At 39.1% G+C, this 288,358-nt stretch overlaps 1 protein-coding gene across 1 annotated transcript; it reads right to left on the bottom strand.

The window, feature by feature from the left end:
- Positions 1 to 2,151: 2,151 nt before the first annotated feature.
- LOC306886642 (MAM domain-containing glycosylphosphatidylinositol anchor protein 2-like) lies at positions 2,152 to 164,547 on the bottom strand (the record flags this gene model as incomplete). The annotated part of the gene is made up of 17 exons (XM_079443931.1): positions 2,152 to 2,240; positions 9,051 to 9,153; positions 9,369 to 9,499; positions 12,448 to 12,612; positions 14,304 to 14,459; positions 15,513 to 15,533; positions 24,814 to 24,991; positions 48,378 to 48,526; positions 65,898 to 66,167; positions 77,822 to 78,115; positions 81,468 to 81,797; positions 91,525 to 91,794; positions 93,424 to 93,556; positions 98,208 to 98,404; positions 102,157 to 102,331; positions 119,939 to 120,078; positions 164,475 to 164,547. 17 exons carry the CDS (start codon positions 164,545 to 164,547, stop codon positions 2,152 to 2,154), a joined length of 2,874 nt encoding a protein of 957 aa, XP_079300057.1.
- Positions 164,548 to 288,358: the final 123,811 nt, after the last annotated feature.

Consider the following 288,358-nt stretch of genomic DNA (forward strand, 5'->3'; position numbering starts at 1 on the left):
TAGTTGTTTTTTTCATACCTCTCAGTCCTCCGGATGTCGGAAAAATGTCTTTTTCTTTTCAGCGGCACAGAAGTCTCATCAGATCGAAGGAGGATTTCATAGTGACCCTCCTGGCTGTTTTTCACCTGGTGATAATAGCTCCCAGATGTCCTACTGATGAATCAATGGTGCTTTTAGTCCAGTCCCACCACCATTGTTTTCCTTATATCAGTTGGATGTGGAGCAGGTGGGATGTATGCTGTCGAAATAAAAATAAGTCATCTTCTATCAACAGTATGTGGAAATCAAGACTGCAACATGGCACCTGTCTCTCATCGTGGCTCTCTGATCTTCACCTTTCATCTCACTTGTGAATGTACGCTATAAACCGTGCCGAAAGGAAATGCTAGATGATACAGTAGCACAGTAGAATGATTTTACAGATGGTTCTGAAGGCACTTGATTTCATTACAGACAGCAACTCCATGTTCCTTAGCGAACGGCTATCTTTACGCACCTAAAGAAAACAACTGCAAGCGGACACAGTCTGGCATTCGGATCCACACTAGCAGCAGGTACAGCGTGATGTTAAACAGTACTCTACAGCTGTTGTTTAGCAGAGCCGCACTGAAATGAAAGGTCAACTCAATGATTCTCAGTGAGAGACGGTGTTCGTTGTGTCAGCTGCGTGATGAGCTGTTAATATCGATTCAGATGAGTGTGGCAACACACCTTAAGGCCAATTCACACCGCACAGACAAACGCCAACAAACACCAACAAACAAGTTGGCTCCAGTTGGCTGTTGGATTTACAATTTTATTAAAAATAACTGCCCCAACAAACACCAACAAACTTTGAGTCACAGAGAGTCAAGTAACTCCGTGTCTACACCAGACGTGTCGCATCGCGCTGCATCCAGTGTAGACAGCGTCACTGATTATAATCATTAGAACCTCTCTTGTATTTTGTCGCATCGCACCGCGCCGCTCGCGTCTGGTGTAGATGGTGTAAGTCTGATTGGGAACGAAACTGATGATCCTGTAACCACAATCAAAATGTTACTGTTATTAATGTCTTTGCGTGTCATTCTTCACCCTGAAAAGACGGCAAATAAAACAAAAGAGGCCATAGGTGAAGCACGCTTTAAGTGAAATATGCGCATCGTCATGGAAACGGTTCGTGGCCACGTCAGAGTTTGTTGTAGTTTGTAGGAAAATCCTTTCACATTGCTCAGACATTCCACGACCCAACAAACGCCGATTAAGCATGTTCAGTCGGGTGAAAACAAACTCCAACCAACGCCAACAGGGATAGCACACTGATCCAACAAACTCCAACAGACTAGTTTGTTGGAGTTTGTCTGTGCGGTGTGAATTGGCCTTAATAGACCAAAACAGGTAGAGTAAGAATGCAACACATAATGCCCAGAACAGGCAACGTCTATTAAACTCAATCAGTTAAAGCACAAAGGACGAGTACATGAACGTCCCATCTGTCTGAAAACAAACTTTACATTTAGATTGTATTCCCCAAACACCCTTTAAAACAACACACATTTGTGAAGCCCTGATGTTCACGTCAAACCGACAACATCAGAGTACAAGTACCTACAAAAAGTGCGACTGTATTTGACATATCTCTATTTTCAGACATAAAAAAAACGAAAACTTTTTTTTGTTGTTGTTCAAACGATCATTCATTTTTGATACCGTCACTGTTTTTTTTCCTTCTCGGAAGCTTCCTTCACGTGGTTCAGGATTACGTATTGTGACATAATGAGGTCTTTGATGACAGCAGACGTTTAACAAAGCAAAAGGCATGTAGTGATGGAAACACACGTTATGTCTTTGTGCTTTGAAAGATTCCCCTATTAAGTCTCTCAAGCATCCTCCTGCTGTAACCATCCATCCACCTGTTCTCTGTTCTTTATAACACTGACAACAGTAATGGGCTTTTTCACAAGCTCTGGAGTGGACTCCGGTGTAATACTCATGTCAACGTGTTAGCCAGCTTTAGATTCCCTCCCTGGCTTCCTCTTCATTCACACCGATCTAAAACCTACGTTCCTTTTGTGTAGACGGGATGAATCTTTGGTTGTTTTGTTCAGGCAGTCCGAGTCAGCCAAAATCTCTGTGAATGCCAAATCAGGGTTCCACCTCCATGTGATGAGGTCACCTTCGAAGGCCAACCAAGACCAAAAGTAAAGTGAGCCAGAGCTGCCATATATGTACTGCAGCGCGAGAAGCCAGGGATCTTATATCTGAGGAAATAAAGACAAGAACAAATGCAGTTACTGATGTGAACAAATATTCATTTCTCAGTTCTGTGTAAATAATTCAGAGATGAACTATTCTTCTGTCTTTTAGAAGTTTAATGAGGTTTGTCTATGGTCTGTATCTCTGGAACATCTTTTTTTGCAACGTGCTACGCTTTAATTCAAAAGAGAGCGAAAAAAATGAATTGTAAACTTTTGCTGTGAGTCATATAAAGAGTCGTTCAAGCTGCTGCATTATCTTGTTATGGATAAGAAAAATATAAAAAAGCGTAGATAATACAGTTCATGTTACGTTGGCTTTGATCCTACACAGAAGTTTCTTACCCCGGTCGTGTGTTCTTGTGATTCATTTATTTAGACTAAACAGGTATTCAGCAAATTCTGTGTTTTTTGGAAAGATTTTAGTACTTCGATTCAACAGGAATGCTGAATAAACTGATCAAAAGTAGCAGTGAAGACATTCATCAAGTTGCAAAAGATTTCAAATAAAAGCTGTTCTTTTCAACTTTCAATTTATCAAAGAAACCTCAAAGAATTTCTGAAGGATCATGTGACATTGAAGACTGGAGTAATGGCTGCTGAAAATTCAGCTTTTACACCTTAAGACATTAAAAGAGAAAACAAGTTATTTTAAATTGTAATAATGTTTCAGTTTCACTGTTTTGATCAAATAAATGCAGCCTTGGCGAGCATAAGAGACCATTAAAAAATCCTAATGATCCCAAATTTTTAAACTGTAGTATAGCTATTTTTTTCATAGCTTGATAAATATTAATAAATTACATGTATTAATTTAATCATTTAAATCATTAAAAATGAAATAATTTTGGCAAGATGGCCGCCGGGTGCAGGGGTGGTTTGTTAGGCTCCACACTTGCCCCTTTGTTTAACCTTTTTCTACAATCATTTTTGATCTCATTTGGTATTTTTCAACAATTTCTCATCAACACTAAAGAAATCTTCGGCCAAGGATAGATTTTAAATGTTGGAAAGAGGGATAATGAGTCTTGCTGCATATGGCTTCTCTGTTTGTGGTTCCTGATAAGTCCATGTGGTTTTGCTGTCAGTGCTACTGGAAATGAAACACAGATTACATCTGTTAAACTCATGCCCATGGTTGATAGACCCAAACTGAACTTCTTCAGCCAAGGATACCACATTATTTATCTGCTGGCAATATAATCATCATCAAGGAAAAGAAAGTTATCAGCATGTCAAGAGAAGCAAATGGTATGGTCCAAAGGTTCTACTGATTCTTCTCCTGCTCAGCGGTGATATACAGATGAACCCAGGACCATCAACAAACCAACATATAACTGAACCAGTAATACCCCTTTTCCATCAAGGCAGTTCCAGTGCTGGTTCGGAGCCAGAGCCTAGTTTCAAATCGGTTCTGTGTTTTTCGACACCCAAAGCACCAGCTCCGAACCAGGAAAAGCGGTTGGTAAGTAGCACCAAAACATTGCTGGGCTAGAAGGAAGAACCGCCTTTGCGTCAGGGCCTGGGGTTACCGTCACCAACAAGACGAACAGAAACTTTAGACCGCCATATTTGAAATAGCAGCTAAACTGTGTTTGGATGCCGATGTAGGTTCGCAAAGCCATTGTTGATAGTTTGTTTAGGCTTGTTCAGGATGGATCAGCGCTGCGCAGACCGATTGGTGCGAGGCATCGGGGTGCTGCGGGAGCGACTGGAAAGCAGACGGCGCTTTATGCTTTTGGGTCGCTCTCGCAGTGCTTTAGTGTGTTGTGTGCTGATCGATCGATCGGTCTGCGTGGGGCTGATGCACCTCGATCAAGCCTGTTGTGCCGCGCTAGTGAACCGAAACATGAAACGTGTTTTGACGTAAGACTTGGCAATGTATTTGCTCTCTAGCCTGTGGAAAAGCAACCGGTTCTTCAAGGGCTCGCCAGTTGAACCAACTATTATTTATTATTATTATTTAGTCATTTAGCAGACGCTTTTATCCAAAGCGACTTTCAAATGAGGACAACAGAAGCAATCAATTGTAGTATTAAAACAACTAAAAACAGATCCAAAACTAAAAGCTAAAACTTTATAAATACTACCTATACACATTTTAAAAATAAAGAAATTAAATAAAAATTACAAATGAATACAACAAAATTTTAAAACTTAAAATTTAAATGAAATACAAAAATTAAAGGTAATTTTTTTTTTAAATGTTAAAGATTAAATATTAAAGAACAAAAGGTATAAGAGTAAAATAATGATTCTAACATAACACTAAGCCAAACACCCCCCCCAAAAAAAACCCCGACCAACTATATATATGTATATGTACAGCCACACACACATACATACATGCATATATATACATACACATTTATAAATTCTATATATATATATATATATATATATATATATATATTAATTTCCATTTAGTTTGTTGAAGTATTAAAATAAGTCAAATTAAATAAAACTAAAACTTACTAAAAGACCTATACAGACATAATAAATTCAGACAATATTTAACTAAAATTAAAATAGAAAACAAATACAAATCACGACAGTATAGTTTATCAGTAATCCTAAGAAATAACACTGCCAAACACACATGCTAAAAACAACAACTTACTAACACATAGTAAGAAATGGTTATAAAAACTGAATCAGAAGTGAAACAAGTAGTAGAAAAGAGGAGACATAAACAGTGATACATATATCCTTTGCCGGTGTCCCTGCCCGGTGGAGTCGCACGGTAGAGTCGATGGTCTTTACACTCTTCGGTCATCACACGAGGAGGACCTCAATACTAATTGAATTTAGCTGAACATACTTTCCTTATTTTTCCACAACAAATGGCCAAGCAAGCGCAGACACTGACAAGATAGATGAGACAGAACGAGACCAAATCGTGATATCAGCACGTCTCCACACAGAACTAAGAACCGGCTATAGCACTGGCTCTGAACTAGCACTTGGTTCCAGCTGGTGGAAAGGGGGTATAAGTGGATTTACTGAATGTAATCCAAGCTGGAGTGTGAACTGTGGAGCAGAGATCAGTGGACCTTTAGAGTGCAAGCTGGGAGATGTTGGGTGTTTGGCCAAACTACCCTTGGATATCTTACAGGATGTGCCCATGCTTGAAACATCAGAGCTCTGTAATAGTCATGTCCTTGATTCAGAGAGTTTTGGTGAGTTTAAACAGTACTGTAAACAGTATAATGTGTTGTCTGGAGTGAAGCAAACAAACAAACTACAGGTACTTTATGAAAACTCAAAAACAAAAGGAGCCATCAACCATGCTGCACAGAAACAGTTTAAATTATTTCAGACTGTGAACCATGCCAGAGTGATTTGGGATTTAAAACTCAAACCAAAGGGTATTTTAGAGGGTCACTTGAATATCCGAAGTATTTTATTAAAGAGGGATCAAGTTGAGCATCTGCTTATGAACTCAAACTTGGACTTTTTAGCATTGAGTGAAACTTGGTTGTCTACCAGTACACCAACATGCATGATTGATGTTCCTGGTTATAGTTGTTATAGAAAGGATAGACCATCACGAAGAGGAGGGGGAGTCATGATTTATATTAAGGATACTTTTAAATGTGCTGAGGTAAAACTAGATATTGCTGGATTAGAATGTTTGGCATTAAATGTTATAATGTCCCCAAAAATGAATTTTAATGTTGAGATTCTGTATAATCCACCCTCACATGATAATTCTTTTTATTATAATTTAGAAGTTTTTAAATTGTTAAATCTGAAACTGTTTTATTTGGAGATTTAAACATAAATTGGTTAGACAAACGTAGTAAGCAAAAACTGAAATCAATTACAGCAAAACATAAATTTAACCAGTCAATAAAAGGTCCAACAAGGATAACAAAAACAAGTAAAACTCTTATTGATCTGGCATTTACAAATAAACCTGAAAGGGTAATAAAAACATATAATCTTCTGACAGGTTTGTCCGACCATAACATGATCCTGGTTGTTAGAAAATGAACAAAGAAACGTTTGCAGAGTAATTTTCGTCAAACTTTTGAACCAGGAGTAGCAGGCATCCCTAAGAGTAAAATTACAAGATTTGAAAATGATATAAAATTATTAATTGGGATGATGCACTACAAACTGCGACCTGGACAAAAACTGTGAAATTGTCATGAGAACCACTGAAAAAATTATTCATAAGTATACACAACCGTTAAAATGTAGACAAAATCCCTACCATGGTTAAATTCAGATGTTCATCAACTAATGAAAAAGAGAGATATTGCTTTGTCCTTGCTTACAAAAACACAGACAGATATCCTAAGTTTTAAATCGTTAAGAAATAAAGTAGTTAGTGAAATGAGGAAGGCGAAAACTGCATATTTTGAGCAATTGATTGCAGAATCAGGAGGAAATAGCTCATCTCTTTGGAAGAGCATTAATAAACTTTCTAAACGAGAGAGCATACAAAGATAACCATTGTTGGAGCTGCACATAAATGGAAGACTAAGTACCGATAGCACTTAAATTGGCAATTAATTTAATAGATATTTTATCCAGTCTGTGGAAGAGCTTGCTATATGCTTTGAACCTAAAGTGAAGTGACATACTGCCAAGTATGGTGACCCATACTCGGAATTCGTGCTCTGCATTTAACCCATCTAAAGTGCACACACACAGCAGTGAACACACACACACCATGAACACACACCCGGAGCAGTGGGCAGCCATTTATGCTGCGGCGCCCGGGGAGCAGCTGTGGGTTTGGTGCCTTGCTCAAGGGCACCTCAGTCGTGGTATTGAGGGTGGAGAGAGCGCTGGACATTCACTCCCCCCACCTACAATCCCTGCCGGCCGGAGACTCGAAGCCGCAATCTTTGGATTACGAGTCTGACTCTCTAATCATTAGGCCACGACTTCCCCCAAATAGATACAATTACTTCAAAATGCAATAAATGACACATCCTCATACTTTTATATCTCTGAGGCTGATGAAGATAAGATATTTCAAATTATTAATCATTTGAATAATTCAAGGGCTAAGGATATATTTGGAATGGATACCGCATTTGTAAAAAAATATAGTGCTTGTTTGCTAAAGCCCTTGGTAAATTTGGTAAATTGATCTATTAGTAAAGTAAATTCCCCTCAAATTGGAAAACGTCTATTATAACCCCAATTTTTAAGGCAGGATCAGTTGATGAGGTTTAGAATTATAGATCAATTTCTATACTCCCTGCAATCTCTAAAATTTTGGAAAAGTTGATAGCTGAACAACTTATCAACTATTTAGAAAAACATGATCTACTTCACTCTAAACTGTTTGGTTTTAGGCCTAAGTATTCGACAGAAATGGCAAACTGCTTTCTCACTGAATTTATTAAGGGAGCTTTAGATAATGGCAATGTAGTAGGTGCAGTGTTTTTAGATCTCAAAAGGCATTTGATACTGTGAATCAGGAATTCTCCTACATTAAATTTGTTTAGCTTCTCTCAGCAGGCAATAAATTGGTTTAGATCATATTTAGAATCTTGATATCAGTGTGTTAAAATAAATAATTCAAGATCAGCTTTACGAAACAATGAGATGGGTCTCCCTCAAGGGTCAATTTTGGGTCCATTGTTGTTTTCCTTATATGTCAATGATTTACCAAATTGTTGCAAGCAAACTAAATGTCAGTTATATGCAGATGACACAGTAATTTATGTATCGGCACAGACTCCACACTTAGCTGCAGAAATATTAACAAATTAAATGACTGGTGTGTCACATTGGCTGCGTTTGTCCTTGAACTGTTCAAAAACTCAGTGTCAAAAGTCTCAATGTGTTTTTCAATTAGAAGGAAGGAAATGAGTGTTTTTATAATTAAGATCAATCAAAAGGCTATAGAGACAGTTAACAATTTTAAATATTTAGGTGTTATTTTAGATTCTCGTTTGAAATTTGATATGCATGTAAAGAGGCTGTGTAGAACAATGTTTTTACATGATTAGACCCTATATATCTCTAAAAGCAGCAAAGTTATACATGCATGCAATGGTCTTTTCGCATTTATCTTATTGTGTGACTGGAGTCAGGTTTCTCAACTGACTATCAAACCTGTTAGATCTCTATATAAACAAACACTGACAATTTTTGATAAGAAACCAAATAGATGGCATCATTGTAATATTTTACAAAAATATAGTTTGCTTAGTTTTTGAAAATTTTATAAATTTGTCTCTTATTAAAATGGTTTTTAAATGTGTAAATAATCTTGTTCCAGAAATTATATGCCAATTAATATCAAAACAGAGTAGTAAGGGGATCACTACAAGAGGTGCAACTAATCAGAATTGTAAAGAGAAAAACTAAATTTGCACAATCCACGTTTACAGTTCAAGGTACACTGCTTTGGAACAGCCTGCCAGCTGAACTGAAAATACAAACAGAGTTGAACATTTTTCAAAGAAATTTGAAAAAGTGGTTCAAACTAAAGCAGGTTTGTGAATACTGATGGTCGTGCACAGTCTCAGCTTTTTATTTATTTATTTATTTATTTATTTATTTTTTGGTTTTTGTGTGATTATTGTTTTGCTGTTGTTAAAAAAGCCTAACCAGGGACTGGGGCTGCAAATTAGCCTTTGGCTAGAAGCCTATATGTGAAACATCGGCTGCTTGAAATTGTTGCAATGTTATACTGTATTGTCCCTGTTAAGTAAACTAATAAATAAAAATAAATAAATAATCCATTAGTCCAGTAATAACAATTATAGTTTTTTCTATTTCATTGCAATAAACTTGAAAGCCATTGCTTAATTAATTGCTTTAAAAACTGTTGTTCAATATACTCACTACTACTGGGTGGGGGGTCTCGACACTCTCCTTCCTCTATGGTCACATCGTCTATAGCAATATCCCCTTCAATGCCAGAACCACGGATACCCTCCAAAACCATCTACAAATAAAGTCAAAAACATTTTCACTCCATAGTGGCTTTTCATTCATTTCGTTCTGAATGCATACACATTGAAATAAGTATATTAAATAATACATATTTGAATAATTAGGATAACAGTATCCATGTTGAATAATATAATATTATAGTATTATAACTTTTTAATATATAATCATTACTGTGTTTTATGCAAGAAAAAAGGCAGAAAGAGGCACCTGAAAAGAGGATGTGGGATTGATGTTAACTCTGGCTTGCCTCCAACGGTCTCCTTGGTTCCCACTCAGAGTCCACACAGATGTATCCTGACCCGTCTGGCTCTTCTGCCTCAAATACACATTTAATGTTCCTGGAAAAAGGCAGATGCACTCAGTGTCAGTAGAAGTCCTTATGCATAAAGTCCTTATGTCTTTTGAACCTTTCCTCTGTGTAACATAGCAACTGCAAGGTTCAGTGACCTTGAAGAGACCTAATCTCATCTTCATCTCCAGCAAAAATCAATCATAAAACTGTTCACAACACGACCACTGCTGTTGTTATATATATGGCACGTAATTGCTACACTCTAATTTTACGCTGATGAAAGGAAAAGTAGGAAGAAAATCTGTATTACTCTCTCAGATGTTTGGAATTCGGCCAAATGGTATGTTCATTTCCTTGTAAATGAGGAGACAATGAGACTAGTGCTACAGAGATGTGATGCTATTAATGCTAAAATAAGCTTTCTGGAGAAAAAAAAAAACCCTTTAACCAGAGTGGAACATTAAAACACACAAAAAAGCCTTGTTGCTACTTTGTTCTTCTTTAACGATGTAATTTTTTTTTTGCTCATTAAAACGTTTTACACATCAAGAAATGAATAGTACTTTTAAAAATGATATGTGGACTCATATCAGTACTCAAATAACTTTTGGAGTTTTCATGAACCACTAAACGGCTGACTGTAAATACTGCATTTATAGGATATCATCTGTAACTGATAACATTTGCATGATGCTGCATCCACACCACTAGGTGTCATGTAAGTCAAAGATGACTGGAATACTGGCTAGAGCAACATACATAAAAACTGGTTTTAAAAGCACTTCGGTGGGTTTTTATATCAAAACAGCCATCTAACCATGTTGTCTCGGTTCTCTGCTGTGCAGCCAGACACAAGATCTTGTTGGGCACATGGATTTATAACCCCAGATGCCCGATGAGACTACGTGTCAAAAGCCAGGAAGAGAACACCCTGGCGATTTGGAATTAGCCCCACGCTTTCTATTCTAAAAGCACACAGCTTTGTGAAGCAGAAAATTGCAGCTACAAGCTTGTCTGAGGGGCTGTGGAGGTCATCGCTACCTCAGAAGTGCAACTGCATGTCCAGCTCAACTGCAACAGCATAAAGTGAGCATGAAAAAAGGAATTATAGAAATGTATCCATAGAGCACAAATTGAGTTATTGGTCTAAATGATTTACAGCACTTACAGTCCACTAGAAACCTTTAATAGCAAGGTTTTCCATCCCAGAAAAGGCCAAAGTGCACACTGCAATGTTCTGACTAGCATGTTAACGCATAAATATGGCAATTCCTGCCTCGAAGTAAAAAATTAAAAATAAATAAAGAAAATAGTTTAATTGTGACAAAGTCACAATGAGATTTAAGAAATAAATTCGCAATTTTGATATCACTCAAATCTAAATTATAATCCAATTAAAATCCAGTTTTGAAGAAGAAATTGTGAGATTTAAAGTCAGAGCTATGAGAAATAAAGTAGCAACTGCAAGATAGATTTATATGGAAGCCTGTTTCCATCTAATAATGTCAAATGCAGAGGTGTAAAGAGTACCGGAAAACAGATACCTTACAGTGAATATCACCTCATTGCCAGATGCAGTCATATAAAACACCTGTGGTTCACAATTACTTGCTAAGAAGCTCACATTCACGTAAAGTAGCTTTGTTGACAAGGGCAAAATGCAAAAGATATAGTACTTTCAGTGCCCTGTACTTGGCAATATCACATCTTTTGTAGCAGAAATAAATTTCTTCAGAAAAGCTAGGTGCCATGCAAAATGTAATGTGTAACTGCAACACTCATTTAAAATGTAGTTGAGTAAAGAGTACAGATACTCATTCAAAAATGTAGTGAAGTAGAGAGTAAAAGTTGCTAATATCTTTGATACTCAGTAAAACTACAAAGTATCCGAAAAGATACTCAAGTACAGTAATTAGTTACATTTACTCCAATAGTTTACACCTCTGGTAAAATAGAATACATAGCAGGGGTGCTTCTCAATATCCCTCCTTGTTTCCTCACTCCTCCATCCTCCATCCTGTGACCTGGAAACTGATTGCGCTCAGGCATCTTGAAGGACATCTCAATTATCTAATTGCACCAAGAGGAGGCAAGGAACGAGGATACACAGGTATATCCTATGCGGAAGTCTTTTTCGTCAAAAAACCTGACGCACGTGTAAATTCTACTCCCCTTCTCATCTGTTGTAATAACTTATTTATTTTTGCAATTTAAATAAACCATTCATGTCATATATTTCAACCGGGCATCTTGCTTTATTAATATTTATTTTGATTGTCTTAAAAAATAAACTTTAACAACATAATTGCAGATCCATTTTGCACGGCTGATGTGCATGAAGTGACGCTAAAGGGAGCGAGGATATATCATTTCACTTGATTCAATTCCTCCGTCCTCGTGTCTTTTCTGTGCATCCTTCCATCACATCCTGAAGGGATGGAGCTAAGATGTGAGGAAAGGAAGCAAGGAAAGGAAACGAGGATGCACAAATAAGAATTGAGAAGGACTCCAGATGTACACAGGTGGAGCTGGGGAAGGTGGAGGGTTTCAGAGGAAATGTTCTAGTGAATGCTAATTTCTATTTAATTAGCTATTTCATTGGCTGCATATATAACATGAACCTATCAGCTTGTGCCAAGTAGTTTAGTGCTGTGAATATGATCAATTTGCATTAACGACCCACAAAACTTGCACCATCAAGAGTTTCATGACAGAACTTGGCATTTAGACATATCTTTTTTCATCTTGAAATCTAAAAAGTGAGAATGTTCTTGTATCTGCCTGACACTGACTGTGTTGCTGACTGACCAGGTCATCAAGCTCTCATTTGAGAAGTAGAGCTGTGATGTCAAACAGACTGTAGTTGTAGAGGTTATAGCTGGCTGCACATCAACACTAATTAGAAGGCACTATTAAAACAAATCATTTGCATACATTCCCCTCAGTTGATCACATCAGGACTCTTTATGATGTACTTTGCTAACAGTAACCTACCTATATGTTTCCCATACATGTGGTAGTAGAAGCTGAAGCAGTATGTTGGGTTGGTGGCCACATTCCCGTAGGGGTTTTTAGGGGCAATGTTGAAGGATGGAGTCAAAAGTCGTGCTTTGTCTCCCTCCAGACGTGGTCGTGAGGTCTCAATGTACATGTAGAAACCTGTACAAAGTGCACAAGTAAAAATGCACTGATCATGGTAGCTCTCACATTACTGTTTAAAATTTTGGGGTCGGTAAGAATTTTAATGTTTTTGAAAGTCTCTCATGCTCTCCAAGGCTGCATTTATGTAAAAAATATTGTAAAAACAGGAATATTGTGGAATATTTTTACAATTGAAAATAACTGCTTTCTATTTTAATGTTTTAAAATGTAAATTATTCCTGTAATGGCAAAACACTTTTGATCTATTTAATGCATCCTTCCTGAAAAAAATAAATAAATTAAAAAAGGTGTCCCTGTTGAAAAAAACAGCATATGCTGGTTAGGTATGTTTTGAAGCATGGGAGCTGGTATGAGCTGGTTTAAGCTGGTCCTGAGCTGGTTATGAGCTGGTTTAAGCGGATCGTGTGCTGGTCCTAAGCTGGTCCTATGCAACTAGCTCCTACTCAGGACCAGCTTAAACCAGCTAATGTCCAGCTAAGGATAAATAATCAATAGGATCTCAGTGACTTTATAGCACAGGACAAATGATTTTCCAATTCACATTTCTCATCGCCTTTTAAAAGACAGATTTAGTTCTTTTCATGTCAGGTTACAGTGACTTAAGGTGCTATTGAGCGGAGTATTTTTTTCCCCATGATTCATGCCCTGGAACATCCATTCATTGAAGTGCTTCATGAATTAAGTCCTAAAACCCAGAAATAAGCTTTAAAAAAGGCAGTTGCTATCAAGTGGCTAAATGAGACAACAGAGATTGTAAGGGACATTAAACATCATGACGCCAACAAACCAAACTCATATACTCACGAGTTCATGTTAACTGCCTCATTGTGGTTATACTTTTTCTAATTTATTTATTTACTTTCTAATTTGTAGATTTAAAGAGTTGTCAGAAGTTTAATGGAGGAGATATTGCTTGAAGTCATGCTACTTTTGTCTGGTTCTTTTATAGCCTAACATTAGCTTTTTACTTCTGGCGATTGTATTTAGGCTTATTTATTTAAGATCGTCTTGATGAACAAAACATGTAACAATCACAAACATTGTTGATCATTTTCTGCAATAATCCAAAAGCAAAAAATCCTACTGGCTTTTTGTTGTGTGACGCTAACTTCTGGGAAAGCTCACAAAAATGACGTCATCCCTGCAGCACTCTCTATATAAAACCCACATCAATATACAGATTGAATAAGCGCCATACCATTTTTTTTCTCCTGAACTTATGACTTGGATTTTCAAGTTTCCACTACTTTACCAAAGTACTAGACAACCTGATTGCATTAGTGATGTGTTGACCCAAAGAAATGATCCAGTTGCACACCGGCGCTATCATGAACCGATGTCAAGTTTAATGACTGACACCATTTCTCTGAAAGTGCAGCTAATGGAACCCACTGAGCATCTTCCCCTAAACAGCGTCCAATCAAAAGCCAGCCCATGTTCTCCTTTAGCTACATGAGAAATTGAAAGTGCCTTTGGACGCTAATGCTATTAGCCCCTCTCTACAAGTCACAAGCCTTCACTTTGCTGATCATATATCCATTTATGCAACATCCACCCACATTGATGAATGACAATTATTTGTGAATATTTAATTATGTGACGTAAGATAGTGGTGTAGTTCTAAATCTACATATTTAAATTTAACTTACAGATTTGATTTAATATTGAGTGGCACATGTGCCGTATACCTTGTTTAGAGCCGGTGCGGTCGCTGCTGGGCCCAGTGTTGGGTGTATATTTAGTGTCCCTGGTGGCAGCACTATGCCTCGTCCAATCAAACTCTTCGGTTTTATCTTGGATGAACATACAGATGGTGTCCTCTTCAAAGCCGCAGTGAAACTTACCTATGAATGATTCAGCAGAAAAACAGCAGAATGAAGAGTGTGCAGAAAGAGCATATAACAAAGCTATACATAAATGAGTTTTTGGATGTTTTGTCAGATAATTGAAACATACAGCGTCAATGCATGGAGAGGATGTAAGACTGTATTTATCATCTTAAACATTCTTGAAATAAGTCAACCTTCTTTCTATGTTTCAATCATTTACTGTGCATGTGTACAATATGTCTGACCATTAAAATCCACACAGATGAAATGGACTGAAATTAAATGTTGAAATTTGATGCATCATTTCTCTGTGTTAAATTATTCTTTCTTATTATAAAACACAATGATAGGATAGGAGTTTAAAGCATTTTCAAAGATCTATAATTAGTAAAAGTAATTCATACATATACTGTTGATCAATAGTTTGGTGCCCGTAATTTTTTTTTAATCAAAATTAATAATTCCTTTATTGAGCAAGGATGCACTAAGTAGATAAAAAGCAACAAATACATTTACTTTTTTACAAAATGCTATACTTTTGATATTTCTATTCATCAAAGAATCCCCCCCCCCAAAAAAAAAAAAAAAAAAAAATGCCGTATCACGGTTTCCACAAAAATATTAAGCAGCACAACTGCTTTCAGCATGATAATGATAATAATAAGAAATATTACTTGTGCACCAAATCGGGATATTAAAATTATTTCTGAAAGAACCATCTGCCATCACAAGAAATAAATGACATTTTAAAATATTAAAATAGAAAAAAAATTAAAATTGTAAACATATTTCTGTTTTTGATCTATTAAACACAGTCTCAGAGAACCTAATTCTTTCAAAAATGAAAACATCTTACAGACCCACAACTTTTGAACGTTAGTGTATGTATGCTAGAATCATACATATAAATGTTAATGATTCTGATATCATGTTCAACATTTACTGATGCTTAACACCAAAAGTCAAAGGCTATATTTCTTCAATTGCTTACTGCTCTTTTTTGCCGATCAATAAAAATAAACAAATAAATAAAATAAAATATATATAGAGTATGTAAAAAATACTCACTCCAACGAGGATTCACCGGTTCTGTAAAACAGAAAAGAGAAGAGGTTATGCATTTGAAACCCGAGCTGTGAAAGGCTTCTAGTACATAGTTGATTAATAAACCATTATAAACAACAGCAGGGGACTCGGAGAGGGGAGCATGGCGCTTGCCCTTGGAGAGAAGTGTTTAGAAAGTGCTTTGGGCATCATTACCATGTATCACACAGTTAGAGAGGGGAAATGAAATAGCGTGTCAGTGCAAGAGGGGGTGTTTGTGTGGGGAGAGGTCGCTATGGGGCTGTGCAATGCTCAGGTGAACCTTAAAGACCTGTATCTCTCTTCATTCCATTCACAAGCAGCCTATCTGAGCGCGGCAGAAAGCCGTGTGCTTCCAGGCAGCCTCAATGGGAGCTAAGGTGCATTGTGGAAGAAAGGTTTCAGAGGGCATGTGTGGAAAAGATAGTGAGAATGAAACCGATCCCTATTTCAACCAACTTAGCTCAGTACCTTAATAGAATACAAAAAACTCTGCGCAATCCTGTTTAAGTCGGAAAACGTGTTTGGATCCTCCAAGAGCAGTGATAACGCTAAGCTGTGAATTTCTATGTAGGAAAAAAATCAATGGTCATCCTCTCAGATGATGTTTGAAAACATAATATCTCTAACTTCGGCAGAAGAATTTTAAGAAATACATCAATATGTGTCTCTCAAATTGACTTTCCAGCAGTAAAATGAGTACAGTGCGACAGTCGCTTTCTGGGACGGAAAAGTGGCATCGGTTCTGGCATTTGATCAGGCTCCTATAATGAGAAAGATTAGCACGACAGCGTTCAAACACAGCAGATGTTCACAAGGGGTTGTCTGTGTAAATGTCTGCTTTGTGAACTGCAGGGGGAACAGCTCCACACGATATTGATGATACAAATGAAAAAGTTAAAAGTTGACAGGAGGGGGAAAGAAGGGGAAATTAATTAGCAAATGTCTGTCTACATACATAGAATTTATAAATGAATGAATGAGTGAATGATGGGAAGTGACATGGGAATTGCAGCCTTAAGGGGAACAGAGGATTTTGTCAAGGAAGACAAAATGTTAGTGAGTCTTTCCTTGAAACAGATGCCTTTTCTGTTTTGGAGGTGATTTTTGAAGCATCTCGAGCTCAATTTATAAAAATTCATTTGTTTGGACATTAAGAGAAAGAGGGATGAAACGGGGTGGAACATTTCAAACCAATATGGCTGCTGCTCTCCCTGTTATCAAGGTTATTTCCTTGGCTCATTACCATTCAAGAGTCAATAATATGAATTACTAGTAAAAAAAATAAAAAAATAAAAAACTTTATTTAAAATAAATGATTTAAAAAAATATATATAACATCAAAATAACATCAGCTTAAATTGAATTAATGTTCACTTTTTTGAGACAAATACGTAGTGTGACAGGACACATTCACAGACACAGATGAATTATCTTGTTTTTAATTGAATTACTGTGATTTTTACTTATAAAAGTAATTGATCTAATGTGAATGGGAAAGCCAATATACACTTTATCATGTAAAATAATACATTTTAAAAATATATTAAATGTGTCTGGCTATATATACAGCAATGAACATGCTAAAATGCTTCTAAAAGCACTTATGAAAGTACATTAATTATAGAGTAAAAAAAATAATTACAATGCTGGATAATATACCTAAAAATGAACAAGATTTAACAGGATTCTTATTAATAGAATAAAAATAGAATTTAGGTTGAATTAATGCTTAAGGTCGCAAAACATTTAACAGCAGATGACTGTTAAAATATGGCACAATCACATGCGAACACAAATCACATTTAATGTTAACTATTCAAGACTAGCTGTTTTTTCCCATTGCGAAATCGTAATTTAGAAGCTAATTATTCCATAAAGGTTACAGTTCCCTTCTTGTAAACCACCCAGCTGTTTCTAAATGGCGTAAGGAGGAGAGGCCTGCTTTGGTTAAACCAAACAGATGTTGCATATTTGGAAACACGCGCCCGTATTAACACACTCTCTAAATTGATGGGCTCCATGTTCTCTCCTTTTGTCTTTCTCTCTCCCTGTATCCCCGTAAAAGTACAATTAGAGTTATTGGAGCAGGAGGCAAAAGCAAAACGTCAACATCATTAAACACACAAGCAATTAGACCCAGTATATCTCCCACTCAGAGAGGATTCACTACTGTCCTACTCAGAGGTAAGCTTTAAGGTAAAATCCAACCATATTCAAGCCTTGAACAAGTCAGATAAAAACATAAATGTGCAGCGCTGAGTAATGCAATTCAGGCTAGATACTGTACAAGCCATGTTGTCTTATCATAGAGACTGGGCTTTGCGATACTCATCCAAAACCCAAAGGCATCTTAGAAACAATATGTTATCATTGAGTCCAAGTAATCCCACACATAATCAAAGGCCTATAAAATTAATGAGTAGAATCATACATGCCTCCTCATCAGCATACTTCATATTCATCCATTTTGCTATAATGCTTGCATTGACTTACATTAGCATTTAAATGACCTGCAGTCAGTCTTTATTATTAATATTATCAGCAGTAAACAACTAAACAAACAAATAATGCCAATTATGACAACCTAATACTATAGTGAAGTCGTGGTGAGGTGTACTAACTATTTCACAATACAATTATAATAGCTTGTTAGCACTGTACTCTCAGCCTGTTTGTGTTCTCTGAAAGGCTCATAAATAGCTGCCAGTTGGTGGCTTTCCAAAGCAATCGACAGGCAGCAGCAAGTTTATGTGTTGAATAACTGCTTTATAGAATGATACCAAATGACACAGTCCATCAATTCTTCTTGGTGGCTTGTTAATATGTCTGGCACTGTCTGTGAATGAATTTGAACTGCAGCCATTCAAAGTCTTAACAAACACTATGCAAACTTTGCCACAGGTTGTGATGGCTTGCCTTTCGAATAAAAATCACCAAGTTCAGGGGAAAAATAACAACCCAACTCACTGAAATGTCATGGAAATCACTGACTCTGGCTCATTCTTATGAATACATTTTCTACATTCACTAAAAAAGTAAAATAAACATTTGGACATAAAAAATTATTTGTCATTCCAAATCTATATGATTCTTATTATATTTTGAACCTTTTTTGTCCATACAATAAAAGTCAACAACACTGGATGCTACTGACTGAAAAAACACTAGCATACTTCCAAATATATATATTTGTGTGTGTGTGTGTGTGTTTCACAGAAGAAAGTAAGTCATACTGGTTTGGAATGATATGAGGGTGAAAAAATGACAGATTTTGGGTGAACTACCACTTTAATATAAAAAATTCATTGGTGTTGCACATGAACTGAAAAAATGTATACACTGAATGCATTGCAATGCAATGCAAATCTCTTTGGATTTAAGCATCTACCAACTGCATAAATGTAAACGTAACGTTTCGCAGCTGGGATTGTGAAAAATAATAAATATTAAATTAGACTGGAGCTTAATTTAACTGGAGCCAGCAGCCATATCACCCTGTAGCCCAAGACCGGTTGCACACTGAAGCTAAGTAGGGTTGAGCCTGGTCAGTACCTGGATGGGAGACCTCCTGGGAAAACTAGGTTGCTGTTGGAAGAGGTGTTAGTGAGCTTTATTAGGTACACCTTGCTAGTACCGGGTTGGACCCCCTTTTGCCTTCAGAACTGCCTTAATTTTTTGTGGCATAGATTCAACAAGGTGTTAGAAACATTCCTCAGAGATTTTGGTCCATATTGACATGATATCATCATGCAGTTGCTGCAGATTTGTCAGCTACACATCCATGATGCAAATCTCCCGTTCCACCACATCCCAAAGGTGCTCTATTGGATTGAGATCTGGTGACTGTTGAGGCCATTTGAGTAAAGTGAACTCATTGTCATGTTCAAGAAACCAGTCTGAGATGATTTGAGCTTCGTGAGATGGTGCATTATCCTGCTGTAAGTAGCCATCAGAAGATGGGTACACTGTAGTCATAAAGGGATGTACATGGTCAGCAATAATACTCAGGTAGGCTGTGGTTTTTAAACAATGCTCAATTGGTACTAAGGGGCCCAAAGTGTGCCAAGAAAATATCCCCCACACCATTACACCACCACCACCAGCCTGAACCGTTGAGACAAGGCAGGGTGGAGCCATACTTTCATGTTCTTTACGCCAAACTCTGACCCTACCATCTGAATGTCGCAGCAGAAATCGAGACTCATCAGACCAGGCAACGTTTTTCCAATCTTCTGTTGTCCAATTTTGGTGACCCTGTGCGAATTGTAGCCTCTGTTTCCTGTTCTTAGCTGACAGGAGCGGCACCCGGTGTGGTCTTCTGCTGTTGTAGCCCGTCTGCTTCAGGGTTCGACGTGTTGTGCGTTCAGAGATGGTATTCTGCATACCTTGGTTGTAACGAGTGGTTATTTGAGTTACTGTTGCCTTTCTATCATCTCTAACCAGTCTGCCCATTCTCCTCTGACATCAACAAGGCATTTTCGTCCACACAACTGCCGCTCACTGGATATTTTCTCTTTTTCGGACCATTCTCTGAAAACCCTAGAGATGGTTGTGCGTGAAAATCCCAGTAGATCAGCAGTTTTTGAAATACTCAGACCAGCCCATTTGGCACCAACAAACATTCCATGTTCAAAGTCACTTAAATCCCCTTTCTTCCCCATTCTGATGCTCGGTTTGAACTTCAGCAAGTCATCTTCACCACATCTAGATGCCTAAATGCATTGAGTTGCTGCCATGTGATTGGCTGATTAGCAATTTGTGTTACCAAGCAATTGAACAGGTGTACCTAATAAAGTGGCCGGTGAGTCTATATTTAAAAAGTTATAGTTTATAGTTAAAAAATAAATGCAATTCAATGGATGGGAATACCAATAGACAAAAATTATTATTTATTATTTATTATACATTATTTAAAAATGAATAATAAATAAATATGACTTAATATAATTTGACTTGCTTAGAGCAAAAGTCATACAGGTTTGCAATGACATGAGGGTAAGTTTTGACAGATTTTTCATTTTTTTAACATTTTATCATTAAATATTCAGTGCTGTTGCACATGAACTGAAAGACAATGTATATCTAGAATGCAGTGTAAGACACTTTGGATTAAACCGTCTAAATGTGCAGTTTTAGCAAACCAACAGAAGGCATCCTCACAGAGAGCTTCTCCAACCATTTACACGCAGCTTAAATGCCAGTGTATTATTGTGAAAGCTGGGATATGGATTGTGACTGGTGCGATTGTGCTATCACCTTCTCCAGGCTATTTGAGCCAATTAAAATGCATAATGTCACAGTGGCAAAAGCTGGACTCTTTGATGGAAGTGCTCCTGGTGTGAAAGTCATCCCATCAATACAGATGGTCTTTTCCCATGAGCCCTATGGCAAAATGACTTCAGGGGAAACGGAATAGCAGAGAGGGAGATGTTATGAAATGAGACATTTTAAATTTTTTAGCACTGGTATTTCCATTACCTGACACAAAGACCGTGTAGAGCCATAGGGCTTCATATCACATGGGTAAGCTGCTGAATAAACTATGAGCAGAATAAATGAAATAATGACCGGATGGAAGAAAAATGTTTTTTTTTTTTTGGAGAATTATTTTCCTCTGCTTTTGAAATTGCATCTGGTCTGCACAGGTCATCTGTGGTCTTTTCTTGTAAATCCCTATTTTTATAAGCCATACAGAGGGTGAAAGGCATTTGCTCGACAGCCCAGTGCTGTTTAAAATAGTTTTGGATGGAGACTAGCACGTCACACCTTTTCCACAATATTTAATGCCTGCTACCCATAAGCAAAGGCTTAAAACTAAGACAGAGCCTTTAAAGAGCCTCTAATATCACACTGGGGTTGTGCAACCTTGATAACAGAACACTGTACACAGTTAATGAATGTGCCCGAGTGCATTCAGCCATTGGTGAGGTCATAAAGCTGCCACATTACGATTGGTTTTCCAGTAAAAAGGGAGGGGGGTTCAGGCACCACAGACGTAGGGTTTAGGACTGGATATACGTTACCTGTTTCTTGACTGGCCTCTTTAAGAAGCACAAAGCAAAACAATAAGATCAATCTATAGCTCTGGTAGATAACATGAATATAACAGTTGCTATTAAAATGCATGTCAACAGATGAGTATTATGCACATTTTTCACACAGCCAACAGAGGTCTCTATTACATAAAAAAATAATATTAAAATGGCCTCTGCTGGTTATTTGTTAGATTAGCAGATTTATTATTTTAGAGTTGAATCAATGAAGTGTTCTCGCTCAAAAAGATGAGGCATTTGCACATTATTTGGAGCTGTCAAATAATCTAATCTTGAATGGAAAATAGGGGTGCTCCGATCAGGAATTTTGAGGCCGATCACCGATTGCCGATCACACAAAGCAGTATCTGCCGATCCAATCACCGATACCGACCTTTTTAAAGCCTTATATTTATTATGTAGAATTATTTATAGTGATACGGGGGGGGGCTTTTTTAAATATGATTTAAAAAAGCACGCTGTGTATTGTAAATAATGTTTTATACTTAAAATAATTGTGTAAGTAATAAAACAACACAAACGCAAACGGGGCAAAAATGTGTTTTAAGTTTTGAAACATTTTGAGTCTCCCCCTCCTTTGCCTCACAGTGCTTTGGTCCAAATGCTTTCCACTTTTATATCACACACACAAGTCAAGAGATAATAAGTTTTAATAGTTGTGGAACTCCAGTAAGTAAAGCTGTCAATTGGCTATTTTATTAACTTTAACATCAGATGAAGTGATTATTTTCTCTATGCGAGAGCAGTGTGTTTCTGAGAGCACGCGTCCGGTTTTGTGTGAGAGCCCGCTCGCGCATTACTTTAATTTGCTTTTGCGCTACAATGCGCTCTCGACGTTTGTCATTAAAATAACGCCTTAGTCTCCCTGCTACACTAATAGTAGTAGCTTTCCTCTGTGTATCCTTACAAGAACAATTTTAGCTGTATTACTTGTGTCCCCTTCAAAAACTGCTCTTGAGAAATTTTATGTATATTGTCCCCCCCTACTGTTAGATGAAAATTTACACCCCTGACACCAGTAATGCTTTTTTCTAAGCATGTTTATAAAAATTACTAAAAGTCCTAATTGAACTATGGCCTAATCCTGGCTTAGTCTATGTGAAACCAGGCCTTAAACTACTTTTACGTTATCACAAACTTACCATTGACAGAAACAGCCAGCTCAACTGCCTTTCCTTTTAAATCTTTATTACAAGCAATCCTGCGGTTCATAAAGAACATTGTTTTTCTACCTTCACGAGTACCATTTATTATTAGCTTGTTTATCTAAAAGTGCTCTTCCCTTTAAACCTAGCCAAAAAGCCCTATGTGTTGACTGTGAAACAAGGTAGACTTTAATTATATGCATTTATGGTGTAATAACTGCATTTTCGTGTCAATCCATGTTCATATTTACAGCAAACAATGTGCTGTTACTTTAATTCAGCGCGTGCAGTGGAAACAATCTCTGCACTGCTGCAGACCTGGAACGCAGTGCCGGACCGCAGCCATGTGCAGTGTGAACGCTCTAATCCGTTATGATGAACGTAGAACGTTATCGGCCGATAATGATCGGTACCTGATCAATCGGAGCACTCCTACTGGAAAATCAAATTGTTTTTAATAAATGACCTTGACTTTAAAACAGTCAGTACACGGACACACATCACTGTCAGTATCAGTACACTAACATGATTCTTAGATTATTATTATTATGTTTTTCACAAGGAGTTATATACTTGCATGAAACATTCAGTTGGGTCCAAAAGTCTGAGAGCATTGGTCAAAATGTAGCATTTCTTCTAACTGAATAATAATAACCATGAATAATAAAACTAAACTGATTGCATAATAATTTGAGAGAATAGTGTACTAAAAAACAAAACAAAACATGAATTTCAGAGTTTCAATAAGGACTTTATTACTAGAGGGATGCAACCATTTCACTTTATGGCTGATAATGAAACCAACAAATGGTTTAATTACGATTCTGTATAGTTTTGTAAAAAAATATTAAAATAAAAACTAAAATAAAGTTTAAAATTTTTACAAAATAGTCATCAATATCATAATACACAGTATGAAAATGGGGATTTTCATTTTGATATTTGCTAAAGAGATTTGAAAGATTAACTATTATTAAAGGTGTCATCGGATGGCCATTTTCCACAAGTTTATATGCTTCTTTAGGGTCTTAATGAAAAGTCTATAACATACTATGGTTAAAATTTCTCAATGGTAGTGTAAAAAACACAGTTTTTACCCTGTCAAAATCAGCTCTGTTTTTTTTTTTTAAGTGAGTACGTTGCTTTAAATGCTAATGAGCTCTGCTGACCCTGCCCCTCTCTTCTGAGGAGTGACGAGCAGACTGTAAACTTCAGCTGCGAAACTGGCTAACTAGCAAATTATTAGGAAAGGCAATTTGCAAAGATTCATAAAAAAACCTTATACTCACTTCTTCTGTCGGTCAGGCTTCATCATGAATGATTTGTGTGAACATAGACGCATTTATGCAGATCGGGGATCGGCGCATTCTCTTCAAAACGAAAGTAACGTTAATCCTCTGCGTCTTCAGCGGCTCAGATGTCGGGATTAAATGACGACTGCTATGTTCATTATTACATCCAACAACAAAATACCTCAATTGCTTAATCGGAGACATTCTTGTCTTCCCCTGCACCGGAGTCGACACAATGGTGGACTGATGACAGCTCAGAGCGGGTCTAAGGTAAGACGGTATTGTCAATAAACTATCGTGGGAGGGGCCTGCGCAGGACTACGTCATTCTGACAGGGCTCTCAGAACAGCCTGATTTGAGAAAGGGTTTTTTTTAAAATAGGGATTTTAAAAAAACCACTGGATGGATTATAGGATGGATGTGTACACCACATTTAACCACATTTATGTTCAAAACCAACTGTAAAGTGAATTTTGCATCCGATGACCCCTTTAAGGATTTCCTCTGTTGATAAGTGTTTTTAAAAATTAACTTAAAGTGAGTGTTAGATTACAGCAAAGAAACTATAATTCAAAATATCAAAATAGGGGAAAAACATGCACAAACACTGAATATTGACGAATAATTGAAAAAATTAAATTCTAATGCTGATAGCTAATACGGTACAGATACATTGTGAAACCCTATTTTTGACCTCACTGTACTTGCATACTTTCTCTCTCTTTCTTTTTGTAACAAAATACTGAGAACACTAAAAACAAACATGATCATAACCAAAGAAGCTTTTTCTTACCACTGTAGAAAATGATCCTTTCCGTTGAATCCCCCTCCCCGAATCGTGTAATGGGTGTGAGGCGGACCTGGTAGGCCTCGGGTTTAATGAGTTCAGTAAGGTTGTAGGTAAGTAGTTCTCCTTTCTGGATGGTGTCTTCTATCGGGATTTCCTGCTCCCACCATCTCTGATGCCCCGTCTGAGGAAAAGAGCATAATTAAATGTTCTTTACTTCAACACCTTATGATTAAGCATCAAGCCAGCACACACATAAGTATTGATCCCCCAAAAGGTCCTTTTAATAACACAGAGTCTCCAGAGAACAAAAAGCATACATTGTGATAGGATGTCTCAGTCTGTACTATTAATTAAAAACATAATTTCAACATACTAATATTACAACACATACTGAGCATAATATTGAAAAGAGCTGACCACATCTATTTCTGTGGCCATTTTAATATGTCTCACAGAGCAATTATGATATAAAGTCTATTCGTCTCTTAGTACTTTTCTCTTTCTGTATATTTTTAAGTTAAGAACACAGTCTTCTTTACTTAAAATTGAACTTTCCTGATTACAATGGCACCGGCCAATGGCTTTAATCAAAATGCACAGGCGCTTCCCAAAATGGCCCCACTTGTCTGATGCAAATCAGAACAAATTCTCTAAACAAACACCTACACACAGCAGAGGTGACATTTTCAAACAATAATGCTTTTCACTGAGGAAAGAAAGCACATGAGGTGACAATCACATTATTGAATTTTTAGTGAGATATGTGAGCTGGCTAATTGATTTTGACAAGGCATTTTAGCTCCCTGACCTTCTCAATTAACTTTTTACAGCATGCTGAATTAGTGCGATATTAGAAGTCAATTCATTCCTTCAGCTCGGGCTTGAAGGAACGTATAAATGGATTCAGCTGATGTCTCTTGTCATTATTGTGGTGGTAGAGGACATATCTAATTCAAATCCAGCACCTATGAAATCTTCCCGGATCTCCTGAAGTGAACTGCCGGGCAGTAAACAAACCAAAATGAGTGTTCTAATCACTAACAGAGAATCTGAAAGTTGTGAAAGTGTTTGCGAATACCCTGGGCTTTCATTTGTCTCGTCTAGCAACTCAAAGACCTCATACATCTTTCATTACAAATATTTAGGATTAAAAGTTTTCATTTCCAGTGAGGGTAAACACAAAGTTGCTTTGGAGGAAAGTGCACAAATTGAGAGCGTCAAGTCAACATGAAAATACGTTTAAAATCCATAATCTTACATACACTACTATATTTTTGAAAGAAATAAATACTTTTATTGAGCGAGGGTGTATTAAACTGACTAAACTTTTATTTTAAATTTTGTAACAATCAATTTGAACTTTAAAGAATCCTGAAAAAATGTATCTTCAAAAATATTAATGGTTTCCACAACAAATATTAATCAGAACAACTGTTTTTAGCATTAAGAAGAAGTGTTTCTTCAGAACCTACTCAGCATATTATTTTGATTTCTGAAGGATGATGTGACACTGAAGACTGGAGAAAATTCAGCTTTGACATCACAGGAATAAACTGCATTTAAAATATATTTAAATAGAATGTAGTTATTTAAAATTGCAATACTATTTCACAATATTACTGTATTTACTGTATCGAGTAAATGCAGCTTTAGTGAGCACAAGAGACTCCTTTCAGAAACATAAACAGTAATAAAGTAAATATACAAAAGAAAAAAATTTAAAGGAAGAGATATTCACAGGCACAAAGTATTATCTTATCCAATATTGCAATATTTTTAACAATGTGCATCAATAAATCATGCACAACAGGACCTTAAGCAAAGTATTTAAACATCAGTTTGATGTCATATTAGCTTTACTGCAACACCAAATGGATTTGCAGTCTGTTTTAAAATGGCTGCTTGTCCAAGCAATGATAGACGGATCATTATAACATTACCATTAGTCTTTTTTTTTTATTATTGTGATTGATTGAAACGTTTATTTCGAACATGTAAATAAATATAGTCAAAACAAAACAATACAACACAATACAAAATAATTGTAACTTATACATGTCCAAAAAGGAGTAGGAAGAAGCAAAAGCTTATTTAATCCTACCCCTTCTCCACTCCACGTTGATAATACTAATCAATAACAATGATCATTAAATCAACTTCTTGATAACAATAATCAGTAACAATAATAATCAAATTAACTTAATAATTCTTGTCTTAATACACTCTTTTGACTTTCCTACATATATTTACAGTATATATACAGACACAAAACCTAAATAAAACTATGGCTAAATAATCTGTGTGAACACCTAATCAGATCCGTTCTTCCTCCAGATACATTCTGAGAACCATACGTTTATACTGCTTTTTAAACTGAGGCACACTTGGGCATTGCTTGAGCACTAGACTTAGTCTGTTCCACAATTTCACTCGGCATACAGAAATACAAAAGCTTCTTAATGTTGTACGAACATAAAGATGCTTAAAATTACACTCTCTCCTAAGATTATATCTCTTCTCCATTAAGGAACAATTTTTGAATATTGCCAGGGAGTCAATTATTTTTTGCTTTATACATTATTTGTGCTGTTTGAAAATGAACCAAATCAATTAATTTTAATATCTTTGATTTTAAAAATAATGAATTTGTATGATCTCTATAGCCAATTTTATGAATGATCTTGTAACAAAGTTCGTAGAACGGGACGAAGGAGGCGGGAACCGGCAAACATTTAAAGATTTTAATAACAAAATAAACAAACACCAAAGTAAAGCGGCAGCCCCTCATGGACGACTGCTGCACACAAAACACAAAATAAAGTCCAGGTCTGGTCCTCTCTCGTCTTTCACTGTCGTCACTCCTCCTTTTATCCTTCCGGAGCTCGTCCGTGGGACTCGAGACCGGTGAGTGGTGCAGGTGTCGCTCATTATCATTAACTCCACCGGCCTCGCTCCGTTCCCACGGCTCTTGGCCCCACCCCACTCACTAAAGATGTAATGAACTTGTCAGACACAGCAGGTTAGTGAAAGAACAAAGGTGTTTAATAGTGAATCTGGAATCGGAAGAACTGAGGGGTTGGTATTCTTGAGATGAGTAGAAGTCAATGGAGTTACAGGAGACCCGTGAGCCGGGATAAACTCAGTCACTGTGTCTTTGACAGGGATGATGACAGCGGGAACCTCCAGCGTGCAGGGGAGTGCTCTGTGTGCCGTGATACGTGTCCAGTGAGTGGTAACCACAACAGTGTCCGTCGTCGAGCGTCTGGATCTGCGGATGGGGAAGATGAAGAGGAGCAGAACAAGAGGTAAGTTTCAACAGGTAAGTATCGTCAGGTAGTATACTCAGCTATGAGTCTTGGGAGCGTCGGTCCTTGTATGTTACAACAAGATCGGACACTGTTGTGATTGAGGAGAGTGCTTTTAAGTGTGTGGTGATTGTTCGCTGATGAGGTGCAGGTGCGGGTGATTAGAACTCTGGTGACGTGGATCGTGGCAATTGGTTGAGAGGAAAGCCTGGTCGTTCTCTGACAGTACCCCCCTCTCCACGGCCCGCTCCTGAGGGCCGACCCCGGCGTCGTGGTGGTCTACCTCGTCCTCGAGGAGCAGGGCGATCAGGATGGTTGGAATGAAATTCACTTAATAGATCCGGGTCAAGTATATCATCCCTGGGAACCCAAGCGCGTTCCTCTGGGCCGTACCCCTCCCAGTCGACTAGATATTCGAGTTGACCACCCCGACGCCGGGAATCCAAAATCTCCTGGACTTTATAGATAGCACCGTCGTCAATGATGAGAGGGAGAGGGGGTTCCTCGACCGGACCAGGCTCTGGGGAGACAGAAGGAAAATACGGCTTGAGGAGTGAGACGTGGAATGTGGGGTGGATCTTGTAGTGTGCAGGTAGTTGTAGTTTGAAGGTTACCGGATTGACCTGTTCCAGAATGGTAAAGGGGCCAACAAATCTGGGACTAAGCTTGCGGCAAGGCAGGCGCAGCCTGACGTCCCGTGTGGAGAGCCAAACCTTTTGTCCTGGATGATAATCAGGTGGGGTCGAGCGACGAGCATCGGCGGAGATCTTTTGCCTGCGCACTGCCTGCTGAAGATGGTGATGAGCCGAGTCCCAGACTCCCTCGCTCTCCCGGAACCAGTGATCTACCGAGGGTACGTCAGATGGTTCTCCTGACCATGGGAATAGGGGAGGCTGGTAACCGAGTACGCACTGGAAGGGAGTGAGACCAGTGGCGCCTTGCCGAAGGGAGTTTTGAGCGTACTCGGCCCAGCCTAGGAACTGGCTCCAGGAGTTCTGGCGGCCGTGACAGAAGGTTCTCAGGAATCTCCCTATTTCCTGGATTTTGCGTTCAGTCTGCCCGTTGGATTGAGGATGGTATCCAGAGGTCAAACTGACGGTCACACCTAGGAGAGAGAAGAATGCTTTCCATACCCGTGATATGAACTGTGGTCCTCTGTCGGAGACGATGTCCTCCGGGATTCCAAAGTAGCGGAAGACGTGGTTGAAGAGTAACTCGGCAGTTTGTATAGCGGTGGGTAGTCCAGGGAGAGGAAGGAGTCTACAGAATTTGGAGAAGCGATCAATGATGACGAAAATGCAGGTATTCTTATCTGAGAGTGGTAAATCAGTAATGAAGTCTACTCCTAGGTGTGACCATGGACGATTGGGAATGGGTAGTGGTACCAGTTTGCCAGCAGGGAGATGACGTGAGCTCTTGGATATCGCGCAGTCGGGACAGCCCTGAACGAACCTCCTCACATCCCTTGCCATGTTTGGCCACCAGAAGCGATCGCTTAGCAGCGAGAGAGTAGCGTTGGCCCCTGGGTGGCCTGTACCAATGGATGTATGCGAGGAGTGGATGAGAGGCGTGCGTTGAGTCTGGGGTACATACTGGCGATTCGGGGGACAGCCCGGCGGATTGGCCGGAGGAGGATCGGAGACAACTGGAGGAGAGGTCCATACAATGGGGCTGGCAATAATGTTGGTAGGGAGGATCCCCTCGGGCTCATCGGAGACCTCTTCTTGAGAGTGAACCCGGGACAGGGCATCAGCCTTGATGTTACGAGGACCTGGACGGTATGAAATTTTGAAATCAAATCTAGTGAAGAACAGCGCCCACCGCGCTTGACGAGGATTGAGCCTCTTGGCGTCTCGTAAGTACTCTAGATTTTTGTGATCTGTTAAGACTAGGAAGGGGTGGTTGGCTCCCTCCAACCAGTGTCTCCATTCTTCTAACGCTAGCTTGATAGCTAGCAACTCACGGTTTCCGATGTCGTAGTTCCTCTCCGCCGGGCTGAGTTTTTTAGAAAAGAAGGCACATGGATGGAGTTTCGGAGGGGTCCCCTGCTGCTGTGAGAGAACCGCACCCACTCCGGTAGTAGAGGCATCCACCTCTACGGTGAAGGGTAAATTGGGTTCGGGATGGACTAGGAGTGGTGCGGTCGTAAAGGCTTCCTTAAGGCGGTTGAAGGCGTCGGTCGCATCTTGGCCCCAATGGAGAGATTTCTTTCCTCCCTTCAGGAGGTCAGTGAGGGGACTGGTTATGGTGCTGTAGTTACTAATAAAGCGACGATAAAAGTTAGAAAATCCTAAAAATCTCTGTAGTTCCTTGATGGTAGTGGGTTGGGGCCAAGAGGTGATGGCTTCCACCTTCCCCTTGTCCATGCGAATGCCACCATGACTGATGATGTACCCCAGGAAATGAACGGTTGTTTGATGGAATTGACATTTTTCGGCCTTCAGATATAACTGGAACTTTCGTAATTGCTGGAGGACCTCCGCAACGTGTTGGCGATGTTCGGCCAGGCTCCGGGAGTAGATTAAGATGTCATCAATGTAGACCAACACAAACCGGGGAAGGAACTCCCGGAGCACCTCATGCATGAACCCCTGGAAAACGGAAGGGGCGTTGACGAGGCCATAGGGCATGACCCGATATTCGTAGTGGCCAGTAGGGGTCACAAAAGCGGTTTTCCATTCATCCCCTTCCCTGATGCGAATGAGGTTATACGCGCTGCGGAGGTCCAGTTTGGTGAAGATGGTGGCACCGCGGAGTTGTTCCAAGGCTGCTGGGACAAGAGGAAGGGGATAGCGAAATTTGACAGTTATCTGGTTGAGCTTACGGTAATCGATACACGGACGTAGACCTCCATCCTTCTTTGCCACAAAGAAAAAGCTGGAAGCAGCAGGGGACGTGGACGGTACAATATAGCCTTGATGGAGGGCTTCCTCGATGTACTCCTCCATGGCCTTCTGTTCAGGTAGTGAGAGGGGATAGATCTTTCCTCATGGTACAGGCTCACCCGGAACCAGGTCAATTGCACAGTCCCATGGCCGATGCGGTGGAAGTCTGGCAGCTCGCTGGGGGCAGAAAACGTCACTGTAAGAAGAATACTCAGAAGGGATATCCACGGATCTTTGATCCACAGGACTCTCGATAGTGGTGGCATGTAGGGGAAGTGAAACGGTTGCCCAATGAGTAGGTCGAGGTAAGTACGGGAAACATTGAGGGAAACAGGACGAACCCCACTTTAGCACCTCGCCAGACTTCCAGGATAATATTGGATTGTGTTTCACCAGCCAGGGCAGACCCAAGATGACATCAACAGTTGCCTCTTCCAGTACCAACAGGTGAATGAATTCTTGATGGAGTTGCCCTACGCGAAGCTGCAACGGTCCAACACAATTCTCAACAAGATTGGGAGTGAGTGGCATACCGGTTATGGACTGGATCTGGTAAGTGGTCTTTGTCGCGGCGATCGGGAGGTCGAGCCTTCGACAGAGATCGCCGGAGATGAAGTTCCCGGCCGAGCCGGAGTCGAGGAGGATGGTAACTGGGAGTGGAGTAGAGTCTATTATCAGATGTGCATTGGAAGTTAAAGGGTTCATCTTGGGAAAGGTAGGTTGGATGCCACTCACCGCAAGTCGAGTAGGACGTTGTGGGCATGATGAGATTCGGTGGTTTGGGTCACCACAGTACAGACACAGGTTGTTAGCGATTCTTCTTTGTCGTTCTGAGGGGGACAAGCGAAACATGTCTGTCTGCATGGGTTCCGGTGAGGGTCTGGCCTCTGGCTGGGAAGTTGGAGGAGTAGCAATGGCAGATGGTGAGGGAGTATCAGAAAGACATGCCTTCATACGGTTCGAGCAGCGGATGGCGAGCTGTATAAACTTCTCGAGCCCATAAGTATCATCATAAGCAGCGAGATGTAACTTCAACCGGGGGTTTAAGCCTTGTCGGAAGGCAGTAAGTAGTGCAGGCTCATTCCAACCGCTCGTGGCTGCCAGGGTGCGGAACTTCAGAGCGTGTTGATGGATAGTCGATGAGCCTTGACGTAACTTAAATAATTGTTCGCCTACCGATGAGTCCCCCGGTGAGCTGCTAAACACTTCTTTGAAGTGGGCGAGAAACTGGACATAGGAATGTGTTGCGGGACCGGCTTGGCTCAGGATCGACTCGGCCCAACTGAGGGCTGGTCCCCGGAGCGAGGTGACCACAAAGGCAATTTTTGCTTGATCGGAGGTGAACATCTGAGGATGCAGATCAATAGTTAGTGAGCATTGTAACAAAAAGCCATTGCACTCCTCGGGATCACCTGAGAACGGCGCTGGTCGGGCCATGGGACTGGCGAACATGATCGGCGAAGAAGAGCTGAATGCGGAAGTGGCTGGAGAAGGTACTGGAGCTGGTGCGGGAGGAGAGGTGGAATGAGTGAGGATCCTCTTGAGTGTGTCGACAAGTTCCTGGAAGGGATCAGCTGTACTCATGATGTTGCTGTCCTGGTCCGATCTTCTGTAATGAACTTGTCAGACACAGCAGGTTAGTGAAAGAACAAAGGTGTTTAATAGTGAATCTGGAATCGGAAGAACTGAGGGGTTGGTATTCTTGAGATGAGTAGAAGTCAATGGAGTTACAGGAGACCCGTGAGCCGGGATAAACTCAGTCACTGTGTCTTTGACAGGGATGATGACAGCGGGAACCTCCAGCGTGCAGGGGAGTGCTCTGTGTGCCGTGATACGTGTCCAGTGAGTGGTAACCACAACAGTGTCCGTCGTCGAGCGTCTGGATCTGCGGATGGGGAAGATGAAGAGGAGCAGAACAAGAGGTAAGTTTCAACAGGTAAGTATCGTCAGGTAGTATACTCAGCTATGAGTCTTGGGAGCGTCGGTCCTTGTATGTTACAACAAGATCGGACACTGTTGTGATTGAGGAGAGTGCTTTTAAGTGTGTGGTGATTGTTCGCTGATGAGGTGCAGGTGCGGGTGATTAGAACTCTGGTGACGTGGATCGTGGCAATTGGTTGAGAGGAAAGCCTGGTCGTTCTCTGACAAAAGATCTGTATTGCTCTTTTTTTGCAACATAGATAATGATAATAATCTGCATTTATATGTATTACCCCAAACCTCTGAGCAATAATTTAAGTATGGTAATATTAATGCACTATAAAGAATGTAGAGTGATTTGTGGTCAAGAACATGCTTTGCCTTATTCAGTACTGAGATACTTCTAGACAATTTATTATGTTATTATTATGACAATTTATTAGTTTAAAAATTGTGGAAGTAAAGAAACAGGGCTGTAATTTGAGAAGTTGTGTCTATCCTCAGGTTTATACAGCAGAACCACTTTAGCTATTTTCATTTTGCTTGGAAATTTACCAGTTTGAAATGATAAATTACAAATATACGTTACTGGTTTAGAGATTCCCTCAATGGCCTTTTTCACAATTTTCATATCAACGTCATTACAATCAGTAGATGTTTTATATTTACACTTATTTATAATATTTATTATTTATTTTTCTTCCACCTCTGTAAGGAACATTGAGTTGGGATTTCTTTCAATTAAATTTTCATTCCAACCTTCCAATGACATTGGATCTTGAATTTCTTCTGCCAATTTTGGTCCAACACTCACAAAAAAATAGTTAAAGCTATGAACCACATCATCCATATTATCCTTTGTAGTGTTGTTATCAATATAATATTGAGGATAACTTTGTTGTCCTATACCTTTGTTAATACTATTTAATACATCCCATGTTCCTTTAATATTATTTTTGTTATTACTTAATATTTTACTATAGTATTCCTTATTTTTATAATTTTTATATTTATTAAATGCCTCTTTAGTTCTTTGTTTTATAAACTCTCTATAGAGTGTATTCTTCGTTTTACAGGCATTGTGTAAACCCTTTGTGATCCATGAACGATCTATATATTTCTGTTTTCTATAATATTATATAATTGGACAGTTTTTTTCATATAATGATATAAATATTTTTACAAATATATTATATGCATTGTCAACATAATTTTCCTTATATACGACTCCCCAATCCTGTGCTAATAAGTCACTCTTAAATGCATTCATATATTTCTCTGTCCTCACTCGTCTGTAATCTTGTTTTACATCTAACTGATTTCTCTTATAGTTGTTGTCATAAACTGTAAAAACCGGTAGATGATCACTAATATCACTAATTAACAATTCACCCACAGTATTTATAGTCCATTACTATGGGCCAGTCATTATTTTCCTGGATTTTTGAGATCTTTTGGCCATCGCATGCATAGTTGGTCATATTAATTGTGACCATGTGCAAACTTTAACTTTTGCCAAGTGACAACTATTAGGCAGGCTGTGGATACACAACGATGGAAGGATACTGTTATGTGGTGGCAGTTGATCTTGGCCTCATGACTACTGTCTCAGAGCTTCGCTGACTGACAGCCATACACAGACTCCCGCAGCAGGCACCGCGGGTCTCACTGGATTCAAATGCAAGATGATTGGTTAAATCAGTGGGGCAAGAGAGAGAAGGGGAGGGTGGCAGCAATATCCCTGAGAAGTTGCCAGTGTTCCCACCAGGGTCTCTCTCTCTCCTGGTAAAGAGATTTCCATCGCCAAATCCAATTACTGTTTATTGCTTCTGTGAGATTTCTAATTCCATGCCTGCAGATCTTGTAGAGGGGGAAAGCATTGGTGCGGGCACATATAAGAAAAGATGGACCGTTCTTTCCCCAAAGCACCTTACTCCTGCAATGCATCATACAACAACAGCTTATTTCAAAGTCTCTCCTCTTTGAAAAGAGAGAAAAAAAAATCAATACATTCATAAGTGGTATCATCACAGACGGCTTTCAGCAGCATTTGATCTTATCTATGTAAAGCTGCTAAACCCAAAACTCAATTAAACCCCACTGAAGAGAATCACAGATCATTTCTTCATGCCAAAAATGACTCTTAACCTTCTCCAAACAAAGCAAGAAAAACCAAACGTCAAGTTTTTTACACTAGCGAGGAACACTTGACATGGAGCATCCTTCAACATCACATTTGGGTGCGATTTCATTAAAGAACTGAAATGCATCTGCTTTTTTCATGTGGTTCAGTGTGCACAGCTCCGGGGACCTTCTGTTTCTTCCAACACAGCACTCAAATCTTAACACATCCTTGAGCAAGACACTCTAAACCTTGTTGTGGATGTGAGGGGCCAATATTGAAGCATACAGCCCTCACACTGAAGGAGAGTGCGAAGAGCACAGGGGCGGAGAGAAGACACACAGGCTGACAAAACAACCTTGAAGAACCAACCAGCTCTGACGAAATGCTTCAACTTTGGTGCCGCTGATATAATACCCAACTTAAATCTGTGGAATTTGAATCTATTGTGATCCAAGAATAAGACCTTGGCTGACTGTATACATGAGAAAAATGAGCCTTCTTGCTGCAGAAAGTCAATACTTGTGTCCATGTGCAAATAAATGAAATTAACGTTTTAACTGTTATATGGCATGATTAAAGGAATGGTTCACTACAATTTTTTACTTCGTATTTTCTTTCATTATTTGCTCATTCTCAAATTGTTCCAAACCTGTATGATTTTCTGACTTCTGTAGGACTCAAAAAGGAAATGTTAGGCAGAATGTTCAAGCTGCACCTTTTCCATTTAACAAAAGTGAATAGTGACGAAGGGGCCAAAAAAGGTCAACTCATACACTACAATTTGGGTTTGAGGTTAATAAGATTTTTTTTTTTCTCGGAAAGAAATCAATCGTTTTATTCAGTAAGCATGCATTACATTATCAAAAGTCACATCAAAAGGCATTTATAATCATTCAAAAAAAGATGTTGAACTGCATCTGAATGTCATGGCCACTGAAGACTGGAATAATGGCTGCTGAAAATTTGGCTTTGCCATCACAGAAATAAATTACATTAACTAAAATAAAAAAGTTAATTTAAATTGTAATAATATTTCATAATATTACTGTTTTACTGTATTTTTGATCTTGTTTCAAAAATAAACAATTTTAAAAAGCGCAAATGTTTGAATTGTACTGTATTTGTACAGCTATGAAAAATAATCAAGAGACCACTTGAAAACTCTCAGTTTGGTATGACATGAGGGTGAGTAAATACTGACAGAATTTTTATTTTTATCCCTTTAAACTCACACCTACAGTATTGGGAAAGCAGCACAGCATATGCAACTGCTCTCCAGGTCAGTAATCTATTCTGTGAGGATACACATCGTGACAGGGTTCATCACAACGCTACTCTGAGACACGTGGCAAAGCTGCCAACAGCAGAAGGAAAACGCAAAGTTTCACAATCAGCAGAGGCTCGGCGCCAAAGGCTTTCTTTGGGGTCACTCGCGAGAGAAGCATTATTATATTTTTATAAAGTAATTTTCATCTTTATAAAGGGGAAGTCGTGGCCTAATGGTTAGAGAGTCAGACTCGTAATCCAAAGGTTGCGGGTTCGAGTCTCGGGCCGGCAGGGATTGTAGGTGGGGGGAGTGAATGTCCAGCGCTCTCTCCACCCTCAATACCACGACTGAGGTGCCCTTGAGCAAGGCACCGAACCCCCAACTGCTCCCCGGGCGCCGCAGCATAAATGGCTGCCCACTGCTCCGGGTGTGTGTTCACGGTGTGTGTGTGTTCACTGCTGTGTGTGTGCACGTTGGATGGGTTAAATGCAGAGCACGAATTCCGAGTATGGGTCACCATACTTGGCAGTATGTCACTTCACTTCACCTTCTACTCATTAACATAGTTTAAGAATTCTGAATACAGTGCTCTGGTTTCTCTGTAAACTGATATACCGCATATTTTTTCCCTTTTCAGTAAATCTTGGGTCTGTTGCAGTTTGGCAATGAATTCTGATTACGAATCAAACCGAGCACAATTACGCCACTCGCATTAGAGCACACAGCATAATTTAAGGTATTTTTGGCTATTCTGCATTACATACAAACCTGACATTTCCCTTCCTCAGAACATGACCTTTATTCAAATACCATCATCAGAGAGAGGAATACAGGCCTCTTCTTTTGGTCCCAGAAACAGAGAAACATTATCCTCAAAACGCAAGGTTAATTAATAAAAAACCTCACACGCATCTGTGTTAACCTTTCAAGAAGAACTGCCCCAGTAATCCAGTGGTGAATACAGGAAAAACAAACTGCACATACGATATCGGCACAGAAATTCATAGTCAGACTGAATGAGAATCTACATGATCAGCGCTCACCATCGCTGTTCTTATGAATAAAAGGAAAGGTCAAATAATCTCTCTAGCGGCACTGGAACTTGCTGGTTACACAAGGTGTGTGCTACACTCGCTAAATAACAGCTGTCTTTGGGATTCAAATATAACACAAAGTAAAAACATCCCAATTCACCTGCTCTCAACGAAAGTACTTTTGCCTCATTTGTTCTACCTTTTTTGTTCTACATTGTAATATATGTTGCCGGTCGGAGGTAAAATGGCTTGTTGCTATGGCAACTGGGCTCACTTCTCATTCATGACATCGTTCAGCAAATCTTGTTGTATAAAGACAAGCAGAGAAAGAGTTGGGGATAAAGGAAGGATGGGGCGGTTGATATGAAGAGAACAAGACATTCTGCCCTTATGCAAATTATAACCTAAACACCTTTTTGTGCACTGAGATACATCAACTCCACATGGGAGAAAGGAAATTATATTTTGTGTAAATAAGAACCTCATTAGTATTTGATCGAAGATATCTAAGGAAAAAAAGGGGCTGATTTGCAATTCAAAACATGGCAATTAAAGCAAATTAGGATGATTTTGTTCTCAGTGCATACTTGGGGGCAACCTAAGGAAAGTTAATAAAAGAACTCTTTGCAAGTGTTAATATACTAAGTTTATGAAATCAAATTATTTGGATAGCCAGCTTAATTATGAACAAGGTCAAAGGTGAAGATATGCTGATCTCAAACAGAAGGTTTCCTGAATTAAACCAAAACTTTCCTCACAGCAGATTCATCTGGACAAGTTCAAAAGGTGAAGCACTGCTGATCTATGAACATCTCAAAATTCGCCTTAATGCATATTTAAGTACTTTCACCCTGCAGCACTAAAACCTTGGCTTATATCTATGCAAGAGTCACGTGCACGGCAAGTGCTAAACATAGAAACGTCATCTATTCTATATCTCCATTGGGAAACATGCTATATGGCACGCTAAAGCATTGTCAACTCTTTTTATTGTGAGCTATGAGCAACACAGGATGACTAAATATAGAATAATCCATCTATAAATGCAGTCAAATGATGCAAACTGGCATTTCATTGATGCTCCCCATGTGCATTTAAAGGAAAAGTTCACCCAAAAAGGAAGATTTGCCAAAAATGTACTCACCCTCAGGCCATTCAAATCTGTTTCTTCATCTGACCAGATCTGGAAAATGTAGCATTACATCATTTGCTCACTCATGAATCCTCTGCTGTGAATAAGAGCTGTCAGAATCAGTTAAAAAAGCTGATAAAAAAACATCACAATAATCCACAAGCAATCCAGATGACTCCAGTCAATCTATTAATATCTTGTGAAGTAAAAAGCTGTGTGCTTTTAAGAAACAAATGCGTCATTGAGGCATTTTAACTTTTGACGTTGTTTCTGGTCAAAATAGGATTCTGTAAGTCTATCCTCTCACATCAAAATCCACAAACATGATTGCTAAGAACTGTTTTTGCTTGTAAACGTGCTTGATCTGTGCATATTTCTCTCCTAATTTAGACAAGATGACTTTTTCACTGAAGAAAGCAATATTATGGCTGGGGATTCATGTTTTATGGAAGCCCGTTTCCGCCAAGGAATAAAAAAAAAAAAAAAAAAAGGTAATTGCGACTTTTTATCTCACAATTCTGAGAAATGAAGTCAGAATTGCGAGATACAAACTATATAAAACAGATTGGCGAGATTGCATGATATTAACTCACAATTGTATGTTATAAAATCAGAATTGCGAGACAAACTCGGGATTCTGAGAAGAAAAGTCAGCATTGCGAGTCTGTTTGTATTACGCAATTCTAAAAAAAGAATTCAGAATCATAACATGTAAACTTGCAATTGCAAGAAAAAAGTCAGAATTGTGCGAAAAAAAAAAAACTCGCAATTACCTTTATTTATTTTTTATTCAGTGGCGGAAACGGGCTTCCATATATTTTAGCTAGAAGCAAGGGTTTGAAGCTAAAACAATTTTAAGGATGAATTTGTTTCTAGCAAAGATGCTGCTTTTTGCTTCACAAGATGTTAATTGATGGATTGGAGTCATGTGGAATACTTGTGGATTATTGTGATGTTTTTAGCAGTCGTTTGGACGGCACCCATTCACTGCAGAGGAACCATTGGTGAGAAAGTGTAATGCTAAATTTGTCCAAATCTGTTCAGATGATGAAACATCTACATCTCAGATAGCCTGAGGGTGAATAAATATTCAGCAAATTTTCAATGTTGGGTGAACTAATTCTTTAATGTCAGTTTGTGTCCACTGCATTTCTGATGCAGTTCAGAACCATGATACAACAAATCCCCTGTTGACATTTGCTTCCGTTTCTTTCGTTTTAACAGCAGAGAGTGAAAAATGGTCGTTTACTTGAGTTCTAACAAAAAAAAAAAAAGCATGAGATTGGAAGCTGCAATAACAAACTATATGCACATACACGCATACCTGCGCAGGCAAAATATGAATCGCTTTCATCAGTGTAACCGCTCCAGCGTGCCCCCGGTAATAAGACTTCACACAAGACTTATTTTGTCATAATGCACACTAATAGCGACGAGCTTCGTTTGTAAATAAGGTTTTATGCTAACGTTAGCCCACGCACAGGCCCAAGGACATTGTACCTTTAGATGCTTCATCCGGTGTAATGTAAATTGCATATTTCCAGAGAACGGCCACGCGTCGATGTCATGCAAGTCTTTGAATTAGCCCGCAGGCCAGCTTGATGACTGCCGAGTGCTGTTTGCTTCAGCACTGACACAAATCCTTTGCTGCAATGGAGAATAATATCTTCTTGTTATGGTACTGTAAATATGAAACTGTATCCTAGCACACTGTCCCTCTGCACAAACAATTCATAGCGTGAAAAGGTGGCCTACAGATTGAAAGAGAAACACATCAGCAATGTGTGCATCTCAGTGTGAAAGTGCGTGCATGGAAGTGCAGAAGTGTGTCCTTGAATCTTTACTGTGTGGGGGGGCCTTGATGTTTTATTAGCATGCAAACGGTGTATGTGTGCATTTGTGTATCCTCATCAGTTGCGTTTTCTCCAAGGACACCAAATATAACCAAAATATAGCAAATATTACAAAATATGTGACTGAATAATGCAGAAAATTGTTCATTTCTTGGAAGTAACACTGTCCAAACCTGAGCAAGGTTTCAGAAGGCAGCAATGTTTATTTTGCCTTTCTTGAAATCCCATTGAGATCCCAAAGTGTACATGTGAGGTGGGAATGGTGAGAAACAAGCGAAAAGTCACTTGAAAGCTGCAACTGGCTGATTACCATGATAATGTCTCTCTATCATATCAACCAAACTTAAGAAAATGAATGAACAGATTACAAGTAAACAATTGAAAATACTGAAAATCAGACTTTTGTGACTTACGCGACCATTCAAACATTTGGAGGCAAAAATATTTTTTAAATAGCCAAAGTCAGTTATGCTCAACAAAGCTGTTTTCATTTGATTATAAATACAGTAAAATTAACAATAAGTGAAATATTTTCAATCAGTCATTGTTATATCAATCAGTTGGTCTGATTAATATGTTTGTGGAAACTAGTGCTGGGTTAAAAAATATTGATTTCTTCATTTCAATCAATTCTAATTTTTATGAAACAATATTGATTCTTAAATCCTAAGAATCAATTAGTCTAGCCTGTTTTCAGTTAGCTAATGAACGGAACATTAAAGCGCACTTCCCATCCAATAACTCACAAAAAGCTTTGTGCTGTTACTTTTGATATACCGTGCAAAGATGTCAATATAACAGCTTGTAAACAATATGTCACGTAATGTCATTTACCAGAAAAAAATAAAATAAAATTCTGTGATCATAAACTCGTTAGTCAGCTAGAAAAATCTAGAGAGGAGCGTTTTGATAAATATATTCACCATACAACATATTCATTGTAATTTTTATTGTTATTCAGTATTTCATTTATGTTTAAATAAATCAGTCAAGTTTTTATGACAGCCACCATTTAAATGTTTACATTTCAAATAACGAATTGGAGCAGAAATATAATTATGTAATTGTTACTTTATTGTTATAAAAACTCCATTCAGTATAATTTAAGCGTTTGCATACACATTCATTTTAACAAATATATAATATTATAGGAATTTAGTACCGACTCTCATGTAGTTACATTTTATAGCATTAGTTGAGAGATTTTTTTTCCTTTTCGAAATTGTGCATGTACTTTACTCTATTTATATCCAAAATAATTGATATTGAATCAGAAATCAGATCAAATCACAACTTGTGATTCAAAATCGAATCGAATCGTGAAATCTCAAAACTCAGCCCCAGTGCACACTGTGATGATTTTTTTAGGATTCTGTGAAAAGAACAGCATTTATTTCAAATTAAAATATCTTGTAACATTATAAATGTGTGTCACTTTCAATTCATTTAATGCATCCTTGCTGAATAGAAGTAAATAAAAGAACACAAAAATCTTACTGACCCCAAATGTTTAAATTGGTAGCATACAGCAACATTACAGTATTACTTCCTTATTGATAGTGTAACATACGGTGTAAAACGGTGTAAAAATTTCAGAAGACAAGTGCCTGCTACTGATCTATATATGTATGAGAATGAATGAGACAGACGTTAAGCTATCAGAGAGGGAATTACGAGGGTGAACAGTATGGGATTTGAGACCAGAGGGGAAAAGAGGAAGTCATGTGGGGGGAGAGATCTGATAAGTGCGCCCTGCTGAGTTCACTACTGAAGCAGCACTATGTGAGTGTGTTGAAGGGATTGAAGGCGGAGGGCGGCCCTGACTCTGAGATTCCAGACTCTGTCAGACTCCATGAATAGAACAGAACAGAATCATTATTTGTCATCACACAACCAGTGGAATTTATTTCCACAACTTTCCACAAAAGATGATATCTTGAAGAATGTTTTTTGACAATAGAAAACAAAACATTCAACATTCTCATTGACTTTGACTTTAAAGCCAATAAATCTTTCGCCAATGAGTTCGGTTAATATTGCAACTAGACTAAAAATCTACTTTCCAAGATGTTAGTAACGATGCAATCTTAGGCCACTCCGGTACACAAGACAACATTGTTTTCAAATGGACTGATTAAAATCCTTGTATGCCCTAAAATCATGTAAAATCAGCCAATCAGAATAGTGCTTGCCAAAACGATAAAATGCTTTTCAGTTTTGTTGGCAAAATGCATCAGCCACTAGTTGAATGAATGAATTTGTAAAAGTATGCACATAAAGCAGTCAATTCCCCACTTTTTATAGGCAGTCCAGCCCCAAATGCTTTTGATCAAGCTACATATCAAACTGCTCACATAGAGTAATGTTTTAGATTTTAAAAAGCCATCCTTTAGGACAGGGGCTATTTAAAATGAAATATTTACAGGAATTAAATATTTACTTGAAGTCAAGTTAATCTTTTTTTTTGTCATTTATTAGTTACATGACATGCATGTAAATAAAATATGTGACCTTGGACCACAAAACAAGTCATAAGGGTCAGTTTTTCGAAACTGAGATTTATACATAATCTGAACGCTGAATAAATAAGCTTTTCATTGATGTATAGTTTGTTAGGATAGGACGAGATGCAACTATTTGAAAATCTGAAATCTGAGGGTGCAAAAAAAAATAAAAAAATACGGAGAAAATCGCCTTTAAAGTTGTCCAAATGAAGTTCTTAGCAATACATATTAATAATCAAAAATTAAGATTTTATATATTTATGGTAGGAAATTTACAAAATATCTTCATGGAACATGATCTTTACTTAATATCCTAATGATTTTTGGCATAAAAGAATAATCCATAATTTTGACCCATACAATGTATTTTTGGCTATTGCTACACATATACCCCAGCGACTTAAGACTGGTTTTGTGCTCCAGGGTCACATATATTTCACATTTTTTTTTAGCAAGTCTTACTTTTTATTTTACATTAAAATATATATATATTTTAGATTATTTCTTTTAATTGTGCAATTTTAATGAATTATTCTCACAAACACCCTGCAATTCCCTCATGAAACCACATTAAAAACGAAAAAAATCTAAGTACTTACTTAAAAACAAAAGTAGCGCAGGCATATTAAACACTCTAAAGTTAGAGTGAGCAAGTAACGTGGAACAAAATCCCAGAAGCAGCCTGAGGTAGAAGGCTTCATCTCAGCACTACATGGAAAGTATGATCAATAGAGAGATTCTCACAATGCTGTTGAAACATTGCAGAGATATGATGACACACTTACAGCGTGAATGCAATTCAAACACGCTACAACAAGTTCTTGGGGGTAAAAGGGGCTGTGGGTCACCTGTCATCCCACAGGTGCTTCATGGCTCCATTTTACATTGGGCACTGATTGATAATTGTGATATTCATTTGCTTGTGATAAGAAAGCAGCTGTAATTTGGGCTTGTTCATTACGGCTGTTCATAACTATGGCTACATGCTGGCCTTTACTGCTGCTGTGAGACCAGTGCTTTAATAATCCTTGAGGATCTGACCAAATATCAAAGAATTTCTATACAGAATATGTGATTATGTCTATCCCAGCAATACTGCAACCAAAAATGCATAAATGGGCTAACTAAAGCAAATACTGAAACCTGTAACCCTTGTTTACACAGTACTGTAATAATTATCAGGTTCGATTAGGAATGCACCAATCACTGCAGAGAAACAGCTTATAATAAATGGATACTATTTAATATTATATTTTTTATTTAATACATTAATACTATTATAATATTATTCATACTATATTACATCATTGCTAATGGTTACATTTAACAATGTTATCACATTACTTGTGTTTTTAAAGATTTACTTTAAGTGTGCATTAGATGAATGTAATCTCAGTGCAAAAAAACAACAGGGAAAATGGTTAATACTGAAAAATAAAATAAAATAAACTATAATACTGGCTGATTTAAGAACACTGCTAAATACATGTTGTCCCATAACAAGGGCTGACTACTTACCTGTCAGTCATTCACCACGCTAAAATAAGGGTTTAAACTATGACAGACAGTTACATAAGTCCTTAAAACAAGTAAAAAAATAAATAAACAGGAAAACATTCTGTTTTTTTTAAAGGTTAAAAATATATACATGCAAAAGACTTCATGGACTGTCTCTAGTTTGCTTGACATCAACATGCAGTGACTAAAACAGCAAGCATTTCATGAAATGCTAGATTCAAATTTTATTTTGAAAATAATTTTTTGAAGCAGTAATGTGTATTTGAGATGCAGTAACACACTGACATACAGTAATACTCAAGGAATCTTGAAATCTGATCACAAGTGTCCATAGAAGATCTTTCTACCAGGTTTAAACAAAGCTAATGCTTTGATTCTTACTGAATCTTTTCATTTGGCATGGATGTTTCTCCACTATAATTTTAAACAGAACGAAAGGAAATAACAAGCAATCAGTCTGAAAGCCTGTTATCCACCAAGCAACACTGCACGCTGAAGAATCCCGGTCGCAGGTTACACTGTTCAACATTTTTTACTTGAAATTACATAAAAGGAAAAAAAGATATTAAAAATCATCATTTTTATTACTCAGTCCGCACTCACAGCCTCAAAGAGTGTTAATATAGTACGTGACGGCTATAAAAAGCAAGGGTAAGCAATCTCATTCCTAGGGGATCCATAAACACGCCAGACCCCCGCAGTGAAATTGCCCGTCCCAGGGTTAGGCACTGAAGCGCTGCCTAATATGCTTGGCTGGCATCGTCTCCGTTAGCTTGCGCGCACTCCAAACCCTCTCATTTAGGATTGTCAGGCTAAGACTTCCCATGCCCGTCGCGTCCTGGAAATGTCACTAGCCAAAGCGGCGATGAGCCCACAGAGCGTTGTGCGGCACTCACGTCGACCAGGCGAGACAACATGATGGATGAGCACGTAGGGGAAAAGCCATGATGGATGAGCACGTAGGGGAAAAGCGGCATGTTAAACAGAACAAATAAACTGCAGAACAACAGTTGGCAAACAAAAAAAGGATGCGCAGAGGCCGTGTAGAGAGAGAATATAAAGAATTAGTGAAGAGGCCAGACTCCTCCATCATGATCAGAACAGATGAGTCAATCACCACCCACTGCAGGCACAAAACACAGCTCCACACCCACACGTGCACACAGACACACGGAAGCACAGAACGGACGCCCCCGCAATCGCTTCACACAGCTAACCTCTGTTTGCTAGGGTCCCATCCTTGATTTCTCCTGTAAAGCTTATCTTATTACAGCAGCTTCATCCCACCGGACACAGCTGTTAATTAGTTTTCTGTCCCTTCTCTTGTTTTTGACTCTCTCTCTTTCTCTTTGCAGTGCCAGGTGTGCTTTCAGTTGGGAAGTCATCAAGGATAGTACAAGGCGTCCTCTCTACAGTGCCTAATGACACGCATGCTGTTATTTCTCTTTTAGAGTTAATGAATTAAATGCTTTCTGCTGATAAAGGTAAATATGAAATGACAGATGCTGGGAAATAATGATCATCTGAAATCAAATGGATAAATCCTTTTTCTTTCAAGCCTGTGATGTGCATCTTTTGAAAAATAGTCAGCTTTTTGCTACATACTTCAAATAATTTATTAGCAAAACTTATGGAGGACATCAATAGCAACATTTCATGGACATTATGGGAGGCAGGGATTTGATTATTTTTTTATTCTTCTGTCCATCCACTAGATCATTACACTCCAGAGGACACATGCAGATAGTTCGGTGTGACATGCTATTTTGCATCTACTACCACTTTAAACACCATTTTGCTGATTCTTTTATAATCATTATACATGTAGCCTTAGTGACCCAACATAAATAGAGAGAATACATGAAATATCTTTGTGTCACACTGTAGGTCCTATTAAAATGAGCTAGTGAAGACAAAAGTGATTCAGAAAAATAAGAAATAGTGAGCAGTTTCCAGACCTTAGATACACTACCATTCAAAAGTATGAGGTCAGTTAAATTGATCAGTTGAGACATTTATAAAAGAATCCTGAAAAAATATATCATGCTTACTAGAAAAAGCGTTATGTAGTGATACAACCCGTAAGAGCTTATGGCCAACAAATCCGAGAGACTCTGCATAGACAGTAACACAACTACCACAAAAAGCATTCTCGTCTTTGAAGGTCTTATGGGATAAGAACGACATGAGGGTGAGTAATTAATGACAGAATTAAAAAAATTTGGGTGAACTATCCATTTAAGCTGCAGCAAAACTGTTTTCAACATCGACAATAATAATAAATGTTCACTGAGCACCAAATCAGCATATTAGAATGATTTCTGAAGGTTCACGTGAAACTGAAGACTGTGATGTAATGGCTGCTGAAAATTTAACACAGGATATTTTAAATTATACTAAAATAGAAAACAGTTACTTTAAATTGCAATAATACTTCACAATATTTTTGATCAAATAAATCCTGCCTTGTAAAGCATAAGAAACTTCTTTCAAAACCATAAAGAAATCACCAACTGCAACTGTTTGAACCTTTCCCTTTTCCATTTAAATATATTTTATAAGGAACATTTAAATAAAAAAAGAAAATTCTATACAATGGAAGTTGATATTGACCACAGCCCCAAAGGTCTAGGAAGAAAAAAATAAACACAAGTACCATAAAAGCATTCATATGGCCTCAGAAGACTTGCAATTAAGACCATTAGTTAAAAACAGTTTGAAATGCTTTTATTGTGCTTTATTGTGTCTTTTTGGAGCTAGCTCTTACTCAGTAACTGTCGATGTACAAAAAGCTCCAAATAATTCTTCAAACATTTCTATTTTTGTGTTCCTGGAAAAAATTACAGAATTCAGGTTGGCAGTAACATTAAGGTACATGATGACCTAAAGTTAATTTTTGGATGAACTATCCCTTTAGCCTAAAATGATGCCATTAAAAATTGGTTCACGGACATCTCTTGCATCAACTGCCTAGAAACCAAAATTACTCATGTGTAATTTTCATCTCAAGTTCAACAATCCCTTGAGCATTAAAAGCAGAGTGCAAAGACGACTAAACACTACTAATAATGCAATCCCAGAAAACAAGAAAGGCAGAGACCTTGATGGAAATGGCAAAAAGCCTGGGACAATGAGAGGGAGAGGAAGGAAAGGATATGGCGAAAACAACAAAAATGGCATGGCGAAACGTGCTACGTTTACTTTGCATTGACTTTGAGCACCAGTAGGCAGCAAAGCCGAATCTAACAAGGAATAAATCACCCCACATGATGTCATTATAAATGGCCGTGGACGCTGCTATTCCAGCTGAGCAGAGGAAGTGTGAAGGAGAGGGTGACAGAGCAGTGTGATGATGACTCGTAACTGACAACCGCACTGCTCTGTGTGACCACACGCGCCGAGGCAGAACAGTACAACGCATCGCAGAGCGCTAAAGCACTTGGTCAAATATTAGCCCGACTCAATAAACAGAACGTATCTGTTTCACTGACATGAACTACGTAAACAGTACTCATAGATGTCTCTCATGAATCCTAATAATGTTCCTTGACTTATCCTATATGTGAAGGATGTTGACAGTTGAACTTGTTCTAACTCAATACTAATTTACTCAATTTTGAGCAGAACAAATACAATACTAATTTACACTTGTAATAAGCAGTTGTGTACACCATTCTGCACACAGGCCAAATGTACCATTAACATGGACCCTACACTAAAACAATAGCGATGCAAACAGTCTATAAACAATTACATATTGCCATGAGCAGACCCTCATGACCATGTCACAAAGTTAATAAGTCTCTTAACTTATCAGATAATTTGAACCAAAAACTTCACATTAACATGACATTACATTTTTTTAAATGGTATACCACATGAAATCAATATGAATACAAAGAGTACATCATACATCTGGTATGAATCCTGAAATACGCCACCGATAGAACAAAAAGACGAGAAGAAACTTCTTTCTAGGTAACCACTTGACATCATCTTTAAGTAAACGTCCAGAGTCACTCACCTGCTTGATACCAAGTCGATAAGCCATGATACGGTCGACCGCATTGGGATTCATTTGAGTCCACTGGAGTATGAACCCGTAGACGCGAGGTTTGTTCTGCCACAGAGCACTGTAGGTGTCATAGTAGAACTCGGGTGCATAGGCTTTACCTGAAACAAAACAAATACATAATGACTTATTACTGTGCACTATCTCATTTCAGTCTACATTTTATAATATTAAACAAACAATTCAGACAGATTTACAGATGTGAAGATTTTTGTAGCTTGTGTTGGCTATAAAGCTGCATATGTATAATGATATATTTCTCATTCCCTCTGGCTTGGAGCCTGATACTTAATCAAAAATAAATTCATAAATCATTTGGATAAAAAGTAAACTAAATGGTTTTGTTTTATAAGGTAATCATGTATAAACGAAGCTAAATAACAAGCCTAACAACTCCTTTAAAATGATGGAAAAGAGTCTCACTGCTATTATGCTGTATATATTTAGAGATCATTAAAAACAGACTGCTTTTAGACCAGCAGGTCAAACGTCTGGTACACTGAAGTGATGCTAGAGGACACCGTGGATGCATTTACAAACCATTGCTGGTGGAAAACAGGTAAAAAAGGAGGAACGTTCTCCATCAGAGGTTCAAAGGAGACAGACACAAAGCAAAACCATTAGGAGAGCTCATCTCTCTATCTGCTGAAAGCTGACAAGCCCATGAAAGAATATATGAAAACGAGAAAGAAAACCATTTTTGCATCAAGGCCTATCGTTTCTCACCAAGCTTGTCAGGGTTGGGTGCAGGGATAGAGCGAGGACTCAAATGCAGGAGGAAAATCGGGCTTTATTAATTATAAAATAAAATAAACAAACAAACAAAAACTACCCCGTAGGGGAAAACACACTGGCAAGGCAGGGCAAGACAAGGCAAGGCAAGGCAAGGCAGGACAGGACAGGACTTCATGAGGGTAGGGTCGACGACGAACCAGCACGGGACTGCAAACACAAGGAGATTATAAAGGGAGCCAATGAGGAGGGTAATGAGGTAAACACAGGTGGGGAAATTTAACCAATAATTAGGAAACAAGGTGGGTGGGGTCAAGACAATTGACATGAGCACATGGCACATAGAACCAAACAAGACAAGCCATGTGCTCACACAAAACAAAAACACAAGCACATGGCCAGCAAAACAAATCACTAGCCATGTGCAAGACAGGACACGAACACGCAGCTAACGAGGAGACTCATAAGCTGCATGTTCACAAAACATGACAAACATGAAAGCACAGATCAAAACAAAACAAGAAAAAGCACGCGGCCGAAACCGAACCGCGTGCCGAACAAAACGCACACACACAGAGACAGAGGACAGAGGAGCGCACGACCCGAGCAAACTCGAAATCGCACGCTCCCCAGCAAGAACAAACCTGGAGCGTGAGTGTCCGAACCCCGACACGAAACCAGAACAGAGTCTGAACAAGACAGGAGTGCCGGGATCCGAACACCACGCCCCAACATGAAACAGAGCACGCAGACAAGAGAGCGCGCAGCTCGAGCACACTCGAAGCCACGCGCTCACCAAAAAACAAGACAAGAAGGAGTGTCAGGGCTCCGTCACAAAACCATGAATAAACTAGACCGAAGTGACAGAACCCTGACACTACCCCTCCCCAAAGGGACGCCACCTGGCGTCCCTAAGGAGGACATCAAAAACAAGACAGAAACATGACAAAAGACAAGACTAGTACAAACCTGAGAACACAAGACAGACAGGGGTCAACACACAGAGACAAGGAAGGGTGGGAGGGGGGGAAGCCAAGCCAGTGCCAGAAACTAAGCCCAGGAAGTCTTTAGGATGGTCCAGGGTGGGACGGGAGGGTTGAGCCAGGGAGGCTCCAACAGTTCTGGAGTCCTGGCTGAGGGCCAGGGTGGAGCTGGAGGGACGGACCAGTGGGGCTCCAGCCTTTCAGGAGTCCTGGCTGCGGGCCAGGGTGGAGCAGGAGGGACGGACCAGGCGGGCTCCAGCAGTCCAGGAGTCCTGGCTGAGGGCCAGGGTGGAGCTGGAGGGACAGACCAGACGGGCTCCAGCAGTCCAGGAGTTCTGGCTGAGGGCCAGGGTGGAGCTGGAGGGACGGACCAGGCGGGCTCCAGCAGTCCAGGAGTCCTGGGTGAGGGCCAGGGAGGAGCTGGAGGGATGGACCAGACGGGCTCCAGCAGTCCAGGAGTCCTGGCTGGGGACCAGGGTGGAGCTGGAGGGACGGACCAGGCGGGCTCTTGCGCCTCTGGAACCCCGGCAGGAGGCCAGAGCAGGACCAGCAACTTGGCAGCCGACAAGGCCATCAGAGAAAGGAGCTTGGCCGGCGCTGGCAGGCCAAGGAGGTTGAGCGGAGCCGGCAGGGCAAGGAGCTTGAGTCTGGGCAGAGACTGCAGGGCAAGGGGCTTGGGCGGCACCGGCAGGGCAAGGGGCTTGAGTCTGGGCAGAGACTGCAGGGAAAGGAGCTTGGGCGGCGCCGGCATCAGGGCAAGCCGCTCGGGTGGGGCCGGCAGGGCAGGCAGCTTGGGTGGGGCCGGCAGGGCAAGCAGCTTGGGCGGGGCCGGCAGGGCAAGCAGCTTGGGCGGGGCCGGCAGGGCAAGCAGCTTGGGTGACTCAGAGATGGCCTCCTGGCCAGCAGAGGGCTCTGGAACGGCCTCCAGGCCTTGAAGGGTGGAAGAAGCCTTCCTCCTGTTCCTCCTCCTCCTCCTCCGTCTCTGAGAGTGGGGAACTGCTGCATCGCCGTCGGGCGATGCTGGGGGCTCTGCAGCTTCATCAGCCGCCGCTGGGGGCGCTGCAGCTCCGTCGGTCGCCCCTGGGGACGCTGCAGCTTCATCAGCCGCCACTGGGGAAGCTGCAGCTTCGTTGACCACCACCTGAGGTACACCAGCCTCCTTAGCTTGGGAACGGGCCAGGAACTCCACCCATTCCCAAAAAGTCAGGTGGTCCAGCCCCCTCATCCTCCACCAGTTGAGGGGCTCGTCAAGGGCACTGTTGAAAAGATCCTTGAGGGCCGGATCATTGAACCCCAACCCCTCTGCAGCACCACTGAACTCCAGGGCGAACCTCCTGACATCAGTGCCCTGTTGACGGAGGGAGCTCAGGGCCTTGAACTGGAGGATGCGTTGGTAGAGGGGGCTGGAGAGAGTGGAGGGTGGTGGATGGCGCAAGCCCTTCCTCCGCTGAGTCCTCATCTGGCTGGTTCGTTCTGTCAGGGTTGGGTGCAGGGATAGAGCGAGGACTCAAATGCAGGAGGAAAATCGGGCTTTATTAATTATAAAATAAAATAAACAAACAAACAAAAACTACCCCGTAGGGGAAAACACACTGGCAAGGCAGGGCAAGACAAGGCAAGGCAAGGCAGGACAGGACAGGACTTCATGAGGGTAGGGTCGACGACGAACCAGCACGGGACTGCAAACACAAGGAGATTATAAAGGGAGCCAATGAGGAGGGTAATGAGGTAAACACAGGTGGGGAAATTTAACCAATAATTAGGAAACAAGGTGGGTGGGGTCAAGACAATTGACATGAGCACATGGCACATAGAACCAAACAAGACAAGCCATGTGCTCACACAAAACAAAAACACAAGCACATGGCCAGCAAAACAAATCACTAGCCATGTGCAAGACAGGACACGAACACGCAGCTAACGAGGAGACTCATAAGCTGCATGTTCACAAAACATGACAAACATGAAAGCACAGATCAAAACAAAACAAGAAAAAGCACGCGGCCGAAACCGAACCGCGTGCCGAACAAAACGCACACACACAGAGACAGAGGACAGAGGAGCGCACGACCCGAGCAAACTCGAAATCGCACGCTCCCCAGCAAGAACAAACCTGGAGCGTGAGTGTCCGAACCCCGACACGAAACCAGAACAGAGTCTGAACAAGACAGGAGTGCCGGGATCCGAACACCACGCCCCAACATGAAACAGAGCACGCAGACAAGAGAGCGCGCAGCTCGAGCACACTCGAAGCCACGCGCTCACCAAAAAACAAGACAAGAAGGAGTGTCAGGGCTCCGTCACAAAACCATGAATAAACTAGACCGAAGTGACAGAACCCTGACAAAGCTAAAAAAACACTCGCAGAATCAAAGCAAAAAAGAACAAATAAATTATTTGCAGAGAGCACATGCTTTCAATATAAGCTCATTAAATAAAAAGAAACTCTATTTTATGCCTAAAATAGCTGTTGTTACAGTACATTTCAAAGGCAGCACAGTAAATATAAACAAAAAAACTAAATAATAATAATAATAATAATAACAATGTGGTTGAGTGGTTGGAAGGTTGTGTGTCTGAATCCTAGAGCATTCTCTTATAAAGATAATTTATAAGACTCATTCTTCCTACTGGTCACTCTTTTGAGCCTAACTTTCTCAGTTGGTCGCACGAGCATATGATTTGGTCACAATATTTTTTATTTTTTTTTGTGCTACAACATGGGATTAATCAATGCAAACTTTTATCATAGTTTATAGTTATATGGAAACGAAAATGGTTAACATTCAACCTGTTAAAACGACATCTTTTCTCATTAAAACGACATACTTTTTCTCGTAATAACGACTTATGTCATAAAAACGTTATAATAGATATATGGTACATTATGTTAGCGAGCTGAGCGATTGTCCACGCTGCTGTCGCCACAGTCTGACGTGGATCTGCACGCTGCTGAATTGAAATACACTGTTAAATGTATTTTAATGTAATGGTTTTAATTGTAGTGGCATGTTTATTAGAATTAATCTCCAATCTGTCTACAATATAGTGCTATCCAATAACTGCACTCAGACCAATCCCGTGAGCTCATCTGTACTTTTGTGCTCACCAGGCGCAGCGCAGCATATTCCTTCAGTATAAAGCAAAGCCTGGAATTTAACCCATAAGAAGAACACAATGCGCGCACTTGATTCAGCTAAAGATTATTTAATAATATAAAATCATTAATGCATAACTAATATATAATCAGACTAAAGTAGCTATCAAGGCCACCCACGCATGTGAAACAAATATTAAAGCAGCTTATTTGTTTACCCACGAACAAAAAAGGCCTACGAAAAATCGAGCTTAATTTTTCGTTTGCCCATTTTCAAACAGAACAAAATAATAATAATAATAAAATAAAATCTCTTTATTTCTTTTTGTTCATATTTCGATTTGTTGTTAAATCAAACTTCAGTCATTCAAATAAAGAAATATTCCAAGCCCAGAGTCGATTATTCAAAAATAACTGTTTTGATCTGATCATATAGCCGTCTTTCGGATGAGACGTTAAACCGAGGTCCTGACTCTCTGTGGTCACTAAAAATCCCATGGCACTTCTCGTAAAGAGTAGGGTTGTAACCCCGGTGTCCTGGCCAAATTCCCTCCACTGGCCCTTATCAATCATGGCCTCCTAGTAATCCCCATCCACTTGATTGGCTCTATCACTCTCTCCTCTCCACCTGTAGCTGGTGTGTGGTGAGCGCACTGGCGCCGTTGTACTGTGGCTGCCGTCGCATCATCCAAGTGGATGCTGCACACTGGTGGTGGTTGAGGAGAGACCCCCACATGATTGTAAAGCGCTTTGGGTGTACGGCAATACACAATAAATGCGCTATATAAATGCATCATTCATTCATTCATAAGTCATGGTCTGAGTGCAGTTATTGGATAGCACTATATTGTAGACAGATTGGAGATTAATTCTAATACAATTAAAACCATTAGATTAAAATACATTTAACAGTGTATTTCAATTCAGCAGCATGCAGATCCTCGTCAGACTGTGGCGACAGCAGCGTTGACAGCTCGCTCACATAATGTACCATATATCTATTATAACGGAAAACATATCGTTTTTATGACATAATATGTCCTTATTACGAGAAAAGATATCGTTTTAATGAGAAAATTATATAGTTTTAACGACATCTAATTTTTACGAGAAAAGATTTCGTTTTAACAAGAAAAGATCTCGTTATTACGACATAATTGAGTGGAAAAAATATGTCTGCGGCAGCAATGCGTCACCGTAGTTTTGCTTACTACACACCTTTCACTTTTTAAGACTAAAACAAAAGATGGATTAATTGTTATGCTTAATTAAAAAGCCCACCAACAATAAAACAGTAAGATACAATGGCAAGCTAAAAAAAAAATTTATTAACAAAAACGAATGAGATGAGGCATGGAATACACCTTCTTTAGTTTAAGAAGTGGTCTTTTACTTTACTTAAGCTTGAAAACCAACCATCGTTTCCTCAGTATTCGTGTCATTTTTGCTGTGAGTACCTTCGCAACCAGGCTCTACACACAAGCGCTGCACAGTTTAAACAAGTAGCGCGGTTTCATTATGCTTTCAGTTTCGTTTGCCGTTGGATGTTTCTCATATGCAACAGAAATGTCAGCGCTTATGAGTTGAACAACATGGTGGTCGCGCCAGTGCGACCGCACACAAGATTTTGTCACACAGGCAGAAAAAATGGTCACAAAATGGAGCCCTGTCTCATGAAAATGCGTATAAATATTATGCCAAATAAAAACTAAAACTCGTGGTATTGATGCGCAAAAACGGACTTTGGCATATATATGATACAAACCTGTTTGGCGTGCATATAGAACGCAGTTTTTGCGTGCATATGTTACCAAATTTGTTGGCGTGCATATGATAAGCAGTTTTCACGTACATATCATATGCATCTACCCCACAACCCTGATCCTACCCATTGTTATAATGAGAGGGCAGGACGACAGAATCACAAGTGAAGGTAGGTTTAATGATCAACAGTGGTAATGGTATCAGGTAAGTGAAATGACAGAATCTGGAGTCGCTGAGCGAACAGGCTGATGATCTTGGGTTTCGTTCTTGCAGGAGAAGAGAGGGATGAGGAGGCTGTGACAGACACACACCGCAGACTTGGGGTTTAACCGGAAACGTTCTCGGAACAGATGTCACTGGAGCTGGGTCTGGAGATTGCCTAGGAGCGAGCAGAACAGGCAAGTAATCAACAGGTAAGTTTCTTAGGTAGGTACTGCACTATGACGGAGCGTAGTGAGTTAGTCCTCTTCGTAGAAACGAGACTGGACGACTGGTGTTGGGCGGTGTGTGTCTTTATGCTGCGTGGGTAATGAGAAGGGAATGAGTGGCAGGTGTGCGTGATCAGTATTCTGGTGAGGGTGAGCGCTGTGATTGGGTAGCAGAACCTGGCAGATCTGTAACATTACCCCCCTCTCCACGGCCCGCTCCCGAGGGCCGAAAACCCCGACGCCGTGGCGGTCTACCTCTTCCCCTAGGGGCAGGGCGATCTGGGTGGTTAGAGTGGAATTCTTCGAGTAGCACTGGGTCCAGCACATCATCCCTGGGGATCCAGGACCTCTCCTCAGGACCATATCCTTCCCAGTCTATGAGGTACTCTAACCTGCCGCCTCGGCGTCGGGAGTTCAAGATCTCCTTGATCTGATAGACCGTTCCATCCTCCAATACCAGCGGGAGAGGGGGTTCTTCCTCGGGACCAGGTTCTGCAGGGGGAGAAACAGGAGGGTGAAACGGTTTTAGCAGTGACACGTGGAAGACGGGGTGAATTCTATACTGTGAGGGGAGCTGGAGCTGGTAAGTGACTGGATTGATTTGTCTGATTATGGGAAAGGGACCAACAAATCTGGGACTGAGTTTCTTGCAGGGTAGACGTAACCTGATGTCCCTAGTTGACAGCCAGACCTTCTGCCCTGGATGATACACGGGAGCCTTGGAGCGGCGGAGGTCGGCTGTCAACTTACGTCTACTCACTGCACGCTGGAGGTGATGATGCGCGTTGTCCCAGACCCTCTCGCTCTCCCGGAACCAGTGATCCACGGCAGGTAAGTCTGAAGGTTCGCCTGACCAGGGAAACATGGGAGGTTGGAAACCAAGTATGCACTGAAATGGGGTTATACCTGTAGTAGGTTGGCGCAGGGAATTCTGGGCATACTCAGCCCAACCGATGAACTGGTTCCAGGAGTTCTGGTGGCCATGGCAGAAGGTTCGGAGGAACCGGGCTACTTCCTGGATCTTCCTCTCCGTCTGCCCGTTCGTCTGTGGATGGTAACCGGAAGACAGACTGATGGTCACACCCAGGAGCTTGAAGAACGTTCTCCAAACACGGGACACGAACTGTGGACCTCTGTCTGAGACTATATCTTCCGGGATCCCAAAATATCTGAACACATGATTAAACATTAGTTCTGCAGTTTCCATGGCTGTCGGAAGGGCCTTAAGTGGGAGTAATCGGCAAGCCTTAGAGAACCGGTCTACAATCACCAAGATACAGGTGTTCCCGTCCGATGGTGGTAAGTCCGTGACAAAGTCCACTCCTAGGTGTGACCACGGTCGATTGGGAACGGGCAGAGGAAGTAGCTTACCGGCGGGCAGATGTCGGGGAGATTTGGACATGGCACATTCCTTACATCCCTGGACGAATCTACTCACATCCTTGGCCATGTTGGGCCACCAGAAGCGCTCTCGTAGCAGCGAGAGGGTGTTGTTGGTCCCTGGGTGACCAGTGCCAAGGGAAGAGTGAACTGACTGAATGATCTGTGAGCGTTGGTTTCTGGGAACAAATTGTGTACCTGGGGGGCAGCCCGGCGGAATGTTGGAGGAGACATTGGAGGAGGTAAAGCTAGGGGAGGTCCATTGGATGGGGCAGACAAAAAGAGATTCTGGGAGGACTGATTCTGGAACTTCATCGTATTCTTCATGGGATTCGAATTGTCGGGAAAGAGCGTCTGCCGCTGTATTCTTGGAACCGGGTCTATAGGAAATGGAAAAGTTGAAACGGGTGAAAAACAGAGCCCATCTGGCTTGCCGGGGGTTTAATCTTTTGGCTTCTCTGAGATATTGGAGGTTTTTATGATCGGTGAGGACTAGGAACGGATGTTGGGCTCCCTCCAACCAATGTCTCCACTCCTCCAAAGCGAGCTTGATGGCTAGAAGTTCTCGGTTGCCAACATCATAGTTCCTCTCCGCCGGGCTGAGCTTACGGGAGAAGAAGGCACATGGATGGAGTCGTGGGGGCGTCCCCTGTCTCTGGGACAGTATGGCACCCACTCCTGACGTGGAGGCATCGACTTCGACAACAAACTGTTTCTCTGGGTCTGGATGTACGAGGATGGAAGCTCGGGTGAAAGCATCCTTCAATGCTTGGAATGCCTTGGTAGCGGCTACTGTCCAGGAGAGGGATTTGGGTTTTCCCTTCAACAGGTTGGTTAGGGGACTGGCTATGGAACTGTAATTGTGAATAAACCGGCGATAGAAATTGGCGAAGCCTAGAAAGCGTTGAAGTCTCTTTACCGTGTCAGGAGTGGGCCATTCTCGGATTGCCGTAACCTTCCCCTCGTCCATCTGAATACCACCGTGGCTGATGTTATAGCCGAGGAATTGTACTGAGGGTCGATGGAACAGACACTTCTCCGCCTTAAGGAACAGGTTGAACTTCCTCAGGCGTTGTAGGACCTCCGCAACGTGGCGACGATGTTCGGCCATACTCCGGGAGTAAATCAGAATATCATCAATGTACACTAGTACAAACTTATGGAGAAACTCCCGGAGCACCTCGTGCATGAAATCTTGGAATACGGAGGGGGCGTTGACGAGCCCATAGGGCATAACAAGATATTCATAGTGCCCTGTGGGCGTGACGAAGGCGGTCTTCCATTCGTCCCCCTCACGTATTCTGACAAGATTGTAGGCGCTGCGGAGGTCTAACTTAGTGAACACGGTGGCACCTCGCAGATGTTCCAGAGCAGCTGGGACGAGGGGAAGCGGATATCTGAACTTGACAGTGATTCGGTTCAAGGCTCGGTAATCAATGCAAGGTCTGAGTCCTCCATCCTTCTTTGCGACAAAGAAGAAACTGGAGGAGGACGGAGAGGTGGAAGGGCGAATGTATCCCTGCTTTAAGGCTTCCTCGATGTACTCCTCCATGGCCTTCTGCTCTGGGATGGATAGAGGATATATCTTACCACGAGGCACTGGTTCACCCGGAAGGAGGTCAATGGCGCAATCCCAGGGTCGGTGAGGTGGTAACTGTGCGGCTTTCCGGGGACAGAAGACATCTTTGAATTCTTCGTAGTCAGAAGGAATTTCGGTGGATAGTTTCTCTGGGGGACTCTCTACGGAGGTGGTAAGTAATTTCAGGATCTCTGCGGCTGGTCTTGTTGGTCTAGGGATATGTGGGAAACACTCGGGAAAGCATGACTCACCCCACTTCAGGATCTCGCCCGTTTTCCATGAAAGGATGGGATTGTGTTGAACTAACCAGGGTCGCCCTAAGATAATGTCCGTAGTAGCATCTTCGAGCACTAATAATCTGATATACTCTACATGGAGTAAACCTAACTTCAGGCATACGGGAGTAGACCATCTGTTCACTAACTTACGGCTTACCGCCTTGCCCGTCACCGATTGGATCTGGTAGTTCCTTGGGGTGATGGAGGTTGTGAGGCCGAGTTGTCTGCAGAGACTGCCCGAAATGAAGTTCCCCGCCGACCCTGAGTCGAGGAGGGCAACGACTGGAACGGAGAAAGTGGTGCCCATAAGAAGGGCCTCAGTGGTTAAAGGCTTGAGATTAGGGATCTCGGAATTCAAGGCACTCACCAAAAGGCGAGTTGGTCTTCCTGGGCAGGTGACTCGGAGATGCCCCCTCTCTCCACAGTACAGGCAGAGTCCATGGGCATATCGGCGTGCCCTTTCTTGGGAGGAGAGACGAGAATTATCAACATTCATAGGTTCAGGACTGGATTCAGGTGGGTTCGGTGTGACGGGGAAATAGGAGCCATGACCCGGGTTGAGTTCAGACAGACACGTCTTAATGCGTGTGGCGCATCGGATGGAGTGTTGAATTAAGCCCTCCAATCCCAGGGCATCATCAAAGGCGGCTAGTTGTAGACGGAGGTGAGGTGCCAAACCTTGCCGGTAGGCGGTTAACAGGGCTCGCTCGTTCCATCCGCTGGCTGCGGCTAGGGTTCTGAACTGTAGGGAGTAATCTTGGATATTGTTATTTCCTTGGCGTAACTGATAAAGTTGATCACAGACAGAGGAATCATAAGCGGGTTTACCGAACACATCTCGGAAGTGTTGGATGAAGGCTTGGGAGGATTGGGTAACACTGCCTCCTTGTGTCCATATGGTGCTAGCCCACTGCAGCGCTCTACCCTGGAGATGCTGGATAATGAACGCAATCTTGGCCTTCTCAGTGGAAAACAAGTGGGGCTGCATCTCAAACGTCAGGTCGCATTGTAGCAGGAAACCATTGCAATCTTCCGCCGAACCAGCGTAGGGCGCTGGTCGGACTGTCGAGTGGTTCGTGGGCAGCGAAGAAGAGATTGCGGAAGCACCTGGGCTGGGAGAGACCGCTGCTGGAGCGAGTGTTTGTTTTAAGATGTCAACCAGGTCCTGGAATGCGTCCGGATTGCTCATGCTGTTGATCGTTGATGTAATGGTCCAGTCTTCTGTTATAATGAGAGGGCAGGACGACAGAATCACAAGTGAAGGTAGGTTTAATGATCAACAGTGGTAATGGTATCAGGTAAGTGAAATGACAGAATCTGGAGTCGCTGAGCGAACAGGCTGATGATCTTGGGTTTCGTTCTTGCAGGAGAAGAGAGGGATGAGGAGGCTGTGACAGACACACACCGCAGACTTGGGGTTTAACCGGAAACGTTCTCGGAACAGATGTCACTGGAGCTGGGTCTGGAGATTGCCTAGGAGCGAGCAGAACAGGTAAGTAATCAACAGGTAAGTTTCTTAGGTAGGTACTGCACTATGACGGAGCGTAGTGAGTTAGTCCTCTTCGTAGAAACGAGACTGGACGACTGGTGTTGGGCGGTGTGTGTCTTTATGCTGCGTGGGTAATGAGAAGGGAATGAGTGGCAGGTGTGCGTGATCAGTATTCTGGTGAGGGTGAGCGCTGTGATTGGGTAGCAGAACCTGGCAGATCTGTAACACCCATCGCGTAGCATATACACGCCAAAGTAAATTTTTGCGTATCAATACCACAAGTTTTTTATTTGGCATACTATTTATACGCGCTTTCATGAGATTGGGTTGCAAAATGCCACCATTTGGTTGCAGTCTGGAGCCCTGAATTGGTTTGTAATTGGCTACATTGTCACTAAAAACAAAATTAAATTCAAATTCATAAAATAAAATAAAATCTATGACCAGCAGAATAAAGCTGTAAAAAATCTGTAAATGAAATTCTCTTTACACTATTTTTATTTTGTAAAACGTTTCCACGGTTCTTCAGCTTCTTTCTGTCAGACAGGCCACTTCGTCAAGAGGCTCACCTCTCGACAGAGAAATTCTGAACGTCCAAGTCTGTAGAAACATCTTGGAGGGTTAAATTTAGGGGAGCGAGGAAAGGTGGTAGTAGGGAAAATTTGCTGATGTCTGCAGGTCAGGGATAAGGGTTGGCCCCAGCACTTATTTTATCCCTGGCTTATTAAGAGGGAAAAATCGAGTTTACTCTGCTTAAGGCTTAGGGATAAATTTGACTCCTCTGGGAATCAATGGATGAGTGAAGGTGGAGAGAAAAAGCAGGAGCATCGTAAACACAGAGCTCTTAAATCAGCCTAAGATGGAGAAAGACAGTACTACATGGATCAGTTGTCACTTATCAGAAAGGCAAAAGAAGCCCAGAGGCTCCTGCAGCCAAGATTTCTAAGAGTGAGTCTACTATGCTCTATACTGGAAACATACACATGCATTAAAGTGCAAATCTTTGATCCATCAGATTAAGAAATGTACAAAAATTCTGCATTAAATTAATATCAAGGTGCTTCAGTATCTAAACAGATACTAAACCGATACCTTATACATACATTTTTGGCACCAGTATACCATGTGCTCCCTCGGTGCTCCTTAAAACTAACACTAACCTCCACTAATCCTTGATATATGTGTGTTTGTCTGTGTATGTAGACACTATTGTGTAGGTTTTAGCTTCAAAGACCATGCAGGACACCTCTGGGACATGAATACTTGTCAAATTGAAGCTGGTTCCTGGTGTTTGTCAAACACATAACAGCACTGTCATGACAAAGAACCTGTGCTCACACTAAACCTCAGCACATGAATACTTTATATTTGCCTCCCTAGCAATGTGCAGCCATCAGCCAGTGGGGAGTTCCTACCAACCAGTGGTTCATGCACAGGACCACCATCCCTATATCTCAGGCACCCTGAAGCAAACCAACTCAGATTTTTTTTAACCAAGTGACCCTGAATGCTTTTAAAAATTTTTTTTTACAAAAATACTGTGTACACATTTTGCTATTTGTTGAACCTTGTCTTGTACACATTTTTTTCTTATCTTAATGTTAAATGAATCAAAGATTAATAAGGTTATGTGAATCCCTTGACAGCCCTTGTTTTTACAGAATTTTTCTTTTGAACTTTCTATTTATCAAAGGATCACTATTTCCATGAAATGGAGCAGAACAAATACAAATATTTTTGAAAAAATAAAGAATGTTTCATGAGCACCAAATCAGCATATGAGAATGATTTCTGAAGGATCGCGTGACACTGAAGACTGGAGTAATGGCTGCTGAAAATTCAGCTTTGCCATCACAGAAATAAACAACTGTATTTTTGATCAAATAAACAAAGCCTTGGTGAGCATAGCTAACTTTTTTTGGGCCAGATTTACTAACCGTCTTTTGGCGTTAAAATATTTCTGTCAGGATTTACTAAAGACGCGCAGTGAAGAATTAGCGCTGAAAAGGCGTGGACAGTTATTTTTGTGCAACTTTCCCTTTCAGACACAAAATTTATGGGAGGTGAGTAATAAAATGAATCACGCAACACGATTCACTAACATTTGCACTTGTCAAATTACCGGTATTTGCGCCATTATTTAACATCCAAAGAGAGCATGTCTTAAAGCAGGCCGTTATTTGCGCTGCTATCGGTAGATTGCGCTGGTCATTATGGAAATGATCTGGCTGTGTCTTTGTTCTTTAATGTGCACATTGTTAGTAAATCACCCGCAGAAATTTCCACTCCCATCATGCTGTTTTGGAATTGTGCTCTTGTGCTAATTTGCCCTGTTTAGTAAATCTGGCCCTTGGTGTGAAATGGCTTTTAGGTCAGGATCTGAACGGTCAGCTCATGTGCACTACAGTATTACACTTCATACATTGAAAACTAGTTGTTTTTCCTTGGCCATGTCTTTGTTTTGCCTAGGGGACATGTGAGCCAGGACAACACTGGTGCCCCTTCAGAAAATAGGTGCATTATACTCCTGCAGGGCCTTCTCTCAACTTCCTGAACTTTCTGCTGCATTAATTGGTAACCCCTGTTGGGTTTGCATTGCCCAGTGCTGCATAGTTCTGAAGTGAATGCTGAGACTGAGAAAACTCAAGCTTTTTATCTTCGAACAGTTGTGCACATTGCTCTGACAAAGTGAAATGTCAACTTGATGCATTGGCCATTTGTTCAATCGTCACACAAAACCCTGTGGCCATGTGACATTCGGTACCTTCGCCTTCGTTCATTCGAATCTGTCAGGTTTTCTTCATGATACAACATTATGGGAGCTTAACCTCCAATTAAACAGACTTGGCGTGGGATTTTCTGGCTTGTGCTCTTTTAACGCCCAGACATAAAAACCCATATGATGACAACGATAAATGAGAGCTTCAAGCTCGTGCAGCATGTTCCTGCATCACATCGAGCAGAGGCTCGTCATAGATGCATGGTTTGTGCAAAATAATGGCCTTCAGCATGTCCTACAGAAGTGCACGGAGGAGAGAGAGAATGAGAGAGAGAGAGATGCAGATACAAGGAGAGTGGATATGAGTGATATAATCCTCTTTTATGCCTGCTGAACAGAGCAGGAAATTGTCAATGCAAATTAAATGATTAGGGGTGAACATATCCAAGAATAACCTATGCATCAGAAAGCAGGTAGCTCTCTCTCTCTCTCTCTCCCACATCCTCCTCTGGTCTAGGATGCCTCATCAACCAGCTGGGATTTCAGCCATGAATATTCAACAGCAGGGAGGGCAAAAACACGAGCTAGCAGTTCCCATTTCTAAACATGAGTGTCTGGTGCAGTAGCAGGCATGAGATCAGGCTACTTATGTGGTGGCACGAAATCAAAGAAAAACTGCTCCACCGTTTGAACCAAATGTTCCAGGTGACAGACTGGATTTATCTGGGCCAAAACATGAAGGAAAAGCAAGTGTGATTTTTTAATTACCAGTGAAATGTCTAATGCTAGTAATGTATCCACACAGTTTAATTTATTCTGTTGTTAAGCGCTTGTAGTTGAGAATAGCATTACATGTTAATGACTGCATATACAATGTTAAATATGCATATAAGAAAATATTTCCAGGACAAAAATCTACATTTGCTTAATGGCCAGTTTAAAAAAAAAAAAAACAGGGTGTTTTAGAAATGTTTCTACCAGGGCTTGAAAACGGTTCAAAACGGAAAAAGTAAATCGGTTCACTCCGAGCAGAATCGATATTTTAACGTTTCCGTTCCTGCGTTCCTCTGTATTATTACGTTCCGAAACCAGTTTGAGTAGAAAGAATAACGGTTCATACAAAATTGCGTTTTGAGGAAAGCCGCGTCGCATTTTATTAGGCTATTATTCAGAAATTATGTAGGCTAAAATGCCGGTAAATCAAAAAATTATAGACACAGTTATTAGTTTCTCTCCACAACAAATCCTCTAAACTTAAGGATATAGCCTATAGGCTATAAAAACGTCATTCCAAAAACAAATTAAAGGTGAAACGGATGCCTACCTCTCTCACTCGGCACAAATTCAAATGTTTCCATATTCTCGACGTATACTAAAATATTATTTATTGGCTTTTACTTTCATCGACGTAAAACATCATCCTTCACATCGGCAATAATAACAGTGAGGCGTGGTCACGCTGAACGCAACAGATTAGACAGCGGAGCACTGTAACTTTTTACACGTTCCTTTAACTGTATTTTATTTTGATAATGAACTGGCTGCAATGTCACAAAAATATGTGTCTTTGTGCGCGTGAGGCGGCAGCGCGATATGGCCATACCAACGCTGGTTGGTTATACAGATGCAAGACATCATTCAAAACTGTCAAGCTATTGCAAAACAAATAAAACTGTAAAATAAAACTGTAAAGTTTTTGCAAAATAAAGAAAACTACTTTCTGCTGTCTCGTTTTCCTTTCCGAGAACGTTGGAATGTGTCACAATGAACCTTTTTTCTTTTGTTTTGTTAATCTGTCAGTGATTTATGTGAAATATATTTAGTGTATAGGCATATATATTCCTTTTTATGTAAGCCTATAGTTTTGTGTTTTCTCCGCTCACAGAAGCGTCGCAGGTGCGTAAGATCTGTTGAATCCATCTTACACTGTCGTTGGATAAACTCTAACGCCGGTGTTCTGACGATTTGTGCTACCCTGTCAGATTTTGCTACCTCCCATTAAAACAGATGGTAGCAGAATTCATTGCCATTGTGACTAGAGTTCACAGCTGAGCGCAGACGGGCATTTCACTCGCTGGATGCGTCAGCATCACATTTGCATAGTCTGTGCTACTTGAATTCCTGATTAGTTGACAGCAAATTTCAAATATTAAATGGACCGATAAAATAACATTATTAACCGGTTAATGGCCATTTAAATTTTTCGATTCTGTTCGGAACTATAAAATTGGATTTAGTTTCAATTCCAGTCAAATTTTCGTTCCTTGAACCGGTTGAGAGCCCTGGTTTCTACATCATTAGATGTGATTGTAGCACAAAAACCTGTCACGAATTACGTTTGCCAAACAGGAATAGTTTTGAATTACAAACGTCCTGTAAATCGGTGATTCTCAACTGGTTTTGCTTCAGGACTTAAATTTGACATTGCACAACAAATGGCGACCCAACACAGAACCAAAATGTTTTAATGTATAATTAAGCAACAAGCAAATGAGGAAAAAAGTTCTGTTTTGCTCTGTCTTGCTCTGAATATCACAGCAATGATAATATTCAGCCCATTATTCAATGTGACATTCCATTTAGACTACATTTCAATAAAGAGATGTGCCCCAATTCATATACTTATATACTAATGTATTCTGTGCCATTTTGTAGCATAAATACTGTGAGTAGTTTGTTCAAACTAAAAATTCCAAGAAGAAGAAGTGAACATCAAAAATCCAGATGATATACTAAATCCAAAGTTTTGTCATAAAACTCTAGATGGCACAGTCCAACAGGTCTAACTCAATCTGACATAATGACATCATTGTCACATGGTGCCGATGATTGAATCTTTTTGTGTCAGCAGCCAATGAGCTTGCTGCTCAACAGAACCCTCCACCTTCCCCAGCTCCACCTGTATATATCTGCTACGGGGTTATTAATGTATGCTATATATGGGGGTTATTTCATATATATGTTATATGTGCAGCAGCAGTATTCCTTTCATTTAAATTGCACATGTATTTTACTTGTCTTACCTGTGACAAGGAAAGTACATCGGCCTGCTCCTGCTTCGTTTTTGATGTCACAAGTGTACGCGCCATAGCCCTCACGGTTAAGGGCCCTTACGTGGTATTCTGTCTCATCCCGAGTATGCAGCTGGCCCACTGTGAGCAGTCTGGTACCCAGCTTCCATTCATATTCCAGTACTTTTGAAGGGTGGGCACGTAAGACCCTACAGCTCAGTGAGAACGGCCGTCCCAGACCCTGCCTGATTTCTGTATACACCGGCTCCACCGCGGGTGGATCTGAAAAAGGACAAACATTCTTATTAGACACAAAGCACGTATTTACACAGGTGTCTACAGGAGTCAATAAAACCAATACAATTCAGAAACCTGTTAATTTGGAGAGGTATGAACTGCATATATAAGAGATACAATTGCATTAAGGTAAAGATTAATTCACAAAATCAACACTTTTTATGGTATAGTGGCCTGTGGACGGGAACCACCAAAGTTGCTTCTCAAAGACTTCTCAAAAACCACAAAAGTCTTTTTGGTTTTGTGCTACTGCTGTACAGACATCACAGATGGATTTGAAAGTTTTATACTCACTTTGAAGCAGCAAAACAGCAGCAAAAAAGGGAAAAAATGCTGACTCATCTGCTCATAAGAGGGTGACCTGTCATGAATCAGTGATTCATGGTGTTTGCGAGCCAACGTGCACACATACACCATGATGCACTCCATCAGAGAGCACAGCCTCGGGAGAGCATCATCAAACATAACATGATGTCCTTAGAAGGGCGCTGGCATCTGCACAGCATTTGCACTTTTTCTGTCTGATTTGGACAATCTTCCCGTTACTGTAGTGCACAGCATTTCTATTAATGTCCGCTGAGAGTCATGTGCTCTTACAGAAAGAGCTTGATGCACAGAATTCACACACCACATTCCATTTTTACTTTTCCATCACATATATTCTACACCATCTCTGTGTAAACCGGAATATTTATCATGTGGATATTTTTCAGTGGCCCCAAAATGTATTAGGACACTTTAAAAAAGCATGAATTTCAATGCGCTATATGATAACATTTCAAACAAATGATACTTGAACTTTTCAGAGTCATTTTCAAAATACCTTTTAACCAACCGGTCAAGAAAATAAATAAATATATAAAAATATTTTATAATAAAAATATATGATTTGAAATTGATACACTGAAGTATGAAAATTGATTATCTCCACAAAAATATGTGGATGAGTGAAAATGTCATTCATAATGGTTGCTATGACCATGCAATAACATCTTCCCAAAAGAATGAATTTGACAATTTGTCTTGAAATTTTATCATCTGTATGGTTATCTAGGATGTCTTCAGTAGAGAAATGGAACAGTACAGGCAATACAGAGATGCGGTCCAGTAATTTAGACTATTCACACTTCACTGTGTGCAACACAAACTACCCCTCCATCTCAAACCCACAGTAGCAATCATTTGCAGCACGCTCATCTCAGTCCAATTTCCCATACTCACATAGAACAGCACATATTTTCACTGTCTAAAAGTGCTGGAAATCAGGAAAGTAAACTTCCTATACCAGACACAGATTGAATCTATGCTTCTCACATTTTTAAAGATCTAAAAGCCAACTTAAATGACTGAAATTAAGTAGTAGACAAAGTCTTCTAGTGTACTTCATTTATTTTTTTAAATAGTTTTTTATTTTTTGATGAGGACAGTTAATCAGAGAGTGAAGGAAAAGCAGACTTAATTCTGAAATCATACTGATAGACATGATCATTAGATTTTACACAAGCTTATTTAGTTGCACTTTACAAAAAATGTTTTAAAAGCAAAAGGGAAACATACCAATATAGTCAGAAAATTGCGAGTTAATCTTTTTATACAAGCTAACAATAAAACTTGTAATGACATATTAACAAAAATTGTATTAAATAAATAATAATGAAAGAGCAGAAAAAACGCTTTAATGCTTTCTAAAGCTCTATGCTTTCTGAGTTGATATAAGCATCATTTTTTAGAGAATGCGAGAAAGAAAAAGAGAAAGAGTGAGTGGACTGAAGCATGTTTTATGAAATAACAAGAACAAGCTTTAGCAATCGAGCCATTTAGAGAAAAAGCTTTCTAAAAACGGTAGTTTGTTCACTTTGTTTTTCCCACTCCAAATGACAAACATGTGGAGGCCCCATGCTGTGAGTGGATTACATTCTGAGCAATACAATATCTCTTACAGCTGAGGTCAACAGTTCAGTATCCACAACGACTTTATTCAGGCAATGATGCGAGCCCGGACCCACCGCATTTTGTCATTCTGAATTTCACGGCTGAGTTTCCCAAACTGAACCAATTCCTGCTGACATGTTGCCAATGGATGAGAGTTTGATAGACTAGTCATGGCGGTTATCGCACACTCGCGCTGTCAGACAGGTGACGGCGAGCAACAGTATGTATTTGCAAATCTATTTTCAGCAATATGGGAAAACAGGAAAAGACGTTTGCTGAAATGGAATCAATTGTGTATGCAAGTGAAAAGAAAAAACAGATAAACGACTGGCTGAAACATTGCAACAGGAGGTGAAGAACAGTCCCAAATTGCTAATAAACGTACTGTACATTGCACAATATGGTAGCACACTGAATGTGTACACATTTTAATAACAGCTGTGTATCATATTGACTCGCTGCATGGTAACAAGCTGTTATTGAGTAAAAGCTTTATGTGTTTTTCAGCAATATATAGCTGCAACATGTCTGAAGTCTACATGAATTGAATTTGCAAGCCATTTACATTTAATCTAGTAAATTTATGAGCGAAACAGGATATTCTATGAAGCTTTATTTATTTATGGAATTCATCCATTATAAATAGACTGGATCATGTAAAGTGTGTGTTGCAGTACAATCCAGAATGGAGCCTAAAATTAATAATAATAATTAATATTATTATAATTGTTATAATTATAATCTAATCAACATATAGGGTACAAAAATATGGCCTAACCCATATGGAAGAAATCAAACTTTAAGCATGTTAAAATAGGGCCAAAACATAATTTCAAAAATATTTCAGAACAGATTCACGTAAATATATCTTCTACCAATATATATATATATATATATATATATAGTGTATTTTTAGAAATATATTTTAAAAATAAGATAATTTGTTTTTAAAGATATTTTGCCCTCCATATATTTCAATACAAGAAAATAAATTCACATTTGAAGAACGATTTTATTTGTTGTATATAACAGAAAACGTGCCCCTGAAATGCATTTTGAAATCTATTTTGGTATGTGAAGGTTGAAACTAAACTATTTTAAATTTCAAAATGTATTTTATTGAGAATCACTGTTTACAACATAAATAGCATATAGTTTGGCTAGATTTTTTCTTTCTTTGCCACATGGGAAGAGGGCAGCAAAAAGGTAAGGCTGTTTCAGTGAAGAGCAAGTCATTCAATATTTGATTAAAGATTAATCAAAATACTTTTGTCTTCAGAATACCATCCACTAATGAATAATTTAGAACAAGACAAGGAATGTGCATTAAGAAAGTAAATAGGATCAATTTGGATTTCATGTTCAAACAAACTTGATTTTAACAATGGATTTCTTCAGTTCTTTAATGTCAAAAGGGAAGATAACACAAGAATCAGCGACAATATGTTACAATTAGATGCAAGAGGTAATTACTTATACCAGAACTAAAAACCAAAACCAAAATCAAGTCAAACAATGTAGATAGAACTACTGTCTGGCACAATAGCCTTAAGAGACTTCCTGTTAAAACTTTTGAATCATTTGGGTTGACTTCTGCATCATTATTAAAGGTCTTAATTGCACACAGAAGACAACACTTCACAGTGAAAACGTTATGACTGTTTAGCTGCACAAAAACATTTGTTCCTGACCTGTGCGGGAAATTGTTGTGCAATATGCAATTACATGACATAACATGACAACAGGCTTGCGAATAAATGAGAGTGTTAAAACCTATTAATTAACAAGTCCCTAGAGAACCCTCTTTATAAATCTGTGTCCAATATTAACTAAAGCAATAATGTAGTTTTTTGTTCTATTTTGGTAAATTTCTTCGGGGACTCAAAGCTGGGCTTGATGCATGAATGGTGATAGTACTTTGAATTGCACTCAGGACTTTTGCATGAGCATACTCTCTTTTTCATAAATTAATACTATTGGGAATAAATTAGTTCTCTGCTAATTAGGCTGGCAGCCAGTTTTGAATGCCATGCTAAGCGAACATCGAGCATGGAACACTGGCATTGTGTCATTCGAAGAGAGGAATATTCCTCTATTCTCCAGCGCTTATCCCAGTTCCACATCACTAATCAGGATGCCAATTTTATCCCCTCATAACGAGGAGCCACACTGCTCTTATATTCCACATCAGAATCCCTATTTGCATATGAGCCGTCCCAGTGTTTTGTCACTTTGAGTAAGTATCCGTTGTCCAACTGAACTGAAGAAAAGTCTTTAAAAAAAAAAATTAATAAAAAATAATTGCATCTAACCAAACCCATATTTTTGAACAATAAGAGTTTTAAACAAGTGAGATAAAATTGTGTATAAAATACACACACACACACACACACACACACACACACACACACACACACACACACACACACACACACACACAAACACACACACACATACACACACACACACACACACAAACACGATAATTTTTGAATCAAACATTGCTTGTTCTACTTCTCAACATTATAGAATACTGTACATACAAGTTCTTATTACTAAAATATTGTCAATAATGTTGCAGCATCTCACAACACAACAGACTGACTAGTTTGTGACAGTGAAGCTACTGCTGATCGCTGTGGTGGAGGATGTGTGGAACTTTGTGAATGACGCTCATTCTGATTCAGTGAGAAAAAGCTGCTGTGAGGGAGAATCCTCTCGAGAAGTTTCTTCTTCTACCCTGCAGCTTTAAGAATGAGAGGAGGAGAAGGTGGGTTGTTATTGTCAGGGTTTATCTGCAATTATCCCTTCATTAAAATATATTAGATCATTAATATTCAGTCAGCCTTGCCACATTTAGATGCAATTAAAACTTACTTCAGTCCAAGGTTTTGGGAGTCCAAGGTGTACGGCAGTCATATTCATCATGTCTGCTTAACTAACATGATGATATGAGAATCCATCATCAAAATCTAATCTCGTGGCAGAATTAACAGTCCCACCACCTCCTCTCTGATAAAAAAGAAGAACCTACCCAGAAGCTCCTGCAACTGCAAGCCAGGCTTGTTGCACTGTGAGACCGAGAAGACTTGTAGTGTTAAAAAAATGTCACGTCCTAATGAGAGAGGCTCAGCTGTCGGTGAACACCGCTCCTGAGAAAATGACAATATAAGCTCACTTGACACCCTCTCTATTTCTCCCTCCCTTTCTGTTATTGTTTCCCTCCTTTTTTGGTCTAGTTCCCCATCAAACACATGTGAGCAACGACAAGAGTGCCAATTGACCTTTACAGCTTGCAGCTGTTCGCCTCCTGCAAAAATCGTATGTGATGAGGTTCCGATTCTGGTCACAGTCATTGGTTTTGTGGCAATCATTGTCCGTCTTGCATGAATCAGCATGCACTTAATTATGGATGGGTAGTTTTTGTCGGTACATGCTCTGAAAATGAATTCAATTAACCCCTTGACTGACGAACGTTGACGATGTTGTGTGGTATGTGGGGCGTCCGTGTCAACACTTGACAAGTGACAGGAGATAATTGGGTTCAAGTGCATTAAAAATACTCCAGTTGTACTAGCATTTGGTCAGGACACTAGATATTAGCCTCACTTTTTGAAAAGTCAGACCTCGGCTTCCAGTTATTTTTTGTGGCCATTATAAAAATGCAGTTATTTCTGGACCGAACATTGAATTGCGTGTAATTGCATCAGACACACCGAGATTGTATAAAGGGACAGTTGTATTACAGCAGACCTTGACACAATGACAGTGGACAGAGGAAGTTCTCATAGTGACACTGGAAATGTGGCCATTTTCTGCCAATGTTTCTTGATTGAAAGGGACAGTAGAGAGGAGGGAAGAGAATTATTGGGGGACGAGAGGAGCAATGAGATCAAGAATATTACAGGCCAGTTAGTGTGGGTGCAAACTACTTGGCCGTGATTTGAGAAGGTGGGTGTATTTTGATGCATGACTCATTTACAGCTCAGGTCATTGGGCCAAGAAAAATAAATAAATAATTAAATAGGGCTGCTCAAATAAACCAAAGGTTCTGACAGTTCAAGATTCATTTACAGCTCAGGTCATTAGCTGTAAAATAAAATAATAAAATAAAGTAAAATAAAATAAATAAAAATAAAATAAAACAGGAAATAAAGTAAAATAAAATAAAAAACAATAAAGTAAAAAAATATTAATAATAAATTAAAATAAAATAGGGCTTTCCACCTCATAAGTAAATATTTTTCACAAAATATTGTGACTTAATTTCACATAATTGTGCAACTTTCGTTTCTCGGAACTGCAAATTTATCTTATAATTGCAACTTTATTTCTCACAGAGCCCGAGAAATCAGGAGAAATTAATCCACAAATGATTACTAATAGCCAGGGCTCGAATTGAGGGGGGATGCGGGGGGATAGCATCCCCCTGGTCGAAAAAAATTACAAAAAGCATCCCCTCTGTAAAACTACCATCCCCCCATACCATTCCCTTTGGATTATTAATTTTGTGTATTACGTAAAACTTATCATGGACATGAAATGTTAAAATTCTCTACTTATGATCATATAGGAACTAAATAACGGCGATTGGCCAATCAGTACTCAGTACTGTAACAAGCTGCGCACAAGCAGAAGCAATTTCATCATTTTGCGTGCAAAAAGGTTCAACCGCACCTTTTGAAGATCTTTTAAAAGAAGACAACAGAGGGTATGATTTTTCCTTGATTAGAATTTAAAGACATTCTCCTGACATAATGTATGTGTGACTGTGAGGGACTGAGGGACGATAGGAGAACTGACATTATCCAAATTTGAGGGAAAAAAAAACAAAACACGTCTTGAGAGTCCAAAAGCATTCACTGCGCGATGAAGCCCATTAGAATTAGAATACCCTTATAATTCCAGCAATGAAACCAAAAAAATACCCATGTATGAGTTTTTAAGTTTTTATATTCATTATGTACTTTTCTGTATATCAGCACATGTGCGGGAGGCCGCAAGCACAAATGTGATATTAGCCTATTAGTTTTATACAACAGCGCAGAGCAACACAGTGTTTTATTCAGCGAATGAATCAGTTTTGAACGAATCCAGTGAGCCAGTGATTTCAGGCCCCAGAAGGAAAAAAAGCAACTTATAAATAGTTCATTTAATAAGGATAATTTTATATTAAATAGACACAATTTTGTAATCATTGTGTAAAATTAGCCACATAACCCCCCCCGGCCACACCATCCCCCCTGAATTTTTTTTAAAATTCGACCACTGATAATAGCTATTTCTGCAAATTATCTGCGAGAAAGTATTTGAATATCAAAGAAATGACCAGAGTCAACAATAGTCCAGATGAGCAAGGAAGATTTCATCTCTAAACCTGGACACAGAATTATCGTGCAAATTATGGTCTGTTGCTCTTCAGATGTCCTCAGGCGGTTCATTTTCAACCTAGTGTTCCATCAGAGCAGGAGTTCAAGGTCAGTGGCAGTCAGCCTGAGCGCTGGAGCGAGTTGTGGTTTTTGAGGAGCAATTAAACGGAATGCTAACAGAAGGCTGTCGTCTTGTTATCATCAGAGCCACGAGCAGAGATTTCTTTAAAGATCAAACTCATCCTTCATGATGAAAAGATAATGCAAACTTATATTGCAGCTTTTGACTAGTTGAATAGCTGTCACTAAACTGAAGAAATGTAATCATGGAGACACATTCATACAGCAGTCACATGACATATAGAGCTGTTAAGCTATTCACAAGCACTTCATTTCACACTGAATAGTCCCATTTTAATAGGTCAATGTCTAAGCATGTAAAAGAGGCATGAATGACTCAGAATGGCACAATAGGTAAAGACAGCCGAGATCATTAAAAAATGTCTTTATAAAAAATTAGCACATGATTCAAGACTTTTACACAGTACAACATATTGAAAACTGCACATCCTGAAATGTTTTCCTCAAAAACCTTAATTCCTTTTCGACTGAAGAAAGAAAGACATGACCATCTTAGATGACAGGGGTGAGTAAATTATCAGGACATTTTTATTCTTTAAGTGAACGAATTTTAAAAATATGATTTTGATTGTTTAAAAAAAAATTAGTATTCAGTTAGGAGATACAGTTTTTTTTCTTCTGCACTTCAGTACATAGTTTCCATCCTTTATGTTACCAGTGATGACTGCAATGGAAATAAGCTAATATTTTCACAAATGTTTTCCCTTGACAGTTTTTTAAACTATATGGGATACTTGTTATTTTGTACACTTTGTAAACTTGTCAAATAAATTTAAATAATAATAATCATAATAATAATAATATAAATACTGTACATATTCCCACTTAAAAGAAAACAACAAAATGGCCTTCAAGCATTCCTTTTGAACCAAATAATGAATTGAACTTTTTTCTTGTCTCCTCCACCATGTCGACAAATTAAATAGGTCTACATACAAAGTCAGAAGTCAAACCAAAGTAATAGTCCAGATGGATGTATATACAGTCCAGAAATGAGCTTCAACTGTTCAGCTTTTAATTCTGTCCAGAAATTATATTATCCTGATTAAATGTCGATGAAAAAAGGGGAAAAAAAAGTGGTAAGTTAGCAGATGGCCTTCAGGCATTAATCTCTGCACTATTTGTTCTGTTATGCGAGGGCCGAGTTTCATTTTATTACCAATATAACAAAGTAATGCAGATTTGAAGCGCTTTGACAGAGCGAAATCCAGGGCAATCTCTCTGATGGACAACAAACCCCTCCTCGTTTACTCACACAAACATGCGCACTCTGTACACTCTCCAAACTTTCTCTTGCCCTGTCATCATTCCGCCTCTATCTTTTCCTCCCTCACTCTTTCAGGATCTGTCTTCATGCTTCTTTTATCCCACCTTTCCTCTCTCTCTCTCTCTCTCTCTGTTGGTCTCCACCCCCGCAGTTCTAGCATTCGCTGCAGGACCCATTCAGCTGTCACAGACATAAGCAGACATTATCCACTGGCATACATTTGTGCATTGGACTTCTGCAAGTAATGACTGCAGCATTAGGATTACCTCTGGACCCCCCCTCGACTATTCAACTGCAATCAATCTGTCTGTGTAACGGAGGAAGTGGTCTTTATCACACAGGGAGAGATGACATAAGTTAGAGTGGTGGAGAATGAGTCATCAAACACAGTCACTCTTTCTGAAAGGCTAATGTTTATGCTAGCTGGGCTTCTGCTGAGCAGGAAATGATGGCTTTGCTAAAGAGCTTGTATCTGTCATTAGACTACTACTAACGGAGAGACGTGTAACATATATGGCTGCTTCAAAAGGAGATTTGAAGAATGTGTTTAAAGGGACAGTACACCCAAAAATGAAAATTCTGTTCGCTTAATCACTCTCATGTCATTCCAAACATGTTTGACTTGCGTTTCTTCTGTGGTACACAAAAACAGAAATGTGAAATAACATACTGGTTGCTTTTTTCAATGTATTTACAATGAATGGGGTGCTTACAAGTTTCAAAAAGGAGGCAAATGAACCATTAAAATTCTCCACACAATTGTGCTTTATTCCAGACCTTCTGAATCACACAATTATTCTGTGTGAGCTGTTGACACAATCACTGCTGTGACCGGATCAGTGAATTAATGAGCTGAATCAGAAAAACAGATGAGTTTGATTTGTGAATGAATCATTCAAACTGGTTTGATGAACTGATTCAAGTGATTCAGTGAAAAGATCTAACTAAAAAGTATGTTTCATTCACAAATCAGACATCATGAGCACACTGAGGGGAGCTAGAGTGGATGTTAAGATGTTAAATGAATAATAACTTCAATTTTTTTGGTTTGTTCCTCACTTAAAGCCAAGGAATATCAGAACTGCTACAATACTTACAAACAACCTAGGTAATAAAACATCACGTTTATCTGGTGTGGTGTGAAACATGCAAGAAGTAATATAATGTCATTTAGAGTCTAAGTTGCTTTTGTGACACTTTTCCAGCGCTTCTGTGTCCTTTTTGAAGCTTAAAAAGTCTCCATTCATTGTACTTCAAAAAAATGACTAATATATTCTTCAAAATACCTCTGTTTGTGTTCCTCAAAAGAAAGGATAATACAATTCTCATGTTTGGGTGAAGTATAAGCACATTTCTAAAGGACCAAAGTGCTGCTGTCTGCATAAAATCTTTAAAAAATTGAACTGCCAAGATTATAACAGTCATCTGTGACAAAGTACTTCACTGGAGAGTAGAGTTTTGAATTATAATATCATGCCCCAAATAGCAAGTGACAACTGACAAGTGTTTCCCCCACCAAGAAAATGATTTGATTTCAAACAAGCTTTCATTTTATGTAGAAATAATAATAATAATCCTAGAGAAAAGTACGATGGGTTTAAGCAAATTTCACAAGCTGGTCTACAGCACTTACCAGATCTTGTGTTCATTAGTTTTCACTAAGCCAGTGCAATATGTAAAGGTCAGGATTATTTGATTCACCTAAATAGGACGTAATATTTACACATGCTGACTTCATAGAAGGGTGCAACAAAAGACAAAGCTCACGGAGAGCGGGCAATTACAGAGAAACAAAATAAAAGCAGCGAATCGTGACTAATAAACAAAATCACTGACTCAGAGCACAACAGGAAACACACAAAGGCTATTTCAGACCAATCTGGCCCTCTAGACAAAAAGAGAGTCTGAAGACATTTGAGAAGTAAAATGCTGACACAAGATACTATTGTGAAGTGTTATTTAAAATTCAAGCCAGAAAGATTTTTTTGTGGATCTATACAGTTTTAGGAATTATATCTTGAAGTGCTGAGCGCTTTTCAGCTGACGCTACATTGTGTTCCTTCAAGCGCACGTTTTAAATGAAATCTGTCTTCTAGCACAATACATTGTTAATTAAGGCATATACAGAGGTCATTTAAACTATTTTCTTCGATACAAAAAGTATGAAACGTGTTTAAATGCATTATTTTACAAAGCAGAACTGTCTTGGCATACAGTACATGTAAGAGCGGTGGCTGAGAACAATGCGCAAAACGAGGCCAACTGGATAAAAGACTACATACAGTCTGCCTCGGGAAGAGCTTTATATGCCATTGTTGCTTCTAACCCATGTCCATTAGCGTGCAAGTTATAGACAGGTGCATTATGGGAAAAACAGATCTTTCTGACATCTCTAAAATGCCAGATACTTAATTAAAATCTCTTCAGATACTTTAGACGAAGTGTATGCAATACATCTCATTTGCAATATGACTATAATTTGATATTCTATGAAATGTAGGGGAGAATAAGGAAATGCGTCAATAGCCAGAACGTGTTTTTCACTTTTCCAATAAATAATCGTTAACTCTTTCATCTGATCCTCTCACATGCCTGTATTTTTCGAGTCAAACCAAGTCAAAGTCCTCTTCAGCAATTCATTCAAGCTATGCTATGATAATATGGAATGCATTACATTGCATTAACCTTTGCACCTGCGCTAATTGAATCTGTGAGTCTTAATGAGACATGCAGAAAAGATCGGCAATGTGCATCGCTCACCAAGGTTGTCTGTAATTACAATTAATGATGCCCCTATACTTTTTTCATTTATTTCCACAGAAAATTAATGATTTGCCAATCAACCTCGACAGAAACTCGTGTTCTAGCTTGAATGTAAGTTAATTAGGTCCAGCTAAAGTGCATGAGCAACAAACACGACCATTACTTACACAGCACTATGAGCTCCATGATGGCCTCTCGGGGTTTGACGTTGAAGCCGTTGTACTGGCTGGTTTGGCAGCGGTATGTGCCGGCCATCTCACGGGAGACGTTGACGATGCGCAGAACTCCATCGTAGCTTTCGGTTTGCATGTTTCCATCCAGCATGGGTACTTCTTTATCAGCACGGGACCAAAGGATGATGGGTTTGGGTTTGCCAGAGACCAGGCATTGCAGCTCTACTGTGTCGCCCTCCTGAGATAGCAAAGGGGACTTTTCTTGTGGGACGGTCAGGTTGGGTGGAACTAGAAGAGAGCAGATGATGATCACAATATTCACATTATAACGAGCTATGAAAATATCACAATGTATCATTTTACTGCACAAAACATGGTACTGTATGTAAAATGCATAAGGGAATGTTCCGGGTCCAATACATGTCATTAGCATTTATTACATCATGATGTAATTACCAGAAAAAAATTTACATACACTACTCAGAAGGTTTTTTAATGTTTAGTGTCTTATAGGGGTGGGCGATATACTGGTAGACATGATCAATGATTAGATATTTGTCAACCGGTAGAGATTTTGGACTATAGTCCCTATCGCAGTTACACGCTCATTTGACATTGATGTACTACATGGTCTAAAAACGTAGCATTTGCATGCATTTTTAAGCATTGTGGTTTAAAAACAAGTGACTTCAAGCTGTCGAAACGAAATCAGCAGCGAAAGAGAACTCATTTGCTATATGTGTGCTCTGAGAGACACGTTTCTGAGGCACGCACACGTTATTGAATATTGAGTTATTGAATTGAGTAATTTTTGCCGCTTTAAATGCTTTGAATGGCTTAATACACACACTTGTTTGTGTCAAAATGCCCGTCTTTGCAAGTATCCTCATAAACACAGTAATTTAATTCTTAAGTGAAAGCAAACAGCTGAGAAAGAAAACACATGGGTAACAGTATATTAGAACCGGGTAGCTCTTAAGGTGATAGCAGTCTAATATTCCTGCTGTCTGTCATTCCTGTTAATCAAACAACAAAAGAGAGAAAATCTCACTTTTGTAACTTTAATAAGAAGAAATATATATTTAATTTACACAGAGAAGAATATGTAGTGTTTTATACATTTGATTACTTTATACAATGTATGTAGCATTTCTTATTTATTTGTTCTACTGTAGATTTTTATCCTATTGCTTGTAATTAATAATTTTTTAATCGCTGACTGTTTATTTGTCTTTAGTGAGCTTGAGTTTTTTACATTTTATTTAGGCTAGTATTATTTTTTTTGTGATATTGACGTTGGTGACAAAAATTATGAAATTTCAATGGCACCAAAAATGTTGATATCATAAAGACCTTATTTAAAGCAAAAAATTATTATACTGTGATTATATATTACTGTAAAATAAAACTATTCATATCATGATATAAGATTTTGGTCATATCACTCACCTCTATAATAGTGTCTTATTTTCAACAAGGCTGCACCAACATAGTATATTCTGAAATATTATTACTATTTTAAATAAACTTTTCTACTTTAATATATATTAAAATGTTATTTATTCCTGTATTGGAAATTATGCATTTTTAGATGCCATTACTCCAGTCTTCAGTGTCACATCATATAATATTGAATATAATATTTTAATATTTATTAATTGTTTATATTTGACTTTTTTATTTTTGAACTATAATTTTATCTAATTCACCATTTTTGCAGTCTGGGACTACTGTTCTAGGCGAATAAGCATCTAGTTATTAGATATAATATCTGTATCGGTTTTGCCAGTACATCAACAAAGACATCCTGTCAGCCCCCAGGTGTCAGATAACGACGTTTCTGGTTGGTTTTCATCGTCAGACATCATAAATGTATGCAGACAATAGGAAGGAGACAAGGTTTATGTTCTTCTGCTGATTCCAAACAACAGTCTGGCAAACTACCAGCTCAGCTCCATGTAAACAAGGATGTTGTCACCTTTCTTCTTGGTATCCTAGCATGGACATTGTGTGAAGGTTACTGGGTTTACAGGCTTTATCTCTGTTGCATTGTCAAGACGACAAAAGATTGAATTTCATTTTACACAGACAATGTTAGTAAGCTATTTTACTACTGGACTATTTTACTTACATTGTAAGAGTTTCTTCCTTAATTAAGAGATAAAACAAACAAATTTTTAAGTTGTAATGGACAAATGCTATCGACTGACTCTACCTTGTATTCAACCCGTGCCATTCCTTCAAATGTTGGAGGACATCACTCAGGACATCTAGGTCCAAGGGAATGTGAGTTTTCCACATCAAATCCCCAAATGACTGAGCAATTTGACCAGAACACTTTCCACCAACTATTTTGATTGAGTCCAGACCTCAGAAACAGCAGGGTCAGTTTGATGTGATGACATGCTCTGTGAAACAGGACAGCTGAAGACGTTTACATCTTCAACAATGCCACCAGTTCCTCTGAAATTAGCCACTGGGGTGCCACACGGGCCCTTTCCATTAAACATGAATCTTACTTTACTGTACACAAAGCATATAGACATGAAATGTCCAAGTCTCCACGGCCCACTTCACAAGATCAACACCATTAATAAAAGAGCTGCATGAATACAAGGGCCCAAGCTGAGTAGTGAGGATGAGTGCTTTCTTCTGGGATTCTCTTAAAACGCAGGAAAAAACTTCATACCGTATAAGAATCGGACTGTCATAACGAAACCTATCATGCACGTATGAAATGTGGGATATGAAAGATGATGACAAAGACAGATAAATACTGTACAGTGATTTTTTTCCCCTCCTTTGGAGATAAACGACAAATCTTTTTTCTCTCCTATACATAAGGTGAGGGGGAAAGACAAATTTATATGAATGGATGGTAATGAGTACAGGACCAAAAAAAGAAAAGAAAAGAAGAGGAGAACAATGTTGAATGTATTTCCGATTGCGACTGCGGGAAGCCTGGTGGGAGAGAGATCTTGCATCTGCAGGTTGATTAAGCATGACTTCTTTAGCAGACCCAGGGCAAACAAACAAACAAACATAGAATATTTTGCATAATGAAATGAGTCAGAAAATAAATCACATTACCCATTTTGGCTACATTAAAAATCCTGAAACAGTATTATCTATGTTTCATGATAAAAAAAAAAAATTTTAGATCGACGTTCGTATCATTAAAATGTCAGCAGTGAGGGAGGCTGAGATTATTTTGTTTTATTAAAGCTATAAAACCGTAATGTGCTGAAACAGTCTGTAAAACAATAATACATGTAATCACCGTAAAAAACTGATCTCAATAATAATTAATTTTGAAGTTGTATCAAAGAGTCTTGACATCCTACCATTAACCCCATTTTCACTGCATTTTTTCATTTACTCAGTAATGCATGCATGATTTCTAATTAATTGCTATTTATAATTAATAAATCCATTTTACTGTAAGTGCCAAGCTTGTTAAAACATGGAAATTCAAAGACTGATGTTCTCAGAAGATCTCTTTGAATCCTCATTGCAGTGATATTTAACAGCTTCAGGTATGTGAACTTATAGTATTGTTAACTAAAACTATTATAAAATGTTTTGGTAATTTAAATAATGCAGAACCAGCTATTACTTGTAAAGGATAAGAATAACTCACCAGTGGTGGAGGAGATGTTGACGTCAATGCTGATCTCCGGTATCCCTCCATTCTTTAGTGAGGCCACACAGGTGTATGTGCCAAAGTCAGTAAACTTGAGGTCGATGATGTCCAGGTTTGTGGTTCCTGGGGTAACGTCTGGGTCAGTCTGGGTAATGACCATGCGCTCTGAGCTACGCAGCGGACGGCCGTTCTTCAGCCAGCTGAACATCAGCTCCTCAGGCGGTGTGGCCTCCACCTGACAGGATATCTTCACCTCTCTGCCGATCTGGATGTTGTCGTCATTATGATAGGGGTCGGGTGTGATCCAGAACCGGCCCTTCTTCAGAGCTGTGTGGACAGAATGAAATGCGACTGATTTAACATTAATCAAAAATTCAGGTCATGAGGATATTTCTTTGGGCAATCCCATCCCTTAAGAGACACTTTCACTAGTTTATTTGGCTTTATTATGCTGCAGGAGAATTTGGTCATTTTTAGGATTTTTTTCCATGAAGGTGCACCATAGTATCATTTAGACCACATCAGAAGTAATATTGTTATTTGTTTATTATTAGCATTCAGTGGTGGAAATGACATTGATGGAAAGAAAGGATCATTTAATTGCTAACATTTTATGTATGCTAAATAAACAGAAATAATGCACACACTTTGTGCATAATTTTACAAAATTACAGCTTGATTAAAAAAAAATATATTCATATTTACAGATTTAAAATATATTTAAATCATTAAAGTCATTATAAAAAAATTCTGCTCGAGGTGTCTACCCTGATTTACTTCATACATGAAATGTCTCATCTCAAGCATGTCTCTTTAACAAGTCTCTTTATAAACTGATTTCTCAAAATAAAAGCAAATTTGTTGTTTAATATTACGTATTTTTTATATTTAGTATTTAGTTAATACAGTTTCAATTTGATATTAATATAGCAAATGAGAAAAAAGAAGATGAATTGCATTAGTTTTAATCAATTCCTGGTACATTAATGCCTGGCGTTGAATAAACACCCATTTATGAAGGCACTTTCATATTATAAAATATCAGTTTGCTCAAGAAGCAGTAACACACTGGACATTTCTCATCATAAAGTCTCTTAATCTCTTCATAGGAGATTTGTACTGCACGTCTAATGATGCATTAAATGCAGTGCGTCAGTTTACATAGCTAAAAGGTCTTTGGTTAATGTAATTTCAAAACAGTTTAATGTACAACGCTTTCCCACAATTCATCCACACCACTGCTTTTCAAGCCATTATTACTGCGACAAGCCAATGACATAAAAATGACAAAACCAAAAATGTTAATAAAACACCCATGGGCTATTTTCAAGGGATGGAGGTGACTGACTATCTTAGTCTGTGAATACAGCTCAAATAAAGCTGGATCTTAATATACACCATCCCACTATCACACCAAAACAGCATCCTGCTGTACTCAAGAAAAAAAGTGTCCTACATGAAATCAAAACTGACTGTAATAGCCTATTTTTAGGCTACATTTGATATATATTTGAATTTTAGGTCATTTTTGATTTTTTGATGTGATCAAAATAAACTAATAATATTTCTAATAACACACGCACACATGTTTGTTTTTGTGAAAAGTGGGAACATCCCATAGGCGTAATGGTTTTTATACTGTACAAACTGTATGTGCTATTGCCCTACACCAACCCTACACCTAAACTTAGCCCTCACAGGAAACTGTGCATTTCTACCCCCCCCCCCCCCCCCCCCCCCCCCCCCAAAAAAAAAAAAAAAAACAAACTCACTCTGTATGATTTATAAGCGTTTTGAAAAGTGGAGACAGGGGGTAATATCCTGAAAAGTCACCTTCTCCTTTGGATACCTATGTCATACCCATGTCATTATACAAATGTATGTCCTCATTTGTCATAAAAACACACACACACACACACACACACACAAACAAACATAAAAAAACAACAAAAAACAACATAGACTGTAATTACTTCCCTATTTATTAAATATATACATACACACATCCATTTAAAACTTTGGAGTCAGTATGATTTTTTATGTTTTTGAAAGCGTTTATACTTGCTTAGTGAAGTTGCATTTATATAACAAAATACTAATTCATGTTGTGTGTGTGTGTGTGTATGTGCCTGTATGTATTTTTTTCTTTCAACCTCTCTTCATCCGAGAAACAAATTTGCACAACTTGATGGATAAAATCAAGTCCTGCCCTACATTTTTACTTGTTCCATTGGGAAAAGTCACATTCCACAAGTAAAATGGGTTGTGAATGCAATTTTTCTAAAGTCACATTGACTTCAATAAAAGAAACCAGAAATCTCGTAAATCTGAAGTTTTGTTTTTATCTTCATTAGCACTCTCTGCTCTCTTCTCAACGTGAGTAACGGGGTCAGAGACACACAGGCTAATGTCTTGGTCTCTTGTGGGATCCCAAATCTCAAGCTAGCCATGAGCCAAAGCAAAACAGCACAATCTCACTTCCAAGCCATTTCTGAAAATCCTGTGCATCTGGCTCTAATTATTAATCAGTCGCTGAATTATTTAAAAACAACTTTTATGAGATCTTATTAACCAATATATTTGCATTCGTGCTGCACATTTTACAAGCTGTTACAATCTGGACTCTTAAGAAAGGATGTTTCAAGGTGGACTACGATGCTGATACTGCCAGAGACTGCAAATATTACGAGATAGTTGATAATGAAGAGCTGCAACTTCGCAGGGTTGCTTTATGCAAGATTCAGCTCGGCAGGCCTTGCCTTACTGGTCAATTTGCGACTTAATCAATAGCGTAATATTGTGGTGAGATAGCTGCGCGCTCTTTGGTGACCCTATAAAACTTGCAGGGTGTTAATGCTTTCGAGTCCAGTTCGTTCGCATGAGTTCTGTCACTATCAAAAAGCACTGCAGGTAAGCAATTACCAAGAGACAAGCTGCGTAATCTTTCCAGAACATTTAAAGTCAGGTTGCTACACGTAGAGCGTTTGAGGATGCTTCCTTACAGTAATCCGCTGTAATAACATCTCTTGCAATTTCAAAAACGCTTAAAATGGAAATCCAACTTTTTGCTTCAACTTTTAATGAGCTTTCCAACAGAAGAATATATCAAGGAGCTCCTAAGAGTCGGTATAAGACGGGTTTTCTCCACCATTTGCACCTGTGTTTTGTAACTGTTTGTTTTATGAAGTGTCTGGGAAAGAATTAAGATTTCACCTTGAATTACTGCGATGCTTTCTGCATGGCATGCACACAATAATAATGCATTTTCAGTGCTCAAAGACTGTTCCTTTCTGGCATCAAATATATGCAAAGGATATTGATGAATGCATTTCGAACGATTATGTTTTAGATATGTCTTTTCTTTGTGATATTATAATTAGTTAGCTGTTTCCTCAGCTCAGCACCCAGCACAGATCATTGTCAACATGCTTTTGTAGCATTATATGAGAATCAATAATCCTTTTGACTAGCCCTGCAGTCGTGCATTCAGAGTGAATGCTTGGGAAAAGTAACTTCACTGATGAATATGTGGTGCCGCACACAAGCACTTTTCTTTATTATAATATCTTACATAATCAAGGGAATATTAAAATTCTTCTTCTTCACGGTTACATTTGCACTACTCAAATGCACCTTTTTAGAAGGCAAAACTGGAGTTTCAGACTTACTCTGCAATGCTGAATATTCAAAAAGAGTTTTTTATTAGGAAATGGAACACTGTTATTTTGCACATAATATTCATTGAATTAAATGAATGTCCTGCATAATCAAAAATAAACAGATTGTTATTGCCTGGGATGGAACAAGCAATAACCAACCAGTTCAATTCAAACAAATGCTTTAAAATAGATTTGAAGTACAATGCCCCGGGTCTCATTCACTAATTGTGTAAATCCTGCATGCAATAATTTTGCACAGAAATCATGAATGAAAGTCTGCACTTACTTTTTTTTACAGAATGATATTAACAAATCACACCACATCAATGCAAAAATCACAGAGCTAGGAGCCTTAACGGTTAAGCAAGTGTACCATATATATATATATATATATGTATGTATGTATTTGATATCTATATAATATAATAAAAGCATATTTGACTGTGTATTACTCTAATTAGTAACTGCTGGCATGTAATCCCTGATAAAAAAAAGAAAGAAAAATAATGTGTATTCATCAACATGAGAATGAGGGTCAGGATAAATTTATGTACATATGCATCTGTTCCGGAGGGAATTTTGCATGAAAATCTTTTCTTTGCATGCAAAACAAGTGTATAAATATAATTAAATAATACTAAAAATATATAAAAACAAATATCAGAGAATGAAATGAAACCCACCATCTCACATTCCCTAGGCTGAATTACAATCAACATAAAGTCCTACCAACAAGATGCGAGTCCTCCCATTACAGGGGAAGAACTGCTTGAATACAAATCTGTTATTAGCTGTAGTAAATCACCACTGCAGCAGTCTTCTAATATCCACTGCCTCATCAAAAGCAACTGAATTCTCTATTATCCATTTTGTTATTTAGCAGAGGAATAAGTCAAGTATTGCAATGTACGAGAGGATCATGGCAGGCCCTGCTAATTTGAAAACAGCTTCACAGGCCGAGCATTTCAGTCATTATATCCAATGGAATCTCACCCTTGCATTCACAATAGCGATGCATTGCTGTGCTACAGACAACGCCAAGTGTGCACAGTGATTCTGCTGAGAAGACAGTTGATGTGAACGACCATCAACGGGATTCAAGTAGAACGCAATTTACATATCAGAAATAAGACCAATTTCGGCAGCCAGGAAAAGGGGGATGGTAGGACCGATCTTTCCATGCCTGTTTTGATTGCTTGGTAGAAAGTGGCCCAAACGGAAGATGATATCTCCTCTGTAAATAAATAAAAAGATGAGTTTCTATGGCAGTGTGCAGGCTCAGCAATACCCTTCCTTCCATCAGCGCTCCTCCCAACTCCCCCCTCCAGCTAATAAATATCTTATAAAGAACGAGTCGGGTTATTTTGCAGTTATCTGCAGAGCAGACCCTGCAACGTTTGGCATAATCTGCTGAAGAGGCTCTGTGCTGGTACTGACAAGGCTCAATATTTGAGTGATAACTGGGGAAGGGTGGGTTGTGTTTTATTGATGATGCTGCCAGCGGGTGGTGGAACAGAGCTGTCAGAAAAGGCCTTACTCAGGGATGACTATCTGGTCACTCCCACCTGGGTGCCGTTGAATGACGTCCCATTACGGCTCCCCTCAGACCAATCTGCCCCTAAGTAATCCCTGCACTGTGTTTGTTCCGAGTAGAAGCTAAGCAAGATTATAGAAGACATTTTTTATGTTTAAGGAAGCACTGAACCAAAACTAAACATTCTGTCATCATTTAGTTAAACTTGTGTCATTTCAAACCTGTATGACTGACTTTCTTCTGTGGAATGCAGATGTTGTTCATGCAATTACAATCAAACTTCAAAGGCACCATAAATAGGGATAGGAATCATTAGAAATTTAATGATTTGGATTCCTCTTAATGATTCCTTAATGTTCCGTTAGAAATTCTCTTGAATTTGAGGAAGACGCATTTGGACAATATAAAAGCAAATCTCTTTCCAAATGCAAAGATCATTTCAATAATATATGTAAAATGCCTATGAACAAAAATGAGGTATGATATAGCAATTCCCTTTATTTTATTAAAATACAACAAACAAAAACTGGCTCATAGAGTCATTCGCTTGGGAATCTGACTTCACTAGTCATGCTGTATGTTTCTTGATAAATGATGTAAGGCTAGGAACACTGTCAGACTATTTTAGTATGATGCTCTGTCTGCATTGGTGGAAGAATAAGTATGTGGCAATTATTAATGAAAATGCTTTGTTTATTATTTTTTTTGCATCTATTTGATTTAGTTCCAACTAACTACATAGAATCAGAATAAGTCTATTAACTGTGAAAACAATTTAATCATTTAAAAAGTATGAACATATAGATAAGGCTAGCTGTAGAACAAGCAAAGATTCAATAAATTAAAATGAGATTGATTTAAGTATACTGTACACACACACACATGAATTTATTTTGATACTGATACCGAAACTCAGTTATTTTGTATTTACAACACATTCAGTTATTATAATTACATAAATCTCATTCTTGTTACATATGTTTATGTATGACTGACAAATATGCATCAAATTAGGTTTATTAGTTTATGTTAAAATTGTGAAATCCAAAAGAAATTTTACACACAATTAAAATCGTATATCTTAGGCCTAAATATTTTTTTTGAGTGTATTTGCTCAATCCACCACATGGCTTCATCTTCTCCTCACAAAACAAAGTAAAACAGAGCCACCTCTATTCTACCTTCATCAATCCTCAAGCGTGCAGCTTCCTCCCTGATCAGTGATTGGGCAAACAGCTCTACCCCTTCACCTCAACCACCGCCCCATCTGGCTACACATGCTCTTTTTCCCATTGCAGGAGAAAAGGTCATATTTCAAATGACCAGTACAGCTGCTATCATAGAGCTTTGTACAAGCAGCCAGCAGAGTGTGTTGGGATTACCCAACTTCCAAACCCTCCCATGTAATATCGTTTTCTCTCCAATCCCTTGCTTATTTTGCCCAACAAATGAGATTCCGCCATCTGTGCAGCAAAGAAGCTGCGCAGCTCATGCTTGTAACATCCCCTCTGACAATCTTATATTATAAAACCGTCCTCTATCTATCGTGCTAGAGAATGGGCCTATCATTGCTATTTTCTGCCTAATAGTGTTGTTTCCATCCATAAGAGAAGCATATAAAACTAAATGGCCAACATGACTAGGATGAAAATGCTGTGTTGGCCACAAGTGAGCCATAAAGTAGATGCAATGATATTGCGACATTCATGTTGTCTATGTAATGTAGTAGAAAATGAGCAGGAGGAGGCAAATACATCAAGAAAATAACAAAAGGTCAACGGCATTGTGGGAAGTTTATTTTGTTTGTTGTGAGAGTCAATTAATACATTGAAAATACTCTAATAGTGTTATAAGGGTTTTGGATCATTAGGTTTGAAAAAAAAAAAAGCAGTCAGACAAAATAATTGCATGTCTAATGCTCCAAAAAAAAAAAAAGTGTCTCGGGATTGTCTGTTTCTGCAACAGCGATTATAGAAAAGCAATCAGCACCAAAAACAGAGCCACAAGAGAATCAGTATGTGTGAGTAAACTAAATCTTATAATGGAAATGAATGTTAAAATAATAGCATTTTAATATTACAATGAATGAATAATGCAAAAAGTGTCTCGGAAGGTAATGTTATGCAATAAACAACTGCTTTCTAATGTGGAAATTGTTTAAGAGGCTAATTTACAGCAAAAGCAACACAATTGCAAGTGCGATAATGCTTTTATACAATTCAATGAACAATGTTAATATTGAGTAACATACATTTTAAGCAAATTTGCTAGTTCCTTTGCCTGCTTTTGCTTTGCCAACACAGCTGCATGCCTCCAATTCTTGAATGAATCTGTGTTTTTGAATGTCTTGCTCATTGATTCAAATGAATCAATGTTTTTGAATTAATTAACTGAATGAATGATTCAATGACTCTCTCTTAGCAAGAGTCACTTGTTTCATTCCTGTTTTATTTTACCAGTTAAATGTGTTCTTCAATTATTCATTCATAAAGACAGCCACTTGTTTTATTCCTTACTGAATCGACATTTTTGAATGAATCTGTTGACCAAATGATTACAATGACACAGTCAATTAGTCAATAAACACCACCTACTGGTATAATAATGTAATGTGCAGAGAATTTTACTAAGCAGAGTGATAGAAAAAGCAAAAGCTTCCAGTGCTGTTAGACTGTTATATCAGAAATCTGGGAATGCTGGTCAACCAATCAAATTTGAGGACTGGAACTAACTGTTGTATCAATAGTATTATCTTGCTTATTAGATTATTCCAACTAAATGGAACATAAGAAAATAAACAAAGAATGATTACTTATTTGAGTTTAATAATTTTATGTGAGAAGAAAGAGTGCTGAGTGATACAAACTGTGAAGTATTCTGTAAGAATGCATTCACCACAATAATTATATTCATCAGTTCAATCAAACTGTAAAAAATAGATTTTAAAAGGTTTCTGTAAAATTAGACTGACCCAAAAAAAACACAAAGTTACTGAAGTTCTCAGTAATGATATTAACCATAAACTATTGCTCTTTGTTGTGTGAAGAGCTTGGGGAATTACACATGGCAGATTTCTTTTTTTGGTATGATCCTCTTCCCCTCTGCTGTCTACCTCACCAAGATGATCCTCCTCACTGGCAAGACATCTGACTCCCATCGTACCCTCCAGTCTCACACAGAATCCCGGCTCGATGGAAATGCGTAATCTCACTGTGCTCCCCAGACCCGGTGAGTTGACAGACAATAAGGGATTCACATTAAAACCTGGACCTCCAGATGTGTAAACAGCTTTTTGTGCACACCAGGGATCAGCTTCAGGAAGGAGTAACTGTGAAGTAAGCTACAACAGCTGCTCCAAGTGGGGATAGTAAAGCTTCTTCAGAGAGCTTACCACACGCACACCGATGCCTGAAAAAGCAAATCCTTTTCTCCAATTCACTCTGTTCTTTTGGCTAGATGTAATACGTGAAAGTCATGGATATTCATTGCACTAGGTAATGATGCTGGCTGGAAAAGCACCTATCTATAAGACATTTCAGAGCAAGGCTGAGTCTTTCAAACCTTCAAGAAAGTTTCAACAACTAGTTTTCTAATAACGCTTAAGCTGTTGCAACATCTTCGTCCTTTCACATTAGTTTCAAACCACAACTTGATTGCTTTCTCGATGCATACTGTCAGTCATTATTCATAATTGCACACTGCATTCATTGTCAAGATATGTATTACCCCCTTGTACTGTCATTCTGCTTCCATGATAATCATTAAGTAATTCATTATGCACTGATAAATGGAAATGGGTATAGCGGAAAATGCTGACAGCAAACTTGAGGCTTGCAAAACTTATTGGCAGATTTACACTGAGTGTAAAGGAAATTAGATGCTATTTACACCCCAGTGTAAATACTAACATAAACTATTTGCATTTTGTCAAGTACATTGCATCCTTTATACACAATACCATTCAAAAGTCTCTTATGCTTACCAAGGCTGCATTTATTTAATATAAAAAAAACTGTAAAATACGAATACTGTGAAATATTACTACTACAAATTTTTTTTTTGTATTTAATGTATTCTAAAATGCAGTTTATTTTTGTGATGGCAAAGCTGAATTTTTAGCATCCATTACTCCCATCTTCAGTGTCACATGATAATCCTTCAGAAATCATTCTAATATGCTGATTTTGTGCTAAAATAAAATTTATTTTTGTTATTAGTGTTAAAAACAGTTGTGCTTCTTAAATGTTTTACGGAAAATGTGAAACTTTTTTTTCTTTCAGGCAACCAATTGAAGCAAGTTTAGTATACATTTGTGTTGAAAACTTTTCACACAAATTTCCATTGGCTTCAAAATGCAATTTTGTTCATAACCTCATTCTATTGTTCAACATGAGGGAACAATTCAAATTCTAATACTATTTTATATAAATAAACAAGTGCGCTTGACAAATTTCATTTTTCTTAGGCCTCTAGGACAGTCATATGCTTTGTTTTGGTTCTAAATTTTACATTAATTTAAACTTAATTTAAACTAAAATTAATTTCTGATGAGAACGGAGACACGAAAAAATAGAGAGAAGAGATGGAGGATGGGATCTGAAAATGCCTCAAGCCAGATGCAAACTTAGGTTGTCCATGTAAGGATACTAATATACATGCTTTACACTCCAGGCCACTTCTCCAATATCCAACTCAGACAAAACAACATTTAGTAGTTTTGTCTAGTTCCACCAGACTCTTGGGGTGCACTGCATGCCCAGTGCTATTTACACCTTCTGCAAACAAACAATTTCCAAAAACTGACAGAAACTATGATACATCTAGCACAAACAAACAAAACCAACAAGGCCTCACTTCTCACCTCTGACGACAATGTTGGTGGATTTCTTCGCAGGATTACCCACGTTGTTACTGGCTACACAGCTGTAAACACCAGCATCCTCCGTGCTGATGGCAGGTATTGTGAGGGTCTCACTGTTGAGATTGCTCTTCTTTGGAAGCTCTTCATTGTTCCGAACCCATGTCAGGGTCGGGGTGGGCTCACCTCCAGAGATGATGCACACCAGTACCACTGTCTGTCCAGGGTTGGCCACAATGGGGTCTTCCACAAGCAGCTTAATAGTTGGGGAGGCTAGGACAAAAACAGACAGGGTAACTCTTATCATCTTTTTGTGAAAGACCTATTTTCTTTTTTAAAAGGACACTTGCTGCTGCACTTACATGATGTTTGACATTTACATCAAGGAAACACACGTATTACAGTTGGCTAGAAGTGATGGCTTGCAAAAAAGTTTGACATTTTAGTATTTTCGTCACACACACACACCTATTGTTTTGCTTCAGAAGACACCGATTCATCAACTGGGGTTATACGGATTACCATCGTCTTCATGTCAAGTGAATGCATGTATGACAGCTGGCCAGAAGTGATGGTTTATAGTTTAAAAAGTTTAACATATTAGTATTTTTCTCACACACTCCTAACATTTCGCTTGGGAAGACATTGATTCAACAACTGGGGTTGTATGGATTGCCATTCTGTTTGCTTTGCACGGTTTTTCAAGCGTCAACTTTGAGGAATCTGTCCAGTTGCATTTTATAGACTCACATAAAAGGATTATTTTTCTAAAGTTCTCAGTTTGTGTTAATCTGAAATAAGAATAATGAGAAAACTGACATTTTTGGGTGGCGTATCCCTTAAATCTAGGGGCGTAGGAGCTATCAAAAAAGTTTAAGGAAGCTGACACATAATAAAACTTAACAGCTTGACTCATGAATATTAATTCTGTGATGTGATGTGATTTTCAAGAAACTGAAATAGTTTAAATGCTTGTTTACAACCAATTCCAGGTGTGTGACCAACTTCAAGTGAGTAATTACAGCAAATATACGCCAATGTTCACATACCATCACAGCTTGATCTCAATTATGGTGTCTCACCTTATTACACTAATGCGTTTATATTTTAAAAAGTGGTGTTTATCACCCAAAGGGAGTGATTTACTTGGTCCCGTAATGCAATAGGTGACCATATCCAATCTATATAATAAAGGCCTGCTCCCATGAGCACACTTGTACGCTGTGATGTAAGGGCCTTCAAGTTGGCAAAGCAATCAGTCAGTCCCCGGGATTGTGCCGTGATCATCCTCATCAGCCAATTTGCTGCCAGAAATGCACTGAGAGACGGAAAAGAGGTGAGAAAGAAGGATAGTGCAAGAAAATGAACAGGATGGGAGGGGTGGTGGAGTGAGAGAGGAAGATAGAGAAACAGAGATGGCCGGAGGGAAAGGGCTGCCGACTCTGTTCACTCTTTAATGGATTCCGTAAAGGTCAGGTCTTCGCCGCAGTAGCATGTGAAGCCCACCGAGACAGATAAGGAGCGCAGGGACCCGCAGGGCCATTTCCTTAAGAATATGGTTTTGCCATGGACTACATTAACTGCAAGGCTAGTGGTGAAAACATCAGCCCGGGGCGGTTTCTTCAGCCATCAACCGACGAAGGAGGAGAAAAGTAGCAGCAGGCCTCTAAATGTAACAGGCGTAACATACTCAATAACACATGCAGCACTCACAGCTCGCTGATTATCAGACCACACAGCACTTGTGGTGACAAGAGCCTCAGGCACTTCCTTTTGAGAGTTGCTTCTGTGGTGCTCCTCGCATGGAGTTTCTTACTCGTTGGACGGCTCAAATATAGCAGAAGGAGACTAAAATAACAGACAATGCTGTGCACAAGCAGGAGGCATTAGTATCGCTCTCACCGGTTCTGTTGGTGAGCCGGAATAGCACACTCTTGTCGGGGATGCCACAGACATTGCGGACAGAGGCAGTGCATGTGTAGTTAGCGTAGTCCTGAGGACGAAGGTTCTTCAGCTTCAGGATCTTTGTCTCCCCCTGCAACCCAAGCAGACGACATTGTATGAAGCAGGAACTCAGCGGGATTTGCTTTAGTACACAGATTTTACACTGGACATGGAGGCACCAAAAATAATATTTAAATATTCTTTCAGTATTTATAATATTAAACTGTAAAAAAAATCCAACTTCCATTTTGTCAAATTTAGGGATGGGTACCGAGAACCGGTATTTTTTTTAGTTCAGTATAGTTGGCACGAAATTCACAGATTCGACTTTTCTGGATCAATAACTCACGAGCAAAAGTTTTTTACTACACAAATGACGCCTCTTTTCATTCGTAGTGATGTAGTAAACAAGGCACAAGCGTGTTTTCCTCAAAACAAGCTTTCTTCTGCTCTGTACAAAATACACTGATCTCAATGCACTGGCGTCTGAGAGACAAGTCCTAAGGAGCCGTCTGCAAAGTGCGAAACGCAAAAGATGTTACTAATAAAATACTCAATAACTTCACAGTAACACACTGTAGTGTCACCAAATTCAGTTCACACATCACTGTTCTCCTGCTGATTATACTACAACACTCATTTTGATATTAATTGCTTTGGCATATTGTGTTACATTTTACATTTTATGCATTTAGCAGACGCTTTTATCCAAAGTGTTACAGTTACAGTTTTACATTTTATCAGCTGTATGATTATTTATTATGAAAAATAGTTAATAACTTTACTGTAACACACTGTACTTTCACCAAATTCAGTTCACACATCACTGCTCTCCTGCTGGTTATACTACAACACTCATTTTGAACATAATTGCTTCTACACATCTTTTTATGAGTTTTTATTATGAAAAATAGTTAATAACTTTACTGTAACGTACTGTACTTTCACCAAAAGGTCACACGTCACTGCTCTCCTGCTGATTATACTACAACACTTATTTTGAAAATAATTGCTTTGGCATAATTTTTATGTTTTTTTGATAACCATAATACATATGTTCATAATACATAATTCATAATACAAATTCATAAAAAATATGCAAAATCAATTATTTTCAAATAAAGTGTTATTTGAAAATATAACCAGCAGGAGAGCAGTGATGTGTGAACTGAATTTGGTGAAAGTACAGTGTGTTACAGTAAAGTTATTAACTTTTTTCATAATAAATAATCATACAAAATTTACCAAAGCAATTATTTTCAAAATGAGTGTTGTAGTATAACCAGCAGGAGAGCAGTGATGTGTGAACTGAATTTGGTGAAAGTACAGTGTGTTACAGTGAAGTTATTAACTATTATGTCTGATAACAGTGGTTATTAACTGTTTCATAATAAAAATTCATAAAAATGTGTAAAAGCAGTTCATTTCAAATAACGTGTTGTAGTATAACCAGCGGGACAGCAGTGATGTGTGAAGTGAATTTGGTGAAAATACAGTGTGCTACAGTGAAGTTATTAACTATTATTCATAATAAAAAGTCCCTTAGGACTTGTCTCTAAGACGCCAGCGCATTGAGATCAGTGTATTTTGTACAGAGCGGAGGAAAGCTTGTTTTGAGGAAAACACGCTTGTAGCTTGTTTACTACATCACTACAAAAGAAAAGAGACATCATTTGTGTAGTAAAAACATTTTGCTCGTAAGTTATTGAGCCGGAAAAGTCGAATCTGTGAATATCGTGCCAAATTTACCGAACTCTGTATTTACTATGTCTCCCGGCTCCAGCTCCGACTGCAACTCGTGAGACACATTCACATGAAATGTTAATTCAGCGGTAGAGTTACACTCACGAGACACTGCACTTATTCGCAATCACAAAAGTACATTATTTGCGTGTGTTTTAGTTTAAAGCCTTGCCGGTTAAACATTTCATTCGCGTGCTGCTCTGACGTGCGCATCAGAGCGCGTACACTAAAGCGTGCGTACGTTACACTAAAGGCCGGTCAAACAGCACATGATTACTTGGTTATCTTAGTTATCATCTGATTGCGCTAATACTGTCAAAAACACACAAGGTTTACATATAAACACAGTTAGTTTTGTCTAAAGTGAAAGTAAACAGAGAAAGGGACAGAACTAAACATGCTGCCGATTTTCATTAAAGGGATAGTTCACCCAAAAATAAAAATTCTGTCATTATTTACTCACTGCCATGTTGTACCAAACCTGTATAAATTTTTATTCTTGTCCTGAACAAGAATAAAAATGAATACATTCTTCAAAATAATTTGTATGCTTAACAGAAGAAAGAAACTGAAAGAAACTTCAGATTTAAAACAACTTGAGTGTGAGTAAATGATAACAATTTTCATTTATGGGTGAACTATAAATGTTAATAAAATAAAACACAAAGAGAGAAATAACTCCCAGCTCCTGACTGAAGAACTTTAATACAGTTGCTAAAGTTCAGCAGTAATAAAATAACTTGAAATTTTCAACAACTTTTCACATCATATCTTTTTGTACCAAATAGTATCGATAAGTACCGGTATCGATAAGCAGTATTGATATCGGTATCGGTATCGGTAAAATGTAAACGATACCCATCCCTAGTCAAATTGTATTTTAAAGATTGATTAAATTATTGAGTGTAGAAAAAGTTAACATTACATACAAAATGAATAGAGTCAGTTTTAGGTCATTTAGTATGATCAACTTAAAAAACTAAAATATTAAACATGCTTAAAAATACTCAAATTTAGTGGTAAAGGTCCAACTAAGGCTGCTGAACATGCTCAGTTTGATCAGTAAAGATGCACTTAAAAAAATAACTTTACTTAGTGGTTATAAAATAAAATAGATACATGCTATCATTGCTCAGAAATCAAAAACTGATCTTCTCTATACATAAAATACTATTCGAAACACATCCAACAAGCCAAAGGAGAGAGGAAAAAAAATATAGCCATATCCAATTAATCTGACTTTATCTGAGCTTTTTTGTGCTTTAAAAGACTTCTGCTAATTTGCTCATTTTGGTCTTGTATCCCCTCCGGTTACTGGAGCTTTATAGAGTAATCTTACTCAATTTGAACGTCTTGAGAATTTCATTTTACAATACAGCATTGGTTTTTAATTGGTGGTTAGCGACCCAAAAAAATTGTCGCAGATCTATACTGATCACAAACAGCATGGAATACAATACTAAATACAAATAATTAAATGCAACTGACCATATAATGGTGCGTGGTTAGGACGATGAAATAAATAAGGGTATATTTTAAAGCCAAACCAGTTAAGAACCAGTTGATTACATGCTTAAGCGGCTCACTTCTATCTTATAATAAGTAACTTATTTTTGTACCATCTTTACATGAGGTCAATTTCTACAAAAACAGGCATTTTAAAGTCCATCAGTTAAAAATAGTGGCACTGCTTGATACCCAAATCTTCTGAAGATACTTAGCTTTTGATCTGCTTTTTAACCTGAGACATTGACAGAAAGATGCAGTGCATTAGTTTCATATTCATAGTTCTGAAGAGACTGAAAGATAAAGAAGGCTCTATTGAAAATAACATGCAGAATCTCCTTTAAGTGCACAGACTAATGTTGCGTGATTGATTCTCTGTAGGGAATAAGAAGAGTGAAACAGGTCCTGAAATACCCTGTCTTATGACTAATTACCAGGATGGATCCACTCTGGGCCAATCACTGTGCCATATCGGATGTGACAAAGCTGTGTTTTGAAAGCAGCCTTTTTTTTTTTTAACTGTCAGATGATGTGCGTCCTCCTGGACCAGATAACAATCAAATGTCAAACCGATGCTCCCTCTTTTTCTCTCCTGATAGCCTCAACATCTTTCATGCAAGAGCAATTAAGTTCATCAAATGTTTTCAAGCAACTCAGGCTTTCATATTCTCTCATTTTAAAGTTAAGTGTTAAATGTCAATATTGATGCACACTGTATATTTTACAATGGCCAACTAATCTAACCAGAATTTAAAGTAGTTTGTATTTGTTATAATTTAATTTAATTAATGCCATATATTTAATTCAAAAACAACAATATAGTGATATATATGGGTACTGTTATATAAAATAATTCATACTCTCTTCAGTTGTTGTCATACTCCTAGCTTATATTGACCATTTTAACACTATTGATGCAGTTATGTTACCATTCAAAAGGTTGGAGTTTGTAAGATTTTTTCATGCTTTTAAAATATGTGTTTTATGCTCTTTTTTTAAAACCAAGATTGCATTTATTTAAATATAACTACAGAAAAAACAGTAATATTTTTTTATATTATATTGTGGAAATAACTGTTTTCTATTTTACAATATTTTAAATAATTTTTAATTTTTTTCCTGTGTTGCCAAGGCTGAATTTTCAGCAGTCATTATTTCAGTGTCACATGATCCTTCAGAAATTATTCTAACATGCTGATTTTGCTGCTCAATAAACATTTCTTATTATCAATATTGAAAACTGCTGATCAAAATTTTGTGGAATATATTTGTAATGAAGAGAAAGGTCAAAAGATCAGCATTTAAAATAAATCTTTTTAAATATTATACATTTCTGTCACGTTTGATTAATTTAATGCATCCTTGCTGAAAAGAAGAAATAGACTGCTTTAAATGAAATCTACTGACCTTAAACTTTTAAATGGTAGTATATATGCACACATATACTATAAATTGACATTACTGCTTTGAATACGTCTGAGATAACGTCTTACCTGCGTGAAGAAAGGCTCATAGATCTCCACACCCTTGTCCGAACCTTGAGACAAGAACTCCCTCCCCCGTCTCCAGCTGTACCGCACCGGAGGGTTTGAATTGGCAGCACACCGTAGGAACACTGTCCTCTCATAGTAGAACTGCTCCTTTGTCTCTCCTATACTCTGATGGACCGTCACAATGGGGTCATCTAAATCTGAAATGTAAACGGATGGGTCGGTCACACTGATTTAACATTGCTCAAATTGCCCTGAAAAATAGCCATGAGAGTGGTACACAGCAATAGCCATCGAGAACCCTAGCTAGGTATATTTAAAAAAGGTTTTAATATACACAGGCATGTAGGACAGAAGTATGGAAATATACCATAGTACATTATTAAGCAACATCAACAACGTGCATGTTAAATTCATTATATAATAATTTATAAATTCATAAATTAACAGTAGTTGGTGCATTATGAACAAATATTATTATTAGTCAAATTAAATAATAGAATAATTTCTAATTTAATATTAGCCTACGTCAATAAATACTGTAAAAACTTTCTTTATTGTTTGTTTTTGCATTAACTAATGTTAACACAATGAATCACACTGTAAAGTGTTACCTGAAATATCTGTATTCATTTTTAAAGATCCAAACAGCATTCATCTCGTCATTTTCATTAAATTTGAGCAACATATTCTGATGAAAGCACAGCCTTGCGATAGCATCAAACTATTTTTGTTTATTATTTTAGTGCCGTTTGGAAAAATCTATAAATGTAAACACTTTGAAAACAGCAGTAAGTGGCTGCAGAAACATACAAGCGTTAACAGCAAATATAATGTCTAAAATGATGGACCACTCAGGTGCCTGTATTTTGGCACTTGAATCGTGAGTATTTTTACAACCGTAATTTTTTTCAAGAGCCATAATAATTATCATAGAGTGCTTCAACGAGGAGCCATGTGCTTTTACATACTGCCCTCAAAGCACAAACCTTCCTCGACTCTCGGCTATAAATAAACCAAACCTTTCAAAATCTTTCTTTCTCCTGTTTGAAATGATTAATCAATCTGCTCAGTAACTATTTGACTGACAGCATTGGTAATACTTTCCAGCACGCCAGGTGATATTTTTAATACTTTCACAAAACAAAGTCATACAGGTTTGGGTGAGTTAATGACGACAGAAAATGGTCTCTTTTATTGGAAAAAGGTCACTGATTTATTTACGATGCAAGGTTTAAGTTGACCACTTTGGGACGAATATGAACCTGAATGCAATCAATATCACTACTGTACTCGATCCATCTCGAGTACTTTAATGACTAGTGAGTGCTGCCACACTCAGAGACAACGCGGGCACTCCAAATCGAAGCACTCAGTTGTTTATCGGCAGTATGTTGGCTGTTCTTTATCAATGACATGTGTCTAGGCTTTGATCACTGCATCAGGAGTAGCATGTCTCTGATCGATAAAAGCGAGTGCCCACCAGCGAATAGTCCACCATGAAGCTGGAATAAAAATGACAAGCTGAGGCCTGTTCTCTAATTCAAGGGTAATGACTTGCTCCTCATCGTCTCCCCACGGCAATGCTGCCTGCCATCGTCCATCGCTCCTCCTATTCATCTCTCTGTGCTACCGTAAATCACTTTACAACATCTATGGCTCCTCCGTGTCTGTAGGGAACAGAGGCAACACACAACTCATTTTTTGACAGGTCGTGATAGCTTTTGATGGTTCCGATACCAGAGGAGTAAACCTTTGAAACTTGGAAAAATTCGGGAGCTAGCTTACTGACACTGATGTCTCTTTGAAGAATAATCCTCATTTTCATTTCACTCATTCATTAAATCTCTCATTTTACGCATTTTGTCACCTATTCAAAGGCTTGAATTTGATTTCAACAAAGTCTATGGTTGCCAGACCGGGCCTTCAACGAAAAGTGCCTTTAAGTCGATAATGAGGCCATGTGGCATCTTCAAGAAAATAAAAGTGTTCACGGAATTAAAATGATGATGTGTGTGAGTGCAAAACTCTTTGAAAGAGACCTAGATGAGATATGCTCTTATGATGAGTCATATAAAAAAAATACGACTGTCTGGCTTTTGATGATCTAAGAATGTGCTAGACAAGAAATACATGAAATAACACATGCTCCATTATAGCCCAGATATCGCAAGTCCGACAATATCAGAGTTAATTCATTTCACTAAAGTGGTAATGAAACATAGGCAGAGTTAATGGTTTCCATAAATCACTAGTATGATGAGACACCTCAATGTATTCTTTGATATATTTTAAGCCTGTGGTTGTAAAGATTTAGAATTTTTTTGAAAAGAAGTCTCTTTTGCTTAAGGGATGCATGTATTTGATCAAAAATATTGTGAAATATTATTTTCATTTAAAAGAGCCGTTTTCTATTTGAACATATTTGAAAACTGTCATTTATTTCTGTGATGGCAAAGCTGCATTTTCAGAATCATTACTCCAGTCTTTAGTGTCATGCGATCCTTCAGAAATCATTATAATAGGTTGATTTGGTGCTCAAAATTTTTTTTTATTATTAATGATGAAAAAAGTTTTAAATGGTAGCAGAAAAATGTGCTGCTTAATATTTTTTGGATCTTTGATTAATAGAAAGTTAAGCAAACAGTTAATAACAGTTAATAACAAACAGCATTTATTTGAAATAGAGATATTTTGTAACATTATAAATGCATTTACTGTCCCTTTAAATAAATTTCATGCATCAAATATTAATTTATAAAAGAAATAATGACAAAATGTAAAAAAAAATGTATCTGGTAAAATTTCACATATATAACAATGAAAACTTTAGCTGTTGCAGATAGCATAAGTACGTAATACTATACAGAAAGTGCCTTGTGGGTACAACGTTGAAGGATTTAAATTTATATTATTAGTAAATGTCCTAATACAGTATTTTGTTTCCTTGAGAACTGCCTTGTGTCATTGCCCAGTCATTAACACATTTTGCTATTGTGTCTGTATCATTAAATGACACCATAAATGGGTAAAATATTTTCTAAGCAGTTATTTAGCAGATGCTTTTATTCAAAGTGACTTACAGTACACTTATTTCAGGGACATTCATTGCTGAAGGGCACAAAGGTTGTGGCTAATGGCTATCTCCTTAAGAGGCTGAGATTTAGTCACTATAACACCCTGTTATGTTAGTGAATATTGTGCTAAAGTAGGCATGTAAAAATATGCTTGGAATGTAGCAGCTAGTGAGAGACGCATTAACGCTTAGAAAACGTTCTGGCACATTATAAACAATGCTGGAAGGTCATCCAGCCATGATAAATTATTTAGATTACTGTGCCTAACATTTATTCTTTTTTTCAGAGAAATGGGTTTGAATAATGGGCGCTTGTAATAGCTTAACAAACAAAAGGATTAAAAAAATCCCCAGTTTTTTTGACTGTATTTTTTTTTCAGAATCATGAAAAAAGGAAAGAGAAATGCAAATTTAAAAATGAATGTTCTTTCGGCAAGCTTGTACAATGAAAACAATAAAAGTACTCGATTAATAATCCAAATAATCATTATTATGCTCAATTATATAATACATAACTTTTAGAATAAATATATAATTTTAATAAAGCAGTTGTTGCAATGCTACAATCAAAAGTTTCTGTTTCATTTTCTTTGTTGGTTTATAAAATTGAAGTTACAGCATAAAAGCAACAGTGAACCCAGAAGGTACTACAGCAAAGACTTCTGCTTATAAGTGTGTTTCCAGCTGATTATCCATGATTCGTAACCTGAGGATTTAAGTGAAGTGTTGAATCAAGGTTGAGTATACGCCTCAAAAGCTAAAAGAGAGATGCAGGCACAGTCAGCAAAGGCTAATACCAAGCTATCGTTGACTTGCAAGAGTGTGTGTCAAGTGTGTGTTTTTTTTGCCAACAGGCGGATGAGCTTGTTAACTCACAGTAGACATCCACTCGGATGGATTTGATGGCAGGAGTGCCGAGGCCGTTCTCAGCCTTACAGTAATAGCGGCCGCCCTGGAGCCTCTGGATGCGGGTTATGCGCAGTGTCTCGTTGAATACGCTGGAGTCCTGGAAGCGGTCAGTAGCACTTCCTGCTGTCTTGGTCCATCGTATCTGACACGGGACAAAGAGAGAGAAACAAAAATCACATCAGCTCAGAAAGAAACTCATCAGGTAAGTGTCTTAAAACGAACCTACTGCCTTCCTTAGAGCACATGAATTGGGTAAAAAAAAAACAAGATAATAATGAAATCATTGTTTCAATAACATATTAAATATGACAACAATGATAGCATAGATTTACATTACATTTACGCATTTAGTAGACGCTTTTATCCAAAGCGACTTACATTGCATTCAAGTTACAGTTTTAACATTTTTATCAGCTCTTGCTTTCCCTGGGAATCGAACCCATGACCTTGGCGTTGCTAGTGCCATGCTCTACTATTTGAGCTACAGGAAAGCCATCCTGTATGTATATTTACATTCATGATATTGTTATTTTAGTGTAATGTACTGTTATAGTGTTTATTAATATTTAGAATCATCTTCATTTTTGTTTAATTATAGCAATTCTGCTATGTACATTTGTAATTTTATTAGCTTTTTTAAAATTTTCATTTAGCTTTACTTTTTTTTATCTTGCACAGCAAATTTAGCACATTTCAAATGAAACAACAGGATATGCAACAAGACTGAAAGAAAAAAAAGGTACTTTGCCATTGCATATTTTCTCCTCAACACTATATGAAATCGCTTGGGGCAGCGATGTATCTAATACAGAAGAATCCTTTCCAGTTCATGTCACAAGTTTTGTCATACCACTGTGTAATGAGTCTAATATTGAACAATAGCAACTAAATGTGCTATTGAAAATGTTTCAGTGACTTTCTAATCGTGATGCTACTGTTTACAGGTTTTGACTTGGAAATGAGCAAATACTCTACCACATATCTGATCTCCAGATCAATACATGGCATAAGCTCTATTTGGACGGTAATTATTTCTCAGCAGGATGTCTGTAAAACAAAATCTGCATGTCATGAATTTGGATCGCAATTAATTCACAGAGGACGGAGGTCTTCTGTGATTTTACAGTCTGAAAGTTTCTCACATGGTCTACACGATTTGCCTCTAAATTATGTTTTTTCTTAGTCACTCCACATAATAACATGCATAAACTACAGGTTTATTCAACAAAATATATTCATATTAATGCCCAGTTTTACCAGTTAACATGATTTGCCTGTTATTATGTTCTTTCTTTGTCACCCCACATAATAACATGTATATTCTACAGGTTTATATATTAAAGCATATTCACAATAATTGCCCATTTGAACAATTTACACAATCTGCCTCTAACTTATTTTTTAGTCACTCCACATATTTATAGATCAAAATAATTTTATATTAATGCCCAATTTTACAATTTTACATGATTTGTCTCTAAATTGTTTTTTTTCTTTCTTTTTCTTCCACATAATAATGGTCCATTATAACAGTTTACACAATTTATCTTAGTCACTGTGGTGGGGAGGTGACCAATTTAGTTTTTTTATTTATCGGTACACTTCTCTAATACTAGTCCCCATTATCAAAATAAGCAAATGCTTTTCACAACACATAGCATCAAACAGTACGGTTACAGCACATAGAGGTGGCCTAAAAAAATATTTTCAAAACTATTTTTCTATTGATTCATTCTTGCAAACTGTTTGATTTGAAAATTGAATTAAATTCGCACACAAACCTGGAGCTCAACTGCAAACAGCATGAAATTCAGCACAGCATTTTCTCCCGAGACGTGGAAGAAAAACACCAAGATTTTTGATTCGGACAGCAATTAAATCACTGACTACCACCTGTAAATGTTGAAATTACATACGTTCCCCGAAGGGAAATATATTTATAGCCTGACTACAGAATATTTATCAAAACAGTAAATATGTTTAATATACTGTATAAATAGCATTTTTTAAAACAACGTGATCCCAAACAATTATTGCCTTACTTAACTGCCTCATTAAAATTTTATATGACAAACAAACACTTTTCATGATAAACAAACAAATAATGTGCATCTCAAATAGCAATTCACTTTTTTAATACCAACACACATACACGCAGACACACACACAAATACAGTGTAAGTCAGAAGAAAGCATGGAGAGACGAGGGAAAAGACGCTGCACACGAAGCTCAGCCTGGCATAGAGAGAGGGAGAGAGATTCTGTAGCTCCCTCTGTGTACTTGTCTGCCAACCAGCCAGACAAGTGGAGCAAATTGCCCATTCAGGCCTGGCTTGGCCTTACGTCCTGAGTGAGACTTACTGTGTAGATGACCTACATTACAACAGAACCTCCCTTTATCATCCTTGCTGCTCAAGAACCTCAGAGGCGGGAGCAACTCAGCTTGAGTCCAGCTACAAAGATCAAAGCTCCGCCTTCCTCTTGCAAGCAGCAACTTCTTCCTCACCCCAACTATTAGCCCCTCTCCTACTAATTGAAAGCATTTTCAGCTTCGCAATTTCAAAAGACCAAGCGCTGCTTTCGCCTAAGCCTTGGTTTTCTTCTCGCGAACGTCTATGAAGAAAAAAACCCTGACGGTTTGGAGCCCAACAGAGTCGTAACCTTTGGAAGTGGCAGAATGAAATCCATTTCATGCTTTGCTGAGGATGGAGGGCGGGCAGATTTGTTTACACACGTATTGGATGTTGGTTAGGAATAACGGTGTATTGGAACTCACTGGGCTTAGATACGCTGGCTTTCTTTGTGAGCTCGAACAGGAAATAAGGCAGCTAAAGAAAAGTGCTTAGCCCTGTATGTCTGCATGCATTTAGGGTGGGCTATAGCTGACAGCGCACAAATAGGAATTCCTACTTTCAGAGGTGAGAAAGTGGAACTGAATAATCGCTTGTGCATTATGTGACAGCAATTCAGTGTAATACGTAAGAAAAGATGACCCACTCGAATCCTTAAGACTTGTTGTACTTTAACTTCCTTCATTTAATGTATGCATTCAAGACTTTGGGACTGTGTGGAATAAAAAAGTAGCACATAAATCAAAAACCTGTTTTATTATTTATTTCTGAGTTAGTAGAGATCATGACTCAAGCGATATGTAGGGGGTTGAAAAAGTGAAAACAATTTGATGGCAGCCCACTGCCTTCACAACCAAAGTGCCTCCATAAATAGTCATAAAACAGTGGAAATGACAGCCCTCCAGACCTCAAGCCATATAATACAGGGGAAATATTGTTTCCGAGTAAAGGAGGGAAGGGAAATTTTCACATTATAGTTATTGAAACTAGGGTTTCACTTTAAAGGGCTAGTTTAACGCTAAATTAAATTTCTGTCCTCATTTACTCACTCTCATGTTGTGCCAAACCTGTATGACTTTATTATAAGGAGCACAAATGAAGATATTTTGAAAAATGTGACCCAGAACCACAAAACCAGTCTTAACTAGCACGGTTATATTTGTAGCAATAGCCAAAAATACATTGTACACTCTTAAAAATAAAGGTGCTTAAAAAGGTTCTTCACAGCGATGCCACAGAAGAACCATTTTTGGTTCCACAAAGAACCATTCGGTCAAAGGTTCTTTAAAGAACCATCTCTTTCTTACCTTTTTATAATCTGAAGAACCTTCTTTCGCCGTAAATAACCTTTTGTGAAACAGAAAGGTTCTTCAGATGTTTAAGGTTCCTTATGGAACCATTTAGACAAAAAGGTTCTTCTATGGGATCGTGAAGAACCTTTATTTGGGTCAAAATGATCGATTTTAATTTTATGCCAAAAATCATTAGGATGTTAATTTAAGATCATGTTCCATGAAGATATTTAGTAAATTTCCTACTGTAAACATATCAAAACTTAATTTTAGTAATGATTAGTAATATGCATTGCTAAGAAATTCATTTGGACAGCTTTAAAGGCGATTTTCTCAATATTTAGATTTTTTGGCACCCTCCGATTCCAGATTTTCAAATAGTTGTATCTCGGCCAAATATTGAATCAATGAAAAGCTTATTTATTCAGCTTTCATGGGATATAGGAATCTCAATTTCTAAAAATTGTCCCTTATGACTGGTTTTATGATCCAGGGTCACAAATGTCTAAGTATTGTTTTTGGTTCATACAATGGAAGTCAATGGGGTCCAATGTATGTGTTTTGGACTCCAATGACTTTGATTATATAGACAAAAACAGTCAAAACATTTTTGAAATATCTGTGGAACACAAAAGAAGATATTTTGAAGAATATTTCAGTTGTTTTTGCCCATACAGCCAATGGGGTCCACAAGATTCAAGCTCCAAAAATGGAAAATCCCAAAATTTAATTCATACAACTAAAGTGATACAACTACTTTGTATGATGATAATACCTAATTTTAAGTGGATATTCACTCCCAAATCAGATCAAATCAAATCACTGATCAACTAATGAATACAAATCCCAAATTAAATATGGCAACACGCCAATAACATCAAACCCAAATGGACCCCACTGACAAAAACAGCTAAAAAAAAATGCATCAAATATCTTTTTTGTGTTCCACAAAAATAAATAAATAAATAACTATAAAAGGTACTAATTTCTTAAGTATTACAAACATCTTAAGCTTATCCTTAAGCTCATAAATTTGTCAAGTCTGAGATTTCTGCCCCTGCCAGCATTAAGTGGATCAGTGCCACAGAGTGCCTGAGCCAGAACACTGATGGGAGTTCTGTGACGACGGGCCCAGTGTGTCAAATGCAGACAGAATGCGCCCATAAAGAGCGCTATATATAGCCTCCAGCCCCCTCAGTCTATCATAAAGCAGCCCTGGGCGTATCTTTCTCTGGCCCACTCACTGTCTGTGGGATCTATGGGAACTGGTTCAGTAATGGCAGGACTGAAAGATTTGGTGAAACCTTGGATGTTTTGAGATTTCATGCTAATTACCAATTAATATGCTTCGCTGCAAGGTAAGAAATCTATCTAAGCTGACCCTGGTGCTAATTTGACTAAGAGGAAGATTCTGGAATGGAGCCATAAATTAAACTGTGGTAATTAAGGCACACGGTGAGAGTGTTTGGTCACAATTTGCAGTACTAGACTAAGGACAACAAAATACTTTAGTTGTCATATATGGTTATGTACCATTTTGAATTCAGTGTTTTCAATAAAAATGTTCTAAAATAAAAAATAAATAAAAAAAAACATTATTTCTATGGTGTAAATATCTGTGTAACAGAACCCAAAGGCAGCTTTAAATTTAAACAAGATGACAGGAAAGATTCTGTGATGTCACTAGAACCATGATAAAAATAGCCTTTAAATTTGCAGAATATGCTATACTGGGATATACAGTAATTCTGAATGAACGTCAACAGAGAAAGACATTTATGGGTCCAGATGGTGTAGTTACGGCATCAAACAGCAGGGGCTAAAGAGCACATGCTAAACAGTTAGTCTTTGGACCAGTATATACGTATACACATGCTTTGACTGGGATGATAAAACATGAAAAAATGTTTGTCTGTTCCTACCAATTACACATGATGGTCGTTGACACGCCATCCATTTCAGAACAACTGTTAGATTTTGTGTTTGTACTGTATCATAGAAATAAGCTGTGCCGGTAGCGAGTACGCTTTGTAATTTTAGATAATACATGTTACTGTAGTACATTTTCCAACAACCTACTGCATTATGTGATACCCTCTGCTTCGGATAGGTCTGGAAATAATCATATTTCATGTTTACTGACATTAACTTCTAAAAAGCAGAAATGGCAAGACTGCCTTAAAGTGGAAAAGAGTAGATAATTCATTAAAAATCTTTCCTTATTTACACTCAAGGTAAGTGAGTCAGCAAAAGCCGGAGATGAGATCAGAAGCGGCACAAGTTCATTTATTCAAAATGAGGCTGCCAGCAAAAATCTTCCTATCTTTTTACAATGAAGACTGAGAGGCAACAGTAGTACAGAACATTCAAAATCCATTAGGGTTTTCACAGCCAAAAAAATGCCCTCTGCATGCACCAACACAACTCAACACGTGCTCGCTTAAACAATTAAAACACCAAACTGCCTGAATATCAGTCATCAAACATACAATTTATAAGCATAAAATGATCCATAAATTTTACTTTGCTTTAATTTGATAGTGGTTCTGTTTGATGTTGGACATAAAACAGACAAACCAGCCCTAAACAGCACAGAGTAAATGTGGATATATATATAAAAGGTTAGATTTGTGTAAGAGTTTTGAATGGGGGATCAAAAGGGTTAACATTGCAGATTTATTTTTAAACTTTTTGGTCAATAATTCTGACCACATACAAAATGCATGTTATTTTTTATTTAGTACTGACCTGAATAAGATTTCACATAAAAGATGTTTACATATAGTCCACAAGAGAAAATAATAGTTGAATTTATAAAAATTACCCTGTTCAAAAGTTTACATATGGTTTTTAATACCGTGTGGTTACCTGGATGATCCACAGCTGTTTTTGTGTGTGTGTGTGTGTTTGTTTGTTTGTTTTGTTTATGATAGTTGTTCACGAGTCCCTTGTTTGTTCTGAACAGTTAAAGTGCCAGCTGTTCTTCTTCAAAAAAAAAAAATCCTTCAGGTCTCACAATTCTTTGTTTTCAAGCATCTTTTGCATATTTGAACCCTTTCCAACAATGACTGTATGATCTTTTCATACTGAGGACAACTGAGGTACTTACATGCAACTGTTACAAAAAGTTCAAATGCTCACCGACACTCCAGAAAGAAACACGATGCATTAAGACCTGGGAGGACTTTGAACATCAGGGTAAATTAAAATTATTTTGTCTTACATGTAAGTATCTTCTGTAGCTTCTGAAGGGCAGTACTAAATGAAAAACAAATGATATTTAGGCAAAATAAAATAAAATGTACACATCTTTATTTAGTTCAAAAGTTTACACCCCTGGCTCTTAATGCATCATTTTTTTTCCCTTTTGGAGCATCAGTGAGCATTTGAACTTTTTGTAATAGTTGTGTACGAGTCCCTCAGTTGTCCTTAGTGTGAAAAGATGCATCTCAAAATCATGCAGTCATTGTAAAGGGTTAAAATATGGAAAAGTCAGACGCCATAATCTGTGGGACCTAAAAGATTTCTCTGAAGTACAGCAGGCAGTTTAACTGTTCAGGACAAACAAGGGACTCGTTAACAACTACCACTAAACAAAAACAACAACAAAAATAGCTGTGGATCATCCAGGTAATAACACAGAATTAAGAATCAAGACTATGTAACTTTTGAATGGTGTAATTTTTATAAATTCAACTATTTTCAGTTGTTGACTTATGTTAAAGTTATTTATGTGAAATATCTTATTCAGGTCACTACTAAATAAAAAATAACATGCATTTTGTATGATCCCTCTTATATTTGGATTTTGGTAAAATAATTAACATTTTGCAAATACTGCTGTCAGTCCTGTGTTCTGTCTTGTCTTGTGGTTTTCTGTCTCGTGCTCCCCTTGACTTAGTTTTCCCTCTTGTATGCCCATATGTGTTTTTTCCTGTTCCTGTCTTTATTTTTTTTCATTATCAGTTGATTATGTCCCACCTGTGTTTGTTAATTATCTCGTTTAGTTGGATTATTTAAGCCCTGTGTTTCCCTGAGTCTAGTGTCCAGTATTAACGTCGATGTCTTGTTCCTGTGTGTCTCTGCCCAACCTCGTTTACCCTGTTTTGGATGTTTTTTGATTAAAGACTGTACTCTGTTGATCCACTCGTACTGCGTCGTGATAAAGACCCATATGGAAAAATCCTTTTTTCTCCTGAACTGAAGCCTTATTCAATCACGCAGTCAAACTGCACGACTATTGGTTCGTGCAGTGTGTAAAAAACGAACCAATGGGTCGGCAGCGGAGCTGCAAGAGTCTATGACGACGAAGCCTGCCAGAATGGGCGGAGCCATCTGGCTATATAAGCGGCCGTTTCGCCATAGGATCCTCCGATTTCTTCTCCTTCAGCGACGATGACTTTGTCTCCGCTGATCCCAGAAGCCTACTCGCCGTTGACACGCCTCGCAACTGGAACTAGCGACCTCAAATCTGCTCGGCTGATCTGCAGCCTTTTCCTTGCATTCCAGCATCGCAGCAGTTCGGTCCTGTTCGCTGCCGCCATCCTGTGATCCACAACTCTATCTAAAAGAGGCAGCGTTTTTGCAAATGCCGCGCCTTTACTGCGGTTCGTGCAGGTCTCCCCTGCACGCTGATGGCCACAGCGAGTGCGTTTCCTGCCTGGGGAAATTACATGTGGAAGCCGCGCTCAGGGGAACGGATTGTTCTCACTGTGAGAACATCAGTTTCGCCTCTCTGCGCTCGCAGATAGCTTTCTTTTCAGAGAGCGACTCCGCCCCTTGCGCCCTCCTGTTTTCTTCCTCCCAGGGACCTGTGAGGAAAAAACAGTGGGGCCGAGGATCTCACGTCGGCTCAGGGCCGCCCACCCGTCCAAACCATGCAGGATCACTTCAGCGCTCACTGGACGCTCCTGCGCTTCAGCCGGACAGGCGGCTTTGGCGCTTCACTCTATGACGGTCCTCCAGGTCTACCAGGCCAAACTCCTCTCTGCCATGGACGAGTCTGAGCCTGATCCTGCGACTCTCAGGGAGCTGAGAAGTGCAACAGACCTGGCTCTGCGCGCCACCAATACCACCGCTCAGGCGATAGGGAGGTCCATGGCCAACCTGGTGGTGCTCGAGCACAACCTGTGGCTCACGCTGACGGAAATCAAGGACGCAGGCAAGGTCCCCTTCCTTGATGCCCCGATTTCCCCCAACGGCCTATTTGGACCTGCGGTCGAAGGGATTGCTGAACGCTTCACGGAGGCACAGAAGTCGTCACAGGCCATGCGACACGTCCTGCCAAAGCGCTCCAGCTCTGCAGCTGCTTCTAGTCACCCTAAGCCTACGCTGACTCAGCAGCCCGTGAAGCCTGCACCTGCCGCCCCCGCCCCTCAGCCAGCCAAGGCTCAGCAGACGCGAGGTTGTTCCCGCTCAGTCAGACGCCACCCCTTTCTTAAGCGCCAGGGCCCCCGACCTAAGCTAGCGTTGGACCCGACGCCTCCGGCGTCTTCCTGATCTGCAGGACAAGAAGAGGAGAGGGCCAAGTCCCGCCACGGCCGGACTGCCCACCAAACAGCCTCTCTTAAACCTCTTTTCACCCCATTCATCTCCGGGTGCAGAGGGAAATGTGTTTGTTGCAAATACAGGGCCCATACAAGCACCCAAGCAACCGCCCGCTGTGATAGTGGGAAAAATAAAACACAAACATTCTCAAAAAGAGAGCAAATTTCCTCTTCCGTTCCTCACAAGTGCCCTGCCCCCGTGCAGCCGGTCACTCGAGTTTATCCAACCCTTTGCCACGAGCCATCCCCCGGAGTGACAGAGTGGGTTCATGGGGATAATAAAATGAGGTTATTCACTCCAATTCGCTCGAAGACCCTCGCGTTTCAGCGGCGTGGTCAGTCGTGGTCAGCGGCGACCTCAGTGCAAAGCGAGAACGCCCACGTTCTGTGCTCAGAGGTGATGACTCTGCTGAAAAAAGGAGCTATAGAAAGGGTTCCTCCAGCTCAAGAGCGAATCAGGCTTCTACAGCCGTTACTTCCTCATCCCCAAAAAGGATGGCGGCCTGAATCACACCCTCATGAGGAGGTCATTCAGGATGATCAAGCTGAAGCAGATCCTCTCGCAGATTCGCACAGGGGACTGGTTATTTTCTCTGGACCTGAAAGACGCATACTTTCACATCCAGATATCCCCCCATTACAGACGATTCTTGAGATTCACCTTTGAGGGAGTGGCTTATCAGTACACGGTCCTTCCCTTTGGACTGTCTCTGGCCCCCCGCACTTTTACGAAGTGCATGGATGTGGCTCTTTCCCCTCTAAGACAGATGGGAATCCGCATCCTCAACTACCTCGACGACTGGCTCATTCTGGCCCAGTCAGAGGTGGAGCTACTATCGCAGAGAACCCTTCACCTGGGGCTCAGGGTCAATTTCACCAAGATCGTGCTGTCCCCCAGCCAGCGGGTATCGTTCCTGGGAACAGTTCTTGACTCAGCTCAGATGAGAGCAGTGGTTGGGCCAGAACGCGCTCTGGCCATACAGAAACTCGCGGCCTCCTTCAAGAGCGGCACCACTCGCCCCATCAAAGCGTTTCAGAAGATGCTGGGCCTCATGGCCACAGCATCGCCAGTACTACAGCTGGGCCCCTTCAATGCTGGTTGAAACCACGGGTTCCACCCCATGCATGGCATCACGGACACTTGCATATTAGGGTGAGCCAGGCCTGTATAACAGCCTTGGGCCCCTGGAAGAACCCTCGCTGGATAGAGAAGGGCATGGCAATGGGAATGGTTTGCAGCAGAAAGGTTGTCATGACAGATGCCTCCAACACAGGTTGGGGGGCGCTACGCAAAGGCAAACCGACTTTTGGCCATTGGTCGAAAGTGGAGAAAGGCTTCCACATCAACTGCTTGGAAATGCTAGCTGTATGTCGAGCCTGCCAGTTCTTCCTGCCAGACCTAATAGGAAGCCATATGCTAATCCGCTTGGACAACATATCTGTGGTGTCCTATATAAATCACCAAGGAGGTCTCTCCTCGAAGCGCCTCTTCATTCTGGTAGAGCGCCTTCTGGAGTGGGCTCAGCTCAACCTGCGCTCGCTGAGAGCAGCACATTTACCAGACAAATGGAACCAGGGAGCGGATATGTTATCTTGGAGCAAAGTCCCCTCAGAGGAGTGGATGCTCCAACCGCAGACGGTTCAGTTGATTTGCGAGATCTTTGGCAAGGCCGAAGTAGACCTCTTCACCTCCAAAGACAACTCTCACTGCCCAACATATTATTCGAAGGTCAGAAACGCGTTGGCCCACGACTGGCCCAACCTCCTCCTTTAAGCATTCCTCCCGAACGTCCTGATCCCACAGGTCATCAGGTGAATCAGGGTACAAATAGGGACACAAGGTTCTCTTCGTGGCCCCTCTTTGGGAAAACCAACCTTGGTTGTCAGAGCTGACTCAGCTGCTTATAGCAGCCCCCTGGCCCATTCCCCTGAGACGGGATCTCCTCTCTCAAGCGAACGGGACAATATGGCACCCTCGGCCTGAGCTGTGGGCTCTTCACCTTTGGCCGCTCGACGGGAGCCTATTGGCCTCCCAGAGCGAATGTTAAACACCATTTCAGAGGCCAGAGCCCCATATACAAGACACCTCTATGCCCTTAAATGGTCTTTTTTCTCCACTTGGAGCCTAGACCGCGGTGAAAACCCGTCTATCTCTGAGTTATAGGTGGTTCTGTCCTTCCTGCAGAAGCTGCTGGATAAGGGACGTTCCCCGTCCACACTCAAGGTGTTCGCAGCAGCTATAGCGGCCTCCCATGCCCCTATAGCAGGCCAATCGGTGGGTAGGAACAACTCAGTTGTCCGCTTTCTGAGGGGAGCCAAGAGGCTGAGTCCGCCTCGGCCCCTCACCGTCCCTACATGGGATTTGCCCACTGTGTTGGGCACATAGCTTCTAGCACTACCATCGGTTAAACGAGTAGGAGACCTACAGGCACTCTCCATTAGCCCTGCCTGCCTGGAATTCGGGCCCAATGACTCCAAGTTCGTCCTGAAACCAAGGCATGATTTCGTACCCAAGGTGCTTTCCACTGCATTCAGACCTCAGGTCATCACGCTCTCCATGCTTCCTCCTTCTGAAGAGGACCGGGAGTTATCCTTGCTCTGCCCTGTCAGAGCTTTGAGGATTTACTTTGAGCGTTCCGCCTCTTTCAGACGGACGGAACAGCTCTTTGTTAGCTTTGGTAACCGCACCAAAGGGCACCCGGTCACGAAGCAGAGACTCTCTAAGTGGATAGTGGATGCCGTTACGCTGGCGTACTCTTCCTTGTGCCTGCAATGCCCCATTGGAGTACGAGCCCATTCCAGCAGAGGCATCGCCTCATCGTGGGCGTGGTCTGGCGGTGTGTCTATTACAGATATCTGTGCAGCGGCCGGCTGGGCCTCGCCGTCCACATTTGCAAGGTTTTATAACCTGGACGTACTGGCCTTACTGGCCAGAGTCCTCTCTGCTTAAGTGGGCACACACACACACAACGCGCTCAAGCTCTCTGGTTGTTTGCTTGCATGCTGTCGGTCCTGAGAGTACTGAATATGTAAGAGTCATTTGGAACGATCACCCAGGCCGAACATCTATGAGTTTAGTCCATTTTAGCCTTAGAGTATACTATTATGCTTCCCTATGGGCATTGAATGCTTAAGGAGGTATATTATGCAGTCGTTCCTCTACCATAGCACGTTGTGATTGAATTGAGCTCCCATATGCGTCTTTATCCCTGAGATATGGAACAAGTACTGTGTACTTTGCCGTGCTAGGTAGCTGCACGACTCAGTCGTCGCTTCAGTCGAAGTAACCTGAGGATCATATGGCGAAACGGCCGCTTATATTGCCAGATGGCTCTGCCCATTCTGGCGGGCTTCGCCATATAGAACCAATAGTCGTGCAGTTTCACTGCGTGATTGAATAAGGCTTCAGTTCAGGAGAAAAAAGGCTTTTATTAAGACGCAGTACTCGTTCCATATCTCAGTTTATGCCCCTGGCTCTTAATGCATAATTTTTCCTTCTGGATCATCAATAACTGCTTGAACCTTTTGTAATAGTTGTATTTATATTATATACAGAGGTCGCGTTAACCGAAATTCCTCCGTCATTGACGGAATTTATTTTAGCAGTGACAGAAAAATTGGAAGGCTGTCCGTCACTTTGGCAAATTACACTGAGGGTGATCTATTGTAATTTATAACTGTAATTCCTAGGCCTGTCCAGTTGGTGGCGAGTGTGCTCCAGTGAGGCAGCAGAGGGCGCGATCACATCTCCAGAACAAAAATGAAAGTCTTTTGCTATGCCTTTGATTACGCACAGGCGAGTATTAGTAAAGTGATCCGCTTGATCTGAGGTGCCTACAGCGATCTATCACGCCACTTTAAAGAGCGCCAAAACGTTTATTGTTTGAATTTCCTAATAAAATGGACAGAATTTGAAATCTGAGACTGCATTTCATATCAAAAGTAACAACGCTTAGCTGATTGCCTACTGTGCATTCATCAAATGAAAACAGCATCGATTGGAAGTTAAGAAACTATATTGTTCATAAAAATAAGAATCTATTAAAACAGAGAAATCTTTGAATTTTTTTTTTTTTTACCCAGCACTAAGTGAAGTGAAGTGAAGTGACATTCAGCCAAGTATGGTGACCCATACTCGGAATTCGTGCTCTGCATTTAACCCATCCAACGTGCACACACACAGCAGTGAACACACACACACACCGTGAACACACACCCGGAGCAGTGGGCAGCCATTTTATGCTGCAGCGCCCGGGGAGCAGTTGGGGGTTCGGTGCCTTGCTCAAGGGCACCTCAGTCGTGGTATTGAGGGTGGAGAGAGCGCTGTACATTCACTCCCCCCACCGACAATCCCTGCCGGCCGGAGACTCGAACCCGCAACCTTTGGATTACAAGTCCGACTCTCTAACCATTAGGCCACGACTTCCCCACTAGCATATTTTGTTGTTTTTAGTGTCCTCCGCTGTCACTCCGGTGTTAAACATGAAAAGTAATGCAGTCTCGGTTCATCTGTTCTCTTCATAAATAAATAAATAAATGCATAAGCCTATATGCTCGTCCTTTAGGTTCATTATTAAAAATGAAATCGTGAACAAAAATAAAAGCAATTAAATGGGTTATTATATTTAAAAATATGAAAATTAAAATTATGGGTAATAATAGATTATGACGAAATTTTTTTCGACCCTGTCCGTCAAAATGACGGACAATATTAAAGTCTAATGCAACCTCTGATTTTATATATATATATATATATATATATATATATATATGGATGGTTTGGTTCATGGCGTATATCTCTGAAACAAAGACATCTCTTTTTGAAAATTTTAATGGGAAAAATACTTCTGGAACAAGGGCAGCTAAAAAGGAAAGCAGTCACTGTTGCACTCTTTGTCACAGCTGCTGGTAGTTGCCATAACTGCACCTATGATTTAGGGCCATTCAAAAGTAGCCATGAATTCTATGTTGTTTTATTTACAAGCAGCTTATATCACTACTGGTTCTCGGTTTTGTTTTGGCAGCATTAAATATTTTATACAACATTTACGGCTCAGATTATTGGCTCGACTGGCTAGAACTGAAAACCTGCAAGCAAATATGGCAGATTTCAAGTTGCATACTTCCAGTGAGTCCTACAGCATCGATCATCTGGCATTAAGATGAATGGGAATGTTAACGGATGAATTTCTACAGGTATTATACACCTTCTTGCTCCCATCCAGGTCCAGGGCACATGGGGCGGCAGCCTCCTCCACTGGCTCGGCCTTCCAGCCACTCCATTGCGCATGCAAACTGCCTGAGGAGAGATGCACTTAGCACTTAACGGCAACAGTGATGAGGTACCATTATATTCAGGTGTATCTCATCACACACTGCCCGCCCCGTTCATCTCTGATACCTGCTCCCGTCAGGAACCTGGCCGCAGGGAGGCGAATGAAATAGACAGCACCACTTTGATTTGAGGAGAAGAATGTCACAGGAGCATTAAAAAAATTGCGAGCTCCTCACAGAAACTGTGTGTAGAATGCAAAATGAAGGCTTACCTCAACTATGACACCACACCGCCAGGAGGATTTCTTAGCAAACACTTAGATTTTAGGACTCTTCCTAGCATTCTGAGGTCTGACAGTGCTCCTCGGGGAATCACTGAGTTCTTCTGCAGTCATGCAGATTCAGTGATTTCCCTCGTGGCCATCTCTTCTCCTGCACTAACTCAGTGGGACTGCTCTTCCTCTCCACTGAAAATGCAGCACTGAGACCAAGATGAGAGGCGTAGAGTGCTGCCTATCTAAAACCGCACACAGGCTACGGGACTGATAAGCCCTCTGCAAGATACGACGAGGAGTGGGGCGTTGAGAGAATTAAGACCACTTGAGTGAGGGTGAAATGGAGAGTACTACAGCGAGTCCAGAAGCGTAACAGATGAATGATACATACAGGAGTGCATGAAGCAGAAACACAGACTGTTGTTATCTTCCTCTGATAATCAAAATGCCATATTATTCAGGATTATATGGCGTCCTCTTGAGGTGAGAAGCATAACATTGATTTAGGACTCACAGTAGCACCATAATTCCTGCCTATTTTGTCACTTGGTCATTTTTAAGTAACATATATGGTAAAGGTGAGTAGAGGAGAATGGTATTACGACAGCTAAAAACATTTCAGAATGACTGCTGTCAATTAAAGTATCTATAACATAGGACAATAGTAAAATTACTTTAAAAAAAAGTCTGCCTTATGTTTGGAGTAAGCTGTGTCATGTCAAAGGGTAAGCTGAATCATTGGGGAACACTTGACTAAATTACATCTCAAATAAAAAATATGAATGTAAATGAGAAAAGCAATTTTCAAATGCACAATCCCATTTAAAAATGTTCAGCAAGGAAATGCTTAATATTCAGAATATTTGAATACAGTGAAACCATTTTTGTAGAGCATTTGCAATATTATTCCCTGCATATGGAGACAAATTTTCACTATTCATTTGGCACAGCTTACCCCGAAGCATCTGACATGCTTTATATGGGTGGTACCTCAGATACCATTTGGGAAATTCTTCATATATAATTGACTGTAAAAATGTAATTAATTTAAAGTAATTTACATGTTTTTATACATGGCAATTCACCAACATATGAATATATATATATATATATATATATATATATACACTCACCTAAAGGATTATTAGGAACACCTGTTCAATTTCTCATTAATGCAATTATCTAATCAACCAATCACATGGCAGTTGCTTCAATGCATTTAGGGGTGTGGTCCTGGTCAAGACAATCTCCTGAACTCCAAACTGAATGTCAGAATGGGAACGAAAGGTGATTTAAGCAATTTTGAGCGTGGCATGGTTGTTGGTGCCAGACGGGCCCGGTCTGAGTATTTCACAATCTGCTCAGTTACTGGAATTTTCACCCACGACCATTTCTAGGGTTTACAAAGAATGGTGTGAAAAGGGAAAAACATCCAGTATGCGGCAGTCCTGTGGGCGAAAATGCCTTGTTGATGCTAGAGGTCAGAGGAGAATGGGCCGACTGATTCAAGCTGATAGAAGAGCAACTTTGACTGAAATAACCACTCGTTACAACCGAGGTATGCAGCAAGGCATTTGTGAATCCACAACACGCACAACCTTGAGGCAGATGGGCTACAACAGCAGAAGACCCCACCGGGTACCACTCATCTCCACTACAAATAGGAAAAAGAGGCTACAATTTGCACGAGCTCACCAAAATTGGACGGTTGAAGACTGGAAAAATGTTGCCTGGTCTGATGAGTCTCGATTTCTGTTGAGACATTCAGATGGGAGAGTCAGAATTTGGCGTAAACAGAATGAGAACATGGATCCATCATGCCTTGTTACCACTGTGCAGGCTGCTGGTGGTGGTGTAATGGTGTGGGGGATGTTTTCTTGGCACACTTTAGGCCCCTTAGTGCCAATTGGGCATCGTTTAAATGCCACGGCCTACCTGAGCATTGTTTCTGACCATGTCCATCCCTTTATGACCACCATGTACCCATCCTCTGATGGCTACTTCCAGCAGGATAATGCACCATGTCACAAAGCTCGAATCATTTCAAATTGGTTTCTTGAACATGACAATGAGTTCACTGTACTAAAATGGCCCCCACAGTCACCAGATCTCAACCCAATAAAGCATCTTTGGGATGTGGTGGAACGGGAGCTTCGTGCCCTGGATGTGCATCCCACAAATCTCCATCAACTGCAAGATGCTATCCTATCAATATGGGCCAACATTTTTAAAGAATGCTTTCAGCACCTTGTTGAATCAATGCCACGTAGAATTAAGGCAGTTCTGAAGGCGAAAGGGGGTCAAACACAGTATTAGTATGGTGTTCCTAATAATCCTTTAGGTGAGTGTATATATATATAGTAATATATATTGTAATATGTATTATGTATTATCATATATTTCTTATATAGGTAGTATGTGTGTGCGTGTAAGCAAGTATATATATATATATATATATATATATATATATATATATATATATAAATAAAAGACAGTTATATTACAGTATTATGAGATCTGTGCATTATCACACAAATTACATAATCATAAAATCATATAATATATAATATACAGTCTCTATAATAAATATACTAAATATACTTGATATGATGCCTGGCACAGTTCTCCGAATATCAAATGCTACTTTATTGTATTTTTCAGCACCACAGGATGTCTCGTAACTCAAATTTATTTTCTTTTTCCAAACATTTTCATCTGTGTAGCACACTTTATGAATAGTTATTTTCCTTATTTGGATGTATGAGGTTCTCTTTTTTATTCCATTCTCCTTGACTCTGTTTTAAGTCAGAATAAGCTAGAATACTCGCAATTTGATTCCAAACGTGAAGATTCTTAATATCATTCAATTTCCAGACATTTTATCTCTCCAATCTTGTGCAAATATGCCAGCCAGCCGCAGCCATTAGAAGTCCTATGGTGACACCCAGCTATGAACAGCCTCGCGCTGATGATTGAAGCGGTCAGAAGTCAGTAAACACCCAGCGTCTCACCTGTGGCCGTGGATGCCCTGAGACCAGACAGGTCAGCTCCAAAGTCTCCCCCTCCCGGATGGTGTATACCCTCTCTGTGTAACGCTCCTCCTCAATGTTGCATGCGTGACCGGAGTGGATGATCCGAACGTTTGGAGGAGCTGCATTAGGGAAGAAATGAGAAAGTGATACAGTTCAGTTTGCTGGATCATTTGAGGTCGCATCATCAACCACACTGCAGAAAGCTGTCATGGAGGGAAATAAAATCCCTGCCGCATGAGACTGATGCTTTCAGCCAAATCAAATTCAAGGTGAGGCACTGCAATCATTCACCTTGCTCCAGCGGATGTAATTTGCACTACACCAGTTGCTCTGTATGTAGAAGAATCTTGGACTTGCATTTCCAAGCAATTTCGCTGACAAAAATACCCTCATCTAAGCATTACCTTATAGTACATCTCAAAGATGCGTAGGCGACTGATGAGGCAAAGTGCCTGTATTATTGATTTCCCCTCTAAGCAGGAGAACGGAGCTCCGGTGCACTGCAGTGTGCTTGCTTGATGATGTTTCCTCCACTGATCTCTACTTACAAAGCACTTCAAGGCTGCTTTTTTTTTTTTACACAAACTCACAAATTTTTATACATGCACTTTTGGTTTTTAATGTTTACGGTTGCTCCATTGTTGCAAATGATTTATGCACAAATTAATAATTGTAAGGTAGTTCCTATAACAATGCGTTACTAAATGAGTGAGCACCAGTGTTAGGGAGAAACAAAATTAAACAGAAATGCAAGTAACTTAATTACAATTTTCAGTAGCATGAGCGACTAAACAAAAGTGGGTGTGATGTTTGTTCAGTTTGTCATGTGAGTCAGTCTCAATCACAACAAGGAAAGGAACCATGTAAAATGACTCATGATAATAATACAAATTACATGAGTAGGGTATTGAAACTTAATTTATTAATTGTTTTATAGCTTGATATAGATTTGAAGACATGCAAATTTTAATAAGATTTGTTTTAGTCATGAACAATTCACTGATATTTAACAAATAAAAGTTGATATAATGACTCATAAAACACAAAAAGACACTCGCTTTTCATCATCTACTGTAATAATTCAGCTAACAGTAGTGTAGATTTTGTGGATACAAGCTCCTTTTTTAATAAATAGAATTGTGATCTGACAAAATGCTACATCGCTGTATTTTATTTTTTTTCCATAGTGCAGCTAATTTGGAAAATACTTATTTATTCTAAGGAATCTGTTTATTTGGACTGTTCATATAAATAGAAACAGATTCACTGACTCTTACAGTGTTTTAGTTCTTTACAGCTAATATTTAGCTCATCACTATGTTTTCGACTTTAAAAAACAGGGTAGTTTTTAGATGCATTTAATGCAAATGTACACAACGTTTCAAAAGTTTGGAGTCCTTAAGATTCGGCAAGTATGCATCCAAAGTTGAATTGATTGATAAAAAGTTGATAAATTGATCAAAAGTGACAGTAAAGAAACGTATAATATCCATTTAAAATAAATGCCATTCTTTTGTACTTTCTATTCATTAAAGAATCCTAAAATAATACAGCACAACTGTTTCCAACACTGATAATAATACATGTTTCTTTAGCACTAAAACAGCATATTAGAATGATTTCTGAAGGATCGTTGACACTGAAAACTGAAGTAATGAAAATTCAGCTCAAAATTCAACTTTGCCATCACATGAATAAATTACATTTAAAATACAATCAAAGATAAAACAGTTACACACATTAAATTGTAATAATATTTCTGTATCACTGTTTTAACTGTATTGTTGGTCAAAGAAGTGAAGTCTTATGATACAGTACTTCTTACAAAAACATTAATAAATCAGTTTATCTGGAAGCCAAATAATGTCATGTTGCCTGTTCCTTTACTCACACATTGCTTTTGTGCAAGCAAAACAGGGCTATCCTTAAATTCAAAATTATATCATTGTAAAATATACTTTAAAGAGATATTGCCTCAATGTAGTTATTTTCTGTTGTAGCCAACTATTTCAAAAGAGCCCCTTTGGCAGTAGTTTAACTACTATAAACAGTGAGAAACATATAGCATGGAATGAAACAGTTTCAAAGTAGTTCCCCAACACTGGTGAACACACAGAAGTAATAGGCTCTGGCACCACCTGGAATGAAGACATCTCAAAGATCTAATAGTGCACACCGGGCTACTGCAGAGGGTTTAGGCAATGACAGGAAACGCTGCCGAAATGCATTATGTTGCAAGGTCTCCTTCTGAATGCCGAAACAAAACACACACACACACACAAAAGTATTCTCTTCCTGTGTGCCAGCTGCCTGCTCTGCACCCTGGCCTAGTTTCACACCATCTATTTTTAGAAAATCAGTGTCTTTCTCACAACCCACCATATGACTGTGCTAATGTCCTTCCATATGACGTCAAGAATTCATGAAGCAGACATCACTGAGCAGGCCTCAAAGGGGCATGCGGAAGGTGGTCTCTGGATTATTATTGATTAAAGAGTGCTTTGAGTGCTTTCTGACGTCTACACAACGACATCTGGATGCTCCATGCAGACTGGAGACCACTCGTACATGCAGAGGAGGATTATCTTTCTATACGAGTTATGCGATAGCGTCATGAGGGAATTATATGAATGACATAAGCATTACAAACAGATATTCATCTCAGGCATCTCAACATGCCGGTGCATATCATTACTTGCTAATCTTTCACAAGTTTCAACATAAATGCACTCATATGTTCACACTAGAACGATGACCTAACATGGGTTAAGTACACTGCAACAGGTGCTTTTTCAATTTTGGAAAGGATTTTTAACATACAGTACACTGTTTTGTGTCATTTCGAGATAATTGAATAAAAATATCAGAATATTCTTTGGCTGTGGAATATTTCATACCAAAATGGCTGCTGCTCTTCCTGTTTTCAAGGTTAGTATGTCCTCAGATCATTAGCATTCAGGAGTCAACAAAATCACAACATTTTTATAAATAGAAGCAACATTAGATAAATATTTTCTTTTTCTGTCTATTTTGTGACAGAGTGGATATGTTATGCTTCATAAATGCTGTCAAGCATAAATAACAAGAAATTCTGAATGCTAAATGAGAAAAGAACTTGCCAACTTGGCTCCTCTGAAGACTCAAATAATGTCACTTCCTCTTCCTTATGTCTTTTAATGTGACAAAAACATGGCACTATTGAGGTACAGCAAATAAGTGGTGTGGAAAGCCACATGGATAAAATGATTTAATTCACCATTTAATTCAATAAACTGTATTTAATTAGTTGTTTAAGTCAGATTAAAGTTTGTTAAAAGTATAATTGATGATGGGAAAAACCAATATACAGAGCATTTTATAATTTAACTTTCTATTTATTTTTTTTAAGCGGACAATTAATTTACCTGAGGGTGAGTAAATGATAACTGAATTTTTGGGTGAACTATGCCTTTAAGTTTTAATGAAGGACTGTTTCACTAAAACAATCATAACTAATTACTTTAAAATTCATTTCTGAGTAAAAATTGACTTGGCAAATTATTAAATTCACCATATAAATTTGATAAACTGTATTTAATTAGCTGTTTAATTCAAATTAAAGTTTGTTATACAAGTATAAATGATCTAGTGGAAAAAACAATAAACAGTATTTTATCATTGAACTTGTTTTTTTGTTTTTTTTTACATACGTATACAAATATGTAATTAATTATTTGAAATATTTGAATTAATATTGTTATGTAAAAAAATAAAAACATTTAAGATAATGTCTTATTTTTCCTATTTTTATTTTATACATTTCGTTTAATTGATTTTAAATATTTGAATTAATATTTCTAATGTAAAAAATTATTTAAAAAAAAATATATATAACAAGTCTTAAGAATTTATAATATAACTTTCAAAAGATTGTTGTGTTTAGTGCACTTCATCAAATGACTCAAATGGTACTTACCTAATAGAATATTTTTAGCCCAACCCCCAAGACATCAGGTTTAGTCATTAATCAATTAGCGCTTGTTAATTCTGTCCATGGGTTTCCACAGCTGGAATTGAAAAGCCTCATTCTAGATCATGTTTCCATAGCTGCCAAATTCAGAGCAATAAATCAACACTCTAATCTCATGTCCTCACATTACATGTCAAGTATATCACCTTGTCTAGAGTATGTGAGTACATATTCTAAGAAATAAATAAGGCTGTGCTCTCGGTTTAATTTCCTGGAAGGCTATTAGTATCTCAGAACGCAGTCGACGGGCCTCGTGTTGGAGTTTCCTGCCCAGATCAATCAAACCAGCGGCTGTGTGATTGCCTCATCCACTCTGGAGGGTGATTCAAGTTTGGGTCTGTATCGCTGTCAACCCTGCGTGGGAAATTGAAGCACTTTTGAATGTCCTTCCAATCAAACAAGCTTTGATTTCAACGGTAATATCTGCCTGAATTCTTAAAAAAAAATGCTTGAATGCCTGCAGTTCCTTACAGGGGGAAAAAAGATTTCTTTTCACTGCCTGAGAAATGCTTCAGTTTCGCTGATTAAAGGTGGTCATTTCATGTTAATTTCTGCTTCGTCCTGAAAACAACAAGGATAAGTTACTTATTTAAAGACATTAAATGAGTAGCTATCAGTAAACTGAATCTGTAGTCTCTCTAACAAATAATAGTTAACATGGATAGAAATAGGCATTTTCAGTGGACTGAGCAATATACATTGAATATTAATGATATATTTTTGCAATTGTTTTTGCATTACTGTAATGTGTTTATCTTTGGCCATTAAAGAGGTGGTTCACCCAAAAAAGGAAATGTCGTCATTTACTTTGCCTCAAGGTGTTCCAAACATCAATTTCTTTCTTCTGTTCAACATAAAAGAAAATATTTTAAGATGTGGGTAACCAAACAGCTGATGGTCCCCACTGACTTCCATTGTATTTTTCCATATATGGGAACCAGCAACTGCTTGGTTACCCACATTCTTCAAAATATCTGCTTTTATGTTCAACAGAAGAAAGAAACAGTTCGGAACAACCTGAGTGTGAGACTGAGTAAATGACAGAATTTTCATTTTTGGGTGAACTATCCCTTTGTTTCATAAAGACTGTTTCATTCAAACATTTTTGAGCAAAAATGGACTAGACAAGCTTGATTCATGTCTAAGACTCAAAAACTGAAGTCTGTATCAATTAATCAATTACAAAACTCTGGTTCAATATAAACATAAAATAACAGCAAACATAAATATTGAGAGAAATGTCATTAAAAAGGCAGAAAAAATGTCAAGACTAGCCCTGCTGTGTATTATGAAGAAAATTGCTAGTTACATTTGCTTTCTGGTCACGTTACAAAATGAACATATTGTATGGTATTACAGAACACATTTAAATTTAGAGTCATAGTTATGGGAATAAACACTGTAATGAACACTGATGGAAAGCCATTCTCAATTGCTGCTACCAACAATAATGGAAACAGACATAAAAGCATAAAGCTGTCTGAGACTGCTTTGTTCCTGTGCTGCAGACACATTTGTTTATTATAGATTTCTGAAGTCTGGCATTGGATTCTGGATGAAAAAGAACTGAAAACACTATATGGGTACGATGAACAGAGGACATACTTTAATCTTTCAGGTAAAGCGACCATTCTGACAAATAGTTACATTTACATAAAAGTTTTAAAGAAAGTATTTTATGTATTTTGAGCATTGTGCATTTTAAAATAAATAATACAGTTGACAATTTCTTAGCTTACATTTAATAATGTCAGATAATCTCACATAAGTTTGTTAATAATTAAAAAAAATTCTCAGTCAATTTCTATTTTAAATAGCATTTTTTAAGACCAAATAATCAGAAAGCATTTTTAAAATATTATCACTTTTATATATATATATATATATATATATATATATATATATATATCAGTATCAGCGTAAGCTTTTACTAAACTATGTGTTGACCACTAGCGCTCATGACAAAAAAATTCTATTTAAATGTCAAATATGTCTATGGGGGTGCAGTGTGACCCCTCTGTCTGCAAACATTAATCCATTTTTACAGTACGGATCCCTTTTGCTCAATCACTCTAATCAGACACGGACAGAGGAGGATAATAACCTATTGGATGGAGTGAGCTTATCACTTTGATACACATGCTACGGCAACAGCTGCTGCCCGAGCCCCTCTGGTCTCCAGCCATGTGGATTAACCCCCAACCAACCTGGCAACCCACTTGTTCATACAATCTACAGCATTCTACAGCCCATGGGGAGGTGAGACACATGGAAGAGGACAAACCCAAAATGCATGTGTCTACCATTCTGTATATATTGATTATCGCAGTTAAATTCATTATTGAATTGATTTCGCCAGCCTTTTTTTTATTTTTATTCCACCTACTTGGTTCTATCTTTTTTATACAAGGATGGCAGGGTTAAAGACAATTAGTCAGCGTATGAAAAAATGGATTCACTGAATTATCACTATTTTTATGATTTTAAAATATTTTTTTATTCCAGATTTTGATAATAATTCACATTTAATTACTCTATTTTAGTTTATGCATAAACAAAACTCAACCGAACATTATTTGTATTGCATCTGCCATTCAATTATCACAATAAGCTTTATGATTTTTGTGGCCTCAGTTCAAGCGGCAACTTGGAGCGCAAGTGAACCGATCAACTCTTCTGCTTTACTACTATTTACAGCATGAAATAAACATGAAAGAATATCAGAAGGTACTGTATGGTTAAAGAAACAGTACAACTTATTGAAATGTATCATGTCTCAATCAGGGTTTCAACCGCAAAAAGACGTCAATAAAACAGCTTGTGTAAAAAATATGGAATGCAATGTTTCATTTATCCCAGTTAAGTCATTTAGTGTCCATAAACTCGAGCACTAGAGAGAAGCGTTTTGATAAATAATAATAATAATAATTCATTACATTTATATAGCGCTTTTCTGCTTTTTCTAAGCACTCAAAGCGCTCTACATTGTGAGGGGTGGTGTCTCCTCATCCACCACCAGTGTGCAGCATCCACCTGGATGATGCGACGGCAGCCATAGTGCGCCAGAACGCCCACCACACACCAGCTTACTGGTGGAGAGGAGACATATAAATACATGCACTTTAGTACATATTCATTATATGTACTTAACCTGCCGTCATTATTTAATTATATTTGAATAAATATGTGTTAATATGAAAACAAGCTTTTAGTACAGCCTTGGTTTAATTGTTTAGGTAATTGTATTGTAAGTTGGCTTTTGTGCAATTTAATATTTATATACAGTACAACTCAGCTTTTTATATGAGTGTTAATTAATTAACTGATTATTGAATAAACTTCATTTTCACTTTCAGTTTTGTTCTTAATGAAAACTTTTATTTCGGTTTCAGTGTAAAACTTATTTTTGGTATGTCACTATTAGCAGAAAGTTACTATTAGCAGAGCTAAACATGGCTGAATTGGTATGCAAACTCAATGTCATGCACTGGTATCATATTGGTAATATGGCTTATTTTTAGTTTTCTTATGGCACTATCTTCATGAGCAGCAACAGCTTAATGTAGCATTTAATTTTACTTCAAAAAGCATTTTTATTCATTCTATTGTATATTTTTACCACTTGTTTTACATGTAGTGAAATCCAGGGCTTTGAAAGGACCATTTTGTAGTAGAGTACTGTATGATGCTCCTGAAATAAAACTACAGTTAATTATTTTTTTTGCAAATATGACTCCTCTTATATATCATGTATAGTCTGTATGATTCAACAATACATCGTAATAATTGTAGAATCGCAATGAAACTCACAATACAGACTGGCACCCAAGTATCTTCATAATACTGTTTCGAGAAATACGAGTATCGTCCCAGCCCTAACAATTAGCACCCAGGTTTTGGGTGTGACATTTGACGGTGCACTTATTTTGATGACGAGGGGCTGCACTGGATGGCAGTCATCTGAACCTGCTGGGTTAAAGGGATGATGGAATTTCCTTCCCCCTACATTTGCAGAGGAGCTCGATTGAATAAGCACTGCAAAACGAGTCATTACTTTTCATTAGCCTGGCACTAATTCTGTAAGGCCCATATACGCATTCACATCCGAATTGACAGTGCTATTTCAAATATCCGATTATTTCTAATGGTTAATATTAATCATGCTGGGAACACGGCTAATTGTGAAGGGTCTGGCTCAGAGGCACCACCCAAGGCCATGAAGTTCAATTGACGATGAGAACACAAAGTGCCAGCTATCATTATAAAAGGCTGCTTTTTGTGTACTCATTCTTTCAAGAGGATGAACAAAGATAACTGATATAACTTCTAGCCAAGGATGAATCATGACAAAGCAAAATAGTTTCATGCTATCCGTGTTTCTTCAACTTTATCAAATGCAAATATACCGTTAAATTCACACCGACAGCAGAGCTGCAGTCTTATGTCCAGTTCAACTCACACTGAACTCCACACATGCTTGGTAATTCATGATGGCTAAACAAATTATAAGGCTGTCTTGACTGACTACCCACTGTCACAATAGACACTTTCAAGCGAGGGGATTAATGAATTTTATTAACAAAATGTTCAATAATCATTACAAGAAATGTTATTTTCAAATGTTTAAAAGATGTCTTAAACCATTTAATGGTAAGTTATTCAATGATTTAAATATTAGGTGCAACATCTTGAATAAATACCTAAGAAGGAAACTAAATAATGTAAATTACTTTATATACACTGTAATACAAAATTAACCAAAAAAATTGGATGCAGTGAGATGTTTTAAAATGTAATTTATTCCTGTGATAGCAAAGCTGAATTTTCAGCAACAATTACTTCGGTCTTCAGCGTCACATGATCCTTCAGAATTCACTGTAATATGCTAATTTGTTGATCGCATCAATGTTGAAAACAGTTCTGATATTTTTGTGGAAACCAAGATACATTAGAGCAGCATTAATCTGAAACAGAAATCTTTTGTAACACAGTAAAAGTCTCAACTGCCACTTTTGGTCAATTTAATTCAAGTCCTTGCTGAATAAAAGTAAAACTATTAAAGAAATACTGACCCCAAACTTTTGGTGCTGTATACCACAACATAATTAATTCAAATTATTCAGGTTTCTGTCATTTCAAATTTTTACTATTTTGTGTGGCATGAGACTAAACGTTTCTTGCACATGTTTTAGTGGGTCATTCACTTTGCCACATTCTCATCGCAGGGATATTTTCTTAAATCAGCAGCATTTTGATAATATAACATGCACATTCAAACAAAAATGACATCAATAATGCAAAATGCCTAGCTATGCCCTTTAAAAGAACAGCTTGGGCCTTTTTCTGCCCATTTATCACAAAGTCAGCTCTGAGTCAACTGCTATGATCATAATAGGTCTTTCTTTCTAACCTGCAAGCATCAGAGCTGATACAACTGTTTTTTTTTTCTTCTTTAATTTAATCACCTTTGACCTTTTGATTTCTAAGGCCTCATGCTTAATTTGATTAAAATGAACTCCATCACCCTTGGTCAAACGCTTTAAGTTCATTTCAACTTTAATTGAAAAGTTTTTTAGTGTGAGGACCATGTTTGCTGAGTCTGGGGACCAGCTCGGTTGACTTCGGTCTGCTTAGCAGCTTTCAGCTAAAAACTTTGGTTTGTTTGGCTTTTGAAATAATAATGAATTAGTTCTAGATTCATGCCAGCACAGTGGGTGACCTTTCAGGCTAAAATCAGTAATCTCTGTACACTTCTGCGTATTCTAACAAGAATTGCTTGCGCATTTTTGATTTTTTGCATCCTTTGATCTATTGGTCTGGAACAGGAAAGATGTGTTAATGATAAATGAGATTTTACATTATCTATTTAAAGCTGTCAAACTTGTCTTGTAGCCCCAGGCTACCTGTTCTGAAACAGTTCTCATCTTTCCGTTCTTTCTAAAGAACAGAACGCTTTTCCCCCATCTCTATTATACAAAGACAAAGATTTGGCTACATCTTTGTTTTTAAAAAGAAAATAATAACAAAATACTAAAACAACTACAAATATGTGTGTCTATATCTCTGCTCTTTCATCATTCTTTTTAAAGTTCTCCATTAATTCAAAGTGATTAAAGCCAGCCTCTAATGGATACATATTTGGTTCAAAGTCTGTCTTACAGCAGTGATTCTGAAGCAAATCTTGTTGTCGTGATTGTAATTGCATCACCAGGGTAGCAGGCAACTATAAAACCTTTTGGGATACACATTCCGCTTCAAATTTGTTTTCATCATCTTAAAGTGAACCAGCCTATTAAATACAGTGAATTAAAGGGCATACTAATTATACGAGCAGACAAAACACAAGGCCATGAGTTCAGGCAGTCTTATTCTTGTCCAAACTCATATTGTATTATTAGCCATACTATAATAATTTCTCTGTGTAATTAGGACAGGCAATATTTCTGGCCTGCTTTTAAGGTGAAACATGACCGTGTGCCCTACATTTCAAAGCACAAAGGAAAAGTGTGTATGTGTGTGTGTGATGGAAACAGACCATGACTCATCTCTAAATTAAATATAGTATTAAACTTGTGCCTTTTTCAATTTGATATGTACGATTTATTTACAAAATCATATAATTGTAAATAGAAACTTATTTAAAGTCTCGTAACATTCATAACATTATGGTTGAACCACTGAAGTTACACAGACTATTTCAATGATGTCCTTATAACCTTTCTGGGTCTTGAAAATGATAGTTGCACTACTGTCTATGCAGGGTCAGAAAGCTCTTGGATTTCATAAAAAGTGTTCTGAAGATGAACCTTCGTTTCACGGGTTTGGAAGGACATGAGGGTGAGTATTTAATGGCAGAATTTTAATTTTTGGGTGAACTACCCCTTTAACAAATAGTTTAGTGAAATATTGTTTACCTGTCGGTTTGTGCGCACAGCGATGTATGGCAGTCGATGTGAGATATATAAAGCACACAATTATCTCTGATCAACTCTGCATGTCTCTCTCAGGCAAAGCCTGTTTTGCAGAGCACACCGCATATCTGTGAGATCCATATTTCGATCACGTCTCAGGTTCTACGCCTCCAATCTCAACGTTCCACTTTACCAATATAGTACTTCTGGGCAATAGTAAGTACGCCTCCAAATGCTAAACAACCGGCACAATTTCCTCCTGCTGCACTGAGACAAATGCATTGATTTCTCATCACCGCTATCAAAGCTACCTCAAAACACAGGGAGTCTGGGCCTGTTTGAACAACACCTGATCATGAGGGGGACAGTAATGAAATTTGGAAAAGCTGCTTATGGCTCACAGAGAAGCTAATCCGTTGATGCAGCATGCTGTCCACATGAAAAGTGATGATTAGATTATGGTTTGCATTCAATGCTAGTGAGAGGGGGGGAAAACTGGGCTTGCAAAAATATGTCATCCAAGAAATAATGGCTTGATGTAATTATATCCCTTCATGTATGCACAAACCCCAACCTTCCACTTCTGGTGGGATGCCATATGCTCTTGCCACAGCAATTGCTGTTGTTGTCATTGCTGTATGTGGTATTAGCATTATTTGGCACAATACATAAATCAGTTATTCATCTGCTAATAAAAGGGAAACTAATACATAAAAAAATAAATATAAAAGTAATATAAAATAAATAATAATAACAACATTATACAATAAATATTTACAAATAAACTATAGTTCAATATAATATACAGGTACATCTTAAAAAATTAGAATATCATGAAAAAGGTCAATATTTTTTGTTCGTCTTCTGGATCATTGCAAAGTCAGCAGTCTTCCCCGTTATTGTGGTTTCAAAGAACAAGAGATACCCGGAATTTATACTGTAGGGATGGTCATTAATTGAAACTCAAATGTAAATATTCTAATATTTTGAGATACAGATTTTTGACATTCATGAGCTGTAAGCTCTAATCATCAAAATTAAAACAAAAAAAAAACTTTTGAAATGTTTTACTTTACATGTAATGAATCTAAAATATATAAAAGTTTCCCTTTTTGAAATAAGTTACCACAAAAAATGAACTTTGTCACAATATTCTAATTTGAGATGTACCTGTCTAATATTTAATATAATATGTAACCCTGGACCACAAAACCAGTCTCAAGTCGCTAGGGTATATTTGGAGCAATAGCTAAAAATACATTGTATGGGTCAAAATTATAGATTTTTATTTTATGCCAAAAATCATTAGGACATTAAGTAAAGACCATGTTCAATTAAGATATTTTGTAAATTTCCTACTGTAAATATATCAAAACTTCATTTTTGATTAGCAGATTGCCTTGCTAAGAACTTCATTTGAACAGGTTTAAAGGCGATTTTCTCAATATTAGATTTTCAAATAGTTGTATCTCTGCCAAATATTGTCCCATCCTAACAAACCATACATCAATGGAAATCTTATTTATTAATCTTTCAAATTATGTATAAATCTCAATTTCGAAAAATTGACCCTTATGACTGGTTTTGTAGTCCAGAGTCACATATAATAAATCTGAATTCAGTCTGCTGTTTTAATTATAATAATTTATTTTTTTATAAAAATCAAATCTCTCATTATATAATTTAATATACAATGTAGATTTTCAAAATAAATTATATAATTTATTTGTTAAAAAATTAATATCATATAATATAATGTAATATATCTGCTGGAGCTTTTATTGATTGAAGGTTCAAACATGTAAGAGCACACCCGCACACGCACACACACACACACACACGCGTGCGTCAGCTATCCTTGTAGGGACTCTCCATTTTTATACTGTACAAACTGTATTTTCTATCGCCCTACACCAACCCTACACCTAACCTACCCCTTACAGAAAACTTTCTGCATTTTTACTTTCTCTCTCTCAAAAAAAAGAACTCATTCTGTATGATTTATAAGCTTTTGTACCCATGGGGACCTCACCCCACCGTAACACGAGTCCCAATGAGTCTGTGTGTATTCGGGTTTAAGTCCCCACCAGGATATATACACCTGTCCACACACACAACAATAATAATAATAATAATAAGCTTAACATTTGCAGCATTACAGTTTTTTCCAATCATTTTTGCACTAATAACAGAACCTTCATGTCATTTTTCAAAACTCTAGACACAAAACTCAAAACATTATTTGTAACACAGGCTGTCCAATGTTCAAAACATTGCATATTGCATTCATATCTTTAAAGAAGCCTTGCATTTGCAGAAGCATTGGTTCATAAAACTCATTTATTATGAAATATCATAGGAACATTACTTTAGATCACCCACACACAAGATACCCATAGTTTCACTGTGTAGTTTTTAGTACAATCATAGTTGATCAAAACACATGATGCAGCTTTCATTATGGTTCTACACATTCATACAGCATTGTAATAGACTTGAGAGAAAAGTACAGACACTGGAATCATTAAACAAAATTGGAAAATTATTGATGAAATAATCAAATCACAATTTTTTTTTTATTTACTTTAAATTAGAAAAAACGGATATGAAAAAACTACAGCAGGCATACAGTAAAATGCCAACTGGAGTGTTCCTCACTGTACTTCTATGTTTTTATCAACCATGTCTTGTGGATTTGGCCACAGGTTCTCATCCACATTATAATGGATGTTTTCATTAGCTAAACATCTTGGAAAAAATCTGGCATGGCAAATACAGGCCTGACATTGGTCTCCTGTGATGCCATTGCACGCATCATCTATAGCCTTGAGAAGAGTGACTTGTTTGTGAGGGGGGCATATTTTGAATCTTCCACCTCCATGTGGAGAAAAATTCCTCAGTTGGGTTACAGTAAGGAAAGAGGTGTATGGGGGTAAATACAAGGTGATAAACTGTGGATGGGCCTAAAACCATGATTGCTCTCAGTGCCGTCGCTAGGAATTCTGGGCCCATTGCACTCATTTTGCTCTCAACCTCTCCTCCATGTCATGGCCAGGTTAAAGCCTTCCTCGTTCAAAAATATGAATGGTTTTCATCACCTTCCAGCTCTATTACCCTCTAAAAGAGATTTATTGTACGAAAAACAAATACTGATAACATTGATATATAATTGTTTGGGATTTTTTTTTACTCCCAACAACACGCATCTTGAAACTGATCATACCTGAACATATTCAGTCCTCAGTTGATTCACTTTCATAATCCAAACATTTAATATTGTTCATTATTTTCCATAAAAACTATGCTTCAAGAGTATTGCAACAGTTACTTAGAATTTTGAGCAGTTGTATCAATTGATAGTTCGATCATTGTAATGAAATGAATAGACACTCAATTCAGATGCAATGTGTTTGTTGCATTTTGAAATGGTAATATTTTGATGTTAAGTTGTGTCATTTTGAACTGATGATTTTAGTTCAATGAACAAAAGCTCTTTGGTTTATGTGTATTGTATCCAAGCATTTGGAAAAAGTGTGAAATGTTTTGAAAAATGCATTTTGATCATCGGTTGTGCTTAGAATTTTGAAAAATGACATGAAGGTTCTGTTTTTAGTGCAAAAATGATTGTAAAAAAGCTGTAATCACTGACTCCAGCAGATATTGTCATATAACCTATATATGTTGCATAAAATGTTTGTGATCTACAATTTGTTGACATATAACAAGCTGAAATCGATGCTGGAATAACAACGCAGCAGTTAACACACTTGAGCGGGTTTTGCTAAACTTTGCAGGGCACTTTGAAAGTCTACCTAAGGGGTAGAAATGGTTTATTGGTGGGAATATGATTCAGTAGAGAGAGATAATATGCATGTCCTTGATATCTGACTTTATTGCACTTTGCCTGATGTCAGTCCTGCCCTAAAACCTGGCACTGCATCCTCCAAGCAGTCTTAAATCTGACTTAAAAGCTCTGGCTGCACAGGCAGATGGTGTGGGTGGTCCACTGAGGGCTATAGACTAAGATAAGCCTAGGGTGATTTTATTTCCCTGGCCATTTTTTTTCTGTTTCTTGCTTTCCTCTCTCTCTTTCTCACCCACTCACGCATACATAAACATACACACAATTTCCCCTTTGCTCTGTTCGTATGTCTCACAACATTTACTCTTGAAATAGTAATGCATTACTTGACACATTTTTTTTTACCTAAGGTGTGAAATAGGTAAATTGCATGTTCACACTGTAAAATAAGGTAAAAGTTGGTAACCCAAAAAAGCTTTATGTGGAAACATCTAAATTAAACTATTCAATATTACTCAACTATTCAACTATTAAATATTCAAGTCAAACTATTATTTAATGTGATCATTAGATTATACTGAAGCATCTTTCAAGATTCAGATAAGGTAGAAATAAATCCTTAATATAACAATTATATAGTTTTTCAGTTCATTTGATCAAGACACAGCATATTCAGAGCTCTAAATTCTCTAAATTGTGGCACAATTTAAACATTTAAGTTCAAATGTTTAATGTTCTGGTTTCAGCTTTGTATAAAACCTAATATGTTTTGACATAAAATAATATAGCAAGACTGTGTTTTGCATGACCTTCATTAATCTTTTCTATTAAAAGCTAACAAGGTTTTAAATACTTCCACTAAAAACAAAAACACTATCCCTTACGAAATATTTCTGAATATTACTTAAAAAATAAAGCTTACAATTTGCTATGTTTTAATAATACAGTATTTAATGTAGTAAGGTTTAGGATATCATTTTTAACTATATAATTTGGTATGTATTATTTTTTAACAGTATAAAAGGTGAAAATGTCACCTCTACCAACCTGTCACAACAATGTTTCCATAAATCTTAATTAACATCTGTTTGAGCACAAGCTAAATGACATAGTGCCATAATTTGATTAATATCCTATAATATTCCTGTAGTTAAGACAAATTGTACTGCTGCAAGATGCTCATCAGTCATGTGCAGATCTTCGAAAAAGACACTGTCATCTACAAACACATGCGTTCTGATAAGACTTAAAAACGCAATTAAATCTAATCTAGAAACTGCAGTCCAGTTCAAACATAAATAGGTCAAAGTAGGCAATCATTTCATCAAATCGAGCATCTAAGATGTTGCTGCCTTCTTTTTTTAGTGAATACAAACTTAAAAAAAATGACTGTAATGTCTTTGACTGAAAGTGACAGTGGACAGCAGCGGTCCATCTTGCAGCCCCTGCCTTTAACTACGATCAGCTTCAGCAGTTCTGGCTTACAAGATCATCAGTCTCCTGAGATGTCTCATATTGCAGGAAGATGGCAGCGCATACAGATGCCATCTGCCCAGACATCCAGATGATGCACAGTAAGTAGTGATGATAAGGTCATTCTTGCAGAATTGGCTGTTTTATGACTTTCATTACTTTACACATTTTGCATGTAAATCTTAAGTTAGACACACAATGCTCCATCGGCCTCCACAGCCCTGTGTAATTACGACTGTATGTGTGTGTCTGTGCGAGTGTGTAACAGTCTTATGCCAGCAAATCACACACGGCATGGTGGTTATGTAACAAACCCAGACTATTTTAAGCACTTCAAATAATAGCGGAAAGGTAATACTGTAACCGTGGTCTTCATTTTTCCATGTGAATGAGCACATAGGGGATGCCTAAAGAGTGCTGTAATATTTAAAGCTGTTTTGATATGACATACACATATGGAAAGCCAAAACACATTTAATTTGAATAGAAATTTTGCGAAGAAAAAACAAACATTAGCTCTCTTTGCAAACCAAAAGAGATGATGTAAATAGTTACACAGTCTCATAAGAGCACCATAATGCATTTCTCAGCTATTTTTAGAGTTAATAATGTGACTGTGTAAATGCTGGAGCCAAAGAAAAGAATGAAATCAACATTCAAGATATGCAAAAAAAAAAAAAAAACCCTGACATTCACAATGCAGAAAAGCACTAGAATCATCAGCTCACTCGCAAATACGTACAGTAGGCATATTTCTGATTATTCCTCAAACATAAAAAACTTGGAAACACTTGACAACACTGATGGTGCAAAATTACACCATTCATCTTCCATGACAAAATGGCCACTGGAGGAGAGGAAACGAGAAGAAATGTAAACATGAGAATAAACCCATCAGGTGGAAAATATACTTTGGTTCTGTTATTAATGAAAAGCTTCACCTGTGCAAGAAGGTTTTTATAAAAATTTGCTTGCCAAGTGTAACATGGCTTAATTTTCCTGCAAGAGATAAAGCTCCAGGTAATGAAGCTGAAGAAATGTTGTGGGAATACAATACATTTCTATGATTAAAAAGCAACAAGCTCTAAAATATTGCATGTTAATAGAGTCTGATACAAAGAGAGGTATTTCTTAGGCACCAACCTCAATTTATCTCACTCAAATTTCAAACATGAATACTCATACATTTATTTGCATTTCTCTGACAGTTTAAAGGGCATGTGGCCCTTCACAAGCCAATGACATAAGCTTGCAGTGTTGACAGCTTTTTATACAAATTCTAAAAGCAATGTTTTTAATGCAATCATTCTGTTGCAATGTTACAGTGTAGAATCAGAGTAAACTGTACTAAAGCATTAAAGAACTACAGGTACATCTAAAAAAAATTGAATATCGTGAAAAAGGTCAATATTTTTTGTCACTCATTGAAACCCATACATTGATCTAGATTCATTACACATAGAGTGAAATATTCCAAGCCTTTATTTCTTGACATTTTGATGATTATGGCTTACAGATAATGAAAACCCAAAATTCAGTGTCTCAGAAAATTAGAATATTACATAAGATCAATAAAAAAAGGATATTTTAAACAGAAATGTCAGGCTTTTGAAAAGTATGTTAATTTCTATGCACTCAATACTTGGTTGGGCTTCCTTTTGCATGCATTACTGCATCAATGCGGCGTGGCATGGAGGCAATCAGCCTGTGGCACTGATCAGGTGTAATGGAAGCCCAGGTTGCTTTGATAGCGGCCTTCAGGTCATCTTCATTGTTGGGTCTGGTGTCTCTCATCTTCCTCTTGACAATACCCCATAGATTCTCTATGGGGTTCAGGTCAGGCGAGTTTGCACAGTAACACCATGGTCATTAAACCAGCTTTTGGTACCTTTGGCAGTGTGGGCAGGTGCCAAGTCCTGCTGGAAAATGAAATCAGCATCTCCATAAAGCTTGTCAGCAGAAGGAAGCATGAAGTGCTCTAAAATTACCTGGTAGATGGCTGCGTTGACTGTGGACTTCAGAAAACACAGAGGACCAACACCAGCAGATGACATGGCAGCCCAAATCATCACTGACTGTGGAAACTTCACACTGGACTTCAAGCAACATGGATTCTGTGCCTCTCCACTCTTCCTCCAGACTCTGGGACCTTGATTTCCAAATTAAATACAAAATTTACTTTCATCTGAAAAGAGGACTTTGGACCACTGAGCAACAGTCCAGTTCTTTTTCTCCACAGCCCAGGTAAGACGCTTCTGATGTTGTCTCTGGTTCAGAAGTGGCTTGGTAGCCCTTTTCCTGAAGACGTCTGAGCATGGTGACTCTTGATGCACTGACTCCAGCTTCAATTCACTCCTTGTGAAGCTCTCCCAAGTGTTTGAATCAGCTTTGCTTGACAGTATTCTCAAGCTTGCGGTCATCCCTGTTGCTTGTGTACCTTTTCCTACCCAAATTCTTCCAGTCAACTTGCATTCAATATGCTTTGATACAGCACTCTGTAAACAGCCACACCTTTCAGTAATGACCCTCTGTGACTTACCCTCTTTGTGGAGGGCGTCAATGTTAGTCTTCTGGGTCATTGCCAAGTCAGCAGTCTTCCCCATTATTGTGGTTTCAAAGAACAAGAGATACCCTGAATTTATACTGTAGGGATGGTCATTTATTGAAACTCAAATGTAAATATTCTAATATTTTGAGATACAGATTTTTGACTTTCATGAGCTATAGCTCTAATCATCAAAATTAAAAAAACAAAAAACTTTTGAAATATTTTACTTTACATGTAATGAATCTAAAATATATGAAAGTTTCATTTTTTGAAATAAGTTACAAGAAAAAATTTACTTTCACGATATTCTAATTTTTTGAGATGTACCTGTATACTCCACATGAGTAGTTCCAGGCATATGAAGTAGCCTGTCTAAAAGGTATAGTCAACCCAAAAATGAAAATTACTCCACGATTTACTACAATCGGAGTTATATTACAAAATGTACTGGCTCTTCCAAGGTTTATAATGGCAGTGAATGGGGTTTAAGATTTTGAAGTCCAATAAAATTGCATAAATCCAACATAAAAAAACTACTCCACTTGGCTCTGGGGGGTTAATAAAGGCCTTCTGCATGGAATCAATGCTTTTTGTAAAAATAACTATAAACTGTAATAAAATGTAAAAACTTTTTATCCCCCAAAATATTCACATTCAGCAACCATTACTTGCAATAGTTGAACAGCATTTATATGAAATAGAAAAATTTTGAAACATTATAAATGTCCTTACGGTCACATTTGATCAATTTAATGCCTCATTGTTAAATAAAATATCAGTTTCATAAAATATATTTATACAATATTTATATGGCTTATATAATATTTATATGACCCTAAACATACTTAATTTCCCCAAAAATATTGTTAAATAAACCAAATAATATCTTGATGTAATGATTCATTATAATTCCTTATAATTAATTTTCTACAAGCACACTAACAGCCAACTCATTAATGTGACTGCATCCTCAATCAATACAGACTAAATCTGGCCTTGTTTTGCAACAAATGCAACATTTGTTTTTTCACAGAAACCTAGAAATTGTCACCTTGGAACAAAGTCAAATCTCTCATAGTCAAATCCTATATGGAATTCTGCCAAGAGAGAGTATGAAACAACTGGCATTTCTTACACATTGTGAGAAACTGAGTCACTGATTATTTACACATGAGCTCGCTATGTTTGAACAGGTAATATTAGTCAGCACAGCCTTAGACAAGTAATGGACACTTAAATATTCCTTTAAATCTGCACTAGCTCTCCCATCTTAAGAAGTTCATCCGAGACCTTAATTTAAGGTGTAGTAGTTTACAATTAACGCTGACCCGAGAAAGGTTATGGGCTGCCAGAAGTAGCACACATGATTAAAGACTGAATCTGGTATTTACAGGACAGAGGGGTAAACCCCTTGATTTTCTCCCTCCAAGGACATATAGTCTTTTGCTAGCAATTCAATTTACCCAAATTGAAGTCATTCTCTTTTTTTAACTTTGCCCTCTAGAGTAATGAAGCAGATAAAATGGAAAGGCAGAAAGCATGAGTCTGTAGATGGAGAATGCCATTACATTGTTGTCCGCTGACATTCTGTCCTAGAACTCCACCTAAGTACTTTCATTAGAGCGCTGCTTAATGTAATAGTGCCATAAACTACTCAGAAGTTAAAAGTGTCAATTAGAGCACCTCTAGAACAGCTCCTCATGCCAAATTGGCCATGATGAGAGCAAGTGGAAGACTCCAAAGAAAGCATTTTATTCCGAGTGCCGTTCCAAGTAACACTATTGGCTGCGGTCACAGCATACGGTGACAGGCCTAAGAAATGCACTGCTGCTTTCTTTTAAAGTGTCCCATTCACTCAGGAGATGAAAGAGATTTACTGAAAAGCAAGTGGGCACTAGTCATATTACGATTACTGCTCACCATCAGAGCTTTTTTTTGTTTTTTTGTTCGACCCGCTGCTGATACAGAATGTTGGCAAACGTTTTTACTTAGTTGCCCTAGTCATTCATGTGTCACGGTCATATGTTAAAAAACAAGATGGAACTGTAGCTCAGAAAATTTAATTGTTTTTATGCCAATTGTGGCATAAATATATAAGACATGAACACAAAATACTTGGTTTGGCTAAAACATCCGAAGAAAGAAAACAACACACACACACACACACATATAGTTTTCTTCAAATGGTGTTCAAAGGTTTGGGGTATATAGATATATATACACAGTGGTGTGAAAAAGTGTTGGCCCCCTTCCTGATTTTTTTTTTTTTTTGCATGTTTGTCACACTTTAATGTTTCAGATCAAACTAATTTAAATATTAATCAAAGATAACACAAGTAAACACAATATGCAGTTTTTGAATGAAGTTTTTTTTATTATGAAGGGAAAACAAAATCCAAACCCACATGGCCCTGTGTGAAAAAGTGCTTGCCCCTAAGCCTAATAACTGGTTGGGCCACCCTTAGCAGCAACAACTGCAATCAAGCGTTTGCGATAACTTGCAATGAGTCTGTTACAGCGCTGTGGAGGAATTTTGGCCCACTCATCTTGGCAGAATTGTTGTAATTCAGCCACATTGGAGGATTTGAGCATGAACCGCCTTTTTAAGGTCATGCCACAGCATCTCAATAAGATTCAGGTCAGGACTTTGACTAGGCCACTCCAAAGTCTTCATTTTGTTTTTCTTCAGCCATTCAGAGGTGGATTTGCTGGTGTGTTTTGGATGATTGTCCTGCTGCAGAACCCAAGTTCGCTTCAGCTTGAGGTCACGAACAGAAGGCCGGACATTGTCCTTCAGGACTTTTTGGTAGACAGCTGAATTCATGGTTCCATTTATCACAGCAAGTCTTCCAGGTCCTGAAGCAGCAAAACAGCCCCAGACCGTCACACTACCACCACCATATTTTACTGTTGGTATGATGTTCTTTTTCTGAAATGCTGTGTTACTTTTACGCCAGATGTAATGGGACACACACCTTCCAAAAAGTTCAACTTTTGTCTCGTCAGTCCACAGAGTATTTTCCCAAAAGTTTTGGGGATCATCAAGATGTTTTCTGGCAAACCTGAGACGAGCCTTTATGCTCTTTTTGCTCCGCAGCGGTTTTCTTCTTGGAACTCTGCCATGCAGGCCATTTTTGCCCAGTCTCTTTCTTATGGTGGAGTCATGAACACTGACCTTAACTGAGGCAAATGAGGCCTGCAGTTCTTTAGATGTTGTTGTGGGGTCTTTCGTAACCTCTTGGATGAGTTGTCACTGCGCTCTTGGGGTAATTTTGGTCGGCCGGCCACTCTTGGGAAGGTTCACCACTGTTCCATGTTTTCGCCATTTGTGGATAATGGCTCTCACTGTGGTTCACTGGAGTCCCAAAGCTTTAGAAATGGCTTTATAACCTTTTCCAGATTGATAGATCTCAATTACTTTCTTTCTCATTTGTTCCTGAATTTCTTTGGATCTCAACATGATGTATAGCTTTTGAGGATCTTTTGGTCTCCTTCACTTTGTCAGGCAGGTCCTATTTAAGTGATTTCTTGATTGCGAACAGGTGTGGCAGTAATCAGGCCTGGGTGTGGAAAGAGAAACTGAACTCAGGTGTTTTTCACACAGGGCCATGTGGGTTTAGATTTTGTTTTCCCTTCATAAAAAAACCCTTCATTTAAAAACTGCATGTTGTGTTTACTTGTGTTATCTTTGATTAATATTTAAATTTGTTTGATGATCTGAAACATTAAAGTGTGACAAACATGCAAAAAAAAATAAAAATCAGTAATGGAGCCAACACTTTTTCACACCACTGTATATATGAAGAGTTCAGATGCAAAACCCTCTAAATCCATCAGACTTTAAATGAGCATTTTTTATCAGGCTCTTATGATCAGGTTCAGTGGTTTCATTTTAAAGGTAATGATAAGGCAATTAGTTATTGAATAAAATAACTTTTTTTTTTAAATGTCACTTTAGACAATCCATTGGTTTTTGACAAGTTAGATTTTCTTTTGCATCAAAACCAGCTAAATCCACTTGTGCTTTTTTTGCAAAAGCCTCTAAATCCACGTCTTTGGGACAAGACAGTAAATAGGTGAAAAATCACTAAAGATGCAACTAGAAACCCTGTCTGAATACAGGCAAAAAATCCCCCAAAAATATAAAAAACAAAACAAAAAGAAAAGATTCACACAGTATAACCACAATAGCACAAAATGGCAGCATATTTATTTTAACAACAAAAAAACAGACGTTACACAAACAACCCAACATTAAAAATGCATTAAAAATACATACATCTGGCATAACATCCATATGAGACTGAAGAATGGCATCTTGTTTGACTTTGGCGTTGGTGAAATAGAGCTGCTGTTTGATGTATAATAAATCAGATTCCTTCAAAGTAACGGCACTGCACGAAAAGCTGTTATGAATGCATGTTACACTGGCGACCGAGCCATTTCCATTGTATCTACTTATTGCCTTATAACGAGTTTTGAGGTAAATAAAGTTTTCTGCTATAATGTCAGTAGGACAGACTCATCCATTTCATCGTACTCCATCTTTTATGTTAAAAATCTCAATTTGAATCTCAATCTCAATCGCCACAGAAAAACCGGCTCCTCAGCGCGCCGCTATATTGAAACCGCTTGAAATCATATGATTCGATTCACACCTTCTGAGTGGTTCTCGGAACATAGCGGCTTTTGCTGCCAAAGGAAAGTGGCGTTTAGAGGCTTTTGCCAACAAACCGATATTTCTGAATGGGCTGACGCTGAGATTTAGAGAATTTGAAGCAAAAATATTTGTTGAACGTGTACTATGTGCCGTAAGCATTCGCTCAATGTCATTATCTCATTTTTGACGGAGGTGGAGTTTAGCGGCTTTTGCATCTGAACTCTTCATATATACACTGATCCCAAGAGTACTGCATTAAAAACAAGAGAACAAGAAGGAAAAAAGAGCCAGAGAAGGAAAAGAATATTCTTTTGTGAGCAGGCCTTTAGGCAGTCTTCACTGCAGATTTATTTGTCTGGTAATTATGCTGTGCTATCTGTTTTTGTTTTCTTGTTTATTTCTTTGGTTGTCAAGAGAACTCTTTGTCAGCTTATGTCAGTGTTCTCCTAAAAAGATACACAGTGGGGGGGGGGGGGGGCAATTAGATGGTAAATTTAAACAATGGCAATAGAATCTCACATTAGAAAGCAGTAATTTTAGCATCTGTAAATGAAGCGTTTAAAGCTATTGGTGTTTTTACCTAATTGTGCTTGGTTTTCCAAAGAGTACTCTTATTGCACAGCCTTTGGTTGTTGTTTTGTGTCATGTCAAACCAACAAAAGTACATTTCATATATTCAAGAATCTCAATTAAATCAAGTTCTCAGCTAAAATCTTGCTGATTTTGAAGCACTCAGTGCAACTTGTTAAGAGCAGAACTTCAATGCAATGAAAGGAATAACATGATTACTAATTCACCCTAAAGTGAAGTCTCAGTAGCACACCATTAATGCACACCAGTTAGAGACCGAGAGTCACCATAATTGTGACCATTCCCATTCATTACATCAAATTCACTTTAAATCGGATGCCATCTGATCTCAACCCATTCAGGCTGTTCGTGAAACTAAGCAGAGAAAAGAGAACACAGCGGTGCTGAAAATGGCAAGGGCGGCTCATTGAAATACAGCACTTTGCTCTCCTTTTCATATGCTAATTCTCTGCAAAGGGCAGTGATGATGAGGGCAGTGTTTAAGAATAATGATGGAGAACATTTGCCCTCTTTGGACCACAACCAATCTGACGCCCTTCTGCTATTTTCATCACATGTACATTGTCTTAAAATGTCATCTCCAGCACATTACTGGTGCAGGGTAATTTGCTTAGCTTGGAAACTCGTCACATGGACACAGCGAGCAATGAGGGACAATGAAAAAGTGAGCTTCATCTTTGAGAGTAGTTACTTTGGAGCAGAAGCAGGTCATATTTTTTTCCCATATTTCATTTTTTTAGCTAAACCTGCTGAACTGTTCTGAGAGTGCAAGTGCTTTGACGTGCAAACAACACCTCAATAACATCTCCTGATACTATGATACTACAGGTCCGGTAGTGCATGTTCACAACGTGCAGAATCCACTCCTTTCATGACAATAGTAAAATGTTTTTTGCAACTACTATAGAGGATATACATTGATGTCACTTTCCCGCCGGAACATGCCCCCTCAGCCGGACTGAGTGGCAAAACAGCCTGCTGCATGACTAGATTTAACAGGGAAGCTAAGAAAACAGAACTTGCCCAAGTTACTGTCTTCCACCATTTTGGAGAGTACCCAAGAACATAATCAGCGGTTTTTATGTTCAGTTGACAGCGCGCACTCTCCAAAATGGTGGAAGACGGTAACTCGGGGAGAAGAACTGTTGAATAAATTATGTTATTAATATATATATACATTATATATATATATATATATATAATATTTATTAATTATGGTTGAACTACTGTTCACTAACTATTTTAGCGATGTCCTTACTACCTTGTGCATTGATCGTGAAAGTATCCTTGCTGTCTTTGGAGGGTCAGAGAACTCTCAGATTCCATCAAAAATATCTTAATTTGTGTTCCGAAGATGAACGAAGGTCTTATGGGTTTGGACCAACATGAGAGTGAGTAATTAATGACATAATTTTCATTTTTGGGTGAACTATCCCTTTAATTCCAGCTGATGGTGACGTCACGTGCATAACCTTTATATTAAACAGCTACATTTTGAAATATGCACATTTAGTTTTGATTTTATTTTTATCTAGACTAGTGAAACTAGACCAGTGAAGATAATTTTACTAATTTATCTTTTTTTTTTTTACTTTTTTTTATGTATTTTTAAAAAGTATGTAAAAAAGTATGTAGTTGGATATAATGTACCATTTACTTTTAACTCATGGCCCTCATCAAGTTTGATTTTTTTTTTTGCACATTGTAGTAAAAAGATGACTTCTGATCTAGACAATTGATTCCCAACCAGGTATAAGCAGATTCCAAGGAGCAACATTTAGATTTGCTTTGTTATCCCCATTCTTTACAATACAAACTAAATTATGACTAAAAATAAAAACACTAGGGTGTTCAATCAATTAAATGACTAATAATAATTATTACTAATATTGCACTACTAGCAACTAATTGTCACCCCCCCCCCCCCCCCCCAGTCCTGGCATTTTAGGAAAGAAGAAAAAGGCTCACAACATTGCAATGCTCTGTTATATTCTCCTCCCATCACCCAACATAAATAAATAATCATATTAAAAATAACAAACACATCTTGCATTTCTCAAAATGCATCAAAATGTGTGACAAATGCAAATACAAATACTACACTTGCAAATTTGCAATGGTGCTATATACTATAGTGCAAGAGTACTTTATGTTTTTGCCATGAAGTGAAACATTGTTTTATTAATGAGAAAACAGTCCAAAACAGCTCTAAACAAGTATGTCAATGGATTTTGATGTGACTTTTTCATCTGAGGAAGCGTTTTTATGGATAATGGACTTTGGACTTTTATGGATAATGGCCAGAAGCAATGGTTTAAAGTTAAAACGCCGTAATGATGGATTTGTTGCTTACAAAACTGAGGGGTATGTAGATCCAACTGATGATGAGGCTGTGTAGGTCCATAAAAAAGTTGGGAAACACTGATGTAGACAGCAGATTAGTGTTAATATTGGCAAACTGCACTCCAAGACAATTGATCTTGAATCTATGAAGATATAAAAATCAATGAAGGTCAGCAAAAAGCAGACAGAAGGTGAATCAATTTTCTTTTTTATCTTATTCTCAAAACTAATAAAATTTGTCCTAATGTTTCACATGTATTTCTACTTGCGATGAAGGTCTTTAAACCTTGAATGAAGAATGTAAGAACATTGCAGCCTTGAAAACCTTAGAATGCTATACAATAACATAAGAATACAATAAGAATACAGCAGACACATTATGAAAGTGAAAAGTGAAGTGACATACGGCCAAGTATGGTAACCCATACTCAGAATTTGTGCTCTGCAATTAACCCATCCAAAGTACACACACACACACCGTGAGCACACACCCGGAGCAGTGGGCAGCCATTTATACTGCGGCGCCCGGGGAGCAGTTGGGGGTTCGGTGCCTTGCTCAAGGGCACCTCAGTCGTGGTATCGAGGGTGGAGAGAGCGCTGTACATTCACTCCCCTCACCAACAATTCCTGCCTGCCTGAGACTCGAACCCACAACCTTTGGATTACGAGTCCGACTCTTTAACCATTAGGCCAAGATTATTAGCCCGTTATGCATCTATAAGCACTTTTCTATGCGATCATTTGGAGAAAAGAACCACATAAAGCACTCATCTCGGTCTAGGTAGTTTATCTCAATTCACTAGAGTTCACCATGAAGTTACATCTTGAGGTGCATTCATAATTCATAATTTTGGATCATTCACTTTGAACTCACAGAAAACCCAATTACTTGTCGAAAGAAAACAATATGATCATAAAGATAACAGAGTGGCAAAAAAACTTCCTGGAGGAATAATTTATGAGGTGCATCACAAACACAAATCTGCACGCTCACACAATCAAAGTTACAGCATGTGCTGATGCAGGCACACAAGCTGTTTTTCATTATAGAGCGTATATTCACACTCCAAAGACCAGGAACAACTGTAGTAAATGACTGCAATGACTAGAAAGAATGGCCGAAAGGACAGAATAACCAAAAAAAATGGTATATATTAATAAAAAAAACAAAAACAGAACAGAACAGAAAGAGGGTTATGCTATTCATTAAGAAAGAGAAAGACAATGTTTACTTGCAAACTCTCGAATGGAAAATGGATAGATAAAGAGTCACTTGGGAACAAACAAGGGTCAAAACTATCTTTGATAAAGCTGAATGAATATGAGACATCTTATACTGTAAAACATTCAAAATATATAATAATCATAATTTGTTAGATGGAAAAAATGTTTTACATTAGAAAAATGCAAAAAGAAGACTTTTGGAGCCCACTGTATTTTAATAACTCTGACAACATTGCTTCATGGAGCCTTGTTCGTGTAGGTAAGCTGATTTAATATTTGATCATGACCAGATCTGTCCAATCCCAAATACACAGATTACTTTTGATCCCACTAAGATGCTTAGAGAAGTATTATTGTTTGGCATAATCATATTTGTGCATCCATCATCATTTTGCTTAAAATCAAGAGAAAGACGAAATACTATAGCCTCTGTCTGTCCAGTGTACAATAACATCTTTTAAAAAATTTGTTTACAACCATTTTGTTGGCTTGATTGGTTTCCTTATGATGCTCTTGAGATTTCACCTAATTACAGAGAATGAATGGATTCCTGAATGAAATCTTCCACTGGGATACAAACAGTGTTTTCTGCTGCACTAAATTCCAGTGCTTATGTAAAAACAGAGAGGCAGACATTTTTTTTTTCACTGAATGCTCATTTGAAATATATTAGCATAAGACAGACAGCATGCAATGACTCCTTTGTAAATCTGTGAGCATTGCCTTAAGTTAACTAGCTTCCAGCTTGTGAAATTTTAATTAAGAAGTGCATCCTCACACAAGTCATGGTAATTCTCAAGGTAACCTGCGGCACAGGCCTGCCAGATTTTCACATCTAATGACTATCCTCATCCCAACAAAGAACAAGCGATAAACAATTAATCTCCTCTCTGAATTGAAAAATATTTTTGATCAGTGAACTTCCATGAACTGCAATATGAATATCAGTTTTCCAAGACTGAACCTAAACCTCTCCAAACTTCTGAGGAAAGTGAAACCTTCTCGAAAATCAACTTAAACAGAGCGGTTAACCACAAAATGAAGCCTGCCTGCATTGCTTACAGTAATGTGCACTACTTTATACTCATTAGCACACATTAACACTTATTAACACTCATTCCCACAAAATCTACAGCTAATGGCTTGATAAACGTAAGCAGAGTGCCTGCGCTAATAGAAAAACTACAAGGGTCGATGCATAAGATTTTATGGATTTACGTGCTGACAAATGTTGCTTAGGTACTACACGCATGCGCTGATTTGTGACTGCGTGTTTTGAGTTTGAGCTCCATCAAGTTGATTCTTTATCGTCTGTTTTCTATCTTAAAAACAATTTTATACACTATCATTTTCGTTTCTATAACGTGTGAATATATCCCCTATAGCATTCTAAAACAAAACCAATCAGAGCGCCTTATCACTAGTTTTATTTTGATTTCTCAAGTCTGCTATTAGCTTATACCCATTAGCATCGGCAGCGTGGCTGCAGCTAATCTTGTTTAGATTGCTAATACTCTATTCACACACATTAACATTGTTTCACTGTTACTTGCTTAAATGGCGGATTTGTGTCTACCTTTGAGTGCAGGTGAGGACACATTCGAGCTGCATTCGGTGCAGCTGGAGCTGGAGGCCATGGAGAAGGAGATCCGCGACCTGGTGAAGAAGCAGGCCCAGCTGAGAGAGCGGAGAGCCGCGCTGGAAACATCCCGGGCTGACGCTCACAAGTCCGGGGTAAGTATACAGCACGCTGCTAACACTCCCACCACCTGTACTCTGTGTGTTTCTCTGCACAGACCCTGTGCACCCAGGACGCGATCTTCTCAGATGTCCTTCACTCCGGCGCCGGAACGCCACGGACCCTGGGTGCACCAGCAGTGGAAGACGCGAGCCAGGCCCCGGGCGACGACCTGTCCGCCTCCGGTCTTCGAGATATCCACCCGGAAGCGCTTCGCTCCCCTTCGCGAGACGGAACGCGGCGCTGTGATCGTCGGAGACTCCATCGTCCGGCACGTCCGTGCTACGTTAGCTGAAGGTAAAGTGAACACTCACTGTTTCCCCGGTGCTGGTGTTCTCGATGTTTCTGCGCAGATACCTTCCCACGTATCGACGAGGACACGGAAGGTTCAGTAGACTTTTTGCTTTAAACGAATAGTTATTGTCATGGTGTAAAGAACAGAAACTGCTCTTTGTTAATAATTGGAATATTTTCTGGGAGCGTCCTAGGCTTTTCCGTGCTGATGGCCTGCATCCCAGCAGAGTCGAAGCGGAACTCCGATCGGACAACATCTCCAGGACGCTACGCTCCATGACTAGTAAGCCAATTCTCAAACAACTACTATGATAACTTTTGTTCTACCCCCTTAAAAGATAGAAGTACTTGCGTTGTCCAATCTATACAGACTGTGTCTGTTCCCCGAATAGCGAGGTCAAAATATAAATTTAATGCAGGATCTAGAAAAAATCTGATCGTGATTAAACCAGAAAAACAGCTTGGGCTCCTAAACATTAGATCACTCGCACCCAAAGCAGTTATTGTAAATGAAATTATCACAGATAATAATTTTGATGTACTCTGCCCGACTGAAACCTGGATTAAACCAAATTAATATTTTGGTCTAAATGCGTCTACTCCACCAAGCTACTATTATAAACATGAGCCCCGTCAGACTGGTCGTGGCGGCGGTGTTGCAACAATATATAGTGATATTCTCAATGTTAATCAGAAAACAGGATACAGGAGGTTTAACTCATTTGAAATACTTCTGCTTAATGTTACACTGTTAAGATATGCAAAATAAATCTCTCCTATCTCTTGCTCTGGCTACTGTGTATTGACCGCCAGGGCCATATACAGATTTCCTAAAAGAATTTGCAGATTTCCTCTCAGATCTATTAGTTAATGTTGATAAAGTGCTAATTGTCTGAGATTTTAACATTCACGTTGATAATACAAATGATGCATTAGGACTTGCGTTTACTGACCTAATAAACTCTTTTGGAGTCAAGCAAAACGTCACCGGGCCCACTCATCATTTTAATCATACGCTAGATTGAATTATATCGCATGGAATTGATCTTACCGATATAGATATCGTACCTCAAAGTGATGATGTTACTGATCATTTCCTTGTATCGTGCATGCTGCGTATTACTGATATTAGTTACATGGCTCCGCGTTATCGTCCGGGCAGAACTATTGTTCCAGCCACCAAAGACAGATTCACAAATATCCTGCCTGATTTATCTCAACTGTTCTGTGTACCCATAAATACACATGAACTAGACGAAATGACTAGCAACATGGGAACTATCTTCTCTAATACATTAGAAGCTGTTGCTCCCCTCAAATTGAAAAAGGTTAGAGAAAAACGTACTGGGCCATGGTACAACAGTTAGACCCATTCTCTCAAGAAAGAAACTCATAATCTTGAGCGCAAATGGAGAAAAACTAACTTGGAAGTTTTTAGAATTGCGTGGAAAAACAGTATGTCCAGCTATAGACAGGCTCTAAAAGCTGCCAGGGCAGAGCATATCCGCAAACTCATAGATAATAACCAAAACAATCCAAGGTTCTTATTTAGCACAGTGGCTAGATTAACAAATAAACACACGCCACCCGATCTAAATATTCCCTCACAGTTTAATAGTAATGACTTTATCAATTTCTTTACTGATAAAATAGATAACATCAGAAACACAATATCAAATGTATATTCTACTGCGTCTAGTATTTCAGCTTCATTCATCGCACCCAAAGAAAAACTGCAGTGCTTTACATCTATAGGACAGGAAGAGCTAAATAAACTTATCAGTGCATGTAAACCAACAATGTATTTATTAGATCCTGTACCCACTAAACTACTGAAAGAGTTGTTACCTGTAGCAGAAGAACCACTTCTCAATATTATTAACTCATCGTTATCTTTAGGTCACGTCCCAAAACCATTCAAGCTGGCAGTTGTTAAGCCTCTTATTAAGAAACCACTAGATTCTAATGGACTGGCAAATTACAGACCCATTTCAAATCTTCCATTTATGTCAAAAATTTTAGAAAAATTTGTGTCTGCTCAATTGTATTTCCTACTTGCAAAAAAATTCTCTATGAAGAATTTCAGTCAGGTTTCAGGCCTCACCATAGTACAGAAACTGCACTTGTTAAAATTACAAGTGACTTGCTTCTTGCTTCAGACCAAGACTGCATCTCATTGCTAGTATTACTTGATCTTAGTGCTGCGTTCGACACTATAGACCATGACACACTCATAGATCGATTACAAAACTATACTGGTATTCAAGGGCAGGCTTTAAGATGGTTTAGATCCTACCTGTCCGATCGCTACCACTTTGTTCATTTAAATGGGGAGTCATCTCAATTATCACCAGTAAAGTATGGAGTACCACAAGGATCTGTCATAGGTCCTCTGCTATTTTCAATATACATGTTGCTCCTTAGTAATATTATTAGAAAATACAGGATTAGTTTTCATTGTTATGCTGATGATACTCAACTATATCTCAACAAGACCAAGATGAAACTTATCAACTATCTAAGCTAATAGATTGTGTAAAAAATTTAAAAGATTGGATGACCAATAATTTCCTCCTATTAAATTCAGATAAGACAGCGATATTACTTATTGGACCAAAAAAAGAGTACACAGAATCTCTTGGATTACAATGTGCAACTAGACGGATGTACTGGTACGTCCTCTAAAGTCAAAAACCTGGGTGTTATATTAGACAGCAACTTGTCCTTTAAAAATCATATTTCCCATGTTACAAAAATAGCATTCTTCCATCTTAGAAACATTGCCAAGCTTCAAAACATGCTTCCTGTTTCTGATGCAGAAAAGCTAGTTCATGCATTCATGACCTCTAGACTGGACTATTGTAATGCACTGCTAGGTGGTTGTCCTGCATCTTCAATAAACAAGCTACAGATAGTCCAAAATGCAGCGGCTAGAGTTCTTACCAGGTCAAGAAAATATGATCATATTACCCCAATTTTACAGTCTCTGCACTAGTTACCTATTAAGTTCCGTATCAGTTACAAAATATTATTACTTGCCTATAAGGCCCTAAATGGTTTAGCTCCTGCGTACCTAACTCATCTTCTACCACGCTACAATCCAACCCGCTCCCTAAGGTCGCAAAACTCTGGACTTTTGATAGTACCTAGGATAGCAAAGTCCACTAAAGTAGGTAGAGCTTTTTCACATTTGGCTCCCAAACTCTGGAATAGCCTTCCTGATAACGTTCGGGATTCAGACACACTATCTCTGTTTAAATCTAGATTAAAGACAACTCTTTAGCCAAGCATTCACATAATGCATCTTATAATCTTGTACTGCAGTTATATCTGATCAAATGTACATTATTATTATTCTTTAGCTTGGGTTGAACAAATCATTTTTGCTTAGATGGAACAGCAGCTACGCTAATTATGTCTCTATTTGTTTCTCTGTTTCTGTCACGGGATTAACATCCCGTGGTAACTAGAATTACAGAAGCTTCAGTCTGGATCCAACCCTTAAATGATCTGAGATGACCGAACACCTGAGAAAAGATGATGCCAACCCCCTCAGAGGACGCCAATGCTCAGACAACATACAGAATTACCAAATTTTGCCATAAGTTAAATATATTAAGGTTCTGCGATATATAAATATATTGTGGAAACTTAATTTCCTGTAGAGCTGCTTTGCAACGATTTGTATCGTAAAGAGCGATATACAAATAAACTTGAACTTGAGCTTAGATGAAAAGTTCACTGATGCAGTTGCAAAACTCACTTATTTCCATAAAAGTTTAATGAGTTTAAACTACAAGCCATTTTCATTTAACATGAAACACAAAAGTCTGTAAATGTAGCTGAGAAACTACATCAAAACTTACAGCAAAAATCATTCCAAATCAATAAAGCACCATGGTTAAGTAAATAGCCTCCAATCCTTTTACACTCTTTTAATTTCCTTTGATTGATTTCCTGAAATAAATGAATAAAAAAAAGAAATCAAGAAATAAATACAAGCCTTACAAGCTGCGTTCATTACCTTAATACAATAATTCTGCCATGGTTCAAACCTCTTAAACCTACCCTGTGCCAAAGGGGAACGCAGATGTGCAGAGATGTTTTTTTTGCACTGGGCTCAGCAGGAAATGGTTCTGTTATACCGCTCACCGTCCTCTGAGACCTTCACTGAAGCATTAACAATGTGAAGTCCAAGGTCTTGGTGAGGTTATTTCGTGCTGTTCCATTGGTTGCTGGAACATTCTTAGAGTCTATGCACACAGGTTTGATCAAGGCACACTCAATGTTCACGCATAGTTCAGCAAAGTACTTGTCAGAAATCATCAACACTTGACATTTTTGAAGAAAATGTAAGTGGTGCTTGCCTGTGCAAATCTTGCCTCCTTAGAGACAGGGTATTGTGTGTGGTTTCCAGGGTGTTGCTGTAGTTGCTAATGTCTGTGCAGAATGGCTGTGTTAAAAGTCTACACACTCAGAAAAAGGTACAAAACTGTCACCGCGGTGGAACACTTTCAAAAGGTACTAAGGTACAAATATATGCTTTCAAAATACTAATATGTACCATTTAGGTGAAAATAAGTTATAAAGGTATAAGGTATAAAGATGCTCTATCTATCTATCTATCTATCTATCTATCTATCTATCTATCTATCTATCTATCTATCTATCTATCTATCTATCTATCACCAGGTGAAAATTCAAATCACTTATTTTTTATTTTTTTAAATATTTTTTGGTTATGACTACAGCTCATTTGAATTTGTTCTAAATTACTATGTTACGATGTCTTAGAAACAAACGAATGAATGTCACTGACTGACTGGGCATTAAGGTAGCTTCTAGACACAGAGGATATTTTGGACATATTCCTAATCTAACCCATCTGGTTCTCATCATCCAGATAGTAGAGTGCTCAATGACCTCGATTGGATGTGTCAAATAAGAGAGACATCCAAAATATGGTGTGTTGGGTGTGTTCCAGATACTGTTAGAGAGAATTTTGACTATACTTTGCTGTAAGACTTCATTATAACCTCAAACATCAGTCTCTGTCAATCAACATCTGCTAGAGGCTATTCGCTTCGTAAGAGCTTTATACGAATCGGTAAAGATGGAGAGCTGCTTCCAGAGTCTAATAAATGCAATAAATAATAAATATACGATCGGAGCATAAAAATGCATCTTGAATGTTGTGCTATAGTGGTTTGCATATATTACCATTATATACGTCATTAATCGAGACTGGTTAATATTTTAACATCAAAGTGTATAGGTATTAGGGAATTATCACCTATCGTATACAATGTGCTAGAAGCCATCAGTAGTATTTCAGTGTCCAAAGTGTTAAATGACTGTTTAGCTGTTGTTCTCGAGGGAAGACACAGTTCTTGTGACTGATAGCTTTGTTTTTATGGTTCTGTAGTGGCGCTTTGAGAGTCACTAATCTTGCCTTTCTGCTTTCAGGACTTTAGCTCACACTGGTCCTCAAGAGAGAGAGGCTACATCCATTGATTCTTTTTACCCCAGTTACTTCCAGCCATTAAATATTCATTAACATATGCATTTTACTAGGGCTGGGTATTGTGACCAATTCTGCGATTCGATTCGATTCTTATTTTTATGGTTTCGATTCGATTCGATTTCGATTCGATTCGATATCGATTAGCTATCAATATTTCATTTAAAATGTTAGTTTTGCAGACATGGGATCCATATTTTGATATAAATGCTGGTAACTGAAACGCTCCTACTTAAGTTTATTACTGAAATACACATCTACATTAATAATAGGGTGCACACAGTTGTTTTTTTTAGTGGAGCAATTCGAAAGATAAGTGAAGTGACATTCAGCCAAGTATGGTGACCCATACTCGGAATTCGTGCTCTGCATTTAACCCATCCAACGTGCACACACACAGCAGTGAACACACACACACACACAGCAGTGAACACACACACACACACACACAGCAGTGAACGCACACACCGCTCTGGGTGAACCGCCTTCTTGATCATGGTGTCTCCCCTGCCAGGTAAGTATATCTATAGATGGTGACACCTTCAGGACGAGAGGTGAATATTCATATCCTCTTACGTGAAGCACGCGCATTAAGAATCGATTCGGGGATTTCCCGAATCGATATCGTTGCGTTAAACTGAAGATCGATTAAAATCGGAGAATCGATATTTTTTACCCAGCCCTACATTTTACCCAATCTTAGCCAATGTACTTGCTATTACTAGTCTTTGCCTTTTCAGTCCAGTATTATTCTTGGCCACTATAACTGTATAAGCAACAATGATTTCATTCAAAACGGCAGTAGGTTGCACTAATGCATTGCATGGTTAGTCATCCACCTGTAAAAAAGTACAAACCCACAGGTAGCAGAAAGCCAACTAAATAACACAAAATATACTTTAAAGGAGAATAAGAGAAGAAAAAAACACTTCTTAGTGCTGTGTGGGCTTTCTAAGCCTATTGGCTCTCCTCACGAGCATATTCGCACATCCTTCATGCTCGAGAACTTGAGTGGAAAGCCTGCTGAAGCCTTACAAAATTAGCAGCAAGACAGCAAAGCATGGTGCAAAGTTGTTGCTGCGTCACATCTAGGTAATAGAAAACTTTAGTGTATATTACAAGATGTGTGCAAGATTGCACTAGACAAAAGTGTTGTAATATTTATGTGTGCCCCAGTGAAATCTTTTCTCACTCGCAAATCTTTATAAATGAGTGTCAGTGGATGTGTGGTTCTCCAATTAATTTTTTTTCCAGTAATCAGAGGCAGAAGCATCCTGCCTTTTCAAACACATTCTTATAGATTTTAGAGCCATGTGCATTTTGAATGCAATTTCCAAAAGAAATTATTTGGATTTGAAGTTGCACAATTATTATTGCAGGCATTTTTTTTTTCTTCAAAATGCTGTGGGGGAAAAAAAACAACAACACTCACGGTGAAAACTGTGCCAGTCAAATCAAGTCACACCTTCTGCAGATCAATTGCTTTAAACAGAAAATTCTGTCAGCACATACCTATCCACATATCACTAAAAACTCCTGAGATATTTTTCCCTATGCAACAAAAGAGCTGCTGTTATTAATGTGCCAAAACTGCTTTCCGTTCAACAAAAATCATTAAGTTCAGTTGCAATTTTACTTGGTTTATTAAAAAAAATCATTATTTACCTAAATTATGTGGCGGTTTAAACTCCTAATGTACGCACAATTACAAAAAAAAAAGAAAAAGAAATAAAGAAATAAATAAATAATATATATATATATATATATATATATATATATATACAACAGTATACAAATGTCATATTATGTATACATATGTACTGTATATGTATATATGTGTGTGTGTGATGGCCGAACCTGAGACCACACACTGATAAGGTAACTGCACTAATTCAGCCATCCATAATGCATACATTTTCCCTTGCATACATTTCCTTATATATTCATTTACATATTTATCAAGTCATTTTTCTTACTCTTTATCTACCTTTAAAGGGGTAAAAATTATTTTACATTTACAAGATGTAAAATAAGTCTCTGATGTCCCCAGACGTGTATGTTAAATTTTAGCTCAGAATACCCCACAGATACATTTTTCTAGCTTGTTAAAATTGCCACTTTTAGGGTATGATTTTGAGTATGTTGCTTTAATGCAAAGTAGCTGTTGCTCCCGGAGAAGAGGGCGGTGCTTCAAGAGCTCAAGCTCTGGCATTAGCAGTGCTAGCCTTTACAAATAAACATTCCACTATTAGTATAAGCCTGTTATCTTTACAGAAAAAGTACTCAGTTTCAAAGTCAGTCATCTGATTATACTGCGCATAATAAATTCACGTTTATGAATTACACAGATGGGGAGCACGGCAGGATAAAAATAACAACATAGCTGGTCTCATGCTATCACAAACTTTATAAATCCCACTTCGGATTATGAGCTCGACAACTTCAAGCGATCGACTAGCATTGCTTTCATATGCAACTTTTAACTATCACATTCCTATTCACGATCATTCTGATAGCACTTGAAGGCAGCATCAGTGAAAACAGGCAGAGACAATGATAGCTTTAGCAATAAGCCTTACAGAGTGCCAAGCAGCTCTTTCAGGAGGGCAGTTTGGAAAACAAACGTGTGATACTTACTTTGTCTGGAGCTGACGTTCGCACACAAAGCGTTGGTATTGATTCCTAAACATTTCAGGGACTTTACAGATTTTTTCCGGGATATTTCCTTCGAAAATGAAATTTAACCACAGTCTCCTCAGCTCAGATGAGGGGAGATTATGGCAACTCCTATGTTCATTAGTGCATCCCAAAACACAACACTTGTAAAGCCTCTTTGGTGCTGACAGTGTATATATCTCCAGTGATGGCGGACCGCAGCTTCTAACTCAGGACTGTGATTATGCTAATAGGGCAGAGAGTGTCACAAATGGGCGGGACTTTTTCCCCTCGGTGACGTGAACAGAGGGAGAATCTGAAACAGCTCTTTTGGAGAGACTGTTCATGATTTATTAGTTTAATAAAAAAATTAGTTGGTGGATTTTTAACATTATAGGCTGGTTGTTTTCACACACTGCAGCCATACAACTGTGTTCAAACACCTTATAAAAGTGATTTTTGCATAATTTGCTTTAAGTTTATAATGTAGATTTAAGGTTTATGTTATATGTAATAAAAACACTACATAGATTTTGTTTGATATACTTGCAATACTTTATTCAGTTTAGTATTTTGTTCGTTGGTTTGGAGTGCACACTTACTAGCTTGCGATGTGCTATTCTTGTTTGGACTGGAGTTTGGATGAATGGCGTTTGGCAGCGGTGTGTGCATCTCTGTTGCAGCGGTCTTGACTGGCAAAAGGCTGAGGGGCGTGCAGCAGCACAGATTTATGGCCTGAGGGTGCCGCTCGCTGATACCAACTAAAACTACATCATGGGGGGTGACGGAAATGGAATTAGATTTTGATTGATTTTCTTTCCACTTATTTATAATTATTAATATTCGTTGTTTGTATACATATTTTGGTTTTGTTTGTTATGTTTACTTTAATTGAATTGCAAATTTATTTGTTGATTTATAAAATGTTGATTGCATGTTTCCCCTGTCTTGTTTAAGTGAGCCGTTTGTCTTAAATACCTGTCTGTTTTGTCAGTTGGGAGGTCAGGTTGTTCTGTTCAGTTCTTCTTAGTTTCTCTTTATATTGAGTTAAAGTTTGTTGTTGACCTCAGCTATTCCAGTCTAGCTAGATTTTATATTTATTAGACCAAGTTGATTTATTTTTGTATTCTTTGCAACTTTTTCTTATTTTTTGGATAAAATAAAATTCCTTTTTTGGAATCCTGTGCCCTTCTGCCTGTCTATCTGGCATCCTCACAATATATATATATATATATATATATATATATATATATATATATATATAGTTTCAATTTTCAATTGTTTTGAGTATGGATTATAATAAGAAATGCCTTTACATAAGAATCATGTTATATTAGAATTAATATATTAGAATTTTTGAAGGATTTTTGAAGGATCGTATTACACTGAAGACTGCAGTTATGGCTGTTGAAAATTTAGCTTTCGCATCAGAGGAATAAATTACATTATAAAATAGAAAATAATTATTTTAAATCGTAATTTCACAATAGTTTACTGTATATTTGATCAAATAAATAAGCATAAGAGACTTCAAAAAATATTTAATAATCTTACCGACTCCAAACTTTGAACTATAAGTATATAGGACAAAAACAAACCCTAATCATTATTATTTCAGGATACACATAAAATCTCAGTTAGAGGTATCGAGTTGGCCTTTAAAAATTGTTACAGTTATGTAACCCTTTGCGTATGCATGTCATTTCTGTTTAGCAGTTGTGTTGTTGAGTTTGTTGTACGTTACTCTTTAATATCTTACAGAACATGGCACACTAAATGTGCTACACAAACCGGGAGTGGAGTGTCGATAAATAATTCAGGGAAACGTGTAAAGAAGGCTGTTGTATTCCACATTAACAGTAATGCTTAACAACCACAATGTACTTTGTACATCCCAAGGTTACTCTGCTGATGATTGCTACCAAGGTGTTAGAATAGAGTGTAGAGGAAGAGGAGTAATTGAGCTTCTTTGCACAATAAGACCAATCACACAAAGATCTACATGGCAGCATTAACATGTCACACTTCAACACCATTCACTAGTTCAACTGTTTCCCCAACCCTCCCCTCCAGAAATACCACAGGGAATGCAAACGCATCTTGAATATTGTACAACAATTTCTATAGTCCTTTAAGTGGCTGCTTGTGAGAGGTGTGAATTATTTACAGTAAAACCCAGAGGAACTGAGAATGGCCCTTTCACAGTGGTCAGTCCAATCTGGAGGAAACTGTCACAGGCAATTGGCAAACTCTGTTTAACACTGAGTCATAATGTATATATGAATGCCATTTTCATCCATCCCCCACCACCTCAAATATACTTCCAGTACAAAGTCCAATATTATACAACAGTAACAGACAGTATGCAACCATATATTTCAGATGTAGAAAAATTTAAGTAAAATTAGTGCCTGATCTCCATTTCTGAAGGGTCCAGTCTTAATAAAAATGTCTGGCCCAATATAGAATGAAACTAAAGCAGTCTGTTGTGGTCAGATAACCAGAATGCATTTGATTATTCTGTCAGTGTTGGTAAAATATAAGCAAATATTTTATGGACAGATGGGATCTAGAAGCTAAAAAAAAAAAAACACTTAAATATTAGCAGCTCAGATTAACTCTGGAAAAGCAGAGAACGGAAGCATTTAGCTGAAGTGTGTGATACTATCAGCTGACCACTTAGTCGACTGTCTGTCTAACATAATGTAGATATGAGGCTGAAATTAATGTAAGGGCTGCATATGAAATATGAAACAGACAGCCATCACACTGGGTAAAAAGAATATAAATATGTGACCCTGGACCACAAAATTGACATTAGGTGTCAATTTTGAAAAATTGAGATGTATACATAATATGAAAGCTGAATACATAAGATTTCCATTGATGTATATGGTATGTTAGGATTGGACAATATTTGGCCGAGATACAACTATTTGAAAATCTGGAATCTGAAGGTGCAAAAAAATCTAAATATTGAGAAAATTGCTTTTAAAACTGTCCAAATTAAGTTCTTAGCAATGCATATTACTTATCAAAAATGAAGTTGATATATTTACGGTAAGAAATTTACTAAATATCTTCATGGAACATGATCTTTACTTAATATGTAATGATTTTTGGCATAAAAAAAAATCCATAATTTTGACCCATGCATTGTATTTTTGGCTATTGCTACAAATATAGCCCAGCGACTTAAGACTGGTTTTGTGGTCCAGGGTCACATATTAGAAAAATATCCATATATCTCTAATCAAAACATGCTGACACTAGATCCAACAGTGCACCAACAGTTATACTGAATTACATGAACTAAAAGCTTATCGACCTCTTAGATGTCTTACTATTGGAGCCCTCTTTTTCATTTCATCCTAAGTGGCCTGTTGGGTGCTGTAATAGTGCATTAGTCTCGCTGTTCTATAAAACATTAATCTAGTGGGACAATGTGATTTCGCATCAAACCAGTGCAGTCTTTCCAGTTGGCATCTTCATTAGAGTTGACTGAGAAGTAATTCTTATTAATTTTGAAACGGAAAACAAGTTCAGTTAGGCCATTTGAAAAAAATATTATCTCTGTTCACCAATACGTAACAGCGGCCTTCTTAATATTTGCTCTATTTGATTATAAAATTAGTGTAAGAAGCACAAAGCTAAGTTCCGTTAACAAATCCTTTGATTGGGCAAATTCAACAAGGAAAAAAAATAAAAGAAAAATCTGTCATGAGAACACTAGGAGCAACATTACTTGAATTGGAGATTGATATGAGTTAAGCATACAGTATTTGAAGAACAAATAAAAACACGTTGCCCATTAAGACATTTTTATCATTAATATTTCAAATAAACAAAACAAAACAAAACAAAAAACAGTTAAGTTAGTAAAGACAAAATGCAAAAAAGCTATAACTATTGTCCACACTGAAAAGGTGTATGACCACTCCACAGTTACAAAGTAAGAACCTGTTAAATTCTATGGAATTAAGGGACCTTTATACTTTTTTTGTACTGTTTGTAGTGGAAAATCTACAGAACTGAACCTTTTCACACTTTTGGGGTTCTCAAAATGTCGTCATAGTTGGATAATAATGGTGAACCTACAACAAACATAATATTTGTGTTCCCATTTGCTCCAATTTCTCTAATTTAATGCCAAGGTAATATAAGGTATATATACTTTTTTTTTTAGAATGTTAATAACAACGTGGTTCATTTCTAGATGTCAACATCATGGCTGCACACCACTCAGAACTCACTAGTGAGTGCCTTTTAAATTCAAATTTAATTTATGAATTTGAATGGTCAATAACTGTCCAAACAAAGTTTGAATACTTGCCTGAGAAACCCTATTTGAAAGTTTTGAATAATGTTTAAAAAGCCTTTCACAGTTTGAAGGTTTATATGCCTTCATATGCCTTAATGGTTATATGGTTTATAAACCCCAGACAGAGAAAATGCTAGAAAAATAGACTTGCTATGTTTGATTAGCCACTGTGGACCAGAGTGGAAGAACATTTCATTTTCCAGAATGCATTACCTGTGTTAAAATATTCTTCCTGTCATTTCAATTTAGATTCAAATTTAACTTCATGTGAGGTGTGGTCAAATTCAAATTCAATTCAAATTCCAACAACAGAATTAAAAAGGTGTAATTTCTTTTCTTGGTAAACATGTCATATAATCCAAAACATTTTATGATAAACATGCAAGGGGTGGAGGATATGTATGTTTGTGAACGATGGCTGTTTAAATCTTGTTGAAATCTGTGGATTGCAAGCCTACTTAACAGTATGTATCAATCCAATGTTCAAAACACCCTCATGATTCACCATGGAGCACGGCGTAAACTGAGAGGGCATGAACTAGCATTCAGCTCCTAGAAGTGAAGTACTGCCCACAACAGTCCCAGATTTGCACAGGTCATTACACAGGAATCAATTGTTTGTTCATATGCCCCTCACAAATAGAATGCAAGCCAACACACTATGAAACATGAACATAATCACACCATTTGACCACTGAATGTCAACTACTGTAAATATCACAGACCCTAGATAAACACATCCAGTGAGTAACACTGACAAATGGCTTTGTGCCATCATGAATAGAAGACATCCATGTAATCTGTATAAGCAAAATGAAAAGAATAGCCTGAAGTTATTACCAGCTGCTTCCAATAGGAACATCACGGAGTCTGCAATATTAATGGATGGATAAACATGCATTTTGAGTTACACCTCAGTCCACATGTGCTAGGCTTTAGGTGTTTTCAAAAAAACAAAAATTAAGTGAAATCATATGCACTGATTATTTCCTTTTTACTAATCCAAACACTCTTCCATTAAGTAACAGTACATCTGTCATTGTAATCCGTGTGAAGTCAGGTGAAATAGGTTTCCCAGTCGAGGCTTTATAGGTATAGCCTTCATCCCATTATGAGCAACCTTTTGTAATATTCTGTAAGAAGGACGCTGAACTGTTTCTATCAGGGTTTCTATGACAGAATGAACGGCTGACATGAGCAGCTTAACCTACATAAAATTCTGTCAAAGGGAATTTAATAACCTCACGTCATATGTCCTGTTACCGTTTAATCACATCACATTTGATGGCTCCTCTTTACATTGAAACAATGACTACTATTAAAACTATGTCCTTGATTGCCTCTGACAGCACAGTAAATAAATATGAAATGGCACTGTCAATTAGTCCTCAAGCATTAAAATATTATGTTAATACGAAATTACACTAAAATATTATGGAAGACTGAGGTTAAATACTTGACTACAAAAACAGCTATTGATGATATTAGAATTTTCAAAAGGACAAAATTAATATAATTATTCAGTTTTTTTAAAAAACAAAACTTAACTGTGACTTATAGTCACTGTAAAAAATGTAGAAAAATATGGTGATGTTACATTACAGATTATATAATATATATTACAACGATATTACATTAAGAACAAGCATTTTTACAAAATATTGTTAAAAGGTAATGTTTTTTAAACATTCATAATACAGGCAATATGCATACTTCTCTGATAAATGATTATTAAAATTATGTTGTTTATAAGTAGAAAGTATGAATGATGTATTTTATGATAAAATATTGACTTCATTGATTAATTTTTGTGTTATGTGTTATTCCAAGAGTCTATTACATTGGTAAAACTGCTGTCTTTATCAGTGGCCACAGCTGATAAAAAGGCCACTTTAAGTTGTTATGGGTCAGTTTATTTGTACCACCTGTGTCATTAGCTAACTGTATCTGCCAGTTCAGTAACATACAGATTTTCAATTTACATACGCTGACACATCAACATTATATAATTTAATGACATACAGTTATGAAATGAACTACCAAACTGCCATACAGTGTAGCCCTTGTGACAACTAACCCCATGCATACTTTGCAGTAACGTTTACACAGTGATGTCCAGAGATCTTTATGCTTTGCTCAAGCAATGCATCTCCTAATAATAACGATATGTCATCACATCCCATCAGTATCAGCCATCCCGCCTGGCAACATGTTTCAGAAGGCAGCGACACATGACCTACAGGCTACTGATGCCCCACAATGCACCTGTAACGCAGGAACTGTCAATTGACATGTAAGCTATAAGGCCTACTACATCACACTGGATATCATTGCGAAAGAACATCCACATCTACCATCTACCTCGCAAGGTCACGACAGCTCCGTAAAGGCTATTGTACGTAGCCGCTACGTCTGTTTGTCTTACCGTATACTCCCTGGCAATAAACGCCTTCAAATAGTGCGGCCAATAACCACGGGAGAGCAAAGATAATATCCATCTTCACGTTAGTCTGAACATATCCAGCTCCTCAGGCGGCGAACAGTTGAAGGCAGTACGTGCAGTCCAAATCTCCCAGCTCGCGTGACCGTGTCATCAAGAAACAGCTGAAGTAGTGTCAGTCAGAGATGTCTCACTAGTCATTTCTTGCCAATTCAATGCAGATGTTTTCACCAAACTGGTCTAGGCGGAGATATAAAGCTGTGACAGATGAGGAGGACGAGCATCAAACCTTCAGAGCGGGTCTCCTGCTCACACCTTCGCCGGCATTAAGCACCGACGCGACTGGCGAAAGTGAATGACAGCGCCATGGGAAACACGCGCGCTATTAATCGGTTGCGCGCGCTGGCATCCACCTCTTCGACGTTCCCAAAAGATAACACTGCGAAATTTAATGCGAAAAATAACCAATAACCGACGAGACCCTCTTCGTGGTTACAGGATGCCGGTGAGGCAGAAAGGCACGCCGATAAAAGCTGCTCCTGTAGTAACACTGATTCTTCGTCTCCAGCGGATAAAAAAAAAGATGAAATCCGTTATTTCATAAGAGCTGTGTGGACCAGCTTTACTTCTTGGAAGTCTCTGGCCCCGGTTTGAAAAAAAAAAGGTTGACACGTAAACAGATGTGTCAGGATGCCTATTTTCAGGATAAAGCGCAATTCAGACTGGATGAAATGTGAAGGGTGGCTGGGAACGCTGCGCCATACGTACTGCGCTGGAACGCCGGAGCCCAGCTGGCTGACTACGTCAAAGAGCGCGTGAGGGAGTGAGCGAGCGAGCGCGCTCGGTTCTCATTTGTATGAGAAGCACTCTCGCGCAGAGAACGTTCGCAGCAGAGCAACGTGAACTTCATTATAAATTAAAGGCCGCTAGTCTAAATGGTACATGCTTTCCGACGTTCGTTCGTGCGTTTGCCGTTTTCTCTGACTGAAAGGGAAGATGATGTAGCTGCTATTAATTTCGCCGCGCATCCTCCTCCCCTGTCGACTTTATAACTATCAAATGAATGATTTTTTTTCCATTACCAGCATCTCGATCGCAACAGCGCCAGTGGCTGCGAGGCTATACACTGTGAAACATTGTCATTAACTCAGGTAATATTAATATGCCAATAGGCTATATTTGAGCTAATTAAATCTGTTACTGTAAAACATACTGATGATGGCACAGGTGGCAGAATAGAAAGCTGATGACTACATGTTTTCATCATCACTGGGTTCACTACCCATGAACAATGATCAGTGACACTGAAAATAATGTTTTAAACATGAACTAAATAACTAAAAAGTATCACAAAACTCTCAACTGTATAAAAAAAGAAAAGAAAGTGAATTCTGAGAATGCATTTTAATTAAGCTGATTTATATTATAAATGTTTTAAATGTATAAATTCATGTCATCCAAGCAACATTTTACAAAAAAATTAAAATACTTAATTCACAACCCCCGCCCCCCCCCCCCCCCCCCCCCCCATTTTAACAATGTTTTAAGTAATTCAAACATATTACCTTTCTAAATAGGCTACCATATATATATATATATTTTAAAGCAAATTTTAAGTTTAAACCTGAAAACACCTCAGCAGCTTTTTGTTATGGCCTTTCAGTGTAGAATGTACTTTTCTAATTTTATTATTTATCATTTTTACCCAAAATTGGGCCAGTTGCAAATGTAAATGAATATAACATACAGATGAACCAATGTGTAGCTAATATTCTATAACTTAATTAATTATAAATGACGTCTATGCATCCTCGATCACAGTAACTCCTCTTCATTCATCAACCTAATCTAACCTATAATTTTGTTACCAGTCCAAATCTTCTTAAAATACGCTACCAGCACAATACAGTACATGATATTTATAATATTTATATGAAACATATACAGTACAAGTCATATGCAGCCAAATTATCAATTGAGTGCTATGCATTACAAGATCTTATTCAACCTGTCAGCTTTGCCAGGGCTTCCCAGCAACTGAGCATTTGTTGGTTAACAAACTGTGAGCTGTACATATACTGCCATCTTCTGGAATAAGAAAAAAACAATTATTAACCTTACATGAAAATCCAAGGAGACATGCAAAATAGTTGATTAAATTGAAGTGTGTGTGGGGGGATTTCTATAACCATAATATTATTTTTAATCTGATACTTGATATTCAAACGTTGCACCCGATTATTATTAGTATTGTGTAGCATTAAGAACTACACAAATTAGAAATGACAGAACATTTTTACTGTTGGTCATCAAGAGTGTATCTGAATATACCACTTTCCACAAGGGAAGTTACAACTGCTCTTTAAAGTAATCATTACCAGTGTGTGTAGATAAAAAATAAAATAAAATCAATTTTAAGGCTTTTTAAGACTTGCACAATTAAAATGTACAATATGATATATAAACAACTTTACAGTTTTATACAACATTTTAGCCTTTAAATAATTTTTTAAGAAAAGTCAAAATTCTAAATTATATTCACATTCATTTAAGATATCTATATATATAGTTTGAAATGTGCGGCACTCACATTTTTTTATTTTATTAAATTACAGCGTTTCTAAGTTTAATCATCACATTCAATTCCTATTTTCCATCCCCAAATTCAAGAATTATTGAAAATATAATTAACACTTTTCTTTACCCTTTAAAATATTTAAGACTTTTAAGGACCTGCAGTGACCGTAATTACTGTGATTGGTTTCTTGAAGGCATTTTAAATGATTTTGTACTTTTTTACAACCCAAATAATGGAGTGTGCACCTTAGTGAGCTAAGAAGCTGGGCTGTCAGCCCACTGGCCTGGAGGTCCATTTGCATTTCAAGGAAGATGCATCTTAAGTGACAGTTGTACTGTAACTGACAGACTAGTTCAGACTATCTACTTGATCTCTCAAACTCTGCCAAGCTAGTGCGTAAGAGCACTGCTTTTGTTTTCTGTGATTGACTTAAACGATAACCACATAATGAAAGAACAGAACATTAGCCAATTATTAGCCCAAGAGATGTTTAATTCCTAAGGAAGATATGTTTAGGAATGACAGCCAACGTACTGTAACTGATGACCAAGCTTTGATCCATTAGACAAACATAATGCTGTTTCACATTTAGATATTGTGTGCAAATCAAAAAATCAATAGTTAACTCAATGAAGTCTGAGAAATTTGTTGAGGACATCACAGTCTTACCTAATGCAAATTCATTCCTAAACACATCTACTGCTCTATTATTTTACTCTCAACTTTACAGTATATTATTGGCTAACAGTTATACTCACAAAATGATTTGGTGCTCAATAAACATTTCTCAAATCTCAATGTTGAAAACAGTTGTGCTACTTAATATGTAAAAATACATTTATACAACTATTATACATTTTTGTCAGTATTCTTTGATAAATAGAAAGTTCAAAAGGACAGCATTTATTTGAAATATAAATCTTTTTTAACATTTTAAATTATTTAGTGTCATTTTCAAACAGCTTAATAAAACTCGAATGCCTAGTCCCAGTACCATAACATTAAATCTGACTTATTTTATTTACAGTTGTGGGCCTTAAACAAAAACAAGTTGAAGCATTGGTAAAGGTTGTGCAACAGAGTGAAACAAAGGGAGAACAGCTCGGGGTTTCTCCCTTGAATCTCACGCTTGATAGACTGCTTAGCACAGCATGCTGATTACCATGCGCTTGCATTGTGGTTTCTGTATTAGTTTTTTAGACCTTTGCAGTAAATTCTACAAGCATTAGAGTATTATTTTCCCCAAAACTTAAGGTCTTTAAGCACTTTTACATTCTGGTCTCAGAAATGTTTTGCAGAATGTGATGGAGTTTTTATTTTATTTTATCAATAACATTCTAGAGAATTAATTTTTTTTTATTAATTCAAACGCAACATCCTACTAGACTGCAAATCTAACAAAAGGCCAATGGCAAGATGTTAAGTCAATAACAAAGAAGGTGTAAATAGCTGCAAGATATATTGGAAAAGCTTGTGCTTGTGCTTTTTACACAGTTTGCACTGTTTAAAAGTGCACTGTGCTCTTCAGTACATGAAAAGCTGAGAGCCTGTTTCCTGTCTACATTTCCCTGTAAGAGTCATCAGTGATGTGCCAGTTACACGGATATGTCAAAAGGAGAGAGAAAGGGAAATTAAAAAAAGCAACGTGGAATAAATGGCTCAAAACAAAAGAAAGCAAAACAAAACAAAACAAAAGAGAAGGCTGGGTAACATAAAAACAGAACCGTTCACCTAAAAATTGAGTCATCATTTAATTAGCATTATTTTATTCAAAATATGTATGACTGACATTCTTCCAACAGACTGAAAGAACTTCCTGCCTACTCTTTTTCATTTAATATTAATTGTAGAGCTGTCATACTCTAAAATAACAAAAAGCACTATAAAAGTAACATTTTGGTCATAAAAGTACATGGATTAGGTCTTATACTGCACATGGAAACCAGAATTTTCCATTTTGGTTTGATATGATATATTGTATGGATAATGTTATTATGAAATGAATTCATCTGAAGAAAAAGAAGTTAGTAATGAACTGATGTAGATAAACAATATCCCATTGGTTCAGCAAATGAGCCAATGGGATCATTTGCTGAAAAAGTGTTACCTACAACTAGCAACGAAACAGCTTGCATCATTGAAGTTAAACGCTTATTGTATTATCAAGGGCATAGGTTTGATTACATAATGAGACATAATGGCAGACAACTTTGAAGTAGATAGCATCCAGTCATCTCATCCCATTGAAGTGAATGTTAAATTGATCAGTATATATTGTAATACAGTAAATGTTTGAGAAATGATTGTTGTATCTGATTGTAGTAATCTATAGAGAGTGATAGTCAATATAAAAAGAGCAAATGGGAAAGCAGATGAACACAAAACAGCATAACAACAAAGTTTAAGGCAGTAAATCTTATCATTCATCTGAACTGTGCATGTATGTTTTAAACATTTCAGCTACCTTGTATATTCCTACTCCTATGTTCATGAAAGCATGTGGTTTTCAGGTAACATCAATCGTTTAATCTATTTCAGATGTGAAAAAAAAAAAAAAATTACATACACATCAAAATTACTGCTAGGGATAATGTAGTCGCAGAATATTGGTGTCCCTACTAAATTCTATGCCCTTGTTTATTATGTTGAGTATTATGAGAGAGATATGGACTGAGTGAATGTGATTACCTGCGTCTAATATAGCATTCATTCTTCAGCTCTGTCTCATATTCAGCATAACACATTAGTTTGAATGTCCGCAGAGTAAAGCAATATCTTTGTCATAGTATCTGTTGAACTGTTATGAGGATTTCCCATGATAACGCTGGTTAATGCATTTGTTGGTTGCGTCTTAAAAGGTGTTGTTAAAAAGTAAAAAATAATGTCCCTGTTTACAACATTGTTTCAATCCCTTTCAATTTAAAAGTCTTTGCTTCTGACTCACTCATAAGGACAGTCTGTTGTCGCTATCTAATGGCGTAACCTACACTGGGCACCTATTATGCAAAATTCACTTTTACATGTTATTTGAACATAAATGTGTTTTAGCAGTTTGTACACAACCACCCTATACTGATAAAAATCCACCCACTCCTTTTTTTAATCCCCATAAATCATAAGCAGTGTCCATGAACAAGCCATTTGCAGAATCTGTAAAATGTGACGTCACGTTTTACAAACCCCACCATTTACTTAAGAAATGTCTTCTTATTAGAGCTACAGAAATTATTCTTTCAAGAGCATTGAGTGATTTTATGTTTTTATTTTATTGTTTGGGTCATATTAACAGCGTAGCCAGCAGTAGGTACTGTATATTACGCTGTTGTCATTTAATACACAAACCTAATATAAACATGTGATATCTGTGTGTATTTGGCAGTTTAAGAGCAATAAGACATGACAGAGAACTTAGTTAAGTACTTACATGCCATGTGACAGCCGCATTCTGTATACATGCTTTGGATGTGTGCACTCAAAAAACAGTATATCAGAAGTTTAAACTGATATGGCTTTAAAGTGCACGATTTTAGTGCGATAGACATGGGGTGCTTTTCAAACAGAATGCTGCATCCTATGAAGGCTGCATATCTCGGCTGCCACGTCATAAAATGTCGCTGAAGGCCATCTCAATTGGAAGGATCCTTGGAAGGCAGCCTTCATTTCGTGTCTTTCATTAAGCTGAATTTGAAGGATGCATGAGGTGTATCCTTCGCGAACTTCAATCACCCACAATCCTTTGTACACAATCCAATTCATGAAAATAAACTGACGAAAAACGAGTTAGTACTAAGCTTGTTTGAATTTACTATAATATGTAAGACAAAAATAAAGTTATATGAAAACATATATGTAATCTTTTGTTTTGTTGTAAATTCCGGAGCAGGTTATCTTCAGAGAGCATCTGTGGACAGATTTTAGCTGTTGAGGCATGGCGTCCGGTGTACACACGGTGTAAGCCTTCTTTTGTTCCGCAAACGTTTTCCTCTTTTGTTTTTTATCTGCCATCTCTATCATTCTGTTGTTGCTCGGCTCGGTTAATGTCCGCCATGTGCACTGAGCACTCTCTCTTCAGGATTAGGAGTAGACACGCCCCTTACTGCTGATTGGCTACAAATTCGTTTTGGTACTGGGCCATAGGCGGATTAACCATATGGCCAATTCTGCAAGTGCCCAGGGGCACCACATCCAGGGGTGTACCACGCAATAAATAAATAAATAAATAAATAAAATCTGTGGTAAAACAAGCGATGTTCTCAAACATCTATCTAGCCTGGCCTATTAGGCCTACTTTACAAACAAATAATCTATTACACAAATTAGACAAGAGATCAGCAATTCCTTTGTTATACAGCCTACATAGGCTGATAAAAGGTTTAAAATAATAATACTTTTTTTTTTTTTTGTACCGGCCAAAGTTCAGTGCGCGTTCAGGGCTGTTTGCGAGAGTCATGAGTCACAGCAAACCACTGACGTGTAGAGCTAATAAACTCAGATTCAAGCTTGTTTGTGGTATGCCCACACTGGTGTGTATTCACATAAATATGGTCGACATAAGCACAGTGCATTATTTTTCACATTTTTCCTTTGGCCTTGATAAAAGATTGCATTCTTGCTGACAGTCTCTGTTATTACTGACTTCCAAACAGTTTCTAGAGAGTTGCTTTTGATTAAACTTTTGTGAAATCTATCTTCAAATCCATTCAATCCCAACAATAATTATATTTTAGCATTAGAAACATTCTGTGACTAAAGATCTTACACATACTGGTGGATTAACCATTACAGAAACATAAAAATATTATTTGGGTAATCACCAATACTTAGTTTACACACAAACCTAGCATTGGGTGGTGGCCTAATAAATTTGTTAAGCACTGTATATGTAATTGAAAACAAGACAAGCACTCATTGTCGCATTTCTGAAAACACCCTTTTTACACAAGGGAGTAAAACATTAGAAAATTATTTTGTAAATTAATATAAATGAATGAAAAATGAGCTTGAACTTGATTTTGTAAGGATTTTTGTAGCCTTGTTATCAGATCAGTTTATTAATATAAAATTTTCCCAAGAAAGAAAAAAACAACAACTTTTATCTATTTATTTTTTGTGGCGAGTGGGAGGGGGCACTCTAGGTGTCGTTGCCCAGGGGCACCAAAGAGTCTTAATCCGCCACTGTACTGGGCCCAACTCAGTTTTCTAATTTAAAAAAAAAAAAAAATACATACCCCACCTTTAAAGGTGCTGTATGTAAGTTTTTGACACTACTAAAGCATAAAAATACCATAATATGTTTGCAGATATTTAAGAAACATGCTAAGTTAATATACTTGTTTATCTGAAAAACAATGCTACTGTCAGTTATTCTCCTTTGAAAATGTGCATTTTGGGCTGGAATGACGGTCTCCATTTTGGTTTGTAAAAAACCCACCCACTGCCAGTTTACCCAATTGTATTTCAGCACCCCGGGTTGCCACAGCGAATTTCATGTCATTCATCTCATGTGCACTCGTTCCTGTTTGTATCGTTAATCTGGCAACCTGTGTGTGCCTCAAGTCTGAGGAGGAGGGGCCGGGTGAAAAAAACTCTCTCCATTATTTTGAATTTGGACTGCAATACCTAGTTCAAGCGCAATACCTTGCCAATCCTACATACAGCACCTTTAACGCTAAACTGCCAAAAATGTAAACCGCTGGGAGACTGTAGACGGCTGTGATTCACTGTGTTGCATTAATAGAAAGCAAAATATTGGCATTTGCATTGGCATTTATCTTCTTTAGTATGCAGTGTGATGTATTTCACTCAATTCCCACATCATTACTCAATTTCAGCAAGTGAAGAACAAATTCATATTCATGTGTATATTATCGTCTGACAGATAGCATGTTAAAGCCACCCAGGACGCCATTTTCTCCCTGTTCAGTGATGCATTCAAAACATCTGGGAGTGTGACTTTTAAGGAAATACAAGTACTCTTGGTCCTAAGTATTTAGTCAATTGATTGATGCCTATGAGTGTTGTGTCTAGGTTTTAGTCCTAATATTACAACTGGCAGACAGCCAAAGTTTTTGACGGCTGTGATAGCATGCATAGAGGGTGAAAACATGTTTGATTTTTTACATAGTTCATTGTGCTTATTTTACGAAATGAAATTTCAAGGTCTGTGTGCAGGAATCTGGCAAATTCTGTGATAAGTACTTCACACTTTGTCTCGTCTTACACATGTGTCATAGCAGCCTCATTAATAATTTACAGTGTGAAAATAACTCTATATGTTTCAGATAGAAATAGTTGCTCATATTCTGGCTTTAAAATAAGAATTGGTGTTGACTAATTGCTTAACATCAGGCCTGATAACCATGAGGCTGCAGGTTTGAAAAACTCAGACATGACCATGAAGGCAACAGTGACACAACACCTGTTACAGTTTTGAAAAGGGAGCCAGTGGTACCACTGTAATGCCACGCTTGTCTCCATGCAAAATGCCGGAAGCATGGTGAGATACTGCACACCGAGAGAACCAGCTGACATCTGAAAATATGAAATATTACTTCTAAGCGACTGACTTCCAACGACTGTGCAAGCCAGAGGAGGTACGGTGACATCCAGTCAATATCTGTCAAATGTGTGGCATAAACCAGCTGGCTGCATCACAAATATATCAGATATATCATGATTAAAGCCCATAGGGTAGAGCTACCTCTAGTGGAATGAGCTCAAGGCCTCTGGGGGCTACAAGCCCTTAGATCTCACACCAGTCACTTCCAGCCATCCAATGAAATTAAATGGGCTTCATGTCTGAGTCTAAACTTTTAGGTCTATCTGTGTAAAAGTGTAAAGCAGAAATGCAACCTTTATTCTTCCTTTGATAAAAGGTTTTAGGCAGTGTAGCCACAGGACAAAACACCAAGCCTAGCAACTAAGGTGAACTTAGGCAGCAACAGAAACCTATTACACTCGAAGCCACAGCACAAGAATGACGCATGAACCAGTGCATGAAGCTCGCCCACTTCAGTAACAAAACTGGTTAAAACAGATTTCAAATCGGCACCCTCTAGAGGGCCCTCTACATTGCCAAGAGCGGCCTAGTGGTTTACAGACATACTGTACTCTGACATATGTGATATTTCAGTTTTTCTTTTTTAATAAATCTGCAAAAATGTCAACAATTCTGTGTTTTTCTGTCAATATGGGGTGCTGTATGTACATTAATGAGGAAAAAAAATGAACTTAAATGATTTTAGCAAATGGCTGCAATATAACAAAGAGTGAAAATTTTAAGGGGGTCTGAATACTTTCCGTACCCACTTTATATCTTAGCCCAGCTATTTTAAACTGTTTGATCACATTCTAGGGTTATTATTAGGCATAAAAAACTTATGCAACATTGATAGCAACACTAAGATAAAAATTTCAACCATCACCGCATTTCAAAATTGTTAATTTTTGTCAAATATAACATCGAATTTTTATATTAATGCTACAAGTATTACAACATCCTTATTGTACATTTTTTGTAACATTTGAATTTTTAATTTAGTGCAATATTTTGTCATTGCAACATTTTATTGTCATTTTCACTAGCAACTGCAATTGGATTTATATTGTATACCTAAGTTCACTGTTATCCCACCAGTCACTATTGTGACCGTCAACATGTTTACTCGTTCTATGACCACTCTCAACAAAACTGAATATATATGAATTCATATATTAATACTAGACACCTTAAAGATAATGTGTACCAAAAATATTTGTCATATTTTTATGTTAACATTACTAGCCTTTTGTTTTGCTTTGATGCAGTCATCATCTTTTCAAGGTGCAAACAGGAAATAAACTGCTCTGGTCATATGACAATTTGCACTAATCATGTAAAACTGCACATTTTTAATTGAGACCCTTTATTTTTTCCATATTTGCAGGAAGTGCACTAAAACATCAGTCGGTAAGGTTTTTAGAGCTTTATAAATGAAAACCTTTTTGGGTTAAGTTACTTTTATAAACTATATTATCTTTTACCAGCAGAGTGCGCCATTGTATCACACATTTTATAAAAGACTATACTGAACAAGGTTTCTAATAGAAACACTATGTAAAGTCTATAAGACCACAAAATATACTCAAATCCCTTCATCCCAGTCCTTGATAATACCATCAATGATTTAATTAACAATAATAAACTTAAACTTTATGACATAAAGCTTGTGGGGATCAACTACACAGGACTGAACTTTACAATCTTAACAAACTTAGATTTAGAATCTGATCCTCAACAGGACAGCTTGAAATTGCCAACTGTGTAGACCAAGATGTCCATGACCTTGTTCAGCAGATATGTACTTGTTTCACCTACTCTCAGTTATTTATGCTTGGGATGCCCATCTCTTTATAATAGTTTACCTTCATTCATGTCAGACCTGTCAGTGGGCCAGATGTCTGAAATAATAACTAATAGCAACAGACTGTGGCAAAGACCATGTTTTTTTCTACATGCGGTTTATTTGTCTTTTAACCAATACAATGTTGGTCAAGACAAAAGCATTAACAGAATTTCAATTGAGGAAAGCTCTAAGAGAAACACTGATCATTGTAATATGCTGATTTGGTGCTCAAGAAACATTTCTTATTGAAACTGTTGAAACCTTTATTCATTTATTTATAAACCGTAATACATTTTTTTCTTTCAGGATTCTTCTAGCTTGTCAGGTTCAAACAAACACATGGGGGTGGGATTTTGTCATTTTAATTTTAATATTAAAACATTTACGGATTTGTAATAATAACAAACACAATTGATTTACATGCATCTGATTGATAAAAAAAAAAAGAAAAGTGGGCTCATATTCAGTGCTGTTGTTAATGTTGTGGTTATTTTAGCATAATTACAATGGTTTGCTTCAGTTCAGTAGCATTACGTTAAGGAGGGTAAACCTCATCCATGCAATGCAAGCAAATGCTCTAAAAAAAACATGCTCTATTTACTTAAGTCTTCAGGTAATGTGCTCCCCAACTTAAACTTTTAAATGGTAGTGTGCATGCATATAATTTTTCAAAGTCTTGCAGAGATGTTCTGGCCTCTGTCTTCTGTGGTGGTTTAATGCTGTATGTTGCAAATTATGTCTACGTATGAGGGAAAGCATAAATGTGTATTTCCTAGTCTGCATCCAGAATCCATCAGGTGTAAAAAATATCCAGAACATTGACAAATATATCCTTTCACAGACTTTCAGTGCTGTTGGAGAGACGGAAAAGTCCATTATTTTGTTTATGCAACACAACTTGATATGTTCAATGTATATAAATGTAAGGAAACTTGGTTGAAATGAAAAAGAAGTCTTTTGGGCACATGCCCAGAGGCCTATCTCTGATTCTAGACTAACTTTTTCATTCTAACACCATTCACATCATGCCACATATTTGTTTTTCTGGAATATTTATTGTGTAAATGATCTCTTGCAGCATATATTGTAGTTGCACAAAATTAAAGTTGCATTTCAAATATCTGCCAGCTACTTTAGGACATGTTTAAAAGTCCTATATTCACGGCTAAGCTCACTGTACCCTATGGTGGTAAAAGAAAATTTTAGGATGGTGTTAATCGTTGAAGCAGAAACTGTAGACTATAGTATGCAGCTGTACTGAAACATCTACAGAGTTATTATTGAATGTCTACAAACAAGGGAACCTTAAAAGTAAATAGTAAAAGTACAGCTTAACAACAGTAATACACCTCAAATTTACAAACCTAATAATTTTCTCCCACATATGGTTTTTAACAGAACCACACACAAATACACTCACAAATCAGAGACTCTATACTGAAACTTATGACATGTTTAGTCATATTGATACATTTTAAACACATATAAAAGTTAATGTCAGAAAGAAATGGAAAATTTATGGGTACAAGAACTTGCCACTGGGTTTTGCCCCAGTCACATGGTTTTACCCTTAATGTCTATGTCATTAGACTGGAAATCTGTTCTGTAGACTCTTGAAGACTGAACAATATAGTGACAAACAATAACAGCACAACTGCCAAATAACTCTGGCACGGCTCCAGCACGGATGAATCTAATGTTTTGAGGTGAATGTGTGTCAGTCAGTCACCGCACCGGTGAGGATATTCACTGTACTTCAGAATCACAAATTCTAGCATACGTCTTGGAATATATGACCCAAATAAGAATTTTCACCGTATATAGCCATCTGAACAAGTAACAAGTCTGCCACGTTTGTTCTGACCAACTGAGGAAAAAAGCATTACAATAAATCGTGCTACCAATGGTGATTAAATCTAGTGATTGGTTAGCTCATATCACATCAAGCCGTGCAAATTATTATTATTGTTATACTTTATTCTCAAATTATTAAAGTTAACAACATCAGCATTGCGTGACTATGAGTATAGTGTGTATTAGCATGTAGATTTCAATTTCTGTACAGTCTAATCGAATTGTCATGCCATTCGAATTTCATATTAAGCAAATTATGCTCCCTTCGAACTGGTTTTCTTTCAAATACAAATCTTGTGTAATCCCAGGCTATCTGTAATCAGAAGCACATTTAAAACTGGAATATAATTGAATTTCATTCACATGTGTTTCATAAACACATAATCCTTTCTGGATTACAATCCGCCATGAAAATTATACATTTAATTATTCCAGCTGCTGTGAGAAAAGGCTACAACGATCTGGTGTTGTGCCGAATTCTGCACCCCTGCCAGATTATGCACCCCTTCGTTGAAATCGCTGCCTGATTGCCTAATCGCAACCCCACCCCTAATCCTAACCCCTCCCCCACACCTACTCCTAAACCTACCAATACTAGGGAGTGCATAATTTGGCAGGGTGCTTTTTTCGGCACAACACCGGCACCTGCAGCATCCTGACATGTGATAGCCTACTAGCTGGGACAACTTCTTTATGTCTACAGTAGAGGTCTTCACAGGTCCAAATATTCGTACCCAAACCCGAAGAGACCCGTAAATGTGCTGCACGGAACCGACCCGGACCCATATTTTATTTGAAAGTGGGACCCGAACCCGTGCAGACCCGAGAAATGCCTTTAATATACTACTGGATCCGACGCGGACCCGACCATTACTCGAAAGTTGGACCCGAACCCGGCTGGGAAGACAAAGACCCGACTGCACAGCAAACTGCTATTAAGTCAATAAACAAACAAAACAAAAAAAAACCTGGCTGACCATTTAAAATATAGACCCAAACTCGTACGGGTCCCGGGTCCTCGGGTCCTCAGTGAAGACCTCTTGTCTACAGACGTGATGTAATGACGCAGTGCCATGCTCGAATTTGCCGCAAAACCCTTACCACTCAAATTAGAAAACATTATTATAAGCTAACCATTATGAATCGGACTAAAGTGATAGTTTTGAACACTGGCTGGTTATGTACTTGCTCAAATGTTGATTTCGGATCAATTTTAACCCAAAAAAGTTACGGACTGCAGCTTTAAAAAAAAAAGAGAAAAGGTTAATGCAAAAAGTGATGGCAAATCTTCTACTCTCCCGGGGGAAAAAAACAAAACTGTATACTAATATGTACTTTTAAGGTACTAGTTGTTGTGTATTGATGTGACGTCATCAACGTTATTACGCAGAATGCGGAGATAAAGGATGGAAGAAGAAGTTCAATCTGGTGTCTGTGTGGTTCGATCCGAAATAACCAGAAAGGTTACAACATTGGCGACGAGGATGTTGCAACAAGGACTCACTCGTTAGTTAAATCTGAAAGTGAGTTAGACGTGTGTCACGCCAATTTTTTTTTATCTCGATTAACCGAAAAGTTTAGTGGAGAGAGGCGGCGCGCGTTAAAGATGGACGGTACTGTTCCCAAGTTTGACTGCTACAGCGATCCAGCCACATTGGGTCCGCGGTGGACAAGATGGTTAAATGCATTTGAACTTTTTGCCGATGGAAAGGGTTTGATCCTGGCTGACGATACACGCGACGCTACAAAGCAAAGACGGAGAGCATTGCTCTTACATCACGCAGGGACAGATGTGCAGGATATTTTCTCTACACTCGCTGACACAGGAGGGCCAACAGACTACGCGCAAGCAGTAACAGCGCTGAACGCATACTTTGTGCCTCAGGTAAACACGGCGTTTGCAAGACAGACGTTTTATCAGCTAAAGCAGAAAACGGGACAGACCGTGCAACAGTTTACCACATGTTTAAGGCAAGCGGCAAAAGATTGTGATTTTGGAGCTGATAAAGACAACCAAATAAGGGATGCTGTTCTGAGTCGGTGCAGCTCTGAGTATGTGCGTAGAAAATTGCTGGAGGAAGGAACGGCTTTGACACTTGCTCGTACTCTACAAATCGCAGCGCAGTGCGAACGTGTTGAACTGCAGATGGCGGCGTTGCACGTTTCTCCAGAGACGGAGGTGAAAGAGACGGTGAGTCTGGTATCCAGAAAAGGAGTGAGAGATCAGAAAAAACGAATGCAATGTAATAAAGGTAATGCTGATTCAAACAAAACCTGCTACAGATGCGGACAAACAGGTCATTTCGCAAAAGATTATAAATGTCCCGCACGTGGAAAATCATGCAGAAAGTGCAATGGAAGAGATCATTTTGCAAAAATGTGTAAAACAAAGGGAAGTGTGAGACAGACAGTGAAAAGAGTTGAATCAGATGTGGAAAATCAAGACTTTGCATTTGTTGTAAGAGAAGAGAGCAGCATGGACAGAATAACGTTCTCAGTTGGAGGTGTCAGACTACCCATGTTAGTTGACTCAGGAGCAACAAGCAACATAGTGGATGAAGGAACGTGGGAAATGCTTAAGGAAAAAAAGATCAAATGCAGTTCTGCCAAATCAGACAAAAAACTGTATGCATACTCATCAAGTGAACCCCTACCAGTGAAAGGAATTTTCTGGTGTGAAGTTGGAATCGGAAAATGCAGCACAACAGCTGAATTTACAGTTATTTGCGGGAGAGGGGAGCCATTGCTCGGAAAAGACACAGCAGTTAAATTAGGAGTGCTGAGGATTGGAGCTAATGTTGCAGTGGTAAGCGATGTGAAGTCCATGATACGCCAGAAGTACCCCGAATTGTTCTGTGGAGTAGGCAAACTAAATACAAAACAAATGAGCCTACACATAGACAGCACAGTGACGCCAGTTGCACAGCCCCTTAGGCGCGTTCCGTTCCACCTCAGAGAGGCTGTTGAGAAAAAAATAAATGAGCTGCTCCACATGGACATTATCGAGAAAGTCAATGGAGCAACTCCTTGGGTAAACCCAGTTGTCATTGTACCCAAAGCGAATGGGGAAATAAGGATGTGTTTGGACTTGAGACAAGCAAACACGGCAATCATTCGTGGGCGGTTCCCGATCCCCACAGTGGATGAATTGTTGCAAGGAATGAATGGGTCAGTCGTTTTCAGCAAACTAGACCTGAAATGGGGGTACCATCGGCTGGAATTGACCCCAGAATCAAGAGACATCACCACATTCGCCGTTCATAATGGCATATATAGGTTCAAAAGACTGGTGTTTGGAGTGTCATCAGCTAGTGAGCAATACCAGCATGAAATAGCTACTGTTCTAGCTGGCATCGAAGGAGTAGAGAACATATCAGATGACATCATCATCCATGCACCTGACAAAGAGACACATGAGAAAAGAATGCATGCAGTACTAAAGAGACTGGAAAGCTGCGGTTTGACTCTGAATGTAGAGAAGTGCCAATTTAACATGGACAAATTGGTGTTTATGGGCATGCTGCTGTCAGTGAAAGGTATAGGACCGACGGCAGAGAGGGTGAGAGCAGTTGTGGAGGCAAGAGAGCCTGAAAACGTTTCAGAGGTGAGAAGTTTCCTCGGTTTAGCTGGCTATAGTAGCCGATTCATACCTCAGTTTGCGAGCATCTCAGAACCTCTGCGCAGACTGACATAGAGAGACACCAAATTTCATTTCGGAACTGACCAGAAGAAGGCTTTCAAAACTCTCAAAGATAAGTTGGCCGAGGCAACAACACTGGCTTACTTCGACAAGGACGCACCAACAAAAGTCATTGCTGATGCTGGACCAAAAGGTGTTGGGGCAGTACTGGTTCAGGAACAACGTGAAGGAATGGTTCCTGTCTGCTATGTGAGCAGGAGCTTGACAGAGTGCGAACAAAGGTATTCACAAACTGAGCGCGAAGCACTTGCTCTGGTGTGGGCATGTGAACGATTGCACCCTTATGTTTATGGTCGAAAGTTTGATCTCGTCACAGACCACAAAGCATTGGAAGCAATTTATAGCCCTCGCTCAAAACCATGCGCACGAATCGAAAGGTGGGTCTTGAGATTACAGCCTTATGACTTCCGGGTGATTCACATACCTGGAACACATAACATTGCAGATCCTCTGTCACGGCTGCTGGGCCCATCAGCCAAAGGTGAGATACACACACATAAAGCAGAGGAATATGTGCGGTTTATAGCAGTTTGTGCCACACCCAGCGCCCTCACCACCAAAGAAGTTGAGCAGATCTCAGCAAATGATGTGGAATTACAGAGACTGAGAACTGCTATTCAAACAGGTTGTTTTGATGACTGTCCTGCATACAAACATATTGCAGGTGAGCTATGTGCCATTGGCCAAATAATACTCAGGGGAACAAGAATTGTTTTGCCACAGTCGCTGCGAGGAAGAGCATTACAGTTGGCACATGAGGGTCATCTTGGTGTGGTAGGAACAAAACAACACCTGAGAACAAAGGTTTGGTGGCCCGGAATGGACAGGGCTGCAGAAAGACTTGTGAGGACATGTCACGGTTGTCAGTTGGTAGCGAGACCAGATGTTGCTGAACCACTGTCGCCCACAGTGATGCCTGAAGGGCCATGGCAAAACTTAGCCACAGATTTACTTGGTCCTTTACCGGATGGACATTCGATTCTGGTTGTCATTGACTATTACAGCAGGTACTATGAATATGCAATCCTCAAGTCAACAACGGCGGAAAAAGTGATCGACCGTTTGGAAGATATTTTCAGTCGGCACGGACTTCCTTTAACAATCAGGTCAGATTGTGGCCCACAATTCCAGTCCAGTGTATTTCAGGCTTTTTGTCAGGAGAACGGAATACACCATATCAAAACAACTCCAAAATGGGCGCAAGCAAATGGAGAAGTGGAAAGACAAAATGCATCACTGATGAAACGAGTACGGATTGCCCAAACTGAGGGCCAGGATTGGAAAAAAGAGCTACGCAAATATGTGACTGTCTACAGGTCCATACAACATGCCACAACGGGCAAAAGCCCAGCAGAGCTTCTTTTTCAGAGGAAGATCAGAGGAAAGTTACCAGACATTACAACGCCACACAGTGACCTTGAAGCTCGAGACAAAGACGCAGAGCAGAAAGGAAAGGCCAAGATATACACAGACCACAGACGAGGTGCTAAGACATCAGACATAGAGGTTGGAGATCAAGTGCTTGTGAGACAGGATAAAACAGACAAATTCACAACAACATTTCATAGCACTCCTCACAAGGTTGTACGCAGAGAAGGTAACAGCGTTGTCGTTCAGTCACCCACTGGAGCAAAGTATACACGGAATACGACATTTGTCAAGAAGTTTCTGTCTGCGGAAACACCAACATTGGATGGTGAAATGATATGTGCTCGAGAGCCGAGTTGTGATAAAGAGCAAAAGGAAAGTTCAGAGGAAGGCAAAGAGAACTGTGAAACATTTCAGAGAGAGGAGCAGATTCCTAAACTTTGCAGACCCCAGAGACTAATCAGATTTCCTGAAAGGTTTAGAGACTATGTTGTTGAGTGACTGATAAAGGCTAGATTATGTGAGAAGGAAAACAAGTAAAAATCTAATTAAGAGTTTAAGATTATGTTGTGGTGTGGTGCACCTGTTCAGAAAGCAGTGCTGATGTTCTATTAAGATGTACAGTGTTACATGTACTTTGAATGTTCTTAACTGTCTTAAGTTGTAAGAAAATGTGAACGATAACTTGTTTAGTTGGGGTAAGTTCATATTCAAGTAAAGGGGGGATGTTGTGTATTGATGTGACGTCATCAACGTTATTACGCAGAATGCGGAGATAAAGGATGGAAGAAGAAGTTCAATCTGGTGTCTGTGTGGTTCGATCCGAAATAACCAGAAAGGTTACAACACTAGTAAGTAAGGTACTATTAAGGTACAAATATTTAGCTTTTGTATCTTAGGGTACAGCTCCAATGATAGCTTTGTACCTTTTTTTTTTGGAGAGTGTAGCACAGGATGCAATGAAAGTGTCTCAGGCTACCTCTGGGTGGCACTGTTTGTCAGCAGAAAACTCTCACTGAGCCGTTAGACAGAATATCTGTATGTTTATCAGTTCAGGTTTCAGCTTATGTTACTATAACAAACATGCACATGCATAATATCACGTTGCCAATTTATATGTCCCCTTGTTCTGCAGTTTGTACCCACAGGACTACAATAGTTAAATTTTCACTATTGCTAGTGTGATACACACAAAGAATAATTGTGTTACGTTTGCTTTATTTTACTCTGATTATTTATATTGTTTTAAGTTCATTGATTGCACTTTTTCCTAATTCAGTGTTTATGTGCAAATTAACAATTGTATATTGATCTACATAGGGAAAAAGGGACTCTTATTTTGACATTCTAATTGGAGAGTCGCGGGACAGAACGACGAACTGCGCATGCGTCCTCAGATCAGCAGAGCACTAGCCGCTGGATCAGATGATGTCAGAGAGATCGCATCATCATCATCCAGCGACTCACTCTCGTTCGCGGCCGATGAGCGCGAGAAGGAAAGCCCCCTCTCTAACTCATCAGCCAGCTCCGCCTGCGAGCCCCACGATCTCATTCTCACCCATGCCTCTGCATCAGTGGATCTCGTTCCTCGAAAAGAGAGACAGAGGAGAGCAGAGCTTTCTCATGGAAAAAGCTTACAGTGCATGCAGAATGCCCCCTCGATTACATCGCGTGTGTGCTCCTCGCCCAAACAAAAGACCACAGATCGTGTGTGTCATCAGGTGTCAAATAAAGAGGACACGGATGCACACATCTCTTAAACGCCTTGCTAGTGCGCGCCATGGTAACAGTAGAAAAACGTTCTTACCTTAGAATGCACAGAACTATTTCAAGAATTGATGAGCACCAAACAAAGCGACCACGAGACCCCTCAACAGTTCTTATACCGTGTAATGGGGTTGAAACGGCAAGCTGATTCAGACCCCAAGTATAGTGCAGCCACTGTGCAAGATGTGTTTTTACACACAGTGTACCAGGGACTGAGTCACCGATGGAAAGACATTCGCAGCGAATTGAAGCCACTGCTTGCTGACAGATGATGCCATCCTCAGACACATAATAAAAGTCACAATCAATGAAAATGAGAGACTGCGACGGCTGGGCCCGCTGACCAGAACAAAACCGTCCACAGCAAGTAGCGCTCAAGTCCACAGTGAACCTGGCAGTGACGCGGGGGGAAGGACAGAGGCTGCTGCTGCAAAAAAACCTAAATGACCCGATCAAACAACTGACCGTGAGAATCGACGCCCTAACGAACGTGGTGGATGCACTACAACACTCCATGGCAGCACAGGTGGAGAGAGGTTGCCAATTCTTAGCCAGTCAACCAGTTTCCTGCAAAGTGGGTGATTCAGGGGCAACCTGAACAGCTCATGTAAACACTCACCGCTCTATTAGCTGGAGCTATTGATGCTATTGTCCCAAACGAGAAGGCACAAACCCTAATTGAAGTTATACGGACTGCAGAAGAAGATGAATGTGGTTGTCTGAAGGTCGGTCAGAGAGGAGTCATCATTCCAGCAGGGCAGATTGCCTGGGTGCAATACCGGGTCACGCCAAAGATAGCACATTTGGGCTCTGTAGTTTTGTTTGAACCACAAGAGGATAACACCCATCTAAAATGTCTAGATCTTGGAGAGGGGCTTCTGGAGCCACAAAGGTGGCTCATGCATATCTGTACCCATAGGGAATTACACAGGATGTGACGTTGCTCTACCGCAGGGCACGATTCTCGGGACATTGCAGCGGATAGAAAGAATAGTGGATCCTGGACAATCAAGTGGAGCAAGGCAGACGGTGAGGGTCCAGACTGCAGGGACACAAGAGGCAGAGATGAACACAGGCTTGTGGCATCCTCCTGTTGACTTGGGGCATCTAAGTGACAATCAACGTGAAATAGTACAGAAGATGTTATTCGAGGAGTCTAGCGTCTTCAGTAAAGGCGACGATGGCATCATATGTATCCCCAGTCTACAGATGTCAATCACTCTTTAAGATGTTATTCCAGTTCAACGAGCATACTCCGCGGTGCCGAAACCCATGTTCAGTGAAGTAAAAGGCTATATACAAGAACTCCTGGCCAAAGGATGGATTGTCAAGTCCAAGTCGCCATACGCCACTCCAGTTGTCTGAGTTAGGAAAAAAAATGGCAAACTCAGGCTCTGTGTTGATTACCGTCTTCTGAACAGGAAAACCATCCCTGACCATCACCCATTGCCCAGAATACAGGATCTGATTTACACGCTTGGAGGGTACTCTTGGTTCAGTATCCTCGACCAAGGCAAAACATCGCAGAGGGATCAAGACACATGTCAGCATTCATCACACCCTGGGGGCTATATAGTGGGTCTGAGTCCCATTTGGACTGTCCAATGCACCTGCTGCTTTCCAACGCAGCATGGAAGAAATGCTTGATTCACTTAGGGATGAGTGCTGCATCCCATACTTGGACAATGTCCTTTGCTATGCGAGATCCTTTGAAGAGCATGTTGAAACCATCCGTAGAGTTTTGAAGGCCCTCCTGTGCCATGGTGTCAAGCTAAAACCTGAAAAGTGTGAGATGTTCCGCAGCGAGGTTAGGTATGTTGGAAGCCTAGTGTCAGCTGAAGGGGTGCGGGTGGTCCCTAAAGACCTGGAAGCAGTCCGGTCCTTAACAAGCAGGACTCCGCAGACAGTGGGTGATGTGAGGAGGCTTCTTGGGTTTCTCAGCTACTACCGTACATTCATCCAAGATTTCTCCAGGGTCGCGAAACCCTTGTATGAGTTGCTGCAAGCAAAGCCTGAGACAGCAAAGGGTCCACAATGCAGGAGCAAAGTTAAAGGTCCGCAAGTACCCTCCAGGACTCCAGTAGAATGGACCAGGAACCACCAACAGACCCTGGAAAGACTAATTGAAATGTTAGTAAACCCACCTGTGCTGGCATATCCAAACTTCAACTTACCCTTCTCGCGCCACACAGACGCATCGGAAAGGGGCCTAGGGGCTATCCTATATCAGCGACAAGACGGGAAGTCGAGGGTCATCGGGTATGGGTCCAGGACATTGACGGCAACAGAGAATAACTACAGGTCACACAGTGGTAAACTCGAGTTCCTGGCACTGAAGTGGGCGGTATGTGAAAAATTCAGAGACTACTTATTCTACGCCCCACACTTCACGGTGTATGCCGACAACAATCCCCTTACGTACGTGATGAGCACGGTCAAGCTCAACGCAGTAGGCCATCGGTGGGTTGGGGAGTTGCCTGACTTCCAATTTGACATCAAGTACCGGCCACAGAATGTCGACATTGATGCAGACACCTTTTCTCGTCTTCCTCTGGACATTGAAGTGTATGAATCGGAGTGCACAGAAGAACTACCCATGGGGGTGATACAAGCGGCATGGGAGGGCAGTCATGTATCAGAGAGAAAGGACGCGGCCTGGTTGCTGCTTTGTATATTTCTACAGTGGATGAGTCACAACAACCCGCAACCTTGTTGCCCACAATAGAACAAAATGAACTGATTCAAGCTCACAAAGATGATCCAGTAATCTCTCAAGTGAGACAATGGAAGGAGGATGGTGTCACACTGACGGATGAGTTGCAGGCAGGTCTGACAGGAACCAGTAGAAAATTTATGTATGAGTGGAACAAGCTGCACCTTGAAGGACGACTCATATACCGCAGAACAAGTGAGAGAAAACAGCTTGTCTTACCGAGCAAGTACAAGAAGCTGGCACTCGAGCACCTCCATGACAAGATGGGACACGTGGGGACAGAGAGAGTACTCAGCTTGGCGAGGGATCAATTCTACTGGTCATACATGAAGGCTGAGATAGAAGAGTACATGCACCGCTCATGTCCGAGCACCTATGGGTAGCATCACCACACACTCACCCATGGAACTGGTATGCATTGACTACTTGCACCTGGAACCAAGCCGCGGAGTGTATGAATATATCCTGGTGGTCATGGACCACTTCACAAAGTTCGCCCAAGCCTACCCGACAAAGAACAAGTCGGGGCGGACTGCAGCAGAGCGCCTGTTCCAAGATTACATTCCACGCTTTGGATATCTGGCAAAATTACATCACGACCAGGGCCGTGAGTTTGAAAACGAACTCTTCCGCACTCTCCAACAGTTTGCTTCAATTGGCCACTCTCGAACATCGCCATACCACCCCCAGGGCAACCCAGTTGAGTGGTTCAATCGCACCCTGTTACAAATGTTAAGAACACTGGCGGACAAGGAAAAGGAGAGGTCGAAAGATCACTTACCTCAAATTGTGCATGCTTACAACTGTATACGGCATGAGTCGACAGGATACTCACCCTTTTTCCTCTTGTACGGCCGGCATCCTCGCCTTCCAGTTGACCTGATCTTCGGCCTGGTGGAACCGACAGAAGAAATCACACCGAAGGGGTATGCAAAGCAGTGGGCACACAGAATGAGTGAAGCATACCAGATCGTGGAGAGCCACAGTCGACAGTCAAGTGCGAGAGGGAAAGCGCAGTATGACCGTAAAGTGAGGGGGGTTGTGCTGAAGGCAGGAGACCGAGTGTTGGTCAGGAACCTTGGGGAGCGGGGAGGCCCAGGAAAGTTACGGTCCTACTGGGAAAAAGCTGAATATGTGGTGAAGGAACAAGTATCAAACAACCCTGTGTATGTCATATATCTTGAGAACAGTGACCGTGGAAAGCAGTGTTAATTTCGTCGACGACGACGAAAAATATTCATCAACGAACCTTTTTTCTGTGACTAAGACGAGACGTTGACGAGCTAAAACTAATATCTGATGATAAAAACTATGACGAAATTTATGCCACATCTTCGTTAACAAGACGAGACGGGACTAAAATGTTATTTGAGGACTACCGGACATTCAAAATACATCCTATAGGCTAAGTTAACTGTCTTGTCTTTCAAAATGTGCGTCTCTGTCATTGGATAAGGTGCGTTTGCATGGCAGCCGCAGTGGACGGATAGGCTACCAAAACGCGAACTAGCGATCTGAAACAATGGCCTCAGCACCCGAAGGGTTAGGGAGTGGGTGACCAGACGTCCCATTTTTCCTGGGAGTCACAATTCATTGTCGATTAACTTAAAGTTAGTGAAGGTGCGATAGGCGGAAACGCACTGATAGAAGTGCTCTCTCTTGCGCACGCTCCACTTTTTCAGTTCTCATACAGCGCGCGATCAGTTCTCAGTGCTCAAATACACACACAGCAGTCCAAATGTCTATCATGTAGAGCATCTCACAGAAATACAGTCCGTTATGGTTTAAGTGAGCTTAAACATGTGGGTGAAAACTGAATGTATAGTCAGTAGACTATTACATGCATACCTTCCGTCTTAAATGGACAGCATTCCTAATTATCTGTGTCATAAATGTTAACCAACAAAAGATGTTAAATAAATGTATACTTGTTAAGTAAACCTACTGTATCTGAAAAATACCAGTTTTTCCAAATTCAATCCTTGATTAAAATTTCTCATAACTAAGATTAAGATTTGGTCTAAAGAGAGAAGAATTGATGACTGTTTTTGTTTGAATACTACATATAAAATAGCTACCAAAATAAATGTTGGTAACTGCAGTTTGACTAAAAGTAATGACTAAAAATTGACAAAAATGCAATGACTTTTCGTTGACTAAAACTAGACTAAAACTATGAAAGACTCAAATGACTAAAATGTGACTAAGACTATTAAGCTTTTTCGTCTCAAGATAAAGACTAAGACTAAATCAAAAATGCCTGCCAAAATTAACACTGGTGGAAAGACCAGGACACTACATCGAAACCTGTTGTTACTGGTGAACAACCTACCTGTAGAAGCTCCAGCGACGACACTCGGATCCACGAGACCTGAAAGAAAGAAAAAGACACTGAGACACAGGAGCAATGACAATATGGATGACAGAGACAGTGACCTGGTCAGCTCTGATGCAAAGAGTAGTGCAGGAGGATACTGGTTAAGAGCCCCAGTCAACTGGCCGACATTAGGAAGCAACTGACCCCCAGACCAAGTTCCTGTAAGGGAAAACATTAAGGTTATGCCAGGAAGGAAAAGCTCAGGGCAGATTCAGGACAGAGAAGTGCAAAGAACAAGTGAGAGTCCAGTAGCGAGAAGGGCAGCTACTTACCTTGAGGCAGTACATCCAGTTGATGCTGGCGAAGGAGACGGTGCAAATACAGACAGTGAGCCTGATTTTGTCGACAATTGTGTTATATTTGCTTTATTTTCCTCTGATTATTTGTATTGTTTTAAGTTCATTGATTGCATTATTTCCTAATGCAGTATTTATGTGCAAATCAGCAATTGTATATTGATCTACATGGGGAAAAAAGTCATTTAAGTATGCTCCAGTGATCATTATATCTGACTACAGTGTTGTATTGCTTGGTTCAAGTCACAAAATGTTTGTTTGTTCATGCTAATGAGTTAATTAATAGCGTTAAGTATCTCTGGGAGGCTCACTCTGTGGTCGCGTTTGGTGTGCTTTATAGTCACGTGACCACTCACTGAAGAAGGCATAGAAAGCAGCTGGATCTGTGTGTGATCCATTATAAATGTACTCCTATGGGGGGAAAAGGAGTGAATTGCATTTCACATTGGTTTTAAGAAGCAAGAGAAGTTTGAAATACTCAAGTTTACAATTCATATAAAATCACTTTGTGGTTATTAATATCATTATTGATGTTTATAAAATGTTTGTTGAATATTTAGTTGTTAACTAAAAATGGTAAAATGAAGAAAGGAGACGAGAGTCAGAATGCGATTTATTTTAATGTTGGTGAGGAAAAAATGTAAAGTAATGCTTTAAAAGCAATTATTTGTACTGGAATTTTACTGTTTGTGCATTAAATAAACAGATCAGCAGAGGAGCTGTGAAAGAGCAGACACGACTCTCCCGTTCTTCTGACATTTCTGACATTTATTCCACAGATAACTGAGAAAGGGAATCCAAAAGCCAGTTTGAGAACATACAGTCAGCACAGCTCTCATTATATACTGTTTACTCCGCATACAAACACATAAACACAGCACCTAGGAATTTCAAAATAAGTTGAAGAAAGAGCTTACCACTTCACACACCTCTCTGCCTCTGCCCTTTCTTTTTTCCTTTCTTGTGTAGGTTAATGATAGACTCTATCTTGGCTCAGTGTTCACAAAAGGGTGTCTGCTCCAGGTTACATCTCTCTCTAAAAAATGAACTCGCCAGTAGAAATGCTCATTAGCACTGAAGAAAAATCCGTTCTTTACATCCATCGAAACCCAACTCCAGATGTTATATAAATTAGCCAAACTTGTCATTTATTAGGAGCCATAATAAAGAGGTGCAAAGATCTGTCTGAGATGGTTCATAATAACACACTTTACACCTTAATACAGCAAATTCCCTGGTGAATGATTTATTCACAAAATCAAAACAAAACAAAAAACACATCATTGCAAGGCTACAATGCCACTGGGGCAGCTCATGAGTGTTTCTAGAGGCAATTAGGAAAAAAGTTTGGTGTTAAAACCGGCTATTGTCATAAAGTTGGGAAGTGAAGCTGACCTGTAACTCATTAGCAGAACGGATGCTGTCATAGAGTGAAACACGACCACTGAACACTGTGAGACTTCATATCCGCTTTCCTCTCACCCCCACATGCAATCATCCAAACAAGTGAAACACAACATTTAATGACATTTTAAGTGCGAAAACCTTTCAAAACTGGGGTTAGTGAGGATTCTACTCAAACTGCCTTGACACTGTCTTGGAAAATCCTTGTTTACTTTGTTTTAAGACTTACTTAAAAATTTGAAGTTCTGATGAAATCAAAATAAACCCACTTTAAGGCCTGTTCACACCAGGACAAATATTCTGGAGGATAAACATATTAATATGAGTGAACGGATGCTAATGTGTCTGAATATTTGTATGCCATCATAGGATTTTTTTTTTTTTTAACATAAAGATATTCTAATCTTTTTGAGATTTGTGCTTTTGGTCAAATGCCCTCACAAACAGACAAAATACCATAGCGAATAAAAAAAATGTAATGGCTGTTTTGAAACTAAATAGTGTTACACTGTGTAACACTATTTGTCTGTGACAAGCGGGTGTCAGAAACGGAAAGTTCTGTAGAGCTTTGAATAACGGGGGTGATCAGCTTTTCTATAAGCGCCACCTACTGTCAGAGAAATAATTAGCATTTTCATTTAGCCCATCTGCTGTTTTTTATGCTTTGGACTGAGCAGACAAATAGAATGCAAAAATCTAATTGAATTTTAGTGCCGAACATTCGTATTCATGTGAACAATACGTTATCCTAATCTTATCCTTTATCTTTATCTTAATACATGTTCCAGGAATTAGTGTGTATGATTTATTGATGCATATTGAACAAAATGTATTTTGTCATCAGAATGCTCTGGCTCTAAAGAAATTTTTTGACTTATATCCATCATAATTTCTAAACTTATCTCTTTCAACCTATTGAGATAAATTGTCCCAATTAAAGTAGGCTAATTCTTGATGGATACAATTTTGTTAATCTACTTTAATTTCTCATTAAACATCATATTTCCATGTAAAATGTGTCACCTTACTAGTAAAATTGTTTGAGAAAATTGTTTCATGTTGACTTCAAAAGTTTTACTTACTAACACCCCTCTCTCTCTCTCTCTCTCTGTCTGTGTGTGTGTGTGTGTGTGTGAATGAGAAAAAGAGAGAGAGAAAGAGAGAGCATGACAGACAGAAAGATAGATAGATAAAGAAAGACAGATAAAAGCAGTGATCTGGATCAGAGGATATTAGGAGCAGAAATGGTCATCTGGGACAGACAGAAACACAAGTGTATAGCAGTAGCTCCAGCCTTATGATTCATTTTATTTCCACATGAGGCATGAACTTCCAATCATAAATATGAATACCTAGATGCTGCATTAGCAACTGCTCTTAACTACAGTCATAATTCTGCTCACAAGCCAAATTGAAAAGGTCAAGATCTGCCCGTAAACACAAGAAGAATTTACAGATGCAGCATGCAATTACATTAACAACCTGTGATATCAATAGGCTGATTTTCACAAAACTTGGTCCAGTCATAAATGTCAGACAATTCAGCATAGTGCAGATAAGATAAAGTCTCATATTTAATTGTGAATTGATAAAATGCTCTTGTAAATGGATCATCATAGAAGAAGTCTAAGTCAGTGATTTCTAATCAAAACACCATTTATTTGATAAAAAATTACAAATAAAATAAGTATATTTGTGTGTGTGTGTGTGTGTGTGTGTGTGTGTGTATATATACATATGTATGTATATATATATATATATATATACACATATACATACACACGTATGTAAAAATCTTGCTGACCCCAAACCTTTGAATATTATTATATTATATTATATTATATTATATTATATTATATTATATTATATTATATTATATTATATTATAATGGTTTTGAAATATATTTAAAAATATGTCAGACAAATCCCATCTCTAGAAGAGAGAGAAAAGCAGAAGGGAGAGAGAAAATTCTTTGAAAAGCTTGACAGTTTGACAAGGGGTCACTGATCAGAAGAACGACCAGAGGAGATAATGAGTTACAAAAAAAGAGAAATGAATGATGTCTAAATGATTGATGGCTCAGTCACAGTGTGAAGTAATGATGACTTTTGCTTAAATACGTTACAGGAATTTAAACCATAGATACTTTTAACACCGAGACAAACAGATATCAGGTGTCTCGAGAATAGACCGGAAAGAAAAACTAAATCGTTTGCTGCTGGTAAACAGGATACTAAAAACTTCCACCTGCTTTTTATTTAGGACGTCCTCTAAGAGAGAATGACCTCTCACTCAGCACATTCTTTGCAATGGTCCATTGAAGTTTCAATCATCAGATTGGTCATTAGTGTGACTGATGACCTCACTAATTACAACTCATTTGCTGCTAGACAGTCAAACATTAAACAATTGTTCACAATCACACCAACCATTTTAACAAATAGGTAAAAAAATAGCTAAACTTTGGCAATCATAAATGATGTCTTGAATACTTGTGCCCATTTCAAATGCAAGACAAATGCAAATGTGAGGCAAAAATCATTTTCAAAGAAAAACTGCTTCAAGATATATATATATATATATATATATATATATATATATATGTAGCCCAGTGGTAAACTTGGGTATTATAGAGTAATGGGAATAGGGTGGGTTATGATTAATCTCTCTTACTCTCAAAACAGCATCTCATGTCTATTTATAAAAGAGAAAAAAGTGAATGTTTTTTACTTTAAATAAATAATAGAGGACACTTGATTTCTAAATAAGGAAGTATCAATTTATTTTACATAATTAAAAGGAGATCAATATTTGGTGACTTTATTTCATGACCGTAATTAGAACTAAAGTTTAAAGTTTATATTATTTAGCTGAATAATATTGCCAGAGGTTATGCAGTTATCCTTTTATTACTTTATTCTTCCTGTTTTTATGTTATTATTCTTATTGGTCAATCGGGTATTCACGCTGTATAGTCAATAGTGTTTGGCTGCAGGTGGCACGGGTTAATACACGTGACCTGGAAGAGAGACGCGGGAGAAAGTGCGGGATGTTTTTTTTCCGCTTCCCGCTGGGTCCGTGTGGAGCACGGAACACTGACACGTTTGAGAAAAAAGAAAAAGATGCTAGAAAGTGCGAGTAAAGCTGATGAAACTGAGCGAGAGGCTCAGAAAAGAGGACCGCAGACTCAGGATTTTTGTGAGCGGAGAGACTGAATGAGAAACTGAGCGGGAGAGAAGGAGCGGAGGCGGTGATCTGAGGTACCTGAGATAGCGAGCCACGGTGGGCGTATGCTGGGCGGAATTGTCGGTTAATCGCACCGCACCTGATCATCTGGACCAAAGTCTTTCCACGCTCTCAATTTATTGCAAGTGTCCGTTCAGCGCACTCAATGTTTTGCAAGACCAAAACAGGCCTGCAACGTGTTTTTTTCTTTGTTCAAAACGTTACCGTGAGTAAACTGGAACGTATATGAATGTGTGTGTGTGAGTGGGCCCACCACTGCATTTGCTAAGACTCGTTTCAGGACACTTTGCGCGGGGTTTTTTTGTTGTTGTTTATTGTGAAGTTTACTGTGTATTTTCGATTGTTAGGAAAGAGCTAAGGGAGGGGATTTTTTGGGACCACTTATTCTGTTGTAACAAGTGTGATTGAAACTATTGGGGTTTCTAGCTACATTTAAAGGGGCTATTATTTAAGTGTTTGGGGAATCTTTTGGTTATTTATTTTTGTATATTCGTTAGTGTTGAGTTTTGGGGAAAGCTTTTATATTCTATTTGCCAAATTCTCTTATTCAATTAAACAAGGGCGTTACCCTATTGTTTTTCTAAACTAAAAACCATCTCTGGGTCTCCTTATTTTTTAATATTTTATTGTCAAAAGGTTTTTACAACTCAGACACTTATTAGGTGCACCTTCGTGGTATCCACCTGACCTACACCGAACCCAAGCACCCCCCACTCTTATGTAAGTAACTCACAGAGTGGTTGTACGGGTGCTACATAAATAAAATGGAGGCACCGCTGGGATCTAATTTAGTTCAAAAGTAGTTTTACATCAGCTCTAACTTTAGTTTGACCCAGAGATTTAAATACTTTTTTAAAAAAAAAGTAGGCCTAGTTTAGAACCAAAAGCTGGCTAGCTGTTAACCTACATGTAAAACCATATTAACGATTACCTATTGTGAAAACTTTAAAACTGCAAAAGTAGAGTTCTACTAAGCATCCTAAGTCAAGAAAACGCAAATTAAGTTTTATCTGTGTTAACACACAACTAAAACTTACCAAATTTAGTTCTGACAAGTGATCACTGTAAGCGCACAACCCTGGGGATGGCTCAGTTAAAGAACTGGTGTATTGGAGAAGGCATAGACCCGGTGAAAGCCTTGCTGGTTAAAGATGTACCTCCGGAAACGGAAGTTGGGTTAATTGAAGAAACGCTGCAGACTGTCAAAGCACTCGGGAGAGTCAAGGTGAGAGGAAGAATGTATGACCCACAGTCTCAAAGTTTAACCGTGCTATGTGAGTGCAGGGAGAACGTGAATACACGCGCCATTCCTCTTGATGTTGTTCCTGAGGGGTTGGCTATGACCTGGAGAATATTTGGACCTTCTGAGCAGGAGGAAGAACCCCAAGCCCAGGCAGCCGGTGATGGTCAAAATGTGCCGCTGCCAGAATCCAGTTTTTTTTCCCCACTGCAAGCGTCCACTCCTGAGGCTATCATTCGAGCAGTTGGTGATGTCCTGCAAATGACAAGCAAGCCCACAAACAGTGACAACAATCTTTACAGAAGACTGCGCACTTTTTCAGGGGTCATGCCCACACCCCCAGGAGAAGAACAGTTGGAAAACTGGGTTGAACAGGCCAGACTTATGATTGAAGAATATGATCGCCCTGAAAGAGAAAAGAAAATGAGAATAATGGAAAGTGTAAAGGGTCCTGCACTCGAAATTCTTCAAGCTGTCCGTTTCAACAACCCATCTGCAACCTCTATGGACTACATTGACATTCTCGAGACCACCTTTGGCAAGCCCGAGAGCGGTGAAGAGCTTTACTTTGCCTTCAGAATGTTGTGTCAACATCCCAACGAGAAACTCTCTGAGTTCCTGAGACGCCTTGAGAGAGTCCTAAATAAAGTTGTCCAAAAGGGTGGACTCCAGTCATCGGCGGCAGACAAAGCACGTCTTGACCAACTCATTAAAGGGGCCATCCGGTCTGACATTATGATACTAAATCTCGGATTGAGAGATCGCAGAGACAGACCTCCCACTTTTCTCGAGCTGCTGAATGAGATACGCCTGGAGGAGGAGCATGAAGCTTCACGTCGCAGACTCCATCCACCCAAAGCTGTCTTCGCCAAAAGTGCTACTGTAACTTCTGACACAGAGTTAAAAGATATAAAAGCCGAAATACACCAACTCCGAGCACAAGTAAGTGAACTCTCTGCCCCCGACGCCATGTCAAGTCATCTTTCGACGAGCACACTGCTTTCAGTCACTCCGGCGGCAGAGAACTCAGAAGACAGGAACGTTCAAGCTTTAAAGAAAGAAGTGGTCAAGCTTCGAAAGCAAATCTCTGTCATGTCAGTCAAGCCGAAGTATAGTCCTGCTACCGAGCCTTGCCCCCAAGAGACCCAGTCAAGACCCTGGCAGCCAAGACCTTCTACAGCCAGAGACCCAAGTGATTTTTTCTGCTATCGCTGTGGTGAAGACGGGCATTTTGCCAACAAGTGTGCCTCTCCAGAGAACTATCCCAAAGTTATTCAGAAACTGCTGCAAGCTCAAAGAAAATCCAAGCAGAACCGCAAATCTGATAACGACACAAGAACCAAGATCACAAATGCAAGTGTCAAGAGAAGCTCGGTCAATGTACAGTCCAACCGTTTGCCCGAGGGACTCGTGGGACCGCCCTCCACTGCTCAGGTCAGGATCAATGGCAACCCCTGCACCGCGCTGATGGACAGTGGATCCCAAGTTACCATCATCTTCGACAGCTGGTATGCCAAACACCTGTCACACCTCCCGTTAAACTCTGTGACCGGTCTAGCCATATGGGGCCTAAGTGAGTCAGAGAGCAGTTACCCGTACAAAGGTTACCTCCAGGTTGAGTTGGAGCTGCCACAAAAATCTAAGTCCAACAAAGTCAAGCCTGTTACTGTCCTGGCCTTGGTGTGCCCTGATCCACGTTGCTCCGAGAGTATACCGGTCCTGATCGGCACAAACGTCAGGAGGGTTCAGCCCTTCAAGTCCATAAAAAAGAAAGAAGATCTGGAGAACGTCAACTCAGTCAAGATCCAAGTTCAAGAGAAAAAGCACTTACCCGTTCCTGCAGGGATGTTCATAGAAGGCAACCAAGACTTGCCAGTGGCTGAAGTTAGGTGGTCTGGGCCTGGTCCTCTCAGCATCCCTCCTGGCACTGAATACGTTGCTAGCTGCAAAGTTAAAGAGAAACAAGACATCGGAGACAGCATACTCATCATTGAACGAGCCCACTCACCTGCTCTTCCTCCAAGTGTGTTTGTCCAGCCAACAGTGTTGTTCTCCAAGATGCTAGATCCAAACAACTTCCTGGTGCTCCTGCGTAATGAGTCTCTAAAGCAAACTGCCATTCCAATGGGCACCGTGATTGCCCACCTTCACGTCGCTGACATTGTGACAGAGGCACCAAACCCTAAAAAAACCGAATCTGTTCCAGCTATGGATCCTTCTCTGTTTGACTTCAGTGAGTCCCCCATCAGCAAAGAGTGGAAAGAGAGGCTGAGTCAAAAGCTTGCCAAACACTCCCATGTGTTCTCTATAGAAGAGTGGGATGTCGGTTTGGCTAAAGGGGTAGAACATCACATCCGTTTGAACGATAACACTCCTTTTAGGGAGAGATCTCGACGTATTGCCCCCGCTGATTTGGATGATCTTCGGCGTCACCTGCAAGGTTTGTTGGCGACTGGGATCATAAAAGAATCAAGAAGTCCATATGCTTCCCCGATTGTCCTTGCACGTAAAAAGAGTGGTCAACTTCGTATGTGTGTCGACTACCGCACCCTGAACCGGAGAACTATCCCAGATCAGTACACTGTACCACGTATCGACGACGCTCTCGATTGCTTGTCTGGCAGTAAGTGGTTTTCAGTGTTGGATCTGCGCAGTGGCTACTATCAAATCCCAATGGCTGAGGAGGACAAAGAGAAAACCGCTTTTATCTGTCCTCTGGGATTTTTCCAATTTGAGCGGATGCCGCAGGGGATCACAGGGGCCCCTGCAACATTTCAACGACTCATGGAAAAGGCAGTCGGCGACATGCACATGCTTGAAGTCATTGTCTATCTTGATGACCTCATTGTTTTCAGCAAGACTCTGGGGGAGCATGAGCAAAGACTCCTCAAAGTCATCGCTCGTCTTGAAGAAGCTGGACTCAAGTTGTCACTAGACAAGTGCCAGTTCTGTCGCTCGCAAGTCACCTATGTCGGGCACATCGTCTCTGAGCGGGGTATCGCCACAGACCCAGACAAAGTTGGAGCAGTGACGCAGTGGAAGCAGCCAACCGACCTTCCTTCTCTGCAGTCATTCCTGGGATTCTGCGGCTACTACCGTAGGTTTATAAAGAACTACTCCATCATCGTCCGACCACTTACAGAGCTGTGCAAAGGGTATCCTCCCACCCAGAAGAAGCGAAAGTCTACCTTTTCATCAGACAAGACCTATTACAGAGTCAATGAGCCTTTTGGGGACCGATGGGACCAGTCATGTTCAGAGGCATTTCAAAAGATCATCCACTGCCTCACAAACACACCTGTGCTGGCATTTTCCGACCCCACCAAGCCTTACATACTTCACATTGATGCCAGTTTTCATGGGCTCGGCGCTGTCCTCAACCAAGAGTACCCCGAGGGTTTGAGACCTGTTGCTTTCGCAAGCCGCAAGCTGAGTGCCTCTGAAAAGAACTATCCAGTGCACCAGCTCGAGTTTTTGGCACTTAAGTGGGCAGTGGTAGACAAGTTCCACGATTACTTGTATGGAGCACAGTTTACCGTGAGAACCGATAACAACCCCCTAACTTATATTCTCACGACTGCCAAACTAAACGCGACAGGTCACCGCTGGCTCTCAGCCCTCGCCACGTACCATTTCACACTGCAGTACCGGCCTGGCAGCAGCAACATCGACGCCGATGCTCTGTCACGTAACCCTCTTCCAACCACAGAAGAAGGCTGGCAAAGCGTACCGACAGAAAGTGTTCAAGCTCTCTGTAAGCAGATCAAGTGCCTTGAAACTCCGACAGAGTCCACAACGATTGCTGAGTCGCTCGGAGTGTCACCTGATGGTATACCAGAGTGTTTCGCTTTCCCAGTTCGTTTGGATCTCGGTTCTCTGAGTCAGCTCAGTCACAAAGATTTGGTCACCGCTCAAGATGTTGACTCTACTATCGTTCCAGTCAAGCAGTCAATTCGTGGGGGTCCATCATTCACCAGCACCGACAATCCAACTTCTGTATTGTTGAACAAAGAAGCAAGCAAGCTGTTCATCCAAAACGATCTACTCTACAGAAAGGTTGAGAAAAATGGAACAGAGGTAAAGCAGCTGGTACTGCCCAGAGAGTATGTCCCGATGGTCCTGAGATCTCTGCATGATGAGTCCGGTCACTTGGGCATTGACAAGACCACCGAACTTATCAGAAATCGGTTCTATTGGCCGAAAATGGGAGTTGAGGTGGAGCAGTACATTAAGAACTGCGGCAGATGCATCACTCGCAAAGCCCTTCCTCAGAGAGCTGCTCCCTTAAAACAGATCACTAGCCAAGGCCCTCTAGACCTTGTCTGTATCGATTTTCTGTCACTTGAGCCGGACTCCCAAGGTTTCGCCAACATCCTTGTAGTGACAGACCACTTTACTCGATACGCCCAAGCTTTTCCAGCCAAAGACCAGAAGGCAGCCACCGTTGCTAAGATACTGTGTGAGCGCTACTTTGTACACTACGGACTCCCTGCCCGCATACATTCGGATCAAGGCCGCGATTTTGAAAGCAAACTGATCCAAGACCTTCTGATGATGTTGGGTGTTCGTAAGTCAAGAACATCACCTTACCACCCTCAGGGAGATCCACAACCAGAAAGATTCAACCGTACGCTCTTGTCAATGCTTGGCACGCTCGATCCAAAGCAAAAACAAAAATGGAGTCAAAAAATCAGTCAGTTGGTCCACTCCTACAACTGTTCTCAAAACGATGCAACTGGTTATTCGCCTTACCTGCTAATGTTTGGAAGAGAAGCTCGCTTACCGGTAGACATCTGCTTCGGTGTGACCGAGGACAACCAAAGGACAAAGTCCTACCATCAGTATGTTGCTAAGCTCAAGAAAGATCTCCAAAGAGCCTACAGTCTTGCAACAGAATCGTCAAACAAGAACCACCAAAGAAACAAAAAAGCACACGACAAGCACGTCAAAGAACAAGTCCTTGACAAAGGCGACAGGGTGCTGCTGAGAAACTTTGGGGTCACAGGCAAGCAAAAATTGAAATGCAAGTGGAGATCCTCACCATATATTGTTATGGAGAAGCTACCCAATTTACCTGTCTACAAGATCAAACCAGAGAGAGGCCAGGGAGCAGAAAAGACTATTCATCGTAATCATCTGTTACCAATTGGTTACCTCGTGAGAATCCCTTTTGACGAAACGGAAATGGGGCCACAACAAAGACCGGTGACCAGAGCATTTCCGCAAAAGACAAACGAACTGGTACAGACAAACTACCACGATGACGGCGTGTCCTCAGAATTAGATTACGACGAAGGATACCTGCCCAGACTCGTTGAGTTAGACTGGGACAAGTTGCTGACATGTCCAGAACTGTCCACAAAGAAATCCAAGTCAATCGTCACCGAACCTGAAAGGCAAGCTCAAGACCCTGCTGAGATAGAGCCCGTGGTCAATGATCTTCCAAACCTGCCTCCCAACGCTGATCCAGGAGTCAACGTTCTAGAAGAGGGAGCAGCCGTAAACCCCTATCCGGACACTCAAGTTGGGATTGAACAAGTTGAGCGTTCAAAAAGAGTCACCCGCCCAGTGGTCAAGCTGAGCTACGATGAACTTGGCAAGCCCTGTGAATACCCTGTGACAGCCCTAAGCCATGGAGTGTTGGTGGGAAGTGGACTCTATGGAGACCCCAGAAGCAGTCAATGTCAAACTCTCTGGTGCCACCCCATGGCGTTGTGTTTCACTTGTTCTAATCTGGCCTCTACCCGTGACTTTAAGACTATTAGAGTCCTCTAAGATTTATTTTGATGAGGGCATCAAAATTGTCTAGAAGGGGGAGGGTGTAGCCCAGTGGTAAACTTGGGTATTATAGAGTAATGGGAATAGGGTGGGTTATGATTAATCTCTCTTACTCTCAAAACAGCATCTCATGTCTATTTATAAAAGAGAAAAAAGTGAATGTTTTTTACTTTAAATAAATAATAGAGGACACTTGATTTCTAAATAAGGAAGTATCAATTTATTTTACATAATTAAAAGGAGATCAATATTTGGTGACTTTATTTCATGACCGTAATTAGAACTAAAGTTTAAAGTTTATATTATTTAGCTGAATAATATTGCCAGAGGTTATGCAGTTATCCTTTTATTACTTTATTCTTCCTGTTTTTATGTTATTATTCTTATTGGTCAATCGGGTATTCACGCTGTATAGTCAATAGTGTTTGGCTGCAGGTGGCACGGGTTAATACACGTGACCTGGAAGAGAGACGCGGGAGAAAGTGCGGGATGTTTTTTTTCCGCTTCCCGCTGGGTCCGTGTGGAGCACGGAACACTGACACGTTTGAGAAAAAAGAAAAAGATGCTAGAAAGTGCGAGTAAAGCTGATGAAACTGAGCGAGAGGCTCAGAAAAGAGGACCGCAGACTCAGGATTTTTGTGAGCGGAGAGACTGAATGAGAAACTGAGCGGGAGAGAAGGAGCGGAGGCGGTGATCTGAGGTACCTGAGATAGCGAGCCACGGTGGGCGTATGCTGGGCGGAATTGTCGGTTAATCGCACCGCACCTGATCATCTGGACCAAAGTCTTTCCACGCTCTCAATTTATTGCAAGTGTCCGTTCAGCGCACTCAATGTTTTGCAAGACCAAAACAGGCCTGCAACGTGTTTTTTTCTTTGTTCAAAACGTTACCGTGAGTAAACTGGAACGTATATGAATGTGTGTGTGTGAGTGGGCCCACCACTGCATTTGCTAAGACTCGTTTCAGGACACTTTGCGCGGGGTTTTTTTGTTGTTGTTTATTGTGAAGTTTACTGTGTATTTTCGATTGTTAGGAAAGAGCTAAGGGAGGGGATTTTTTGGGACCACTTATTCTGTTGTAACAAGTGTGATTGAAACTATTGGGGTTTCTAGCTACATTTAAAGGGGCTATTATTTAAGTGTTTGGGGAATCTTTTGGTTATTTATTTTTGTATATTCGTTAGTGTTGAGTTTTGGGGAAAGCTTTTATATTCTATTTGCCAAATTCTCTTATTCAATTAAACAAGGGCGTTACCCTATTGTTTTTCTAAACTAAAAACCATCTCTGGGTCTCCTTATTTTTTAATATTTTATTGTCAAAAGGTTTTTACAACTCAGACACTTATTAGGTGCACCTTCGTGGTATCCACCTGACCTACACCGAACCCAAGCACCCCCCACTCTTATGTAAGTAACTCACAGAGTGGTTGTACGGGTGCTACATATATATATATATATATATATATATACACGCAGAAAGTTACAGATAACTTTTTTACATTAAAGAAATATTACTGCAAGATAGATCATCTTGACTTTGCCTTCAACTTTCCACAGTCATAGCATTAAATCGTAAAACACTCCAAATACAGCACATCGTTGTATTTTTAAATCAACACATCTTTTTCCCAGAAACAAGCAAAGTTTCAGCACTAAATGCATTTATGATGTCTACTCCTACACTTGACAGCACTTTTCTGACACCCGAACACCTACTAATTTTCAAAGGTTACATGAGCTGTACAGAGCTAAACTCAAGGGTCCACATGGCATTGAGAGCCTGATTTGAGATGTGTGAAGACCTCATTGATGGGTATCAATGGATATCCATCAATAATGCTGCTGGAAATCTGTGGCATTGAGCATTTGGTCTGAATATGATTTAATGCATCAGGTTTCACAAAAACAGCATGTTAGTTTAAGAGAGTTGACAAGTTCTGGAGAGGTCGCGATGACATTTTTTCACAAGTGATTTATGAAATGGAGTCGAGGAGGAAACCAGTAAAAAACAGTACTCTATTGGAAATCATTCAGTCCTCCTCATGAGTCACACTTTTTATTGACTCGCTAATTTAGTGAAACCAGGCCTCTTTGACCCACGAATGGGACCAGTTATGGTACTGTATGAATTGGAGAGAAGGTAGAAATCCAGAGTTCAACCTTATGAAGTGGATGAGAGAAGAAAGATGGGGAGACTTGTGAGGAAAGAGAGAGAAAAGAGTTGCCTCCGGGCCCTCTTTATCCTCATCATGATGCTTTGTAAATTGTGTTTGCCTGTGTGTATTTGTGTGTGTGTCTAAGGCCTTTGGGTAGAAAGTGTTCAGATTGTCCTTGCTCTCTTTCAGCGATTCTAGGTGTTATAAAACCTCTGTGACACACACTCACAAACAAACACACACTTTCACATCAACCTCTGGGGCTCATGTGGTTGCCAGGGTTACCAATATCAGGCTCATAGTCAGGAATACATGAACACAAGATGCCTCTTTCTCTGCCCATAATCCACCTTAACGCTGAGATAAAGACCGACCACCTTATCAAACATGCTTTTTTTCCGCCGTTAGCCAGCTGGATGTAGAACATGAGGAGTAGGCCTTACTGTCTTTTCATAGATTTGCTACACTTTACCACATGACTCAAGAGTACTTGATTCTGATTGGTCAGTCGTTGTATTGAGAGTTCAAATAATTTTGTATAATGATCGCTGAACTACATATTTAACTGCCAACCATTGCAACACACTGGCATTGCCTTCCTTCTTCTCGTTTCGTTTATTGGTCTCTGTCTTTTCATACTAATGCCAGTGAGAATAGCCATTTCATATGTTCAGCATTAAAACTTTGAAAGCGAGAGAAGCTCAGGAGTCCCCAGGCAATGCAAAAGAAAAACTAAAACATATCTTAGATGACTACAACTGATAAGAGAAAACAAACAGCTGTGAGTGTGGAATAGTAAAAGATGTGTTAAAGGTGGGGTTTGTAATTTTTCAAAAATGCTTTAGAAAACTGAGTCGGGGCCAAGTACCAAAACAAACTTGTAGCCAATCAGCAGTAAGGGGCGTGTCTACTCATGATGTGGAGGAGAGAGCGTTCAGTGCACAGGACGGACATTAGCCAAGCGACAGAAAGATAGAGATTGTGGATAAAAAACAAAAGAGGAAAATGTCTGCGGAACGATAAGGCAAGAAGTAGGACCCATGTAAATATCGGATCAGCTTTTCAGTGCTGGAGAGAACTCAAGGAGCGGAAGGTCTGCAATCAGACACTGAGGTTGCTTTGTTTCTTCTCGATAGGTGAGTAACACGGTGTCTACACCAAATGCGCCACACTGCAACAGCTAACATCTGCCTACACTGGACGCGATAAAGCGACCATTGAAAATCATTTGAAATTTGTGTGAGCACGTCATAAATAGAATGCGGCAGCATTTGTCTGTCGGGGATTTGTCGCGCCGCAGAGCATCCAGTGTAGACAGCATCACTGATTATAATGACTTCTATAGTATTTTGTCACGCCGTTTGCGTCTGGCGTAGACACGGTGTAACATTGGTTTGGCTTTGTTTCACAGAACTAATCCTTGCCTGGGTTGCGTATGTATGTGTGGGGCGGAGCTATCAAAATAGGGGTGAGACCCTTTTGGGGTAGGGGCATGTTTGTTTTGGTGATTTCAAATATCAACATTGGCTACCAGAAATCGCTTTCCCCACCTTTAATAATGCATGATACCTTTAATAATGTTTCACAATAATTATTATTATTTATTCATTTATTTTTACTGACAGCCATTGTAATTTCAGGTCTATAAATCTATCAGTAGTATAGTGGTGGGTAGAAAAAAATGTATATGTATATATGTTTCTGGATAATATTTGTATTTTCAAAGTAGAAATAGATATTTTCACATGGAAATATACTATTGTCATGTGTCGGTTTCCTTTTAGTTCTGTTTTGCCCTTATTTGGTATTTCCTGTTCTTGTTTCCAGTCATTAGTTAATCATCGTTTAGTCCTTTCACCTGTTTTGTGTTAATCATCTCGTTTGCTCATTAGTTTGGCTTCTTTATAAACCTTCAGTTCTGTTGTTACCTTTGTTGTGTCTTAATGTAATTTAGGTTAATGCTGTATTCAGTGATCTCATTTATGTTATTAAACTCGTGCTTATATTAATCTAAAACCCTCATCTTCCTGCCTGTTTGGATCAGCTAACCGTAACAACTATGTAGCTGCTTTTTATATTTTACTTGCAAGGGTACCACTGGGGGTCCTTTGCTTCAAAAACATTTGAAAACTCATGTGTTTTAAAAAAGTAACTTGAATGACAGATTAATGTTATATAAATTTAATATTGTTTGAGTGTCCATCTTATTGCCAGGTCGACTGTTTTCTAAAAATAAAAATTTACTTTTTCTTTAAGCTTTAAGGTGCTCAACAGTAAAACTTTTAAACTCAAATCAATATTTCATGGACCTGGTATGTATGTGTGTGGTATTATGTACGGTAAGTAAATAAACCTATGGTTTGGGGGGGAACTGTATGACCTCTGTGTCTCTCTGTCCAGACATAGGCCCTGTGTCTGAAAAGCCAAGCTGTGGGGCATCTGACAACTTCCAAGACAAGAAAACCAAGACCTGAATTCCAATAGAAGAACAGTCACCTTCAATAATACATTAAGAGTTCGGGAATGGCATACAACTTCATGGACTGAAAATACACTGTAAAAAAGCTGACAAAAGTGTCAAAAGTTCACAAAAGACTAAAAGTTGGTATAAGAGACGCAATTAAACATAGGGCTGTGGCTATATGTTTTCCCACAATGTTCTTTTTCACGGCTGTTCCATTTACAAGGCTTTCTATTCATGAGGAGCATCCTGTCACAGTGAAGCTCTGAGGTGTAAAAGGCCTCCGTAAAATGTTTTAATGCGCACTGAGAGTGCTTTGTCATGTACAAATGCATCTAAATAATACTTTTATTCTTTGAGTTACCAAGACTTTTTTCCCCCAATGGCTAGGCTATGGTCATTTAGTCTGTACTTGGTCAGGATTCCTCTCTGCCCTGTGATCTCTGTTGCAGTGTCACTTACTTATTTTCAAGATTATTCTGGACTGGAATCAACAACCACAATCAGACCACAAAAAGGTTCAGACCAGGAACGACCAGGATGAATGAAACAATTATTGCTGTGAAAGAAGCTCAACAATTGTTCAATGATGCAAAAAGTAGTGTGTAATCACTCTCGCTTTCTCACACAAACACACTTACAGCTTACTTCACAGCTGGGTTCATTCCCTTGGGAGATGGCCATGCTCTGAGGAAATTGCAGAGAGAAAGTTAGCGCTAATCTGTCTGTAGTCTCCAAATACCATCTGTTGCGCACTTAATGTGGTTTCAGGAGTAAAGCTATAGTGGCTGGTGTAAGATGCCTCTCTCTCTAAATATATATATATATATATAAATTCATTCCTGGAAGACAAAAAAGACTACCACTACAAATTAATTTATTACCTTCCAATTTCATTACAATACCCTCTTTTTCAATTTCTGTTTAAAATGTATTACTACACACAAGGGAAAGTGTGTAAAGGCCAAAGGTCAAAACTATTGCTGGAAACCCTGCAGCAAAAGTCACTCAAAGTCTCACCTTTGAATACTAAAAATCTTGTTCTGATAACCAGAAACAATGGAAACTGTTTTTCAATCTCATTTAGAGTGCTTAATATGGTTGAAGTGAAATGAAATTAAAATTTTCTAAATCAATGTTATAGATCTTATTGTAAACAATTAATCCATGCATGTGCTATACTTCTGTCCAAAAAATAAATAATCTACTTCAAATCAAAGTTTGTATTGTGATTCATTTTGTAGCCGGTTCCTTTGGTTTATAGCTTTTTAACAGACTTTTTAAATCCCTTTGGAAAAAAATAAAATAAAAAATGAAAGGATATTTCCAGAATGAAAGCTATTGAAAAAGTGGACAGGCACTGTTGCTCTCTACATGGAAGGAAAAATCTGTCACTACTTTCATTTCATCACGACTTTAATATGAATTATATATTCTATAAACAAAATTGCTTTCCTGCATTTTTTAAGGCATAAAAATGGAAGCTGATATGTACTGTTTGAATGGAACTGCTGTCAACAACTACACACCAAATCTAAAAAGAGAATACAAGAAAAATGGAAAGTGGGGAAAAAAATGAAATGGACAAAAACCAGGTTACATCTCAGGTTACGTATGTAACCCTAGTTCCTCGAGGGAATGAGACGCTGCGTCTGAGAACGCTAGGGGAACGCCTTCAGCGTGAGTTACACACACACAAAATACCGAATATCGTGTGCAACCTATCCAATGGATGTGCGAGACGTCACGGACGGGGTGACGTAATGACCAGCTGGTATAAAAGCATGTAATAAAAGGTATAAAAGCATGGTATAAAAGCATAAAAGCAAGCCCTGGCAGTGATGCTGGAAGTATGGCCTCGAGACGCAGCGTCTCATTCCCTCGAGGAACTAGGGTTACATACGTAACCTGAGACGGTCCTCTTCAGGAACTCGAGCTGCGTCCGAGAACACTAGGTGAACGAGATATCCACGTTGCCAGACTTACCAGTCCCTGCCCAGTGTGTATCCCTGCGGAGCACATCCAGGGCGAGAGGACGGAAGAGCCTGGAGTGGCCCTTATGTCAAGGCCATAAAACTTGACAAAGGTCAGGGGCGTAGACCATCCCGCAGCGTTGCAGATGTCCTGTATTGGGACACCTGCGAGAAAGGCCTTGGAGGCCACCACACTTCGTGTCGAATGGACACGGACACATACAGATATGCTTTTGCTGGTCAGGCTCCCGAAAGGGAGGAGGACAGAAGGCCTGCAGTACGACTGGCCGTACTGGAGGCCTCAGGCTCACGCACCGCGGAGGAAACGTGTAACTAGTGGGTGTCTACCCACTGATTGCCCACCAAGAGAGGTGTGGTAGGCTGAATTGCCATAATCCTCCAAAGTGGAGTGGGTTAACCCTGCGGAGGAACAGGCCTGCATGAACTCCAGTACTGTACCAATCGGGCAGTTGTCTGGGTCAAGCTGGCAACCTCCGCACCATGAAGTGACACTTCACTTCAGGGCGTACAATTCCCTCATGCTGTGGAGGAAACATGTAACTAGGGGGTGTCTACCCACTGATTGCCCAACAAGAGATGTGTAGTAGGCCGAATTGCCGTAAACCTTCAAGGTGGAGTGGGTCAACCCTGTGGAGAGTCAGGCCTGCAGGAATTCCAGAACTGTACCAATCGGGCTGGCAGTCTCTGCACCATGAATTGAAAAGTTTCCACTTCAAGGCGTACAGTTTCCTTGTTGAGAGAGCTCTAGATTGTAGGATGGTCTCAACAACCTTGGTTAAGAGACCGGAAGCTATGAGTTACACCCCCTCAGGGGCCACCCCCACAACTTCCACATCTCCGGGCAGGGGTGATAGAACCCCCCATGGAGAGCCGTCGAGGAGAGAAATAAGGTCCAAGAACCATACTCGGCCCGGCCAGAACGATGCTACCAGAAGTAGACAGACCTCGTCCTGGCGTACTCTCGCCAGAACTCCCGGGAGCAGAGCAATCCCATATTGAGATGCCCAAGAATGTGAACTGCTCTCAGCGAGAGGAGTTGTCCTGGGACCACCCAAGGATCTGGTACGCCAGCCTGTACAGGGCGTGTGAATGCAGACCTCTTTGGTGGTTGATGTAAGAGATCACCGCTGTGTTGTCGGTGCGCACTAGCACATGGTGATCTCTTAGGTCCAGGAGAAAGCCAGCATCTCCAGCCAATTGATGTGCCACATGAGATGGCGACCACTCCACAGACCGCAGGCAGGGTGGCCACTCATGACCGCACCCCAACCAGTGAGGGACGCGTCCATCTCTAGCGTTACGCAGCGACACGGAGCTCCCAACACCGGGCCCTGAGACAAGAACCAAGGTTGTCTCCACATGTCTAAGGAACGTAGGCACCGCCGCGTGACCTTGATAATGCGAAGCGGGTTTCCCCTCGGGGAGATCCCCTTGGTCTTGAGCCACTACTGTAGGGGTCTCATGTACAGCAGGCCAATAGGTATCACGTTGGACACAGTTGCCATCAGACCCAGCAGTCTCTGAAACTGCTTGACAGTGAGTGACTGGCCTTCTTTCACTCGCCTGACTGCCGTGAGGATCGAATCGATCCGAGCAGGGAACATTCGTGACTGCATCGTGGTCGAATCCCACACCACACCAAGATAAGTGGTTCTCTGTAATGTAGAAAGCACACTCTTCTTGGCATTCAGACTTAACCCCGACACTTTCATGTGAGCGAGAACAACATCTCGATGTTGAGCCGCCATCTGCTCTGATTGAGCAAGAATCAACCAAAGGTTGATGTAATTGACTATGCGGATGCCTTGTAGCCTTGTAGCACTTTGTAAAAGTGTGGGCTGAGTGCTAGGCCAAAGGGAAGAATCCGATATTGGTAAACTTCGCCCCCGAAAGCAAACCTCAGGAACTCCCTGTGAGTGGGAAGGATGGAGATATGGAAGTATGCGCCTTTTAGATCGATCATGACAAACCAGTCCTCGGACCTGATCTTGGACATGACCTGTTTGAGCATCTTGAACTTCAGTCTGCTGACTGAGCGGTTCAACTGATGCAGACCTAAAATGGGACACAACCCTCCATCCTTCTTGGGAACTATGAAGTACCGGCTGTAGAACCCGGACTCTCTTTCGTGAGGAGGGACCACCTCGATGGCCTCCTTCCTCAAGAGAGTACTCTACTTCTCGTTCCATTACCAGAGCCTGCTCGGGGCCCACCAGTGTGGGATTCACCCTGTTGAATTGAGGCAGAGGAGAACCAAACTGGATTCAGTAGCCTCTCTCTACAGTATGCAGGACCCATGGAAACACATTTGGCAGTAGTTTCCACGCTGCCAAATAGTCTACTAAGGGAACCAGTCTCTCGAGACTGGCCTCTGGTGTAACCAGAGCGGCTAGCTCGGTGTCCTGTGGCGACGTTCTGTTTTTGCGCCTCCCTGTATGAGGAGCTAGCACGTGGCTGGGGCTGCCCCCTGTCCAGCAGCCGACTGAGTTGAAGAGCGGCGAGGCAGGAACCACTGTCGACGACAGGGCCAGAAGGCGCAAGCGGGGATGTAGGACAGGGTCAACCACAGATGCCTCTCTGCTGCCACCAGGGTTGTAGCACGGGCGGTCTCCTTGGTGGTGTGGAGAGCCAAATCAGTGGTTCACCTGAGCTCCGTGAAGTCATGGGAGCTCATCGCCTCACGCTCATACACTCTTTAGGCACATACCCCTTGCCCACCAGCGCAGAGCATTTAGAGACGATGCAGCATCAGGGAACAGATAGGTCTAGAGGGACTGTTCACCCGAGGCATCACTCTATAACCGCAATCGTTCAACCCCACCACGTTACCATAGTAATCTGAGGTGGGGATGAAGATGCGGGCCGAAAAAGGTCTTGCCCACGATCTCGATATCTCGGTGTGGAGATCGGGGAAGAACGGCAGGCTCCGTGTTGGAGATGATCGCTTCGCTCGCAGAAAGCGTTCATCCAGTATGCTTGTCTGCGACTCAGCTTGCTCCTCGGCCGGCCAATCGATTTAAAACTTGGCCACAGCACAAGTCATCACCTCCAACAGCTCCTCATACCGGGGCAACTGAGGGGGCTGAGCCTCGGCACTCTCACACTCACCCTCCTCAAAGGATGAAACTCGCCCGTCTCCATTCCCGCCAACAGATCCAATTGTGATCCCCACGAGCGGCATCGCCGCTCGGCCTCAGCGGCAGCGGGACCAGCACCACGGGGAATGCTGGTGAAGGCCCCCCTCTTAACAAAGAGAGCCTTCCGGGAGCGAAGCATTGGAAAAAGATCGCAATGAGGACAGCTGGCGCTTTTTTTTTTTTCGAGCGCCGACTGTGCGTGCTCCGCTCCCAAGCAGGATGCGCACAAGCTGTGTGTCTCATATTATTTTCTTTTGCAGCCACAATGTACTGTGAGCTGCTCTCGCCCATATCTCGCAGATATCTGCTTGACATACCTAATAGCTGTATGCAAGGAGACATCTGGGAGCTTTTAACAGTGGTTTAGGACAAACAACACTAAATAAGACTCACAACAGAGAAATATCAGAAAGATACACACAGAGTGCTTTGCTGAATGACAGAAAGCTGACGCCGGTTTCACCGCACATGCTTTTATACCAGCTGGTCATTACGTCACCCCGTCCGTGACGTCTCGCCCATCCATTGATGATTACAGACATTATTTACAAGAAAGTTAACTGATTTTACATGTCTATAAATACAATTACTGTTTGCACAAGACAATTTGAGAGTCAATCCTATTTGTGACAATTTGAATCATTTGAACACTACTGCATTAACATACAGTAGCTAACAGATAAGGCGTATAAAAAACTGTTATTTTATACACTGACTAAATTGAATTATCACATAATAAAAATATTGGCTATGTATACACTGCTGTAGCTTTAACCAAAATTATTCACAAGCCGTATTTAAATAGTGAACCCTTAATGATCTTTCTGTGTATAGCAAAAGCATTGTGGCTGCCACTGTTTCAGTATTTGGTGTTTTTGCCTTTTTAAAATACAAATTAACAACTGGAACTTAAACTGCTGTCGACAGAGGTGCTGTGTTTTGTTTATGCTCGTTAAACGCCTGCTTTTGCTTGCTAGGAGAAACTTCGGTGTATAGAGACAGCCTGCTGTAAATGTGAGAGGGAATCAAGACACGCACCTCTTTCAATGGGATTTGCTTGCAGCGCACTTGAAGAAGAGAAACACACATCCCAGACATGATGTTAATGGTGTCATTAACAACAAGCTGTTCTGTTCAGTTGTGTGCACGATGTGGATTAATCAGGACACATTGGCGTTTTTGCTCCACAAATGAAAATATACCCAAAGTCAAAGCAGATCCTGTCGTTGCCAATCTCTTATCAACACATTAGTGGTATTTCTTTCCTTGAATGATTCCTTGAATGATTCACTTTTTGGAACGATTCAGTTAAATGAATGATTCAAGCAACTTAAAAAGACAGAAACAGTAAGAGAAAAGAAAATGGTACTGAGATAAGATAATTTTGGTTGCACAAAATTAAATTCCAACAATCAAATGGGCAAAGAATTCTGGAATAAAAAATAAATAAAATAATAATAATAATAATTATGGAATAATTCAATAGTTGGGGTGAATTTAAATGTGTTATTCAACACCTGAATTTTACGAGAGTTTAATCGATCATAGAATTCATGTTTAACTTTGTAACTAACCAAACTCTGTGCGTAGCAACAAAATGTGATTAAGCACTCTGAACAGCGGTGACAACCGTATTTCTATCATGACAACTCTCTGAAGATTTTAGCATGGTAGTGGATATGATAATGTTAACGTATTTGGTCTTGGCTGAATAGGTCTACTACGCATCTGCTGCTGAATTGCTACTGCTTTTGGTTATTACTATTAGTTATTTGGTTATTAATATGTAGATTATTTGCTGCTGTAAAGCAAGTACATGAACTTGCTACTGCCAATACATACAGTATGTTGTCGATACCGTGTTGTGAGTATTTAAGACATACAGCTGCAGCACAAATAGCGTATACTGTATAATAACCCGTAGCAGATCTATACAGGTGGAGCTGGGGAAGGTTGAGGGTTTCAGAGGAACTTTGAAAGTGGGGTGCGAACTGCTCTAGTGAATGCTAACCAGTCATTTAAATGTAGAGCAGCAAAATCATCAGCAATCAGCTTGTGCCAAGTAGTTTAACGCTGTGAATATCATCAGTTTATGTTAAGGACCCATCAGCCTGCGCCATCTAGAGTTTCATGAAAGAACTTGGCATTTATCTACAGATATGTGGTCACTGTCCCAGAGCAGCATTATAAAAAGGAAAACAAAATGGCCAAAAACAGAACTGGCAAGTGCCTTTTCAAACATATTCACCTTTCATATGACCACTGATTTATGGAAAGGACTGAGTAGGAATGGCAATAAGATTAACTGAGAGTAGATCCCCCTAAACCTCTACCTGATTTTTTTCAGGCCTTTAGGAAGGGCCTTTGGGGAAGAAGGAACTAAACCATTTATCTAACACTGGATGGATGCGGTGTGTGATTCATGCCAGTTAAAGTAACACCTCTTGAACTCTTCATACTCACACATATAATAAGGGAAGACAGCTGCCGAGGGAGTATCGTGAGGAGTCTAATCCCACTAGTGCAAGAGAGTCATCTTCGCATCACCTTTATGAATGAGAGGGAAGGTGAAACAATGCTTGGTGATGTAAAAGTAAATCAAATGAAGTAAGATAAGAGAAGTGTAGCTTCTGTGACTCCATTCAGTCTATGATCAAGCTAGAAAACAACTGTGCCAGTTTAGACGGAGATGAGATGTAAGAGTGAGGCTAGACATATGAAAAGACAGAAATCAAGAGGTGGATGTTGTGACCATGCATATAAAGTCGTGACGTATTGTCAAGTGTGGTGACCCATACTCGAAATTGGTGCTCTGCGTTTAACCCATCCAAGTGCACACACACAGTGAGTAGTGAACAAATGCACACACACACACACACACACCGTGAACACACACCCGGAGCAGTGGGCAGCCATGCTGCAGCGCCCGGGGAGCAATTGGGGGTTCGGTGCCTTGCTCAAGGGCACCTCAGTCGTGGTATTGAGGGTGGAGAGAGCGCTGTACATTCACTCCCCCCACCTACAATTCCTGCCGGCCAGGGACTCGAACCCGCAACCTTTCGATTACGAGTCCGACTCTCTAACCATTAGGCCACGACTTCCCCTTATGACTTCTACATGACACGTATCTGAATAAATATGACCGTGAGAGGTTCATTCGGGAGCATGACGGGTCTCTGTTCATCTGTGATTAATTCATGAGTTATTTCACTTGCTGTGGGAAGCTGTACTTGAATGATTTACCATGCCTGCAGCGGTTGGTATTTCAAATGTGACATTTCAGATGGCCCTAGATATATAGGCTAATGTATTAATTTCATGTTGCTGTAGGCTATTCACGCTCTCACCGGGAAAAGGTTTAGCATCAATTACTGTAAATCCTGACCATTACACACAAAGAAAATTTTGAGACCCTGCTCAGTCGCAGATGTGTCAGAGGCCTTTCAAACAAGACGTGTTCTTGCGTTAAACAGCTAGATGGAGCGGATCGGGAATTAACAGAAGGCACATTTATAGGTGTGTTAGTTCTCAGACAACATTGCTAACATACACACTTTACCCTCTTGTCTATATGCAAATATGTTTATCCTGTACACAAATTCATCCAGTTGGTCCATGCTTTAAAACTGACATTGATCCGCTGTTCTGTGTGCCTAAACGCAAGTATTTTTATCTAGACGTGTATTAAATATGTGCCCCCCATGTTAAAACAGATACACCATAAAGGCCTGGTAAAAATACCAAGGGTCATAACTGTAATGATAAACATATAATTTAAAAAATTAAAATACAATATTGATTTACTACAGACCTGCAGTGCAGTTATCGTGCACATTTGTGTGAATGTTAATATAGTTGTATCTCTCTTTTTAGTTATCATTATTGATGTAAACAGCCCTTAACAGCCAAAGGCATCCAACTTGTGCATGTTTACATTGACCAACTATTGAAAAATAGCACAACTGGATTGGAGAACATTTCATGGGTGAACAGATCCCTCATGACGCTCCTATGTCTCAAAATTAAAGAACATTATCATAAATTTTAGGGTCTTGTAATGTTACGCAAGAGTAGGGAAGAGTGGGGGGAAATGCCCCCCCCCCCCCACTGTTTTTCCTAAAATAACCACAAGATAAAGTCATGATAAATTTATAGACTATGTTGAGTGATGTAGAAGTTTTTACGATGAAGCTTACACTGTTGATGTACCGAAGAGAAAAAGGATTTCACAGTAAATTATATAATTTTCAGCAGGAAGAAAAAAAGTGTTTTAAAGCTTGTTTTTTTGTAGAACATCATGTGTTATTTAATAAAAAAATTATTATATTTTCAGAATGACATAATTTTTTTCTCAAACATAGTCAGCGGGGTAAAACGCTCCCCCACCAGGTGGGGTAAAACGCCCCCAGGGGGCAATGGGCAATTACTGTAGTTATTCTGTTCTGAACATCAAATCCTTAGATTTTCCATCAAACGTATTCTAACTTAGGGGGACCATATGTGCCATTTTTCCCGGACGCGTTCTGGCCAGGATTTCTATATTGCTTTGATTCAAAGTACCTCGAGAGCATTTCGAAAACATAAGGAACCGACATATCATACACCGATCGCCACACACAAGCAAAGCCAAATCCTAGATATTTTAGGCGATATACAGGTCCTTCTCAAAAAATTAGCATATTGTGATAAAGTTCATTATTTTCTGTAATGTACTGATAAACATTAGACTTTCATATATTTTAGATTCATTACAACACAACTGAAGTAGTTCAAGCCTTTTATTGTTTTAATATTGATGATTTTGGCATACAGCTCATGAAAACCCAAAATTCCTATCTCAAAAAATTAGCATATCATGAAAAGGTTCTCTAAACGAGCTATTAACCTAATCATCTGAATCAACTAATTAACTCTAAACACCTGCAAAAGATTCCTGAGGCTTTTAAAAACTCCCAGCCTGGTTCATTACTCAAAACCGCAATCATGGGTAAGACTGCCGACCTGACTGCTGTCCAGAAGGCCATCATTGACACCCTCAAGCAAGAGGGTAAGACACAGAAAGAAATTTCTGAACGAATAGGCTGTTCCCAGAGTGCTGTATCAAGGCACCTCAGTGGGAAGTCTGTGGGAAGGATAAAGTGTGGCAGAAAACGCAGCACAACGAGAAGAGGTGACCGGACCCTGAGGAAGATTGTGGAGAAGGACCGATTCCAGACCTTGGGGGACCTGCGGAAGCAGTGGACTGAGTCTGGAGTAGAAACATCCAGAGCCACCGTGTACAGGCGTGTGCAGGAAATGGGCTACAGGTGCCGCATTCCCCAGGTCAAGCCACTTTTGAACCAGAAACAGCGGCAGAAGCGCCTGACCTGGGCTACAGAGAAGCAGCACTGGACTGTTGCTCAGTGGTCCAAAGTACTTTTTTCGGATGAAAGCAAATTTTGCATGTCATTCGGAAATCAAGGTGCCAGAGTCTGGAGGAAGACTGGGGAGAGGGAAATGCCAAAATGCCTGAAGTACAGTGTCGAGTACCCACAGTCAGTGATGCTGGTGTTGGTCCACTGTGTTTTATCAAGGGCAGGGTCAATGCAGCTAGCTATCAGGAGATTTTGGAGCACTTCATGCTTCCATCTGCTGAAAAGCTTTATGGAGATGAAGATTTCATTTTTCAGCACGACCTGGCACCTGCTCACAGTGCCAAAACCACTGGTAAATGGTTTACTGACCATGGTATTACTGTGCTCAATTGGCCTGCCAACTCTCCTGACCTGAACCCCATAGAGAATCTGTGGGATATTGTGAAGAGAAAGTTGAGAGACGCAAGACCCAACACTCTGGATGAGCTTAAGGCCGCTATCGAAGCATCCTGGGCCTCCATAACACCTCAGCAGTGCCACAGGCTGATTGCCTCCATGCCACGCCGCATTGAAGCAGTCATTTCTGCAAAAGGATTCCCGACCAAGTATTGAGTGCATAACTGAACATAATTATTTGAAGGTTGACTTTTTTTGTATTAAAAACACTTTTCTTTTATTGGTCGGATGAAATATGCAAATTTTTTGAGATAGGAATTTTGGGTTTTCATGAGCTGTATGCCAAAATCATCAATATTAAAACAATAAAAGGCTTGAACTACTTCAGTTGTGTTGTAATGAATCTAAAATATATGAAAGTCTAATGTTTATCAGTACATTACAGAAAATAATGAACTTTATCTTAATTTTTTTTTGGGGGGGGGGGGGGGGGGGGGGGGGGTTGTATCTTTTTGCAGAATGCTCTTCTAGTAATGGGCAACAGCTGTTACCTCATATTTTTTGCATTTATATATCACATTTATTTTGAGTGAGAAAACAATACACGCTGATTCAAATTCAGAAAGCAATCATTTATAACAACAAATGCAGTAGCCAGTAAGTCACACTGTTTCTATGAATAAAAGGTGAGCCAGCAGCCACAGACTCCTGATTTCCTTTTCACATGCTTTTCATGTTCAGCAGCTCAGCGAGCAGAGAACTAAGCTGTATTTTCATCATTCTATTCAAAATTGAAATGAACAGATTTGGGTCTCAGATGCTCCGCTCTCTCAGCCGTTTGCTCTGTAAACTCTCCAAAAGTTGTTAATTTGACAATGTCTCTCATTAGCACTCTGTGATCAGGTTTTCACAAAAGAAAGACAACGATGATATTATACATATTAGGGACAGTGCAGAACGTCTGATAGTTGAGATGGTGTGGAAGCGTTAATTAAGTTCTGTGATGAATGCTTTGCTCCCCTTCTGTTACGAATGTGAAGTTCTCCATCCTGCAGCTAGGCAGAGGCTAAGATCATGTCAGAATTATGATGGTAAATTTGTCAAACTATGTTGTGAACAGACTATTCAGTTGTTGTTTTTGGGAAGTGTGACATCTGGAGCATGTGCAAATGTTGACAGTTGTTCTGTCTGCTGAAAAATAGCAATCCTTGTTATTTTATTGCACATATCAACCTGATTTACTTAGCTTAAAATTAGCACTCAAATGTGCTCCCATTTGGTGTGCTGACATTAGCTCATATAATATTTATGCTTGTGGCATCTTAACTGGTTATGCAGCAAATGTGAAGAGTTCAGGTTGCATTAAATAAACCCCTTTAATGCCAGCATGTGGGAACGTATCTGTTGCCTTGTCTCTCATCCAGCGCCCTCTGTGATGTCAGGTTTTACTTAAGCACGTGAAATATATAATCTGCCTTTGGACTTCGTGCCTTTTATAATACGAGTGGCTTTATCTCCATACCAAACAGAGTGCTGCATGATTACACTTGAAATGTATGTGGATTTTTCATCATTTGCATAAGATGACTGTTGTTGCCTTTTTATGTCTTCTTTTTAATCTTTATACACTGTATCATCTTTCTTTATGTCACAAGGGCTCAGTTCTACAGTTGAGTCTTGAGAATGTTTTATTGTAGCTTTCAGAAATCTGTGGTTCTTTGCTGAATGTCAGCATGGATGAAAATCACTTTAAAAGAGAGAGGAATTTTAGCACGGGATAATTTTCCTCAGAAGTATTGAAAGTTTGATCACTATCTTGGAAGCGGCTGGACTGTGTGCAAAAGAACATGTGCCATTAAATTTTTCTTTTTTTTCTATTTGTTATTTTGATCCCCCAATATCTCGTTTCCCAGAAAGCCATTTTAAAGACACAGATCTCATGTACAAAGAGCTCTGATTGTAGCGTTTTCCAACAGCCCAGTGTCCTCCTGGTATCATGGGGTGGGGGGGGGGGGTTGTACGGAACGTGAAAATACAGACACCAGCCACCATAGTCCAATGTTTACTGGGAGCCAAAATGCCTGACATCTTGGCAGATTTAAAAGCGCTGGCTAATGCAAGATGTAAATTCAGTAAGATTGTTATCCACGTCGGCGCTAATGATGTTTGACTTGGCCAGTCAGAGAACTTGCAAGTATTGTGGCAGGCACTGTAATATGCTCTGGTCTGCTCCCTGCTTACCGGGGTGATGAGATTCATAGCAGACTGTCGTCACGCAATGGCTGGATGCAGGCACGTGCAGAGGGGCGTGCCTTTTGTCAAAATAGTTTAGCCGTAAATTAAATTATCCACATGATGACCTTTCACCTGACGATCTCATCCGGGACGAGCCCTCACGTTCAGACACCTTTAGGATGCCTTCAATAATGTCCGCGGCTGCCGGTAAGTGGAGTTCGCAGCGGAGTGGGGTGCTTGTAAACTTATAGTATTGAATTATAAGAGAACGGCGTGAAGAGATCATGCACAGCTTTGCTGTGTGTAGCCTGTGGAAGCAAAGGGCTGCACTATTTTTGTTCCTAATGACAATTTTATGATTGGTTTATAAAGGCTACTACGAACACCTTTTTCCCATTTTTATCACAGAATAATTCAGGAAATATATTTTATAGTTTCTATACTAAATGATATGTCAATCAGTACTGCATTTTTCATATAGTTTATTTATTTATTACCTGAAGATAACTTGAAAAACACACATAAACCATATATTTTCGCAATCGTGTGTTTATTATCTTCACATTTCATCAGTAAATCGTTTCTGCTTTTTATTCAGCTCAGCTACAGATAGCCGTGTGAGTTTGTTCATATTAGGGATTTCCTGCATGTCATAAGTTTCTGTGTGAGAGCGTCTGACTTCGAGAGGGCGCTCATTTTAGACAAGTTGATATGATTCTTTAGGGTCTTAACGAAAAGTCTATACCATACTTTGGTTAAAATTTCTCAATGGTAGTGTAAAATACAACTTCTTTACCCTGTCAAAATCAGCACTGTTTTCAGCACGCTGTTCTAGTCCAAATGCTAGTGAGCTCTGTTGACCCCACCCCTCTCTTCTGTGGAGTGACGAGCAGACCATAGATATGTGTAGATTCCCTATTCGACCACTCCAGATACGTTGACGCGTCAGCCATCTCGGATTCACCATAATAATCAGTGAATATTCAAAGATATACAAGCGTATAACTTGCTGTTGTAGATGCACACAGTCAATGCGCTCCAAGATTCGCAGACCGTTCCAAAAATGGCGGATGGCTTACGTATCGCGGCCCATAGAAACAGTCCATAATGAGGCATCTGGATATATATATATATATATATGGAGCATACTAAACTTCAGCCAGGAAACTGGCTAACTAGCACATTATTAGGAAAGGCCATTTGCAAAGATTTATAAAAACCCTTATACTCACTTCTTCTGTAGATAAAGCTGGATCATGAATGATTTGCGCGAACATAGACGCATTTATGTAGATTGGGAATCGGCGCATTCACTTCAAAGCGAAAGTAAAGTTAATCTTCTGCGTCTTCAGCGGCTCAGATGTCAGGAGTAAATGACGACTGCTATATTCATTATCACATCCAACAACTAAGCACTTCAATCGCTTAATCAGATACATCTTGTCTTCCCCTGCATCGGAGTCAGACAGCTCTCAGCTCACTCAGGGTGGGATGGATGTGTACACACACTTCCAACACACATTTATGTTCAAAAAACGTTTTGAATTTGGCATTCGATGACCCCTTTAAAAGTGGTATACAAATAATAGTGACTTGACTTGACATTAAAGGATCAGTCCTCTTCATGTTCAAAGTTTCACAATTTTTTTCATCAAACCTTTTAGAGTGCAAAAATTAAAGAGCATTCTTCTCCTCTTTATTACAGATCTAGAGAAAAAAGAGCAGGTGTCAGATATTATTCAAAATGGTTGCAAGAATGATCCTTGTGGTATATTATGTTCCTCTGTGTTTTATGGGGTCAGGCTGATTCAGGTCATGGGCATTCCTGAAATAGGTTTAAGTGACTTAAAAGACACTTTCCGCTATTCTTTCTAGAAGTATACTGTGAAAAGATGGGGGTGGGGGTCGCAACATCTTTTACAAGGTTTGTTTCAGAAGTCATTCTAAAAGGGCTTATGTAGCAGATCAAGAGGCAAGAAGATAACATGGAAATAATTTTTCTATCCTTCCCAATTTCTTTCTCTTTATCCCTTCCAATTGTGGTAGAACCTTCAGGGCAAGAATGTACAGTGCTCTGATTTGACCCTTTTATGACCCAAGTCATTCAGAAAAATGCATGGGCTGAAAAGGGTATGGAAGACAGAGTGCCAGACTAAGAGTTTTATACTTAAACTATATATATCTATACATACTGTAAATCACTGTGAACTGATATTTAACCCAGGTTTTACTCAACTGTCTGAAACTGCCAATAATGGTCTCTTTGCTGTAAATTATCTCTCTCAGGGCTTCCCAAACATGTTCCTGGAGCCTCCCCAACACTGCACATTTTACATGTCTCCTATGTCTGACACACCCATTTCAGGTCTTGGAGTTGCTACTAAAGAGCTAATGAGTTGAATCAGGTGTGATTGATAAAGGAGACATGCGAAATGTGCAGTGTTGGGGAGGCTCCAGGAACGTGTTTGGGAACCCCTGCTCTATACAAATTTGATTTGTGAGATTGAAAAGTTGAAAGGAACAATTAAAGTGAACATAAAAGCAAAATTTACCCCAATTAACGTGCACTATTCCAAAGAAGAAACAGATGGTCTTTTGCTATACAAAACATCTTTCCTGTTAGGCCACACAGGTTTGTTAAACATTTGGCAAATAGCTGTGTTTAAAATGAAGTAAAATTGCCTCCAGTCACATTCGTAAACTTTAAGGTCAAAGGTGCATTTTGTTGTGGGATTTAGTGTCCCACGCAGTTTGTTCTGCCCATATTGGCAAAGTAGTAAGTCATTCAGAATATTTCCATACAGTGTACAGTAGAGATACTGCATAAATTCAGCCTGATGGGATTGTTTTCGCCACACTAAACCACTGCCCGAGTATGATGCTTTGCAGACTCTGTCTGTCAAACTGAATTGAGGGAATATTGATCTGTGAACTGGTCCAACAGCTCAAATAAGATGAATGTTGATGATATTTCACTGGAGGACATTATATAATACCTGGCAAACCTTGAAATGGTTGGAGTGGAGCATTCTGCTCATTTTAGCATATTTTAAAATGAAATTGTTGGGGAAGCCAGCTTCTTCTTCTTTTAAACCAATTGTCACAGCTTTGCTATCAAACTCAAAGTAAATATTGTATGTTTGGTGTGAAATAGTGTCAAAATGAAAATGTATAGCTGTGTAACACTAAATCCTGTTTGTTAATTTTTTCAGGAGTAGGTATTTTGTTCCCTGTTGGTGCTTCAATAAGAGTGTATAATTTTCCTCCTGTTTCAAATTATCGGCAGGTTTTTTAATTTCCTGGCTCAGGCTATTGTGCGGTAGAGAGCAAACTCAAGGTCTGAGGGGAGTCAGTTTGTTTTGGGAGATAAACAAACATACTGAAGGCCAGCAGCCCAGGTAAATAATTTAGTTTGAAGTAATTCGCTTGTCATTCTCTGTTTTCCTCAGTTGCAGATGAGGCAGTCTATCAGTGGAAGGTCCACTCGAATAACGTTAAGACATTAAGTGCTGGAATCATGCTGTACTTCAATTTACATGTGCAAAATTAATGTTGTGTTACATGAAAATGGTTTGCAATTATAAGTTGCTGAGAGTTACATAAAATGAGTTTGGTTATCATTGATGTCAAGGGTAGTTGATGTGTAACATGTTTTTTTAATTAACATTTTTAGTTTAGGTTAATATTCATTAATTGTCTAAGGGAAGGTGTTTATTTTATGTGGTGTGATGGATTACCAAGTTTTGACCATTTTTAATTACATTTTGCTTCATCTGTTCATTTTAAATGATCCTGTGGTCTGACAAATTAATTTTAAACAATCAAATATTTCATGCAGTCCCTCAATTAATTATCATTGAAGCTCATCAAGCTGCATGCATAACCGTTATAAAAGGATTACCATACTTATAAAATGTGCCTTAAACTGCAAAGCGTGCATACACTTTTTTAAATATTACTATATAATATTACTGTGGAAACATGTTTAAAAAAAAAAAAAAAAAAAAAAAAAAAGCATTTATTTGAAATAGAAATGTTTTGGATTATTATAAATGTCTTTTACTCTCACTTCTGATAAATTTCACTCATTCCAGGTGGTATTTCTTACTTAAATCTTACTGACCCCTAATGTTTGAACAGTAGGATAAATAGATAGATGACTTAAAGTATAAAAAAAGTTCACAAACAGAACATGAAGATTTTGACTGATTATAAAGACGTGAAAAGGGATTTTGGGAGATTTACAGTAACCAATAGAACAGCATAAAAAACACATTAAGTGTGGCCTACTGCAGTCTCTCTGCATTACAGCAGCCCTGCTGTTCCTCTCCTGGGTTTTCTCTCTAGAAGCTGTTTGTTAGAAAGCCGATTTGTCACCCCAGCAATGCTGTGAGCATCATTAGCAGAGGTCGACAGCTCTCTGACTCGCCTGGTTTCATGGTTGAATTCTCCTTCTCCACATGACTCTCTCTCGCTCTCATTTAGGACTCAGGATAAAATCATGCTTTGGTAGAGCCACTGGTGATGAATGACCAGGCTTAGAAGAAAGATAGCAGTATGCAAGACAAGGGTAGGTTACAGAAAGGGGTTATAATAATTCCAAAGGACGATATAGCTTAGGTAGGAATTGGCTGCTTGGGTGTGGTGTGAAAATCTTTAGCTGTGTGTGGAAGTCAAGAGATATCGTGGACATCCAGCATAATGCACTGCACTGTCAGCTGAAAATGACAAGTTTTAGATTTAAAACTTTTAAAGATCTGTTTAATGCAATGAAACGTCTCAGGTTACGTATGTAACCATGGTTCCCTGAAGGGAACGAGACGCTGCGTCGAAAACGCATATGGGAACGCCTTCAGCGTGACCAGGCTCTGAATATGATGTGTAATCAGTCAAACAAGGGCGAGGCGTCACGGGCGGGGTGACGTCACGACCAGGAAGCATATAAGCACGTGCGGCGGAGCCGGCTTCAGCTTCAAGTCATGAAGCAAGCGCTGGCAGGGATGCCGGAAGTGTGGCAACGCGACGCAGCGTCTCGTTCCCTTCAGGGAACCATGGTTACATACGTAACCTGAGACGTTCCCTTCCAGGAACTTCGAGCTGCGTCGAAAACGCATATGGGAACGAGATACCAACGCCGCCAGACTGACAAGTCCCTGCCTGGTGTCAGGACGAAAGGACAGAGGAGCCGGGAGTGGCTCGGATGTCGAGGTCATAGAACCTAACGAAAGTCAGGGGCGTGGACCACCCAGCTGCGTTGCAGATGTCCTGCATGGAACACCTGCCCAGAAGGCCTTGGAGGCCGCCACACCTCGGGTTGAGTGCGCTCTGACTCCCACCGGCGGGGGGAGCTCAGAGGCCTCGTATGCCAAAGCCATGACACCCACAATCCACCTACTAAGCGGAGGGCTTCGTAGCAGGAAGACCCCTCCTAGGCGGACCATAGCACACAGGCAGCTGGTCCGACTTTCTCCACAGGGAGGACCTGTGGATGTATGCGTCTAGTGCTCGCACTGGACACATACGGTTGTGCTTCTCCTGGTCTGGCTCCCCGAAGGGAGGAGGACAGAAGGCCTGCAGTACGACCGGCTGTGGAACGACCGATGGGACCTTAGGAACATACCCCACGCGGGGGTAGAGGAATACTTTCGCCGAACCGGGCGCAAAGTGAATAGAGGCTGTAGTCAGGGCCTGAAGGTCACTCACCCTCCTCAGAGAGGTGATAGCCAATAAGAAAACGGTCTTGATAGTGAGGAGTCTCTCAGTTATCTCCTGAATGGGCTCGAAAGGTGCATTGCACAGAGCCTCCAGAACCACAGCCAGATCCCACGTAGGGACGAGATCGTACCGGAGGCCTCAGCCTCAGCGCACCGCGGAGGAAACGTGTAACCAGGGGGTGTCTACCCACTGACTGGCCACCGGTAAGGGCGTGGTATGACGAAATAGCTGCCACGTACACCTTAACAGTGTAATGGGTTACCCCTGCGGAGAAACGGGCCTGCAGGAACTCCAGTACTGCACCAACGGGGCAGTTGACTGGGTCGAGCTGGCGGTCCCCGCACCAAGAAGTGAAGAGCCTCCACTTCAAGGCGTACAGTTTCCTCGTAGAGGGAGCTCTGGATTGGAGGATGGTCTCGACAACCTCGGTTGACAGACCGGAAGCTATGAGCTGTGCCCCCTCAGGGCGTCACACCAACAGCTTCCATCACTCCGGGCGAGGGTGCACCTCGGTGCCCCCGGCCTGTGAGAGGAGGTCCCTCCTGACGGGCACTTCCCACGGAGTGCCGTCGAGGAGAGATATCAGGTCCGAGAACCTTACTCGGCCCGGCCAGAACGGTGCTACTAACAGTAGACTGACCTCGTCCCAGCGCACTCTCGCCAGAACTCCAGGGAGCAGAGCGATCGGGGGGAAGGCGTACAGACGGAGCCTCGGCCACGTCTGTACCATAGCGTCCAGTCCCGGAGGAGCTGGAGGAACCAGAGGGGACATTGCGCTGACTCTCGAGTGGCGAAGAGGTCCACCTGTGTCTGGCCAAAAACCTTCCACATCTGCTTCACCCCTCAGGGTGAAGGATCCATACCCCGGGCCTCGGCCCCTGTCTCGACAGGACGCCTGCTCCCACATAAAGATGCCCAGGAATGTGCACAGCTCTCAGTGATAGGAGCTTGCCCTGGGACCACACAAGGATCTGGTGTGCCAGCTTATACAAGGGGCGCGACCGCAGACCTCCTTGGTGGTTGATGTAAGAGACCACTGCCGTGCTGTCGGTGCGCACCAGCACGTGGTGATCTCTCAGGTCTGGGAGGAAGTGCTTGAGTGCACGGAACACCGCTAACATCTCTAGCCGATTGATATGCCACGTCAGGTGGCAACCTCTCCACAGACCGCGGGCAGGGTGGCCACTCATGACCGCACCCCAACCGGTGAGGGAAGCGTCCGTCGCTAGCGAGACGCGGCGACAAGGAGCTCCCAACACCGGGCCCTGGGACAAGAACCAAGGATTCCTCCACATGTCGAAGGCACGGACACAACGGCGTGACACTTTGACAGCGCGGAGTGAGTTTCCCCTCAGGGAGACCCCCTTGGTCTTGAGCCACCACTGTAGGGGTCTCATGTACAGCAGGCCAGAAGGTATCACGCTGGACGCAGCTGCCATGAGCCCCAGCAGTCTCTGAAACTGCTTGACAGTGAGTGACTGGCCTTCTCGCACTCTCCTGACTGTAGTAAGGATCGACTCGATCCGAGCAGGGGACAATCGTGCCTGCTTCGTGGTCGAATCCCACACCACGCCTAGATCAGTGATTCTCAGAACCGGAGAAAGCACACTTTTCTTGGCGTTCAGTCTCAACCCCAGTTCTTTCATGTGGGCGAGAACGACATCTCGATGCCGAACTGCCAACCGCTCTGATTGAGCGAGGATCAACCAATCGTCGATATAATTGAGTATGCGGATGCCCTGAAGCCGCAACGGGGCCAGTGCCGCATCCACACACTTGGTGAAAGTGCGGGGTGAAAGTGCTAGGCCGAAGGGAAGAACCCGATATTGGTACGCTTTCCCCCCAAAGGCGAACCTCAGGAACTTCCTGTGAGAAGGAAGGATGGAAACATGGAAATATGCGTCTTTGAGATCTATCGTGACAAACCAGTCCTCGGACCTGATTTGAGTCACGACCTGCTTGATAGTAAGCATCCTGAACTTCAGCTTTCTGACTGAGCGGTTCAGTAGACGCAGATCCAGTATGGGCCTCAGCCCTCCATCCTTCTTCGGAACAATGAAGTACCGGCTGTAGAAACCGGACTGGGTCTCGTGAGGAGGAACCAACTCGATGGCTTCCTTCCTCAGCAGAGTACCAACTTCCTGTTCCAAAACCAGAGCCTGCCCGGGGCGGACCGCAGTCATAACAACCCCGCAGAACGGCCGGGGTGGCCCGCTGAACTGAATACGATAGCCTCTCGCTACGGTCTGCAGGACCCAAGGAGACACATTCGGCAGCCGCTGCCAGGCTGTCAAATGCTCTACTAAGGGAATCAGTCTCTCGAGACTGACCTCTGGTGCAGCCAGACCGCTGTCTCGAAGCGGCGCACCGGAAGGAGGCATGTGGCCTGGCTGCTGGGGCGAGTTTCTCGGCTCCGCGCTGCCGGGCGGACAAACCTGAGAAATATACTCGCTGGGACCGGCTGTGCCCTGGAACAGCGGCAGGGTCGGCAGACAAGTCCCTGGAGGGCACCGAGGGGAGACGGTCACCGTGTGCCACGGTGTAAGCCTCTCCACCCCAGTAGGGGTCGTCCTCCGTAGTCCTGGGGCTCACCCGTCAGGACCTCTGAACGAACCAGACCCTGCAAGGCAGGACCCAAAGAGACACATTCGGCAGCTCGCTGCCCAATGATCTTAAGGGAATCAGTCTCTCGAGACTGACCTCTGGGTTCAGAGAAGCGGCCAGACCGCTGTCTCGATGCGGCGCACCGGGATGAGACGCGTAATCTGGCGGCTGAGGCGAGTTTCTCGGCTCCGCGCTGCCGGGCGGACAAACCTGAGAAATATACTCGCTGGGACCGGCTGTGCCCTGGAACAGCGGCAGGGTCAGCAGACAAGTCCCTGGAGGGCACCGAGGTGAAGTGGTCACCGAGTGCCGCGATGCAAGCCACTCCACCCCAGTAGGGGTCGCCCTCCGCGGTCCTGGGGCTCGCCCGTCAGGACCTTTTGCGCGAGGAGCTGGTATGCAGAGGAGGCTGCGCCCGCCCAGCAGCCACCTGAGTTTATAGAGAGCGCATACCCTCTGCCCACCAAAGATGTTGTAAGCAGAGCAGGAGCCTTCAAAGGCGATGCCGTAGAGGGAGACAGATAGCTCGCAAGCGTCTGTTCAACCCGCGGCATCGCCGCATACCCGCGCTCTTTCAGTTCCCGCGGGAACGAATGGCCGGGACGAAAAGATTTCACCCGCGATCTCGACACCTCGGTGAGGAGATCGGGGAAAACGGAAGGCTCCTGTAGAAGTAGCTCTCTGGGGCGAGAGAGGCGGCGAAACCTCGTCAACGCTCGTCACATCAACCTCCTCGGAGGACGCAGCGTCAAGCCCTCGTCTCGGGGGAAGAGAAGAGACCGCTTCCGAACCGAGAGACGGGGCGCCAGATCAGGCGCGGGAGGATATAGGGACATGCCCGTCTGACTCTCGCCAGCCAGATCAGCCTTTTTCTCTCTTTTTTTTCTCTGCAAGCCCCGCGAGCGCAGCCGCCGCTCTGCCTTTTTTCTCTCTCTGATTTAAAGGCAAGCGGGACCGGCTTTATTCATTGTATGCTTGTGCATGCGAGCGCAGCCGCCGCTCTGCCTTTTTTTTCTCTCTGATTTAAAGGCAAGCGGGACCGGCTTTATTCATTTTATGCTTGTGCAAACACTGCAGCTTACAAAGCTCATAGTTATATCATATTGGGGTGACAGAGGCGGCGAAACCTCGTGAACGCTCGTCACATCAACCTCCTCAGAGGAAGAGAGACGAAGCATTGAGCCCTCGTCTCGGGGGAAGAGACAGCTTCCACACCGAGAGACGGGGCGCCAGATCTGGCTGATACGGGAGGAGATAGGGACATGCCCGTCTCACACTCGCCAGCCAGATCAGCCTGCGAGCCCCACGAGTGCAGCCGCCGCTCTGCCTCGGCAGCAGCGGGACCGGCACCGCGTGGGGAGCTCGCAAAGGCTCCCTTCTCGAAGAGAGCCCTCCGGGTGCGGAGACCGATTTTGCGTGCTCCACACCCAGGCAGACCACGCGCAAATCGTGTGTGTCCTCGCTCGTGATATAGCGAGGGCAAGGATGCACACACAACTCAAAACGTGGTCTGAAAGCTTCACCCCTGAGCTTGCCCTTGGCTTTGGCATGATACTGAATGCTTTCCACTTAAAACTAGGACAAACAACAGTAAATAAGACTGACACACACAGAGCGCTTCGCTGAATGACAAAAAGCTGAAGCCGGCTCCGCCGCACGTGCTTATATGCTTTCTGGTCGTGACGTCACCCCGCCCGTGACGCCTCGCCCTTGTTTGACTGATTACACATCATATTCAGAGCCTGGTCACGCTGAAGGCGTTCCCATATGCGTTTTCGACGCAGCTCGAAGTTCCTGGAAGGGAACATATTTATTCACATACTCACTATTTTCAGGCCAGCTGAGAACGCTCCATATCTTTACTGCTAAAACTATGTGTACCATATGTTTACCAACCATTACAGTGCATAGTATGAGAAAGAACCCATTAAAACTCAGTAGAAAGAATGAAATTAAAATCTTTAAATGTGAATTTAGCCATGAGGAGCTGTGGGGGAGTGAGCTGCTTATTATGCTATCCTCATTATGTTCTTCTGTTCTGTGAAATCATGTTAGATTTGAGTTTGTAAAAATTATCATGTTAAAGCATTTAAAATAATCTAGCTCAGTAAACTTTACTCAGTACACAAAAACCTTGCTTTTATTCTCGTAATCCAATTTAATCATAAATCTGCTACAATAGTGTAACTAGTCCTTTGTTCAGCACAAACATTAACAAAATTACACTTTGTACATTAACTGTAGGTATGTATATATTTCACATAATGATTACAGGGGCAGATAATTGATGAATAAAAACTTACTTTTGCCCAGTTCCTTGCGCAATACTATGTTATGACCTCAAAACACTTTAACCATAGTGCATGATTTGTAACCTAATACATTTTAACATTTGCATCTCCATATATGGCTTTTCTGATGTAGCACACTTGCTCTGTAGCTCACCTGGTAGAGCAATGCGGATCGCTCGGATACAAGTCCTATAAACATGACTCACAACACTCCACAAAAGAGCTCAAAGCCTTAAATTGTAACGGTTCGTGGTTGTAGATAAGAGGCGCACGACGAAAAAGTGAAAACAAACGCATAATCTTTAATAAGCAGCATCAACACACTTAGAACAATACGTTAACTCAAGATCAGACAAACACAAAGGCAGAACTGAGGACTTATAAAGGGGCTGGAACAAACGAGAAAACAAGATAATTGAATCAAACACAGGTGATGCATATAACTAATTAACAGAACTAGGTCAGAAACTAAAACAGGAAGAACCAAATAAGGACAAAAAGGAAACTAAACAAACAGTTCTGTTACATAAATAAGGAAACTAAAATGGCATGATTTCTTTAGCAAATGTGTTTCTATCTCTTTTGTTAAAGGGATAGTTCACCTAAAAGTGAATATTTGCTATTAATTTACTCACCCTCAGGCCATCCAAGATGTACAGCCTAAGAGCATGCGCCCGAGCTTACGTCAGTATGCAACAATCGTAAATGCACTGAGAACAATTTGCCCAGCCTGTTGACTAAAGGTAATAATGTTCATATTGCACAGACTGACTGTTTCACTTCATAAGACCTCAATCATCAGGAGTCACAGGTTTTAATTTGGTCTTGTCTGCATATGTTTTGTTTTTGAAGCTCAAAAACCAGCGTAAAGTGTATGAATCGCCAAGGACAACGGTTTTACTTTAAAACTTCTTTATTGTTCTACTGAAGAAAAAACGTCATCTACATTTTGGAATGTACAGTAGGGTGTGCTAATAATGAGTGCTATCAGCAAGCACAATTCAGTCTTCACAATGTTCAGAATCATCCTCATAACACAAATAAGTCCTATTATATCTAGCAAACACATTCGCATTCAGTCTATTCCTCTGGCTAGTTCATTGAGAACACCTCACAAACACCTTCAAGGAAATCTTATTCTCATCTCAGGCTTTAAAAGGACTGCAGTCAAGTGACAGCTTGCCTCACCATCGACTTGGTAGAAACATGTTTGGTTCTCTTTTTCTTTGTCTTTCTCTTCGTCATTTTTTCACACTCTCTGTCATTCTCTTTGCATTCTGTCTTTTAGCCTTGGCTTCACTGTGCCCTCCAGCACTGGAGTATATAGTGAAAGGGAAGAAGAACAGAATCCAAAATTGCATTGAGCTTGAGGTAAATGCAATGAGACAGAGCAGCCTTTTATTTCCCATCACTGGCCGCTTACAAAACAGTTTGAATTATCAGTCTTGGCAGAATGTGTGTTTCCTAATTCCACTTTTCACTCTCTTTCCTCTTTCCAGCCCATATGGCAATGCAAATTTGAATGCAGAATGATGTCTTGAAATTTGGAAACTATACTACTGTTAAGAAGTTACAGCCAATAAGCTCTCTTGTTACTGGGTGACGTCATGTGATCGATCGTTGAAGAGAGAGGAGCGAGAAGTGTTCTGAGGCTGGACAATAATGATACTTTCCAAAGTGGGCATTTATATGTATGTGTGTGTCATTGAAACAATGTAAGTGTGCTTTGCTGTATTTGCCTAGTAGACTCTTTATTTATGTTTGGCATTGATTGCATTACTTACCGCTAGCACGTGTATCCACTCAAGCAGGGATAGTAATTCACGTGTCTAAGTTCATCTGCCGTATTGCCTTCTTAATAAGTTCTAATACTTTATTTCATAGTTTAAGTGATGTTTGTAAGTACTACATTTGCAGTATTTAATATTGTATATTGTGTTTATTGGCAGTTACATGATGCTTTTTGCATTTACCATTCGACTTAATGACGCAAGAAAAATATAATGACCTTTTATCTACTTTTTTCTCCGTGAGTTTCACTACATAGTACTACAATAATGTTTATTTTCAGTATATGTTAAATATATGAAGAAAATGATTGTTTATTGTTAATTATGATGAGTTACTGTTATTACGTTTACTCATTGTTATCTTTGTTATTTTCAGACCACATCTAGACAAATGTCCACTGTCAAAGACTTCTGAGCAAGCAATGCCCTGTGGTCTGACTGTGCTGTCAATTCTTAATTTTCTTATTAAAATTTGGAACTGAATCCTGCCTCAGGTGTCCTTACCGACACACCACAGTGCGAACACAACCCCACCTGAACTAGTGCACACACAGTTAGAATGAATCCTTTCCCACAACTACAGTGACTGTAATTAATTGACTGACATGACTGAAGTTAAATAATATTAATTATTTTTCAATAACATTATTTCCTTTTGAGAATGTCAGCAAAATATATATATAATTTTTTTTTCTTCTTCATAGTGGCTCTTACTTTGCCTGTATATAGTTCAGCTTGGATAGTCTTCACTCTGTTCGATCTGGTTCTCAAGGAGATTTGACCAATGAGAAGTAAGGGAGCAAAACAAATCAAACAAAAGTGTGTTGCTTTGTAAAGTATGTTCTCTCCCAGGAGAACCCGGTTATTTTCTTGCAGAGTCTTAGCTGAGAGCATTACAGTGGGAGAACATAATCAAGGAGAATATGTTTACGCTTAAAGGGACAGTTTACCAATAAATGAACATTCTGTCATTATTGACTCACCTTCATGTCATTGGAAACCTATAAGCTTTTCTTTCTGCCATGTAACACAAAAGGAGATATTGAGCAAAATTTCCAAGCTGCTTTTTCCATACAATGAAAATGAACAGTGAACACGTCTGTCCATGGACAAAAGCAGCTTGGACATTCAGCAAAACATCTCCTTTTTGGACTAAAGAAAAAAAAAGGTATAGGTTGATACCAGAATTATAATTTCTACCCAAACTGCTCCTTTAAATTTTTCTGCAGGCTTGACATTTTTTATACATTTTAAAACAATGTTGAGGGTAAAGGAGTAACCTTAAACTTAAAACACAAATTATTGACTTGCACTGGGAAGTGAATTATTTATGCACATGTTATTTCATTAAAGTTTAAATAAATGAGTAATACTGTACTACACTGTGCTACTCTCTTAGTCAATTTGACTTCCACAGTTGGTGCTTTCTGTTGATCCATCTTTATAATGATCAATTTGCTCTTGTAAAGTCCTTTGCTATTGTTATCACCTGAACAAACTGCATTTTATAATTGGGTCAAGCTGGTTATAAAATGATATGTGCCCTGACCTTTTGACTCCTCCTAGTTTATATCGACTTGTACACTGCATCATGAATCATGATGTGAGTCTAAATGGCAACAGGATTAAAGATTTTTAAAACTTCAATACCAGAACGTCTGTATAAAGAGGCGAGGGGATGGGGTGTCACTGTGGTAATCCTAAATGCCCATGAAGAGAGCTGACACCCTCATAATGCGAGCTGGGACTTCGATAATAATGTCTTTTGGAGGCTCTCACACACTGCGTAATCCTCCTTTGATTGATGGAGGGAGACCAGCGTGCTCATTGATCAAAACTCCCTCCTGCTCCCCTTGGCCTGAAACTGAGGCTGAGAATTAGTCAACAGAGGAACAAGAGAGAGAACTAACAAAATAAGATTATGAAGATTTGATTCTCTCGTTCTCCACGTCTCTGTGCATCTTTTTTGCTATTTATCTCTTGAGTTCAATCTCTCTCTCTTTCTCTGAGAGATTCTGATGATGAGATTATGACGGAGAGTGGTGTCCCTTTTTCTGGTTTGAATGCCTCATGAGCAGCTCTCATGCTCAACATAACGCTGAATGCCTCTTCAGTTGCAACATCCTTAGAAATCACAAGCTATTGCTTGCAGGTTGAATAGATGCTTCAGTTTTTCTATAGCCAGACATCAGTTTATAGGCCTATCGGCAGTCGAGTGGAGCTAGACAAGACAAGACCAAGACATGAATGATTAATAGTAACACTTACCTCTTGGAACCTAAATCTGGAGTCCATTGACTGAGCACTGTGGTATGTGGAGGACTTCTGAAATGAGCAATGCTTGTTTTTTCATTCATTCATTTTTTAGTACTTTATTTAAATCAGTTATTTGATATTAATTTTCTTTATATGTTCATAAATATATTCATTATTGTTGAATTCTATTCATTGATTTAGATTTATTTTTGTATTTTTATTCTTACTCTAATATAAATTCAGCTCAATTTTATTCTTATTGCTAATGTAAAAGCTTTATTATTTATATATTATATATTGTTTATTAAGTGTTATTACATTCAGTACATAAAATTAATTTATTCATTTTAAACATTTTTTTTAAACATTGCTTTAAACTAATACAAAAATAATAAACAGTTAGCTTTTATGTGTTACTCCTGCCTGATGTTTGCATAATATTTGCATATTATTGGTTACCTTGTCACACACTGGATGGAGAGGCATACGAGGATGAGAAAGGTAAGAACTTCTTTATTAAACAAACCGAAGGCAACCTCAACAGGTAAGTGCAATAACAGATTTCAATGAAGCTCAATAAACTGAGGAATTAATCGTCCTTATCTTTCCCTTTAGTACAGGGGTGGGCAAACATTTTGACTCGAGGGCCACATCAAGTTTTCCACATTAAGTGAGGGGCCACATAATATGAAGCTTTGATTGATTGATTTATTTTTTCTAAACTGACACTTACTACTGTATTATGTGTACTTGTACATACATGGCAGTTCTTTTCTTGTACCATCTCTACCTATTTTTATGAGCACTTTATGACACACAGATAAGTTGCATTGGTGTACAAGTCAATTAATGTATAAGACACATTTTATCATTTAATTCAGAAATAATGTAAAATAAACTAAACGTTTACAAACATTAGAAACATTTATGTATATTCCCTACACTCCACAAACACAATCCTGTAAATTGAGTAGTGTTCAAAATAGAAAAATGAACGAAAACATATGTAAAAAACAAACACAAATTATAGTGCCATTCACCATAAACATATATTAAAATCGCCCAGCCTAAATATTTAAAGCGAAACTGAAACTAGCGTGGTTGCTGGAAAATGCACAATACAAACTCAAAACAAACTCACTTGCCTTTTCTCATTCCTTACCAATCCTAATGTGTGCGTTTTGTGCTTGACCTTGATTGCTTTATATAAATTGCCTTGGAAATCGCAACACGTTTCAGATGAAATAACGCAATTTATAATCCAGAAAAACAGTACTATATCCATTTTTATAAAAATGTGTGGAAAACAGAAGAAGAAATCATATTTTTGCAAGATAAAACGACAAATTATTTCCATGTTTTCCCCAAATGACAGCACCCGTGAGCAGGAGGATAACGCTGCCATTTGTTCTGATACTGGAAAGTCTTTTAAGCACTTTTAAAACAGTTCCAATACAAGGCATTTTTCAAAACAAATGAACACTTTCACATTTTTAAAACATGTAACTTATTTACTGTTGTGCCAGTTTTGTAGTGCATATAGTTATTTTGACTTTTTATTTTGTATTTTCTGTGCGGCTTGAACGCGGCGTCCGTCAAATCTTCGCCTATCTTTGGCGAAGCCGCGCAGAGAGCCGCTTCTTTTCTCCCGCGGATTGACAGGAGCGGCGGGACAGTGTAAATCAGGGATTATATACTGCACTACAGGCTACAGCGCCATCTATTGGATTTTATTGATATTGCATATTGGAGCAACTGAAATGCTGGATGAAAACGCCCATAGTTTGCCCACCTCTGCAGATTCGTATCATTTTTTTTTTTAAATCCATCACGGGTCGCCGCAGGAGATGGCCCGCGGGCTGTAGTTTGGACACCCCTGCTTTAGTAGAATCAACTGGAGGAAGATATCCACAGAGCCACAGGGATCCAGCAGGTAAGTGATAAAACAGATGAAGAGCTTGTAACCTCGAGACCAGACAATGAGGGTATTGATTGAGTGAAGTCTTATAGGGAGCTTGATTAGTGGCAACAGGTGAGGAGGATTCCCTGATGGAGGTCAGGTGTGAGTGATTACAGATGGAGTGCAGGTGAGTGGCAAGAGGGATGCTGGGAATTGCAGTGCAGTTCGACTGGTGACTGTGACAGTTACCCCCCTCCCCCCCTCCCTCGAAGGAGCGTCTGGCTCCAACAGAGGCGGAGCATATGAGGAACCAGGAGGGATGGAGTGCCTCGTCCATGCAATGGATAACCATGGAGGGAGATGGGACTGGGAACGACACTCCTGGCCGTGGTTTGACAATTGGATCCTCTGGGACTGGGAACGGCACTCCTGGCCGTGGTTTGAGAATTGGATCCTCTGGGATCAGAAACGGCACCCCTGGCTGTGACTAGAGGACTAGATTCTCTGGGACTGGGATCTGCAGCTCTCTGGAGGGTAAACTTAAACCCTCCGTTGGCTGGACTCGGAAATGTGGTTGCGCTTACGTGGAGTAGGCATTGGAAGGTGCTTGCGAGGAGTGGGCTCTTGAGGTCAGGTGTGAGTGATTACAGATGGAGTGCAGGTGAATGGCAAGAGGGATGCTGGGAAATACAGTGCAGTTCGACTGGTGACTGTGACACACCTAACTAAGTAGCTATACTATAATAGACTAATTTATTCAGGAGCGCATTATTTAATATTTATATTAGAAACATCATTGTTAATATGCTTCATTTATCACAAGCAATATTCATACAGCATAAGATGATTCAACAACGGTAATACAGCATTGCTTTTAGATTATTATTTGTACAAATCCAACGACTGCTTTGCACAAGGAACCAGCAGGTACAAATTGTTTCAAGTAAATGCATTACGAAGGTCATACTTTTGTCTGGAATTGCAGAGTCATTGAAATTGTCCTTTGCAACAAATCAGACTTCACTATTATTTACTATATCGATGTAGCAACCAAACTCAAAGCCAAAGTCTACGTGAAAGGCATGTTTCGTTGATCACGACTCTTTTAACTCACTGCAGGGGGGTAAGACAGAACATATTCTAATAGGGCAAAAATCTATTTTTAGATTTTTGTCAACCAATACAGAACAAAAGAGGAAAATCAAATAACCACAGTCTAGGTTGCAAAACAGATGTGAAGTTTGGCTGTTTCTGCTCTTTCTGATGGTGGTACTACAAAAGTGCATCAGAATGCACAGAGCGATGGCTCACAACTGTTTTTTGCAAATAAAACGTGTTCACAAAGATCAAGAGATATGTACTTTGCACTTGTTGCCTAGCGTAATTAACGCTGTATGATGCTTGTATCAGATGCTCCAGGGCACGGGCATCATTGGGGACTGTTTTAGTCTGAATCATGTAAAGTGAGGTGTGAAATTAAAATCTTGCAACGGCAAACCCCTCTCCTTGACTTCCCTGTTCCCCTTTCCCTTTCCCTATCCTTCTCTTCTGTTTCCCCCCATTTCACCTCACATGCAGCCCAGCATAAACTGATTATTGGAAAACTCAATAGCTTTGTGGGCTATAATTATCTTTTCATTACGGATGTGTTGTTTTATTCACTGTGAGCTCCACATACAGACAGCAGGATGAGCTCATGAAAATTCATCAGCTTGTTAACTTGCAGAGCACATGTGGATGTTTTCAAAAACATTATTATTCTAGTCAGGCCTTAAAATGAAAAAGCCAGACCAAGTTGCTGATACCTGGATGAGAGGCTTCGAGTCTCTTGGTGAGAAACGTTTGTAGCAAATTTTATAGCTCAAAAGGGAATTGTATATAAATAATTACAATGAATTATGATTAATTACAATTATTTATTTTGGCTGACAGTAATAACTGTAGCAGAAATAAATTGCCATCAACTAATCTGTTCGTCCAGCGAACATTCAGTGTAAGTTCATATCAACTCTAAAAAAGGTTATTTTCTTGGCCACAGAAAATACTTTCCTAAGTATTAATACATTAGAGCACGTAGTAAGGATCAAAAATCGTAAAGGGACATTAATTTGCAAGGCAGAATCAGAAACTCATGTAATTTGTGCACAAGAGTTTTATTAACTAAACACTAACGCAAACTAACAAACAAACAAACAAACATACAATCACTCATACATGGGCAAAGGGCAAATGAGAGTTGATGGATGAAACCATCAGGAAAACCAGAGAATGAAGCTATGAAAAGAGTCAGTTAACCACCTGAATAAAAACATCAACGCCATTTATAACGGGGTCTATAGCTTATACTAAACCCCTGTTTCGTTTAGTTAAATGTACGATACTTGCAAGGCCTTTGGTCGTTGAACGAGTGTCCGGATGCAGTCTCGGATGAAAGTTCTGATGGTTTAAAGGTTTGGTGGTGTTGGAGTTCTTCAAGTTCTTCCGGGTTTGAAGGGTGATGAACTCCAAAAGATGTTATTCTGGCTCGGTGGTAATTGGGAGTTTCTTCCCAGGTAGAAAAGGGAAAAAGAGATAAGAAAGAGATCTGCTAAGATCCGAGGATCCTTGGTTGAAAGGAAAGTCAAGGCTGCAAGGCCTGGCACAAAAACTTAAGGGTCCAGAAGAGTTCTAGCTCACTATTCTGTATGCAGAATCGCAGACTGCAGGGGCGTCACTGATGTGAGAGCTTTATCTGCTATAGAGGTCACATCTCCAATACAGTTCCACACACACCTTCCAATACAGTTCAAACTGGACTACCAGTACACTACTGCACAAATACAACAATCTTTTTGCCAGCACTGGATACCATCCAATGCACATCCATGACATTTGCACATCCGGTTTATATATAATCTGCTGCATCTTCGCATATTACTGTGTGTATATAATGTAGAATGTGTACTACATACTGTGTATAATGTGTATCGGTAACTGTATGTCTGTCTAATAGTACACTATGTGTACTGAGTATATGTATGTGTATATTACACATTGTCATCTGTATAAGTCTGTACGTATGTATGGTAATGTCTATATGTAAATTGTTTATATGTAAATTGTCTATATGTAAATTGTTTCTGCAGTGTCTGGAGCACGCTCTCAAGAATTTCACTCACGAAGGCACACGTGCTGTGGTGATGTGACAATAAAAGTGATTTGATTTGATTTGATTTGATCTCTGGGGTGTCAAATAGCCAATGGAGTCCTGAATTTTTGGAGGGAAAGTTTTACGACTCTTTGTCTCTAAACATGGTAATTTGCATAGATACAGTAATTCGCCTGGGTTAATGCACAAACTACTAAAGATTCTTAGGACACTAATATGTTGCATAGGTATCAACATGTAATGTTCACTCTCAATTAGATCATCCGAAGACGAATTGATAGAACTAAACCAACCTGGTCTCATAAAAATACATACCTCTGTGCACTTTCTGTGCGACACTGTTTATACCTTACTGCACGTTTCGCCGCAGTTTCAAAGAGAAATGTCCACTGAGTGGTGCTAAAACACAGGTTAAATACGTGAACCCTGGCACGTTTTTATTATGTTGATATAGGTACGTATTGCTGTGTTTTTATTATGTTGCTACAGGTACGTACTGCGGCGGTTCAGAATTCAAATATCCGGGGTCTGTCCCTAAAAATTAATGTTGGAAATATGCCCTACACCAAACCCAACAATAACAAATGCAAAACTGGTATAAAAACGTATTTGTTGACGCAATCGTGCCATTGTCGCGCGTTTTGTTGAATCCTTGGTTATACGGGATTCGTCTTCTAAGTATGGCTCCACACTCCGTGAGCTAACGAACAAACTTTCCGTCTATGAAAACCCATAGATACGAGGCTGGATATGTGCGATGCTAACATTCAAAAGCATCAGTTTTCAAATCTCCCAGCATATTAATATTGTTTTGAAGTCGTAACATGATATTCTTAAAGTAATTGTGTGGAAAAATATGCTTTATTAATCAAAACTCTGTAAATTTGTGTGAAAAGGAGTAAAAGGTGTTGGAGTTTTACTGCCTCTAGTGTTTGTTTCTTTAGGAAACTGAAACTGCAGTAATATGTAGTTATTGGTACATATTTCACGTCTCGCTAAAAAGTGCACCCAGGTACGTAAATGCCATGAGACAAGGTTGGACTAAACATAGTACAGCTAAAGTGATATTAACTAGTGATCTATCATAAGCATGCATAAAACAGTATACAATACACCAAAACATATACAAGAACAGTAATAATATACACAACATACCTGAAGATATGTGTTTTCATTCAAAGAAAGTTTTTTTTTTTAATTAATTAGAGAAGAGTCCATTTTTATTGCATAATGTCTTTTTCCTAAGGGGAAATTAAGCGAGTTTTTAGCCCGCATTCCTTTTAGCAATAAACTAGTGTTATCAGATGGGTTGCCATGGAACCAGAGGCCTGTTCTGCCTTTCTTAGGTGTTATTTCGGGGGAAGGGTCCACACAGACCCTCATAGTTGGCCCTTTGGTTAGGTTAGGGGGCATAATAGGGGATAGCGGAGTATCTCTTTCGTGTCAGGGGGTTAAGTGTCTTGTGTGCTAATGCAGCTTATAGATTGCAAACGTGTAAAGGGTCTCGCCCAAGGGCAAAGATTTTGCGTTTGATCTTTGGCTGAAGTAAATGTGAGAGATTTCCAAAGCATGTTAATCTATTGGGTTTTGAACATTTTTAAGTTAAGAGGAGGAAATCAAATCTTTAAAGCAGGGATGAGGGGGAATCTGTCTTATCCCGAATTATTTAATGACCTTCAGAGGGATCAACAATTTATAGAGAAGCACAAAAAATAGATAAAAGTTCAAAACCATGTAAAGTATTTGGTTAAAATTGGCCATGAATTTTTAAATGTATCAATTTCCCAAAGTGGTAGCTGGGTGGTAAAGTCTGCCAGCGATAGTGAGCTTTGCATCCAAATGCAGGAATTACTTGGGTCTTGTTAAATAAAGGGGGTTGGGAGAAGGAATATGAGGGAGTGCTGACAAGGAGAAACATGCCAGTCAAAAGCAAATAATGAAGGATTTTTCCCCTGAAGTATACTGAAGAAGCTGCTGCCTGAGATCGTAGGGAAATCACAAGACAGGATATTTCCCTGCCATCTTGATGGATGGAATATGGAATAAATTCTGTATAATTACCTAATAAATACCTAATAATTCAACCTACCTTCAACAGATTTATTTTTCTAATGTGAATTTGTTGTGATATTCAGAAAGAAACGGTTACTTACTTTTAACAGTTCAATTAGCAAGAAGTTAATACAGAGTAACTGAAATTTGAGACAAAACATTGCGAGTTGCTTGTCTGTTTTCAGTTACTTGACAAAAATAATTCCAAACAAAGCCTGAGCAGAATCGCTGTGTGTTTCTAAGCAGCACACAATAGTGACGTTCTGACTGCATCACCCTTTTTGAATGAATCATTTCAGTGAACGATTCAGTGACTCACTTACTTCATGACAAGTACATTCTGTATAGAATGAATGTGGGTGGTATGAATGAAATTCACCATGTTGTCACTATCACATGACCTATCGGCATCAGTAGCACCACTTCACTGCCTTTCGTAATTCTTCTCCCTTGGATTCATGGGTAAAATGTAAATCGAATGCACACTTAAGAATCTCATCATCAAGTAGGTCATCCAGGTGCTTTTCACCTACTTTTTTGAATTCATACACACTACTCTTTTGGACTGAACTGTTGTATAATTAGACTAAAAATATTAGTTTTATTGGTTACACTTTATTTTAAGGTGTCCTTGTTACAGTGTAATTATATATGTAAGTACTGAGTAATACATGTACTTACTATATGGTTAGGGTTAGGATTAGAGTTTGGCTTAGGGTTACTTGCATTTAATTATGCGTGTTATTATAATAGTAAGCACATGTAATATGTGTAACGAGCACTCCTTTAAATAAAGTGTTACCATTTTATCTTATTTTTATCCATTTTCTCTTTGCCTGGAGGACAACTTAAATAAAATGGCACAACTTGCCCCAATCTCCCTTAAGATGTTTGTTGAAAAATCGTCTTGAAAAATGTGTTCAACTATTGATTGCACAATGAGGAAGATAATTAGAGTAAACACACAGCTCTGCAGAATTAAATGAACATCTCTCAGTGCTGCATGAAGAATCAGTCTAATCCTCATCTATTGAACCGAGGCCACCACTAATTGCAGACATCAGATCTCACAGGGACAGTATCAATCCTTGGCTATTAGGCTCTCGTCATCTTTAAAAAGGGATATTCCTGACACAACAGTTACAAATGAGAAACACAACAGCATGGGTGGCATATTTAAATGTGAATTGAAGTATCTGATTTTAACATGATGAAAACCGCACATACCTTCAAAATTGGTCATGTGTGCAGGGTCCCTGTTATTTATTTATTTTTTGCTTCACATTGATTTCCTGCCAAAAAGGGCGTTACTGTATGACAGGGAGTCAGAAAGAAATTTTCAGAGGCAGTTGTTCAATCTCTTACCCCACTACCATTCATAATCCATTAATGTGACAGAACACCAACAGAGCAGGCGAGATTTCCAAAACAACAATCGCTAGGTGTGACGTCCCCTACCGTTATCCAGTCATCTGGTGAGATGCACATTAGATTAATGCAGTCTTATGTGATCAGGTCTTTGGTGTCCCTGATTAGTCTTATTCACCATATGTTTATGTAATGAACCAAAGTGTTAATTAAGTGCTAATTCATACATCTAGGGGTTAACAGAGCAAAAATTATGAAATTAAGATTCATGATATAGCAGTTATAATGCACAGTAATAATGTGCAACTGGAGCTAAACTCTGCAAGACAGTTGCCCTTCAGGCCCAATGTTGAATACAGTACAATCAAAAAATGATTAAGCAACTAAAATCCTTTGTGACTGCATACAGAACAAGCCATACTTCATTTCAGGGCTTACTCAAAAAGACACCCTGTTTTAAAGTATCTGAACAAACTTTCTATGAAATTAAATGTAATAGCCTCATGGTAACAATGTATAATTTTATTGTGCACACATTCATTATTCATGCTGTTTATTTGCAGCATTGTATAACTTGCTAAACACCCACCTGCCCATTTTGCTTTTTTTGTAGTGTTCCTGTGATGCAATGATTTGTATTGTGTTGTCAGATAATATGTACAGTACATTGAGTGCAAGCTCATAAAAATGCTGTTTGATGATTTAGTTCTTCATAATGCCACAGTACAAAATTAACTGTTGAGAAGTTAAAGGCAACATGATGCATTCTTACTAATAGGTTTATAACTCTTTACTCAACACAGCAGTATAATAAAAATGTAGATTGTATATACAAATGCCATAGATATAAGAAATATGCTGAATGGTAAAATATTTAAATACCATATTTAAAATAAATACCATTTATAAATACCAAATAAAATAACAGTGATGATAACTGTAAAGTCAGCAAACCTTTCACAACAACTGCATAAATTATTAATATTGTAAATACCCATCCATGTAGATTCATTGGTGGCCGCCACATTGTATCACTTCTCATTTGCATACAGATGAGTTGCATCGTCAACAAAATCAGCAGCTCTGATTGAAAATGAACAACATTCGGTCGCTTTCTTTAGTCAGTGTGACTCAAACAGCACAGTATGTGATAAATTACAATTCCTTTTTACAGTATAGATGTCATACATCTACCTCATATGCTCACACTCTTCCAGCACATGATAAATGGCACTGAAGCAGAACCAAACATGATCTGTGTGCATAAATCCTGCACAGTCCTTTCCCCTTAACTTGAAAAACAACATTTTTGAGTGTGATGTGCTCATTTGTCCTGTTATATAGAAAGAAGTGCCTGTTTTTGTGAAGAACAGTAATTGTACTGTGAAATAGCTCTTAAGCTTTTGTTTACAGGTGAGTGTAATTATCTCTTATTGAAATTTAATTGCGCGTAAAAATCACAAAGGTGTCTTGTGTCTGTGGTCTCTTGTATGAATTTCATCCCATGAGCTTGACTGAAATGGAACGTAATGCCATTGTGAACCTTGAGAGCCGAGACACTTCTTGCTCGCATCAGCACCTCTAATTTCCCTCTCTCCACAATAACTAGTTCTCTGACTGACACCTTATCCCCTCACATGTGGCCCTTGCTGAGACCTGAGAAGCGAGGAGGACCTTGACAGAGTTGAGTTCCTTTCGTATTGATAGGCTTGCTGAGATCTGGAATTGCCTTTGGTGTACTGTGTGTGTGTGTGTGTGTGTGTGTGTGTGCATGTATGATGGCAGCTTTTCACATTTATAACTCTTCAGTCAAGCATAACTTCAGAAATCTCCGGAGGACAGATTCTCTTCTACCTCCTTTGGGGGAGTTCATATAAAAATAAAAAAAGTAAAAATGGTGGAAAATTGATATAGAACAGGAGGGGAAAACACACACACGCATGAGAAGACCCTTGGGGTCTCACTTTTTGTAGACCTCCTGATGCTGGTTTTCACTGCTGCAGTGTCAGATATGATAAACGTTAAAAGGGAGCTAGTGGCATAGAAAATCTGACTTGTTTTAAGGGAAAAAACTATTCTTACTATACTATTCTTATCAGACTGCAGTGCTGCAACATATTGACTATGTTTGCATATTGAGTTCTTATTGGCACTTTAGGTTTAGTCTTCATGCTTGACTTACCAAGTACAACATACATGCTCAGTTAAACTAAAGGGTAACACTTTATAATAACGTCCAGTTATAAGTCATGTATAAGTGATTAGTTAATGATTAACTAATCGTTTACAAAACATTCATAAGCGATTAATAAGTGATATGCTATTAATTTGTGTATGTTTTGTTAATTCATTTAAAAGTCATTTACAAGTAATTAGCTAATGATAAACTAATAATTTACAAAACATGACTATGCATTCATAGATGATTAATAATTGATATGTTAATATTTTTATCTATGTTTTGTAGAATAAGTTTTGAATCATTTCCAAGTGATTAGATGATGATGAACTAAGCTTTCTGCATCCCCTAATCTAAAGTGTAAACTACTCATCAGTTGTAAGTGTTTTACAAACTTTATGGTTTCCAGTCGTGTGTGCGTATATATATATATATATATATATATATATATATATATATATATATATATATATATTCACAAACAACCTGTAACCTGGAAGGTTTGTAAAACACTTACAACTGATGAGTAGTTTACACTTTAGATTAGGGGATGCAGAAAGCTTTGTAAATGATTTATAATGTTTATTGAGATAATAGTACAATGTTGACATTTCAATGATTTATAAGTGATTAATAATATATTAACTATTAACTATTAACCATTAAGGATGTGTTTAATTATTTCATGATGCTATATTTAAAGATAACTTATGACAGATTTATAAATCGTTAGCATATTACTTAATCATTTGTGAATGTATAGTTATGTTTTGTAAATGATTAGTTCATCATCATCTAATCACTTGGAAATGACTTTTAAATAAATTAACAAAACATACACAAATTGTTAGCATATCACTTATTAATCGCTTATGAATGTTTTGTAAATGATTAGTTAATCATTAACTAATCACTTATAAATGACTTATTACTGGACGTTATTATAAAGTGTTACCAACTAAAGACTTTCCTATTACTTGATTTTCTTATAAAAATACGTTTGTATGGAATACATTATTTTTTCATTTGGTTTAGAATGTTTTATACTACCATTCAAATGTTTGGGGTCAGTAAGATTTTTTATGTTGTTGACCAAGGCTGCATTTATTTGATTCAAAAATAGTACTATTGTGAAAACTATTGTGAAAGCTGAATTTTCAGCAGCTTTTACTCAAGTCTCCAATGTCACACGAGCCTTTAGAAATCATTCTAATATGATGATTTGGTGCTCAAGAAACTATTGTATTGGCTATTATTTGGATCTGATACAGACCTGCTATTACAATTCTCTTATTATTAAGATTTCTTATCATTACAATGTTGAAAACAGTTTTGCTTTTGTATTTGTGGAAACTGTGATACATTTTTTTCAGGATTTTAGATGAATAGAAAGTTCAAAACATTTATTTGAAATATAAACATTAATGTAAAAGTATTCTGTCACGTTTGATCAATTTAATGCATTCTTGTTCAATAAAAATATTAATTTCTTTCAAAAAAACTTATTTTAAACTTTCAGATTTAATATCCAGAATCTAGAAGCAAAGTAGGTTTTAAATGAAATGCATCTTCTCAAAAAATATATATTTATCTTTTCAAATAGAAGTTCAAGATTACTGAAGATACAATGAGAAAATATAGATTTAAAAAATGTTGTGGCAGAAAACATTGTGGCAGAAATCACACATTCACATGTCTAAAATTATTCACACCTTCTGCAGACACTTTAAACTGAAAATGTTGTCATAATCAACCCCTTAGGTCACTTCAGCCTTGTACAGAATTTTTCTTGTGGAACAAAACGTCAAAGCTTCTTGTTTCCATACAAAATGCAGGCAAAATTACAGACTGTCAAGTTTGGTTTGCAGTTCTTCCATTCTTCCAAAAACTGTACCATCCTACTCTATAAAGAGCTCCTGTATGTGGGCAGTCGTGGCCTAATGGATAGAGAGTTGGACTTGTAACCCGAAGATCGTGGGTTCGAGTCTCAGGTCCAGCAGGGATTGTAGGTTGGGGAGTGAATAACTAACACTCTCTCCACCCTCAATACCATGACTGAGGTGAGACCCTTGAGCAAGACTCTTGAGCAAGACTCTTGAGCAAGGCACCAAACCCCCGGGTGCCGCAGCAATGGCTGCCCACTGCTCCGGGTGTATGTTCACTACTGTGTGTACACTTGGATGGGTTAAATGTAGAGCACAAATTCCGAGTATGGGTCACCATACTTGGCCACACACCTCTTCCCTTTCCCTTTTATTAGAAGTCCTTGGCATTGAGAGTGCTATTCTCTACCAGCTACTATTTTGCCCTTACACAATACAGTTTTATAAATGAGTAGGATCATATCCAATGGCATCACTAACCTCTTACCGGAACCCTCTAAAGACAGTGCTTGTTATCTTGTGACTGTGCAATTCAATGTGACTGCTGGTGCAACTCTTTCCCCATGAGAACAAACGGAGACAACATGAAAGAGGCAAACACACTTAAAGCCACATTCCCAAGTCCCAGGGGTTTGAAAGAGAGAGGCAGGAGTGAGTGAATAACTATACAGAGAGAAACAGAGATATTGCTGAGTTTGGACTGCAGGGAATATGGGAATTCATTTAAGGCCTTTCTGGTCCACCCCCCCCCCCCCCCCCCATCCCCCCCCCCCCCTCCTTCATTAATTGATTTCAACGCTATTGAGTTTTCCATATGAAATCAACGTAAGATATTTTGCAATCTATTTACTGTTTTCATGCGCATGTGTTGGAGGTGCCTCTGTGCTGGCTATCCCATCATGCCCCACTGTGAGGATTAGTGAACTACAGATGTGCCCAGTAGTACTGGGATCACATTCCAGGAAAATGCCGAATAACGAAGTGTCCTTCCAAAATACTGAGAACTGAGTGGAAGTTGAAAGAGACGAAAGGGATAAAGAGAGAAAATATGGGAAAGGATTGGACGAGAAAAAGGGGAGAAATGAGAATCAGCTGTAATTTGCTGATTGTTACAGCATTTGACCTTGAGTGTACAAAAAACTTTTCAAAGGTAGTGTACAGAAATACTGTGTACTATATACTGCATCAAGACTACTATTCAGAACATAGCCAATGCAGTGCCAGTTTGTAGCAGGATGAGGGAACTGCAGAAGATCGTTATATGATCCAAACTATAATAAAGAATGTTATTGTTTTTGGTTTAAATAAGGTAAAATTCTTTATGTAACTGCTAAAGCAATTTGCAAAAAATCATTTATCTGTGAGGAAAAAAGACACATTTCTTGCATATTCTTAATTATCTCCTATTAAAAGCCTACAAAACCTAATTGGAGCCTGATTGACCTGATTCTACCCAGGCCTGTAATTTTGCTTAATCTGGGAGTTGAGCAGCTTTCAGGGTCGAGGAAAGAGGATTTTACAAGGGAACATCCATCGAAATGAAAGCGCAGCTTGTGTTGATTACTGAATTAAAAGATGCGGTGGGATTTGCTTGTCAGTTCTGCTGTAAAATATTACATAATTACAGGCGAACAAAGGACAGTCTCATTTCATACTTAATTTGGATGTGTTTCCTGGTTTATTCAGGAACATTTATTTATTTTGTGCCTACATCTGAGCCATTTATTTAATGTATCTCCTAAAAATACGTCCAATTACATTTTTAGAATTGCACCAGTGCCATGGCAGAGAGAACAGATCAATTTTAGGTACATGATGAGACAAATGAAATACTCACATGTCACAGGAGAGCATGTCAGTAATTCTGTCAGGGCAGGCAAAGGGGTAGAAAAGGAGATAATGCTTTTTCTCTTTCTCATTTCCCTGGTTATTTATACAGAAACATTTATATGCGCCTGAAAATGGACAGTGCATTGGCTCTATGATAGCTTGCCAAACATAAAACGCCTAAAATCTTTCTGCTTTGATGTGTTATCAAATGTATACATGCCTATTACATGCATATATTCCTGTATTGTGTAACCTCTTCGTTATATATTACAGTAAAAGTACAGTTACGTTGGATCCAACCTTGGATCCAGCTTAGGCCTATTTGTATTTACATTTAGATTCAAGTGACAGAAACCTAAGTAAGTGAGGCTCTGCTGAGCTCCACTTTCTAAGTTCTGCTTCAGCTCTAATCCTCAGTAAATCTGCACAGATCCATCATTACCATATGCAAAAACTAGGTGCTAGCTGGAAAACTGAACTTGATCTTGATGCATTATTAAGTTGAACACAGTTCATTTTCATTTTCTTTCTTGGTAGACTTTTGACTGTCAGCATCTTTTTATCTCTCAGCATTATTTTTTCATGTCGCACTATGTGATGAGTTTATATGATAAAGACCGAATTGACCTACCTTTCACTAAGTACTGAAAACAAAACTTTGTATCTTTCAAAGACGTGACCCTCAGCCTCATGAACATTTACATTTATGTAAATAAATTCAGTTATTCAGTGTTGAAATTATTCAAAACTTACAATACAGAGAGCAATTATTGCTGTAAATTACTTTGATCTATATTGTCATTAACTGAAGTTAAATTTTTCTGATGAATTTATTCCAACATTTTAATATTTAATAATGTGTACAAAATAGCTACATTCACTTTTTTTCTCTTACTAAAAATGTAAAATTCAACAAAAAATGCTTTACTTAAAGAGCATTTGGCAAAGCATTCACTGGCGTCTTTTTGGATAACTGTATTTGGTTGCCTAAAGTACATCCTGTCAAAATCCAAAGATGGTTATGAAAAGAATATTAGCCAAATTCCCTGTGTGTGTACTTTGTAATAAAGATCTTTCTGACTTCTGATATGTCAGTGTTCATAATGTACATATCCAGCCACACAAAAATGTCTGACAACACAAATGTCAGAGATGTCAAAGCATTCAAAAGATGTTGGGAAAAGGGCAGGCTCTTGTTCACAAAGAAGCAGAACAAAAGGAAACATGTAAGATTACATTCTGATGGGATTGATTCTCAGTTGACACATTTAGGCCAATCACAGCAAAACCTTTAAAGAAGTTGTTAGATTATTTATTTTATTTTCACTTTTTTATTAGGTTATTTACATATGTTTAAATTAAATTCATACAGACAATGACTTCTGATTAAACATGGTTTCAATGTAAAAAAAAAATATTAATATTGAAAGTCTTCTACATTTTTAAGAACTTGCTTTTTTAGAGATTTTCAACATCCCAGACATCCAAATTTGTCATTGACCCTCTTACCATTATTCCATTTTGGTAACAATATGTCATACTGCAGACTCCTCACACCCTGCCAGGCTGTGCTAAAACAAGTTCGACTAGTGTATGTGTCTATTTGTGTGTATCCTTGAGATCTAAACATGTCTCTGTTACCCCGCTGTGCTGCTAATATTTGAACTGATACTAAGCATCCAGGACTCGGCAGGAGGTGGAGAAAATGTTCATACCATGCAGAGAGGAAGCCTGTTTGATCTCCATATTCTCCGTCCACTGGAAATCAGATGGTCTGTTGCCATAAGAGACATTAAATATGTTGGGTTAAGGTTATAAATGCACTGAGGAAGTTCCATGTGAAAGTAATACACAGTTTTTTTTATGTAGCTCTTACACTGCAATCATTTTCATGGTCTGCTGAGTTTATCTAACACAATCCTTTAACAGCTACTATTGATCATTTTGTTGCGATACGAATAATGTGAATGCTGGATGTTCCAACCTTCCAAAGTCACCTTTATGAAACTACATTATTTTTCATCTAGGAGTGACACAGACATTATTATCATCTGCCAAACTGATTCACATTCTAGACTTGGACATCTGGAATGTCACACAAGGTCTCAAACTTGACTGATTCAACATTTGTTAGACATTGTGATTTGAATTAAACTAGTTCTTTTTCAAAGAAATATCACCACTGAAATTTATATAACAGGTCACGTAAAAAAAAACTAAAAGGAAATGACTGAAGTATTGACAACAGAGCTATTTCATCAAGTCTAGTAAATGGTTTCCAAGCGCAATCTAGCTTGTTATGCTGACCTATGTTTATAGTGTTTATCTTCTAGAAACATTGACTCCTGGACATGACAAATGATAAAACGATGGGCAATTTTAAAGAGGTTTTGCTGGAAAGTCTAACAATTTGATTTAATGGGAATAATGAGGCCAATCTGTTGGTCTTGATGGTCTGGGTGGGTATGGAAACTAATGGAAATTGAAATCTATATGGAGGAAACTGCCTGGTTAAGCTATTCCAAGACAAAAATAATGGGAAAGGTCTGACCTTCAGTCACCATTCATGTGCTGCTATAGCATCAGTTATGAATGAATACTTTGTGTTTACTCATTAGATAACTCTTCAGAGGCAGAATCCTAAAAACTTGTGTTTATACTATTAAAATTAAGTTATTTCTGGAAATAATATATTCCACAGCTTATTGTAGTCAAGAATTGCCCCTTTGAAAGGAAGACCAACGTGAACAACTCTTTCCTGAAATTGGCTGATGAAATGCTGTGACCTCCACTCTGCTGATTGGTTAACTTTATTAAAACGAGTTAAAGGAAGACATTTCTTGAACATTTTATCACAATTTAAATTCCGTTACGTTCAATCCAATTAAATTAATAAATTGGAAGTTGACTAAATCTTTTTGTGTTGGCAATTGAAACTTCATAGATTTCTAGTTCCCAACATGCTTTCCAAGAGACTCAATTTAGAGATGAAATATCACTTAATTCTGACATTTTCTGCGTTTTTTAGTAACTTGCTTGCTATTATTTAATGTTCGAATTTGTTGGATATGTAGAAAGCTTTCTGTTATGGTGAAGTTGTGGTAGTTACTATTATGCTGGAGAGCAGAGCTTGTGCTTCGGTTGTAGGCTTGTGCTCTTTAAAGCAGAGTGGATTCTGATTGGCTCTCAATGTTTTTATTGTTCATCAGCTGTTGTGAAAGTGATTCCAGCGATATTGTTTCCACTGTCATTATTATTATAGTTGTGGACTCTGCTATTCTTTTACATTTAGAATGATTTTTAAAACTATTTCTTTATCGCTATAATTATATGTATGAACGGGCCTTAAAGGTATAGTTCACTCAAAAATGAAAATGCTGTCATTAATTACTCATCCTCATGTAATTTCTTTGTGTACAAAAAGTATTCTCATAGCTTCATAAAATTACGGTTGAACCACGGATGTCACATGGACTATTTTATTGATGCTCTTACTACCTTTCTGGACCTTGAAAGAAGTAGTTGCCTTGCTGTCTATGGAGGGTCAGAAAGGTTTCGGATTTCATCAAAAATATCTTTATTTGTTTCCCGGTCAAGGTCTCACGGGTTTGGAACAACATGAGAGAGAGTAATTAATGACAGAATTTTCATTTTTGGGTGCACTATCCGTTTAAGTCAAATAAAACTAATGGCATCTCATCAAATTAAGATAAAGAAAATGAAAGTGAAATGTTTTCACTACATGATGTTTCAAACCTGCGTCACAAACTTTTTTCTTTCACAAACTAAAATATATTTTAAAAAACATTTCTCAGTGTTATTTTGTGCATACAATGAAAGTCACTGAGAGCCACTGTTGTTTCGGACTCCACTGACTTTCATGGTATGTGCAAAAACAGTTAAAACATTTGTCAGAATATCTTCTTTTGTACTGTATTTTTGGGTGAGCTATCCCTTTAAGTTGGACTATAAGTGTGGTGAGACTTCCAGGAGCCTGCAAGCCAGACTGGAACAGATTCTTTCCATTTCAGTGTGCCTTATGCATCAGATGGTTAGTGAACAGGCTGTGGGTGGTTTGTGGGTAAGTCATTTGAGTCTGAGACTAGCATTGTACCGGTGTGAGTGGTCTTAACCCAGCCTCAGGTCTGTGTGATTGTCCGGCTGTCTTAGAACTGACTGACCAGCGTCTTAAGATTCTCAGAGAGGTTGAGTCATGGCAGTGGGACTGCTGGGTTTGTCAATCACCCATAACTCATTCCTACAGCAACCTGGAGACACGATCTGCCTCTGCACCCAGACGATTTATCATCACACCGTCACAGAGATTGGTAGCATAACGGAGGTGGTGGAAATCGACCAACATAAGTTTTGATGACTCGTTACAAGTATGTGTCACAAATCAGAATGTGTCCACACAACTATGTCAAATTGTGCTAAGGGACTAGTCTCACTCTGCCTGTTCACCTATTTTTGGGTGGAAAAATACCATTGAGAGAATAATATTTCTGCCGAATAATAACTTTAATAAAATATTCTCCCTCACTCATATGTTCAGTGTAAGCAGATAGCCATGACTTTGGTCACTGTGACCAACATTTTATAATTTTGGGGAGCTTTCTCCATTCTCATATTTCTGTAAGACGTTTGATGGTCTTGTGGGGATTGGCCTGTATAGTGAACAGCGACAGATCCTTCTTCACTGAAGACAAATGGAGGTCACTTGTGGCAGATTTATACTCTCTTTGTCCGAATGTGAGCACACATGTGACCGAGCACCTCAGAGTGTGTGACACACAAAAAAAACATCGCCATCCAAAGAAATCCTCTCACTTGCAACTACAGAGCACCTGGATATTATAGCGGTTTGTCTTGCCCAGTTTGTGACATACACTATTTCTGGAACAAACAGGGTACTAAAACATGTTTCTTATTCAATAAATGGTTGGTGAACCGTGGCGCTTGCTTAACCTTGAAAATGTTGACTGTAAACCTTAGGAGGTCAAATTAAATTTTAAGGTTAATTTAGCCTAAATTAAGCTGTCACTCAGTAGGCTAGTTTGGGACCAAACGCTGGTTTATAGTAACCTTAAAAGTAATTTATCACTGTGATGACAACACTGAATTTTCAGAAGTCCAGTTTCACATGATCCTTCAGAAATTATTTTAATATGCTGATTTGGTCAGTGTTAAAAACAGTTGTGATGCTTAAGGTTTTTGTGGAAAGCATAATACATTATTTTGGAAGTTCGTAAAAACAGCATTTATTTAAAAAATACATTTTGAAACATTATAAATGTCTTTGTCACTTTTGATCAATTTAATTTATTCTTGCTGAATAAAAGTATCACTTTTCCTTTAAAAAATCTTCTGACCCCAAATCTGTAGATTTGTGGTAGATTGGTCAAATTTAATCTTACTGACCAAATTGAATGGTTCAGTTTGACAAATGCATGTCAACAATAAAATATGTGTAAAAAGGTAACAAATGGAATGCTATTCTCTGTCTGTTGTTATCTTTGTTCACTGTACTGTAGAAGGGGTCCAATTTTTATTATTATAATATTAATGTAAAATGTTTTCTGTTTTACTTTCCTTCATTACAGCTTTTGGTCTTATTCCAAAAAATAAAAAAATAAAAAAATGCAATTAGCAAGTTCTGCAATTAAGGAAAGAAATTTACCATTACAAAAAAAACTAATTTGAATTGGTAAACAAATAATCACTGACTCACCGAGTGCTAAATCAAGCTTTATTTATACCTTTATGATCAGGTAGGATAATTGTAACTCTTCCGCACGATCCTCAGAGTTAAAGTAATGAACACCATCCTGAAAAACTTGACATTTTTTATCAAGAATCTGTCATGCATCTTCATCTCCTTGGCACATTTCACATTCATTGAAATTAGAGAGAGATGGCACCATATTAAAGTCATATGAGTTCTACCCTTTGACTGCTGTGATTTCCATCCATTTTCTTCTTGTTACAATGAAATTTTAAAATTTTATTCAGTGAGAGAGTCACTGCTGATGTACTGCAGTATCTCTCTTTGTCTGGTACAGCAGTGAGCTGGGTAGAAGGCCGACTGTTTTTACTTTGAGTCTGTCTGTTTCAGCCAGGAGGCACAGATAAAGGGGAAGATAATTTAGAGCTCAGAAGAATTTCCTAGAAGTCTGAAACTGGGGCAGGACCACCTATTTGTGTTTCTTTCAGACAGTCTTCCAATAAAGGGGCAGTACTGTCTGTATCTGTAACATTAGCTTGGAAAAATCAATATAAGCTGGGCTTATGTGGTAAACTAAAAAGTACCATAGTACAATATACAGTATATCACAGAATGTTATCATCATTTTGATACCAGATCCAGATGTCAGTGTGCTGCTGTTCAGGCAGTGTGTCATGGAGCTAAATGTTAATGCACTGATGCAAGAGATATATTAAATATGTTTTAATGAATTTGCAGAATCGACATGAAAATTAACTGTTTGGTTTAGTAATGTTTTTAAAAAGCAAGACGCAATTTGCATATGCAACAGAATATATAGGCCTTACACCTATATAATTTTATACTGTATCTGTATAAATATATATATATATATATATGAGTGATAACAGAGCTCCTCCAACCGCTTCACTGTTTGTTTGTATCATGTATCACTCCGCTTGCTGTATTTCTCACAGAGATACTGCGGGTCAAAATTTGGGATCAATAAGATTTTTAATGTTTTTTAAAGAAGTTTCTTCTGCTCATCAAGGCTGTATCTATTTGATCAAAAATACAGAAAATATGTTATTTTGTGAAATATTATTGCAATTTAAAAGAACAGTTTTCTATTTTAATATACTTTAAAAATATGATTTATTTCTGTGATCAAAGCTGAATTTTCAGCATTATTACTCCAGTCTTCAGTGTCATATGATCCTTTAGCAATCATTCTAATATGCTGATTTATAATCAGTGTTGGAAACAGTTGTGCTGCTTAATATTTTTTGGGGGGGGGGACCTGTGATATATTTTTTTAGGATTCTCTGATTAATAAAGTTAAAAAGAACAAAAAGTAAAAAATTGTGTTAAATGAATAAAAAGTCATGGTAAAGACTTGTATTGTTAGAAAATATTTCTATTTTGAATAAATGCAGCTCTTTTTAACTTTGTGTTCATCAAAGAATCAAAGAAAAAAGTATCACGTTCCAAAACAGTTTCAACACTCATAATAAATCAGCATATTAGAATGATTTCTAAAGGATAATGTGACACTGAAGACTTGAGTAATGATGCTGAAAATTCAGCGCTGCGTCACAGAGATTAATTCTATTTTAAAGTATCTTAAAATAGGAAACCAATATAAGAAATTGCAATAAGATTTCACAATATTACTGTTTTTTCTGTATTTTTGATCAAATAAATACAGCCTTGACGAGCAGAAGAGACTCCCTTAAAAAAACATAAAAAATCTTAATGATCCCAAACTTTTGAGCGACGGCAGTGTATATATATATATATATATATATATATAATATATATATAATCAGACATTTTAGTCATCTGAATTATTTTAGCTTTAGTTGTATTTTAGTCTTGGTATAGTCGACTATGTAAATATAAAATAGATTTTAGTCTCCATTAGGTTTAGCTGTCTAATAGGTTTAGTAAAATTCTAATGCATTAATTATGCGTTTCTCTAAAACTTCCAACTATTTCTGGATAAAACATCTATTATCCTGTTAATATGAATGATTGATTTGAACAAACAAGACTGATTGGATCTCTTCCTAAATGTCCCTTTCTAACATTTTCATCTCATTTTTATTAGTAAACGGTCAATAGATTTAGTGACAGTTTTTGTCATTTAAAACAGTTTTTTATTTAGTTATCACCTCGTTCTTGACAGTGAAAAAAAATGTTGTTGATGAAAATGATTTGTTAATGAAATTAATACTGGTTTGCAAAATATGCTCAGATCTACCTACCATTAATTAATAAACCGAAAACATTTTTTATATCTGATCCATCACATCACAGTGTTTTCACTATAGACTTTACATACAAGCAAGACTATTCCAGCAGATGGAAAATCTGCTTCATTCAAAGGCCCCAGTTTGCGTTGTTGTTATGCATTATGCTAAGGATAAGATGGATAAGATGTTCTGCAATGCAAAAGCGATTCTATGTTGAGATTGTGGGCATATGATCCACTTAGCTCTGATTGCTGTTTTCTTCAGTGCTTTCCTAACATCTGGGCTCTATGGTGGAAGGATGCAAATGAGTTTCTGCAGTACATTCAACGCTTTGAAATGTTGGTATCAGCGGTAGACACTCTCGCAAGCTCTCGCACATACTGTAGACTTGATTGCTGTCTCATGTCATTAAGGTGATAGTTTGAGCATCTCCTCTGTTCTCAGAAGTATTTACAGTTACAGAGAGTTTATCAGCTCTTTATATAACACTTAAGTACATTTTTATGTGGATTACAAAAGCAGGTACATTATATTTACAAAGGGACGACTGAAAGAAGCAACACTCTTTTTTTTTTCACTGAGCGATTTGCAAAAGATAAACTGCGCTCAGTTACAGTCAAGATACTATCATTACCTCTGGCTATTTCAAAACTCCTGGTATGTTCTGTCCTCATGGAAAAGAATACACCAGCAAAGTGATTTACTCTGGAACTAGGCAATCACTGTGTAAAAAAGGGACAAATTGCCTCTCTCATTAAACCAAGCAGACAGGCACCTCTCAGTGCAGGGTTAACCGCAGAGACTTTCATCAGTAAGTCCCTACAGCATGCCTATATGCCACTCTGGGCTGCCTTGCCCTCAGGTTTGAGTTCTGTTGCATCCTACAGATATAGGCCTACTATACAGTCCATAACCTTCAGCATGAGTTACCAGATACAAAATGGCACTGTTGGAACAATGTGTAATTTTTCTTCATTTATGGTTCAGTTGTTTAGGGTCAGTATGATTTTTATTTATTTAAAAACTTTTGTTCAGCGAGGAGGCATTAAATTGATGAAAAGTGACATTTATAATGGAAAAATAAAATAAAATAAAATAAAATAAATGCTGATCAGATAATCCTGTAAACAATGTATCACAGTTTCCACAAAAATATTCAGCATCACAACTATTTTTAACAATGGTGAAATAAGAAATATTCATTGAGCATCAAGTAAGCATAATGAATTCTAAAGGATAATGTGACACTGAAAAATGGCTGCTGGAAATTCAGCTTTGCCATCACAGGAATATATATTACATTATAAAATACATTAAACTATAAAACAGTTATTTCAAATAATGTAAATAATCAAACAAATGCAAGCCTTGGTGACAAGTAGGGACTTCTTGTAAAAACATTTTAAAAAATCTTACTGACCTGAAATTTTTGAACAGCATTATTAATTTTTTCTCAACCAGAAATGAAAATTATATATTCACTCTGATCTCATTACAAATCTTCTGTTTTTCTGTGGATGATAAAAGAATATATTCCTTTTTTATTTTCCTCAAGACGTGTTTGCTTAAAATAAGACAACTTGTTGTTTTGCACAGCTTTTTGCATTAAATTTACATTAATAAGAAAATATCAACAGCATGTCATACTTGTTTGTTCTTAGTTATTTTTTCCCTTCTTCCCTTTATTCTGATTTCACACAAAACTGCCCAGAGGTTCTGTTTGACCTTATTCTAGCATGAAGACAAAAACTTCACTCGATCAATCTCTACAACTAAAATTAATTGATTATTAAGTGATGTCCCTTTTGACATTATAAGTATATAGACTTGTACTATGTTAGAATTCACTTCATGATGCTGCTGCAATGTAAAATTCTGGCTTTCGGTTCTATTAAAAACAAGCATAGTTTAATGAGGCAGATAGGAATTATAGCACAATCTCTTGGGTTTAATATAGAGATAGGAGTCTGCCTTTCATCAAAATTCGACCACTTATTCTCTGTCTCAGAGAGCAAGGAGTAAGTTCATTCATAGACCAATTACATAAGCCCTTGGAGGAAACAGACGCAGAGGTGCTGGGTGTGTAAAATGCGGCATTTCTTCAGCTTCTGCTTTTAAATTTTTTTAAATGCTCTTGTTAGTTTAGATTAATTACTTTGTCAGCTAACAACATCCAACAGACTATATAAATGTATTGCATTTCTACCAATTTTTTGTCCCCTGAACTCTCACATGTCATTTACACCAAAACAGCATTAAAAATGTAAATGTTCAATGTTTATTTTTCTCTTTATTTTAATTATGTAAGATCTTAAGATAAGTGAATGCCTATGTGAAATAAAATAAAATGTTTCCAAGAGAGCTTTAAAGGGATGTTCATATAACAAATGAGACAGTTGAAATCTGTTCATCTGATTAAAATACAACATAAAGGTGCCTGCAGCTGTAGAAACAAACAGACATTTGGTATTACTGCTCATGTTGAACATACTATATTACTGTCCACATGTGCAACATGTGACCAGTTCATTTAGATTCTATTTGTATTGACACCTCAGCCTCATGTCTATAGAGAATAAACAAACTCTCACACACCTGCTCTCTAGCAAATCAGCTCACTATCATGTCAAACAATGGCAAACATCAAATGCCCGATCTAATATTACACCAGTGATTCTTGTAATCACACAGTGCAATTTCCTCTTATAAGTACAGCTTGACTACAGAGAAACCATCTGTCTGAGCGAAAGAAGAGAAGTGTGTAACTGTCAGGCACAAAGGATTTAGATCTTTCTCTGAGTAAGAACAATGATGTAGATGAACGCCTCTGCGCTTTTCAATACAAACCTTGGAAAGGGCTGCAGTGAACTGAAATGGGGATTGGATCAGTCTTAAGTGCACACAGCATAAACAATGCATCTATCTATCTATCTATCTATCTATCTATCTATCTATCTATCTATCTATCTATCTATCTATCTATCTATCTATCTATCTATCAGAGGTGGAAAGAGTACGAAAATATTCTACTCAAGTAAAAGTGCATTAATGAAATTTTACTTAAGTACAAGTAAAAGTACCAGTCTAAAAATCTACTCAAGTAAAAGTAAAAAGTAGCTCATTTAAAATTCACTCAGAGTAAAAAGTTACATTTTAACAGTGGGAGGGACGCAACAATTGGATAGGCCAAGGGTGTCAAACTCAGTTCCTGGAGGGCCACAGCCCTACACAGTATAGATATAACCCTAATTAAACACATCTTATCCAGCTAATCTAATCATTTAGGTTTATTTGAAAGCTATGTGGTATGTGTGTTGGAGCAGGATTGGAACTAAACTCTGCAGGACTGTGCCTCTCCAGGAACTGAGTTTTACACCCCTGGGATAGGCCTATAAATCTCAAACTAGTTGTTTTTAATTAAAGGAATCAGTTATTTAGAATAATAAGACATTTGGGCTGTTACCAGGCAAATTAAATCAATATCAACAAAATTCATCTTTGCAATGCAGAGGAAACACAGAAGCTTCATCTGAAGTGGCATTTAGATGTAGTTACACACTGTTTAATGCAGGACATGAATGCATTTAACCTGCAGTTACAAATGCAGAAATAATGTTTTGATATATAAGACATAAAATGTTGAATACTCGTTTGAAATTATAAAAAATAAAATAATAACCAAAAGATACTTTAAATGTGAAATTAAAACCACCAGTAGATGTCAGCAAGTTACTGTTAATAAGTGAGTCATTGCGATTGAACCGAATCATTTAAACAGTTGATTCATTCAGGAAAACACGTCATTGCTCAGAGATGCAAAACTTTGCTATGGTGGCTGTGTATGGAATTATTTTTGGTGTCGAAATAGAGCAAAAACGGGCAATGTGGTGTCTAAAAGTCTCTTAATTAACTTCTTGTTTTTTTAACTGTTGTAAAAAATATATATGTAATCATGCTTATTTTTGGAGAAAAAACGGCACTCTTCGTGTGATATTGATTTACTGCATGAAATGATATACATATATACATGTTCTGCCCCTATATCTTAAATTTTGTGATCATTTTAAATGCATTTTAACTGAATCACGCAGTGAAGGCTCTCTAAATGTGCGCGCACTAGTCTAATCTAGACTTCACGGCACTCTGTAGGAAAGTTTTATTTGGTTTTTGGCTAAATACAGATAATGTAAAATCGCACATCGTTAAAACAACAATTATGATATTATCACAGACGATATCGCACACTCTGCACCACTGTCCTTTTGGCAAATTTGTTTAAAACCTTTTGCTAAACTGTCAAAGCTTAATTTTAACCAATGCAATGATGCAAGTATTTAGCTTACCTCTACATGCTTGCGAAGGGGTGATGTCGAGATTTTATAAGCTGCTAGTTTGGTCTCCTTAGGCAAACACAGCTTAGACTGAATAATAGAGCATAAACATGGCCAGGGGTTCACTTCATTTCCTTCGAGTTCAACTTCAGCAGAATACCACAGGGTTTTGTTTTCAGCTGGGTCTGCATCATTAACGCCTGTCCTGTCCGTCTGCGTCTTTCTTGTGATTTTAGCGCCAGTTTGTTCTCCTGCCCATTATTTACTGCAGTAGTTTCCAGGGAGCATGTTTTTTTTTTTTTTTTACTCAGTAATTAATGTGTTTTAAAATGTAGCGAAGTACAATACTTCAAACAAAATATACTTAAGTAAAAGTAAAATTACATATTTGAAAAATTAGAAGTAGAAAGTAAATGTAATTCGTTACTTTCCACCTCTGCTATCTATCATCTATCTATCTGTCTTTCTGTCTGTCTGTCTGTCTGTCTGTCTGTCTGTCTGTCTATCTATCATCTATCTGTCTGTCTGTCTGTCTATCTATCATCTTTCTGTCTGTCTGTCTGTCTGTCTGTCTATCTATCATCTTTCTGTCTGTCTGTCTGTCTGTCGGTCTGTCTATCTATCATCTATCTGTCTGTCTGTCTGTCTGTCTGTCTATCTATCATCTATCTGTCTGTCTGTCTGTCTATCTATCATCTATCTGTCTTTCTGTCTGTCTGTCTGTCTGTCTATCTGTCTATCTATCATCTTTCTGTCTGTCTGTCTGTCTGTCTATCTATCATCTATCTGTCTTTCTGTCTGTCTGTCTGTCTGTCTATCTGTCTATCTATCATCTATCTGTCTGTCTGTCTGTCTGTCTGTCTATCTATCATCTATCTGTCTTTCTGTCTGTCTGTCTATCTGTCTATCTATCATCTATCTGTCTGTCTGTCTGTCTATCTATCATCTTTCTGTCTGTCTGTCTGTCTATCTGTCTATCTATCATCTATCTGTCTTTCTGTCTGTCTGTCTGTCTGTCTATCTATCATCTATCTGTCTGTCTGTCTGTCTATCTATCATCTTTCTGTCTGTCTGTCTGTCTGTCTATCTATCATCTTTCTGTCTGTCTGTCTATCTGTCTATCTATCATCTATCTGTCTGTCTATCTGTCTATCTATCATCTATCTGTCTGTCTGTCTGTCTATCTATCATCTTTCTGTCTGTCTGTCTATCTGTCTATCTATCATCTATCTGTCTTTCTGTCTGTCTGTCTGTCTGTCTGTCTATCTATCATCTATCGGTGAGGCTGATCAAACAGGTCTTGACATCAAAAACCTTAAAGTGTATCTGTTTATTCATAAAACAATATGACATTACAGCCAACTTTAAAAGAGAATTCCAATAAATGCTTATAAATTTTCATCTACCCATTAGCACACTGAGATAAACAAACATCTTCTTTGATGATGCTTTATTTTCTTTACTAAAACACTTTTTCTTAGTTTGGGCTGCTTCTCCTCAAAATGTGTGTGTCCTGTTAACAGTAATATCCCACCTTTTCTGTCTAACACAATATTTAATATTAAAAGTAATTAATATTAAAAGTATGGGAAATAATTCAACATCAAAGTGTTTCCCTTTTAATCATTTAGAGGAATGCATTCGCTCTCTGTAAGCATTACACAGTATCATGCTACCTATTTAATTTGCAAACATTATCATAATTATTTCGTAAAGTGTTGTGTAATTAAATTAAACGTCTTGGACACATTTTTCAGGCTGGTTAAAACTGGATTTCATAATGCAATTCAGATGCACGACATTGTTGAACTTCAAGAGCAGAGTCATGGCTCTACCGCAAAGCTATCACAAGAGGACAAGAGGAAAGCTATTTATAGAGGATATATTACTGTCAAACAGTCAGTTGAACTGATATACAGTGAATGCATAGACATTTATATAGGATGTATGATAATGAACCTTGCCCTTGAAGAGCTACTTGCCATATTTTATGGACACAACCACACATGCACACTCTAATTAGACCCCCTCACATTCACAGTTAAGAGTTTGATAAGGAAATGACTGTGGCACTTGATGAAGTGTTGCTGTGGAGAAGACCAGCACCTTCACTTTCACAATGAAGCTGTGATTTACGTACCATACTCAGCGTGCTGTTAATGGCTGTGAGAGACATAGTCAAATACCATTATGTCTCACTCCTTCTCACTCTCTCTCTTTCTTTTCAACCTTCAGAAAAGTTTCTTCATCATCTAATAAGAATTCATGTACTTTCTCAGATACTCCTTAACTGGCTTTTCTCCCGTCTCTTTCACTTGCTCACGTTATTTTCAATGCTAAATGAAATTTGAGTGCAAAAAGAAGGCCTCTGGTATTTAGATATAAAGATCACTTCATATTACTATAGTCATTATACAGCAGAACTCCATATTCTCATGGATAAAACAGCAATTTAAAAGGGAGCTTATTCTTACCTAATTAATTACTTTAATGCCTATGGAACATTTTATAACTTTACCCTCTCTCAGAAAAATAAAAAAAACTGTCAGGGGGTGTTATAAGATAAAAAAGCTAAATCTTTTGCTTTATTTACCTGTCATGAATCAGGTCCATGGACTTCCATTCGCTCGCCACCAGAGGTCCCTCCTCCATCACATTGACTCTCACATTGCACAGACTGTTTCACATTTACCCCGGACTACATTTCCCAGCAGCCACTTCACTAATCACACGCTCACACCTGAGAACTATCACACAATCACACACCCTACATAAACCACAGACTTCCTTTCACAGTATAGCACTCTCCTAGTGTTAGCGGCCTTACGGAGCCCTTCTGTGTTTAGTTCCAGTATTCTGCGTTTATTACTCCTAGTTTTAGCTGCGATGCGGAACCCATTTCTGGTTTTCTAGCCACTTTGACTCTGTTTGTGCTTCACTTTGACTATTGCTCATGTTTCTGGATTGCCCCTCTTGTCAAGCCCTCTGGATAACGTTCGCTGTCGACTGACTCGCGCCTGGTTTGGTTTATTCTTGTTTCTCGTCTTTGCCATACCTGTTTGCTGGTGTTTTGACCCTGCCTGTGTTTTGACCACGTCTCTGTATAATAAAGCTTGCAAATGGATCCGCTCGTCTCGTTCGCCCCCATTACATTACCCCTAAATGTAACATTATTACCTATATATTAGTACTTTAAAAGTACATATATGAGTTGTTAATTAGTAGCTGGACACTGCCCCAGTGATACAGTATCTCAGTATGTATGATAAAATTCTTAAAATATACTTTTAAATGGGTAATTTCACACTCTAATTTTTATTCTGTGGTCACCTAATAAATACAGTTATTTCCAGTCCTCGACTTTGATTGGCCGAGTGGTGTTTCAAGAGTTCTGATAAATTAGTCCAACTGTGGGACTAATCACTCCCTTTGAACCAATAGGTGGTAACAATCAGAGTGAATGATTCATAAAGATGTGAGTGACTGATTGAATCATTCACTCCAATTCATTCTAACACAACTACATGTTGCTCAGAGACACAGCTTTGCTGTGGTTGCGTTTGAAATTATTTTCATTGGTGGAGCAAAAATAGACAGTTTCTGTAACTGCAATAAAATCAATAAAAAAAAAATCTAATAAAAATTGCTTAAAGGATTAGTTCACTTTTAAAAAAAAACTTTTGCTGATAATTTACTCACCCCCATGTCATCTAAGATGTCCATGTCTTTCTTTCTTCAGTCGAAAAGAAATTAAGGTTTTTGATGAAAACATTTCTCCATAAAATGGACTTCATTGGGACCCGAACGGTTCAAGGTCCAAATGACAGTTTCAGTGCAGCTTCAAAGGGCTTTAAACGACACCAGACGATGAATAAGGGTCTTATCTAGCGAAACGATCGGTCATTTAAAAAATAAATAAAAAAGTTTAATACACAATTACGTTGAAAAGGTCACGGTTGACTTAGGCGGAAGTACCGAGTCAGTGTTTACAAATGTGCGGAAGGAGGACCATATACACATATTCAAATGTCTTTGTGTCAGTTTATCGTTTAAAATGCCCATTTGTGCGTATCCTGGGTGTTTTAATATTAAAAAGCCTACTGACTTTTTAATAAGTACCCAGGGGTACGTCCGCCTAAGTCAACCGTGACCTTTTCAACGTCATTGCGTATTACGTATTAGCAAGGCGAGCATTTGTGCTTATAAAATTTTAACTTTTTTTATTTATTTTTTAAATGACCGATCGTTTCGCTAGATAAGACCCTTATTCATCGTCTGGTGTCGTTTAAAGCCCTTTGAAGCTGCACTGAAACTGTCATTTGGACCTTGAACCGTTTGGGTCCCAATGAAGTCCATTTTATGGAGAAATGTTTTCATCAAAAACCTTAATTTCTTTTCGACTGAAGAAAGAAAGACATGGACATCTTGGATGACATGGGGGTGAGTAAATTATCAGCAAAAGTTTTTTTAAAAGTGAACTAATCCTTTAATTATCACTGCTCAAAATGCAGCAGCTAGAGTTCTTACTAGAACCAGGAAGTATGACCACATTAGCCCGGTTCTGTCAACACTGCACTGGCTCCCTATTAAACATCATATACATTTTAAGATCTTGCTAATAACCTATAAGGTCCTGAATGGTTTGGCACCTCAGTAATTGTGTGAGCTCTTATCACACTACCCACTGAGCAAAAGTACATCTTTTGGACGTCTTTGTCTGACGTTGAAATGACGTCCCCTGAGTAGCCAGAATGAAAGTTTTTATGACGTCTTTTTTTGACATCTTTTGAACAACCAATATTGACATCCATAGGACAAATAAACAGACACAAGGCGCATTAAATTAAAACTTATTTATTTATATTAATTTAAATTGTATAATTGTTTATCATGTGTGTCCCCCTCCCCCGCTTCTTGCTGGTGCATGCTTGAGGTGCTCCGAAGCATGTTTTTTAATCATTTCTTCAGTTGCGTCCTTGCTCCATTTCATCACTGCAGCTATAAGTGGAAAGACAGAAATCTTAAATATGCAACAACAACAACAAAACAGCTTGTAATCATTTACTATGTACACGCACTCACACACACACACACACACACCTGGGCTGCACGGTTATGAGGCACATAAACAGCGCTGGTGTAGGAAAACCATATAAGCGAATTTGTGTCTAATCTACTTAATTTAGACCAACTAAAATCAATAACTTATCAATGAATTAAGTAGGCCTAATTAAGACATGTATTCAAGAAATTTATTAAAAACAGAAGGACGTAGGCTACTTTCAGCCTTACTCAAAGGCTGCGGAAACTGCTTGTTTGTTACGCAATTCAATCCATTCCACACCCGAAGTTCTTCATTATCTTCCTATATTAAATCCAGATAATTGGTTGATGAAATATTGATTACAATAAAAAAAAAAATGATGCAATTTATACAAAACGAATATCAATACGTAATGTTAGGCCTACTTAAGTCAGTGCAAGGTATATATGGAAATAGATTTTTGTTTAAATGTAATCATAATAATATAATTTTCATTATATCGTGGAAGTCGTGGCCTAATGGTTAGAGAGTCGGACTCGTAATCCAAAGGTTGCGGGTTCGAGTCTCGGGCCGGCAGGGATTGTAGGTGGGGGGAATGAATGTCCAGCGCTCTCTCCACCCTCAATACCACGACTGAGGTGCCTTTGAGCAAGGCACCGAACCCCCAACTGCTCCCCGGGCGCCGCAGCATAAATGGCTGCCCACTGCTCCGGGTGTGTGTTCACGGTGTGTGTGTGTTCACTGCTGTGTGTGTGCACGTTGGATGGGTTAAATGCAGAGCACGAATTCCGAGTATGGGTCACCATACTTGGCAGTATGTCACTTCACTTCATTATACTGATGATTTTCTGTATGTTCCGAGAAGACCAAAAAAAAAAAATATCTAGACGTCAATTTTAAATGTAGAATCTACGTCCAAAAGGGGTCTTAGTTTGACGTTCAGATCGTACCAGATTTGCACGTCGTGTAGGTCCTGGACCGACCGACGCAATATAGACATGATCTGCACGTCCATACGACGTCTAATGTTTGTTGGGTATAGTCCTTCACGTCCGCTGCGATCTCAAAACTCTGGCCATTTCATAATGCCTAGAATATCAAAATCAACTGCGGGCGGGAGATCGTTTTCCTATTTAGCGCCCAAACTCTGGAACAATCTACCTAACGCTGTTCGGGAAACAGACACACTCTGTCAGTTTAAATCTAGATTAAAGACCCATCTCTTTAACCTGGTTTACACATAATACACTATCGCATTTCTAAAATTGAAATCCGTTAAAGGATTTTTAGGCTGCATTAATTAGGTCAACCGGTGTCACGAATCCTGGCCATGAACTTCCATTCGTTCACCACCAGAGGTCACCCGCTCACCACATGGACCATTGCAATACACTACACAACTGGCACTTCACCATTGGACTACAGTTCCCATGATCCATTGCACTGACGACACACACAGCTGATTTCACTGACCACACAATCACACACGCTTTATAAGCCTTGGACTTCCTCTCTGTCATGGCAGAGTATTGTATAGCACATATCCTAGCGATAGCTACTCTACGGAGCATCTCAGTTATCATTGCCTTGCCTTGCCTAGTGTTTTGATTCTTGCCCGTGTTTCCTGGATTACCCTTAGCCTTGCCGTTTGGCCTCAGTTTGCACCTCTCTTGGACTACTGCTCGTGTACCTGGATTATCTCTCTGCCTTGCCCTGTTGGATATTGTTTGCCGATTGTTGACCCACGCTTGCCCTTGGATTACTCTTTGTCTTGCCTGTGATGTTCCTGTTTGACATTATATGAACCTTGCTTGTTTTGTGACCTCGCCTTTTAATAAAGCCTCGCAAATGGATCCGCACGTCTCACATCTCGTTCGCCCCGTAACAACCGGAACCGGGAACACTTCCCAAAACACCCAATGTACTTGTTACATCGTTAGAAGAATGACATCTACGCTAATATTAGTCAGTTTCTTTCTTATTCCGAGGTCACCGTAGCCACCCAGATCCAGACTGTATCCAGATCAGATGGTGGATCAGCACCTAGAGATGACCTCTACAGCCAGGACACCTAGATGAGCCCCATGCAGAGACTGATCCCCAGTGAAGACCGTCTCCAAGACGGCCATCGGGACAAGACCACAGGAACCAGATGAGTCCTTTGCACAATCTGATTCTGCTGTAGTCTAGATTTAAATTGCTGATTTTGTCTGGCCAGAAGAGAAGGACACTATTTCGACAAAGTACTGTAAAAAATACCTGTCTAAATACTGTAAAGCTGATATAAAGCCACCCAGCTTTATATCAAGCCGATGTAAAGCTGCTTTGACACAATTTGCATTGTTAAAAGTGCTATACAAATAATATTGACTTGACTTGACTTGACTTGAATCCTACCTCCAGTTTTGTATCTAAATAATGATACATTTTTTGAAGGAAACATTAATTTTCAATTACAGAGCTTTATGTTATTGTCTGTGCTCCATCCAGTATAGTATTAATTTACAAATTTGCCAAACATATTAATATTTAGAATTAGTGCTTCCTAGTATATACACTTTTTAAGACTTCCTCAAAGATGAAAGTATTTTAAGTAGTCCATACGACTAAACAGCACTGTAACTTTGTATGAGGAGCAGACTGGGATTAAATCGTTAACTCTTTATTCTTTGGCATATATATATATATATATATATATATATATATATATATGAGGGATGAAGGTTCAATAATTCACACTCTTATTCTATGCGCACATACACATAAACGCAAACAGTACACTATTGGAAGAAAACTATTCTTTCTTTTCAGAATAACCTTTTCACCTTTCTTTTTGTAACTGCTTAATGTTTCAAATTATTCTCACTTATGTAATCCCTGTTACAGCCTTTGTAGGACAAAGTTCATAGATATAACAGCTGAAAAATCCTTTACATAGTCCTAGAGACTACCCTGCACAGTACACTGTGTACTGTATGTCACATATTGCTTGGGACAGCACACCCTTATAAAAAAAAAGTCAATAGACTATAGTATTTTATCCCTCTCTAGGGAGGCCGCTCTTCCAAGCAATGTACTCTACCATATCTAATGTCCAGTAATCCAAATAGAGCTTAATTTTGGTTTATTATAGAAAACAATTGTTAGTTTTGGTCATGACACATAATGTCTACACACTGCAGGACTGCAGAAGAGGCACATGCTAATACAAATGAATTATTAGAGTATAATTAGTGGCTCGTGTCAAACAGATCAGCGAGACATCGGGTTTATATGTATATCCAAGTATGCTAATGGCTTTAAATATTAATTGCTCTGCCCACGGAATAAATTACACGTTAACCTTGCTAAATCCTGATGTATGAACCGCTATTTGTAATTTGACAATGCCTGCTTACATCTAGGATCATTATGCAACATTTAGCCTATTAGCATCAAGGTTGTACAAAAAGCAGCGTTTGAGGTGCTGATACACAGTAATTTGTGTGAAGGTGTCAGTCACTAGCTATGGAATCATTTATGCAAAGTGCTACAAAAGTCACTGAATTTGTGGAAATAAATGAACGGTAGAAGACGTTTGTGTGAAAAACAGATGAGGCTGATGGCTTGAAGCTCCTCACAGTCTTAGTCAGTTAGCTGACAGTCTGACACGCTCGCACGCACACGCACGCACACACAGGCGCACACACACGCACACACAGCTGATTTATAAGAAGGTTCTTTATTCAGTGTGGTTTGGCATGTGGGCCCAGAAAAAAAAAAACATTTCTGGCTATTAGCACAAGTATTAGTGTGTAATTAGAGGCCAAATGACATGTTTTACGCTTCATTTCTTTGGGCATCTATGCCCAAAAGTCAGGAGAGCAATCCAGAGAGATTCAGGGGATGAATGAAAAATTACAAGGTTTTAAAATTTGATTAATTGCATTCAGAGTTATAGGTAGATGCAGAATAAAAAATAAAAAAAAATAAAAATCCTGAAAGTTTTAATGTAACATAAGTTTAAAGGAATAGTTCACCCAAAAATTGACATTTGCCGGAAATTCCCTTTAAAAACCTTTACATACTAAGCATTACATCACTTGTCCATCATTGGATCCTCTGCAGTACATGGGTACCGTCAGAACGAGAGTCCAAACAGCTGATTAAAAACATCACAATAATCCACAAGTAATCCACATAACTCCAGTCCCACAGTTGATGTCTTAATGAAGAATTTGTTATTATAAACACACAGTTTTTCACTTCACATGACGTTAATTTATTGACTGGAATCATGTGGAAGACTTTTGGATTATTTTGATATTTTTATCAGCTGTTTGGACTCTCATTCTGAAGGCACCCATTCAGGGTGAGTACATTTTCGGCAAAGTTTAATTTCTGGGTGAACTATTCCTTAAAGGAGATATTAGAGAGTTTGTTGTAAGGCGCAGGAGATTGTGGCCTATGCCTTACTCAAGGGACTCATAACTATGAGACTATTTTTGTAGAGTCCATGGCTCCTTTCCTGCTAAATTTCAGGTATTCTGAAGCTCAGCCTCTGTGGACATAAATTCTGTATCAGATCATGAAGGCTTCAGTGCATCCTCGGACAGCACTAAAACACATTTGTACAGCTTCAGCAACAGCAAACGAGCCCTCATTTTCTCCACAATTTATTTCAGTCTGGCACATAAAGATGGAGCGTGTCCACACTTTCCGCTACCAAGAAAATAATTAGACTGCGTATAATGAGGATGCATTTACACGTTTGTTTTTTTTCCCTTCCCTCCAAGTGTTCCATAGTCTCAAAATTAATTAATTTACTAAATGTAATTCACAAACGCATAAACAAATTCACATTTGCCAAAGTTTATATATTTGCAAACATCTGCTCACAATGTTTAGTACCCAATTTATATTCACAAAATACAATTTGCAAATGCAAAAACACATTTACAGCCACAAAAAAAGATTAAATTAATAAATATACAAGTATGTTTGCACATTTCAGAATATTTCTATGTACACAATTTGATTGGTGAACTTGCATTTGCAAAATGTTATGTATGTGGATCGCAGATGTGTTTTCAAGAAGCATAACTTTACATAAATTTGATGATTTGCAAATGCAGATTCAATGGTCAATTTCTACAGAAAGATTCAGAAATGTGCAAAAATAGTTATGTATTTATGAATTGTGCTTTGCATTTGTGAATCGTATTTTGTGAATATAAATTTGGTTGTGCATTTTCAAATCATATTTTGTGAATATAAAATAGGTTGAGTCCTTGAATTGCTTCTTGCAAATATATGCATTTTGTTGTGAATGTGAATTAGCTTACGCATTTGGTATTTGCTAAATAAATTAGTTCTGCTCCATTTTAGCTGCATAACTTTCCAGCCAAAAACAGATGAGGATAGCAGCACACAATAATACTGAGTAATTTACAATTTAGACAATGTGCTGCCAGTTACTTTTTGCGCCAAAGCAGATTCACTGTTGCTTCATACACTAGTGGAGTTTAGTTCCTGATTGCATAAGCATTTTTGAACAAATTGGTTGAGTGAATGATTCATTGACTGACTAATAAAGACAATCACTTGTTTTGTACAGGGAGTTCAGTGACTTAGTGAGTTATTCAAATAATGCACTTCTAATAAGTCACTTGTCGCCACCTACTGGCGTAACGATATAACCTGTAGAAAGAGTCATTGTTAAAAAAAACTCTATATGCATAGAATGACTAATGTTATTATAAGTATATATCCTGTAATAATAATATGCTGTGGCATGATAATAGCGCAAAAACAGATGCAATTTCTCAAATGAACTCTTCATATGAATGACTCAAGTTTCTTGCCCTTCTCGGCTCTTTGTTTACTAAACCTACACAGCATGCACACATTTCCGCTGTGTCTAATGGATTAGCGAACAGGTGTGTCCATGTGTGGGAGGGATTGAAGCATTCAGGTGCGTCAAGCCTGCCGTCAAAGTCAGCCAGCTGAGCCAAAAACGTCTTTGTGATTTTGTGCTTTCAGAAGAAGATCAGGCGTTGAAAAGTCATTTAGAGGTACTTTGCTGTCATTGAGAAGTAACATGGTAATAATCCCAATGATAATAATTTGTAACATATTTATCTGCATGCAATATTTATTCCTAAAGGAGCATCAATAGATGCAACAGTATATCACTGTAGAACAAGTCCCAGTCAAGTGTGTTTCAGATCATGTACTCACGAAACGAAACGCATTCAGTACTCCACCTTATGAATAATACATTTTTATAATGGATTGTTCAAGTATGCAAATCAATATCATGTCATATGGGGGAAAGCTGCGCTCTTAGCCATGAACATTGAGAAATTTACATGTGACAGTAATTACTGCAAGCTGTCTCAGTTCTCAACAGTACACTAAAATTGTTTTAATTAGTATGTGCTGATTTTAGGCACTTGTTCATCAATACTTTCTAATTATGTTTTCTTTATTAATAACCTGGAAAAATTTCTGCCCGAGTCAGCAACACTTTGTACAGTATATGGTGTTGATTTATTAAGAGCTTGTTCACCCACAAAGGAAAATTCTGTCATTTAGCTACTGTATGTCATTCTAAACCTGTATGACTTTCTGATTTCTGTGTATTTTTTTTCTGCAAGAATTGTGAGAATTGTTATTCAGTGATGCAAATAAGCATCAATACCTTTGGAATCAAATCTTTTCCCTGAATCATTTGATTCAGTTTAGTCTCTGTCTGAATTTGTTCACAAATCGGACTGATGCATTTATCAACTCACTGACTCAATCATCATGGGGGTTTTTTCTTGAATTATCTAGTCTCCATTTATTGGAATTGCATAGAAATGAGAGACTATTATGCATAATTCAAACATTCCCTTACTTTTCTCTGACTTTGTGTACATTTGTAGGGTTAAAAATTCAACTACATTTACAATAGCCACTGTAAAAAGCACAACACACTTGTATGCAGAGCTGAACATCAGGTTTGTTGACTGCCTCCGTGGGATTGATTTTTTGAGAAGATGCCAGAGTGTTTGTTTATATATACATTCATCCTCATATCAACCCATATCTGTGTGTGTATGTGTGTGTGCGTGCGTGTGTGTTTGAGATACAGGATTGGCATTGACAGCCCTGAGGTGCTGGACAGCACCCTGATCCTTTTCATCAGACTTCCTGTCAGCAGGGCTGAAGATGACTCCATCATTGCCATTACAGTGATGTGTGTGTGTGAAAGAGAGAGCTAGAGCATAGAAACAAAAAGGAAGAACAGAGGAAAAGAGAAAAATAGGTATAAATAAAGGAGTGAACATGCTGAATGAATATTATCAAACAGGTGGAAGGAAAACCTCCGTGGGGCAGATTCTCGATTCTGATGAGGATTAAAAACTGCTTATGCGACACACACTAAAGCCTCAAATTTGAGATCAAACCTCATTAATCCCACACTGACGGTGTGATCAAACCTCAATGTTAAAACTATTCCATTCTCTTTGCATGCTGTGTTTTCCTGAGGCTGCTAACATACTTAACTCATGCCTCACTGAGTCTGAGGAAGACATTTATCATGCGCTGCTCTCACACAATGACACAAAGCCCCTTTAAGCCCAAACCAAAGGGCAATAAGGTAAAAGGGAGTCACAGAACTTTAGATATTTTAATGTAATACTTTGCTACGTGCAATTGTTAGTCAGAGATATTAGCAGGAGGGGGCGTTTTCATTCTAGAAAGCATTTGATTGGACAATTTGTATACGCCAGTGAGCATTGGATGAACCGGCAATGCTTTTGAGAGAGACTGTAAATTTGAAGCCACTGATGCTGGTGTCAACTACAGTGTATAGATCATCAAAAGCCCTTGTTAACCATTCACTGTGTGATGTTACATTAATTCCATGGACAACTCTCTGAAAATACATAAAAAATATAGATCAGGAATGGTTATAATTTTGTTTTAAAGTAAAAGAAGCATTAAGATTTTTGTCCCTTTGTTAATAAATAATTAATGCCTTAGAGACTATTTATCTTCTTAATACAAAAAAAATATATAGTTAAATTACATATTTTAGTAAGTGTTTAGCTAAGTAATAAGTGACTTTTATCCTCACCAAGGCTGCATTAATTTGATCAAAATACAGTAAAAACAGTAATATTGTGATATTACTGTAATATCTATATTACAATCTCTAAATGTTTTCTTTATGTATATATTTTAATGTAATTTATTCTTGAATTTTGACCTTTTCAGCAGCCATTAATCAAGCCTTTAGTCAGAAATCATTTTAATATGCTGATTTGGTAATCAATAAACATTTCCTATTATTATCAATGTTGAAAGTAGTTGTGCGGCTTAATATTTCTGTAAAAAACCATGACACATTTTTATGGATTCTTTGATTAAAAAAACCCCAAATTGTAACAAGTATAAATATACAAACATTTATATGGTAATGTCCAAAGGCTAAACATTTTTTTTTTATAATAATAATAAAAATGTTATACCTAAAATACTCGACTGTGGTTATTTAATTATTTAGGTGTTCACCACATTTATATTTCTCATAAAATATTAAATAAAAGATTTGGAATTTAAATGTGAACCAAAGCTAGCTGGATAGATTCCTGCAGAAGTGAGAGCTGGAACGAGTTTCTGGATGAGCAAGACACACTGAAAATCACTGAGAATATTCTATGAAAGCAAACGGCAATTTAATGAGAGCAAATGGAGTTACAACAATTTGAAGAGTTTGATGGGTGGGAACTGCGCTCTTTGGTGACTTGATGCTATTATAAGGGAATAATTTAGCTTAGATTTCTTTATCGCAGATTTTAATTAATTTCAAATCGCATACAGTTAATCAGAGTTAGCATTCCAGAAGAGTAGCTCCCATGTGTGCAAAAATATAAGGAACTACTGAGTGAATTAATTAAAGCACATAAACCCCAAAACTGTCGGTCACAAGTCCATAAGTTCAGTCACTGATTCCATGTCCCAAAATGCTCAATGAAGGGTCTTTCCCTCGAGTCCCACACAAGGTTCATTAACTTGAGCGCTTTTAAATTCAAATCACAGCACAGTATTTGATTTAAATGCTAAGATGTAATCTTGCAATATGAATAGTATTGAGTTCTATTATACTGTACCATCTTCACAAAATTTAATTTATGAATTTAGCCAGATTGAATGTTTCATCAGGCCTTATTTACTGCACAATGTCACTTCAATATCATAATGAACTGATTTTGCACAACATTGATCTTTGACAATAATGACTGTTTAATGGCATGCTGGAATAGGCGCTATGCTCGTTCCTCCAGAGAAATGTGATAATGTTTTTAATGAAGCAGAAGCTTTTGGGAGATTCTGCCCTGATTGCTTTATAACCAAATGGGAAATAAGTTTCTTAATTTAACAGAATAGGCAACTGGCTTAGATATAGGATCCAAAAACTGATGAGATCGAATTGGAATTGTTCTGTTACTTTTATAAGTGTGCTAGTCACATTACACTTGCATAAAAACATGAATGGATCAGTGAACCTGACATTTCTTCCCACCTTTACACATATGCCCATAAATCCTTCTGTCTCTATTCACCAAACAAACAGTATAATCTACAACCCTTCTCTTATCCCCATGAGAATGAGCTTTGTTGAGGTGTCTGCCGCCACAGACCCTGGTCATTAGTATTCTCCGGATAACTCTCCGACCGCTTCTGTCATCAGCGTAGTATCCATCATAAGAGCTGCCCTAGAAGCTTTCACAAGCCCACCATCATTTCCATTTCATTCAGGACTGTAATTTGAGCGCTTCACCTTAAAAAGACCCTCCTGACGCAATTAGCTCTACATTAGGAGCTGCAAAGTGGTTCAAATTGACAAATATTTCATGGACACAGTGTTGGTTTTCAGAGGCTTCTCAAAGGGGTTGCTTTAATATGGCCTGTATACAATAGACATATATTCGTTGGGTGTTTTGACAGGCAGAGTCTGTTCGCCAGCTTGTCTAAGGACCTGTAGTCAGCTGTGATTATCTGGGGTGGCAGCTTGAATCTGTTTAAAGACTCCACGGAGAGAGTGACAGTGTGTCCTTCAAAACTTCAGCGCACACACACCTGACAAAACTTAGGCTTATAGGTGTAATTGCTTCAGACCCGACCCATAACCCTAAACTAGCAGAAAAGGACTTTCCGTTTTTTTTTATATAGTCTTTTTTTATTTCGCAAGTAGATTTGAGGATATTTGTGAAGACATTTTCAGGAAATTGGTTCTCACAAGTGTAGAAAATCAAGTACACACTTTTGCACTCAGTCTTGGCACAGAAGCTCAGTGAGTGAAGTCCAACTGCCCTTACCAGATTCTGCAAAAATGTACTTGTTGAGATCATAAGAAGCTTATTACAGTTTTTCTCAGTCGTGTTGGTGCATTTCTCAGATAAGAAATGAAATTTTCAAACTACTTATTCAACCTCCATATCATCTAGTCACTTGTGCACATCATGAAAGCAGTTTCTCATTCTTCTGAACAAATTGTGATTGCTTTGGTACATTCATGCAACTGATTATGTACATTTGTCTGCTGTTTCCAACATTTTGAGTTGCTAATATCATGTTGCTGAAAATGTATTATATAGTTCTCTGTGCTATAGTCTTTCCCCTCAAAACATCTAGTCATTAGTTATTAGTCATCGTATAAGTCATTAAATGTAAAATGGTTCATCTAGTTGTCATAAACTGTCAAGCATATTTTCTACACATCTCTATTAAGACTTTTTGTAAATTTGCCATGAATTGTGCAAGTGAATCTTGACTCTCACTAATGAAGAGAATATAGATCAACCAATTATAAACCAATTCTCTGAAATAGCGCAAAGGTGCATTTCATGACCCTTCAATTGGAAAGCATATATACAGAGGACAAAACAAAAGTTACAAATTCTGACGATGGATGAACATCCAGAAAACGATCAGGGACAACAGCCGAGAATAAGAAGAGGAGTATGGATGCATGGAAGTGTATAGAGGCAAAACAGAGGAAGAGGAAGAAGAGGCCAAGGACAGAGGTGCATATCAGATTAAATAATGTTGTCAATCATGGGCATACAATTGCTGAAGGGTGTAGCTCAAATTTGGGAGCTCGACCATATCCTCAATAATTCAAACATTTTGAAACAGTCTCTTTCAATCAATATCCCACATAAAGGAAATATGGCATACATAAGAAGTGCAGCCTTCTGCATTTCAGTAACTTGTCATCCAAACTGTTGCCATAGTTTACATCAGGTAATACTACTGTAACAGAGTGCACTGTTACACTTCACACTACTTTACATGTAATACATTTGTACAAAAATAAATGTTCTGTATAAATACAAATGTTCATATACTTTTTTTCAATTTATGCCAAATTACTGACACGATAACTAGGTTTTGAAGCATGAATGAAATGTTTTGGGTGAGTAACTACATTTTGCAGACATGCAATAAAGTTCTGAAGTTCCAGCAAACAGTTGTGACATTTGCATTCACAGTTTAGAGAATGTTAAGACTGTTTCGAAAAATGTGCCAAAGCAATTGAGAAAAACTGTATTAGAAAACTGGGCAGAAAACGTCTTAGATTACATATGTAACCCCAGTTCCTCGAGGGAACGAGATGCTGCGTCCGGAGATGCTTTGGGGAACGCCTTCAGCGTAACCGGTTCTGAATACAAGTGGAATCTGTCCAATGGATGGACGAGACTTCACGGGCGAGGTGACGTAATGACCAGCTGGTATAAAAGCACGTACAGTAAAACCGGCGTCAGCTTCTAGAATGAAGCAAGCGCTGGCAGGGATGCCGGAAGTGTGACCTCGAGACGCAGCGCCTTGTTCCCTCGAGGAACTGGGGTTACATACGTAAACTAAGACGTTCCTCTTTAAGACGTTCCTCTTCAACTCGAGCTGTGTCCGGAGATGCTTTGGGGAACGAGATATCCACGCTGCCAGACTTGCCAATCCCTGCCCAGTGTGTATCACTGCGGAGCATATCTAGCGTGAGAGGACGGAAGAGCCTGGAGTGGCCCGCATGACCAGACCGTAGAACCTGACAAAGATCAGGGGTGTAGACCATCCCGCAGCGTTGTAGATGTCCTGTATTGGGACACCTGCGAGGAAGACCTAGGAGGCCGCCACACTCCTAGTGGAATGAGCCTTGACCCCCATCGGCGAGGGGAGGTCAGAGGACTCATAGGCAATGTGAATGGCATCGACAATCTACCGACTGAGGGTCTGCTTTGAAGCAGGAAGACCTCTCTTAGTGGGACCATAGCAAATCAGCAGTTGGTCCGCCCTTCTCCAAAGGGCAGCTCTGTGGACGTATGCATCCGGTGCTCGCACTGGACACATACAGTTAAGCCTTTGCTGGTCAGGCTCCCGGAAGGGAGGAGGACCGAAGGCCTGCAGTACGACAGGCTGTGGCATGACGGAAGGAACTTTGGGGATGTACCCTGCACGAGGGTACAAAAAGGCTTTGGTCATGCCGGGCGCAAAGTCCAAGTGAGTAGGGGCCACTGACAGGGCCTGCAGATCCCCAAACTCTTTAGAGTAGAAATCGCCAGAACAAACATAGTCTTCAGGGTGAGATGGTGATCCGAGATCTCCTCAATAGACTCGAAGGGAGGCCTAAAGAGAGCATCCAACACCACAGCCAGGTCCCAAGGAGGAATCCCGGACCGTACTGGGGGCCTTAGCCTCAGTGCACCACGGAGGAAACGTGTAACTACATTTACATTTAGTCATTTGGCAGACGCTTTTATCCAAAGCGACTTACAATTGGGGAATACAAAAAGCGATTAATCTTGAAGAGGCAATCAGACAGAGGAAGTGCTCGTAACACCAAGTCTCAGTCATTGTTCAAATAAGTACAAGCTAGTAAGCGGAGAGAAAGATAGAGGGAAAGAGTTTTTTATTTTTATTTTTTTTGTTTAGTATGAAGTCAAGTACTGCCGAAAGAGATGAGATTTCAGTTGTTGCTTGAAGATTGCCAGGGATCCAGCGTTCCGGATAGGGGTGGGAAGATTATTCCACCAGCCTGGAATGGTGAACGAGAATGTTCTGGAGAGTGATTTTGAGCCTCTCTGTGATGGTACCACAAGGCGCCGCTCACTAGCAGATCTCAAACTTCTGGAGGGGATGTAGGTTCGTAATAGTGAGTGGAAGTAGGAGGGTGCTGAGCCTGTGGTAGTTCTATACGCAAGCATCAGTGGCTTGAACTGGATGTGAGCTGCCACTGGTAGCCAGTGCAAGGAGATGAAGAGAGGTGTAACATGCGCTCTTTTGGGCTCGTTGAACATCAGTCGTGCCGCTGCATTCTGAATCATTTGTAGAGGTTTGATTGTGTTTGATGGCAGACCAGCCAGAAGAGCAATGCAGTAGTCCAGTCTAGAAACAACAAGGGCCTGGACAAGAAGTTGCGCAGCATGCTCTGTCAGAAAGGGCCTGATCTTTCTGATGTTGTGTAGTGCAAACCTGCAGGATTGAGCAGTCTTTGCAATGTGCTCTTTGAAGGTCAGCTGGTCATCAAAGATTACGCCAAGATTTCTGACCGAAGTTGATGGGGTAATCATTGATGAGCCTAACTGAATCGTGAAGTCATGCCGTAGAGTCGGAGTGGCAGGGAAGACCAGAAGTTCCGTCTTTGCCAGGTTGAGCTGTAGGTGATGTTCTTTCATCCACGCCGCGATGTCCGCCAAGCAGCCTGAGACTCGTGCAGCTACCGTTGGGTCATCTGGTTGAAAAGAGAGATAGAGCTGCGTGTCATCGGCATAGCAGTGATAGGAGAAGCCATGTGCATGTATGATGGGACCCAGTGATGTAGTGTATGTGGAGAAGAGGAGGGGTCCAAGAACCGATCCCTGAGGAACTCCAGTGACCAGTTGATGTGGTTTGGATACCTCCCCTCCCCAGGCCACCCTGAAGGATCTACCGGTGAGATAGGATTCAAACCAGCGAAGTGGAATCCCAGTGATGGCCAGTGATGAGAGTGTAGACAGGAGAATCTGATGATTGACAGTGTCAAAAGCAGCAGAAAGATCCAGCAGAATGAGGACTGACGATTTGGAATCAGCCTTTGCAGTTCGCAGGGCTTCAGTGACTGAGAGTAGCGCAGTCTCTGTTGAATGGCCACTCCTGAAACCTGACTGTTTAGCATCCAGTTTGTTGTACTGTGAAAGAAACCGCGAGAGCTGGTTGAAGACAACTCGTTCGAGTGTTTTCCCTATGAAAGCAAGGAGAGAGACAGGTCTGTAGTTATCTAAAAGAGAAGCGTTTAATGTAGGTTTTTTTATCAGTGGGGTTACCTGAGCCTGCTTGAATGCTGTGGGGAAGATGCCTGTTAGGAGAGATGTGTTGATAATGTGTGTGAGTGTCGGTAAGAGTGTGGGAGAGATTGTTTGGAGAAGGTGTGAGGGGATCGGGTCGAGAGGACATGTTGTAGGATGGCTGGAGAGGAGAAGTTTGGATACTTCTGCCCTAGGGGATGTCTACCCACTGACTGTCCACCAAGAGAGGCGTGGTAGGCCGAAATCGCCGCCACATAAACCTTCAAGGTGGAGTGGGTTAACCCTGCAGACAGTCAAGCCTGCAGGAACTCCAGCACTGTACCAAGGGCAGTTAACTGGGTCGTCCCGGTGCACTCTCTCCAGAACTCCGGGGAGCAGAGCAATCGGGGGAAAGGCGTACAGACAAAGCCTCTGCCACGTCTGTACCATGGCATCCAGCCCCAGTGGAGCTGGATGAACTAGAGAGTACCAGAGGGGACATTGCGCTGTCTCATGAGTGGCGAAGAGGTCCACCTGAGCCTGGCCAAACACTCTTCAGATCTGCTTCATCACCTCGGTGTGAAGCATCCATTCCCCGGGCCACGGCCCCTGTCTCGACAGGATGTCTGCTCCCACACTGAGATGCCCAGGGATGTAAACTGCTCTTAGTGAGAGGAGTTTGCCCTGGGACCACACAAGGATCTGGTGCGCTAGCCTGTACAGGTGGCACGACCGCAGACCTCCTTGGTGGTTGATATAAGAGACCACCGCTGTGTTGTCAGTGCGCACCAACACATGGTGATCTCTTAAGTCTGGGAGAAAGTGTTTCAGAGCCTGAAACACGGCCAGCATCCCCAGCCGGTTGATGTGCCAAGCAAGATGATGACCCCTCCACAGACCGCGGGCAGGGTGGCCACTCATGACCGCTCCTCAACCAGTGAGGGATGCGTCCATCGCTAGTGTTATGCGGCGACACCGCGCTACCAGCACCGGGCCCTGAGACAAGAACCAAGGTGCTAGGCCGAAGGGAAGAACCCGATACTGGTAAGCATTGCCCCCGAAAGCAAACCTCAGGAACTTCCTGTGAGTGGGAAGGATGGAGACATGGAAATATGTGTCTTTTAGATTGATTGCGACAAACCAGTCCTCAAACCTGATTTGAGACACGATCTGCTTGAGCGTAAGCATGTTGAACTTCAGTCTGCTGACTGAACGGTTCAACTGACGCAGATCTAAAATGGGACCCAACCCTCCATCCTTCTTTGGAACTATGAATTACCGGCTGTAGAACTCGCACTCTCTTTCATGAGGAGGGACCACCTCGATGGCCTCCTTCCTTAAGAGAGTATCTACCTCTTGTTCCATTACCAGAGCCTGCTCGGGGCCCACCAGAATGGAATTCACCCCGTTGAATTGAGGCTGACGATAACCGAACTGGATTCTGTAGCCTCTCTCTACAGTGTGCAGGACCCACTGAGACACATTTGGCAGTAGTTTCCACGCTGCGAAATAGTCTACTAAGGGAACCAGTCTCTCGAAACTGGCCTCTGGTGTAATCAGAGCAGCCGAACTAGCTGCTCCAGAGATCCACGAAGGGGTGGCGAGCATCTCAGCTCCGCTATGCTTCCTGGTGGAAGAGACTGAGATTTGTGCTCGCTGGAGATCGCTGTGCCCTGGAACACCGTATGTGGCCTGTGCCCTGGAACACCGTATGTGGCAGGGTTAGCAGATCGTTCTCCTGAGGGCACTGGGGCGAGATGGGCACCGTGTGCTACGGTGATCACCGCTCTTCCCCAGTGGGGGTTACCCTCATAAGCCCTGGGCCACCAGGCTCAGGGCTTCTTGGCTGAAGACCTCTTCGCCTGAAGAACGGTCCGCAGATCCGGCTTAGGCTGCGAGGTCCTTGACCGCCCCTTCTTACCACCCCAGCCCCGATTTTTATGTGGGGGAGAACGGGCGACGACACTCTCTTTTTGAGCCTCCCTATATGAGGAGCCAGTACGCGGCAGGGGCTGCTCTCGCCCAGCAGCCTCCTGAGCTAGAGAGCGGCGAGTGACAAACCGCTGGAACGCCGCCACCTGCCTCACGGCCTCCTGATGCCTGTCGACAACGGAGTCAACAGCGTCACCGAAAAGGCCAGAAGGCGATAGTGGGGCGTCCAGAAGGAAGACCCTGTCGCGGTCTTTCATATTCGACATGGTCAACCAGAGATGCCTCTCCACTGCCACCAGAGCTGCCATAGTCTCCTTGGTGGCGTGGAGAGACAAATCAGCGGTTTTGCGGAGTTCACGAATGTCCTCCACTAAATCCCTCACCCTCATCCAACTCTTTGTACAGAAAACCCAGTCCCACTTTATATTAACTGGCCTTAACTACTATGAACTTGCATCAAAAAATAAGTACAATGTATTGCAATCATTTATATTGTATTGCAAATCACTTTTTCTGGTATTGAGGTGGGATACAGGTAAGGTTAGGGACAGGTTTGGTGGTGTGGGTAGGTCTAAGGGTGGGTTAAGGAGTAAGGGATGGTTCAACAGTGTAATTATAAATGTAATTACAGAAATTAATTACAGATGTAATTAGATGCAGGTATTTTAAAAAATATACGTACAATGTAAAAACATTATGTACACAATATGTGCATAGTACCAAATGATTCATTTAAATGTTAAGGCCACTCAATATAAAGAGGGACTGAAAACCCCCTAAATTTTGAACCATGGTGTTGTTTTAATGTATTTGTTCATAATTTTATAACAAACACAAATTAAAAAATGTTTAATCCAAGATGTTCATGTCTTTCTTTCTTCAGTCGCAAAGTTTTCTTGTAGAAAGCATTCCAGGATTATTCTTCATACATTGACCTTTTATGGTGGGGAGCCCAGTGGATTGAAGATTAAAAACGCAGTTTCAGTGAAGCTTCAAAGGGCTCTACACGATCCCAGCTGAGGAAGAAGGGTCTTATCTAGCGAAACGATCGGTTATTTTCTAAAAAAGTTACAATATGTTTTTTAATCTCAAGCTGTTTAGCGCTGAATTAACTCGTTTTTTTCACGGTTCATGACAGCCAGGGTATGTCGAAAAACTCCCATCTCATTTTCTCTTCCAACTTCAAAATCGTCCTACATCGCACCATTTTTATATAGGGCATTTGACCTTCTTTGTATATTCACTTTGTAAACACTGGGTCAGTACTTCTGCAGCGATGTAGGACATTTTTGAAGTTGAAGGAGAGAAGGAGATACCCTAACTGTCATGAACCGGAAACAAACACAGTTCACGCAGAGCTAGACAAGAGCAGTTTAACCAATCTTTTCGCTAGATAAGACCCTTCTTCCTGGCTGGGATTGTTTAGAGCCCTTTGAAGCTGCATTTAAACTGCAGTTTCGAAGTTCAAACTCGGGGGCACCATAGAAATCCATTTTATGGAGAGAAATCCTGAAATGTTTTCCTCAAAAAACATAATTTCTTTACGACTGAAGAAAGAAAGACATGAATATCTTGGATGACAAGGGGGTGAGTAAATCTGTAATTGTTTGGTCCAGAAGTGAAATATTCCTTTAAGGTGAGTTGGAGCCCATCAGAGTGGAGTTATAAATCATATCAGAAGCTCAGAGTTCAGTAATCTCCATGACCCCACATAAATAGCACTAGTAAATAGCTTATATTCTTTAGTAAACTGTGGTCAAATTTATAAAGAATATGGTGGTTTTTAACTTCACTATTACTAAATTATACTACAGTTTACTATTTGTATCAATGTCATGTAAGATATATATGTTGTAATAATACAATAAGTAGGCTACCCAGTATGTAGTGTAAAAATATGTTGCATCATATATTTTCTGTTATTACAATAAGGAAAATTGTTCTAAATCATAATATTGTTGCCAAACAGTAGGATATAAATATCACGTAATCCTAGAGTAGTTACACCTTGCTAATGAAATACTAACAGTGTAAATACTTTAATTTTCCAAGTCATTACCCCCTTATTCCCCAATTGTTTCCATTTACCTACATGTATGTTCAGCTTTAAATTATGCTGACGTGGAAAATCTTGGACTCTACATGCATGTAATTTCAGAATTGGTACCCTTTAGTTATAAAATACTCCGCAGGTTATTACCCCCTTATTCCCCAAACGTTGTATATTGTTCCCTTATACCTACGAGTAGGTACTATGGAGGTACTCTATAGTTACAAATAGGTACGCTGTAAATTCTGTTTAATTACGCGGTACATTGCGGGCTGTAATCTGAAGCGTTACCATCCGTTGTATGGCAGTAACATACAGTACAGCTACAAGACTATATGTGTTTGTTTAATGTCAAGTAGTCAGTTGAGCAGACACAGTAGGTAATATTTGAAAGTCTTATATGTAATAATGTCTCTTGATCCAAAGTTGGCATCATCTGAAGTCTATGTAAGCGTTGGCGTCATCTGCAATCTTTGCAAAAAAGAATATGTTAATCACTGGCTATCAAGTTCAGTAGCAATTTTGGTTGTTTTATCATTATTAATAACTACTATACTAAGGGTCAGATTTACTTACAGCTTGCACCAGCACAAACCCTCTTTTGGCATTAAAAGAACTGTATTTCAGTAAATGATGCAATGTGATGCACTAAGGTTTGTGGGAGTTATTTGCAGCATTATTTATATAACTACTATATATAACTATTATTTATATTATTTATTATAACACCCCAAAAATATTTTGCTCTTGACATTGCTGCAATAGCTGTTCATTTGCATTGCTCTTGGTAGATTTTGTTGGTCATTATGTGCATTATTGTGGTCTCATTCTCATTCTAAGTTAGTAAATCATTGATTGATTGATTGATTTCATTTATTCATTTCATATTTATTGATTGATGTATTTTGTGATCAGAAGAATAAAGAAAGAAAGAAAAATATATGTGCATGATGTCCCTGCCCTAATTCATAAATAATTGTCAAAATATGTGAATAGGGACATTATTCGGTACCTTTATAAAGCTTTTTACAAGCAAGGCTCATACACTCAAGTATATTTAAGAGATTTTATAGTATTCGTTAGGACATTTTCAGAAAATTGGCCCCACAAGTGTAGCAAATCAGGAACACGCTCGTGGTCTGGTTCTTGGTTACTCTTTTATCAGATTCTGCAGCAGTGTACTTATGTTCAAATCATAAGGGGCTTATTATTAGAACAAAATGGAAATTGATGAAGGAAACCCAAGCAGAGGACAGATTATTAAAATGAACTATAAGAGTAAATTTCCCTCTTTATGAGTGCCTATATTTGTATTTGGATGAGCATTCATGCAAGTGTACTTATTTTGTCCTTGTATAATGTGCCATTGTAATATTTCAGGCTTTTTGAGCCCTACATTTACGTGGCTGATTACCACAAGCAAAACCATGGCAACTGTTCATGAACTGTCAGAGTCTCATCCATTTGTTTGGTTAAGTATTTACTTATCTACAGCATCTAGAGGCACAATTCATCTGTATATTGGTCAGAGGCAATTTCATTTGAGCCGTGAACATGTTCACTGGCAGCATTACCATGAATGTAAAATCTATAAAAGCTTTTGTAAAATAAACTGGTTTTATTTGTTTCCCAGATGTAAATGCCAGCTATTGTTTAAGAAGCCAATGGTGCCAGCCAAAAGGTAATTTTGCAAGAAAACAAGGCATCTTACAGCATAAATTTGATCATATTCTGTCCAAGTAAGTTAAATGACAATAAACAATGTGGCAGCTCTGTTTGTTTTCTTTTGGTGACATTTTAAATTCAACAAGGTTTGTGATGACAACTCAGATTCATTCACTTTTCAAGTTCACATGAATTTACATGCAAGAGACTCTCTAATTTAGTTCTGTGTGTTGCTGAACACTACAGTTTTTCTCGATTGCTTAAACGCATTTCTTGAAATTATACCTCTTTTTTGCAAACCTCTAAACACGAATCCATAACTCCTAACTCAATTCCCTAAACTTCCTATATTCAGGTCAAAATGAAGCTCTCCACTCAAAACAACTCAATCTTGCTAAAAAAACAAACTTTTCTCTCAGACATGACACACAAACCCTCAAAAAAACAAACTTTGTAATTTTTAGCTGCACCTTTCAGCCATTGTAAGGACATGATTGACAACATTATTTCATCTGATATGCACCTCTGTCCTTGGCCTCTTCTTCCTCTATTTTGCCTCTGTACACTTCCATGCATCCTTACTCCTATTCTTCCTCTCGGCTATTGTCCCTGATCGTTATCTGGATGTTATATATGCTTTTCAATTGAAGGGTCATGAAATGCACCTTTGCGCTATTTCAGAGAATTGGTTTATAATTGGTTGATCTATATTCTCTTCATTAGTGAGAGTCAAGATTCACTTGCACAATTCATGGCAAATTTACAAAAAGTCTTAATAGAGATGTGTAGAAAATATGCTTGACATTTTATAACAACTAGATCAACCATTTTGCATTTAGTGACTTATACGATGAAATAATGACTAGATTTTTTGAGGGGAAAGACTATAGCACAGAGAACTATATAATACATTTTGAGCAACATGACAATAGCAACTGATAATGTAGGAAACCGGAGATAAATGTAGAGTACAGTACAATACAGCAAACAACAACAAAAATAATTATTCTGCCCCAGCATCCCGCCTTTGGTCTGGGACAGGCCAAAGAACCTCTTCAACATCACAGGCTATATTGGCCCTGGACAGGCAGCGGGGGTAAAATCCTCTCGCATGCCTGATGTCCTTGTGTCATTGTTCACAAATAGGCAAAATGGTTAGTCATGTTGTCAATATAACAGTGCACGCTTTTAGTATCACTTGATGTAAGAGGGAAGTCGTGGCCTGATGGTTAGAGCGTCGGACTTGTAATCCAAAGGTTGCGGGTTCGAGTCTCCGACCGGCAGGAATTGTAGGTGGGGGGAGTGAATGTCCAGCGCTCTCTCCACCCTCAATACCACGACTGAGGTGCCCTTGAGCAAGGCACCGAACCCCCAACTGCTCCCCGGGCGCTGCAGCATAAAATGGCTGCCCACTGCTGTGTGTGTGCACGTTGGATGGGTTAAATGCAGAATTCCGAGTATGGGTCACCATACTTGGCTGAATGTCACTTCACTTTTAAACTATGGCAACAGTTTGGATGACAGTTACTGTACTGAAATGCAGAAGGCTGCACTTATGTATGCCATATTTCCTTTCAAAAGTGCAAATCTACACATTACTGTATTTGGGATATTGATTGGAAAAGACTGGATATGATTCACAATTACTTTTACTAGTGGTCTGACCAAAATAAATAAATAAATAAAAACACACATTACAGCGTCATTGTGAAATAGAAAAGAAAAAGAAATATGGGCACAAAGGCGAAAATAAAAATGAGAAAGTCCACTGTCTGAATTTGTAAATCTTGTTTTGTCCTCGGTCATAGATGCCCTTTAAAGGTCAGAATGAAATAAACCACTGATGATTATCTCAGTGATGTGGTGCACAAAACAACAAGAAACAACTGTAAACACAAACCCCTGTGGAACTCCGCTGTTCCTTAAGGCGGTGGAGTGCAGGGACTCTGAGCTTATACCGGCCTTACACTTCAGCTCTGTCAGCGAGATCCACACAATGGTGCCTCATGGGAAAATAGAAAGAAGAATGAATGAGTGGATAAAGCAACCAGACATTACACAGAAATCAATGAGGCTTCATATTCTCAGAGATGGCCAGATTACCCTGTGGGCTGCCTGTCATGTTTAGGCTTGATGTCCATTGTCCTTTTAGATGCTATCATTAATCTCTCAGTGTTCTTCGGTTCCTTTGAAAGAGCAAAAATAGAGTAAGTAACTCAGAGACTGCCTTACATTAAATGAAAGTTAAACACTCCATGGTATTGAAATCGGATACAATCTGATGCGGTCGGGCGTTGATGCCTTGTACCTGCGCCTCGTGAGATTTAGGAAGTTAAATAAGATCCACTGTACAAAGAAATTTTCAAAGCCTTCGAGATTTCTATTCATTTCTGTGCCAGTTGTGGTTTTTAGAGAAAATCTGACACCTAGGATTAAAGCTGACATATGATTTGGGATGGTTCCTAGGAGGATATATAATTAACTTGCTGTATAATCAGCAAGCACATTCTCCTTTGTGGATCATTCCAAATGATGCCTTGATAAACGGCCGCTCAGCTTTAAGGTGTTGATTTTTCTTTTGTTAGGCGGTAAAACAGCTGTAATTAAAAAGACAAGAGCAACATGGCTTGTCATCTTCTCAATAACTTTGATGAGATCATTTTCTGCTACACCTCTAGAGAAAACTCGTTAGGTTTTTGGCTTTTTTCTTAACTGGCACACTGTAGAACCAAGCAATATTGGACAGGAAAGACAAACTTGAAACCAAAAAATAATTATATACCTCTATGCAATCTCACAATGTCCAACCACCCACCTCCTCACACACATACACAATCCTCTCTGAGCCTTGCTTTCTTAAAGTAGATACTGAAACTCCTGAGAGAGAGACATTCATGGCACGAAGATTTGTGTGTGTTGTTGTTGTGTGTGTGTGTGATGCAAGAGGATGTGAAACAGGGTGAGCCAAGATGTCTGGTGATTTTGGTGATGTACTCATCCAGAGCATAAACAGAGCCACAGATATTTCTCCTTCAGCGCCATAGGACCATTACTGGAAAAGCGCGGACATGCTTATGCATCTGTGATTAATATGTTTTTTTTTTTACATTCAGAAATGTTGGCAGTTCTAGCCTGTTAAC

This window comes from Barbus barbus, assembly GCF_936440315.1.
Source record: "Barbus barbus genome assembly, chromosome: 20".
In the NCBI taxonomy this organism is placed as follows: Eukaryota; Metazoa; Chordata; class Actinopteri; order Cypriniformes; family Cyprinidae; genus Barbus; species Barbus barbus.